This window comes from Neomonachus schauinslandi, chromosome 9, assembly GCF_002201575.2.
Source record: "Neomonachus schauinslandi chromosome 9, ASM220157v2, whole genome shotgun sequence".
Taxonomy (NCBI): Eukaryota; Metazoa; Chordata; class Mammalia; order Carnivora; family Phocidae; genus Neomonachus; species Neomonachus schauinslandi.
In genome coordinates, this window is record NC_058411.1 from 23,831,239 (window position 1) to 24,059,224 (window position 227,986).

At 46.4% G+C, this 227,986-nt stretch overlaps 2 protein-coding genes across 2 annotated transcripts in view; both read right to left on the reverse strand.

The window, feature by feature from the left end:
* Positions 1–367, reverse strand: part of LOC110571736 (phosphatidylinositol-glycan biosynthesis class F protein-like) — a 4,608-nt gene extending 4,241 nt beyond the window's left edge. The window contains 1 exon segment of the mRNA XM_044918065.1: positions 317–367. Coding sequence (XP_044774000.1) covers positions 317–367 — 51 coding nt within the window.
* Positions 368–80,783: 80,416 nt separating this feature from the next.
* On the reverse strand, positions 80,784–196,661 carry ADCK1 (aarF domain containing kinase 1). Its single transcript, XM_021679913.2, has 11 exons — positions 196,642–196,661; positions 186,663–186,808; positions 184,079–184,162; positions 150,024–150,227; positions 122,545–122,703; positions 111,655–111,813; positions 102,768–102,884; positions 89,478–89,627; positions 87,882–88,079; positions 82,566–82,759; positions 80,784–81,217 (listed from the first exon to the last, which is right to left on the reverse strand). The coding sequence occupies exons 2-11, from the start codon at positions 186,795–186,797 to the stop codon at positions 81,046–81,048; spliced, it is 1,572 nt and encodes a 523-aa protein (XP_021535588.2). The 5' UTR covers positions 186,798–186,808; positions 196,642–196,661; the 3' UTR covers positions 80,784–81,045.
* Positions 196,662–227,986: the final 31,325 nt, after the last annotated feature.

The window sequence follows — 227,986 nt, forward strand, 5'->3', positions numbered from 1 at the left end:
CTGTTTCAAATTTTTACTATGTGTAAGTATTCCTTTTTAGAAACTTTTAAAGGGGGAGGTCTCTGGAGTCAGACTTGTCAGGGTGAGGATATCACTCCACCTCCTATGAGCTATATAAACCCTGGCAAGTCACCCAACCACTCCAAACCTATGCTTTCTCATCTGTGGGATGGATTTCTTTGATCATTATGAAGTGTTTATACAAAAACCAGCAGCACCTGGCACTTGTGTGAAAATATTGGTTTTACTCCCCAATGACCTGTTTCTGGCAAAAGCACCCCATTTTTCTTTTGGGGAACACACCTGCCCCACTCACCCATGTGACCACGACACCATCCCCCTGCTCTGAGAAGGGCCATGTGACCATGGCTTTAGGAGGTGAGGCCCTTTGAGGTGATTAGGTCATGAGGGGGAGCCCTCATGAATGGAAGCAGTGATCTTATAAAAGGGACCCCAGAGAGCTCCCTTGCCCAGTTGGCCATGTGTGGGAACAGTGGGAAGGCACCATCTATGAACCTAGAAGCAAGTCCCACCAGACATTGGATCTGTTGGTACCTTGAGCTTAGGCTTCTCAGCCTCCAGAACTAGAACTGTAAGAAATACATTTCAGTTACTTCTGACCTATCACCACATTTCATGTCCCTGGGACAGCAAGTAATTATTTTAATGAGAGTGGTGTGGAGACTTTTGCTGAAAATCTGGGGAAAGAGATGCTAATTTTTCACTGGGTTGCTCAGTGAGTAGACTGAAGCTGCCAGTGGTCATTTTCAGGGAACTATCTTGGGAGTGGAGCCCAGATAGGGGATAGCAAAGCCTAGAGATGGAGACAGATGTGGTCCTGAGGATGTACTGGGATCCAGCCATGCCTAAAGCCAGTTTCTGTCACTAGAACCAGAAGAGGCCTGACAAATTCAGGAGGGACTATCATTATTCAATTCATTCAACAAGCACCAAGCCCAAATGAAGTTCCAGAAACTGTGCCCAGAGCTAGGCATTCCAACATGAGACCCTGACCCCAGAAAGTTTATAGTCTAATGGAGGAGACACTTATGCAAAGCAACAACTGCTGGGCTAGATATATTCCTAGAGTGCTCTAGGTGAGGCACATCTAGAGCAGACGTGGGAGGGACAGGCTAGACAGTCAAAAAACCTTTGTGAAGATGTGATGCTCAAACTGAGGCTCAGTGAATGCTGAAGAAGTGGCCAGGGGCACCTGGGTGGCTCAGTCGTTAAGCGTCTGCCTTCGGCTCAGGTCATGATCCCAGGGTCCTGGGATCAAGCCCCGCATCGGGCTCCCCGCTCGGCGAGAAGCCTGCTTCTCCCTCTCCCACTCCCTCTGCTTGTGTTCCCTCTCTCGCTGTGTCTCTCTCTGTCAAATAAATAAATAAAATTCTTAAAAAAAAAAAAAAAGAAGTGGCCAGGAAAAAAAGAGGAGACAAAGAGGTGAGAGAAAGCAGATATGCTTGGGGAAGGAGGACAGACAGGAAGGGCAGTGGAGAGAGATGTGGTTAAAGAAGAAAGGGAAAAATCACAAAACACTTTGTATGTCATGCCCTAGAGTGGGGCCTTTGTATCCTAATCATTATAGGGTGCCATTCAAAGACTTATGTCAAGAGAGAAATAGGATTAGATTTTTGTGTGGAGCATAGATGAAAGGCAAGACAGGTAGGGGAGACCAATCAGGAGGATGTGGGAGAATTCTGTGCTTGGAATTATGAGGGACTGAATGAAGAGATTATTAGTGAAAGAATGAATTTGAGAAGTTCTGAGGAGAAAGAACTGACTGGACCTAATACTGATCATGTATTTCAGTTTCAAACATTAAAATAGGAATAGTAGTTAACATTTTATAGTCCTCCCCACCGAGTCCTGTTCTGAGTGCTTTCCACAAATTAACCCCTTCAATCCCACCCCTTGAGGTAGATATCATTGTGATTCCTCATTTCAACGCTGAGGGACTGAGCCACTGAAAGGTGAAGGAACTTGCCTGAGGCTACACTCTAGCAGATGGTATAACTACAACCCTAATGGTGGCGACCTAAGACGCAAGCCTGCGCTGTTGACCACTGCACTCTGCCACCTTGCATGTGCACACTGTTTAAACGGTAGATGAACAAGAAGCGGAGCTGGCCAACGAAAACAAAAATGATTAGGGAAGCAGAGACCAGCATCACAGAAATAAGGACAGTGAATGCTTCTTTCTTATCTCAGTGGTAATTAAATACCCAATTATGTAATAGGAGGAAGATAGGTCAGGCTTAGCCGGGAAGAGAGTGGGAGGTACTTCTGTACATAGGATCTCCTTTATTTTTCATGGTTCTCTGTAGAACAGGTGTGTTCATAGCCCCAGCTTTTAGATGCGGAAGTTAAGAGACATCAAGGGGCTCTCCCCAAGGTCACAGGCTGGGAAGCAACCCGGCTAGTTCTCAGGCCTGGAGATGACCTGTGTTCTGTGCTTGGCTCACCGGAGTGTTGTCTGGGTGCCCGGGGTTGTAGCAGAGTGGGAGGGGCACACAAAGATGGCCACGTCCCTACTCCCAGTAGGTCTGTGGTCTTGTTGCCCCAGTGAGGCTACAACAAATGGAAGACAAAGATCATGATAAGGCAGCATGAAGGTGTGTGCCAGGGAAGTGTACGGACTCTAGGCACCTAGAGCAGATGAGGCTTCTCGAAACTGGTGGACATGGGTTGGGTATTGAAGGATGGGTTGAGTATAAAAATGAGGGGATATGGGACATTTCCAGGGTGGGGCCCTCACCTGGGTGCTCTGTCAGTGGCAGACACCTGCTGTTTCTACCTGTGCAGCATCTCTGCTATGTCCTTCTATTTTCTTTTGAGGAACGACTCCTCCTCACTGGGAACCACGGAGTTTGGACAGAGCTGGCCTCACATCTACCTCAGATCCCATCAGGGAGCACTTGAGGCCAGCCTGGACAATCACTGGGTTTCATTTCCCCCAACCCAGCGATTGGCTCTGGACCCAATCTAACCCAATGAGACTCAATCTCAGGTGTGTGTTGGAACATCAGGAAGGAAAAACTCCCTGGGATGGCTGACTCTAGGAATGTTATTAGCCTGGAGAAGCTGGGGACCATGCTGTAGAGGGGCCTGTCTGGGAGTGAAACCCACACTGAGAAAAGGGGACAGGAGGGAGAGAGATCTGATGTTTGAGTTCCTGGATCCAGCCATGCCTGCAACATCCCCAGACTTTTCAGTCACTCCAACTAATAAATTTCCTTTGTTGTTTATGCCAGTTTGAGTTGGGGTTTCTGTCACTGGCAAGGGAAAGGGGTCTAACACAGACCCCCAAAGATGGTTGTTAAACTTCAGGAATCCTAAGCCAGGGTCCATCTGCTTTCCTCAAAGGAAAGGAGTTCAAGAGGGGGTATGGTGAGGTAAGGTCCATAAGAGAGAGAAAGGCTGTGGGCTTCTGTGAAGGGCGAGATGAATATAGACCTTGGAGAAGCAGCTTTAGTTTCAGTCATATCTCAAAAGGTGGATTAACTTTTTACCAACTGGCATTTGAGAAAGCGCAGCACAGCAGGAAAGGGACCGCCTCACTTGTGAAGGCACAGAAATAGAAGAATGCAAGGCACGTTCAGGGTGCAGCACAGGGTCTAACCTGGCTGGGGAAGGAACTGATGAGGGGCAGTTGTGAAAGGGGAGGTTGCAAAGGTGCCCTGGAAGGCCTCAAGAGCCAAGAGGTGAATACTTGGGGATGGTTAAAGACACAGAAATGACAGTTTCATGGGATCAGAGATATGTTCCCCTCCAAGGCGTCTAGAAATGTTTGGATCCCAGGGACACCAGAGCAGGCTCTCAGGATGTCATCAAGCAGGTAAAGAGCTAAGTGTCCCGCTAAGAGATGAAAGAGGGCACTTTGTTCTCTGGCCCCACTCTGCTGGGCAAGAGACTATTTTATGTCCTTTGAGCCTGGATCCCCTCCTCCCTGCTCCTGCTGAGCACAGAACAGGGGATGAGATGGCTCCGGACCCCTGCGCTCAATGAGGAGCTTCCTAGCCAGGGCCCCCACAAGGATGCCTCAGACCCAGGGTGGGGGGGAGTCGTCTGAGTTTCCTGGCAGCCCCTGGTTCCCCTCAGCCTCCCCTGCCGTGCCTCACAGCAACCACTGACTAGGGGATGTGTCCCTGCTGCTTGAGTTAATTACAGTAATTATACCTGCTCCCTCTTCGGCTCTGGTTCCCTTTGTTCCCAGTTTCCTGCCCGCTCATTTGCAAATCTAATCACTCTGTGGATTGATTTTTTTTTTCCTTTAAAGAGAGAACAGGATGGTGAGACAAAGATAGGGAGCAGAGAATGTGGGAGAGAAAAAGTGGGGGTGGGAGTGGGCTGGGAAGGGGGTGGGGAGGGGACAGATGGAGGGACAATGGTGGAAAAGTGGACAGGAGCTGCAGAGAAAGGACTGTGACAGCCAACCTAGGGCACCTCTCTTCTGCAGGGTCACCCTGAGTCACCAGCTGAGGCCCCAAAGGTGGAACTGTGGGACCACAATTGGCATAGCCCTCAGGCCTTTCCATAGGGTCCCCAGTTTCTCCCCAGACCAGGCTGGTCTGGCACAAATTATAGGAAGCTGTAAGGGGCCCAAATTCAAACAATACCAATAGATACCACTGCTCTTTAACTATTGCTCTTCCCAGGGATTTGTGGGACCTTGACTCACCCAGAACACCTCCCAGACACTTACTTCAGTGCCAGATGGCTGAGAGGGGGCAGTGGGGACTCAAGCAGGGAGCAGGAAGGAAACAAACTACTCTGATGGAAATCTGAGAGATGAGTGGTTGGTCTTTCCTCTCTCACCTAATCCCATCCTAGAGACCCTCAGGAAACATCCTGGTTCAAGGATTTTCCAAACATACTCTGAGGAGCACTGAGTTTCCATGGAGAATCCTCAGGGAGTGGGAAGGAACAAGTGGGCATATATATATCCCCCAAACCCCTTTCTATAACATTTATTCAGCTCATAGATTGGGTTCCACTTAAACTTTTATTTGGAAATACAAATTTCTTTTTTTTTTTTTTTTTTTTTTTGTAGGCTCCATGCCCAACGTGGGGCTCAATCTCACAACCCAGAAATCAAGAGTCGCATGCAATACCAACTAAGCCAGCCAGGCACCCTGGAAACAATACAAATTTAAGAAGAGAAGAATCCTCCCCCCATAAGGGATTAGAAAACAACTGATCTAATCCAAACTTCTCATCTGTCAGATAGGGGAAACTTGAATGGATTAAGTGGCCTATCCCGTATCACACAACAGTCAGATCACAGGTCTCTTGACTCCCAGTTGAAAGAGATTTCCACAACCCCATGCTGCTTGTCAGGGTGCCAGGGGGATGTGGAGACTTTGCCAAAGCTCCTGGGTCTTCTTGGGCCTGTCTGGAATGAGGCTGATGGCATCATCCTGCCAGAAGTCCTTGGTGAATCAGAATCCTTGCTCCTCAGTCCTCTGAATGAGCCCAATAGACGGAGTGTTTTCCAAAAAACAGCTGCAAGTATATTTACAATCCCACGTGCCCTTCCCAGAATCTTGCCACCACTACCACCCCATCAAGAGGTAGAGTCTATTTCTTCTCCTCTTGATCTTAGAAGGGCCTTTCTGATTGCCACAAAGAACCAAATATGGCAGACATGATGCTGCATAACTTCCCAAGTTAAGTTAGAACTAAGGCAATACAGCTTCTACCTGGCTCTACCTTTTGGGAAGTTCACCATTGGAGCCCAGTCACCATGAAGTGAGAAAGCCCAACCTACAAGGAGGGACCATGTGTAGATGTTCCAGGAACACCCACTGTCAGACATGACAGCAAGCAAATCATCCTCAGATACTTCCAGTCCCCAGGTGTTGAATCACTGTTAGCCTCTGAGTCTCCCAGCTGAGGCCCCGACATTGTAGAACAGAAACAAACCATCCCCACTGTGCCTTGTCCAAATTCCTGACCAGCAGAGTCTGTGAGCACAACAGTTATCTCCTGCCACAAAGGTCTGGGGTAGTTTGAGATGTGGTAATGGACAGCCAGAAGGAGTGGCATCCAGAAGCTCGAGCAAATATTCCCCATATGAAGTTAGATTTTGTAAGCAAGCAGTCAACAGCCAGGGCTCCCAAGAATAGACTTGATGCCATGAATCCAAATCTCCAGCTAGTATTTGGGTTCTCCCCCAGCACTTCTAATTAATTCACAAGAGAAGTTCAGAGTTCAGGTCATTCTGGAGAGAGAAGTGGGAATGGGAGTGGGTGTTAACTCCCCACACTGGATTCAGCCAATGTTTACTAAGTACCTTCCATGAGTCAGACCCAGAACAGAGTCCCCGCCCCCAAGGAGCACAGTATAATTGGGGAGGCAGACACATCCACACTCAAAAGTAATTATAATGCAATAAGTTAAGTTGCTATTAAAAATAAAAGTACTTTGGTAGTACTTTGGAAACAGTCAAGAGTATCAGCCTCAAATGTTTCCTATCCTGGTATGGTTCCAGCCCACTCAGAGGTATAAAAGCTATTCACCTCGTGGTTCTCAGCTCTTGGAACCCAAATGCCCTAATCCAGTCTTTGGCATGAAAGGCCTGTGGTGCACCCTTCTCAGAAAAAGTCAAGGGCTTAATAAATGTCTTTTCATATTTCATATAACCCTGTAGAAGAGAATGTTAGTTGTTCCCCAAAATCTGTTCTCCCATTCTCTGGAATAACAAGACCCTTGATTTTTTTTGCTGGGTTTCCTGGCCACCTGGAATAAGGATTGTCACTCAGCCTCCCCCTCCCCGAAGCTGTATGTGGCCACAGGACTGATGGGATGTACGAAACTTCTCTTGTGATGTATGAAACTTCTCTGTTGCATCTCAGAGAGAATGTGCCTGCTCGACCCCATTTCCACCTCTCTCCTAGCTGTAATGAGGACATGGTATAAGCCATTTTATATGACAAGATAAGAGAAACACCTTAGACAAGCCAGAACTTGGATCCCTTTCACCTTGGAACCCCAATCTAGCTGTCACAGACTATGTCACATGAGAAAAAAAAAAAAACACACCCCAGTCTTGTCTAAGGCACTATTATTTAAGGGGTACTTGTTACTAAATCAAATCCTACCACAGAAGTCCATTAACTCAAACTATTAGCTCTTTATTTATTCCTATGTGCTTACACACCCACACGTGCACTGTGGTGGAGCCTTTAGCAGACACTCAAGAACTAGTTGAGGAATTTGCTGTTGGAGGAGATCAATAGCACGTTGCTGGCATCATTGCTCCCTGCTGCTCGGGGCACCAGCTCACAAGTGTGCAAGATCAAGCTTTCCCACAGGGGTTCTGAAGCCCCTGAGGATACTTAGTGGTATGCTGAGTGATATGCAAAGTAATACTTTCCTAGAGACCATTTTGCTGAAAGAGTTGGTGAAAATGCTTTTGAATTGTTTATCTCTTAAAATGCTTTGTCATATACACAAGACAGAAGCAGCAAAATTCCACTTTCCTGTGTCAGCCAATCTTGCACTTTTCATGAATACCAGGAAAGCAGAAGATGTTTATGTGCAGCGAGTGATTGAAAAAGTTGTTCTTTTTGTGTTATCAGGGAAACCTCATTGGTCCCCAAGTGAACCGGGCTATTACTTTAGGGAGAGGAGATTAAGCCAGACTTTCCCGAAGCATGCTCTGTTGATAGATGTCACATGAGGAAAAGAATGGAAAGGTTTCATGGTCAAATGAGTTTGGGAAAAGCCAGATTAAATAAAAAAAGAAAATAAGTTTCTTTGCTGTGGGATTTCTCATGGTTTTCAATATGGTGATGTGTATTATGAGTCTCCAACAGGGAGACATAGCGAGCGGAGTTGCCCACAGTACACCTTCACATGGACAGTTTTATGGTGAGTGTTTCCAAGGAACTCACTATGCTGAGTTATGTAAATGTGAGTGTTCTCTTTGTTGGTCATGTCCGCCAGAGTGGAGGAGCGGGAACATGTTTTTAACCTATTAAATTCTGGCATTAAATATGCCAAACCAACCCTTCTAAGATCTTTTCCTTCCACTGCCCCTGCCCTGTCCGGTCTGTGATGATGAGTTTGATGTGTCAACATGACGAGGCTATAGTACCCAGTTATCCAGTCAAACACTAATCTAGGTGTTGTGTTGAAGGTGTTGTGTAGATGTAGTTAACATCTACACTCAGATGACTTCAGGTAAACATTTCCTCAGTAATGTGGATGAGCTTCATCTAATCAGTTGAAAGGCTTTGGGAGCAAAACTGAAGTTTCCCAGAGGACAAGGAAAATCCCCAGAGTTTCTGCACCAAAAGAAGAGAAATGTTAGCTAAGATCAATATAATGAAATGCAAACTCAAACAAGCAAATCTAAACATTGCTTGAAGCCCTTTATGAGGTCAGTTTCAGAACTATCTGGGAAGGTAAAGCTCATGTAAGGAGAGAAAAGGTGGTACAGCTTTGCTTCTATAGATCTGTCCCAGTCTGTTTTCAAATTAGCAGCCAAGCTAAAAAGGGTGATTTTATTAACCTTATTCTTCCAGGCACAATATTAATGTTCTCAAAAGCATACTTGAACAGTTGGTCAGGAAACCAGAGATAATGGAGATCTCTTTGCTTTATTTTAATAGTCATAGCATTTTTTCTAATTAAAAAAATAAGTCAGATTTCTGGGCAGAAGCAACTAAGTAGAGAAAGTACACAGAATCTCTCCAACTACTCAACGAAATAAAGCAAAAAAAAAAAAAAGTGAAATAAACCAAGAAAAAGTCACAAGCAGCAACCAAAGAAGGAATGGGGTAGAACTCTATACCACAGAAGCCTAAAATAGTAGCTAAGAAATAGAATATTCTGGTATGATCAGAATGGCTCCTTACATCATTCTGAACAAGGGTAGAACATAGGAAGACAATTGCGTCCAAAGATTCCTGAGAATTTTCACAAATACCCTACAACTTGGAGAGGCATAGCCTGAGAGAGTAAGTAGGCAGATCTAGGAAAAGCTACTGGGAAAACCCCAGTGAATAGAAGCCCCTCCATCCTGGCAGGGATCTTAGTAGAGGTGGGTAGGGCCAGCAGAGCTTACCATCTTTCCAGAGAGACAGAGAACAGGAAAAAGAAAGATTATAAATCCAATCGAATCTAAGTTGGGGTGTAACCCAAGGAACAGAACTAGGTTCCCATGAGAGTTTTATTCTATAGAAGAACTTAAAAATATAAAATCAGTAAACAGAACATGAAAGAATAAAATGAAATTACAAGAAATGTCACAGAACTAAAGAAACAAATGGCTAACTAAAATAAACTTATTACAAATTGAATAAGTTAGAAGCAGCTGAATGAAATGACATCGACCCAGATGAAAAATAGAATTGACAGGACTGGTGGAAAGCATGATGTAATCACAGCAAAAGAGGAGAAAATAAAACAGAGATTAAAACAACTAGTTAGAGAGTGATAGGTGTAGAGGATAAAGATTGTCAAACATAAGCATAATTGGTGCCCCTGAGGGTTTTAAAAAAAAATAGAAATCAAGAAATCTGTTGAAATATAATACAGGAAAATTTCACTGATGAAGCAAGAATCAGCAAATCAAAATGGTACATCATATATCCCAAGAACAATTATTCCAGAGTAATAGACATCGAGATAGAGCTTAGTTATTGAACAAAGAAAAAGAATAATCAGAATAAACAAGTTATGATGGACGTCAAGAAAACACATCCTAGTTAAAGCATTAGACCTCAGAGAAAAAGAAAAACAGAATAAGCAAAAGGGAAAAACATCAGGCTGGTTCCAGACTTCTCACAGCAACATTCAATGCCTGAAGACAGGAAGAAGAGGTCTAGGAAGGTCTAAGGGAAAGCAAGTCTGACATAACTGCAAATTACAGCAGATTGTTGCTCGAATAATGGGCAGATGTCTCAAACATGGTAGAACATAGGGAATAGAGCAATCCAGCACCTTCTTTTTATTTTATTTATTTATTTATTTTTAAAGATTTTATTTATTTGACAGAGAGAGACACAGCGAGAGAGGGAACACAAGCAGGGGGAGTGGGAGAGGGAGAAGCAGGCTTCCCACGGAACTGGGAGCCCGATGTGGGGCTCAATCCCAGGACCCCGGGATCATGACCTGAGCCGAAGGCAGGCGCTTAACGACTGAGCCACCCAGGCGCCCCCAGCACCTTCTTTTTAAAAACTACTCCATAAAACAAGAAGACCAGGGCAGGGAGTATGTTAGAAGAATCCCTCAGGAAGATCCCCTAAATGGGGTCTTAGATCTCCCAAGAGTCCATGTGGAGATTTCCCCTTCTCTGGGGGAAAAATGCGACCAGTAGACTGTGAGCCTTGTTTTCAGTCAATGAGTATCAAACACATCTGCATGGAAGCAAAATGAGGATAACTACAAAGTCTTTCCTTGATGCCTCTTTGGAATCTTGCTCACCGGGTCACTTTCATACCACTTTCTAATAGAAAGCAAGGCAAAATGAAGTTGTCATTGGATTTCACTCTCCCACAATTTCGGCACCAAAGAAAGTAACTAAAACCGTGGAGTACCTTCATTTCATGGGAACAACCGTACTGGAAACCCTGCTGTCTGCTCCCAGCTGCTGCTAAACAAGTCCAGGTCTGGAGTCCAGGACCTTTCAGACAATGGGCATGCAGGATAGCACAAAAGTTAGATGAGGACCTTGACATTGGATGGTCTGGGTTTTAATCTCCTCTGCTACTTCCTGTGTGACTTTAAGCAATTTCCTTTTATCTGTCTGTTGCTTCAGTTTCAACGTCTGTAAAAATGAGACTAACAGTAGTCCCTACCTCCTCAGGCAGTTATAAAGATTAAATGTTAATCCATGCAGTGCTTTGAAAAGCACCTGGCACATAGTAAACTCAATAAGATATTAGCTATGAGTGTTAAGTGTGGAAAAGAGTAATCTAGAAGTGCTATACACACACACAGAGACACACACTCAATGCCACCCTAGGCAAGGAGACTTCTCTGCCCAGGAGCTGGAAGCACATAAACTTCCCCTGTTATAAAATCCTCTGGGAAAATAGGATTAGGGTGCAGGGGACTGGGGTTTTCTCCCAGAGATCCTGGTAGCATTTGTGCCCCACCGTTAGAATTCAGCATAAGCCAGGACCACATCTTCTCTCTTAAGTTCTGGTTGACATCAGGTAATATCCACTTTAACTTCCATGCATTCTATTTGGTCCTCATCACAGCGGTATAGAGAAAGCGTAATTATTCCCATTTTCAGATAGAAAGACGGGGGTTCAAAGCAGTCAGGTGATTTTTCCCACTGTCCCAGAGCTTGAGGTAGTCCTGCTAGGATGCAGATCTCTTCTGCCTTCAAATCAGTGCCCCCACCCTTGCATATGTGCCAACTGTCTCTTGCTGTATCTCTGTCTTTCTCTGTGTATCTCTCTTTTTGTTTTTCTTTCTGTTGTCTGTTGGGCTGTCTCTTTACTCCTGTTTTTCTCGATTTTCATCCCTCCTATTCCTCTCTTCTTTCTTCCCAGTTCAGACCTTAGATTCCCCACAATCTACCTAAAACAAAAGCGGCTTAGAGCAAATAGCAGCTCAGGTCACAAGCCTGCCTGGGGATGGAGTTCTTGTGTGCAGAAATACAGGACGACTTGGTTACTCCAGAACAAGAGCAGAAGGGGGGCTCCTAACAGGGAGAGAGAGAAGCCAGCACTTCAAACAGCAGTCCCTAAGCCATCCTGTCTTCTTTCCAGTTTCTCTTGCACCCTGATTACTATCCTCCATTCTGATCATTCTCCCAGACCCCACTGCTCATTCTAAGGGGAGAGAATCTCTAAAAGGACGGGGCAGAGAAGTGGCTCTGGTGGCTGAAGAAGTGAAGCCCCATGCCATTTCCTTCGAGTGACTTATGTGCCTGTTCAGAAGAGGCAAACCCGGGTCCTGGGTCTCAGAGCCTTTTGAAATGGCAGTCCAAGCTACAGAAGCTCATCTTTTTCCCTCCCCACAGTATGGACCACCCTCTACCAACTGGGCAGAGAAAGAGCGCCACCTCCTGGCTAGACACAAGTTTAGGACCAATACCGGCCGTTCATGACCCATGTCCCACCTTCGGAAGTGCAATCAGCATGATCTTCAGGGCCTGACACACCAGTCACCCTTCTAGGCTTTGGAATTAGCAGACTCCATTGAGCCATGGCAAAATGACCTTGCCTTCACTCAACAATTCGAGTCAGCAAGATCACTAACCTTGCCAGACAGCCGTGTTCATCTGGGCAATGGTCTAAATACTGTGTTGAATCTGCTACTTTTTAAAAAAGTAACCAGGAAAGGGAAGGGGGTAGTGCTGATATTAGTAAGAAGGTAAAAAGTCTCATAAACTTAGGACAGTGGAGGCCAAGGTGAACCATTAGCTTTGACTGGCCGCCCAGCTCTCTCCAGCCAGCCAAGTCTGCATTCAACCGTGAAGGAAAAGTGAAATTAAAGACAACTGAGGTGCTAGAAATAGAGCAACAAAGGTTATGTCTAAAAGGCAAGATGTAATTACAGATTATATAATTTGATCAGAATATTGTTGATAACATGTAAGTCCATTGCTCAGCTTTCAGAATTCTGCTTCTCTATGTTTTCAAAAGTCTTTTATAACAAAAACAAAAAGGGCAGCGTCCTGCTGGCCTACGGTACAGACCACATAGTGAACTCCATTTCCACCATCGATACAGCATGATCAGAGACGAGCTAGAGGCAGCAGGGCGGGAGGAGACAACATGGGGACGAAAGGCCTGAATTCTAATCCTGCCTCTGCTACTTGGAAGTTCTATGGCTTTAGGAAAGTCAGGATAAATCTCTCTGGCCTTGGATTTTCATCTGTAAAGTGGGATGATGACAATACCTGGCAAACTTATCTCCCGGAGCTGGTGTAAGGCTCAAGTAAAGGAAATGGGAAGGAAACTAAGGTTTATTGAATATACGTGTGCTGGCAATGGGCTAAACACTTTACATAACTCGTCTCATTTAGTACCACGAGGAACAAATTATTATTATTACCTGTGGTCAACAAATAAGGATGTTTGTAGGGATTGACTAAATTTTCCAAAGGTTCTACAGGTGGAATTCAATTTTAGGAGCACCTGACTTTTCAAGGCAATACTTTATAAACTGTGAAGTGTATACAAATGTAAGGGCAGTTTTTATCTGGAAATTGATGCATAAAGACTTATAAGAAGAAATTAGTGCTTTTCAGTATGTGCAATTTCTTGACCCATCTTCCAATTTCCCTTGCTCTTTGCCCCAGACTTCAGATTCTCTCTCCATCCAACCCCCAAAACCTGGCTTCTGGAAAATTCCAGTATAAGTCATCTATATGTCTCTGTAACAAGCATTCATGGGAATGCTTGCCTTCATAGCTTCTCTCTAGTGACCAAGTGAGTAGCTTTCTTGTCTGAGGGAATGTCCAGCATCAGAGAGCTGGTGGGGAAGCCTGTGGTTCTGGGGGCGGACATGTACTCATGGTTCCTGTAGCCATATCACTGGAGGCTCCGTTTAGGATGGGTCTTACTATTGATATTATGGACCACCTTGACCACTCTTCCTTCAACACCTCATCTCTCCCCATCAGACATAGGATCCCAGATTGGACAGACTGGTAGTTAGTCCCAGTGTAGAGGTCTAGAAGTTCTATTACATTCCTGCCAATCTCTCAGAGGCCCCTGAATTCCATAGCAGAGCTACAACTGCGCTTCTCCATCTCTACCCGCTAGTCCAGGGTATCTCAGACCAAACCCATCTAAACAACCTAACTGTCCCCAGTCCTCCCTATCTCAAAATCTTGTGTCAGTCAATAATATAACCTTCCACACAGATTGCCGAAACTTAGCTCACAGTGTCTGGCACATAGTAGGAACTCAATAAACATTTGTAGAGTTCATGCATTGAACAAACACTGATTAAATGTCATCAGTGTGTCAGGTACTCTTCTTGGAGCTGAGGATGCTGGTCAACAAGAGAGATGAACGAGATAGACAAGGGATGAGTATGTAATGTAACCCTAGGTAGTAATGAGTACTAATAAGAAATCTAAGCAGAACAGTGAGGTAGCAAGTCATGAGTGATGAAGCAGAGGGAGGGGTCTGTTTTAGATAGAATGGCCAGAACAGGCCTCTGAGGAATTGACAGTTGAACCCAGATCAGATTGAAGCAAGAGCATGAGACAGGCAGATATCTGGAAGGAAAGTATTCCAGGCAGAGGGAATAGCAAATACACAGGCCCTGAGGCAGTACCAAACTTGGGAATTTGAGTCCCAGCAAGAAGGCCAAGGTCACCAGAGCAAAATGAGCTAGGAGAAAAGTGGTAAAAGAGGAGATTAGAAAGATAGACCAAGTTGGGTCCTCTGGAGCCTGAAGGCCATGGGAAGAGCAGAGATGGGACGTCTTTGAAGTATTTCTGATCAGGGAGTGAAAGAACTGACACTTATACTTTAAAATACAATGTATATTCTTACATAACATATGTCATTTTTTTAAAGATAGCAGCTAAAGAGCTGTGGTGTAAGCTGAATAAAGAATAGAGTCTGGTGGCGCCTGGGTGGCTCAGTTGGTTAAGCGACTGCCTTTGGCTCAGGTCATGATCCTGGAGTCCCAGTATCGAGTCCCACATTGGGCTCCCTGCTCAGCGGGGAGTCTGCTTCTCCCTCTGATGCCCCCACCTCTCGTGCTCTCTCTCTCTCTCTCATTCTCTCTCTCAAATAAATAAATAAATAATCTTTAAAAAAAAACCTACCAGAGTATTTAAAAAAAAAAAATAGAGTCTGGATATGGAATAATAGTCTAAAAACAGGTATACTACCTTAAACCAAAAAGGCCAATAATTTATTTCATTGTCCCTGAATTTCTTTTTTTTTTTTTTGCTATATTGTTGATTTGATCAAAAGAAGATATTAAAATATATTTTAAATGCCTGAGGAAAGTTTTTTTCATGCCATTTTTTTTAATTTAATTTTTTTAATTTTTATTTATTTTTACTTATTTGCAAGAGAGAGAATGAGAGACAGAGAGCATGAGAGGGAGGAGGGTCAGAGGGAGAAGCAGACTCCCCGCTGAGCAGGGAGCCCGATGCGGGACTCCATCCCAGGATTCCAGGATCATGACCTGAGCCGAAGGCAGTCGCTTAACCAACTGAGCCACCCAGGCGCCCTCATGTCATTTTTTTTAAAAATTGGGGTTGAGGGGCACCTGGGTGGCTCAGTCGTTAAGCGTCTGCCTTCAGCTCAGGTCATGATCCTGGGGTCCTGGGATCAAGCCCCGCATCGGGCTCCCTGCTCAGAGGGAAACCTGCTTCTCTCCCTCCCACTCCCCCTGCTTGTGTTCCCTTTCTCACTGTATCTCTCTCTGTCAAATAAATAAATAAAATCTTTAAAATAAATAAATAAATAAAAATAAAAGTTGGGGTTGAGAGGGTGCCTGGTGGTTCAGTCAGTTAAGTGTCTGCCTTCAGCTCAGGTCATGATCCCAGAGTCCTGAGATCAAGCCCTGCATTGGGCTCCCTGCTTGGTGGGGAGCCTGCTTCTCCCTCTCCTCCGCTTGTGCTCTCTCTTGTTCTCTCTCTCTCTCAAATAAATAAAATCTTTTAAAAAAATTTTTTTAATTAAAAAAAATAAAATTGGGGTTGAATACACAGAACATAAATTATATCATTTTAGCCACTTTTACATGTGCAGTTTAGTGGCCTTAAATATATTGTTGTACAACCATCAAAACCATCCATCTCCAGAATTTTTTTCACCCTCTAAAACCAACACTGTGTACCCATTAAACAGTAACTTCCCATTCTCCACTCCCCCAGACCCTGGCAACCACATTCTGCTTTCTATCTCTGTGAATTTAACTACTCTACGTACCTCACATAAGTGGGATCATACAGTATTTTCTGATCTTCTTTCATTTAGCATAATGTCTTCAAGGCTCATCCATGTTGTAGCATGTGTCAGAATTTTCTTTCTTTTTAAGGATAATACTACCTTGTATGTATCCACAACATTTTGTTTATCCATGCACCTATCCATGAATACTGGGTTGCTTACACCTTTTGGCTATTGTGAAAGTGTTGCTATGCACGTGGGTCTGCAAATACCTGTTCAAGTCCCTGCTTTCAATTATTTTGGGTATGTATCCAGAAATAGGATTGCTAGATCATGATAATTCCATTTTCAATTTTTCAAGAAACCACGATACTCTTTTCCATAGCAGCTGTACCATTTTACACAGGACCAACAATGCACAAGAGTTCTCATTTCTCTATATCCTTACCAACACTTGTTATTTTCTGGTTTTTCAATAGTAGCCATCCTAATGCATGTGAGATGGTACTGATTTGTATTGTGGTTTTGATTTCCCTAATGATTAGTGATGCTGAGCATCTTTTCACATGTTCATTGGCTATTTGTAGATCTTCTTTGATAAATGTTTATGCAAATCCTTTGCCCATTTTTTAATCAGACTGTTTGGGTTTTTTATTGCTGAGTTTTAGGAGTTCTTTATATATTCTAGATATTAACCCTGTATCAGATATATAATTTGTTTATATTTTCTCCTGTAGGTTGCCTTTTCACTCTGTTGTCAGTGTCCTTTGAAGCAGAGAAGTTTTAAATTTCAGTATCGTTCAATTTATCTATTTGTTCTTTTATTTTCTGTGCTTTTGTTGTCACATCTGAGGGATTTTTTTTTTCAAATTATCCTGGATGGCATTTTGAGACGTGACTATAAGTCAAGGATGGAAACAGAGACCAGGTAGGTGACTATGATACAGAAGGAAGTATATGGACTAAAGCTTGGTAGTAGAGACAAGGAATAATGGATGGGTTTAGATATACTTTGAATGTAAGATAGAAACAACCTGACAATTTGGATGAGAGATACAAAGAAAATTAAGTAATAAAAAAATGATTCAAGGGGCACCTGAGTGGCTCAGTTGTTAAGCGTCTGCCTTCGGCTCAGGTCATGATCTCAGGGTCCTGCGATCGAGCCCCGCATCGGGCTCCCTGCTCGGAGGGAAACCTGCTTCTCCCTCTCCCACTCCCCCTGCTTGTGTTCCCTCTTTTGCTGTGTCTCTCTCTGTCAAATAAATAAATAAAATCTTTAAAAAAAAAAGATTAAAAAAAAAAACACTATTCCTACTTTTTGACCTGAGCTACTAGGTGAATGATGGATGCTGTCATGGGATGGGAACATTTAGGGGAAGAACCTTTTGTCAAAGGCTTTGGTCATGTGTTGTTGGAACGGTCTTCTATATATCCAATAGAGGTGTCTGATAGTTTCATATACAAATCCGAAGTTAAGAGAAAAGATCCACGTGGTGGATATATATTTGAAATCCCCTAGCTACCTATTGCTACAGTGCTGCCTAACAAAAAGTAACAACCGTGAAACCCTCATTTTTCATGCATCTGGGTGGCTGTTTAGGTGGCTCTTCTGATCCTGGCTTAATTCAGTCATACATTGGAGGGTCAACTGGCTGTTAGTTTACCCAGGCCAGCCTTAGCTCTCTGATTCACATTACCTCCCATCCTCTGACAGCCTAGTCCAAGGATATTCTCATAGTAATGGTAGAGGTGCAAGAGAGGAAGACCAACCAAGCCCAATTGTCCAAGCATTTTTCAATCCTCTTCTTGCATCATACTTTGCTAACATTCCAGTGGTCAAAGCAAGTCACACGGCCAAGCCCAGAGTCAGTGAGAGAGCACTGCCAAGTTACATGGTAGAAGTCATAGATCCAGGTAAGGATAAAGAACTGGGGTCCTTGTGTGATCTACCACATGACCATTGTGGAGCAATTGTATTGGATGCTTTGGGACTAGAGGGAGAGTAAAGACGAGCAAAGAAGAGTGAGCATTGTTTATCTTTGCCAAGAACTAAAAAGGAGTAATAAAAGGCACCATCTTCAAGCCATAAATCTCCAAGTCCCCCTCTCCTACCCAGTCTCCTACAAGAGTGTAAAGAGTGAGATCTGAGGATTAGCTTAATGATGACTCAATTTTGGCCCAGACCAATGTTGCTGAGAACAGTTCAAATTCATATATGGTTGAAGGTAGAGCTGACAAAATTTGATGGGAGTGTGAGGGACAGGTAAGAAAAAAAGAGATTCTTAGGGTTTTTGTCTGAATAACTAGAAGTGCCATTACTAGGATGGGGAAGACTGGGGGAGAAGTCAGTTGGTGGAGACAAGAGTACAGTTTTGGACATGGAAGGATAAGACCCCAGTGGAGATATTCAGTAGACAAGTGGCTATGTGTGTGAAGTTCAAAATGAAAGTTTTAAGGCCAGAGATACAACTTTTTGAAATCATCAGCATGTAAGGGGATTTAAAACTATGAGAATGAATGAAATCACCTAAGGTATGATGTATTTAGAGAAAAAAAGACAAAGAGGCTAACTGATTAACTACATTCTCCTCCTTTATCCTGTCTCCAGTAGACATGCTCTTCCTACTTAATATCTCCCAAATGTGGGCCCTCTTATCCACCTCTGCAGCCCTTATCTTAGTAAGAAATCTTCATTTCTGGCCTCAACCACTGCAATTGCTTTCAACTGGTCTCACTGCCTCCAGGATCGCTTCATTAGCTGGTTCTCCATATAGTCAGCAGGTGGATCTTTATAAAGCAAACCTGTTTTTGCCACTCCTGCTCAAATACAAACTCTATAAAGAATGGATTAGTCTGACATCCCCTGAACGCAGTAACTAAAGTTAACCTCACTTATCACGGAACAACTACTAATTCAATAGGAAGCAGACACCACCACCTACGAAGTCTTCCTGCCAAAAGAAAGAGTCTGAATCTGAACAGCCACTAGCTCTATCAGCTCTTAGAAAATGTGGAGGTTAGAAAAGCTGGTTCAAGAGCACAAGGGTACACTCAGCCAAATCCAAACTCTGGGAGTTCTTCAGGAAAAACAACCCAGGTTCCTTAAAAAAATGTTTATTAAAATTAAGAAAAAAATTTTTAATTTGTTGTAAGTCAAAGGGTGGGTATGTAGAGAATATAGATTGAGAGACAAGAGATAAATCATCCAGACACTGTACATGGACTGTGGTTGGAGTGTGATTTAAACCACTGTAAAAATACATTTTTCAGACAGGGAAAATTAAGCATGGACTGAATTTTGCATGATATTAATGAATTTTTGTTTATTTTGTTCAGTATGAAATGATATTGTAGTTGTATTTTTTAAAAGAAATAATCTGGTACATATTTGTGGTTATATATTTTTTAAAGAAGTTATACTGAAGTATCTACAGGTACTGGATTTGCTTCAAGATACCCCAACAATTAAAAAAGAAAATCGAAGGGGGCCTCCTGGGTGGCTTAGTCAGCAGAGAGTCCAACTCTTTTTTTTTTTAAGATTTATTTATTTGGAGAGAGACCACAAGTGGGAGGGGCAGAGGGAGAGGGAGAGAGAATCTCAAGCCAACTCCACACTGAGCACAGAGCCCAATGTGGGACATGACACAAAGCCCAATCTCACAACCCTGAGATCACAACCTGAGCAGAAACCAAGAGTTGGATGCCTAACCAATTGCACCACCCAGGCGCCCCAAGTGTCTGACTCTTGATCTCAGCAGGGGTCTTGATTGCAGGGTCATGAGTTTGGGCCCCACTTGGGCTCTATGCTGGGCATGGAGCCTACTTTTAAAAATTGAAGGAATCAAAGAAACAAAAATGGAAGTTCATTGGTGGTCACCAAAGCTGGGCTGTGGGTATGTAAGGCTTCATTATACTAGTCTCTCTACTTTTATGTGTGTCTGAGATTTTCCCATTGTAAAAAGGGGGGAGGGGGAGGAAAAAAAAAAAACCACATAAGTAGCAAGTCAACATTAAGTTGGCTCTATGTATCTTCATTTCATTCTTCATCTCTCACTCTCATGACATGTCATGTTCCAGATACAACAAAACCCATGGTTATCTAATAAAATATATTCACAATTTATTAACACATATTTTATCTAGATGTTAACTTGATTTTGGTTTCCATAAAATCACAAATAGTCAAAAATGACTAAGAACAACACCAATGTATTGTGACAATGCTCTACAACAGAGTAGCCTTTGAGTTGCTAACACATACATTTTATTGAAACGCTACATACCCCCTTTCCTGGACACCTATCCAATTCTCCTTCATACCTCCAAACCCTTTCTTGTATCATTTCCTTTTTCTGGGTGTCCTTCCCCACTTCACCACCTGGAAAACTCCTGCAATATTCATGACAAATGCCAGCTCTATTATGAACCCTTCCCCTCCTTGACCCCTACCTCCCATTCTAAGCAGTCAGCTGCTCCCCACTCTGCCCCCCCTGACTCCTTGCATAGACCTCATCATCATGCTACATGGTCATTCTCACCTCTCCTGCTAAATGAGAACTTCTTGGTGTGTTTTCTCTACAGGTATATCACCCAACTCTAGCACATGGCAAGTGCTCAATAAATTCGTGAAGAAAAAAATGAGGAAGGGAGGGAAGGAGGGAAAGAAAGAAGGTAAAAGCAGAGCCTCCCTTCCTTCCTTTCCATTTCAGAGATTCCCAAGATAATATCTGTGTCCTTGGAGGGCCAGAAGCATTTTATCCCTCACTGCTCACCTCAAGCATCTCCAAGAACCCACTGCCCACCCAGCTCACACCCCACCAGGGTGGACAGTCTCTAAGGAGATGCAAAGTTTCATCATGGAGGTCCCATTTCTCTGCCTCCTCCATTCCCCAATTTAATAGTAATAACATATATAGAATTCAACCTCCAAGTTTCCAAAGAGCTTTGCCCTCTCAGCCCAGACCCTGCAGACCACAAAGGAGGGTGGACAAAGACCCTGTGGCTGTGTTTCTGGGCCTTTCCTGAAGTCTCCCACTTGGGATGAGCTCCAGCAGGATGCTATGTTGTCTTGCAGGATCCAAGGCCCTGATAGAAGCAGGAAATGCGATTATGGCCACTCTTTCCAGCTGATTACTGGCTCGGGCACTCTAACAGCTCTTAGCAAAAATTAGCTCTCCACCATGATGAAGACAGAAACAGCAAACCCCGCCCCAAAAAAAGACTAGAGAGGGAAAATGTCCAGGAAAAGAACCAAGAGATCAGGTTTATTTTAAATATGGCCAATTAATATATGAGATCATGACAGAATTCAACTCAGCAAATGCACATCAAACTGTGTAGTGCTCTTTCAATGCTATGAAAATAAGGAAGATGAGCTTCCTGTCCCCAAGGTGCTCACAGTTCAGGAAAGGAAAGGGGAGTGTGATACAATGTATTAAGTGCTACATCTGTCTTGTGAGCAGAGTACTGTATGTTAAATGTCTGGAAAGACAGAGAAGCTTCTCAGAGGGGACACAAGTGTGTGTACTGATCACACCTATGGAAAAATGCGTTTCTGTGCAGTGACAAGGATATGAATGAAATTTAGAGTAATAAAGTGAATACAGTTCTGTGTTTCTTGTATTCTTTGTCTTGAGGCTACAATTCAACAAGTCTTTCTTTAATTTAGGGGAACATAAAGGACTTAGATCAAGGAGTGAAGCGAGGCTATGTAAGGTAGTTTGGAGGGTCCCATGTAGCCTCTGCCCACTTTGGAAAAACAGATCCCAGCATGAGCTTTTATGAGAAAACAGCCTTGACAGTCACAGTTATGAGTGGAGGTTCTGGACATGGACAGCCTTGGTGCTCTCCATGTACACCAACCCTGCTATTTATCAGCTATGAGACCTTGGCCAAGTTATTTAACCCCTGTAAGCCCCAGTTTCCTCATTGTAAAATGGAGATAATTGTTGAAAAGATTAAATTGAATGATACTGTGGTGTTTCTTAAATGGGGATCCACAAACATGTTTTCTGAGTCTTAATAGTTTTCTTAACCTACATTTTTAATGTAAGAGTTTTCAATTGGCTAGCAGGCTTGAGATTCTAATATTAACATATTCCAGATCCTCCTCTGGCTGACTGCCTCAGAATGAAGTCCTGCTGAAAGATTTCAGTATCAGAGTTTTTGATGCCATTCACGCAAGTGTTGGCAGCAATGACTACTATTTTAATGATGTTGGGCTGGTAAAGAAAGAGAGACAGAGAGAGGAAGAGAGAGGCTGACTTATATGTAAATGCTACTTTGAGTTAAAGATAGGCCAAATGATGTCATATCACACTGTACAGATGGAAGCTTCAGGGCGGTAGAGTGGTTCAATAGAGAAATTTGTGGGAGAATTGAGTCATCACTCAGCACAAGGGAGCAGTGATATGACAAAAAAAAAACCTGTACCCCAGTCATGCACTACAATTCACAGTATGAACAGCTACTCAGTTTCAACAAACATCATCATCTGTCACATTAAATAAATGTTGATTTGAATTGTTTTGTGTTGTACTTTTGTTTGCACTTAATTTATAAATTTCATTTTGTCTTGTAGTTGATTAAACACTGCAAGCACAAGAAGCTGAGACCTAGTTGTATGTCAATACATATTTAAGAAACAAAATGATAAAAAAAAAAACACTTAAATCAACTCAAGTTCATGGAAGAATACTTTTCCTTCAAAAGGAGGCCATCTAGTAGTCAGCTTGTTAAAGCACAAGAGAAGTCATGCACAGTGTTTAGCATGGTGTGTAGAAATGGTCATGATTATTAAATACAAAAGAGAAAACTAGGGTTCCAGTGCCTGGTAAGATGGAATAAGTTCACTTTAACCTGCTTCCCCCAGTGAATGCAGGTGTAAAGCTTGGACAGAAGCTTTATGGACAGAATTGGACAGAATACATAGAGTGCCTAGTTGAATACTCTCAAAAGTAACTAGTGAGTTTACCACTTTTTCTAACTGGTATCCTCAAGCCTGAACTCCAAGAAGCTCCAAACCCAGAAGGGACACTGGGGCACAGAGAGTGAGTTCTAGGAGAAGCTTTTAGCTCTGGCTTAGGGATCAAGAAAGAGAACTCCTAATACTCAGAGGGAGAACAGAAATTCCCCAGATTTTCTCTTTTTTCCCCTCCATTCTCTTTTACTTCAGTCCCTATACAATCCTGTTGGCAACAACAGAACCCCACAGGAACCAAACTCAGAAAGAAACCTCCCTCCATGATTGGTAGAACCACGGTTCCAAGAGACTAGTGTGAACCTCCATTGTTTTCTTTCCTCTTTGTTTTTCCACTGCTTGGCCCCAGACATGGGCAAAGTTGTGAAAGTGGATGGCAAAATAGGATAAATAAAGCCCTTGGTTTCTGACTGAAGGACAGAGAAAGGAGCCCCAGTGACCCAGAAAGTAATAGGGAGGTCATAGAGAGGGAAGAGCTTAGGAAAGTGACCCCATAAAATTGATTATGAACTCCTGGGCTTGCATGCATGGATCAGATTCTAATCAGCACACCAAAGACTTTGAGCACCAAACTAACAGACAGACCACCACTCAGGTCCCAGACTAGCCCCTAGGTGGCACACACATGGGAGAGGTTCAAGTAACACAAAAAGATTTAAAAACCAAACCATCTTTGTTTTGTTGACTGTTTCCTTTGCTGTGCAGAAGCTCTTTATCTTGATGAAGTCCCAAAAGTTCATTTTTGCTTTTGTTTCACTAGCTTTTGGAGATGTATCTTGAAAGAAGTTGCTGTGGGCGATGTCAAAGAGGTTATGTTCTCCTCAAGAGGCAACCCACAGAATGGGAGAAGATATTTGCAAATGACACTACAGATAAAGGGCTGGTATCCAAGATCTATAAAAAACTTCTCAAACTCAACACCCAAAAAAAAAAAAAAGTCAAAAAATGGGCAGAAGATATGAAAAGACACTTCTCTGAAGAAGACATACAAATGACTAACAGACACATGAAAAAATGTTCATCATCATTAGCCATCAGGGAAATTCAAATTAAAACCACATTGAGATACCACCCTACACCAATTAGAATGGCAAAAATGGACAGGAAAAGAAACAACAAATGTTGGAGAGCTTGTGGAGAAAGGGGAACCCTCTTACACTGTTGGTGGGAATGCAAGTTGGTACAGCCACTTTGGAAAACAGGTTCCTCAAAAATTTAAAAATAGAGCTACCCTATGACGCAGCAATTGCACTCCTGGGTATTTACCCCAAGGACACAGATGTAGTGAAAAGAAGGGCCATATGCACCCCAATGTTCATAGCAGCAATGTCCACAATAGCCAAATTGTGGAAAGAGCCGAGATGCCCTTCAACAGATGAATGGATAAAGAAGATGTGGTCCATATCTACAATGGAATATTACTCAGCCATCAGAAAGGATGAATACCCAACTTTTACATCAACATGGATGGGACTGGAGGAGATTCTGCTAAGTGAAATAAGTCAATCAGAGAAACTCAATTATCATATGGTTTCACTTATTTGTGGAACATAAGGAATAGCATGGAGGACATTAGGAGAAGGAAGGGAAAAATGAAGGGACGGAAATCGGAGGGAGAGATGAACCATGAGAGACTATGGACTCTGAGAAACAAACAGGGTTTTAGAGGGGAGGGGGGAGGGAGGATTGATTAGCCCGGTGATGGGTATTAAGGAGGGCACACACTGCATGGAGCACTGGGTGTTATACGAAAACAATGGATCGTGGATCACCACATCAAAAACTAATGATGTACTGTATGGTGACTAACATAACATAATAAAATTTTTTAAAAATTTAAAAAAATAATAAAAACCAAACCATCATGGGAACAATAGCCTACAGAACGTAAGTTAGAACTCGCAGCGTGAACCTGACCAGATAGACTAATTACCTACTAAAACAAAAATATCAACATTCTCCATAAGACTTAAAAAAGACCCAGAGTCTCATAATGAAATGTTCAAAACATTCAGGATATAATCCAAAATTATTTGACATGTGAAGAACCAGAAAATTTTCAGTTCATTTGGGAAAAGACAGTCAATAGATATCAACACCTAGATGACGCAAAAAAAAATTGAACTTATCAGATAAAGACTTTAAAGCAGCTATTATAAAAATGTTCCAACACATAATACTAACACCCTGGAATAAATGTAAAAATAGAAAATTTGAACAAAGAAATGGAAGATGTTAAGAAGAACCAAATGCAAAGTTTATAAGTGAAAAATACAGTATGGACTCAATAGCAGAGTAGGCATGACAGAGGAAAGAGTCAACCAACTGGAAGACAGATAAATTCAGTTATCCGAAATGAACAACAGAGATAAATAAAATGGGAAAAATAATGAAGAGAGCCTTAAGAGCCTATGGGACACTAAGTGAAGTTCTAGTATTTGTGTTATTAGAGTCCCAGAGAGGAGAAATAGTATGCTGCTGAAAACTTTTTGAAGAAATAATGGTTGAAAACTTTTAAAATCTGAAAAAAATAAATAAACCTACAATTTCAAAAAGATCAGCAAACCCCAAACACCAAAAACCCAAAGAAACTCATGCCCAAACACATCATAGCCAATTTGTTGAAAAGTAAATACAAAATAAAAGCCTTGAAAGCAACCAGAGAAAAACAACACATTATCTATAGGAAAACAAGAATTCAAATGACTGTGGATTTATCATAAGAAATCATGGAGACCAGGAGGGGTGTAACACCCTTCTGAAAGTAAAGAACTGCCAACCAGGATTCTACACTCATCAACTAAGGTGAAATGATGACCTTTTCAGATGAAGGAAAACTAGGAGAATCTATTGCCAGCCAACCTGCTCTAGTAGAACTGCTAAAGGAATTTCTTCAGACAAAATGGAAATAATACCAGAAGAAAATCTGGAACATCCAAATGAAGGAAGAGCAACAGAAAGGGCAAATATCTGGTGAAGCATGAAAAAGCTATTCTTCATCTCCTAAATTCTTTAAAGTATGTTTGATAATCAAAAGTAGACTTATAACATCATCTGGTGAACTTTTCAATGTACCTAGATGTACCATGCAAAACAACCATAACATAAAACAGGGAGAATAGAGGGGTTGACAATTTCTAAGATTTCGACATTCTACTTAAAATGGTAAAGTACTGCCTCTAAGTAGTTTGTGAAAAGTTAAAATGTATATTGTAATCCCTAGAGTAGCCACTAAAAAAATGTACAGACATATACTCAAAAAATAATTAAAATGAAATACTAAAAACTGTTTAAGTAAATAAAAGTAAGAAAGGGGGATTTGAGGGAAAAAAAGAGGGTGCAAACAGAAAATAATAAAATGGTCGACCTAAGTCGAAAGTTATTAATAGTTACATTAAATGAAAGTGGTCTAAACATATCAACTAAAAGACAGATGCTGTCAGAATAGGTTTTTTAAAACTCATGACCCAATTATATGCTGTCTACAAGAAACTCACTTCAAATATAATGATAGGGCTTAGTTAAAAAATAAAAATAAGGGGAAGGGTATACTGGGCAAACACTAATCAAAAGAAAGTCAGAGTGGCAATATTAATATCAGACAAAAAAAATCAGAAATGAGAAAATTACCTGGTCAATTCACTGAGAAGAAATAGCAACCCTAAATTTGAACCTAACAACAGAGCTTCCAAACACATGAAGCAAAAATTGAAAAGAACTGAAAGAAGAAGTAGGCAAATCTATAATTATAGCTGGAGACTTGAATACTCTTAATGATAAATGGAATTAGTAAACAGAAAAACAGCAAGAGTATAGATGAACTACACAACACCATCAAAAACTGGATCTAATTGACATTTATAGAACCCTCCACCCAACCACAGAAAAATACACATCCTTCTCAATAGAACAGTTCACCCAAGAACGGCAGAATACACATTCTTGGACCATTCACAAAGATAAACCATGTTGTGGGGTCATAAATTTTAACAAGCTTAAAAGAATTGAAACAATACAGAGAATGTTGTCTGACCATAATGGAATTAAACTAGATCAATAATAGAAAAATAATAGGAAAATCTCCAAACACTTGGAAATTAAACAACACAAGAGCACACTTCCAAATAACACAGGGGTCTAAGACAAACCTCAAGCGAAACTAGGAAATATTTTTAACTAAATAAAAATGAAAATACAACATACCAAATTTGTGAGATATAACTAAGGCAGTACTTCTAGAGAAATTTATAGCATTAAATGATTATATTGGAATATAATCAAGGTTTCAAGTCAATAATCTAGGTTTTCATAGTAAGAAACTAGAAAAAGAGCAAAATAAACAGAATAGAAGGAAGGAAATAATAAAGATAGCTGAAATCAAAATTGAAAACAAAAAGAAATTAATAAAAACCAAAAGCTGATTATATGAAAAGATAGAAAAAAATTGAAAACTTCAAAAAAAAAAAACTGACCCAAAAGAGAGAAGAAACACAGATTACCAATATCAGGATTGAAAGAGGTGCTATCACTATAAACCCCACAGACATTAAAAGGATAGTAAGGAAATACAATGAACAATTCTACACATATAAACTCAAGAACTTACCTGAAATGGATCAAGTCTTCAAAAATCACGAACTATCCAAACTCACCTGAAATGAAATAGTTAACCCCAATAGTACTATCACTATTAAAGAAATTGAATTTATAATTTAAAACCTTCCCAAAAAATGTAATCCACAGGACTAGATCATTTCACTGACAAATTCTACCAAACATTTAAGAATAAATAATACCAATTCTGACAGTCTCTTCCAGAAAATAGAAAAGGAAGAAGCATTTTGTCTCAATTTATGAAGGTACCATTACACTGATACTAAAAGCCAAAGCCTGTATCCCCCCCCCAAAAAAAGAGTAAAAGAGAAAAAGAAAGAAAACTAGAGACTAATATCCCTCATAAACATAGATGTAAAATCTTCCAAAATATATTAGCATATTAAATCCAGGAAAATATAAAAAGACAATTGGAGTTTATTCTGGGAATGTAAGGATGATTCAATATTGGAAAATCAATCCATGCAATTCACCATATCAATAGCCCAAAGAAGAAAAACCTTATGATTATATCAATTGATGCAGTAAAGCATTTAACAAAATTCACCTTTAACCACGCTTTTAAAAATCCCAGCAAACTGGGAATGCAAGGGAAATTTCTCAACCTGATAAAGGGCATCTAAGGAAACCCTACAACTAACATATTAATGGTGAGAAATTGAATTCTTTTCCCCTAAGACTGGGAAGAAAACATATTTTCATCAACTCCATTCAACTGGAAATCTTAAGAGATTGAAAAGGAAGAAATAAAACTGACTTCATTCACAAACAACAATTTTCTAGTTAGAAAATCCTAAGGAATCAACAACAACAACAACAAAATTCCTGGGAACAGTAGTGAGTTTAGCAAGGTCACAGGCTACCAGATCAACACAGAAAAATCAATCATATTTTCTAATACTAGTAAAAATACATGCCATTTATAATATCAAAAAAATTACTTAGTAAAAATCTAACAAAATATGCATAGGACCTATATGCTGAAAACTACAAATTTGGCTTAAATAAATGAGACACACCATGCTCATGAACTAGAAAAGTCAATGTAATAAACATGTCTGTTTTTCCCAGATTGATCAATAGATTCAATACAACTTCAATCAAACTCCCAGCAGGATTTTTGTATAGATTTGGGCAAGCTAATTCTAAAAATTGTATGGAAAAGCAAAGGAACAAGAATGGTACTATGGACTGAATGAATGTGTCCCCTCCAAAATGTGTATGTTGAAACCTTAATTCTCAATGTGGTAGTATTTGAAGATGGAGCCTTTGGGAGATCATGAGGTCTTAGCAAAGAAAGAGACATACACACATAACAATGAAATAGAATAGAGTCCAGAAACAGAACCACACAAATAGGGCCAACTGGTTTTTGACAAAGGTGCCAAAGCTATTCAATGGAGAAAGGACAGTCTTTTCGTCAAATGTGTTGGAACAACTGGACATCCATATGCTAAATAAAACATAGCAACTTCAAATTAAATTCCACACCAAATTAAAAAGTTCACTCAAATAAATCATAGGCCCAAATAAAAGATATAAAACTTGTTGAAGAAAACTTAGGTGAAAATCTTTGAGATCTGAAGTTTGAAAAAGCGTTCTTAGATTTAACACCAAAAATATAATCCATAAAAGAAAAAATTGAGGGGCACCTGGGTGACTCAGTACGTTAAGCATGGGACTCTTTATTTCAGCATAGGTCATGATCTCAGGGTCATGAGATTGAGCCCCACAGTGCGCTCCACACTAGACGTGGATCCCGCTTAAGAATATCTCGCTCCCTCTCCCTCAGTCCCTACCCCCCCCCCCCCCGCCATGGGCAAGCGCGTGCATGCACACGCATGCATGCTCTCTCTCAAAAAAAAAAAAAAGGAAAGAAAAGAAAAATTGAAAATCAGACTTCTTCAAAATGGAAGAATTTTGATCTGCAAAGAATACTGGTAAGAGAATGAAAAGACAAACTACAGTTTGGGAGAAAATAGTTTCAAATCACATATACAACAAGGACTTGTATAAAGAATTCTCAAAATTCAACAATATAAAACCAAATAACACAATTTTTAAATGGAAAAGAACTAAAATAAACACTTCACCAAAGAGGATATATGGATGTTTATTAACCATTAGGACAATGCAAATTAAAAATCACAGTGACTTGCCCACCACACACCTATTAAATGGCTAAAAAGTTTTAAAGTACCCAAAATACCAAGTGCTAATGAAAATGTGGAGTAACTGGAACTCTCTGACCTTGCTGGTATGAATGCAAAATTGTGTGGTCACTCCAGAAAATAGTCCAGCGGTTTCTTATGAAACATACACTTACTAGCAATCCCACTTCTAGTTATTTATCCTAAAGAAATGAGAACTTATGTTCACACAAAAACCTAAACATAAATGTTTACAGTGGCTTTGTTCATCATTGCCAAAAACTGGAAACAACCTAAATGTCCTTCAACAGGTGAACATTGAAACACACTGTAGTATAGCCATGTAAATGCCACTGTATTACCCCTCAACAGTAAAAATTAACTGATTATACACATGAAACTTGAATGAATCTCAAAGGTATTATGCTCAGTAAAGAAAAAAAAAAAAAAGCCATCTAAAAGATTACATATTCAGGGTGCCTGCATGGCTCAGTCAGTTAAGCATCTGCCTTCGGCTCAGGTCATGATCCTGGGGTCCTGGGATCGAGCCCCATGTCAGACTCCCTGCTCAGTGGGGAGTCTGCTTGTCCCTCTCCCTCTGCCCCTCCTCCTGCTTGTGCTCCCTCTCTCTCTCAAATAAATAAAATATTTTTTTAAGCTTACATACTCTATTTTTCCATTTATAGGACACTCAAAAACACAAAACCATAGTGATGGAAATTAGACAGGTAAGTGGAACAATGTGATAGAAGGTATAAACATGGAGGGGCACTGTTCTGACCAGTAGGGTGGTTACATAAATCCACATATGGGCCAAAATTAATAGAACTATACATACATACAAAAAACAAATTTCATTATATAATTATTTTTAAAATTAAAAAATCTGTAAAGGAATATTAACCTCTAAGACAGACATGCTATATCAACTCAAAGCCAAGAATACATCGCCTCCCAGTCCCTGCCCTCATTCTTTTTTTTTTTTTTAAAGATTTTATTTATTTATTTGAGAGAGAGAATGAGATAGAGAGCATGAGAGGGGGGAGGGTCAGAGAGAGAGACAGACTCCCCGCCGAGCAGGGAGCCCGATGCGGGACTCGATCCCGGGACTCCAGGATCATGACCTGAGCCGAAGGCAGTCGCTCAACCAACTGAGCCACCCAGGCGCCCTGCCCTCATTCTTGCAAATAGCCTGCAAGTTTCTCTAGGGCTGTGGGTTGCCAAGACACACCAAGCTTCAGGGTTCAGAAGCCATTCAGGGGCAGATATCTGCCCTATCAGAGAACTCGCCTATTAGGTTGTCAAGAACTTTAGCAAATACATTAATTGGAAGATGATTCCTAGCATTAGAAACTGATACTTCACTTACCAAATGGTTTATTTGCAAAGGGAACTATCTAGTCCCCTTGAGTTTATATACAGATTGTACATTAAATGCCAAAGAAATTTAAAACTAAAACAATGGGGCCACTGCTTACTGACCCCAAACTAAAGTGATGCCCTACACAGCTCTGAAAGTAGTAGGTAAAGCAGTGAGAAAATTGAATGAAATCTACCAATATTTGAGGTACACACAAATTTGAGAATCCATTGCCTGTAAGATGTATTCAGTAGGTGCTTGACCCAGCAGAAAACACAAGCCCAGTGGATGGAGAATCACCCCACTAAGACCTGAATTGCTTTCTTCTCAAAACAAAAAGAGAAAAGTGGAGAGACCCACCCCCCCTCCTCCTTTCCTTTCCCAGCCTCTTGCTTTCATCATTATTCCCGGGCAGCAAATCTCACGAACCTACTGTCAAAACTTTGCACAGAGACCAGAGAAACTTTCAGGTCTCTGTCCAGAAGATTCTTTGCCTAGCTCATCTCATTTTCTCATCAAACCATGAAGTAGGTCCTTGTATCATTTCGGAATGATTTTGGCTTCAAGGAACAAAATAACTAACTCCCAGTAACATTAACAAACAAGGGTTTATTTTTCTGACACGAAACATGGGCAGTCAATAGCTTTGTCTTAGCTACCCCTATGCTGTAAGGACGCTGGTTAGGTGTCTCCACATCCTCATGGTCTCTTGGTAATAAAATGACTGCCAAAGCCATAGCATTAATCAAATTTCCACCATAAGAAGCAGAGGGCAGCATGATCAGGGAGGTTCTTCCCACTCACCTACTTTACATCAAGAAGGAAACAGGTGTCAGAGCAAAATGATGCTCCTTGCCACCTTCTCTTATCAAGGAAAGAAACTCTTCCCCAGAATCACCCCAGAAATATTCCCTTTCATCTCATTGGCCAGAGCTGATCATAGGTTCATTCCTGGATCAGGAACTGGGTCCACCTCCCTAGAGATCATAGGAAGTGATACTTGAACAAAATTGATATTCTGTTGGCAGAGGGGAAAAGGAGGGAATACAACGTGTCTGCCACTGCACTGTTACTGTTCCCTCTTTTTTACGGATGAGACAACTGTGGCTTAGAAAGGATAAGAGACTTGCCCAAGGTCACCCAGCTGGTAAATGCTGAAGCCAGGTTTCAAACCCATTTCTGTCTGACTGCCAAACCTGTGCTCTGACTCTCTGTGTCACTGCCTCTGTGGGATGCATTTGATGCAGTGACCAATTCCTTTCTCCCTGGAGCGGCAAGCTGAAGGGCTAGTCGTCATTGTACTGCTAACGACATCTTGGATGTCGTTAGCAGTCTTGGATGGAGGACGGAGCAAGGGTCCCACTGTGGATCAACATCTGGGCCATCCTGCATGTGCCTCCCTGACCGTAAGGGGGCAGGTCTGTGAAAGTGCCCTCTTCCTGCAGTTCTGCCTTCCTTAGCCTCTCCCTACTGACCTGTTTTCCTCCTTGAATGTGCCTTTAGAGATTATCAAGCAGAACCGAATGTGCCTCTAGAGATTATCAAGCAGAACCGAGCTGGGCTAGAAATTCTGCCGCTCTGCCTCACTCCTTTCCTTGCCTCTCTAGGCTGTTTCCTTGGCCCTTTCTGTCTGCTCATCTTCTCTTTGTTGGTTTTCCCAGGGACCCTGACACCTAAAGTAACTCAAAAGTCACTATATATGATTCTACTGCAAACATATCCTCCCCTGAAGTGAGGGCTGCAGACTGTATTTCAATGAGAAAATAATTTAGCAGGTAATAAATTTTCCCTTCTTTCTCTATGTTCCTAGTGGGCCTTGAAATTAGCAAGAACCAAATGTCACATTAATTTTACTGTCAGGGGCCAGCGCTAAGGGTGACATCATAGCATCTCCCGGGATTGGGATCCATTAGCCTGAGGACCACTGGAGAAAGGGAAGCTGACACTCATCGCGAGCAGGTCTCATGTGAAGCCCTGTTATGTTTTTTCCTGGGCAGCTTCCCAAGCGGATAGAGCTGGGCTCTAAAACGTTAAAGGTGTTATGGTTTGGGGTGTGGACATGAATAGATTTTCCAACACTTTGGTCATGTTCTCAACACACTGCTTGTATCTCCATCCCTCTTTCAGGAGGGCTTGTGGGGAAAGAGGATCTTGTTGTGTCTAAGTGACAGTCTCTGTTCCAAAAGAATTCCTGCAACATTATTGAGTGGGACTAGGAAGGATTAGCAAGTCCTCGGATTGCTTGAGCAATAAAGATATACTCCCATGGGCCTTTTCATTTGGAACTCAGTCTTAGTCAATATCAACATCTTCTGGCTAGTCGATAAATATCAGTTTCAACCGCAGTGGAAGAAGCGTCAATGCCTGCTGCCGGCAACTTAGTTTATGGTGAATCAAGACCTCGAACGAGGCTTTAAATTTGCTGATGCTTTTTTCTGTGGGGTTTGTCGTGGCTCACCCAGCCAGATCGATTCGATGCGTCGTGCTGGGGAAGAGGAAAAGGTTTATGGCTCTCAGAGTATTAGCAAGTTCATTTCACGCTGATGTTGCGACAGAGGCCGGGGAAGGTTTACAGAAGCGGCATTCATCAAGCCAGCTGGTCGCCCACGACAGCCCTCAGGCTTGGAACAGAGAGACCCAGAAGGGAGGGGCTAGCGGCTGGCAATTCATAGGGAGAATTATGGCTTCTCTGGCAGAGGCCAGGTAGCCAAGAGGGGAGAGGGTCTGGAGGCTCTGATGGCTCACAGCCTGCAGAGAGGAACCAGAAGCGGGCAGTAGCCTAGTTCGCTTTAGCTATCAGGAGCTATTTGGAACAAGGACATTTTTCCCTCCCCAGAGTTTATGGCAGATTGAATGCAAAAATGGCCCTAATTCTCCAACCTTCCCACACCACTTGCAATGTGACTCGGTAGTTCCTCCCATCAAGGGGTTGAGTCTACTTCCCTGTTCTTTGAATCTAGGTTGCCTTGTAACTTACTTGGACCAACAGACTGCAGCACCACGAGTGGGCAGCAATGTCTCAGTTCCAAGCCTAGGCCTCGAGAGACCTCGCCCACTCCCCCACACCCCCTCTCTGTCTCCATCATGAGAACAAGAGCAGCTAGCCTTCTGGAAGCTGAGGGAGCACGTGGAGAAGAGCTGCGTCTCCCCAGCTGAGGTCATCCTAGACCAATCAGCCTCCAGCCAACCTGCCAACGGACCACAGATGCGTAAGCAAGCCCAGCTGAGCCCAGCCCAGATCCGCAGAGCTGGCCAACCAATCCATAAACCCGTGAGCAATGATAAATGGTGATTATTTTAAGTCACTGAGATTCGGGGAGTGGTTTTTTATGTAGCATTATGATGTCAATAGATAACTGATACCAGGTTCATCCAATTATTTTAGTAACCACAACAATGCCCAGGGTAAAAACACCCCAGGCCCTGAACATTAGGGTCCCTGATTCTCTAAGGACCAGCGTTCTACCAGCTGGTGCTAAAAACCTGCAGTTTATATACATATGCAACAAAAATCCTGCAAGGTCAGACCACCCCTTCCTCAATGGACTGCCAGCACAAAGTCATTCACATTTGCCCAATTTAACTTATTCTTAAGGGCAAAGGTCACAACTTCCAAGACAACCAGTCCAGCTTTAGCTCCAGGACAACACAGCTCTTTTTTCTGTAATGGATGGGCAAATGCCCATCTGGCCTCCACCTCCCCAATCTGCCTCTCTGAGTCACTGGACCATTTGGTGCAAGGGGCAAGGTCAGCATTCCAGGCTGAAAAGAAAAGGGGACCGAAGGGTATCTGTACTAGTCACCTATGGCCACTGTAACAACAGACCACAAACTTAGTCTTAAACAACACCCATTTATTAACCAACTGTTTTAGAGGTTCAAAGCCTGACATGGATCGCACCGAGCTAAAACCAAGATGTTGCCAGGGCCACCTACCTTTCTGGAAGTTCTAGAGGAGAATCTTGCTCCTTAGCTTTCCAGCTTCTAGAGGTTGCCCTCACTGTGGTGGCTCATGACCCCCTGCTTCCATCTTCAAAGCCAGCAACTGTGGATCAAATCCTTCTCATCTAGCAGCTCTCTGACTTCTCCTGCCTCCCTATTCTCCTTTTAAGGACTCAAGTGATTAAATTGGACCCAATCAGATAATCCAAGGTCATCTCCCCATCTCAAAGTCCTTAACCTTAATCACAGCTTCAAACTCACATTGGCATTTTAAAATAACATCATCACAGGTTCCGGGGATTAGAACATGAGCATCTTGGGGGTCCATTATTCTGCCTACCACAATTACACTGCGATTTCGTATAACAAGGACTAAGAGACAGGAAAGTTTTCTTTTTCTTGGCTATCTCCATGGAACTGATGGGCCAACACCTGGAATTCTATAAAATGGGCTCATGCTAAAGGAGGGAGAGATGGAAGTGGGTTAATAGCATCCCACAACTCATCCACAGAGCTGCAGAACATCCCTTCCTCCCTGAAATGCTGGTCTCATTATTAAGGCTGTAGGATCTGGTTCCCAGTTCAAGGGCAGGACTAGATGGCCTTAGCCCAGCAGCCATGCAGCTCACCATGCTGTCCTGATCCGCACAGAACTTCCAGAAGCTGGTGATGCCCTTGTGGCAATTCATGGAGGCCATTCAGGAGCCATAGAAGACTGCCACCAACAAGGTCCTTTCCCCACTTACCGATCCCTTGTGCTAAGAGTTGAGGGGCTCCCGAGGTGGATCTGAAGAGATTCTGCCCTCAAAGCTCTTACAGACTAGAGGATTACACAAAACATGCATTTCAGTAAGGGACTATTTAAAATTTTAGAGAAAAGCACCGCAAGCAACAAACAGATAAAATGTGATAGAAATTCAAAGCAGGAAAAGCTGGGGAGCATGCACAGTGGATAGGGAGAGGAGGAACGAAGAAGAATCTGGAGAGGCTTTTTGGAAAACATTAAGGAAGCACATTCTACATTTTATAGTTTAAGCTGGGGTAGGCAAACTTCTGCAAAGGGGCAGATAGTAAATATTTTAGGTTTTGCAGGTCATATGGTCTCTACTACTCAACTCTGCTGTTACAGTACAAAAGGAACCACAGATAAGTGACTGTAGGGCATGGCCGTGTGCCAATGAAACTTTATTTATAAAAATGGGCAGTGGGCCATATTTGGCCCACGAATGGTGGTTGGCTGATCCCTGTTTTAAGCCATGCTGTAGGTATCCAGTGAGCATTTGCATAACCATGAAAAGATTTATAGAAGATCTAATGCTTGGGTTAAGCTTTGGTGAATGGAGAGAACTTGACTATGAAGGAAAATTGGGAAGAAGGTAAAATTAACAATTTTTATGAGATACTGAAGAGACCAGGCCCTCAAGAGTTGCAAATAGAGGATTTGGGATAGGGGAAAACTTGAAATACAGCTAGTTTGAGTAGCGCTGTTTTATGAAGAACTTCAATAGACAAGTCATTTAGATGTAAGACAATGGGAACTAGGGAGCCCTTGATAGTTTTTGAGCTGGAAAGTTATGGCATGCAAATACTTTTCAGATCACTGAATAAGTTTAAGGATTGGCCTCTGGGGCTATGCAAGCATGCAAAGCAGAAGTCCTGAGCTCTTGTCCCCATGGGATAAAAACTTGCCCCTGTCTCTAGCCAGCAAGTGGTCGTGACACCACCTGCTCCCACACACAGTTGGAACCTCATACATAACTGGGCCCAGATCTGCAGAAGATTCTAGCTGCCCATTAAGGTGTGGGTCTGGCTTCTCCAAAGCATTGGACATTTTTGCCTTGCTATCCTCTGTGAGGGGACCCCTGTCTCCATCCCTTCCCTTGTTCCCTCCCCCATTTCTCCACCTCAGAGGCTTCCTGCTGCTGTGAATCACATGTCGTAACAAATGAGTTACCAAAGGCTCCAACAAGCTGCTCATCATTGTCCCCAGCAGGAGAAAAGCAGCCACGACCTGGAGCTGGGACCTTGTTAAGAGTTTGTAATGAGCTGACAGGGAAGCTATTTCTGCCTGATTAGAATTCTAATGCGCTGCTGACTAGGTGAGCTCTCTCCCCAGCAGCCCCACCCCTCTCCCTGCTCCAAGCAGAGCTCCAGGCAGGAAACTGTTCTCTGCCAGCAGTTAAGACCATAAAGAACAAACACAAAGCAGCCCCAGAAACTCCTGTCCATCCTTCTTTTCCCTCTTCTGAAGGGGATACCTCCATCTTACTCATTTTTCCAAGCACACCGACCACTGCCACCTGCTAACATCCTAATGACGCCACCTGGACCTATCCATAACTGGTCACCGGGTGCCCCACAGGTCCTGGCAAGGTCCCCACTCAGAGAGAGATGGAAAGGCAGGAGAAACACAGCCTCCGACTAGTCACTGGAAAGATGAGGCCAAAGGCCAAATTCCCACAGCAACCAGTCGGAGTGAAGTCTCCAGCGCAAAGAATTTTCCTCAGGTTCAATTCAGAGAATATTTTGATATCCCCATTTTCTTCCAGTTGACTGGCTTTAGAAAGCATCTGGATTAGTTCCAGTGTGAACTGATTCACCACAATAATGATTTTTAGAAGGAAAATGAAAACTCAAAACATATTTTGGTGGTAGTTCACAGTTGAATAAAAAAACAATCTTTGGGTTCAGTTTGGGATTCAGGTTGTACTTATGTTCAAGTCCTTGTATCAGAGGAACCTGAATTTTTTTTTTATTATGTTATGTTAATCACCATACATCATTAGTTTTTGATGTAGTGTTCCATGATTCATTATTTGCATATAACACCCAGGGCTCCATGCAGAACGTGCCCTCTTTAATACCCATCACCAGGCTAACCCATCCTCCCACCCCCCTCCCCTCTAGAACCCTCAGAGGAACCTGAATTTTTGACAGCTTAAGAGATTTTTCACGTAGGCCTAGGTTATGAATGCAGGGAAAAGGACATTTTGGGGTGACAGAAAAAGAAAGTCTCTCCAGATTTGGTAAATCCCCTTGGGGTGCCTGGGTAGAGCCCAGTCTGGCCCCTCTGCTTAACAAGGGAAGCTCCTATGTCATTCCAAAAGGAATCATGACCGAGGAGTCCCTTTGCTGTTCCCACCACAAAAGTAGGCTTCTGTTCCAGGCTAAATCAGAAAGCATGAGACATTTTTTGCTCCCACCAAGCAAATCACACCAGAGCAGGTTTTCTCAACCTTGGCTGTACATTGTTATTACCTAGGGAGCTTCCCAAAATGTCAATTCCAGGGTTTGCCCCCCAGAGATTCTTTTTTTTTTTTTTTAAAGATTTTATTTATTTATTTGACACGGAGAGAGAGATAGAGAGAGCGCAAGCAGGGGGAGCGGCAGGCAGGCAGAGGGAGAGGGAGAAGCAGGCTCTCTGCTGAGCAAGGAGCCCGATGCGGGGCTCGATCCCAGGACCCTGGGATCATGACCTGAGCCGAAGGCAGCTGCTTAACCGACTGAGCCACCCAGGCGCCCCAGCCCCCCAGAGATTCTGATTTAATTGGTCTGGGGTATGGCTTGGGTATTGAGACTTCCTAGTGTGTAGCTAGAGCAGAGAACCACGGGTCTAGAGTAATGCTTCTCAAATATCCACGTGTACATGAATATCCTGGGATCTTGTTAAAATCAGATTCTGATTCACTAGATCTGAGATGGGCCTGAGATTCTGCACTTCTTCTAACAGGCTCCTGGGGATGCCCATGCTGCTGGTCCTTGGACCATATTGAGTAGAAAGGATCTAAAACATACCATCTGGAAGTGCTACTACATTTATCAGACCCTGTATTTTCCAGGACTCTGTCAATGATCATCAACTGAAATCCAACTCAACTTGGAATAAGAAAAAGGAGGAATTTATTGATACAAATAAATAGGAAATCCAAGGGTAGGACTGGCTTTAGGCACGGCTGCATCCGGGAGCTCAGATTTTGTCACTAGGACCTTCTGCTTCTATTTTGCTTGCCCCTGAGTTTGTTCCATTTTCAGGCAGGCTCTCTCCATGTGGCAACAAAGATGGTCCAAGTAGCTCCAGGCTTACCTCATTCACACAGCCAGCGATGAGAGGGAAAGGAGCCTGCCCCCCTCTCCCTCAACATCCTTACTGATCCTTGAAAACGATTCATTTTCCCCAGCTTGGGTCATGTCCCCACTGCAGGTCGGGGACTGGCAGAGTTCTATGGTTAACAGGCTCACCTGAAACACAGGTATTGGGGGATGACAGTTTCCCAAAGGAAAGGATGCAGAGCAAACCACAAAGGAGCTGATGGCTTACATGAGCACAACAGTTACGTGCCAGAAGCTCCTTAGACTTCCACTACAATCTCCCCTTCTCTGGCCATGAGCTCTCACCCACCACGACTCTTCTCTGCTCCTCACAAATGGGCTGAGGCCCTCCCTATTACTCAGCAGATTTGCTCTGGTCACATGCTGGCATCCTGGGTGAGCAGAAGCCAAAAAAGGAGTCCTTACAACTCCAGATAACTCCAGCTTCCTCCATCCCTTCTCACCTCCACAACCAGGAGAGGAAAAAAACCAAGGAACGGACAGTGTTCTAGGGATGGAAAAAAATGTTCAGAGATCAAGCTAAATCGCTCCATTTCACAGATGAGAACACTGAGGCTCAGGGTAGCTGAGTAACTTGTCCAAGAGCACTCAGGCAAAGTCAGGTTTTGACCCCAGTCCAGACTTTATGATATTTATATTGTCTCCTCTGAAATCAGCACCAGTCTAGTCCAGGCCTTGGGCCTCCTTTGGGTTTAAAAACTATTTTTGGCTAAAAGGGAGAGGTAGGATGGAGGTCACAGTCACAGACAGGGTTCCAGCCCACTGCTAAGTCCTCAGGAGTCAAAGTGTGTGAGGTGTGCATGCCCACAGGGGTCTGTGTGGGCTGGGGTGTGGGGAGAGAGAAATTCTGAGCATCCAGCAAGGAGGAAACACCAGCAGAATCCACTCAAAAGAACCTCTCAGACTCCTGAAAGGGAAACTGACAGCTTATTATTTATATTATTTATAATATTATTTTTTATTTATAAGAATAGCTAACATATGTAACGTTTAATATATGGCAGGCCCAACCTAATTTAATTTACACTAACTCATTTAATCCTCACAAAGACCCTATGAGATCACAACCGTTATTATTCCCATTCTACAGATGGCAAAACTGAAAGCACAGAGAGGCTGGAGGAGTTGGTACCAAAAAATGTGACGAATTAACTTTGAAAGCGTTTTCCTTTCCGTGGGCACGTATCTGCCCCTCAGCCGCCCGGGACACAGGAAAAGGGTTACCACCATGATTCTAGAGGCAGAGAGATTCAGGGCCAGAAAAGCTGCAAGGTTTCCTGTGCTAGGTTCACAACCAGGTCAGCCTGCTGCCCCCTAGAGGTTGCTGCCGCTACCTGCCACAAGGGGGCGCCCATGCCCGGGCCCGCATCTCCTGGGTCAGAGACCGCCCCACCTTAACTGGACGAATTTATTTTTTATTTTTTAAAGATTTTATTTATTTATTTGAGAGAGAGAGAGAGAGCACGAGAGGGAAGAGGGCAGAGGGAGAAGCAGACCCCTCGCTGAGCAGGGAGCCCGATGCGGGACTCGATCCCAGGACTCCAGGATCATGACCTGAGCCGAAGGCAGTCGCTTAACCAACTGAGCCACCCAGGCGCCCTGGACGAATTTAAAATAGGGAGAAGCCAGGGCGGTAAAAGCAATAAGGAGGGCATCATGGAAGAGGCGGAACTGGCTTGGGCCTGAGCAAGAAGGAGGATTTTAGTAAGTGAAGAGCATAAGGAAAACGATTCATTCAACATTTGCTAAGCACCTACTGTATACCTGAGCATGAGGTCAAAACCTGGTGACAAATGAGAGGGTTCACATTGGGAAGTAATCACAGTAACAACAGCTAGGCTTAGTGCAAGCACATCACTCCCATCATTTCTTCACCTCTTCACTTCTCACGTGGACAGGTAAGCATTCCGATCTCAATGTGCCAGGCAAGGAGCCTGCAAATATGGATTGGCTGTCTCAGGCCACATAGCAGCAGGAGTGCAATGGAGTCAATTGCGTGCCTCTCTCCCTAACAGAACATTCCATGACAACACCCTGGTAGCTTCAGATCGGCAGTGGTGACGGTATTTACACCATGGAAATGGGCAAACACCTTGGGGAGCCCACTGTTAGACATTTCCCAGCACACCACAGCACAGCTGCTAAGAGAATGAAGAGTGGGGCCTGGAACCCCCACTGTCTCTCTCACTCCTAATGCTCTTAGCCATTGCGCTGACCTCCGCATAGCTCAGTGTAACTAGTGCTAGCAAGCTCAGAAAGGAGCACTCCTCGAAGATAACAACCTGACTGCCTTCAGACCAAATATGGCATCCGTTCTTGGCTTCACTGTGCCTCCATTTCTTCACTGGTAAGATGGGGATCATGAAAACATCTGCCTGGTAGGCTGGTCGGTGAATTGATACACATGAAGCTCTTAGAATAATATCCGGGTGCATGGTAAGCACTATGTAACTATTAGGTTTCATCTGTGAGTTAGGGCTACACAGTGTTTAAAGAACAGAGGCGCCTGGGTGGCTCAGTGGGTTAAGCATCTGACTCTTGATTTCTGCTCAGGTCATGATCTCAGGGTCAGCTGTGTCTGTCAGGCTCCATGCTCAGCAGGGAGTCTGTTTGAGGTTCTCTCTCTCTCTCTCTCTCCTGCCCCTCCCCCAGTCTCTCTCTCTCCCAAAAAGTAAATAAATAAAATCTTCTTAAAAATGTTTAAAGAACAATATTAATTAGTTGCCAATATTTTTAAATCATATTTCTGTGTAAAAATTCAGATATCTAGATTGCTTGGAAAAATTGTAAGATCTGACCTCACTTTACCATATGATAATAACCAACTGGAGCGAGATCACAGTTGCCCCCCACCCCCCCTCCACGGATTATGCCCTTTGGGGAACTGTTCTTATTTCATTTACCAACCCCCCCAACCCACACAGCACCCATAGGCATCTGAGTTTGAGACTCCTGCTCTCTGCTCCTTTAAATGCACAGATTGAATGTGTTAGGATGAATTATCTGCCAGCCACAGGTTCATCCGGCAGGCTATACGCCTGCTATTATACCTACTTAAAGCTGAGGAAGTTGGTCTCAGAGAGGCTAACTGTGCCTAACTCAGCATTGGAAAGGCAGGGACTCAGAGCCCAGGTCTTCTGGTTCCTCATTCAACACCCACCACCCACTTCTGAGCCAGAGCCTGACTCAGAAGCAGCTTATGTGGGGAGTAGGGCCAGGTAGGGTACAAAGCTCTGCCCATCCTTCCTGGTTTCCTGGACATGATGGGACACAGCAGATGTAGCTCTCAAGGAGGGTTGCCAGATGAAATCCAGGATGCCAACTAAATTTGAATTTCCAGTAACTTTCAGATAAATGATCAAGTTTTAGCATAAGTATGTTCCATGTATTATTTGGGACATACTTATACTTCATAAATTTGTCAAATTTCAGATAATGAATTATTTTAGTATAAGCACCTTACAAATAAAGCATGAGACATACACATACCAAAAAAAGTTCCTTTACCTGAAATTCAAATTTAACTGGTACTTTTATTTGGTAAGGTGCCACAACCCTAAAAATTCCTAGAGGCCTCTGCCAGCCCAGCCCCAAGGATGTTCTAGAAGGGAAAAGAGGAGGAGGAAGGCCTCTCCCCAGAGCTGTTTAGGATCTCTGGCCTGGGACAGCAGCAACACTGCCCACCACCGCCACGAACACCCGCACCGAAAGTTAAAACTTCCTTTGTCTTCCCTACATTTATTTTCCGAGTCAGTCCTGTTATTTCCTAATGTGGGCAAGCGCTGGGTCTCCTAAAAGTCTTCACCCAGCCATGCCGCTGCTTCGTTTCTGCAGTCACCAGGAAGCCGCCCCCACGTGTCATCAACGGGGGCTGACCGCCAACTGGGGGTGTGGGGCGTGGGCAGCGGCGGTGGCTTCCGATGGGAAACGCGCCGCAGGTGGGAGCCCTGTCCATTGCTCCTCTCCTAGCCCTCGGCGCCCTCGGGCCCCCCGCACCCCTGGACCCGACCCGGCAGCGCGCCCCCCTGGACGGCACCCTCCCCTGCCGTGAGCGGCCACACGGCCGTGGGGCCGCTGCGCGCGAGGACTGGCGCCCCACACCCCCACCACACACACACACACACCACCCCCACCACCCCCTCCCCCCTCCTCGTCCCTAGGCCTCCAGTCTGCCAGTCGCCGCGCCCTTGCTGGAGGCTGCGCTCGCCAGCGTGGCCCTAATGATCCATGACCGCGCAGACACCGGCTGCCGGACTCCTACCGCACCCGCTCCACCCCGCGGCTGGCTGCATCGCTGGACCTTCCTCTGCTAACCCAAGGGCCTGGTGGGGGGAGGGCGGCAGGTGGAGCCAGGCTGGCTGGGGGTGCCTCCCCCATCCCTGGTCCCCAGTAGGGGGCAGGCAATCGGCCCCCTGCAGGCACCTGCCCAGGTGAGGTGGGCCAAAGACACGCCTGAGGACACACACACACACACACACACACACACACACTGTGGGCCCTGGCTGAGGCGCAGGGGTGCGTTCTACCAATCTACCCCCCTCCCTGGGTTAATAATGATCAGGCCCGAGGACACACACACACACACACACACACACCTGCACACACACACACACACAACACCCCACCCCACCCCACCCCCCAGCTGGGGCCCAGGAGCGCATTTGGCCAATCTACCCCCCTCCCTGGGTTAATAATGATCAGGCCTGAGGCTGTGTCAGCTGTTCTGGGTGGAAGGCAGCAGCATGGGTGAGAAGATGCCAACCCCATCCCCCGGCTCCTAAAACCCCAGGCTGCCCACCGACAGGAAAGCAGAGGGTCCCAGGGCAAATCTCCCACGAGGGAGGGGGTGGTGCCCCTCCCCTGTGCAAGGAGGCAGGACCTGTGGCAGAGAGATGGGCGGCTGGGAGCTCCAGGGCGAGGCTGCCCTGTCCCTACAGTGTCATGGTCAGGTAGCTTTCCTCTCCCAAGTGTGCATCAGCTCCATCCCTGCCTTCCTCCTCCAGGCCCAGCCATCCCTCCGCTAACCCCGTTTGTTTCCTGCTTTGCACTTCGGAAGGCTTGCTGTTATCTACTTGCTGGTTACCGCCTCTCCCCTGATGCGGCCTTTCCCATTCGCTGCTCTGCTCCCAACACTTACCGCAGTACCTGACCCGGGAGACTCTTAGTCACTGTGCCGGCCACTAGGATAGCCCCCAGTCACACAGGCTCTCCCCAGGTGGGCCCACATCCCTGGGCTGAGGGAGGTGCAGTTCTGGGCCCCACCCAGGACAGCAGCAGAGGGCAGGTGCAGCTCCGGAGCGGCCGTGGGGTCGGCCGAGGCGGTGGATGGTCCTCCCTTTGCCCCATTCCTGCCTCTCTCCCCTCCTTCCCATAAGGTGTTGGCCCAAGGACGCTCCTTAAATGGCCTGCTCCACAAACTTAGCCTCCGAGTCATTTGGCAGGAAGCCAGACCGCAACAATCGGCATTTGTGGAATGAAAGAGGAGAGAGGGGGGAAGAGCCTTGACTCTCTGCTGTTAATCACCTTCCAAGTCCCAAGAGCGCCTCAGATTTGCCTGCTTCTCCCCATGGGCAGTGCCACCACCGTCATCAAAGCGGGCAGCCTCTGGCCTTTGGAGCCGGGCATCTCTGCAGCACACGGGGGTGGGGCCCACCCCAGACCCCATGGGCCCCATCTGGGCTCACCTGCCGCTGCAGTGGGGCGTCGCGGCTCCCGGCCTGAGGGCTTCCGTCCATTAGCCCAGGAGCTCGCTCAGCCCTGGAGCAGGACAGCCGCTGTGCTAGGGATTTAACGCCCAGCGAACACTCCTCAACCCGTGAGAGCCAGACTCCCCGGTAAATAACCACCGCCACACCCTGGGAGGCCGGGGTCCACAAGACTCCTCAGAGGTCCCCAGGAAATTCAGCCCCTCCTCCCAGGCCCCGTCATCTATCCCCCTTTATTTATTGGCTTTTCTCTCATTTCTTCTCAGTTCTCCCATTCCCTCAGATGTGCTTCCCAAATAAAGGCTACTTTCACCCAAATCACTGTCTCGGCGTCTGCTTCTGGGGGAATAGGTGAGCCTCCTACCCGGCCCCAGACCTCCACTCTTACTTCTTTGTGTTTCTGAGAGGCAGGACTTCAGGGACACTCGCCTCTTTCACCACAGAGACTTCACCTGTGTGGCTCAATGTATTCTTTCATTCAACAGCTATTCATTGAGTGCCTACCACTTAAGGGTCAGGAATCCTTGCCCTCACGGAACTGACCTCCCTCCTCCTGTCCCCCCTTTTCCCTCCTTCCCCAACACATGCCTGCTTCTTTCTCCTCGCTCACTCCTACTTACCATTCAAGTCTCAGCTCAAATGTCCCACCCTCAAAGAGATCTTACTGCCCTCCTTCCCATCAACTCCTCCCTTCCCCACGCCCCCGCACAGAGCCTGACCTTTCTCATTACACCTGTCACCAGATTTGTCTCTCCCGACATCATGCTCCCTCCATAAGCATAAGAAAATGCCCATTGCTCTCTCAATGTATCCTCTGCCCTTAGCACTGTGCCTGGTACCTAGTGAATGAACCAGTAAATGAATGAGTGAGTGAGTGAATGAACGATCTAATGGCACCATTGTCATGAATGAAAGGTAAGCAGAGGAATGAGAAACTCATCCTTGTGGTTGGGCAGGAAGAGGCAGATGAAGAGAAAATTTTCACAGTAGCCAGTACTGAGATGACCATAAATTGTGGAGGTCTAGGCCATCAGGTAGCAGCCGGAATGTCCACGGGGGCCCAGAGAGAGCAGCAAGGGGGATGCACCGTGAGATGCAGAAAAGGCAACCCTCCAAAACCAAACCTTTTATTCCTCCTTCACCATCCCCCAGCCACAGAGAATGGAAGGTATCTCAGGGAACATCTATCCTCTCATTTCACAGGTGAGAAAACCAACACCCAGAGAGGTGCCTTGGCCAAGTGAAGGTCCTATGATTAGTGGTAAGCCTCCAAATGCTGAACTCACTGTTAAAATTGCTTGTTAAAATCTGAGCCTCAGGCTGGCCCATTCCAGGCTGTAGGTACAGCTTCCCACAGCATGCCCTAAACCACAAGCAGCTCATTGTCCAGGAGAGACCACTTCCGGGCTATGTATCAGTAATCAGTGACGTGTGGGATGGTCATACCCCTCTCCTGGTAGCCCGGCTCTCCCACATTGCCTTTCTCCCACCAAAGGACTGCTCTGAGGAGACCACCCAGACTCCACCTTTCTAGAACCTGTGCTTTGGATTCCAACAGCCTTTCCCAGGATGGAACTCTTGCTTAATTCTTGCGTGTTCAGGCCTCCTCAAAGAAGCTCAGTGCCCCCAGGTGCTCTGTGCATCCAGATGTGACTCAGACAGTAAAGGCAAGCCTCCCCTGATGGACTACTTACTAGGCTCTGCCCACCCATTTTAGGTTTAGTCCTAGCAATAAACCTCATCCCAAGCTGAATAGCAAATTATCAGTAGCAACTGGGCAACGTCCCAATGGAAATCTTTTTATACTTGGTCTTCAATATATCAGAAGAATAAGCAAACATACAGAAAAAATAATAACTCACATTATTAAAAGCTTTTGATGTGCCAAAACCTATGTTAAGCATTATATTGGATTTAATATAACAATTGTATGAGGTAGAAAGTTTTATCATCAACCCCATTTACTTATAAAGAAACTGAGACTCAGTGAAGTCAAGTGACTTGCCTAAGACCACACAACTAGTAAGTGATAGAACTGGAACTCAAGCCCAGTTCCATCCAACCCCAAGCTCTCAGCTTCCTCCCACCACCAAACCACTCACCCTTTCCCGGAGACCAACGAGGCCCCAGACACCAAAAGGGAGCCCAAGCGTGTGCCAAGCACCAACATCTCTGGGAAGATAGCATCCCAGAGCCAAGTGATTATCAAAGGATGATAAGGCCGGCTGATACTCAGGGAAGGAGAAAAGGGAACTACTATCACATGTGACCCAGAATCACCATGACCCTATGCCGCCTCTGAGCTTTGTCCTGGGGCCCAAAGCAAAATGTGAGGCTTGGGAACCTTCAGCCCCCTTCTCTGCCCCATCCATCCCCTTTCCAGTAGCCCTACCCCATGTCCCCTCACCTCCCCCTAGCCACACACACCCGACACCACTCCAGAGAGAAGTGGCTAGGGAGTTAGGGATGTGTCATCCTTCAAGAGCATGCACAGTTTTAAAGTGGGTGCAGAAGGAGGCAATCCTAAAACAAAGGAATAGTTGCTCCCCTACCTTAGGATGTCTCAATCAGCTGTAAGGTAATCTGTCACTACTAGCAGTGAAAATACTAAAATTTGGGATAAGTATGTTGGAAAACTGAAGTAAACTTGGGATCTTCCCTAAAACCACATCATAGTCACTTGAATTTGATGTGTATTCTTGCATGGAAGAGAGAGGATGGCCTGACAATTCATTCACTGGTACCTGCATAACTCACAACCCACTCTGAATATGGCACAATCCAAGTGAATAATTAGGACCGCTATATTATAAGTAATGTGGCATTTGGGAATTATTACAGCACTTTACTTTCTCCCAGGTTTTTTTTAGATTATATCAAAACTGGAGTATCCCCAGGGGAGTATACGCCCTGACACGGGAATACCATCCATCATGAACACAACAGCTAGGAAAGAGGCTCTGAAGAAACTGCAGGCTCAGAAGGGCACTTTGTGGAGACAACAGGAAGCTGTAACAACTTGTAAGATGCTCCCTGTCTTCATTCAAGAAGGTCTCCAAACCCTGCCTCCTCCATGAACTCTTCCTCCAGCAGGGGGAGAGAACTGTCTGGTCCAGGGCCAGAATTCTCCCAGGGCCAAGGGGCCCACCTCCTCCAGTCAGCTCAGCTGCCATACAAAATGCCATAGACAGAGAGGCTTAAACAACAGACTTTTGTTTTTCAGAGTTCTAGAGGCTTGGGAAGTTCAAGATCAAGGTACCAGGAGGTTGGGTGCCTGGTGAGGACTCTCTTTCTGGCTTGCAGACAACCACCTTCTTGCCATGTCCTCACATGGCCTTTCCTCGGTGTGTACAAGTGGAGAGAAAGAGAGACATCTCTCTCTCTCTCTCTCTCTCTCTCTCTCTCTCTCTATCAGGCCACCAATCCCATCATGAGTGCCTCACCCTCATGACCTCATCTAACTCTAACTACCCCCCCAAAGATGCCAGCTCCAAATATCACCTTGGGGGCTAGGGCTTCAACATATGAATTTGGGAGGGTCATAGACATTCATTTCATAGCACCAGTGATGGTAATGATCAGTATAAAGATCGGTCCTCAGGTGACTGGTGCAAAAATGGAATCATTCATTCGTACTTACTATCTACTAGGCATATACTGACATGAATTAGCACTCATCATATATCAGTGCTCTGCGCTGAGGTTCCAGTGTTGATTCAAGTAAATCTAGTTCCTGCCTTCATGAAGATAATAGTCTTCAAGATAGGACAACCAGAATCTGTGGAGAAGAGAGCACCAGATGTCAGTGTGGGTCTCTGCAGAGCTCATTCATTCATTCAGCATTCAGCGAGTATGATTGTGCGCTGGACATGGGGAGAAGTCAGACACGGTCTCTGCCCTCAAAGAGCTCACAGCCTAGAACATAGAGGCAGATTGCAAACACAGTGCGGTTAAGTTCTACAGAGCTGAGTCACGACATGTACATGTAATATTTGTGCATACAATTATACAGCAAAGAGAGAGAGAAAATATCAGATGAGTAACACAGCGGTTCACTCACCATTCCTCCAGGGAGCAGTGCCCCAGCACGGGCCTGAGGTGGGGTGTGAAACGAGTGCACCTTCGGGGTATTCCACTTCCCAGTATCTCTCTTGGTGTGATCGTTGCCTGTTTGATACTCGTTCATGATTGAAAACCCACATTTTCTTCACTCAAGGCCCCTCACCTCAAGCCAACCACTTCATCTGGTCAACAGCCAAAGAAGCGGCATCACTTTCAACACAGGCTGGGCTGGACTTCTCTTTTCTTTTTTTAATACACTTATTTTTTGCAGTACAGTTGACATAAATACACTATTAGTTTCAGGTGTACAACATAGTGCTTTGGCAATTCTGTACATTACTCAGTGCTCACCGCGATCAGTATAGTGGGCTGGACTGGCTATGGGCGGTGATATACTTTGTAAGTTGCCCAGAGAGTTTATCACTTGAGCCAGGACACCCCTGGGAGTGAAGTCAAGTGATGTTGAGAATTACACAGAACAAGAAGCATAAACTGAGACTGTCCTGAGCAATTCAGGAATATGGCATCTCTGTTTACGGGTGACTTAAGGGGGTTTTATTTATTTTTTAATCTGAAAAGAGGTTTGTTTTTTTTTTTAAACAATAGGTTTTGTTACACAGGTATTAAATATAAGAATGTTTTCTAGTTTTAATTTTATTTCTTTTGAAATAGATTAAAGTTAAAAAAATAAAGGAAAATAGACTAAAGTTCACAATCATTATTCAGAAAGAACACAGTGAAAAATCTCCCTCTGACTCCCGTCCTCAGCCACTCAGTTGCCTGCACAGGAACCAGCAGCCTATATATAAATACATATATATACACACATGCATATACATTTATGTGCATATATGTATACATATATATACATATCTATATTTTACACAAATAATAGCACAGTATTCACACTGTTCTGCACTTACTTTTTTCTCTTAACAGTACAGCTTAGAGATCATTTCATATCGATATGACAAGCTTCCTGATAATATATGATGCTTACAATTTCACTGTATGGATGCAAATAATTTATTTAACCAGTCTCCATTGATGGACATACAGATTGTTTCCCATCTTCTGCTGCAATGAATGACCGTGACCATGTATCATCTTGTATATGTGCCAGTCCATCTGTAGGATAAATTCCTGGAAGTAGACTGCTGAGTCAAAGGGCTTATCAGTTTAGATTCTGTTTGGTGGCTCATAACAGAAAAGCCAAAACATTGGTCATTTAAACAAGATAGAAATTTATTTCTCCCTCAAATAAAAGGAGTCTGGCAGTGGACCATCTAGAGCTGCCATGGACTTCAAGTGTCAAGAGCAACCAGGATTCTACCTTTCTGCTCTGCCATCCTCTGTTGATTGTGGAGGCCTTCTTTCGGTAAAAGAATACAAAATTACAAATACCTATAGAGTGAGAAAAAAAATCATAATATAATACATGTAAGTTCTTAAGAGCTGAAATAACACAAACATCACATCTGGGAAAAGTAATATTATAACTACTCAACTGCCCACTCTATCTTTATAATAGGTTTTTTTCCCTACTTTTTCTGGCTACATGATCTTCGATCACTTTACCACAGAACAATATTTTGTAATACCGTCTGGCAAATAAATAAAAAGATAATTGAATTTTCCCTTCAGCATGGCTCATTAAAATTTATTATTATTGTAGATAGTTAAAACGCATAAAACATGTGAGACATACTATTTGTAGTACTACTACAGATTTTGCCCTACCAATATAGGGATTCTGATAAAATCTATGGTTCCCAATGCCCATAAGAAAAATACCCAGTGTGTTTATTAATGTATAAGTTAAGTTACTGAGCACGCGCCCAGTAGGAGAAAGCTCCTATCTTACCTGGCATCCATGAGTACCAAATTCTCACCTACAATTTTATACATCTTATAAGCGGGAGCATGTTACACTAACTAGTTTCTGGCTCCATACATTTTAACCTCTTTTTCTCTTCCGCTACCAAATACTTCTGATGCTGGGCATAGGACACGTTCACATTGTGATGTGACCCCTGGCCCTGCATTTTGGTATCGCAAAGCCAGGCACAGTAAGCAGTAGGGGTATTCATGGAAGCCATTCCTACAGCAGGACGACTAGCAAATGACGGCAAACCCCAGAAGCATATCCACTTAAACACCGACTAAATGCACCCCCAATTCAACTTCCCCCTAGCTGGATCCCCCAAATTCCCGTGGCCATTCCAATACCAGCCAACCCAAGGGAAAGTGTGACACAAGAGAAATCAGAGTAGAAACAGACAGCAGTCTAAACCATGTGCAGTTGAAACATCTTACTTCTGCAAAGAAGTTACAAGAGCCCCTGACCACATGAACACGCCAGGGCTCTCCTGGGGCAATGCTCGTGCAAGTGAAGGGCTCCGAAAGTTCAGCTCCCTTACCTGCATTGTACAATGGCCCAGGCCAGCAAGGTTCTGGATTCAGACCTGCCAATCACATAGCCGTGATCTGGAAGGCAGAAGGGAGGCAGAAGCCCTTCTTCTTTTGCCAGTGGCAGATGCGGAGGTGCCAGTTTCAGCACATATGGGTTTTTGCACTGGCTATTAGGCTCCATATTCTGCAGTCCATCCATCATCCACTTTGGGTCTACCAACTGTAGAGGGCAGCTGTGTGGGTCAGTGGCAGCTTTCATCGACTGTTTGTTTGTTTCAATGTAATTTCCATTCTAATTTCACACACGCAGGAAAGCAAAGAACACAATGAACACCTAGGTACTATCCGCCCAGTTGCAGCCATCATTAAAATTTTGCCATTTTTTGCTTCATAATTGAATCATTTCATGGTAAATATAAAAGATTGTAACAATTCACCCCTAAGTACATATCTCCAAAGAGTAGGGATGCTTTTTCACTTAACAACAAGACCAATAATATCCCTAACAAAAGTAGCAATAATTCCCTAATATCACCTAAAAGTCACTTCATATACAAATTTCTACAGTTGTCCTAAAGATATATTTTATAGCTATTTCTTTGACACCAGGATCCAATAGGTTTCATGCAATGTATTTGTTATGCCTCTTAAGTCTTGGCTTATTTAGGACAACCCCTCTCACGACATTGACTCTTTGTAGAGATCAGGCCAGCTGTCATGTTGAATGTCCCACATTCTAAATACGTCTATTTCCTTACTCTGTCATTTCGCTATTCCTAGTATTTCCTGCAAAATGAGGTAGATCTAAAGGCTTGGGGGGTTTTCAGCCAGACTCATTGAGGTATAATTTATATACAGTAAACATCATCCTTTTTACTTTACTGTTCTATGCATTTTGACAGATACAGTCATGTAATCTAAAAGCTTGGTTTGATTCAGATTTAACACCACTGGTCAAAATACTTTAAAGTGATGCTGTGAACTTCCTATTGAACTTATCACATCCTCAGGTAATGTCTAGTTGTTCCACTATTAATGATACTAATTTTGAACACTGGGTTCCTGTAGTTTTCTGATATCTGAATGTGTATTAGTTTTCTATTGCTGTGTGACAAATTACTACAAACTTGGAGACTTAAAGCAACACCTACCCATTAGCTCATAGTTCTGTAGGTGGGAAGTCAGGCATGGCATCGCCAGGTTCTCTGCTCAGGGGATCACAAGGCTCAAATCAAGGTTTCAGCAGGCTACACTGTCATCTGGAGTCCGGGCTCCTCTTCTAACCTCATTAAAGTTGTTGGTGGGATTCGGTTCTGACTGATCTTGACTGTCGAGGGAAAATAAGACTGATACTACTCAGCAGGGACCTGAAAGGCATATGTCTGGAACCTGGAATCACAGGATTCTTTGGGGTGCCTACTTGTACCTCTATGTCCATTAGGAAACATTAATGGAAAACTACAGCAATCACATACAGGAAGAACCACCAGGAGATTACATTCTTCAGGAAGGAAGGCTTGGGTTATTCCACCAGATAGAGTACCCCAAATAGCTGGATGCTGGCTGAGGGCAAAAGGAACAAGGGATAGATGGCAGAGGAAGGAAGTTATAATAACCAAAATATAGTATATATACAAATACGCATATATATTCTTCCTTGCTTTCTTAGGTATTTTCTTCCTCTTTCTTCCCCCTATTATTTTATATAAGGAGTGTTAGTGGCGGCTGATCTTATACTTTAGTCTTTAGAATATCAAACAGATTGTGACTGAACAAGAAGGGAAAAGAATGTCAGCCGGAGATGGACACCAAAACTAATGAGTCTCTGGCTCTTTCCTCTTTGGGGAGAGAGTGGCTACCTTGTTTGCATTGTTTTTTTAAAGATTTTGTTTATTTATTTGAGATAGAGAGCAGAGTGAGAGAGAGCCTGATGCAGGGCTCGATCCCAGAACTCTGGGATCTTGACCTGAGCCGAAGGCAGACGCTTAACCAGCTGAGCTACCCAGGCGCCCCTGCATTATTATTATTATTTTTAAGCTATGCTTTCTTTTAGATGGAAGCATGTTGTTATATTGGTGCTGTTGGAAATTTAACTATGGACAAAAGGGCACATATGGATGCTGGGAAGCCGAAGGGCTGGATCGTATGAGATACTATCTACTATCGCGCAGCACCCCTTTCAAGTCCCTCCTCTACTCTCCCATAGGGAGATAAGATATAGATCACAGGGCTTAGAAGTGCAGGGACTATATTTCCCAGATGTCCCTCCCAACTGGGATACAAATAGGGTTGGTTTTTGCCAGTGAGATGTGCTCACAGTGAGACATTAAAGACTGAAGGGGGTAGAAGCCACCCCTAATCTGGTTCTGATGGCAGCTGACATGGAGGCTCTGGCCACTGTGAGCTCTGCAGTAGTCAGCCCAGCAGTGGCTTCAGGGCTACAAGGCAGCTGTGACTCTCTAGTCTCTGGGTGGCGGCGATGGTTTTCCAGACCTCTCAATCACAGCTTGGGGCAGTGTGACCTAGAATCCTAACTTTTGCTCTTCCCATCCATCTACTGGTTTTTACCATCGTCTGAGTCCCTATATTACATCCCTTTCTGCTCAAAATACCTAAGATGGTTCTGAAGCTCTGAACTGAATGCTGATAGACTCTTCCATGCAGTTTGTACCAATCTGCATTTCCATCCACAACGTTGGAGAGTGCCTCTTTCCCTCACAGCCTAAGCAACACAGTGTATTACTGACCTTCTTTTTTGACTCATCTCTTAGGTGAGAAAGGTATCATAGTGTAGTTTTAGTTTGCATTTCATTCATTCAGTGACAGTGAACTTCTTTTCATATGTTTAGAAGCCATGAGGATTGCTTCTTCTGTGTATTGTGCCACCAGCTCACTGTCACATGTCTGCAACCACAAGGCTTGGACCCCCCGCCCCTAATCATACCAGGTCGCCAAAGACCTCCACATCACCAAATCTAATCATCAACCTTTGAGTCTTTTATTTATACTACTAGCAACATTTAGCAAAAATGGCCATGCCTCTTCTTTGAGACACTGGCTGCCCTTGGCTTCCAGAGCTCATACTACGTTCATTTTCCTCCTAACTCACGGTTCCTTTTGTATGTTCCATCTCATCTCCCCAACTCTATACCATTGGGCTGCCTTGGGGCCCAGGTCTTGGACCCTCTTTTGATCCCCATTCACCTGTGATCTTGTCCAGGCTCATGGCTCTCAATCATTTTTCTATACTGAGGGTCCCAAATTTCTATCTCTAGCTCCAACCTCTCCCCTACTCAAAATCCCCACTTGGATAAGTTTAAAAGTCATCTCAAACTAACCATATCCAAATCAAACTCACCTCCTCCCTTCTAAAAAAACAGAACTTTCTCCTCCCAGTGTTCTCTGTCAGAGTTAATAATAGCACAGCACCATCTCACCAGCCACCCAGGCCACAAACCAGGCAGTCCTCCCTGATTCCTCCCCCTCCAATCACCTCTCATCCAATCCTCACAAACCTACCAGATCTACTTTATTTCTTTTTTTTAAGATTTTATTTATTTATTCGAGAGACAGAGACAGAGAGAGCATGAGTGGGGGCAGGGGCAGAGGGAGAGGGAGAGAGACAAGTAGACTCTCGACTGAGCAGGGAGCCTGATGTGGGGCTCAATCCCTGGACCCTCAGATCATGACCTGAGCCAAAGGCAGACGCTTAACCAACTGAACCACCCAGGCGCCCCTATATCTACTTTAAAGGTCCATCCAGAATATGATGTTTGCAGCCCCATCGTGCATCCTGGCTTATTGTAGTGGCCTCCAAATGATCTCCCTGCCTTCACTCTTGTTCCCTACCAGCTCCTCACAGCATACCTGCCAAAAAGATTCCATTAGAACATAAGTCACATCAAGTCACTCCAATCAAAACACCTCACTGGATTCCCATATTACTCTCAGTAACCTCCAGCTCTTACAATAGCCTCCCAAGCCCTTCTTGATCTGCCCTCCTGGCCAACAGGTCTCCAATCTTATCTCTACAGCTTTCCCTTTCATACCCTCTACTCCAGCTGTACAAGCCTCCTTGTACCTCAGACGCACCAAGCACATGCCAGCTTCAGGACTTTTGCACTTGCTCCCTCTGCCCAGAATGATCTAGACAGCCAAGCCACTGACTCTCTCATCTCCTCAGTGCTCAAAGGCACTTCTCATGGAAGAGGGCTTGCTTATTCAAAATAGTCACTTCTGCCCTCTCTCCAGAAAGTCCTATCCCCACTTCCTGCTTTCTCATCATAGCACTTAGGATGATCTGAGCCTCTGCCACCACCACAACCTCCCCGCTACCCAGCTAGGAGTGTAAACTCCATGAGAATGAGGATTTCAGGCTGTTCTATTCAGTGTGAAATCCCTAGCACCTAGAACAGTGCTTGGCATATAACAGACCCTCCGTAAGTATCTATATTAATAAATGAATGAACAAAAGCTAATGTATAGCCTGTAGGACATTCATGTCAACAAGAGGAGGAAATGTAGATTTGGGAAGCCATGGGAGTGGGTGAAATTACCTTGGAGGGAGGAGGTAAAGCTGTAGATGGGAAATACTAACTCACAAGCCATGGTAAGTGTCTAACCTGGAGATGAAGAGTTCAGTGAGAACCGGACAAAAATGCTGTAGGGCCCGTGAGGGTTAAGAGTAATAGCCGATAGGGGGCATCTGGGTGGCTCAGTCGCTTAAGCGTCTGACTCTTGGTTTCAGCTCAGGTTGTGGTCTCAAGGTCATGAGATCGAGCCCACGTCGGGCTCTATGCTCAGTGTGGAGTCTGCTTGAGTTTCTCTCGCCCTCTCCCTCTGTCTCTGTCTCTCCCCCTTGCTCGTGCTCTCCCTCTCTCTCAAATAATCTTCAAAAAAAAAAAAAAAAAGGAATAGCCAAAGTGTAAAATATGTCAGGTACCCTAAATGTATTAACTTACAACAACCCTATGTGTTCAATACCATTACTATTCCTAATTTCCAGACAACTAAGTGAGTACAAAAGGTTTAAGAATTTGCCCGGGGCCATTTGGCAAAACTGGGGTCAGAAGCTGGGCTTTAGTCTTTATGTTTCTACTATAACTGCCCTATACCTGCTTTGATGGGAGCTGATTAGGACTGTACCAAAGTTGTGGAGGATCCTATCTCCAGTCCCCATCTCCATGCTCACCAAGGAAGACAGGAAGAGCATCCTCGGAGTGAGACAATGTGGCCTTCCCAGGGGGCTAAGATGCGTTACCGGAACGAGCCCTGGGGGGAGGACCAACACAGGCTCTTGTCCTGGCTTTGCCACTTAACAGGAAATTCAGCCTAGTTACTGCATATTCTGACTGTCCCCCTCCTCATTGTGCAAAGCGGGAGCCAGCTCACATAATCTCACAAGTTTCTTCTGGCTTAGAAATCCCATAGTCTACAACCAAGGCACCAACTCTGTTAACAAGAGAGAGAAGCACATCCTACAAGATGCAACTTTCCTGTAACACCAGCTACAAGGCCGTAGGGAAAAATCAACAAGTAAAGAGGGCCTGTTACACAGACTTTTCTGATGGAATTGGAAGCTCTAGGAAGGTTACTAAGAACTAGGGACTTGGAAAAGGGAGCTATGGTGAGAACTGGACATCCTTCAGGGGGGCACTGCACATCTTGGATGCATGTTCATTATCAGGGTTCCTCTTCTTTTTGGTATTATAATTATTATACTGGTGAGCAAAACGGGAGACTCCACATGTCAGGGGAGAGGCCAAGAATAAAATTTAATTCCTGAAAACCTAGATTGTAGAAGACATCATGCTAAAAATGAGGAATTTTTAGACATACACATACGTCTATAAATAACTAGAAGCTTGTGTTGATGTTCTGCACACACCTGTCCATAAACTGTGCTTGTGTGCACATGCCTGGACACATGCTCACACGGCGCGTCTCAGCGTGCGTGCATGCGTATCTATATATACCCACAGGACTGGCCAGATATAGATTTATATATTGGAGCCTGGCTCTTTCAAATGGGGGATAATGACACTGAAAATTATTCCAAGCTTTTCAAAGACATAAATGACCAAACTGCCTCCTGACTCCTGAATTATATTACCCAGAAAGAACTTAATAACATGTTATTATCGCTTCTCCTCACTGACAGGATTTCGGGGCTGAAAAGACAAACAAGAAGTACGTTCGTAATCACCAGCACAGTCACCTCTGCCGAGCTGCGACCGCCGCTAATTCCAGGTAAGTGCTGTGGGGTGGGAGAAAGCCCCCGGCTGAGAATTCGACTTGGTGCTTGGTAATTGTCACCAGCTCAGCTGGGCTGTCACCAGCTGAGAGGGGGCTATAGGAAGCTCATGGAGCCAACAGAGAAGCCCATGGGGTGAAGGGTAGAGAAGAGAGATTGCATTATGGGAACCAAAATATAATTTCTCAGTTCAAAGATATAATATACATAAAAATCCTTGTAAACTGTAAAGTGCTCTACCAATGTGACTGAACAGGAAGGGGTATCATTAAGGGGTCTTGTTTGGGTTAGGGCTGCCGCATACAGCTGTAGAGGCTGTGCACTGCTCAATTTCTGAAAATGTCATTAGTCTATATGAATGGTGCCCCCCCGGAGTTGTGCCTTGTGGCAGCCCTGTTGAAGTAGGGCTAAGTTGGATGATGAAGACCAAGATGGGGGCTGCTGTTCCCTCCTGGATAATGCTTGAGCCCCAGTGATGAACCATCCAGAGAGGTGGTCAACAATTCCAACAACAACTTGCCAATGCTTTGGGAAATTTGCTTCAGGGTAATTAAAAGGCAATTACAGTTAAGATCCTTGAGGGCAGGAGCCATGATCCTCAGTCTTGTAATATGATTGGTATATGATAAACATTTAGAAAAAGTGTGTTAAAAATAATGGATGGAGAATGAATGAATGAATGAATGAATGATGGAAACTCATGAGGGTCAACTCCTGGGGAGAATTGGTTATAGTGATTGCAAAGAGCCTGTCCAGCTCAGAAGGTGCAACTGTATACTCTGTGTCTCTTCTTGCATGACTCAGATTATAACCAGTCTTTCTTTTTTTTTTTTTTTTTTTAAAATTTTTTTTTTTTTTTTTTTTATTTGAGAGAGAGAGAATGAGAGACAGAGAGCATGAGAGGGAGGAGGGTCAGAGGGAGAAGCAGACTCCCTGCCGAGCAGGGAGCCCGATGCGGGACTCGATCCCGGGACTCCAGGATCATGACCTGAGCCGAAGGCAGTCGCTTAACCAACTGAGCCACCCAGGCGCCCCTATAACCAGTCTTTCTTGAAGAGCCATGGACAGACTGATTCTAAGATGGCCCCCAGATTCCCACACCCCCAACACAACACTACATACACATCTTGTATAATCCCCTTCCTTGAGATGAGGGCCAGCCTGAGAATATGATGATATGTCATTCGTAATTCGCTTATGTTATAGGCCAAAGTGGAAGACTTTTGCAGCATCACTGATTTAGAACTAAGGGAAATAGAGGTCCGGGAGCAAGATGGCGGAGGAGTAGGAGACCTAAATTTCGTCTGGTCCCAGGAATTCAGCTAGATAGGGATCAAACCATTCTGGACACCTACGAACTCAACAGGAGATAGAAGAAAAGAATAGCAACAACTCTCTGAACAGAAAAGCGACCACTTTCTGGAAGGTAGGACGTGCGGAGAAGGGAATCTGAGGCGATATTCGGGAGGATAGACGGCGGGGGAGGGGGCCTCCGTCGGCCACTTCTGGCAAGTGAGAGAGCCGCGGAGCACAAAATCGGAACTTTTAAAAGTCTGCTCCGCCGAGGGAGGTCACTCTGGTGGCTAAGTGGGGGGGGGGGGAACCCTCCGGGACAGTGTGGTCTCAGGACCCTCGGGGTCACAGAAAGACCGGGGGTGCCTGAGTGTGGCAGAGCTCCCAGGTATCGGAGCAGGGAAGCCGGCTGCAGAGGCGGAGCCCAGGCGCGGGCTCTCAGCTCGGGGTTGCCATAAACTGTGATCCGGGGCACAGTCGGGCCACTGCTCCTCCAGCAGGGACCCAACAAGCGGCAGATCCGGAGAGACTCACCTTCCTTCCCTGAGAGGAGAGGTGCGGGAGCGCACCACAGGGATCTGCTGGGTTTGGAGACTCCACACGGGGTCAGGTGCCAGAGATAGAAACGTGTGGTCACAGGCCGGGTGAGCATGGAGTGTGGCCTGGAGACCAGGGAGACGGGAGTGACTGACAGCTTTTCTCTGGAGGCTCACTGAGGAGTGGGGCCCCGAGTTCTCCACTCCTCCGGGGTGGAGATAGGGAGGCCGCCATTTTCACTCTCGTCCTCCAAAGCTGTACGGAAAGCTTGCAGGGAACAAAAGCTCCCGAGAGCAAACCCAAGCAGATTACTTAACCCTACCAGGCCAGGGCGGGGCAGTTCCGCCTCCGGCAAAGACATTTGGGAACCACGGCAACAGGCCCCTCCCCCAGAAGATCAGCGAGAACAGCCAGCCAAGACCAAGTTTACCGATCAATGAGAATGGCAGAACTCCAGCACTACTGCACATAGAATTCATGGCTTTTTTACCATGATTCTTTAGTCTTTCAAAGCTAATTTTTTTAATTTCCTTTTTCTATTTTTTTTGGAATTTTTCTTTTTCCCTTTTTCAACCAACATCTTATCAATCCCTTTTTAAAAAATCTTTTTTATTTTTAATTTTTAGAGTTATATTCTATCCCTTCATTGTAGTTAACCTTATTTTTGATATATATATATAAGTTGTTCTCTCTTTAAAATTTTGGAATACAGTTTCTTCTAACAGACCAAAATATACCCTAAATCTCTAGTGTATGGTTTTGTTCTAGTCTCCTGCCTGATCACATTCTCTCCCTTTTTTTAAAATTTCTCTTCTTTCTTTTTTCAACCAACTTCTTATCAATTCCTTCTATAAAATCTTTTATAATTTTCATCTTTACAATCATATTGCATCCCTTCATATTTACCCTTATTTTTGTACATATATCAGTTTTTCTTTCTTTAAAATTTTGGGAGGCAGTTTCTTAGCCCAAAATACACCCCAAATCTAGTGTGTGGCACTGATCTATGCACCAGCCTGACCATATTTGATGATATTCTTTTACTTTTTTTTTTCTTTTTTTTTTTTTCTTTTTTTCTTTCTTTCCCTTGCTTTCCCCCCAGTATCGGGTCTCTTCTGATTTGTTTAGTGTATATTTTTCTGGGGTCGTTGTTACCCTGTTAACATTTTGTTTTCTCATTCATCCATTCTCCTCTGGACAAAATGAGAAGATGGAAAAGCTCACCTCAAAAAAAAGAACAAGAGGCAGTACCAACTGCCAGGGACCTAATCAATATGAACATTAGTAAGATGTCGGGGAGTTCAGAATGATGATTATAAAGATACTAGCTGGGCATTAAAAAAGCATGGAAGATACTAGAGAAACCCTTTCTGAAGAAATAAAAGAACTAAAATCTAACCAAGTAGAAATCAAAAAGGCTGTTAATGAGGTGCAATCAAAAATGGAGGCTCTAACTGCTAGGATAAATTAGGCAGAAGAGAGAATTAGTGATATAGAAGTCCAAATGATGGAGAATAAAGAAGCTGAGAAAAAGAGATAAACAACTACTGGATCACGAGGGCAGAATTTGAGAGATGAGTGATACTGTAAGATGAAACAATATTAGAATAATTGGGATCCCAGAAGAAGAAGAAAGAGAGAGAGGGGCAGAAGGTATACTGGAGAAAATTATAGCATAGAACTTCCCTAATTTGGGGAAGGAAACAGGCCTTGAAATCCAGGAGGCACAGAGAACCCCCCTCAAAATCAATAAAAATAGGTCAACACCCCAACATCTAATAGTAAAACTTACGAGTCTCAGAGACAAAGAGAAAATCCTGAAAGCAGCTTGGGACAAGAGATCTGTAACCTACAATGATAGAAACATTAGATTGGCAACAGACCTATCCACAGAGACCTGGCAGGCCAGAAAGGACTGGCATAATATATTTAGAGCACTAAATGAGAAAAATATGCAGCCAAGAATACTATATCCAGCTAGGCTGTCATTGAAAATAGAAGGAGAGATAAAAAGCTTCCAGGACAAACAAAAACTAAAGGAATTTGCAAACACGAAACCAGCCCTACAAGAAATATCAAAAGGGGTCCTCTAAGCAAAGAGAGAGCCTAAAAGTAACATAGACCAGAAAGGAACAGAGACAATACACAGTAACAGTCACCTTACAGGCAATACAGTGGCACTAAATTCATATCTTTCAGTAGTTACCCTGAATGTAAATGAGCTAAATGCCCCAATCAAAAGACACAGGGTATCAGACTGGATAAAAAAAAACAAGACCCATCGATACGCTGTCCACAAGAGACTCATTTTAGACCCAAAGACACCTCCAGATTGAAAGTGAGGCGGTGGAAAACCATTTACCATGCTAATGGACACCAAAAGAAAGCTGGGGTGGCAATCCTTATATCAGACAAATTAGATTTTAAACCCAAGACTATAATAAGAGATGAGGAAGGACACTATATCCTACTTAAAGGTACTATCCAACAAGAAGATCTAACCATTGTAAATATCTATGCCCCTAACATGGGAGCAGTCAATTATATAAGCCAATTAATAACAAAATCAATGAAACACATCGACAACAATACAATAATAGTAGGGGACTTTAACACCCCCCTCACCGAAATGGACAGATCATCTAAGCAAAAGGTCAACAAGGAAATAAAGACTTTAAATGACACACTGGACCAAATGGACTTCACAGATATATTCAGAACATTCCATCCCAAAGCAACAGAATACACATTCTTCTCTAGTGCCCATGGAACATTCTCCAGAACAGATCACATCCTAGGTCACAAATAAGGTCTCAACCGGTACCAAAAGATTGGGATCATTCCCTGCCTGTTTTCAGACCACAACGCTTTGAAACTAGAACTCAATCACAAGAGGAAAGTTGGAAAGAACTCAAATACATGGAGGCTAAAGAGCATCCCACTAAAGAAAGAATGGGTCAACCAGGAAATTAAAGAAGAATTTAAAAATTCTTGGAAACAAATGAAAATGAAAACACAACTGTTCAAAATCTTTGGGATGCAGCAAAGGCAGTCCTAAGAGGAAAGTATATAGCAATACAAGCCTTTCTCAAGAAACAAGAAAGGTCTCAAATACACAACCTAACCCTACACCTAAAGGAGCTGGAGAAAGAACAGCAAATAAAGCCTAAACCCAGCAGGAGAAGAGAAATAATAAAGATCAGAGCAGAAATCAATGAAATAGAAACCAAAAGCACAGTAGAACAGATCAACGAAACTAGGAGCTGGTTCTTTAAAAGAATTAATAAGATTGATAAACCCCTGGCCAGACTTAGCAAAAAGAAAAGAGAAATGACCCAAATAAATAAAATCATGAGTGAAAGAGGAGAGATCACTACCAACACCAAAGAAATACAAACAATTATATGAACATATTATGAGCAACTATATGCCAGCAAATTAGATAATCTGGAAGAAATGGATGCATTCCTAGAGATCTATAAACTACCAAAACTGAACCAGGAAGAAATAGAAAACCTGAACAGACCCATAACCACTAAGGAAATTGAAGCAGTAATCAAAAATCTCCCAACAAACAAGAGCCCAGGGCCAGATGGCCTCCCAGGGGAATTCTACCAAACATTACAGAAGAATTAATACCTATTCTTCTGAAACTGTTCAAAAAAATAGAAAGGGAAGGAAAACTTCCAAACTCGTTTTATGATGCCTTGATCCCAAAACCAAAGACCCCATCAAAAAGGAGAATTACAGACCAATATCCCTGATGAACATGGATGCAAAAATTCTCACCAAAATACTAGCTAATAGGATCCAACAGTACATTAAAAGGATTATTCACCACGACCAAGTGGGATTTATCCCTGGGCTGCAAGGTTGGTTCAACATCCGCAAATCGATACAATACATTAATCAAAGAAAGAACAAGAACCATATGATCCTTTCAATAGATGCAGAAAAAGCATTTGACAAAGTACAGCATCTTTTCTTGATCAAAACTCTTCAGAGTGTAGGGATAGAGGGTACATACCTCAATATCATAAAAGCCATCTATGAAAAACCCACAGCAAATATCATTCTCAATGGGGAAAAACTGAGAGCTTTCCCCCTAAGGTCAGGAACGCGGCAGGGATGTCCACTATCACCACTGCTATTCAACATAGTACTAGAAGTCCTAGCCACAGCAATCAGACAACAAAAAGAAATAAAAGGCATCCGAATCAGCAAAGAAGAAGTCAAACTCTCACTCTTTGCAGATGATATGATACTTTATGTGGGAAACCCAAAAGACTCCACCCCAAAACTGCCAGAACTCATACAGGAATTCAGTAAAGTGGCAGGATATAAAACCAGTGCACACAAATCAGTTGCATTTCTATACACCAACAACGAGACAGAAGAAAGAGAAATTAAGGAGTCGATCCCATTTATAATTCACCCAAAACCACAAGATACCTAGGAATAAATCTAACCAAAGAGGCAAAGAATCTGTACTCAGAAAGCTATAAAATACTCATGAAAGAAACTGAGGAAGACACAAAGAAATGGAAAAACGTTCCATGCTCGTAGATTGGAAGAACAAATATTGTGAATATGTCAATGCTATGTAGAGCAATCTACACATTTAATGCAATCCCTATCAAAATACCATCAACCTTTTTCAAAGAAATGGAACAAATAATCCTAAAATTTGTATGGAACCAGAAAAGACCCCAAATAACCAGAGGAATGTTGAGAAAGAAAAGCAAAGCTGGTGGCATCACAATTCCGGACTTCAAGCTCTATTACAAAGCTATCATCATCAAGACAGTATGGTACTGGCACAAAAACTGACACATAGATCAATGGAACAGAACAGAGAGCCCAGAAATGGACCCTCAACTCTATGGTCAACTAATCTTCAACAAGGCAGGAAAGAATATCCAATGGAAAAAAGACAGTCTCTTCAACAAATGGTGTTGGGGAAAATTGGACAGCCACATGCAGAAGAATGAAACTGGACCATTTCCTTACACCACACACAAAAATAGGCTCCAAATGGTTGAAAGACCTCAATGTGAGACAGGAGTCCATCAAAATCCTAGAGGAGAACACAGGAAGCAACCTCTTCGACCTCAGCCACAGCAACTTCTTTCTAGAAACATCACCAAAGGCAAGGGAAGCAAGGGCAAAAATGAACTATTGGGACTTCATCAAGATAAAAAGCTTTTGCACAGCAAAGGAAACAGTCAGTAAAACCAAAAGACAACCGACAGAATGGGAGAAGATATTTGCAAGTGACATATCAGATAAAGGGCTAGTATCCAAAATCTATAAAGAACTTATCAAACTCAACACCCAAAGAACAAATAATCCAATCAAGAAAAGGGCAGAAGACATGAACAGACATTTTTCCAAAGAAGACATCCAAATGGCCAACAGACACATGAAAAAGTGCTCAACATCGCTTGGCATCAGGGAAATCAAATCAAAACCTCAATGAGATACCACCTCACACCAGTCAGAATGGCTGAAATTAGTAAGTCAGGGTACAACAAGATGTTGGTGAGGATGCAGAGAAAGGGGAACCCTCCTACACTGTTGGTGGGAATGCAAGCTGGTGCAGCCACTCTGGAAAACAGTATGGAGGTTCCTCAAAAAGTTGAAAATAGAGCTACCGTATGACCCAGCAATTGCACTACTGGGTATTTACCCTAAAGATACAAATGTAGTGATCCAAAGGGGTAAGGGGTACATGTAGTCCAATGTTTATAGCAGCAATGTCCACAATAGCCAAACTATGGAAAGAGCCAAGATGTCCATCAACAGTTGAATGGATAAAGAAGTGTGGTATATATATACAATGGAATATTATGCAGCCATCAAAAACAAAACAAAAAAAAACCGAAATCTTGCCATTTGCAACGACATGGATGGAACTAGAGGGTATTGTGCTAAGCGAAATAAGTCAATCAGAGAAAGACAATTATCATATGATCTCACTGATACGAGGAATTCTTAATCTCAGGAAACAAACTGAGGGTTGCTGGAGTGGTGGGGGTGGGAGGGATGGGGTGGCTGGGGGATAGACATTGGGGAGCGTATGTGCTATGGTGAGCGCTGTGAATTGTGTAAGACTGTTGAATCACAGACGTGTACCTCTGAAACAAATAATACATTATATGTTAAAAAAAAGAAGAAGGTAGTCGGAAGGGAAAGATGAAGGGGGGGAAATTGGAGGGGGAGACGAACCATGAGAGACTATGGACTCTGAGAAACAAATTGAGGGTTCTAGAGGGGAGCGGGGTGGGGGGATGGGTTAGCCTGGTGATGGGTATTAAAGAGGGCATGTGTTGAATGGAGCACTGGGTGTTATATGCAAACAATGAATCATGGAACACTACATCAAAAACTAATGACGTAATGTATGGTGATTAACATGACATAATAAAATAAAATTTAAAAAAAAGAACTAAGGGAAATAGACATTATCCTAGGTGGGCCTGCCTTAATCAGATGAGCCCTTTAAGAGGGACTGAGTCCTTCCTGAGGTTAGACAGACACTCTCCTGCTGGCCCTGAAGAAGCAAACAGCCATGCTGTGAACTGCCTGTGGAAAGGGGCAGCCTTGGAGCTGGAGACCTCAATCCTATAATCAAAAGTAATTGAATTCTGCCAACAACCTGAATGAACTTGGAAGAGGATCCCAAGCCTCAAAAGAGAGCACAGCCAGGCTGACACTGTCCACCTTTGAATGCGACCTGTGAGACCCTGAGCGGAGCACCCGGCTAAGCTGTGGGACCCCTGACCCACAGAAAGTGTGAGGACAATGTGTGCCACTTTAAGTCACTATGTTTGTAGTGATTTGTTACACAGCAATAGAAAATTAATATAAATTCTCTATCTGCTTAAAGCCTTGTTGAATGCGGTTTAAAAATGGTGTGTGCCTGAGTGCATATGCTAAAGAGAGAGAATTTAAATTCTAAAAAATGGCCCCACTATTTTTGGATCATAATCGAAAATATGGACCATCATTCATTCAACAAGTATTGACTGAGCACCTACTTACTATAGGCAAGGCAGTAGACAAGGAATTTAATCAGGATTAGAAACCAAAACTGGAAATTTGTTACTGCTACTACCTAAGGGAATTAAAGGGAAAATGTTTAATGTTGAAATATAAGGCCTCCTTGAAACCAAGAAACAGACTTTTAACTACAGAGAACAAACTGTGGGTTACCAGGTGGAGGGGGGGGGGATGGGTGAAACAGGTGATGGGAATTAAGGAGTGCACTTGTTGTGATGAGCACCAGGTGATATATACAAGTGTTGGACCACTATTCTGTGTACCTGAAACTAATATTACACTGTATGTTAGCTGGAATTTAAATAAAAACTTAAAAAAATATATCAGGCCTCCTTAAGCCATCCTTATCAGAATGTATGCCTGTCAAGGATGAGTTTCTTTGAGATAGTGAATGAATAATAGTAACAGTAATGATCATAATAATAATAACAGAAGGCCAACCCAGAGTTTTAATCCAGCTCTGTCTGGAAAATTCCATGCAAACAAACTCCATTGAACGCCTTCCATCTTGCAGGATAGTAAATGGTCCCTTTGCCTCTTAGTCCCTTCACGCCCCCTCCCACCTGCCAGGGAATGTCTGCCCATGTCTGTGTCCCCCCAGATTTCCTCTAGAAACAATAGAGAACAAGAAATTAAAGCTACACAAAAACACATGCCCAGCATAATTGGAAGACAGAGAATACCTAAACTCCAAAATCACGGTAAGCAAAGCAAACAAAACTTCCAGGTGAGAGATCTTGCACATCTCTGCCTCACCACCTACCACCTACAAGGCTCTGCTGTGAGGTAGGGAGAGTCTGCAGGCATATCTTTTGGGGGAGAAGAAGGGGCAAAGGAAGAGAGAGGCATCCTTTGGCAGTTGGATGGTCTAGCACACCAAAAGAGTAAAAAAAAAAATCAGAAGTATCTCATTATAGATTCTTTTTTTTTTTTTTAACTTTTTAAAAATTTATTTGACAGAGAGAGAGCACAAGCAGGGGGAGCTGCAAGCAGAGGGAGAGAGACAAGCAGACTCCCCGCTGAGCAAGGAGCCTGACAAGGGGCTCGATCCTAGGACCCTGAGATCATGACCTGAGCCGAAGGCAGATGCTTAACCGACTGAGCCACTCAGTCGTCCCTCATTATAGATTCTTTAGCAAACGGAAGACACTTCATATTTGTGGCAGATTAAGATTTTTGCACTCTTCAGTGAGAAGATCTTCCCCGTCTCCATTTCCTGTCCACCTCCCTCCTCCCCTGGGCCACCGTCAAGAGACTTCCAGAAGGGGAGGTGAGGGGAGGGGGGGAGTCTTTTACTGACATTTGATTTCAAAAAGCTAGCTATTTGGATCTTCCCTCAGGGAATGCAATAGACTCAAAACTTAAGCAAAGGATCTGGGAGAAACTATTAGAAGTAAGAGCAAGACTCCCCCTCCCCTCTGTGCTCTCCGCCTCTTCCTCCAACCCAACCCCAACTAAATAAAAAAAACTTTTCCAGGCCAGGGGACAATTAGGAAAGCTGAGACATCACTGGGTCCCAGATTGGAGCCCTAGACCCTCTTCCTTGCTCCTATTTGACATCTCAGGAGTCCAGAGGGGTGTGAGGTCCAGTGTCCTGTGACCATTTCCTAGGTAGAGCTGTCTCTGAACTGGACGCAAGTCCCTAGAAAAGAGAAGGTCTTAGAGCTTCCCCGCACCCCAGCATGGCTTAAGAACAGCATTCTTGGTATTGTTGCGCACATAAGTCCTGAGAGAACTGTCCTCCCTGATGGGGTGAAGCAGAGAGAAAGCTAGGTAAATATCTCCAGGAAAGGTGAGCAGTGGCCCGGATTGCTGGAGGACTGGCCCAAGCCTGTAGATGCTCACATGGCCAGATGGCACCAAAGGCAGGATGGCCCCTCTGGAGGTGTGGGCCCCCAAGGAAACCCTTGGAACTCAGGAGGGGAAGGAGAATTACTAAGATGAATCTTCTCCCTCCTGGTAGAACGGACTCGAGTCTGAAGTGAGGAGGTCCAGGTCCCTTCCTGAAGCCAGCCTCCATGGGCGGAGAGTCAGCACAGGGTTTGGAAGTACAGCTGAGGGAGCCCAGGCACAAAGGGGCAGGCGGAGGCTGAGCTGCACCTGCCAGAAAGTGCTGTGTATGCTGTAGAGAATGAGCAGGAAGGGAGAGGTCGGGAGGAGAAGGGGGCCCCACAGCGCCAGGATCCGCAGCCTGGATGCAGAGATGACAGTCCACGACGTGACTACAGCTCTTCCTCCTTCCTCTTTGAGAAACAGCTGGGTTGCTGGCACCCCTTCCCTGCAGCGAGACTCCTTGTTTTAAATGGTAGATGAGGAGGGGCAGAGGACAAGAGAAAAGCAGAGCCTGGTTCCCGGAGGGCCCTCCTACTCAAGCTCCTAAGTTGACCAGCCGCCCGCATCCCTGAGAAAGAGACATACAGTCACCCGGATGCAAGGGCACCCTGGGCCTTAGCGTCCCCAGGGAAGGGAGAAATGGGACAGGTTGCTCCACATTCCATGCCTGCCTTTCCCATCCCAGGGGATAGCTTTTTTTTTTTTTTTTTTTTTTTTTACCTTTGTCTCTCCTTTTTTTGTAGGACCCAGCTCCTCCTAAGTGGGCAGGAAGTATGATGAGAATAAGTCACTTAACAAATGCCTAACCAACCTCTGGGACACAGCACTTTCATGACCACATCTGAACTCATGTGGTGAGCTCCTTGATGCAACTTACTAGCAAGAGGAGACACTACGCCCTGCCCCACAAAAAGAACACAGAAAGACAGGGAGGAAGTAGCAATTTGACAGTAACTGTTCCGTGCTAGGAGAAACACAATGGTACAATCTCCGGAAGCCAAGTGTTTGGTAACTTTGCTTTGGCTTCTCCCTCAAGGAGTAACAGCCCCCGAAAGAGGGTGATGCAGTGCCCTAGCACTGTGCTACTCCCAGTGTGCTCTGCGGCCCAGCAGCATCACCAGGGGCCTGCAGGAAATGCAGAATCTCAGACCCCACCGAGACCTCCTGAATCAGACTCTGTATTTTTTTTTTAAGATTTATTTATTTTAGAGAGGAAGAGCGCATGCATGCAGCGGGGACGTGCAGAGGGAGAGGGAGAGAGAAAATCTCAAGCAGACTCCCTGCCAAGCGTGGAGCCCGAAGCAGGGCTCGAGCTCACGACCCTGAGATCATGACCTGAGCCGAAACCAAGAGTCGGACGCTTAACCGACTGAGCCACCCAGGCGCCCCCGGACTCTGCATTTAACGAGAATGCATACTGAGGTTTCAGTAGCAAGGCCTTCTATCACAGAAAGGAAAAGAGCCCAGAGAGAGACCAGGAGGAACGGAAAGACCGGTGAGATGATTATGAGTACCTTAGGGGGCAGGTGTTCGTAATATCCCTTAATTTCTTAACTAATTATTTATTCAACAGCCAAAAGAAAAAACCAGAGAGACCTAGAGTACAACATGTGTCATCTGGTGCCAAGCCAGCTTGTCTGATCCCAGAGTGTGGCCCACATGAGATTTTTCGCCTATAAACATTCATGAGTGAACTACTAGGCCAGTGGGCCTTACCCACCTGTCACTTCCCCCTACCCCATGTCCCTAGGCGGCCTTTCAGGACAACCCCCACCCCCCACCCCCATCCTCCCACCGCAGGAGAAATGGACCATTTCCTACTTTATTCCCAGCGAGAAGTAGGCACTCAGTAATTGTGTGCCAAATAATGGAAGTGTTGTGCTTGCAGGCTTTGATCAATTAGTGATTGTAATTGGAGCTGAATGTAATTAATTATATAATTTTGGGCCGTTCAGGTTTAATTCTACTAAAATTACATCACGAAAACAGGGCTGGAAGAAGGATTTCCGATAAAAAGAAAGGAGCTGTGAGCGAAGCTTCCACGGACGGTAGGTGCACATCGAGGTGGTTCCCGTGCCAATAATAAAAGAATCACGCAGCTGCATAACTAAGGGTTCTGATCCTGAATCCCACTTGGACACAGAGTCCAAAAATCGAGGACCAGGCTTCTGGGAGCCGTGGACACTCTCTGCTATGGAATCTGCTTAATTTGGGGGCATCAATTTGCCTTGATCCATTTCTACTGCTGCATGTTTTCCATTTTTCATGCCATGTGATCTCTTTTCGACTCTCAGAGCCCCAGAGGGTGTTAGAGCTAAAGAAGGATCTTTGAGGAATCTTTAGAGCAGTGGTTTTTAGCCCAATCAAACCTAACACACCCTTCTTACAACAAATATTTTGTATTGCCCCTTCCCATCTGAAATGAAATCCACAGAAACTATAATTTACCTACATAATTATATATATAATTTTTCAAAGCCAGATGGATACGGGTGGGTGGTATTGGCCATTCACAGGCAGGTTCTACGCTGCCATTTCTAAAATGGTGAAGAATAACTCCTGAAGAAACAAAACCATCCCTCAATCCTCATGGCAATGACATCTCTGGAAAATTTAATGGGTTTGAACACCAAGCAAAAAATGCTTTGCCTTTTACATGTGAAACTGAGTTAGGTTGTAGATTCAGTTCATTATAAATAGGATTTTCACCACACAAATATCCCGTGGAACATTTGGAAACCACACAGGTCAAAGACAAATTCTTTGTTGAGCGAAGCTGTGCCTCCCACAGGAAGATATCTGGCAGCCTTGAGCCCACCCACTCAATGCCAGGAGCAATCCCCTAGTCATTGTGATAACCCCCAAAACTGTGCCTAAGCACTTCCACGAAATACCTGGGGGCAGGAGCACCCCCACTGAGAACCACTGACTTAACCCAATCTCTTTGCAAGTGAGAAATGAGAGATGGGGGAGGAGGAGATTTGCCCTAAGTGACTAGCTGGCCAACAGCACCCCAGGTCTCTGGACTCCCATTCCAGGATCCCTCCTAGCTCCACACTGCAGCTCCCCATACTGAACATGGTCAGAGAGGATCCAACTCTTGTTCAGAAATCCTTTGGGTTCCAATGCAGGAACCCAGAAGATCAAACTCCCTGCAAAAGAAAACATGGCCACACGGTGTTGATAAAGTCCTCTAAGCTAGGGAATGACATCACGATGCCTTTAAATCAGTCTGTCCCAATGAGCCCAAGATGTCTCTTCCCCATCACCAGTAAGCTAGGAATGTTCTGTCAGTGTGGAGAAGTTAACTTGTTGTCCCCTGCTGTTCATGAATGAGAGCCCTGAAACTATCCCAAGTGAAGAAAGGATCGGACGTTGAGAACAAAAATAGCAATTGGGCGTTTGCCAACACTGCTCGATCAGTGGCAGCTGACTGGTATGCTGTGTCCAGAAGGATTCAAGAGTCACATCCCGGCTCAAAGCAAAAGGATGCTGTGATCAGTTTGTAGAGTTTGCATTGGCCACGGTAGGGGCTGGCAGCACCACGCCACGGATTTCCCATATCTGTTTTAGAACCCCAGACAAATCCAGTTTACTTTCCCAGGTCAGAAGCTCATTCATTTTACCGATGACAGTCTATTTCATTCCACTGAATTCTTTAAAATTTCAGGCCAACATCTCCTTCTTGATGGTTGACACAGTTCAATTGTGAGATAAATTGCTACGAATGGTCATGCTAGGATCTTGTCTCAGAGTCGCCCTCCCTCACGCAGTACACACACGTTGAGTACATGTTATATACCAGTCATTGGCAAACCTGTTGTATTGCACATAAAAATCATCCTTTCTCAAGGTCCCTAATTCACAAAGTAAGATGCATCACACAGAACTCAGCATGAATACCCACCATTTTCCATCTGAAATGGATGTACCCTTAGTTAAGGGATCAAGATGACACAGTGCATAATGACTGATGGTAATTAGTGCCTTGAATATTTCTTGCTAGGACAGCTATATTTTGAGTACAAGTGTCTTTAGACAAAATGACTAAATATTGGTTCTCTTTAAAGTTAAAGTAGGTAACCTAGAAAAAGACATCTAGAAGAATACAAAATAATCATTCAAAAAGACTTCCTGTATAATACTTATTAGAAATACAAAATTAGGTCAAATGCTCTTGAATGAACTGGTTTTAAAAATCTTAATAATGAAAAAAAAGGCAAGAAATAATAGGAAGTTCAAGTGGATCTGAAAATATTCAAGAATACTTAATTTGAGATACACTTGTCTCTGGGAGAACTGATCCTTAGGCAAACGGGTTTTTGGCCATGTGACTACAGGCAAATTGGCCTTAGGTGAATTGGACAAGAGCCAGTTTGGTGGGACAAGATGGGAGACACAGAGCACAGGGAAGGGACCAGATCCAGACCAGGACAGCGGTGGCAGACAGGTAGAGGAGAGTCGGTGATACAAGACATCCAAGGAGGTGGAGTCTGGGGCTGGGGAGGTTGTTATGAAGGTCAAGAAGGGGTACAGGCTAAGTCCTGGCTCCCAGACCTGGGTGACTACAAGGTGGGACCATCCACTGAGACAGTGAATGTGGGCCCTTTGGTCCAAATGAAATCTGGAGAAAGAATGGCCCCAAAGAGAAACAGAGATAGTCCCATCAAATCTCGCTTCCAGGTGGGCTGCTGACTGGCATCACTGGTCCCCAGGAGTTGTTCACATCCCTTGCTCTCCTCCCAGGCCACAGATTCCCAGGTCACCACTGCCTCCACCAGCAATAGCCTCCCTCCTTACCCAAGGCCAGAAAGACCACAGGCAGGCAACATGTCTGATTCATTCTGTCTCTCCCCTCCACTCCCCCATAAATAGGCGTTGAAGGAATACACGCTAGACGCATGAATTGAGGGATGTGTAAGCAGCCCCACGATGACTAGTGAGGGGCCTCCCACAGCCTCCACTGTCACACAAGAGACAAAGAAGTGCTCTTTGCCCTCCAAGACCTGCAGAGGGCCGGCAGACAATGCGTGCAGATGGTGGGAGTAGAGAGAAGAGTCAGGAGAAGTGGGAGGAGGAGAAGGAGGCCACAAGGCACAGTGGTCTCGGGGGGGCTCCCAAGGCAAAGCAGAGCTTGAGTGCTCTCAGCAGCGGACACATAAGGGAGAGAAGAGGAGGCAGAGTGGACAACAAAGGGCAAGGCCCTTCCTGTTTAGGAAGCCCACAGCCCAGACGGAGGGACAGGGGACAAGCCTCCCGTGAGCCCTCACCTCACTCAGCCAGACACGTGACGTTAGGGAGCGCAGGGGGGAACAGAGGACTCCACACACAGTCCAGTTCCTAAATTCGACCCTGGCTAAACTCGAGTTCTGGGAACTGGCCTGCCCAGCTCTCGGGCCCACAGGGAACACCTGTCTTTATCTTAAATGCTCCCAGGGACATCTCAATCAAACCAACACTGTGATTAAAAAAGAGCTCCTGCCAGCTCTCTGGGGGTGACCCGTGGACAGCTACTAGTAGAATCAATAAGAGAAATTAAGCCTATTTCAGCCAAATAGCCAGCTCCTAAGAACCCCATGGGTCATTAGCAAACAGGCATGACTATTCTAAAAAGCACATCCATACACATGGCATCCAGCCAGAACGGCATGTGTGTCTGTGGTGATTTTGACCAGAAAATGGCATTTAAAGGAGCCTGTTAGGAGCCCTTACTCTCATTGTCTAAACAACAGCAATAAAAATTTACTGCAACTTAACCCTGTTTGTTCTTGTTCAGTTGTGTGGAAAGTGCCCAGTCTATAATCGTCTCATTTTCTATTTCTGTGTATGTGTCTATTATTCCCCTCTAGACTTCCTCTAAGCTCTCCACAGCCTCCAAACAGAAGTCCAGGGCCCATAATTGCTACAATGATACGGACCCTTTTGTTAAACATAAAATACCAAATTTAAAGTAACTTACACAAAAAAGGCAAGGGAGATTTGTTGGCTCAAGTAATGGAAAAATCAAGGATGGATTTGGCCTACAGGAACGGCTTGATCTAGGGGTTCAAAGAATGAGGCAGACAAGATAGCCACCGGAGCTTAGAAACCAGGGGAAAGGTCATCATTCTCCATAGCTCTAGCTGAAGTCACAGGAAGGTCTTTGGGGTCATGAATCCCTACCAGAACCAATCTCAGTGTCCAGAGAGGTGGCCATCTGTCTACTTCCATGGTTTCTGGGAGATCCTGGATCAGCACACTTGCAAGAATAGGTGTTTCTGCAGGAAAGGGGAGTTCTGTTAAAGCTGCAAGGCTTGCTGGGTAGATAAACTGTCTATTTGCATGCTGTGCATTTACCTATTAGTTGCTTAGAGCTGCTTTTCCCTGTCACTTTCACTGGTGCTACCTATTCACATTCACCACAGCCCTCTGAGAAGGGCAACCTATGGGAAGCAGGGGAAACAGAAGCGCCGAGACCAAAGAAACCTGTCCAGTGATAGCAAACTAGGGCACCGGGCTGACCTCCAGCGGCCTGGCTCGGTGTGGACAACACTGGCCACTGCCCAGAGAACCTGGTCCAGGCCAAAGGTAGGAAAAAGATCTGAGTCTGCTCTGGACACACCTTGCCATCAGATTATTACAGGCATTAACTGTTTTAAGTCAGAATTCACTTCTAATCAGCTCATTAAAATGCCCCACATTGATGGTTTCTCCCCTCCCCCTGTTTTGTCACCTCTCCCTGCATACTTGGGAGAGAGAGAAGAGGTGAAAATGGCAGAAGCCCTCTACATTCCCACTTTCCATGGGGCACAATGGAATCCTGCCACTCTTAGCTCCCTGTATAAGGCTTTCCCTAGAAGGGGTCATACCCCAGCATCCACAGCGGCCTGAGGGGCTTGGTGTTCTAGGCGCTGTTGGCCGGGTGAGGTCTGGACCACACAGGCCCACCCTCTGCAGAGAGATGACTGTTCATGTGGTGTCCCGGCCCAACTAAACCCACTGAAAGAGCTCCCCCCTCCCCGTGCCCCCGGCTCCAGACTGAGGAGGTTGTGGGAAGGCAGGGAGAGTTCAGCTTCCAGCAGGCTTGGTGGAAGCAGTCCTTTACCAAGGAAAATGGGAAGTCAGAGGTTGAGAGCCCCAGCTCTGGCTTCGGACCACCCTGGCTCAGAGCCTGCCTCCACCATTCACTGCCTGTGTGCCTCCAGCAAGCAACCCAAGCCCTTTGTGCCTCAGGTTATTCACCTACACTAAGGGGATAATAGTGGCCCCTAGACTTCATTATGTTATCATGTGAATTAAGTGCCATCAAGTCCATGCAAAAAGGCTAGGGTGTGGTTGGTGCTCAGAATTAGCTATTATTATTGCTAATATTTTGTCATTACTGATTACTAACTCTTCTACCTGGAACAAAGCCTACTGTAGCTTTCCCAAGCCTGCCCACAGGATTCAATGGTGTGGTAGAGAGCATAGCATTCCCCCCCCACCCCAAAGATGTGCACTTTCTATTCCCTGGAACCTGCAAATGTTACCTTACATGGTAGTCAAAGGCATTTGCAGGGGTGATTATGTTAAGGCTCTTGAGAGGCAGAGATCTTCCCAGATTATTCAGCGGGGCTCGAAGTAATCACAAGGTGCTTATAAGAGGCAGGCAGGAGGGTCAGAATCAGAGAAAGAGCTATAACGAAGAAGAGGTAGAACAGAACCAGCCATGAGCCAAGGAATGCAGGCAGCCTCTAGAAACCAGAAAAGGATCCTCCTCTAGAGCTTTCAGAAAGGATGCAGCCTGTTTGATACCTTGATTTTTGGACTTCTGACCTCCAGAAGGATAAAATAACCAATCTGTGTTGTTTCAAGCCACTCAATGGTCAGATCACCATGACCTAGCATGGGGCTCCTGACCACCACCTTTAAGCCATGGGTGTAGGGAGCATTTGATTAAACAACACTCAGAAGAAAGCCTCCCCATCCTCTAAAAGCACCCCCTTCACATTCATTTCTCCAACAAATATTTATCGCATGTCTATTCTTGCAAATAGTACATGGCCACACTCACCACCTAGCAGGGGGCTCATCCAAGATCCAGGCTCCTTCCACCTTTCTGGTGGGCTATCCTCAGCCTGTTGGACTTTCATGGGTGTGAGAGTCTGACTGCATTTTTGAGATTGACCCTGACAGCTTTTAAGCTCTACCTTTCCCCTTCCCTTTGGCCCCAAGTGTGGGCAAACCGATAAGAAACCCCAAGTGTTCCCTCCATTGACACTGGTGGAAAAGTTCAAATCATGGAAACCATGGCCCCCACAGAGGAGCCCTCATCCTGGTCTCGCCCCAAGAAAAACCAGAGCTACCCTGACCCTACCATGCCTCACTCACATTTCACTCCAGACCAAACCCGAGCCTTCTCCCAGGGTAATCCTTTTGCTAGTTACTATACAAGCAATAAGCTTTACCTCACATCCATCAATGCTTGTATGTCATTTGTTCCAAGATCCATAAACACCTGGGAAGGCTGTCTGGCATTCAGCAGGAAATGACAGGTGCCCAAATAAAAAGTCACGTACTTACTGCCTCAAAGTCACAAAATGGCTGCTATAGTTTCAGATATCCAAAACCACATATCAACTTCCCCCACAAGAAGGAGCAGAGAAGGGCAACACTAAAAAATGACACCCTAATTGGGGCACCTGGGTGGCTCAGTCGTTAAGCGTCTGCCTTCAGCTCAGGTCATGATCTCGGGGTCCTGGGATCAAGCCCCGCATCGGACTCCCTGCTCCGCGGGAAGCCTGCTTCTCCCTCTCCCACTCCCCCTGCTTGTGTTCCCTCTCTTGCTGTGTCTCTCTCTGTCAAATAAATAAAATCTTAAAAAAATAAAAAACGACACCCTTATCAATTTCTAAAGAAAAACTTCCCAGAAGCCTTCAATGAGATTCCCCTTCATTTCTCATGTCATGTGTCACCTCTAGCTGCAAGAGAGGCTAGGAAAACAAGATCTCAACTCTTCAGCCTCTCAATCAGAGGGCAGGTAAAAGCTAACAGGGTTGGGAATGGCATCTGCCATGGGGGCTAATAATAACAATTATTCATAAAATAATCATAGGTGAGACTGACTGACCCCCTCTGGACACTGGGAGACAACTGCAAGGTCAGGCTGGGTTACCTGTCAGCAGCGGGGCACCTGGCGTTCGAGGACTCTCGCTGAATACAGGTCCTCCTGGTCCAGCCCAACCAACACCACCACTCCAAAAGGTCAGGCTGTGAAGAACACGCCACTCTCTGTGGCTTTGTTCGTCCTGCCTGTTAGGGTCTCGTCCCATCCCCAGTTCCCAATTTTTAAGCCCTAGTGCTTCACGGCTACACCTGGAAACCATGTAAGCCCCAAGTGCCCCTTCCAGGGCTCCAGCTAACTCTTCTCCTAATTGCTCACATGGAGGGTAATGCTCAACCTCCCAATGAGTCCTGCCCCTAGGGATTTGCTTGGGTGCCTCTAGGAGCCCCTTTGGCTTTCTGAGAGGTCATTCATGGGCTGCTTACATTCTTGGAGGGCTGAGAGTGGGCTCGGAGCTCCGCCAAAATTAACATTGTAACCAAACAGGCAATATTCTTAACAGAGGAGGAGTGGCACATGTAGTTTACTCTTAATATACAGATTTCAACAGCCCTGAAGATAAAAGTATTCTGAGATTTGAAATACTTGCATGTTTATTTAGCACTTAGGACAAGCCAGGATTCTCAACTTACTATGAACTGAGCACACACCTGAGAAACTCTAGACACCTGGCCACAGAGTTGACATTTCTCTCTACTCCACCTGAAAAGAGGAAGGGGAAAAATATCCATGTTGCCCAAATCAAAGAAGCCCACACCTAAACTGAGTAAGTATTTAAGTGTTAAAAGGGAAAACACTCTTCAAGGTAAGCTGGTGGTGACTTCCCAACGTGACACGTTGTCACTGCTGGGAGAGGGAAGTCACAGGATTTTATTGGGAAACATCAAACCCAAATCAATTCAGGGCAAGTTCCAGAGGCCAGAGAAGGGATCAGAGCAAGGTCCTGCACAGAAGCTCAGCCATGCTGTCGCTGACCCACAGAACAGAGACAGGGAGGGAATCTGGGCTCCAGATATGGCTCCACCCAGGCCAACCAGAAGGCACAGGCCCACGGAGTCAGTCCATAGACATACCTCGGGCCAAGGGCACAGGACAAGAAGACACCAGAGTGGTTATTGTACAATAAAGAATCTGTCTGGTCTTTGTCCCCAGCTCCTGGGATGTAACTGTAGCTCCTCAGAATTTCTCAGCAACAGGAGGGTTCCTGTTTTTCAGGGTGTACCCCTCGGATCACACCTGAGTTTTTACTCGAGGACCCAGGATGGGGGTCATATCAGCCCACCTTCTGCAAGGAGGAGAGAGAAGGGCAGGCTGGAGACTGAGTTCAATCATGTGATCAGTGATTCCATCAATCATGTCTATGCAAGGAAATCCCAATAAAAACCCTGAACACTAAAGCTCAGTGAACACACTGATACACCGAGCGGGTAATGTGTCCTGATGCCACGGGAGAGGACATGGAAGCTTTGCATTCAGGATCCTCCTAGACCTTGCCTCATGTGCCTCTTCATTTGGCTGGTCCTGATCAAACTGTAATCCTAAGTACATTGCTTTCCTGAGTTCTGAGTCCATTTTAGCAAATTACTGAGTCTGGGGGTGTGGGAACACCCACATTTAAAGCCAGTTGGTCAGAAGTGCATGTGTCCTGGTGACCCCCCCAAACCTGCAGCCTGTGTCTGAAGTGAGAACCGTCTTATGGGAACTACACCCTGAAGCCTGTGGACTTGGCACTAACTCTGGAATGGTCAGTGTCAGAACTGCATGCAGGCCACAGCGGGCCAGCTCCGCCCTGCCCTGGGCCCCAGCCAGTATGCTGGACTCCCCTGCCTCCACGGAAAACCCAATCCCTTCTGAAATCAGGGTTTTTGAGACTCAATTCAGGCACGTTTGACAGGCCAAAGAGCGAGTGTGATGTAGATCTACAGCACTGGGGAATAAAAAATAAAGCATGGGCCCCCACTTAACAGCTGTGTGACTTCAGGAAAATTACTAACCCTCCCTGAGCCTTGATTCCTATCTCTATGGAGATGACCCTTCCCTCTCATGACCTTCCCCCTCACAGAGCTGATGGAACAATTCAATGATGTAACTTTTTTACAAAGAGCCCAGCATGGTTTCTCCCCGAGAAAGGCACTCAAAAATCATCAGCTAACTTCCCTCCTTCTTTTAAGTTGCCCTATACCCCCAAACTCTCCCAGATTCTTTACTCTCCCTGGTTAACTGTCCCGGGTGCTGGGCCCACTGGCAACATGCTGATGTTTTAGATCCCAGGACAGCAGGAAGCCGACCATTAAACTAAAAGTGAAAAGCGAGTAACCATTACCTTGAACATTTATATTTACTTCTGTGGCTATAAAAGACACCATAAAATATAATATGCAGCATGCATCCTCATGATTAATAACAGATCTTGCAAATTATTCTCTCAGGTCCCTGGGTGCATCCAACTGGTCACTAAGAACAATTAATTCTTTCAGGAAATAAAGGGATTGCAAATAATCTCTGGTCAGTGGAAAATCTGCTTGTTGTATTATGAATAAAGAGAAGAGGAGACTCAAATTTAGCAGTTTCCTGCCCCCGTGAATGGGGTGAAGTAAGATCAGAGAGACTCAAATACAATGACCGTCCCCAAGCACAGGAATAGTAGGACCTGCCAATGGACCTGGAGTTACAGCAGGAGTTCGGGGAGGTCCCAGAAACAGGAGCGGATGACTGAGTGGGGGCAGGGCCACTCTGGCAGGTGGGCAAGAGGTGGAAACATGGAGTCCAGATAGGTGACAGGGAGGTTTCAGAGTGGAACCCTAGCCACAGTGGCTGAGGCTTACACTACAGTCTCCAGGACGGGCATCAAATGACGAACCAAAGGGCTAAGTCAGGAAGCAATGAGTAGAACAAAGCAGGTGCCCACTCACAGGGAACGTGGTGAGAACGCAGGGAAACCCAAGTCAGAGGCTTCAGCAGAGCCTCTGAGTTCCTGGCCTTGGGCTTCTTAACTCCTCCAACCACAGTCTCAGTCCTGGAAAGGAAGAAACACCTACAAGGGGCAGGAAGTGGTCACACAGGGAAAGGCTGGAAGGATGACAGGGGCAAGATGACAAGTAGAACACAGTGGCCCACGGCATCCAGGTCCACTCTTACCTAACAGCCAGTGTGGATTCGCTCCCAATCTAGAATAAAAATCCCACAAACAAAGCCCTTCCCTGCGACCCTAAAGGGGTTTTTATTGAAATGCAGTACATAAAACACCAAAGGGGTCACCAGGACAGCCGTGAACTCATGCCTCGGATGCCAAGTCACCTTGCTCAGATGCAACACCTCTGGGAATGACAGGGCAAGGAGAGGGAATCTGCTCCGAGCAACTCAGAAACTGTGCTCTCTTCCAACAAAATCCAACTTCCCACAAGTTAAATGTAGAAATTCATGTAGGAAGTCAGTGGGATTCGTGGTCCATCCTGACAGTAGGAATGATTACCGGAAGTATGGGGACCTGCAGCTCAATGGCGCCCACCAGGGGATATCCAGCCCAGTGGCGCCCACCAGGAGTGGGAAACAGACTGTTTATGCCGTCTCCCTGGATAAGGAGAGCAACCTCTTGCATAGGACAGCTTGCATAGCCTATGAGACAAGGCCTACAGTGTAGGAGAGGGATTCTGGAGGCGGAGTGTAATGGTGCCATGGACAATGACTGTGGGGCTCCAGGTTACCATGTGACAGAAACAGGGTACCTGGCTGGGGACATGACAAAAGAGTGAGGAGTGGAAAGTCCACTTGCCCACCACAGAGTCACCCTGGAAAGGGAAAGGGGACAGCAAGTCCGCTCAGTATGAAGTGGGCAACAGCCGGCGAAGCAGGGCCAAGACCCAGGTGGCCAACCTCAACTCCTTCACACACAGAATGAGTTCATGAAGGTTGATTTGCCATAAGCTGAAGGCCTCTCTGAAAGAGATCTGGGTCCTTCTGAAGAACGAGCAGGTGTTCTTCTTCTTGTGCCTGCAGGAAGGACAAGAAGGAAGGAGAGAACCAGAGAGAAATGGGCAAGAAGGCTCATTATCACTTAGAACAATGGAAGGTCGTGGCTTAGCCTACTCACCATACCCCCGCCCCGGTGGATGACTCCTGGTTACATGATCATGACACTGCCCACCCAGGGACTAGAAGAACTCAACTACTCTACAGGAGCTTTCCAGATAAGTGGGGTAAACAAAAGCAGTTGTTTCATCGGGCATCAAAGGCCTAGTGGACCCACTGGGTAGAACATTCCCATGTTTCCCTTTTTCCATATGTTTAGTAAATACATGCCAATCCTGAACCTCCCAAACTCAAATATAAAAGCTTTCCCAAACTTTCTGAGGCTAAATCACCTGGAAACTAGGTCAGGTGGTCCTGAGAGGCTGAGCCCAGTATGGAGTCAGCCCACAGCTCAATCCCTTCTTCACTAACAAAAGGACAGGATGCAAATCAAGACTTCGTTTCCAGAACGTTCAAAGGAAGAATAAATCATGTTCAGCCCTCTCTGTGTGCAGTCTATTTTGCTATAATCTAATTCAATATCTGATCATGGGTGCATGATGTATTTGCCCAATGCTCCCTTCACCAGACACCTTGCCAGAATGACCCACTCCCTGCATAGGATGGATGGGAGTTGACCCCAGTCTTGGGTTCCCCTCTCAGGTGAGAAAATTCAGCCAGAGCATGGCTCTTCCCATGTATCTGCACACTCATGAAGAAGGGCCTAGAACCCTCACTTCTCTAGCAATATCTCCCTGAGGAAGCACCTTCCCTCCCTTCACCAACACTCCAAGGGTACTGAGGCATCTATAAAGATCTGAGATCCCCAGTGAGCCTGCTGGTGACACTCCCGAGTCATGGACACACCTGCAGGGAAAGAACACTGGCCTTGCTGCCTAGCCAATGCTGGGAAGACAGGTCCTGGGACCAGTTAGAGATGGGATGCACATCAGGGTGTCCTGATTTCAAGTCCAGGGGACACTTGGATGGGACTGAGACTCTCAGAAAACATTTCAAAATTTACTGAGGGTAAGAATCACCTGGAAAGCTTAACTAGGAGGGTGATGTCCTAGAACCCACCAGTTTGACAAAGTACAGGTGGCTCTCTGGACCACTCAAACAAACCGCCCAGAACCGGGGAATTCGCTGGAGTCATTTCCTGCCCCAAACTCTTCCTCCAGGGAGAGCTGGAGACTGGGGAGCTCAGGCAGGGCCCTGGGGACTGGTGGGAGAAAGTGGAGGCGAACAGTACACGCCCCCCCCCGCCCCCCCCCGCCGTGGGGCAGGCCAGAGAGCTGGGAGGGGAGGAGAGGCTGGAGCCCGCACTCACGCAGCCAGCGCTCTGATGCAGCAACGTGACATGCTGAGGAAGGAGCTGGCCCTGGCACGGGTGCCCAGGGCGACCTCAATGCCACGGAGCAGGTCGTTGGTCTTGAAGATGAGCAGCATCTGGCGAGGCACATGGTTGAGGAGCTGGCTGATCTGGGGGAGGTAGCTGGCTGCATTGTTGCGGATCTCTGCGTCCTGAAGCAGCAACAGGGAGACAGACATGCGGAGCTGGGGTGGAGAGTGGGGCCCAGGGTGGGAGGTGTCAGGGCAGCTGGTGGCTGAGGGGCTGCAAGGAAGCTCCAGGAGGGAGCTCCTAGCATGGCTGCCTCAGCACCACTAGGAACCTCCCCAGGGGGAAGCTCAACACAAGGGGCTTCGTAGTCCGACAGACGTGGAAGAGACATCACACCCCAACTTCTGGCCAAGCATTGGACGCAGTACAAGAACACATCAGCAGGGGCCTCTGCCATCCCTGGCTTCCCACAGGTCACCAATACCCATCCTCCAAGCCTATAAGCCCGTACTGACTGGGGCAGGTAGTCTCCTTCCTCACCAATCCCTAGATGAGGCTGGACTTCGCCAGCCTCTCAGCCCAGGGGTTCACCTGTGTGTTACTCCCCAAGGCTTTTTCCCACTTGCCACCAATTTCAGGCCAGGCTTGGAAGGAGCCCTGGAAGCCGGTACCTTCTGAGTCATGTCCCCCATCCCTTCAGCCAAGCTCAGGCTGGTGCACTTCATAGATCTGAGCTTCTGACCCCAACCCAACTCCAAAGTCCTGCTCTATATCCTGCCTGCCGCTGCAGCCCACCAGACCTACCCAGAGCCCCTGCTGCCCATACAGCCACTGCCCATCACAGTCCTCCATGCTGAGCCAGTCTCAGCCGGCCCAGCGCTGGAGGTCCCAAAGCCCCAAGAGCAGGAGCCAGGGCTAGCCCTTACCCTACCCTGGTGTCTGAGTGTGAAGTCTGGCCTCCCGCCCTTCCCTGTCCCTAAACTCTGCATCGCTCTGGGCAAACAACGGCCCCCAGCCAGAGCCCTGAGCACAACAGTACACTTCTGACCTCTTCTCAGTCCCCAGAGAAAATGCTTGTAGGCATTAACTCATTTGATCCTCACGACAACCCTATCAGGCAAGTGTATCACCCCCATTTGAGAGGAGGAAACCGAGGCACTGAGAAGTTAGGCACCCCGCACAGGGGCCACAGCTAGTAAGTGGTGAGTCAGGATTTGAAGCCCTAAATCCAGCTCCCGAGCCCATGCCCTCACCACCAGGCCCTACTGCCTCTCACCTCCCAGCAGGACTGTGACCCTGGGTAAGTCCTTTCATCTCTTCTAACCCAGTGCCCTCATCTCAAAACTGGAAATGCTCATACCCTCCGTGCCCACATCCCAGCTGGACCAAAAGGGTCAGCAGAGATAAGGAATGGGGAGACGCTTGGTGCTAATCGAAGTCACAAGGAGGGGCCTGGCTGTGCTGCCAAAGGCTTCCCCACATGGCCGCCTTCTGTGCACAAGCAGGACTCTCAGCCCCTTCCGGAACATGTGTGTGCTGCTGATAACTGAGTGGCTGTGAAACTCGAAATGTCCCTCAGGCAGGAGCTATCAGACTGGAACATCTCAAAACGAAGCCAGGCACTGAGGCTGGCTGTCTCCCCACTGCCTCCCCCCACAGCTGTGGGTCATCCTGCCTGAGGGCTAAGGCCAGATCAAGGTCTTGCTCACCACAGGGATTCCCCCTCAGCAAAGTTGGGACTGGCCTGGAGACAGTCCCTCTCAGCTCCTCTCGAGCAAATAAAGGCACCTGCACCCACCCAGACTCCCTCTAGGGGCTATCTCTTCAAGCTTGGACTAGCCTGATGGTGGCTATCTACAGTAGACCCCGTTAGATGCCTACCCAACAGCCATTCCCCACTCTCCTTTGTCAAAAGAGCAGCATTTTGTTCACTTGACCCCTTGGGGCTGTGCTCTTCAGGGAGGCAGAGCCCCTCCCTAGCCCCAGGGGGGATCTTGATTGATCTCAGCCATTGTCAGCTCTGAGCACAAGGCCTCTGCCAAGTGATTGGCTCAGGCATGGACATGAGACACAATTCTGGTCAATGAGACCAAGGGGGATCTGTTGGGAGACTTCTGGGAAAGGTGTTCCTGTTTTTAAGAAACAATACATGAGAAGAAAAGGCCCCTAATTCCCACCTCTGGACATCAGGGCTTTTTGTCCAAAGTGAGCAACTAGAGTCCATGTCTCCAGAACCTACTTGAATATCCCTCTATTAGATGTGGTCCAAGGACCTTATAAAAAGATGTACAAGACAGGATCCTTGCCTTCCAGGTACTCACCAGCTAGTTGGAGAATTCATACAAGTACGCAAAAGGCTACTCTTCGAGAGAGTTGACGGTGCATGCACATGAGTGATACAAGTGTTAAGGGGCCACTTTTGGCAAAGGTGATGAGGAGAGGCTTCCTGGCTGGCCTATGGACCAAACTGTGTCCCTCCCAAATCACTATGTTGCAGGCCTAACCCCAGTGTGCCTCTAAAGGGGTAATCAAAGTTAAGTGACTTCATAAAGGTGGGGCCCTAACCCAACAGGACTGATGTCCTTAGGAGGAGAGGAAGAGACATCGGGAGTGTGTCCACACAGAAGAAAGGCCATGTGAGGACACAGCAAGAAGGCAGCCATCTGCAAGTCAGGGAGAGAGGCTGCACCAGAAATCAACCTGCCGGTAACTTGATCTTGGATTCCAGCCTCCAGAACTGTGAGAAAATAGATTTCTGTTGTACAAGCCACCTCGTCATTGGTATTCTATTACAGCAACCCTGGCAGACTAAGACAGCAGCATTTATGCTGGGTCTTTATAAGTGAATAAGAATGCAAAATAAAATTCTAACTCGGTTAATGAAAACACATATCATATACGAAGTACCTACCTACTGTGCACCATACGATCTTGTCCATCCCTGAGGCTTTAAATACCATGTACACACTGAAATCTCCCAAATTTATATCTTTGAGCTCCAAGCTTGACTGCCCACGACGCCTCTATGTGAATGCTCTAACTTCTGCCTCCCGACCCCAAACTAGGTCCTTCCCAAAGTCTTCCCTATATCAGGAAGTAGCTCCCCCTACCCTATAACTTACCCCCAAAAACTGTGTTGCAACTTTGACTCCTCCCTCTGCCTCCTCTCCACACCCAAGTCGACAGAAAGGCCTCTCAGTCTTACATCCAAAGTTCACCTTGGCTCTTCTGCTTCCCTCCACCTCCACTGCCTTTAGCGTGGTCTGCGCCCCCATCACCTCCCAGCCTCCTGACCAACTGCCCCATTGCTCATCTTGTTCCCTCCAGATACTTAAAATAACAACTCCAGGGGCGCCTGGGTGGCTCAGTCGTTAAGCGTCTGCCTTCAGCTCAGGTCATGATCCCAGGGTCCTGGGATCGAGCCCCGCATCGGGCTCCCCGCTCCGCGGGAGGCCTGTTTCTCCCTCTCCCACTCCCCCTGCTTGTGTTCCTGCTCTCGCTATCTCTCTCTGTCAAATAAATAAATAAAAATCTTTAAAAAAATAAATAAATAAAATAACAACTCTGAGCACATTCTTCTCCTGCTTGAAACCTGTCAAAGGCTTTGCTTTATACTGAGAACTAATCCAAACTTCTTCCCATGGCTTATGAGGCCCCATGTGAATCTCCCTCTGCCCAGCACCCCAAATTCTTCTCATTCCAGCACCCACCTCGCCACACTCCAGACCGTGCCAACACTTTCTCTCCCTGCCCTGGCGCATCGCGTTCCCTCTGCCTGGAATGCTCTCTCCAAGCTCTGCCTGTGCTGCCTTCCTTGTCCTCCAGAATGCTCAGCAAGATCTCTGAGCACCCAATCTACAGCACCCCCATTACTCACCCTGCCTGTTGCCTCCAGTATCTGCAACCTGCAAGTATTCCATTTACCTGTTTGCTCACTTGTCTACTGTCTGTCTCCCTCAACCACAAAGCAGATCACACGGAAGGCCTGTCTGCTCATCATTGGATCCCCAGCACCTAGTCTCAGTTCCAGCAAAAACGAATGTTTGTTCGATGAACAAGTTTCAGGAACCATGGGGAGGCACTTTCCACACATTATCAATAAAACAGAAATTATCATCCCTATTTTACGAAGGAGGGAGGTGGTCTCTCTTTAAAGCCATGCAAGCCTGGGGCTGCTGGCGGTCATCATTGCCACCAAGCTTACTGGAGAATGAGGTCAATTTGCAGGAAAGCAGAGCCAAGAGATGGCAAGAGGTAGCCTCTTTGGTGACATCGTTTAAGATTCCATCCAGCCATTCCTAAAGGCCCTCATCATAAGGCAGCTTCCAGGGGAGGACCATGAGGCTCTGAGAGGGGACGAGAACCACCCAAGGTCTGTCTGGCTGCACAAGTGGGACCTGTCCCTTGTGGTGAGCAGGGACCTTGGTGGAGTCCCTTGTGGTGAGCAGGGACCTCGGCGGAGTCCAAGCTGGTCCTCGGCAGAGTCCAAGCTGGCTATTGGCAAGTCTGCACGGGTCTGGCCAACTGATGGACTGGGAAGACAGAAGCCAATTCCATGAGAGAATGAGGAGTCTGGGAAGGAGGTGGCTAGGAGTACAAGGAGGAGGGGCTGCTAGGACCAGTCTCAGCCCAGGCTCCATGGGATTCTCGTCTAGATCCAATGGAGAAATGAACAACAAAGAGAGACCCAAAAAAGCAGTTTTAACAGCCACACACTCAGGGAGGACAATGGGACCTGTGTGTGCTCAGACCTGCCTCAGTGCTGCATGAGGAATTGAGGTGCCCCCACCCCCCCCGTAGGGAGGCATATAGGAAGCTTGCAAGGGGCACAAGTGGAACCAGACTTACTGATGAAACAGTCCCTGGGGATTCCCGAAAGTCCTGGAGGAGAACTTGGTGGAAGCCTGAAATCTTGCGTGAGTGGGTTGGAGCAAAAGGCACAGCAGTGTGGATTACACGGTTACCGTGAGCAGGTTGATGAGGCCAGGAGAGACACAGTGAGACACTGTTCTCTCTCCTTCCTTGCCTCCAGGGATGCTTCTCCCCCAGGACATCGCCAATGCTGCCCATGGAGATCATGGAGAGGTTTCCCCAATGGTCTCCTGCTCCTCCTCTCAGATTCCTGATCTCACCTCCCAAAATCTTGGCCTCCTTTGAAAGGCTCAGTGACATTGGGTACATTAGTTTAAGGACACAGCCCACTAGCCCAGAACCCCAGACCCTGGGCTGGAAGGGGTCCAAAGGCCACCCGTGGCCCCACCCCCCACATTCAGGAGAAGGCAAGGCCAGGAGGGGACCACCTACCTCTGTGGCAGTGACCGAAGCTTGGCCAATGCCCTTGTTGACTGAGTCCCAAGACCGGGCGGTCAGCATGCAGGCAAACAAGGGGTAGAGCTCCCCGGCTCCCAGGCGCTGGCTGTACTTCTTCACCTTCTCCATGTCAGTCCAGATCAGCGACTGCCAGAGGTGGCAGTAATCCAGGCGGAACTCGTCTGTGAGCACCTGCGGTGGGGGACCATGTGGCAGGACCTGAGCCTCCTTTCCCCACGGAAGACCTAGCCCCTGGCTGGTGGACACTGCGAAGGGGGACTGATGAAGACTGGAGCTCCTGTGCATCATCCGCCTCTCCCCCAAAGTTCAGCCATCCCCAAGGGTCCAATGTGAAAGCTACCATCTGGCCAGCCTTGGTCCTGAGTGGCGGAGGTCACTAATTGCCCACCAAAATCACATTCCCTGCCTCCCTCCTAGTTAGATGCAGCCCTCTGCCTGAGCTCTGACTGATGCAATGTGGCAGAAGCTCCACGTCCAGCTCCTGAAAACCTTCCCATGCATGCTCCTCCAAGCCCTCACCCCCACTGCTGGAGGATGAGGAGACCACCCCCAGGGAAGCCTGGGGGGCAGAGCCTCGGTCAGGCCCTGCCTTCAGACGCCTCCACCTACCCGGGACAGGTACGTGAACGAGCAATTAGACATCTGTTGTGTCTGGGCCATCATGCATGTGGGGTTGTGTGACAGCAGCTAGCCTACCTTAAACTAATGTACCCAAAGTCACTGAGCCTTTCTTTTTTTTTTTTTTTAAAGATCTATTTATTCATTTGAGAGAGCGAGAATGAGAGAGAGTACATGAGAGGGGGGAGGGTCAGAGGGAGAAGCAGGCTCCTCGCTGAGCAGGGAGCCCGATGCGAGACTCGATCCCGGGACTCCAGGATCATGACCTGAGCCGAAGGCAGTTGCTTAACCAACTGAGCCACCCAGGCGCCCTCACTGAGCCTTTCAAAGGAGGCCAAGGTTTTGGGAGGTGAGATCAGGACCCTGAGAGGAGGAGCAGGAGACCATTGAGGAAACCTCTCCAGAACCCTCTGCCGTGGACTCAGGATAGACCCTGGATTCTGGCATTGGCAGTGAACTTTGCAACTTCCAAGCAGAAGCTCCTGGCTCATCTGAACCAGATGAGTCTCAAGTTCCAGAGGACAGAGGCTGGGCCCATCCAGCCTCGGGTCCCCTTTCTCACTGCATATTACCTCCTCCCTGGGGCTGAGTGGCCCCCTTCCCCTGAAGTCCCCGCTCAGCAAGGGGCAGCTTACTTCCCAGTGGGCTGACGTGGGCTTCCCGGGGAAGTACAGTGTTCACAGCTGACAAAGCACCTGCACAGACCCAGGCACATCCCCATCTACTCCCCACAGCAGCCCGTGAAGGAGGTGTTACCAACCTCATTTGACTGGAGAGAGCTCGTATGATGGGACTTGCACAAAATGACGACTCCAGGGGCAGGGCAGGGCCTCTCCATCCATCCTGGCTATCTGCTTCCCATGTGTGAGGCCGATCGGGGAGTGGAGTGAGCTCTGATCCCAGGCAGGCCCAGAGCCCCTGGGCTGGCTGGGTGGGAACAGCCTCTCCTACCTGGTAGAGCCCGTGGTCCAGCAGGACGATCTCCGCCTTCCCTGTGTCTGGGCGCTTCCGTACCAGCACGTTGCCGGGGTGCGGGTCACAGTGCACGAAGCCATTGACAAAGATCATCTCGCTGTACATCTTGCCCAGGTGGCATGAGATCTGAAAGAGAAGGGATGTGGGTGGGAGTTATGCCACCTTAACACCTGTCTTGGAGACTTCGACTCTGGCCCCTGAATCCAGTCACTTTCAAGAGGCAGGCCAGAGGCACTGGGTGGGCTTGGGCAGTCATAGTAGGAGTGATGGCCTGGGATCATATAGTTCTTGAGTTTAAGACAGAAGTTCAGTTCTAACCCTGTTCTCCTCAACTTCAGCGGCATGTAGAATCACCTAGAACTCAGAAGTGTTAGAGGTGGGCCCCAGACATCAGCATTTGTTGTCAAGTTCCCAAGGTGATCGTAGTACACAGCAAGGTAGAACCACTGCTTCTAGCATTTCCGAAGGCTGTAACTACCACCCCAACCCCTGACCTCCACTCTTTCCCAATCCTTCTCTTCCCTATTCTCTCAATCTCTTCATTTTCTCCCCAAAGCCGAAGATGGGCTGGAAAGCTGGGGTGGGAGTGGGGTCATCCCAACTTCCCCTTCTCCCAAGAGCAAAGCTGGATGGCTGTGGGTGAGGGATACGTGACCCTGGCACCCCCTAGGGCTGTCCCACCAGCTCCAAGACAGTCCCAGGAGGACCCAGAGTCACAAGCCCTGCTCCCCTCTCTCTCAGGCCCCTTTCCCTTCGCACCTCCCCACCAGAGCCCAGTGTTAATCTGATTTATGAGGTCTGCACAGAAGAAATGACACTGGAGAGGCCATTTAAATCATCCTGTCACTGCTGCCCTCCCTGCCAAGGCGGTCTTCTTATCTCTACTCCCTTTTAATTAAAGCTAAAAGCCTCTTCCCAACTAGGGAACAGCTGCTGAATAGTGCCAGACCTGGGCCCACAGATGGTCTGCCAATGGGTTTCCAGAGGACAAAGAGATGCTCAATTCACAAAGCTGATCCCCAGGACCCACTCTGCCCTTGACACGGCTCTCAGTCCCTGATGGACCCCATGGTCACTAGCAAACATATCCCAGCCAGAGGAGAGGAGCTGGGTCCCATGGATGGTGGGAGAACACAGAAGTAGGGTCTTTGCTTGGCCTACAAAGCCCTGCACAACCAGGCCCAGCCTCCCTCCCTCATCTCATCTCATGCCACAGTGATACTAAAGCCACCTCTGCTTTCTTTCTTCAATGGCCCTGTGCTTTCCTACCTCAGGGCCTTTGCACATGATTGTCCCTCTGCCAAGAGCCTTCCTCCCATCTCCCCTTCACCTAGTTCACCCCTCTCTTCCTTCCCATCCCAGCTCAGCATCACCTCTCTGGAGAAGCCTTCCTTGACCTCCTGGCCTAGGTGAGGTTCTCCTGCCACAAACTCTGTACTTTTCTTTCATGGTACTAGCACATTATTTGTATCATTATTTGATTAATGACCATGTAGCCCACTATTTTAAGCTCCCAAGATGGCAGAGACTGGTTCTATTTTGTTAAATGGCTTTATTGAGGTGTAATTTACATACCATCAACTGGCTCTATGATGCATCCACTTACCTATAACAGGCCAAACATGTGAATATAGGACTCTACCTTCAATATGAATGAGACCCTTGTCTGTGCTTTTTTGAGATGCTGTGGTTCCTGTCTTGATGCTTATCCGAACCCCATGAATCTCTTCTGAATCCCAATCAGTTATAATTGGTCCCAAAATAAATCTTCAAGAATAACCCTACTATAGCAATAGCTGATATCCTCATGTCGGCTTTAAAAGTAGGTACAATTATGATCCCCATTTTGCAGATAAGGAGCTGTGATTCCTCGAGGTTCAACTTACACAGAGCCACAGGGCTACCGACAGGCAGAGCCAAGATTCAAGCTAGGTATGACCCCATGGCCTCCTAGCAGCCACGCTACCTACAGGCTCACGCCAACCTCTCCACTTCCCAAGTGAACAGTGTGACCTTAACAAGTTGCTTCTCTCAGCTTTAGGAAAGAGGTTGTCTGAGTCCTGACACCTATCCGATGTTGCACTAGGTGAAATGAATGCCCAGTACTCTGCGGGCACTTGGAGGACCTCACCCCAGGTCGAGTTCTCAGCCTCAGGCTGAGATGTCAGCTGCCCTAGGGCCACCATTTTCTGTTTCCTCGGAGAGGGGCCCAGCTAGAGTTCGTCCTGGCTGAGCCAGCAAGTCCCCTTTTGAGAAGCCCTTTTGTTAGGCTCTTTGGAGCTCCATGGAGCCATGCTCTGAAAGGCTGCATTTGCCAAACCAATTGCATTTATTAAGTAATAATTCATTTTTATTTGTCAAGGACGCATATAAGGTCCAATCAGGGCTCCTGATCAGCCCAAGATAAGCAGTACAGCCAGACTGAGCTGACAGAATGCCAGCCAACAGCAGAGAAATGACATTTCATTTAGTCTGGGCAGACCTGTCATGGGGAGATATATGATATCCTCTGAGCTTTCTGAAATATTGCTAATCGCTCTGGGCCCCCATTACTATATTGAAAGATGACCCCTAAGGGTCTGGGGACTCAGGATGGGGGAGCCCTTGCCCACAAGGAGTGAGCTGCTGCTAGAGGAGGAAGAGGGGCTGCCAATTATAGCTCATATATACACAAGCAAAGCCATCAAGTGGCCCTCCCCATTTCAACACCCCATCCAGCTGCTCCTACTTGGGTGTCTTACAATTTGGGAGCTGTTCACTTTAACCAGATTTCACCAACATAGATAGATATGGAAGGCAAAGACAAGACAGAAAACCAGCCTAGGCCACCAGCTTCACTCTGGTGCCATCTGGGTATGGCCACCTAGGACATGCCTGATCTGGGGGACAAGTCACCTCCCTTCTCAGTCTGGGTCTAAGTTCCCTTAGCTGTTAAGTGGGATTAATTCCATCTGCTCTACTTCCTCACAAGGTAACCTCCACATTCAAGGTCAAAACGTGACCACACCTGAGAAAGCACTTTATATACTATATACTATATAGGCTATATATTATATACTATACTATACACTATATACTATATAGGCTATATATTACATACTATACTATACACTAAATACTATATAGGCTATATATTATATACTATACTATACACTGCATACTATATAGGCTATATATTATATACTATACTATATACTATATAGGCTATATATTATATACTATACTATATACTATAAATTACTTATATTACTATATAAGACACACAAATGTGTGTGTTGTAATGTGGTAGCTTATTATTTAAAATGTGGGGGAAAAAATGTACCCATTATCACTTTCATCAAAGTGTAATTTTCAAAAAGTTAAAAACATAACTCATAAAAATACAGAATGAACACATGTCAAAGATTGTTTAATTTACCAATAAAGGAGCAAATAAGGGAGAGCTGGTTCAGAGAATTTTGAGGGACTGTGTATTTATGGGAATTTAAACAGGAATAAGAGACGAAGATTCCTGGATTAGATATAAAACTGGTTATTGTCCTACAGAGCAATAAGGAAATCATAACCTTTGAGGTTATCTTTTCTACTGGGCAGAAATTATTTGCATCTCTACCAGATAAGGTCTACAGGTTGACGTATGACTTCAGTCTGAGCCCTTAATTAATTGTCAATAGCAGAGTCAAACACAAGTACATTCCCCTAGATATTAAAAAGCCCTCAGTGTGCTGCCTGAACAATGCCCAAGAATGACTTCGAAAGGATACACCGCACACTCTTGGCCTTAATTTCTAAATTTTGGGTAATTTTTCTTCACATCTGTCAGAGTTGCAGTAAATAGTTTCTGGGAACCAATCTGCCCAGAGAAGGCAGCCAGCCCCCTCCTACTCACGGAGATCCCGAGAATCCCAGATGAAACCCAAGGCCATCACTGGGCACACAACCCTCTTTCCCACCCCCTTGCCATAATAGTTTAGCTATGTCTCGTGATTAAGAGCAAACAATTGTAAACACTGTAATGAACATGGGGATGCATGTATCTCTACCAGATACTGATTTCATTACCTTCAGATATATACCCAGAATGAACTGCTGACTCATACGGTAGTACCGTTTCTAATTTTTGGAGGAACCTTCACACTACTTTCCACAGTGGCTGCATCAGTTTGCCTTCCCACCAAGAATGCATGAGCATTCTCTTTTTTCCACATCCTCGCCAACACTTTTCTCTCTTAGCTTCCCTGAGGACCATTCTAACAGGGGTGAGGTGATATCTCCTTGGGGTTTAGATTTGTATTTCACTGACAATATGTGATGCTGAGCAGCTCTTCATGTACCTCTTGGCTCCTTGCATGTCTTCTTTGGGAAAATGTCTGTTCCATTCCTCTAAAGCTGTCCCTTGCCCTGTGACAGTAGCAGTAGCATCTGCATCAAGACAGGGGGATGCCACCATTTTAGAATGGTATTAGCCAACACTCTGGGGCAGGCACCATTCTGGGCACTTGCCATGGACTCACAGCCATCCTCTGCAGTAGACAGCTGAAGGAAGAAATAGAAAAAGGCAAAGAAGCTTGGTCACCCAGCTAGCAGTGAGTGAAACCGGGCTCCAAACCCAGGTGGCCTGGGTTCAGTGAACAAGCTGTCAATCACCTGCTCTCTCCTTCCTCTGCATGGACAGGGAAGCTCCCGCCTGAAGGCAAGGGCTGAAGTGAAACCCTCTGAAGGTCCAAAGGGCATCCAAGAAGGCATTCCATTTGGAGAAAAGAGTCTCAGAGGGAAATCCAGGACTGCTTCTCTAACCAAAAAACTCATTGTTAACTAAAGCCACAGTATAGCTCTTTTTAGGAAAAAAGTCAGTGACAAGTCTTTTCCTTGTTCTGTGTAAAAAGAATGTGCCATTCATGTAAGTGACTTTAGTAAATACGCAATGCCTTTATTCCCTGACAGGGAGGAGGTACAAAAAAAAAAAAAAAAAAAAGGGAATTTATAAAAAGGTTGAGTAAAAAATTAATTTAGTAAATAATATTTAAACCAAGGAGTTATTTTTGGATTTTTCTCAAAACTTGAATTGGCTGAAAGTGCTTTAATTATTCTATAATTGCATGGATTAATTTATTCCCACCCCCAAGGGAAAGTCTATTTATGTTCTTGGGGGGTGTCGTGCAAACAAGGCCAAGATCTCTCAAAGAAATAAGAGGTTGGTGTTGCAGGATATTAATAATCATGTAAGTAGCCTGATGTTAAGTATAAAGATGTTAATAATTCAAATTCTCCTTGTTCTTCCATCAGTTTATGGCCAGGCTTCTTGAAGCACCAGAGTCTGAAGGACCAGGATTTTACTCTCGGCCCTCACCTCACCCCCGGGAACTTCCCTGGGAATACATGAACCTCAGATTACTTGCTGCTGCCCAGCAAGGCCAAATCATGGAGAGGGTCAATCTTGAACTAGCCAGCCCGGAGATGAAATTCCTGAATGTGAAGGTGTGGGGAACCTCTTCAACTGCACACAGTGCTGGGAGAGGTGGTGAGTGGGTTAATTATAGGAAGCTGGGGGGTTACTCTAATTTTGGAGCTTGGCGAAAGCTTCTCTGGGTTAGACTTACAGTGGGACATCACCCGAGAGCCAGGACGTAGACTATCCCCAAGGCCAAAAAGGCCTCCTCAGGTCTCCTGGCCACTGCACCAAACGCTTCATGTTTCAATCATCAAACAATCCTATAGGGTTTTCTCCTGCCCCCCAATTTTTAACAGGCAGCTGGGGCTTCCAAAGAGTGACTGGTTCATAAGTTGCAGAGCCAGTACCAGGGTCTCAGTGACCAAAGGGATTGGGTCCTAGGAGCCATGAGTACTGGAGACACAGTGAAGGAAGAGCTGTCGACACTTGATATCCCCTGCCTCGGGCAACAACGCACTCCAGAGAAATACTTCCACATCCTCCCACCTGATCTGGGTCAATATAAGAAATGTGGAAAGGGTTTCTTCCCTACACATTTCCTCTTTCTGGCAAGGGGGCCTGAGGGCTGGAATTCCAATGTAATAACAACTTGTGTTGAGCATGTCTTGGGGCCACTGCACCAAACACTTCATGTTTCAATCATCAAACAATCCTATAGGGTTTTCTCCTGCCCCCCAATTTTTAACAGGCAGCTGGGGCTTCCAAAGAGTGTCTGGTTCATAAGTTGCAGAGCCAGTACCAGAGTCCAGGAAGGCTGACTCCACTCCTAACACCCCTGCTGTTGGGGAAAGAAATCTCCAAGAACCCATCTCGTGCACCGAGATCTCTCGAACATCCCCACACTTGTCAAGATTTGGTCTGACACGTTAATGGAGTTCTATATGAGGACAATGGAAGGAGAGGTTTTGTTTCTAGTGATTTCAGTAAGCAGGATCCTTCATGCCTCTTCAGCTTCGCTCCCCTGGTCCTCTGGGCACTTTCTACCACAGAGCCAGAGGCCCATGAAGTGGGAGACAATGCTGAGGAAAAGTAAGTGTGGCATTCAACACAGGGAGACTGGGGCCTAACTGCAGCATGGCCTTTCAGATGGGGGGGTCACCATTTGCTCAATCGATGACCGCTGCTTATTTTCCAAGTTTATGTACCCACGACAACAGACGTAGGTGGAAAGGAGGGGGGCAAAAAGTCTCAGGAAGACATGCCTCTGTGAATAACAACATCATGAATTATACATGATCTCACACAGGGCCTCCTGGGTGGCTCAGTCGGTTAAGCGTCTGCCTTCAGCTCAGGTCATGATCCCAGGGTCCTGGGATCGAATCCCGCATCAGGCTCCCTGCTCAGCGGGGAGTCTGCTTCTCCCTCTCCCTCTGCCCCTCCCCCCTGTTTGGGCTCTCTCTCTCAAATAAATAAATAATCTAAAAAAAAAATAAAATTAATGAATTAATTAAATACATGATCTTACACAACTTCACAGCCTACAGTCTACACAACGACCCTGTGAAGTCAGTATTATTGGGACTCCAACTACACAGATGTGGACAATCACTCAGAGTTTAAGTAACTTACCCAAGGGAGCCTGGCCAACAAATGGTAGAGCCAGGCATAACCCCAGGGCACCCCAACTTTGAAACCCTCCCACCACAGCACCCAGCCTCCCCTTCTGCCACACTCTGTGCATCCCTCTGGTACAGCACTTACATGCAGTGCCTGCACACAGTAGGTGCGCAACAAACATCTGTGAAAGATACATTTGAGACCCTTCCGTGGCTCCCAGAATGACCTGGAATGGATGAAGTGAAGAAGCATGGCAAGGGCTTCTGGCTAACCGTGGCAGACTGAACCTAGACACTGACCCCACTCCCTTCCCGACCCCACTCCCTTCCCGACCCCACGAAGAGGGCTAAAAGAAACGAATACAAAGAGCCCCCAACAACAGAGAGAGCAGACAGAAAGAGGTGAGCAAAACTGCCTTTGCCGGGGGGGGGGGGGGTGCGGGGAACGCGGGACAGACAGCTACTGAGACCTGGCTTAGCCAGCAAGACAACGAGGGACCCTAAGCTGGCAAGGGGGGAGCTTGAAGTTTGCCCCAAGCCCACAGAGGCTCAGCAAATGACACCACTGAAAACCAGAGTTGGGGGTCTTGAAAAAGGAGGATTCGTGGGAAGGCTTTCAAAGTATGATCTGAACCCTTGATCCCCACCCCACCACCACCCCCACTCTGACTCAAGGCGAGATCTACTTTCTGGAGAGGTAAAAAGATAGGCTCTGGAGGCCACACCACATACCAAGAGGGCCATCCCAAAGACAGAGGACTGAATCAAAGTCCAGCCAATGACCCCTGGGAGCTCCCTGCCCTCTTCCCCTAGCTGGCCCCCAGGCATCTCTTGCAAGCTCCCCATCTCTGCACCTACCCCCACTCTTCACAGACAGCAGGTGTCTGCCTACCAGACCCCAGTCCCCATCCCCACCTCCCCCAAACTCCCAACTTGGTCACCTTTCTCTCTAGCTAATTTCACACAAATTCAATTGGGCCTCAGCCCAGGCAGGGTCTTAAACACACACTCACTGAAATCCAATTAACCTTCGATAAAAGGTCTGCAATCAATAGTCGTCCTACAGCTTGAGGAGGCTCCGTCCAGCCTAGGAAAGCGTGCTTCTGCTCGACCTTTACTTTTAATAAAATCATTGACAGTCACTGTCACCAGCTCTTAATGTGACTGGCAAATATGATCACCAGGGCACGCCCTTGGTAATATGCAGCTTCTGGGTGCAGAGACTCAAACAAAAGAGGGCCCCCCAAGGCTGCTGCCCCCCCCCCCAGGCCTCAGGCTCCCTGGATGAGTGAGCACACTTGGGCTAGCGCTGCCCCGTTCCTGAAGGCTGGCCTTGTGGCAGTGGTTCCTGGACTCCAGTCAGTGTCTGAGCCACCTGAAGAGTCTGTTAAAACACAGATTCTTGCAACCCTTTCCACTCCAGATTCTGATGAGTCAGTCTGGGGTGCAGCAGAAATCTGCATTATTAAATAAGCTCCCCTTGGAGATTCTGAAATAGATGGTTGAAGTCTTAGCTCCCAGCAAGCCAAGAATCACTGTTGTGTAAAATATCCAAGCAGGACGTACCCTGAGAGTCCAGCTAATCCAATGCCTTCAATAAGAAAACTGAGGCCCAGAGAGGCGGGGTGATTTGTGCAAGGTCACACAGCGAGCCACTGGCAGAACAGGGGCTAAAATGCAGGCATTTCTCTCCCTGACTCTTTGGGTACTGGCTACTTAGACTGGTCTTCAGGTCCTCACATGCCTAGGGATCTGGAACCCTCCTCACCCACCTAGAAAGCGACTCCTTTTACAGCCACTTCCTGAGCCCCGACTTCAAGCTGAGTCACCCGCCTGTGGCAGCCAAGATGCCACTAAACACCCTATCACCCAGGATTTGGGATGCGATATTTGCCCCTTGTCACTTCTGGCTGTCCCATACTTCCCTCCCCAAGGACACTCACAGTCAGCCTGTCCTAAGGAGGGCTTCTTCACTCCAGGGACTGACTTGCTGAGTCCCACAGTCCTCAGGAGACTTTAGAACCTCAGAAGTCTGTTAGAAACTGTCAGTCACATGGAGTCTCCTGAACCTCCCCCTTCCCCACTCCCAACCCCCGACCACCCACACCCACCCACCCCCACCCCCACACGCTCATGCCCCACTAGTGTTCCGTGAGGCCTGCAACTCTGATGCTGCTTGGTAAGAGACATACGGATTAGTTTCTGTAAAGTCGGGCCTGTCCCCTGTCTTCTCCCAACCGATGGTCAGCGACAGCACAGTAGGGCACACGGGCCACACCCGCCCACTGCCCAGCCTGAGGTCTCTGCAGCAGTATTTAATGACAACATCCCAGAGTACCAAAGAGCCTCCCAGGTCATACAAACCCCAGAAGCCAGGGCCGGGGGGGACTGAGGACTTACGTAATCAAGACAGTGTGGTACTATTAGAAGGATGGACCAATAGACCAATGGAAGAGAACAGAGCTTCCAGAAAAAGACCCGCAGGTGACTGATGACAGATGCCAGACCCAAAAGACTACACCGTGGGATTCTGCTTATATGAAGTTCAGTAGTGAGCGGAAGTGATCTCTGGCGACAGTCAGAAAGGCAACTCTGGGGGTGGGTGAGGAAGCCTGCCAGAGGGCTAGAAATGATTCGCATCTTTATCTGGCTAGAGATTACATAGCAGATCCGTATGAAAATGGTGGACGTGTACCATCAGGATCTGGGAGCTCCCCTCTCTAGGTCTCCAATTCCTCACCTGCAAATAGAGGCACTAAGCCCTCCCTCCTAAGCTTACAGTATAGAAAGCATCTGGCACACAGTTGGGCAGTTGGTAAACGCTAACCATATAAGGAGGTAAAGGAGGAAAGGACAGGGTCCAGTGATGGTAATAATCATGAAAACAACAATAATCAACTAACCACCAATCTGGAGCGCCACCCATACCCCAGGCACTGTGCTCCGTATGGCTCACACACCGCTTGTCTACTCATCTCTCTAAAAGGGGAACAGTGTTTGCATGAAATGGAAAAAAAAAAAACATGCCTGACATGAGTTCAAGGAAGAAAGCCTGCATTCAGTGAGGGCCCATGTGGGGGGCAGAGGTTCTTAGTCAGCACTGCACTCCCTTCTTCAAGGAGTTACTGATGTGGCCGTCACTCTGGGGGGGAGGTGGGGGGTGCTGGTTCCAATGCAGCCGGAGTCTGATCCCTGGGAGGGGATGGAGAAGGTGGAGGAGTAAGAGCATCCGACAGACCTGTGTTCAAATGCTTGGCTCTGCCCCCGCTAGCTGTGTGAGGTTGGGCAAGTTGTTCTCTGAGCTTTAGCTTTCTCATCCAATCATGGGGTTATGGTCTCTCATCTAGCCCTTGGCAGGCCAGCTGTAAGGAGTGAAGATTACATGTGCCATGGGTCTGGCACAGATTAGTTGCTTATAATTATTATTATTTCTGTTACTGTTTTCCCCAAATCACTCTGATATCGGCCTGCCCCACCCTGCATGTCCACAGAAAACAAAAAACCAACACTCTGCCCCAGCCCTGCCTCCCAGAAGCTAACCCAGGGCGTGAGGCTGGCTGATTTATTCTCCATTAATTCACAGGGTGTCCACCAAGGGTCTGCTCTGCCCGGAACGCTGGCCTTATCTGCAAGGACGTTTAAAGAGGGTGGGAGGCAGGAGCAGATGAACCCGGGCTCTTGGAGGGCAGCCCCCGGCCCAGCCCCCGCAGGCCCCCTCCCTCCAGCCCCACTGCCCCTCCTCCCAGGCACCTCGCTCAGCCTTGAGAGCCGGCAACTACAGCAGAGCACATCTTTGTTTGCACTTGTCTTTGAAAAATCAAAGCTGCCTCTGATAAAACACCACTGCAGCCCTGGACTCACTGTATCCAAAGAGATTAATGGATTTGGGGGCGCTGCTGAAATGAAAATCCCACGGCAGCGGCAATAAGTAAATGCTGGTAACCTGGTGGGGGAGGGGGAGGTATGAGGCCTGTGGCATCTTTCCTGATCCACGTTAGGCTGTTCAGGAAGAGCTGGAGATGATCTCCCTTCCTCTCTCTCCCCCTGCTCACTGGAGCCAAAGATTTTGCACCCAAGGGTCCCGGTGGGCAGAGGATCCCTGGCTAGATGTCTAGGGACACACCCCACCCCAACCACCAGTGGAGGAGATGGGCAAGCAGATCTCTCCCTCCCTCCTGCGCAGGAGATCGACCCCAACACCTTCCCAGGCCTACCCTAGAAGGCAACAGTGACTGGAGCAGAGTCCGAAGCCCCAAGTTGTGCTACTGGCCCAGTGACCTCGGGAAAGACATCCACTGCTCTCCCTCAGAGTGCCCTGCCATCCGGAAAGTGGAGGGCTGAATTAAAACAGTCCTTCTCTTATCCTTTCCCAACCCCCAAAGGGAGACCTCTTCCAGAAAAGCCCACCAGGCAACCCCAGTGATGGCAGAGCAGGGGGCGGGGGGGCCTGGTGCCTGCCCAGCCTCCCCACCTTGCACACACATACCCTGAGGCCCCAACGGTTCCGGGAGCATCATTCCCTGAGTTCCCAGGAGGCCAAGGCCCGCTGTGGCTGAGCCCTTCCCAGCCATGTTCCCAGCAGCAGTGCCCTACGCTCTGACGCAACCTCTCCTTTTACAAACTAAAAAACAGTGGAGTCAGAGGGGCTTGGGTTTCAATCCCAGCTCTACGAGCTGTGTGACCTTGGACAAGTTACCTTCCCTCTCTGAATCTCTGATTCCTCATCAGAAGAATGAAGACATTAAGACCTGCCTCCCAGGTTTATTATGGAAAAAAGCACTTGGTACACCAGGTTGGGCATTCAATAAACACAAGGAGATAAAGGAGGAAGAAGGAAAGGACAGAGCCCAAAGATAATGAAAACAACAACAATCTTGCTACCATACTGGAGCACGAAGTACCTGCCAGGCACGGTGCTCAGCACTCGTGTGGCCCTCACAACCTTCTTAGAAGGAGGTCTTTGTCCCCATCAGCAGAGGCCACACAGGCACTTGGAGGCCTGAGCTCCCAAGGTGCACCCTCTCCTACCATTCCACTGGCTCATCTGCTGAGCCAAGGGGTAGTTTCCTCCTCCGGGCCATCCCACCACTGGGACCACAGGCTCATCTTCATATGTTGCCTGGGGTGGGAGGAAGGAAAGAGCATTCACCTGTCTCCACTGCTTCCTCTCACCCACCAGAGCGGTGGATCACATCACTGCACTCCTCAACACCCTTCATGACTCCCCAGTACTTTTGAGGTCCTGCCCAACATCTTCACTACCTGCCCCCACCCTATTTTTCCACACTCCCCTGGAAATCCTGCCAAACTTCACCATTCCCTTCCCCTTCCTTGCCATCACTGCCCCCCAACTCCTCCACCCTGACACACACACACACCCAGCAAATCCCTGCTCATCCTGCCAGGAAAGCTGACCTGCAGCAGAAGCAAGCACCTCCTCTGTGTAGCTCCCTGGGGTCTCGCTCACACCCCTCCCGCTGCCCAGAGGGTCTTGTAAGGATTTAGCTGTGGATCTAACAGCAACACTAGGTGGTGAGCTCCTTAAAGAAGGGAATAATGCCTGGCCCCCTCTGAAGTCCCCTACCTAGCTCAGAGGAGGGACTATAAAGATGATGGGTGTCGTTGAAAAAGTACAACTCCATCATTACCTGTGGGACCCTACAGCAACCGAGAAGAAGAAAATGGGATACAGGCCTCAACCCCACTGGCCAGCTTTCTTTCCCTGAGACCAACGGGGTGGGAGGCAGGAGACAGAAGCCTTCCTTTTCTTGTAGCTCTGTGAAGTAGAAATAGTTGGCTCCTGCTGTCCCCTGCTGGCCTGACCCCCTTGAGGTCTGGGGAGCAGCAGGGAGAGGGGAGGGCGGGAGGAGGGAGGAGGCTGTGCCCAGGCCCCACAGGACCAGAAGCAGTTAAGTCCCACGGATTTCACGGCACTGTTCTCTGGGGCCGCTCGGCTCTGTGGGGCTCGGATGGTATAAGAGGACAGACGGTAGTCACTTGTTGGAGCATGAGCTGCAAGAAGGGGCTCAGCATGGGCCTGCACCCCACTGTGTGCAGCCAGGCCCAGCTTTAGGAGACAGGGCAGAGGGCTGTACCAGATGCCCTGGGAGGATGCTTTGTGCTCAGAGATACTGTAATTCCTCAGACAACAGGCTCCGTTTCAAGGCAGTGAGACCTCACAGGGACACACCTGCCCTCGGTCAGGAGCCCCGACCAAGCCCGTGTCCCGCCACAGCAGCCGTGAGCGCTCAAGCTCACCTCGTTGACGTCAATCTTGTTCCTCTCCATGTAGTCTCTGTCATTGACCTGGCCGCCGTCCACAAACTCCATCAGAAGGACCCGTTTGGTGGACAGCTCCCAGTAGATGCGGGGGACCTAGAAGAGGCAAGGGCAGGTCAGAAGGGCTGGCCAGCCCGCAGCTAGAGGCCAGGACCACAGAGAGGCACAGTGAGCCAGGCAAGGGCAGATTCTCCTCCCAGGAACACGAGACAAAGCCCGAGGGGGACCGAGCAGTGACAGGCAGGGGCAGGGGTGGGGCAGGCCACATTGCCTCCTCCACCAGGCAGGCCCCCGGGCCCTCCTTTAAAGCCACCCTCCTGCTTAAGGACCAGAGAACGGCTTCCCCACCCTCCTCAATGCCTCCAGACACCATCAAGAACCAAAAATTGGGACTTAGAGAAACAGGTGAGGAACCCCTCATACCTGAGCCAGACTTGGCACTGAAATCTATTTCCCTCTCTCACCAGGCCCATTGCAGGCTCCTCACGTGAATCTCAACCTTCTGCCTCAGTTTCTACACTTGTGCAATGGATGTATTACATGTCTAGGTCTACGAATGAACGAACGAACAAATGACCGAATTTTTACTGGGTGAGAAATTTTTCAGTCAGGAAGTCCTGAGTTTTCTCATGCCCGTCTCCTACAAGTCTTCTGTGGCAGATAATGCTGGATCCTAACCCAGCAGCTATTCCCAGTCCTCCTCTTCCCCAGAGACAGGAGAAACTACACACGTTCCCTGCCCACCTTGCAATAGCTATGGCCTCGTGACACAGTGCTGGCTTAGGAAACATACATGGAGGCCTGCTTGGGGCTCTGGGAAGGTTTTTCTTTTCTTCATAAAAAGGCATGTGCCTAGGTGGCTCAGTTGGTTGAGCATCTGACTTGAGCTCAGGTTGTGATCTCTAGGTCCTGGGATCGAGCCCCACATGAGGCTCCCTGCTCAGCAGGGGGGCCTACTTCTCCCTCTCCTCTCTGCCCCTCCCCACTGCTGGTGTGAGCTCTCTCCTCCCCCTCTCAAATAAATAAGTGGGATCTTTAAAAAAGGGGAGGGTGGAATGTTCGTAAATGGTGTAACTCTTCTTACCCTTCTTTCCTACCTTGAAAATGAATGTGATACCTGGAGCTGTAGCAGCTATCTTGCAACCATGAGAAAAAGTCCAAGAAAATCAGAGATGCTGGCCCTGATACCATCACACCACTAACACAATATCAGCAGGCAACTGCTGTACACCTTCTTGCCATGTGAGGAAAGTAAGTCTTTTTTTGTTTAAGACACTCTAAATTGTGCTGTTGGTTACTTGCAGACAAATGCATTCCTAATTAATTCCTAATTCCTGACTCTAAGAACACCCAGTGGCCAAAAAGAGAACAGATTTCCCCGGCATGAGACAAGAGTTGGGACTGCAACAAGGGCTGCTGGGCTGCCCGATGAGTGAGTGACACCCAAGAGCACCCCCACTGCCAGGAGGGAGGAATGACTGGGATATCGGCATGCCACGTTTCCCGAACAACTCATGATGGGCTTGTTTTCACTTACAAATAAAACAAGATAGAAAAAGAAAGAAAGAAACAAGGGCAGTTAATTCAAGGGTTTGGGGGAATAAGGACTCCCCTCATCTTGACCCCCAAAACTCATCTAGCAATAAGACCACAGCCCTCAAGTCAAGAAACCTATTTTCCTTCCTCATTCTGCAAATACTACCATGTCTTAATCCAGCCACTTAACCTCCAGTGCCTCAGTTTTCCTTATCACAAAGGACTGTTCCTGCCCCATCTCAAGAAGGAGCTCTGAGAATGCCTGGGGCTGCACACATGTGCAAAACACTCCGGGCTCCCTGGAACAAAGGTTCCAACTGAAGTCAAGGTGCCACTGTGGTTTGCTACTTTCCTACCGTTCTTGCCATTTGAAAATCTGGGCTAGTAGAGAAATCTGTGACTCTCTCTGACTGTGAGCTTAAAATTCAGTCTTGCGTGGCATTTTTCACAAGCTATCTTTAAAAATAGGAGTGCAAGTTTGCTGTTGTTGGCTGTGGCTTCCAAATGGAAGGGACATATTTTTGAGGTTAAGTTCTTTTCTCGGTTTGTTTGAAAACCTAAGCTTGGCAGTGGGCGCCTGGGGCTCTGGGGACACAAGGTCAGACCCCCATCTGGGCCTGCCTGGGGCAACTTGGAAAACCACTTGAAAGAGCCACAGATGGAAAGAGAAAACCCAAAGTCTGGAGACTCTCTGGGCTTGTTAATCAGGGCAGTGGGAGCACTGCGCTCCCCCCTCCTCCACCTTTCTCCCCAGCCTCCCTCCCAATGCAAGTGTCCTGTCAGACAACACAATGGCCCCTGCCACAGCAGCCTAGATCTGAAACGACAGAATACCAAAGCCGGGAGGTAGAGAGGTTTGTCATGGGAGCTCAGAGAGGACCGCAAATTGCCCCTTGACAACTACATCACAGAAATGACTACAAAATGCAAATTTGCTCCCTGCTCACTTAGGAGAAACTTGGCTTGACTGTGGGACCTAAGGTCGATGACTTGCCCCTAAATCACTCTGTGAGCAGGAGGGTTTGGGAGCATAAGGTGAAATTCACCCCAACACCCATGTTTCATCCCCGTGCCTTCTGCTCCTTTCATCAAAGTGGAGAAAGATGAAAGAGAATCATTCTAAAGAGGCAATGAGAAGAACCCTCCCATACCCCCCCCCCAAACAAAATTCAACCCAGGGAGGCTCGTGGCCAGGGGGACCCACTTACCCCACAGGCAGGTTCACACCCTGGCCATCAGGACTTTGAGTCCAAAGTCTATCTCCTTGCCACAAATCAGAGGCCCCACTCCCATGGCTCCACCTGCCCCCCACCCATGCTGGGGCCAATCCTGATCCCAAGAAGGAAGGCACAGATTATGGAAAATTCCAGCCCGAGAACCTGGGCCTCAGCCTCACAGTCTGGCCCTGACCCCACGGTTCCATTCTGTTCCTGTGCTTTGGTCAATGCACCTGTGATGCAGGCCCTGGTTCGCCTGGGCCCGTGCCCATCTCCTGGGGAGCCCAGGGAAGCAGAGCACAGACCCCGAGGCTGATTGCCAGGCTGGAGCCCTGGCTTTGCTCCCTCCAAGCTGCGTGACCTTGGGCAGGTTTTATAACCGGAGTGCCAGCTTCCCACCTGTAAAATGGCGATGACATTTACAGCGAAGCAACATTCCCAACTTCTTACGAGCATGTGTGGAATCCTGGTGCTCAAAACGACAGCACACACTTAGCCCCTGCTGGACAGACCCCAGCTGCCCTATGAGAGCCATGTAGACCTTCACGGATGGTTCTGACACACGACCAGGGCTGAGGGTTGATGCTACAGACAGTTCAGCAGAATTCAGATCTGCCCCATAAACTCTTACGAAGGCAGAAGAGCACCGCAGTGTAACCCGCAGGCTCTGGAGCCAGGCTGCCGCCACCCAGAACCCGCCTCTGCCCCTTCCTGGAAGCTGTGTAACCTTGGGCAAATGGTTTCATCTCTCTGGGCCTCAATTTCCCTGCCGTTGACAAGGGGCTAATCGTGGCCTTTCCCTCGTGGGACTGTATAAGGATTAAGAAGTAAATACAAGCAAAGCACTTTTTTTTTTTAATTTTATTTATTTATTTGACAGAGAGAGATACAGCGAGAGAGGGAACACAAGCAGGGGGCGTGGGAGAGGGAGAAGCAGGCTTCCCGCGGAGCAGGGAGCCCGACGCGGGGCTCGATCCCAGGACCCCGGGATCATGACCTGAGCCGAAGGCAGACGCTTAACGACTGAGCCACCCAGGCACCCTCAAATTTTTTTTTAAAAGATTTTATTTATTTATTTGACAGAGAGAGACATAGCGAGAGAGGGAACACAAGCAGGGGGAGTGGGAGAGGGAGAAGCAGGCTTTCTGCTGAGCAGAGAGCCTGACGCGGGGCTCAATCCCAAGACCCCGGGATCATGACCTGAGCCAAAGGCAGACGCTTAACGACTGAGCCACCCAGGCGCCCCTTGGGACTCTGCATTTTATCTTTTTATTTTATTTTTTTAAAGATTTATTTATTTATTTATTTGACAGAGACACAGCGAGCAAGGGAACACAAGCAGGAGGAATGGGAAAGGGAGAAGCAGGCTCCCCGCAGAGCAGGGAGCCCGATGCGGGGCTCGATCCCAGGACCCTGGTATCGTGACCTGAGCCGAAGGCAGACGCTTAACGACTGAGCCACCCAGGCACCCTCAAATTTTTTTTTAAAAGATTTTATTTATTTATTTGACAGAGAGAGACATAGCGAGAGAGGGAACACAAGCAGGGGGAGTGGGAGAGGGAGAAGCAGGCTTTCTGCTGAGCAGAGAGCACGACGCGGGGCTCAATCCCAAGACCCCGGGATCATGACCTGAGCCAAAGGCAGACGCTTAACGACTGAGCCACCCAGGCACCCCTTGGGACTCTGCATTTTATCTTATTTTATTTTTTTAAAGATTTATTTATTTATTTATTTGACAGAGACACAGCGAGCAAGGGAACACAAGCAGGGGGAATGGGAAAGGGAGAAGCAGGCTCCCCGCAGAGCAGGGAGCCCGACGCGGGGCTCGATCCCAGGACCCCGGGATCATGACCTGAGCCGAAGGCAGACGCTCAACGACTGAGCCACCCAGGCGCCCCCAAGCAAAGCACTTTAAAAAGTGTCTCACAACACAGGCACGTAAAAAGTATTAAGTCCTACTAATTATTCTACACCGGCGGTTCTTCATCTTTGAGATTCATAGGAAGCTGTGGTGCTTCTCCAAAAGCATGCACATCCGTCGAGGTCTGCCCACAGTTTCTGGAGAGTCCCAGGATCCTGGCCTTGCCCTGAGAAGTGGCCCCCTGAAGCGGGCCCGCTCAGGAGCGGACTGCTCGACCTCTCCCTGCCTCCACATGTCCAGGCGCGCTCTCATCTCTTCTGGTCTCAAACCCTGTGCTTCTAAGTCTTCTCCCTCCTCCCTTGTCTCAGCTTTCCCCCAGGCTGGTCACAAACCTCACCACCTGCCCTGGCCCCTCCCACAACACACAACAGATCCACAAATGCCCTGGTCTTGACCGTTCAGCCTGGCTGCCCTCTCACCCTCTCCCGGCCTCCCTGACCCTACACTTCCATTCGGTGCTTGTCCAAGGCTCAGAGATTTAGAGCTTAGGGCTGAGGTTATTAAACCCCGTTGCAAGATGCCTCAAACACTGAGAGGCAAACTCTTCGCTCAGGCTTAATTACGCACAGATGTTGTGATGGGGGGCCCGTGTGCAAAGGCAATCTATCTCCAGTTTTAAGAGCTGAACTGGGTTCACAGCGCAAAATTTGCTTCTCACTTGTTATGTGTTTAGGCAAAATTAATTACTCAGGAGCCTTAGTCACACCATTGTCTTAGGAACAGTGTGTGGGTTTTAGAAGCCGCAGGTCAAATTGTTACATTAATTATTTACCCATTTGGCATCCTCATTTCAGAAATTTGTGTTATTATTATTATTACATGTCCTGGTCTGGCAGATGCTAGTTGGCCCCAGCCAGAGGATGATTTGCTGTTTCCATGGGAACAGTGAAGGAGATGGTTCTGTTTGGTTCATAGTTCTGGTGCTGAGGAGCACCCTGCCAGCTAAGAGGCAACAGAATGTCCTCAAGCGAGCACCAGAGATGAAATCAGAAAATCTGGGTTGCAGCCCTAGCTCCTCTACTCGAAGACTGTCACCTGTAAGATGGGGTGATGGCTGTTGGAAGGATCCAATGTCATGGTACCTGGATAGCATCCAGGGAAGCAGAAGAAACATTTAGTCAGTACTGCCTACCCATTTGTACACTCAACAGTTCCTGGAAGCTCCCTCTAAGCTCCTTATCCTGAGCAGAATGAAGTGCTTGCTCTTGGGCATCCACAGAAACATAGCCAAGTCTCTGTCACAGGCTGTACATCTGGGCATGGCGCAGGCCTGGACTGTGGCAACACAGTGTGTCTGTGCCCCACTAGATGGGACCTTTTCTCAGGTAGGAGCCAACCATCTCTTTCTCAGCTAGGCCCCCCCAACTCCTAACACAACAAGCTCAGGAAATGCTTGGAAATGTGGGATAAAGCAGAGGAAGACATGGGAGATGCAAGCAGAAGCAAACATAGTTTAGAACCCACGGCACCATGCTAATAAGTTAGTATGAGTCCTTGTCTGAGAGGGCCACATTTTTATTGAACTGGTGGCTTGAATTTCAAGGCTGGGGCAGTGTTACCAGATCTAGTCTGCACATGGGGATTTACAGGCACAAGAGGGTCTGTATGTCCAGATCTATGATGGTCAGCTGAGGAAAAGGCAGTCGAACACAGTACTGGAGGCATCCAGGCAGACCTGACTTTCAACTCACTCAAAGGGTCAAACTTGGCCAACGGCCACATCTTTCACCAACATCAGTGTGAAGACACTACACTGATCCACAGTTGTGGCTTTTCCTCCATGATCTGAGCTTTAGGATTCCCAGGTGGCTACGGTAGGTACACTCTCAGTCTCCCCATCTCTGTTAATAAATCTGGATAGCAGAAGTATAAACACTACCTCCATTTCTTATGATGTCTTCAGAAGCCACATGAACACTTTAGTCAAGAGCAAGAGACCTTTCCATTCAATGTACTGAGACCCCCTCCCCAAGAAGAGCACTACCTATTTGCTCTGGAACTAGCACCTGGAGATCCTAATGGCTCTGTGACTTCCCTTCCCACATGCTCCAGGCTTCCTGTGAAGAGAGAAGGGCTGATCTCTTCAAAGAGTTGAAAGCCAAGCTCTCTGGTACAGAGTACCAGAGGGGCCCAACCCCGTGTACCATGAAGAGGAATCCCCAGGGTAAAAGGGTCTGAGACCCGCCAAGGACCAATATGTTGTAAGAACAGTGGTGTTGGCATGCATCTATCTAGGGAGAAGCATATGGAGCCCATGGGGAACATCAGGCCAATCCTCAAAGACCCATTCCAGTGCTGGCTCCTCAGCAGAGCCTGCCCTGCGCTGATCAACCACAGGACTCCCTTCCTCTGAATGGAAAGCACTTAGCAGCAGGACCTCTTACAAAGCTGCTACTTTGTATCATTTGATGTTGTTTCCCACAGTAAGTGTCCTCTATCCTCAGACAGGCATTTCTTCTATAATACTTGAAAACACAAATTTTTTCTAATGCAACTGATATATTAGGGGGGCAGTTTGATCATAATGCAAATCTTGCATTGGCTTATGTGAGCTATCCTCCCCCAGAAGCACCACGTGAATGCAGGAAACTGCTTCCCGCCAGACTGCACGACACGGGCATACACAAAACACACACACCCCAACATCACCACGGGTGTCATGAGTCCCGCCCATGCACATCCGGCGTTACAACTTTCTGTCCAATTCCAGACGACCGGCCTTCCACCACCTCACAATAATTCACAAGCGGCAACTGTCGATGCCCACCTTACAAGCAGATGTCATGATAGAGTGCCACGTGCTCTGTGGTCTTACGTACTTCTTAGCCATTTAACATGCATAAAACTGTGCTATTTCTAGTAGATTCCCACCTTCTTTTATTTTCTGTGTCACTGGTGACATTGTTTTAAATTTGCATTCTCTCTTTTGTGAATTGTCTCTTTTTGTTATTTTATTTTCTACTGAAGTATAATGAACAGTGTGACATTACTTACAAGTGGATGATTCAACAATCCTATACATTACTCAGCTGCTCATCACAGTAAGTGGACTCTTAATCCCATTTATCTATTTCACCCACTCCTCCATCCACCTCCCCTCTGGCAACCACCAGTTTATTCTCTGTATTTAAGTCCACTTTTTTGTCTTTTTTGTTTGTTCATCTGTTTTGTTTCTTAAATTCCATATACGAGGGAGATTATATAGTATTTGCCTTTCTCTGTCCGATTTATTTTACTTAGCACTACACGCTCTCCATCCATGTGGTCGCAAATGGCAAGAGCTAATTCTTTTTCATAGCTGAGTAATATTCCATCGTGTATATATCACATCTTCTTTGCCCATTCATCTGAGGATGGACACTTGGGTTGCTTCCACATCTTGGCTATTGTAAATAATGCAGTAATAAACACAAGGCTGCATCTATATGGATCATATGTTAGTTCTGTTTTCAGTTTTTTGAGGAACCTGCTTGCTATTTCTGACAATGGCTACACCAATGTACATTCCCACTGAACGGGCACAAGGGTTCCTTTTTCTCCGCATCCTGGCCAACCCTTGTTACTTCTTGTCTTTTTGATTCTAGCCATCTGACAAATGTGAGGTGATAACTCACTGTGGTTTTGGTTTGCATTCCCCTGAAAATAAGTGATGCTGAGCATCTTGTCATGTGTCTGTTGGCACTGTTGTAAGCCTAGCCCTATTTTCCCCATAAGCCCTGTGGTTTCTGTTGTGTGAGTCTGCATACTATGGAGGTTTCTAGGAACACATACATTGCATTATAAGAGAACTGACTGTATATTAAACAAGGCAATATATGTATAGTGTTAGGAACAGTACCAGAGCATGGTAACATTAACTACCATCATCATCAAAGTCCTCATCCCATGCTTCACAGAGGCAGAGACCACAGCTTAGAGGCCCTTGGGTAGCACTCGGTGTCTTAGAATTACAGATCATTCAATAAACATCTGTTTGGCTCAATCAATCACATTTGGTATATCTTTGTAATGGTGCCCTCAAGAGCTTTAACGTGAAACACTAGGGACAAATCATTCAGGTTCGGAAAGAAGACTCGGGAAGGAGGCATCCCCACTCATGCCCTGCAAGGGAGGGATGTTCAGGGCAGGGACCAGTCTTCCCCTGCACTCTCTCACCACACCACCATCCCCCCCATTGCCCTGCCCCTCCTACCTTTAAGAAGTCAAAGTGTTTGAGCATTTGGGCCACTTTCTCAGCATTCCTCCCTTCATTGAGGAAATCCAGCTCCAAAGGCAGGTTCTTCTTGGCTTCATCCACCAGCCACATGAACTCAAACTCTGGAAACAGCTGCTTCACAGCCAGGACAAGCACCTGAAATCCACCGAGCACCCCATCAGTCAGCCCATAGCACGCACCATGGGAGCTCCGTTCCCTGCCCTCCTGCCTAGGTCTGGGCATTGACAAGTCCCCAGGCCTCGCCTGAAGCAAGGCCTCCCTGCTCCCGGGGGCCTATCCCCATAGTTCAAATCCAAGATGAGAAAAGCCCAAGAGCTGCCAGCAGTAAGAACCCCCACATGCCAAGCACTCCCCGCGTGCCCAGTGCTGGGCCAAGCCCTTACATTATTACTCCACTCAGTCTTCACAACTCTGGGAGGTCCGCAGTAGACACTTATCCCCCATTTTACAGATGAGGAAGTCAAGGCTCTGAGAGGTTATATGATCGTCCCAAATTTGCCCAGCAAGGAAGCACAGAGACGGAATTCCACTTGAGTCCACCCAGCCCCCAAACCCTTGCTCTTGCTCACTTGCCGACTGCTGCCTTGGCTGCACCCAGACTTGCTCCTCATGGGCCTGTTCACAAAAGGCAGGGAGGGTGCTGCAACTGTAGGGCGTTCTGTTCATTTCTTAAGCTGAGGGGTTGGTACCTGAGCATTTATAATGTTGTTTTCTATACTTTTCGCATGTCTAAAATATTGCTTGATAAGAAGTACATTGGAATAAGAAAACAAGGTTGGATAAGACAGGAGGAGTAAGAGATAAGGGATGTGACCACTGGGATAAAAAGCTCAGGTTTCTGGCAATTTGGCCACATTATGGATTCTTGAGTGAGGACATGATGGAAAGCAGGATTTTCGTAGACTTATAGGGCATTTACCAGTTTAATGATGTGAAATTAAACGTTCCTGGCAGAGAACAGGAGCCCAGTGGCATCTGCAGAGCATGCCATGACCCCTACCATGGGCTGGGACTCAGTTCTGAGGCTGCCCCACACTGGGGCCCTGGATTCGAGAGAATCTGGAAAGTTTGTGGATGATGGCTCTGCAGTAGGTGACGAGGGTGAGGCCAGGAACATGGGAGATGCATTTCCTGAGAGAAACACAGAAAGGAACTCTCCTGTTCCACTATAAGCCCTCCTTTCAGTGTTTAAAGTGACCAATCCTACCAGAAATTCTTGATATGGATTATAGTCCCAGTTCTCCAAGAATGCCCATCTCCATTCCCTGGTTATGCCAGACAGCAATGATAAGAATTAAAAAACCCTGGAGTGCCTGGGTGGCTCAGTCAGTTAAGCGTCTGTCTTCAGCTCAGGTCATGATCCCAGGGTCCTGGAATCGAGCTCCGCATCGGGCTCCCTGCTCAGCGGGGAGTCTGCTTCTCCCCCTCCTTCCCACTCGAGCTCTCTCTCACTATCTCTCTCTCTCAAATAAATATTTTTTTAAAAAAAGATTTATTTAAAAAAAAGAATTAAAAAACCATGGGCCCGTTGGTACCAAAAACCTACGCCATCTGTTGTGGACTGAATGTTTGTATCCCCCCAAATTCAATGCTGAAGCCCTAATCCCCAGGGTGATGGTGTTTAGAGACGGGGCCTAGGGGAGGTAACTAGGTTTCAATGAGGTCATGAGGGTGGAGCCTCTATGATGCTTTTCATGTCCTGATAAGAAGAGGAAGAGACAGAGCTCTCTCTTCCACGTAGGGGCACACAGGGATGGTAGCTCTTTTCAAGCCAGAAAGTCCTCACCAGGAACTGAATTGGCCAGCACCTTGATCTTGGACTTCCGGCCTCCAGAACTACAAAAAATAAACATCTGTTTTTGGTTTTGTTTTTAAGAGAGAGTGTGAGAGCAGGTGTGAGTGGAGGGGGAGGGGCAGAGAGAGAGGAAAAATCTTAAGCATGCTCCATGCCCAGCAAGGAGCCCAACTTGGGGCTTGATCTCACAACTCTGAGATCATGACCTGAGCCGAAATCAAGAGTCGAACGCTTAACCAACTGAGCCACCCAAGTGCCCCTAAATGTCTTTTATTTAAGCCACCCGGTCTATGGCATTTTGTTATAGCAGCCTGACCAGACTAAGATGCCGTCCCATATACCCAGAAGGACTCACTGAGCTCCAGCTATGAACCTAGTCTTAAGCTTCCTTTTGCCCTGGTCTGTATGATGCCCAGCACTGTGACAGGCACATGCAATACAAAAGAAAGAGATCTAAAGCAGGGCCATTAACTACAAGGCATTTACAGCTTTGTCTTTAAACCCTATGTCCTAGACGATGTACCAGATGCCATTCTAAAGGAATCATCACACAAGGTTATTATACTCAATTCCTATCAAAACCCTTTTTAATTACATTCGGCTGCAGTCTAATTTCTTTTAAGTCCTGTCTAGTCTTTCATGGGCTAGACCTGTGACCTTATGATAATTGATTTAGTTTATGTTTTGTTTCTGTTCGAGTCACACAAAGCTAGGCGGGAGGGGTGGCAACAGCAAGGCCTGGACGGCATGTGTCAGGCCCAGGCAGTGGGGACCAGCGGCCCCCAAGGCATCGCGTCTCATCACCATGCCCTCAGACAGCCCTCAGCCGCCACCAAAGGGGAGGCAGAGCTGGTGCACGGGGAAACAGACGCACTCACGGGGGCCAGGGCCAAGTGCACAGCTGACATCTGAAAACACCTGAATTCCACTCTCTGGGCTCCGAGTTCAGGGAGAAACCTCTTGGATGTTTTGCTCCAGCCTCAGTTCCAGAGGTTCTCACGCAGGAAGGACAAGGGAAGGAACCACAGTGAGCCTCCGTCATTCATTCGATCAAGAATTCCTGACTCCCTTGGGGCGTCTGGGTGGCTCAATCATTAAGCGTCTGCCTTTGGCTCAGGTCATGATCCCGTGTCCTGGGATCGAGCCCCGCATCGGGCTCCCTGCTCAGCGGGAAGCCTGCTTCTCCCTCTCCCACTCCCGCTGCTTGTGTTTCCTCTCTCGCTGTCTCTCTGTCAAATAAAATCTAAAAAAAAAAAAAAAAAAGAATTCCTGACTCCCTCCTAGGTAACTACCCAGGACCAGATGTGGGCGTACACAGGGAGCTACATGTACCCGAGTGGGGTCTCTACCTGGGGATGAGGCTTCTGGCCAAATGATAAATCCTCATGGTTTAATATATGGTCACTGTTATTTGTGAAATATCATTGCTATCCAAACAGCATTTGAAAGGCACTTTACAGATTTTTCTGTTACTAATCAATTATATAATTAGTCATTACTAGTACTATTGGTTATTACTAATACCTAATGTCATTAATCATAAAAGCAAAGATTTGATTGATTAATTGCTAGTAACTAATTTGTAAACTAATTCATAACCCAAAAAACTTTACAGTACTCATAAAGCTGGTTTCTAAAGCACTGTGTAGGTAATGGCTGAGTCACTCCCTTGGTTAATATAAAATGAGAGGGTCTGTTGGAATGGATGTCAGTGGTTCACCGCTTTATAAAAGGATACCCTCCTCTTTTATAGGAAGTCTACCAATTTGAAAATTTGATGCCAGCTATGAAGCCCAGAAAATGTACATACTCACATAATCTTGTACATAATTCAGGGGGGTTACCAACCCCTTGAACTTCAAGGGGTGGGGAGGGAAATGGGTCAGGTTAGGAGTCATCTGGTCCAAATCTAAAATGGTTTGGGTTGCTGCCATTAGGGACTCTTCTTGGCTGAGAAGAATAAAACAAAACCGTTTCACCTTCTGTTTTCATCCAATTCCCCTTCTAAGAGCCTGCCCTAAGTGGATTCATTTAAGTTTTTCCTTTTTGACAACAGCTGCAGTCAACTAAAATAAAACAGGTATTGTTATCAATTTGGCTTTTTGATTTTTCTCCCAAAATGTATCTTCTCCATAAAATTCTTCCAACAGCCAATGTTTCCACCAGTGCCTAGCACGTACTCTATATTCAGCAGATGTTTACTGAATATTCATGTGAATAACTGAGTGAATAAATGAGTGAATAAATGAACATTTCAAAGGGTTAGTCTTCTCCCTGGAGATGATTATATGTTCACATGTGTCTTACTCAAATAAATTAAGTTATTCTATTTCTGAGGTTTCAGTGGGGAAAGGGATTACCTCTGAATTTTCGGTGACCCCAGTTTTGGAATGCTTGAGAATTTTCTACGTGATTTGAAACCTTATGAGTCAATCAAGGTATGTTCAACAAAATTAACATTTCCTTCAAGGTAGAATAATGAAATTATTTTCCTATAGGGTCATTGGCTCGCAGGAGGAAAAATCAATTGTGAGCCACACAGAAATATAATGGAAAAAAGTCACACAAAAGTTTGGAAACTAGTGATTGCTATTTATAATAACAAAAAAAAAAAGGAAATTACCATTATTTAGTACCTACCCCATACCAGGCACTGTGCTATGAGGCACTTTATAAACATGCTCTCATTTAATCCTCTTCTTGCCCATTTTACAGAGAAAGAAACGTTCCTGGAGGTTAAAGCATTTCTCAAGGTCACAGCTTGTCATTTCAAATGCGGGACTTGGACCCAGGGTTTTTTCGCTCCTTTCTTTACACAGCCCTGACTCATGCAATGCAACACAGCATAATACAATAGGAAGTGTGAGATAAGGTGTAAAAAAAACCGTGGTGGACTGTTAAAACTGCAACCGAAGTAAGACTGACTGTTACTAAGTTATTATATCTTATAAAAGAAATAACGCTCTCTGGGAAAACAGCACGCTAAATAGAACGCCTGCACGGATCCGAACTGGTAAAAATGGATGTTCGACAAGGATCGAAAATCAATTCAGAGTGATGTAAATAGCTTGCCATTCATGGGGTTTATCTTTGCTCCGATAAGTTATTAAAGTGCACACTTTTTACAAAACAGAATTATAGGGTGGAGAGAAGCTTCCATGGGATAGTCTACATCTCTGGGGTTTTTTAATGTCTTTTAGAAAATAAAATCAGCTGTTGGAGTCTGTGCCAAAAAACATTACCTAGCCACCCACTGTTCAATCAACACATTCAGAAAAGAAACAAGATGACAGACAAGCGTGCACTAAAAATGTTGTTCAAAAAAACTCAACGACATGACCATCACAGGTCTTTATTTTTAGAGACCCTTGGCATGGGCCAGATGGTATCAAACAGTGGATTCGATTCTGGTGCTCAGACCAGAGTCCCACCCCCATGTGGGAGAGCACCTTGGGGACAGGTGGTACATGGAGAGCAGGAGTTAGATGCTTTAGGGAGTGACAGAGCAAGGGAATATTCATCATCAATTCCAGAAGCTTACGAGATAACAGGCAGCGATACGGGGTGGTGCTACTGGGACCTGGGGATTATGGCTTTCCCACCAGCTCGAAGGCCCTCTGAGTCCTGCCATGCTCTCTGACAGTGAGAACAACAGTGAGATCCAGCCGGCTGAGCTCCCTGCTACCGTGGGCAAGAGCTGGGGCAAAGCCAGCCCGCCAGCAGACGAACAGACTCTGCCTTGTCAGTTCACCCCTTCCTGCTGAATCATTGTTCCAATCTCTGGGCCCAATTAGTCTGGCTCTGGACAGCCACTCAAATCAATAAGAGTCACTGGCCGTGCATCTAGAAGTAGAGTTGCCCCAACTATTAAAGGGACAATATCAGGTGATAATGACAAAGCTGAAAAACACCCCTGGCTGTGCCCTTCTCTTTTGTGCAAAGTCACTAACACCGTCAGGTGCATCAAACACCATTTACCGAGACTTGGCTCCCACCCTCCTGCCATCATTCAACAGTCTATCCAAGAGACTGTCCCCTGCCCCAAGAGGAGTGCCAGGTGCGCAGGAGACACAAAACACGAAGGTGGCATGTGCTAGTAGGTGCCAACCCAAAAGCCATTTCTCTAACCTTCCTGGCTAACAGAACCCCAATTCTGTGCATCTTTCGTGTCCTTCGAGGAAGGCAGGCCTTAGCCTGAGAAGGTGAATCATGATCGGTCTTATGTCTCTTGCCGAGACTGATTTAGACTTGGGCATGTGGCCTACTTTTCGCCAATGAGAAATGAAGGAAATGCTATTGAGGGGCTCCTTTTTGATAAGGAATATGAGGGAAGAAACAGGCCCTCTTTGGCACTGGATGTCATCTACTTGTCACAGCAGGAACTGCTGCAGCTGTTTTGGGACCATGAGGAGCACTACCCAGAAGGGCAAGCCAGAGTAGAAGACAAAAGGAACCTGGGTCCTTAGAAACCACAGTGAAGTGCTGAATCAGTCAACCTTGGAACAGTCAACACTACTTCTAGGGGTCTTAAAATGTGACATAATATAGGTTACTATTATTTATACCACTTTTAGTTGGATTTTTCTGGTACCTGCAGCCTAAAGCATCTTAACTGATACAACCAGTAGCAGTCCCCCACCTCCTCACTCTCAAAAGCCTCACCCCCAGACCTGTCTATAGCAGATATGTATTTGGTTTTAGCAGCTCACCTCTTCAACTGCAAATATTCAAAGGTTACTCCTATTAGTCACTCTCTCCTTAGTATGAATTACTCTAGTCAGATTATCTTCCTCTCAAGACGATGCTGGGGGGCATCACAGAGTTGGAGAAGAAAGAGGGACAACAGCGGGCAGTGGGAGAGAGGCATGAGGATGCAAAGTACCTGGAGATGTCATAAAAGGAAGCACCAGAAAGCTACGCTTTTCCTCACCCTGTCTCCAAGCTGCTGGCGGCGAAGGTGGCCCTAATGCCCCCTTGAAATCACTCTTCTCCCGCTAACACACACGAGAACCTCCCTGGGGTTTTCATTCCTAAACCCAAGGTACTATTCTAGGTCAGGACTCAGGAAAAAAATTATAAGACTCATTTCAAATATCAAACGAAATGAGCTTTCCAGTTAGGCTCTGTCTTGGTTTACAGAGAAGGCTGAGCCAGGGAGGATGTTTTCCACTGGAGACCAAGCCCAGCGACAAGGCAGCACCATCGGTGATGCTGTTAAGGCTGACGGTGCACGGAGGTGGTGACCTCGGCCTCAGCCGCTGTTCACAAGCCACTCTGTACTCCGCACTCAGCTGCCAGGCCGTACTTCCCAAGGAAAGCATCTGATGCTTATCTCCAGGAGGAAGATGCCAAATCTTTATTAGCGCTATTATTGCTATTGACCTGCCGGCAGCCATCACTTAGGGAGTCAGCAAGGCTCTGCGTAGAGAAATGGTGTCAGCTGTCCTTCCAGCCCAAGTGGGTCCTGATGGCACCGCTGGGGGGAGGCAGGTTCCTGCCTGACACAGGAGTGGCTGCTGGGTCTCAGGACACCCAGGGATGCTCCGAGACTCCTAGTTCACTCCCAACCATGGCTGTTGCGTAGCCACTGACAGGTGCTCCAGAAAACTCGGGTTTCCAGATGGAAGCCCGGTGTCACTCAGGAACCCTGCTCCGGAGCCCTGGTCAGCTCCCCTTCTGTCACACAGAGCAGCTATTCCAAACCTTCACCCCCATCCCCGGCCTCCAACGCCACCTCCTACCCCCTCATTCTCAGCAGATGGTCTTGCCTCCTACTGCAGTGAAAAAAATAGGGCTATCAGGCTGGTACAACTCAGCTGCCCACTTTCCCTCCGCCATCCCCCTCTACCCCCTCATCTGCATGCAGCCTCACCACCTTCCTCCGGGCTCCAAACAAAGGCTGACCGAGGCTAACGCTTCCACCCGGGTCCTTACAGCCCGATCCCTGGAGTCTCCCCCAGGACCACACCTGTCAGTTACTTCTCTCTCCTGGATCTCCAGCCCCCCCACTCCATGGACACCCTCCCCATTAGCGACAGCCTGCTCCAGTCCCCGCCTCTAATCCTGTGCTTTGTTCTAAGTACCATAGGACCCTCCCCACTGTCACCTGAGTGACAACCATCTCCACTCCCTGGGGCCTCAGTTTACCCCCAGCCCCTCACCCCAATCTCCTTGCTCACCCCAAGGACTCTCAATCACCAAATCCAGAGGCCTTTTCCAGAGCTTTCCTAATTTTATCTCCCATTTGACAACACTGAGTAGTTCTGGCAGACTGTCTTTTCCCAAATGGCTGCAAAAATACCTCCCATTCTGATGCTCTTCTAGAACCTGGTCATGCCCCCATCAAGAAGTAGAGTATACCCCACCCTTTAAACTAAGGGAGCTTCGTGACTCTTGTTCTTACCAGCAGAGTAAGGAAGAAGTAGTGCTATGTGCCTGCCAAGGCTAGGTCATACAACGGTCATGTGCGTTCCGCCTGATTCTCGTGGGACACTCACTCTTGGAACCCAGCCACCATGCTGTGAGGAAGGCCCAACAGCTGTGGAGAGGCCTACCTGGAAGGACCCAAGGCCCTGCCCCCAGCCCTAGCTGGGCTGCCAGCCATGTGAGTGAGCCACCTGGAAGTGGATCTTCTGGTTCTGTGAGACCACCCAGCTGGCACCGCACGGAACGCGTGAGTCTCTCCACCAAGCCCTGCCCAGGTTGCAGATTCATAAGCAAAACACACGCCCGCTGTTTTAAGCTGCTCTCTTCTCTAGCTCTCTTCTCGAAGTTATTTCCACGGAATACAGCAGCACCGCTCAGTTCTGCTTCTCCTCCAATCTCTCTGGCCATGCCTTCTGCTTTCCTCCAGGAGCTTAACTTCCTGGGCGTGCTCCCTCGATGACGGTATTCTTCCCAGATCTCCCCTGTCCTCTCCTTTTCTCTTTGCTCCACCCTTCCAAGTGACCTTAACTACTCCCCCAGATTCACCTACCTACCGTGAGGCCCCTTGCTGCTAAATCCCGCATCTGTAGTTGCAGCCCGAATGCGGACCAGCAGAGCAATCCCAATCCAATCTCCTGACAGCAGGATCTGAGTTCTCCTGGTGGTTCCACCACCCATTGCACCCAGCTCGGAGATCATCCTGACCCCACTGCTCTCATAAGGAACTGCATTTTCCATCTAGGCTTGGCCCATGGGCAACACTGGTGGAACACTGGGGGAGAGAAGGAGGTGGAATCAAACGGATGCTCACACAGCATCCGTGGCTCCACCTCCCAGGTGACTGGCGCTGAAGCTGTGTGATCCACCTCCCAAAGAGCCAGAGCTCTACCAGTGACCCCAGCTCCCAGGCTCCGGAGAACCACCCCCTCTCCTCGTCCCTCCACCTTGAGGGTGGCAGCGGCTTCCGGCCCTTGGTAACTGTCTCGCCGTCCCATTTGGCCTCTCTGCAATTTCATCCCCTGGGAGCCCCATTTTCTCTTTTAAATTCCCTCTGTTGGAAATACCTAGCGCAATTTTGTTTCTTCCCAACTGGACCCTGACTGATACACTGGTTAAAGGCACCCAAACTTAATCATTTAACCTGGAAACCTACATTTTGTTTTATTCTCCTCCCATTCATTCCTACCAGTATTTGCCTCCACCCCATGGAAAGCTGCTCACAAAGTCCTGATGACTCTGCCCCTCGAGCCCATCCCTCCTCTTCAACTCCCACTACACTGCCCTGGGTCACATCATTATTTTTGGCTCAGACCAGTGCAGCAGCCCCTCCATTAGTCTCCCTGGCTACAGTCTTTCTGCCTTCCAATACATCCTCCAGACTGCCGATAGACTTTTGTTTCTAATGTACATCTGACCTCGACATTCCCCTGATTTAAAATTTTTAAATGGTTCCCCACCGACTACAGGAGAGAATCAGATCTGCTCAGTTCCATAGAAGATCTATATTTGCTCTGTATACTGTTCTGTGCCTTAGCCTGGAAGATCAGGCCGTCCATGTTGTCCTGCCTACCTTCCCAGCCCCATCTGCAACCACTCCCAGCCGTACCACCTGAACCAGCTCAAGTTCTTCTCCAAGCCCATCCTGTTGCTCTAAGACTGGGTCTTCGCACAGGCTCAGCTATCCTTCCCCTACCCCACTGTCTCCCCGGCCCCTCCGTGAAGCCCCGCCCCCAACAGACCAGACGCAGGGCTGAGGGCACCATGCAAACCCCCTTTGGCAGAGCTCACATCCCCACACTGTGGCTGTTCGTGTCCAGACCTGCCCTTCCACTAAACAGGGAAACCCCCCCGGGGAGGAAGATGGAGCTCCCTCACTCCTGTGTCCCCAGCACCCACCTAGTGCCTGGTGCAAAAGAGACCCTCCATGCGTGTGCGAAGCTTACTCAGGGTGAGCTGAGGAAACAGACCAAGAGTCCAGAATGGGGAAAGAGAACAGGGGAAGACAGCCTGCAGAGAAGGGGCAGGACACGCTGGCACGTTAAAAGCCTGCCCTCCTGGGCCGGGCGCTGGCCACCGTCCAGCCAGCGCCCAGCTCACCCTCCCTCGCTCCGGCGAAGGGCTAAAGAAGTCAAGAGACACCGTCTCCACCTGGGCTTTTCCTAGAACATTTTTAGGTAGACAAGCTTGTTCACTCAGAACAGGACATAAGCAAACATGGAATCTGCGTAAATATTTCTATGTGATCCTGTCATGTTTACATCCCGTGGTTGACCACATGCTCCCTTTTGTCATCGTTTAACAAAGTAAGATGTAACTTTTCTGCCCCCAAGGAAATCACTTTTGGTTCATCTCATTTCTTCAACATCCACCTGAGGTCTCATTGGCCCCAGCAGCTGTTCATCATGTTCTGAGACCATCCCCAGATAGTTCCTAGGAACAAATAAAGACGAACTGACCAACCCAGCCACGGGTCCCCCAGTCACAGCACTGTCATGATGCCTCCTTTGTCACGGTCTCAAGCTTTCCTCTCCTGGCCTGCTGTTCAAAGGGTCCCACTCCACCCAGCTCCCTTGAACCAGTGTCACCAAAGCCACCTAGTTTCCAGAGAAATATAAAATGAGGACCAAGGAAGGGCAGGCTCTCACCTCCATCAGAAGAATGTCCTTCGAACTCTGAGCCTGAACCTTTGGATGCTGGACCTTCACGGCCACCGTCCGCCCATCACGCAGCACCGCCTTGTGGACCTGGGCCAGGGAGGCGGCCCCCAGAGGGGTGTCATCAAAGCTCACAAACAAATCCTGAATCTGTCAAGAGTGGAGAGAGAACGGAGCAATTAAGATGACTCAGTTCAGTGAGAGGGAATGGGCCAGGCCAGGGCTGCCTGATGTCCCCCGATAGATTTTTTGCTCTATCAGTTGTATGCCAACCCAATGCCTTGCCTGGGCTCTTTACTGCCATGGAGATTCACAGCAGGCATGTGGAGAGAGAGAGAGAGAAAACACACGTGGAGGGTGTGCCCTCATAGGCATGCATGGGTGCCCTGAGCACCTCCTATTCAAGGCCAAAGAAGTGCTGTCTAGAATGTTCAGAACTGAGGACCATCTGCTCATTTAATTATGCACCATTGCATCCCTGGGGCTGTTACATATGCACATGAAATCAAGAGTTAACAGAACCTGGGCCCCAGGCAGCCCAATACAGGGATCAGATATTCTAACCCACCAACGTGGGAGAGCTCAAGACCCCAGTTTGGAGGTTCTAAACCCAATAGCCATCTCTTGTTCCTGCCTGAACAGCAGGCTCAACACGGGTCCCCCAGCCCACCCTTGGCCTGGCCACCTGGCAGAGACCCCAGGGCTGCACACCCCAGCCTCACTTTGGTCCCCGCCTGCAATGCCACCCAAAGGTGGCCTTGGGCAGATCCCTTGACCTTTCTCTACAAAATGGAATATGTGCTCCTTACTCTTCTGTCTTCTCTTCCCTTCTTCCTTCCCTCCTTCCCTCTTAGAAATGCCATACCAAATTTTCCTGAAGGAAAAAAAGTCTTTCTGACTTGAGTGATCACACCCACATGGTCCAGACATGAATATTCTACCAGATGGAAGGAGACTCCCAAAAGCCTTTTGCAAAAATGTCCAAGGCTGAAATTCTCACTCCCTCCATTTCTTGAAGTCCCTGTATAGCTTCCCAATCCTAGAAGATCCAGACATTCACACACACGAATATGTGTACACGCAGGATTAGTCCCATGGCCCTCCTTCTCACGTCCCCCAGGCTCTCACGCTGAGGCCCATTCAGTCCATGCCCCAGCTTCCCCTGGCCCCCGCTTTCTGCAGCAGGCACTCTCTCCTGTCCCTCAGCCCCCTCCTCCCCTTGGACTTCAGCAGTCAGATGACCCTCGGCCACCATCCCATCCCTCTGTTTGCTAGGCTGCACCAGCACCTTGCTAATCTCCCTCATAAATCACTCCCTCCAGTCCTGTCATCATTTTGTAGCTTTCACTAAATTCCATCCCATTTATCAGCATCCTTCAGAGGCCAAAGGTCCAGGCAACATGGGAGGGGCCCACACTTCTCTGTCACGGGAGATGGGTACAGATTGGCCTCCCTGTCCCCCTTCTTCACTGAGTTTTTATTTTTGCCCCTCCCAGTGCCTACCTCCCCCATCCTCCTTCCCCAACCACATACTTGTCTTTTTCCCTCCCTCCTAGGTTCAAGGTTGCCTGAGGACCAGATTCTCCCTACGTCAATCACCCTGGGTCTCTCCCTTTATCCTGGATTTGGGCTTGGCTTGGGAGAATGAAAGAACCACCATCCTTGTAGACCCCATTAGAACATCAGCTTCAAATGGGCAGAGATTTTTGTCTGTCTTGTTAGCTGCTGAATTCCCTGTGCTTAGAGTAGCACCAGAGGGGCACCTGGGTGGCTCAGTTAGTTAAGCATCTGCCTTAGTCTCAGGTCATGATCTTGGGGTCCTAGGATCCAGCCCCGCATCAGGCTCCCTGCTCAGTGGGGAGTCTGCTTCTCCCTCTCCCTCTGCTGCTCTCCCTGCTCATTCTCTCTCTCTCTCTCTCCCTCAAATAAATAAAATCTTAAAAAAAAAAAAAAAAAAGAATAGCACCATAACTAGTTGGTAGCAAATACATATTTGTTGAAAGACTGAATCCACTATTTTCTCCCTTGGAGAGGAACCGAATCAACTCTTTCTTCCTTTTCAAATGGCTGGACCTTCCTGCTCCCACACCCCTTCTAGTCTAAAGGCCTCCAATGTAAAAGCACATGTCTTGTGTGGGATTTACCCAGGTGGACTCCACCTGTTACAGCAGCGTGGGTGTGAGACCCCAGCCTGGCCAATCAGAACCCTGAATACCCTGGGTCACGCTGACGGGTTCAGAGATGGACACGTGACCCAACTGATCCAATCAGACTCAACTATTTCACTTTTGTTTGAACTGTGGGAGAAAAGATTCTTTCTCTCTGCTGAACTTGAAGGTAAAAATTGAAGTTGAAGCCTGGAGCTACCAGGAGTCCCAGAGTAGCAACAAGAGGAAAGCAGAGCCAAGAGACAGAGAGAGTGAATCTTGGTCACCATGGTTGGGCCCCTTGATCTACCCATGCCTGAATACCCACCCCATATTTCCCTTTTTTGCTTAAATCAGTTTGAGTTGTTTTCTGTCACACAGGACTGAAGGGGCTCTGACTGTAGTTCTTGGGTCCCATCTGGGTTAGGCAAAAGAAACATGGGCATGGGTGCCTGGCACCCTCAAGAGGCTCAATAAGTGTCAGTTCCTTTCCCTCCCCTCCCCGCTCTTGCTGGGACAGGGATCCAGGAATAGAAGGGAGGTAGACTTCAGCAACATTCCCAGCCATTACATAATGAAATGAACAAGAACTGCCTTTAGAAACCCTCTGGCTGTTCCTGAAGGAGCACCAAGGAGAATGCTTTCTGGAGCAGATCTGCAAACTCAGACCTCCCCTCCCAAGCAGCTGGAATGACCCCATCTGCCCACTGCAAAAGGACTTGGGGGTCATTTGACCCCATTCCCCACCCCAAGCCTCCACATGGCTCCCTGGTAACACTGGCTCATTCCCTAAGAAGGACAGCCAGGCTTCAAACCAGTGTCATTGCAGGGATGTTGCAGAGTCATTGCAACTGAAGAGTGACAGGGCATCACCAGGGCTGTGTGGCGAGAACAGCTGCCAGGAGCACTCCGGGGAGAGGGGAAGGAAGGAAAGGGCCGAGGCAAGCATCTCCCAATCTCCCAGGTAAGAGGAAGCCTGGTCCACCATACCCCCAGGGACTGAGAAGGGGGCCTCCCACCATTCCCTGTCCCCACCAGAGGAGGCAGGGTGTCTGGAGCTCAGGATACCACCCAAGCCCATGTGCCAACTCAGCACCCTGAACGAGGCCCAGCTGTGAGGACTTGCCCTAATTCCCCAGCTTGACCAGTGGAAGCAAAGAGAGGCATGGGAAATGCACCACTCACTCCGCACAGGGAACCTGTTGGGCAGATCCCCACCCCACCCCTGGCCACCGACCACCTCCCCAGGGCCCCTGCAGCCATGCTTTCCCCTCTATCGGGAAGCAAGTCACAACGCCCACACCCTCCTGTGCTTACACACACACACATACACACACACACACAATAATTGATTGCTAGTGAATGTTCCTAGCTGGCTTATAAAAAAGGTAATTAAAGATTGGTGCTGCAGCCTGTAATTAAATATGAATAAAGTATCTCTAAATGGAACCTTGATTCAAAGTGCTCAGTGAAGTACTTTACGCTGATAGATAGTAAGGAAAAATAGACCCTGTCCCGAAAGCAGAATTACACCCCCCCGTGCAGCTGACACCAAGGCCACCCCTCCCATCAGGCCCTTGGCCCCCAGCCCTCTGAGCAGAAAGCCATCAGCAGAAACCAACTGCAGCATGGGCAGCAATTAGATTCAAGCAGGGCCCTTAGCTGCCTCCAGTCACTTGCAGAAACCTGTCTCCCCTTCTTTTTTTTTTTTTTTTAAAGATTTTATTTATTTATTTGAGAGAGAGAATGAGATAGAGCATGAGAGGGGGAGGGTCAGAGGGAGAAGCAGGCTCCCTGCTGATCAGGGAGCCCGATGCGGGACTCGATCCCGGGACTCCAGGATCATGACCTGAGCCGAAGGCAGTCGCTTAACCAACTGAGCCACCCAGGCGCCCCCTGTCTCCCCTTCTAAGCCTGTCTTTCCCCTGTTCCTCTTTTTTTCCTCTGGGTCTGGCGGCAAAATCAATTAAGTAAAACAACTGCATTTTTAAATGACTAGTTATGTGCTTTTTAATTACTGTTGGCCCATGATTCAAATACATTGATGTCCCTGTCTAGAAAAGGAAAAATAATCGGGAAAAAAGCTTCTCCAGCTTTGTATGATCTGGTTTTTTAGGGGTGGGTGGGTGGGTGGGTGGGTGTGTGTGTGTGTGTGTTTAAAAGCAAGAGGTGGTGTTTTTTTATGAGCAGAAAACATCAGAAGGGCAAGAAGAAATGCGTCACCCCCCCATGGCTCAGGTTAAGACCTCAGCAGGCTGGCATCAGCTGGGGTCCAGGGAACCAAGACCACGTGACTCTATACCCAGGTACAGGGCAGAGAGAGAGAAGCTCCAGAAAGTTAGGTCTACAGCTTCCCATGAAACCAGTTCTCTGGGCAATGTTTCCAAAAGGCCACAGTGGGCAGCCAAGCACTGGCCAGGGTCCTCATTTCACCCAAAACAAGGCAACAGGAAGTCAGGATCTTCTGTAATAGCCATAATATGACTCCTGAGAGGAATTTCACTAAGTTTCTCCATCTGCCAGCCAGCCTCAGGCCCCTCACCAGCCCCAGGAAGGGCGATGTCCTGGATTTTCCAAGATGGCCCGATTTCAAATATTCCATCCTGCTGTGCCCAAAGTCATGCACATCAGACCCCTTCTGGATTTACTACATCAAATATCACTGATGCAAGATAACGCCAACCAATCTAACAAACCCAGAACCGGCTGGCTGCAGATGAAGAGGCAAGAGCTGGCCCCAAAGCAGGCAAGTCCAGGCCTAGCTGCCAAGGCCAGGCAGTTCCCACTTAGGAGCTGGGAAAATGGCCCATGGCACCTGGGGCAGGTTACCATGGCATCAGCTGCAAACATCTGGCTCTCGAGGTCTAGAGATGCCCCTCTCCCCATGCCTGGCTGGGTACCAGCAGCCATCCACGACAGTCTGATGGGGAGAGGGACAAGTCCCAGTACTAATGGAGTAGCTGGAGTGAACCCACCCCACTCCCCACCCCCAGCTTGAAGCTGACAAGACAGCTCCAGCTCCCTAGGACTCTGCAAAGCCCAGACTGCCTGCCTTGAGCAGAAAACCCACCATCACTTCCCACATGCCTCTGCTGGAAACCTACTCCTTCCTCTCGGCACCGTTTCCCAGGACCTGCCCCAGGCACCCCTCCGTCTCACTGTCACCCCGCCGGCTACCTCACTTTGCTCCTGCTTAAATGTGCCTGGTTTGTATCCTGCCTGTTCAGGGTCATTCCCGCCCCCTCTAAGTAACACCTGACACTGACAGCAAATAGGTGGCACGTGCCCTCTCATCCCCCCTGCAGTGGCTTTAAACTGTGTCCACAGGTACTTAAATACTCCTCCCTTTGAGAGGAGCAGCCTACTGCCCACCTCTGAGCGTGAGAGAGATTAAGGACCCTTCCGGTCCTCTCCTGGAGAGCGTGCTCCCGGAGCAGCAAGTGCCATATCATGAGGACACTCAAGCAGCCCGTGGAGAGGTCCAGGGGTAAGGAACCAAGGCCTCCTGCCCACAGTAAACCATCCTGGAAACAGATTCTCCTTCCCCACTCAGGCCTTCAGATGCCTGCAGCGCCCTGCCAACACCCTGACTATACCCTCACAGAGACTGAGCCAGAACCACCCTGCAAGGCAGGCCCAAGTTCCAGGCCCAAAGAAACTGTACCACATCAAATGTTTGCTATTTGGGGGTAATTTGCTGTGCAGCAAAAGCTAACAAGTACACCCCATGCACACCCATGGCAGACATCACTAATCGATCCCAGCGTTCATTTCTGCTGTGCGCCCAGACGATGCCTCAGAATCTCTCTCCACGCGGTGCTCCAGGCTGCCACTACCAACTGACCGGAGTTAATACAGGAAATGAAACCAATCTGCCATTCCTCAGTTCGAGTCACTCAATCAGCAAATACTGACCTGCAGGCCTGCCACATGACAGAAACCACACTAGGTACACGGGCCAACAAAACAGACACCATCTCTGGCCGTGAGGAGACCTCAGTCCACATAATAAGGCAACAGCCTCTGGAAAACATACTTGCATTTCAGCAGGGCCTGCTGGAGACAGTGCCCCCCGCCCAGTGCCAATTCACCCAACCCTGACAGGACTTTCTGGAGAGGTCAGAAGAGGGGACCTCCGATATCACGATGTAGCCGCTGGGGGGCCGGGGGAGAGGACAAGGAATCCAAGTGTCTTTTTGTCCCCACTCAATAGCTGCCCTGCCTCAAGGTGGGAATACCCCCACCTCCAGCTTCCCACACAGAGCAATTTATTATAATACAAATAATAATGAGAATAACACCTCGAGGACACAGAGTCCCTGTCTTCCGTGGAATCTGCATTCATTCTGGAGTTCTGGAAGATCAAACCATCCGTTCTGCAGAGCCATTAGCTATTGCTACTGCCTAGCTGGGAAGAAAGAACAAAGGGGGACAGCGGCAGAACCTGAGGTCTTTCTGGACAAGGGTCAACCACAGAAATTACAAAACAGTGTTGCTGTCTAAATTTGCCCAAGGAGGCTGGCACAAGGCTCAACTCCTACCAATTTGCTAAGAGCCTCCAGGTATAGGATAATCATCCACCTGGCTCTGCCAAGGGCAACAAGTTCAGCCCGAGCTTCCTTCCTCCCACAGGACGGTGACCAGCAGCTGACAAAGAAGCAAGAAGCCAGGAGCAGTCACACCCTAAGGCCGTGGGCGTGTTCCCTGGGAATGCCCACCAGCTGGCCAGGACAGGGGGACCTGAGAGGCAATAGGGCCTAGTAAGTCCAATGCAAGGTCTGGGTCAAACTGCCCAGGCTCAAATCCTGGCTCCCTGCTGCATCGGCTCAGTCAGTTACATGACCCATCTGTGCCTCAGCTTCCTCATCTGTAAAATGGGAATTTTAATACCTACGTCATAGAGTCGTCATATGAAACAAGAATAGGAGCCTGGGGGACGTGAGAAGGAGGGCCATGGGACTAATCCTGCGTGTACACATATTCGTGTGTGTGAATGTCTGGATCTTCTAGGATTGGGAAGCTATACAGGGACTTCAAGAAATGGAGGGAGTGAGAATTTCAGCCTTGGACATTTTTGCAAAAGGCTTTTGGGAGTCTCCTTCCATCTGGTAGAATATTCTTCTAGAATAGAGCCTATGAAAGAGCCCCAATAAATATGGCAGGAATACTGGGTGCCCCATCTAATGCCCCCATGAAGAGGACAGAGTGGTAGAATGAAGACAGCACTGGACAAAGAGTCAGCCTTCTAGGCTCTCAGTTCTGTTCTGTTCTGTCAGTGAGTAAAAGCCACCATATTCCTTTCTCCTCCAATCCACCCTCCACATGCAGTTAAAGTGAGTCTTCCCAACATAAGCTGATCATGTCATTTCTCTCTGTTTAAACCACTTCACCAGCTTCCCAGAGACAAAATCCTTAACACAAGCCGCAGAGTCTGATCCTGCCCCATCTCCTCCTTCAGATCACAGTGCAGCTGTCACATCCTCAGAGAAGCCTCCCTGTGTACGTCCTCAGAATTCAGGGTGCCCTTCTGGAGAACAATGAACACAGGTGCACCCTGCCTTGACTTATATTTGCTGAACCTTCCTCTTCCCTTCTAAATGATAGACTTCTTCCATTTTTGCTCAAAATGTATCCAAGGCACCTAATACATAATTGGTATTCAATAAATGTTTCTTAATGAATGAATGAGGTTCAATTTTCCCCATCCTCTTCCTGGTGAGGGGACGCTGGGCCTTCCAGATGATCCAGGGTAGCTAACACACCTGCCAGAGGTGGTTACTATTCCTTCAAGGTAGCTGAGGGAGGCTCGCGGGTGCTGGGCACTTCAAGAGCTGCGGGTGGAGGGACTCTATGGAAATGTTGTGATAATAATGATTAATAAAAAGCAGATAAACACCCAGTGTGGTTGGCCAGCCTAGGAAGCCATCCATTAGATCTGTCACTCATTAGAGGTGGGGGTGGGGGCAGTCCAATCAGATCTCCTCAGCTTAAGCAAACCTTCTGTAAATTGTAGGCTGCAGGCACTGACATTTGATAAATTATTCTTCATAATCCACCGTTGGCTGTCATAAATCTAATCTTTCAACGTTCCCCATCTTAATAACTTGTACAGCCTCACAGGGTGACGTCTCTGTCTCTGCCTGTGACAGAGATCTCTGGGATAGAAGAAATTGTGCAGAATGAGGTGCAGTATGAAGCCAGGACCCCCCACAAGCCAGGGCCCGGGCCACATAGGTGTCTCTGAGGTAATCACAGTATAGAAGCAGTGAGCCGCCCTCGGAGCCATGGGGTGTCCGCGAGCCAAGTACTTACACCCCATCACATGAGTGAGAGACAGTGGGGCCAGTCCCAAGAGTCAGGCAGACTCTTGGGAGCTCAGTCCCAAGAGTCAGGCAGACAGCTCCATGCCCTCACCGGCAACCTACCCACGTGAGGACTTAGTGCCTCTTCTTTAAACTTGAGCTTCGTTTGGTATAAGGGACGTCAGGACATCTTTGCTCAACAGGGACCAAATGCTCAACCAAGGGTACTTTCTTATAGCTGCATAATGTTTGTTGCCCTCAAAGTGCTCTTATGTGCTCTCAACCTTCTCTTGAAGTTAGACAGAGGAGACATAATTGCCCCCACTTTATAGAGAACACATTCGCTAAAGGTCATTCATTTATTCATCCATCAAATGCTTAAGTGACTAATATAAGCAGGGCACTGTGCTAGTCACTGGGGACTTAATGGGGACTGGGTCCAAATCAGGTACAGCCACCACCCTCTGGAGTCACCACTGGAACTTGAAGTCCAGTGGCAAGACAGGAATTAATCAAGTAATCAAAGGTAAAAGTAAATGGCCAATTCTGATACATGATATGAAGGGAGAGGTAGCTGACACCATAAGAGCCTGTGTTCAGAGAGGCTGCTCAGGGAGTGCTTCTTCAAGGAGGTGACAAAGAACTGAGACCTGAAGAATGAGGAGCCAGTTAACTAGATGAAGGAAGGGAGGAGGAGCCATCTAGGCAGAGGGAAAGGCTTGTGTGAACCATACACAAGGGGACTAAGACAGCGACATGAGAGCCAGAAAGAAGATGGCCAACAATTCCCACCCCAGAATCCAGGCTGACTTGGGCCCCCCAGGTCTCCCCCTGGGGGAGGAGTCCTCATCCGCAGCTCACACCTATGGTGGGAGAGAAGCCCGGCCACGGTGGCGCACACACATTTCTGGCAAGGCCTGGGACTGCTAAACCCTGATGCGCTCACCCTCATAAAGCTATAAAACTCCAAAGGCCTCTTTCCAACAACCTTCAGAGGTTCCTACACCCAAAAATAAAGGAAGAGAGGAAATAAGGCAGGGGGGCCTTGCTTACGGTGGCACCATTTCCTGTCAGGATAGACTTCCCCAGCCTCTGGGAGGTGGCAAAATGCCCACACGGCAAATGAGCCTAAGCTTTGTTCCTATGCCTCAGAGCCCCGAATAAGAGAGCTCAGGTACCGAGCGCCTGGGTGGCTCAGTCGTTAAGCGTCTGCCTTCGGCTCAGGTCATGATCCCAGGGTCCTGGGATCGAGTCCCACATCGGGCTCCCTGCTCTGCGGGAAGCCTGCCTCTCCCTCTCCCATTCCCCCTGCTTGTGTTCCTGCTCTCGCTATTTCTCTCTGTCAAATAAATAAATAAAATCTTTAAAAAAAAAGAGAGAGCTCAGGTACCAAAGCCCTGGCAATCTTTCTAAAACACCTGAGTAAGAAGTTTTCCAGATTCGCTTTGCATGTGACAGCAGCAGTGCCCAGGGATTTTTAAAGGAGGCAAACCCAGACCTTCAGGATCTACTGCGAAGAGAAAGCCCACATTTGGGGGACATTACATGCATGCCTGGCTGACCCCAGCGAAGCGAAGGGAGGGTAAAGAACATGAGCTCTGGTGTCAGCAGCCCTACCTGCCAACATCCAGCCATGTGGCCTTGGGCAAAGTGCTTAGGGCCATTAACATTCTACAAAATGGGAGTGATGATAACAATACTCATTTTGCCAGGGTGTTCTAAGTGTTAAAGGATATTACGCATCTAGAGCAGGGGCAACAGCCCGTGCCTGTTTTTGTACAGCCCACCAGCTAAGAATTTTTTTTTTACATTTTTAAATGTTTGAAAAAACCCAAAGGGGACGCCTGGGTGGCTCAGTTGGTTAAGCATCTGCCTTCAGCTCAGGTCATGATCTCGGGGTCCTGGGATCAAGTCCCACATAGGGCTCCCTGCTCGGCGGGGAGTCTGCTCCTCCCTCTCCCTCTGCCCCTCCCCACCCCTCGCTCTCTCTTTCTCTCTCTGTCTCAAATAAATAAAATCTTTTAAAAAAAAATAGCATTTTGTGATATTTGAAAACTATATGAAATTCGATTTCGGTGTCCCTGAATGAGCTTTCACTGGGACACAGCATGCCCATTCATTACACGTTGTCCGTGGCAGCTCCCACGTTGCCACGGCAGAGCTAAGCAGTTGTGACAGAGACCCTCTGGCCCACAACACCTCAAATATTTACTAGCTGGCCTGATGGTGGGCAGAGAAATAGGCCCTCAAAGATGTCCATGTCCCAATCCCCAAAGGTGTGATTAGGTTAAGGCTCCCCAAATGGGGAGAGCAGCCTGGAGTACTAGGGGGCCCAAGGGAATCACAGGGTCCTTATAAAAGGGAGGCAGGAGGGCCGGAGTCAGAGCAGCAGATATGACAGAGGGAGGTGAGGTAAAGAACGAGAGAGAGAGACTGAAAGATACCATATGGTTGGCTGTGATGATAGAGGACAGCGCCACACACTGAGGAACGCAGGCGGGCTCTAGAAGCGGGACAAGGCAAGACATTCTCCCCGAAAGCCTCTAGAAGGAACGCAGCCCAGCCAACCCTTGAATTTTAGGTTTTCTGATCCACAGAATGGGAAGATAATAAATGTGTCTTGTCTGAAACCACTAAATTTGGGCTCATTTGTCACAGCAGCGCTAGGACCCTAACCCAGGCCTCTACCAGGAAGAAGCTTGCTGACCCCTGATGCGGAGCATTAGAGTACCACTCTCAGCACACGTCTGTTTTATTCTTTTGTTGCATTTCCCAGGGCGATGTTGAGACTAGAGGGCTGGGGACCGGGACAGCAGTTGCACTAGGCGTGCGACCACGGGTCACGCGTGAACCCCAAGCCGTGGCACCAGGAGGGCACATCACGGCTCTGGTTCTGTGCCAGGTGATGACACCTCGAACCAGTCCTGCTCCCCCCTCCCTGTGCAAGGGGTCCTCCACGCCCCTGGCTGCCTCTAACATGGTATTCCTTCCCAGGCCCCAGGTCAAATCCTAAAACCAGCCTCTTCCCAAGAAGCTGTTTCCTTTTCGACCTCACACAAAACCACCAGTCATCAGCTCACACCGCAAAGATGGAAGAGCAGTGGAGCCCTGGGGAGATGTACTCCTGTGATGGTGATTTACAGGAGCTGGAGTTTATAGGGGAGGAACAGCCTCTCCTATAAACCTGGCTACAGGGACGCTCATACACTCTCTCTCTCTCTCTCTCAGAGCTCTCATTAGATCAGGGTGCTGATGACTTTTTTTCTAATGTCTGGAAACCAGGAACCCAATGCTGGACCCAGCCTCTAATGCTAAACCCCAAATTGCTCAGTCCCACATAGACTCTCCACCAACTCCCTGACCACCGACTCTTAGGAGAAAGGGGGCCACTGTGCAAAGCCCAGCCCCGCAGAAAAATCATTCCCCAAACTGCCAGTGGGGTGAGCAGCTCATACGGCCCCACAGTCTGTTCTCAGGTGGCCCCCACTATTCATGCCAGAGCCCTGGGAGCCGAGTGTGCCCTTCCCTCCCCCTCAGCCCCTCCCCATTTAATTCTTCCTTGAGTCCTATTGGTTTCACCTCCAAAATACATCCATCTACTCCTCTTCCAAGCCACCACCACTCTTGTCCAGATGACCACAAGTGCCTTGTGTAACTGTCTCCCAGTTCCAGCCCTGGTCCCCTTGCAGGCCACTGTGGATGGTGCCACTCTCTACAGAGAGCCCGTCACTGACTGCCGACCTCGGGTCCCCATGCACACCCGACACATGTCTCCAGCTGCATCTTTCAGTGTCTCTTTGTCCTGCTACCACCACCCCCTTCTGTTCCCAGACAGATCCATGCTCTTTCCCACCCGAGGCCTCTGCATTCTCTGTTCTTTCTGCCTCCTTCTCCTAATCATCCCTGGTCTCAGCTTAGTCGCCACTCAGTCCTCAGAAAGACCCCCCAGCCTCCCAAACTCAGAGCGCCCTGTACTTTTCCCTCGTGGCATTTATCATGGGTGTCGTTGAACTTTTATTCTTTTTATTCTTCTGGTCACTCGTGTAACATCTGCCATTCCCCTACAACATGATCAGAAGACCATGGTGGGCGCTTGTTTGACTACATAAACCCTGGAACCCACACAACAGAAGTCCAACAAACATCAGCTGAGCCAGTAAACGAACAGACAAATGACTCGTGATGTCCAACAGGAGAAAGGCTATGGAGGGTCCAAACACACACCTGTGGGACAACCAAGCCACCCAAGCCAAGCACCTGCCCCTGCCCGGCCCAGGGCCCCGTGTTCCCAGCTCCAGCCCTGGGCCCAGGCAGCACAGCCCCCTCTCGTCTCGCTCCAGGGTCAGGCACCCCCCCCCGCCCCACCCCCAAGGTGACGCCCACCAGAGACGACATCCTCAGCTTAGGCCACTCCACCTGCCCAAGATGCCCTCTCCCGGCCTTTCAGCTTGTTCTCCTTTTGACAGCACTCAAGTCCTGCTCAGGTTTTGCCTTCTCCAGAAGACCCCAATTCGCCCCTCTCGGTGGCCCTACTGCAGATTCCAAGAGCACCTGAGAGATGTAGCCCAAACCTCAGATGACTCATCTCCTCCTGACCTCTTGTTGAGCTGTCTCTAGCTCCTCCTGTCCCTAAAACAGAAGCCCCCTCAGGAGTCAGAGTTGCAGGGTGAGTCAGTGACTCAACTAGAGCGCCGACACAGCGCCTTCCTGTGACTCTCCCACCCCGGAGTTCTGCCCTCTGAGTGAAGGAACTAGGGTTCCCGTCCCACCTCTGCCACTACCCAGCCCTGTGACCTTAAGGAAGTTGCTTCAGTGTCTCTGGGTCTAAATTCCTCACTTGATAAAGGGGGGTGTTGGAGTCCTTGGTCCCTGATGGCCTTCCTAATTCTGTGATCCTGTAACTCTTACTTTCCGTCCTGCACTCCTATGATGGTGCCCCAGCCCACACCAGCCTCCCTCTACGCATGCACACACACACACACACACACACACACTCAAATCTGGTTCTCCACCCCGAGTCAGCTTACCCTTCCTGGTGACACAGGCACACACACAAGGAGTCACCTCCAAAATGGCACAGACCAGACCACGGCGAAGGGCCCCCCACGGCAGAAACCACTAAGGGAGCCCAGCCTGGGACATGGGCTTGCTCCTCAAGCCCCATGAATAAAGAAGCAGGCACAGCTGGCCTATTAATAATCAGCATAAAAAACTGATTAGCCCTTTCCAGATTAAACATTATTGTTTCAACGATGAACATAAATCAGCCAGACATGGAGGGCTTGCTTCTCTCTGCTGCCAAGGAGCTGCAGCAGGTAGGCCGCGCGTGGGGACCTGGGCACAGTGCAAAGGGAGGAGGACTCCTCCCCAGAGAAGGGCCCGGCTCTCAGAAGGTACACAGGAGGGCAGACTGCTCCTCACCCCCATTGCCAGCCCCCTCCGTGTGAGCACAGAGGAGCAGCACCTTTTCCAGAGGTGAGAAGGAGAAGAACCAAACCACCCTACCGCATGCTTCTTAGAGCACCTCCTCAGCCATGTGATTGGCTCATGAGGCAACATAGGTCGAGGGCCAGCCTGGGGCCGAAGGCAAGATGGCAGGCCGGTGCACTGTTAGGGGGAAGAGTGTGGCCCTCAGGCGCAGACTGGGTCTCACAGGCCCTTCGGTGTGGCGGCCTTGAACCCGGCCCCACACCTCCTGCAGCAGCCTGTGGGGTTGAAGCATGTATGTCTCTACAGTCAGATAACACTCCGGTTCAGTTCCCAGCTGTGCTGCTGTCCCGCTATGTGATCCTGAGTAAGTCACTTAGTGTTACAATTTAGTAAGCTTCATCTGGGGAAAATGGGGAAAGGGACACCTAACTCCCCTCGCTTTTGTGAGGACTAAAATGAGGCTGTGTATTGGAAAACATCTAACACGTGCCAGGGAAGGAGAAAACAATAAATATGCAGTTCCTTGACCTCTCTGTCCCACCTCCCACTCGGGAATGCTGGGAGAAGCCATAATCTGCTAGGACGGGAAACTTGGGGAAAGGCCCAGGGCTCCTTCCAGTGAGCAAGAGCACTCAAGGGTTAGGACCTTGGGATCTTCAGTCAGCCCTGGTTTTGCTCCCAACTCAGCCTCCTGTCTCTGTGCAACCTCAGACACACGTCTCAACCTCTCTGGCCTTGGCTCAGATGAGAGTACTCCCCCCGCAGGGCAGCCCTGGGGATTACAGGGGGACAGAGCTGCACGGCACCCACCAGCCGCCCATCCCTCCAGATCTTTCCCCTGCTCCCTCCTGCAACTTCAGCATTTGCATCTGAGCCTGGGGGCTCTTTCTCTGTGGCTGTGAAGTTAGGAAGCTGGTGTATAAACACCCAATCTTCTCCCTTGGCCCTTGGGTGGGATGATTTTAAGGCGAGTGTTTGGCACCATGTCCCAATGTCCCCACGGCGGCAGCCGGTTTAAGGGCCTTCTCTTCCCTGAACCACGTTCCCGCTTCCCTCCTAGCTGCACCAGACCTTCCCACAAAACCACTCTCACCAGAACCCTCTCCTTGGAGTGGTCCTTCTGGGAGTGCCCGGCCAGGATGAGCACCTCCCACGTGGCGAGCATCCAGCTGAGGTGGGTGACTGTGTTCCCTCTAAGACCGTAGGGGACCCAGGCCTCCAAGTCATCGCTCTGTCCCGGCCGTGGCTCCCTCGGACACGGGGAGAAGGTATCAGAGCCGCAACAATCCCATCACCCTGCCCACGCAGCCAACCTGAGCCCCGAGCAGCCTGCGAGGAGAGACCCACCCCCTCCCCCTGCGGAGGGGAAGGCAGGCCGTGAGTTCATGCAATGAGAAGATGAGGACCCTGCGGTCCGCCTGGCAGTCCCGAGGGCACAAGGGCCACTGGCAGGGCAGCTCCTTCAAGAGCAGTGGCTGCGGCACTCATTCTCCGACTTGTGGCCAGCCGGGGACACTGGCTCTGAGCTCCTGAGAGAGGCCGAGGGGAGAAAAGCTGGCCAGGCCCCAGCTTCGGGAAACAGCTAAGACAGGCTCAAAAGGGAGAGTTCACCTGTACCAGATGCGGAGGAAGGAAAGAGCCTCCTTGTGTGGCTCCTGCCTCGCACCCCTCCAGCCGTCCTGCACTGTTGGCTGACTCTGCCCAAAATCAGCCGTGGAGGCCTGCACACACACGCACGCGCACATGCACGCACACACACACAGACACTATTAGCAGATGTGACTGAACACGGGTTCTAAGACCTGGGGCCCGTGGTGACCCCCTAAAGCCTGCACACCAAGATCCAGTGCCTACACCCCTACAGCCACTCTACTGCCCTCCAGAACGCGGGCCCTCTTCGGGGGGCAGCTGCCTAGCGAGAGGGGTGGGGGCCCAGGCAACTGAGTTCAAAGCCTGGCTCTGCGTCTTCTAGCTAGGAGACTGAGGCTGTTACTTAACCTCCCAGGGCCCCCGCTTCCTCATCTGGAAACCTGGAATGGTAAAATCTACCAGCCTTGCAGAATCATTGTAACTGTTAGAAATAATATCTATAAAACATCCAGCCAAGGGCGCCTGGGTGGCTCAGTTGGTTAAGCGACTGCCTTCGGCTCAGGTCATGATCCTGGAGTCCCGGGATCGAGTCCCGCATTGGGCTCCCTGCTCGGCGGGGAGTCTGCTTCTCCCTCTGACCTTCCCCCCTCTCATGTGCTCTCTCTCAAAGAAAAAAGAAAAAAAAACTTTAAAAAAAAAAAAAAAAAAAACATCCAACCAATGTGTACTACCTGGCAAGTACCACACAGAAACTCTCACGATATTATCATCCGCTGACATGAACGTCTTTTATGCCACATTCTGCCTTGCTGCTTCCCACCCCACCCCACCTGTCACCTTAGGGTTTAAACAAGAGGGATGACATGTTCTGACGGACCCCACCTCCTCCGACCTCCGCAATTGGTCAGGGACTGGACGTTGGTATTTGTTTCCCTGGGCGACCATAACAAATCACTGCTAACGGGTGCTTAAAACAACAGAAATGTATTGCCTCCCAGTTCTGGGGGCCAGCAGTCTGAAATCAAGGTGTTGGCAGGCCTGCGTGCCCTCTGAGGGCCCCCGGGAGGAGCCTTCCTGGCTCTTCCTAATTTCCAGTGGCTGCCAGCGATCTTGGCAGTTCCTTAGTTTGCAGCTGCATCCCTTGAATCTCTACTGCCACCTCCTTGCAAGGCCACCAGTCCCTGGATGTAGGGCCCACCCCAATCCACTATAAACTCCTTAAATTACCGAATTACAGCTGCAAACGCCTCATTTCACGTTCTCAGGTTCTAGGTAGAGAGGAATGGGGTGGAGGAGCGTGGGGGACACCATTCAACCCAGTACAACACCTGACTTAGGCTCAGTTGGGCAGAGTCCTGATCTGGAATTTCATAAAAAGAAAGTGGAGTTGGGGTGGGGGTGGGGGATGCCCCGCTGGGGGCAGACCTGGGAAGAGGTGAGGCTGAGGGATGCCACAGGCAGTGGCTCATGCAGGAAAGCAGCCATGAATGAAGCCGACCTGCAGAAAGAACAGGAGAGACAGAGAGGAGTCCTGGAAGAGCACCCCAAAAGCCCTACTCAACCCCATCCCTTCCCAAAGCATGGTCACAGGACACAGGAAGTCTGCCCTCTTGCCTCAGCTTGTTCCAGCTGGGGTTCCAATCCTCACGACTACAAAAGCGCTCATGCTCTCACCTGCTCGAGCTTGAATTGTGGCCCCCAAATATTCATATGTTGGGGTCACAGCCTCCAGCACTTAACCTTCAGAATATGACCTCACTTGGAAAGTGTCATTGCAGATGCAATTAGTTAAGATGAGGTCACCCTGGCATGGGGGTGAGGGGGCACTAAGCCAATATGACGATGTCCTTATGAAAGGGGGCAATTTGGACGCAGAGACAGACATGCACACAGGAAGCACGCCAGGCGAGCGTGAAGGCAGAGATCAGGGTAGCACTTCTACAGGCCAAGGAAGGACGAAGATGGCCAGCAAACCACGAGAAGCTAGAGGGGAGGCCGGGAGCAGACTCCCCCTCACAGCCTCGGCTGCACCAGCCCCGCCGGCACCTGGGTCTCGGACTCCTGCCCACCAGAGCTGAGACAACAGATTTCTGGTGTTTGAGCCGGCGGTCCGTGGAGCTTTGTTAGAGCAGTCCTCGCAATCTAACACAGTCCAGCCGCGGGGCCCTTGCCGCCCAGCCCTGTAGCTCTGCTCCCGGGCACCGTGGAGCCGCCCCACCGGCCCACCACCAGCCTCCAAGGGCCTCGCGCTTTCGCTCCTCCAGTCTGCCTCATCCTCCGAGGGCCACCTCCTCCAAGAGCCCTCTTCTGAACTTCCCCCTGAACTTCCCCTGCATCAGCCCCACAGCTGAGTGCTTAATTGTTCTCTATAATTACTTCCTCTGTGAATTGTTCTGTCTGCCCGGCTTGGGGAGGGAGGGACGTGGCTTTGACATATTCTATATCCCCCACAGCGTTGGCACAGAGGTAAGTACCTATCGGCTGCTCAACAAATCTGTATCTTCTGAGTGAGCGAAGCAGTGGGTGGTGGGCCCTGACCTTCCAGAGTCTGTGAATGGGGCCACCATCAGCTGAGGCACTCTCTCCAGCAAGCAGGCCCAACGCAGCAGCTAAGCAGAGGGTCTGGGTTTGGGCACCACCCTACAAGTTAGACCCCCAAAGAGCAGGGGATATACCATGAGCCTGGTCTGCAGATTGAAAGTGAACGGTGAGCACATGGGTATAATCATCCCAAACCACTGGCAAGTGGGAGGGCTGGCCAAAGGATACAAAGAACACCCAGAATCCTTGCACCGTGAGGGATGAACTTATGAAAAGAGGGCTTCCTCAAGTCCATAGGAGGCCACAAAGTCCCATGTAGGGCGAAAGCCACGGAGCCCCTCCAGGATTCTTTGGCAGCAAGACCAGCTGTGTCTCTGAATGTTGGCCTTCTCACTCCAGGCAGCAAGCTCCCAGCCCTCAAGAGGAGGATGAGCACTGGATTGGGAGTCAAGAGACCTGGGTTCGAGTTCTGCTCCCACCATCACCCAGTTGTGCCACTCTGGGCCAGTGACCTCCCTCACTGAGCCTCAGTTTCCTCACCTGTGAAACACGGGCCTTGAATGAGGTGATTTCTAAACCATCACAGCCCAAGAGTTAGTGATTCTCTTGGGTAACTTTTGCCTAAGGCACCTGCCACTGAATGACAAAGGCCAAACAAGAAAAGCCAGTGTTTGTCAACCCCCAGGAAGATCCAGGCACCGGTGGGGGTGCTGAATACAATTGAGGGTCCCAGTGTGCCTGCTTCATTTTGTCCTCACAGGAGCTCTGCACTTGACGACCAGAGCTAACAGCTGCCAGGACTCACTGTGCAGCCCAGATGGGCCCTAGCTCTCCATCCTCGTCATGGCCCTATTAGTGCAGAGGTTCTGTCAGCATCCCTGTTTACAGACGAGGGGACTAAGGCTCAGAAAGAACTAATGACACAGTGAAAATTTGGTAGCATTTGGGATTCGTGCAAGGCTCTCTGACTCCAAAGCCTATTTGATTAATCAGTATGCCATACCACCTCAGAAATGACCCTTCTGTTCTTTCCAGAAGCCAGATCCTGCCCTTGCCCTCAGCCCATAGTTGAGACAGCCCCAGACACACCCTCACCCAGCCCTCCACAGGCTCCTACAGGAACACCCCAGGGGACTATGGAAGCGAGACCGAGGCAGGAGCAGAGCTGGCCACCCCAAGGACTCCAGGACCCATCACACCATGCCATGACGTCCTGTGTCAGTGTCTCCGTGCAGGTAACAACTCATCAGTGAGCACCTCTGGTGTACCAGGCACTGGGCAGTGCTCTGAGAGAACCCCAAGAAGAGCGGGAGGAGACCACCCACCCCAGGAACTTAAACCCAGCACTGAAATGACCAGATGCAAGAGGTCAAACCAAGTGCTCTGGACCCACGGTCCAACCTGGGTGAGGTCAGTGAAGGCTTCAAGGGGACAGGGGCACTCAAAGTCATTCTGTAATTCAGCGCAACCATACTTACTAACACCTACTATGTGCAGAGCCCACACTAGGCCCCGTACGAGGTTCAAGATGGAAAAGCAACCAACCTTAATGCAACAAACAACTGCATAAGAGCTGTGACAGGGACAGAAAGTACCCAGGGGAAACACAAAAGAGTCACGAATCCTGACTGGGGGTGTGTGAGGAGTCAAGGGTACGATTTCACTGGAAACCATAAAATAATGGTTTATTTGTAAAATAACCCATCTGTAAAATAATAGTAGGACTGATCTCGGGGCGCCTGGGTGGCTCAGTCGTTAAGCGTCTGCCTTCGGCTCAGGTCATGATCCCAGGGTCCTGGGATCAAGCCCCGCACCGGGCTCCCTGCTCCGCGGGAAGCCTGCTTCTCCCTCTCCCATTCCCCCTGCTTGTGTTCCCTCTCTCGCTGTGTCTCTCTCTGTCAAATAAATAAATAAAATCTTTAAAAAAAAAAAAATAGTAGGACTGATCTCAGAGGGTCTTAGGTGAGAAGTTGATCCGTGCAGAACTGAGACAGTGCCTGACACCCAGCAAGCATTCAGACTGTGTGTACATCGTGTGCTGGTATTGTCAGACCCGGAGCTCAAAGGATGAGAAAGGGCCTGCTGAGTTAAGAAGGGGAAGTGAGAGGACAGGCCTGGGGTGCATGGAGTGAAACCCCATGTGGCCAGGGGTCACCGTGTGAAGACTGGGGCGGGGGGTGAGGCTGGAAAGAAAGTGAGGAGCAGCCCCTGACCTGCCCTCTGCAGGGGTGGGGAGCAGCCCCTGACCTGCTCTCTGGGGGGCTCTTCCACAGGCACGAGAGGAACGTGGCCCAGGCTAGGTAAGGGCCACACAGAAGCTATGGAACAACGGACCGAAGGTGCCCTGGAGATGGAGCAGAGCCCCAAGGAGGAGGCTTTGCAGGGCTGGGCAGGGCAGCTGCTCAGGGTGGAGGCAGGGGCCAGGAGGCCGCCTCAGTCTCTCCCCCAGTGACTAATGGCACACCATCCGTCCTAGCTGACATTAATGCTTCCCGCCATCCATCTCCTACTCATTAAATTACCATTTTATGGCCAAAATCTCTCTCCCATAATTGATAAAAATCTCCTTTTGATGTTCAGTATGACTGGGGGGAAAATGTTTTTTTATTCTTCATTATGTTTTTAATATAAATGTATTTTTTATTGAGAGCTGCTGGGAAGCCCGGAGGAGGTGACTCTCTCTCTCTTGCCCCCAAGTCCTCCCCACACACAGCTTTGCGGCCACCAGCTCGTTCTGTTCCACTCCCAGATGCTCACACGGCAGCCGTCTCGGGGAATCAGAGGCCAGAACAAAGGTTGTGCTGAGGACCGAGGGAAGCAGATCTAAAGACAGCTGAAGCCCGCCAGGTGGTCCTCAGCTCCAGGCCAGCGGAGCAGCCCGGGTGGTGAAGGGTGAGCTGGCCTCAGCCAGGCCCCTGCCAGGGTGCGAGGACAGGGGCAAGAGCTCCGGGGCATAGGGACGCCCAGGGGCTGGCACAGCAATGGGCACAGGGGTCCACACAATAAATGTGTGTAACTAAGAGAAGGGCAGGGAGAAGCTGGAGCAACACTGGAAAGAAGGCTGCAAGGAATACGAGATGGAAGCATGTGTCACCAGGGAGGGGAAGTCTTCTGCCAGCCATGGGCCATCCCCCCCCGCACCCCGGTAGAATCGGCTCCTCTGGCCCGTCTGCCCTAACCGTGTCCCTCACCCCCGTCCAACCCAACGTATGTCTGTCCCCACCTACACCCACACCCAGCTCCTGCAGGACGAGGGAAGCCGAGTCCTGCTGCCACCCTGCAAGGAGGAGGGCTGGGTCCTGAACACAGCACAGCCACCAGCTGGTGACCCTGGGCCTCCGTGGCTGCCCCCGACCCCTCATCCGGGGAATCAGCTCTAGGCACCGAGAGCACAAAGCAGCTGCTGCTGATGGCCTCAGGACACTGCTCTGGTTGACGCGGCCTGGCTGAGCTGCCAGTACCCCCACCCCAAGGTGGGGGTCACAGGGCGGTACTTAAGAAGCCCAGGGGACAGGCCCCCAAGGCAGCAAGGGAAGGGGCTGACATTTCCTTGGGTACTGATCAGGGAAGAGAAAGGAGGATTCTACTAGCAAAGCAGTATCTGGGACGGAGAGCCATACCAGCTACCAGAAAACCTGGTTAAAGATCCAACTCTGCCATTTACAAGGCTCTCAGAATCTGGGTTCCTCGCACGCATAAAGCATCCAGCGTAACACCAGAATCATACTGACATGTGCTGGCCATTTGCCCTTTGCCTACAGGCTCCACACACTCCACGGCCGTTAATTCCTTTAATCCCACAGTCAGCCTGTGCGGCATGTACTGTCACTATCCCATTTTACAGATGAGGAAAATGAGAGACAGAGAAGATAAGTAGCACGCCCAAGGTCACACAGCCAATACAACAGTAAGCAGTTTAGCTCCTGCCCACCTCCGAGTCTGAATAGGAAGCTCGACTGTCAGGCCAAGGGCACAGATGTGTAGTCCTGACTGAGGGCCAGGTGGGAACCATGAGGGATAATTTTATGTGTCAACTTGGCTGAGCCATGGTGCCCAGACACTTGGTCAGACTTTACTCTAATGTCTCTGTAAGAATGTTTCTGAATGAGATTTACATTTAAATCTGTAGACTTTTGGAGGGCCTGGGTGGCTCAGTCGGTTAAGCATCCGATTCTTGGTTTCGGCTCAGGTCATGATCTCATGGGACATGACCTCATGGGTCTTGAGACCAAGCCCCGCATCGGGCTCTGCGCTCAGCAGGGATACTGCCTGAGGATTCTCTCTCTCTGCCTCTCCCCCCACTCACGTGCACACACACTCTCTCTCCCTCTAAAATAAATAAATAAATCTTTTAAAAAAATCAGTAGACTTTGGGGGCGCCTGGGTGGCTCAGTCGTTAAGCGTCTGCCTTTGGCTCAGGTCATGATCCCAGGGTCTTGGGATCAAGCCCCGCACCGGGCTCCCTGCTCAGCGGGAAGCCTGCTTCTCCCTCCCCCACTCCCCCTGCTTGTGTTCCCTCTCTCACTGTATCTCTCTCTGTCAAATAAATAAATAAAATCTTTGAAAAAAAAATTAAAAAAAAAATCAGTAGACTTTGAGTAAAGCAGATGGCCCGCTATAACGTGGGTGGGCCTCATCCAATCAGTTGAAGGCCTGACTAGAACAAGACTGACCTCCTGGAGCAACAGGGAATTCTGCCAGCAGACAGCCTTTAGACTCAAACTGCAATATCGGCTCTTCCTGGATCTCCAACCAGATGCCTCCCCACTCACACCAAAGATGCAAGATTTACCAGCCTCCACAACTGCATAAGCCAATTCCTTAAAACCAATCAATCTTTTTACTTATTTTACACACACACACACACACACACACACACACACACCCTATTGACTGTTTCTCTGGAGAACCCTGACTAATAGAAGAAGGAAATCCAGCCCTGGCAGAGCTGCCACCTGCAGGAAGGGGTGCCCAGAGTGGGTGCCTTTTCCTGCTTTTCACACAGTTCTCCAGGTACCAGCAGAGGTTCTACATGCAGGCATGCAGAAATGACAAGGATCAGCCCAGAGTTTGCCATCCCCCATCCATGCCCAGCGCCCCCTCACCCAGCCCTGAGGCCTCCATGGAAGCCCCTGCTCCAATCTCTGTCCAGGGTCTGCACTGCCCCCACCTGGTGCCCCCACCACCAGGAAGCCCTCATATGGGCCAGGCGTTCTCCTACCTCACCTCCCTGCCTTCTACTTCTGCTCCTGCTGGTCCTCAAGCCAAGAGTGCCTTCTCTCTGCCACCCCCCACCCAACCTTAATAAATGACAGAGGTTCCTGGGGGAAAAGTTTCTTTATCTCTTTCCTGAACTTTTGCTTATAACTTGAGCCTTTAAAGCAAGACAACAATGTTACCCTCCACCTGTACCTGTAGGTCCATAAGAAACCACAAGGTGTGCATTCTCCCACCTGATGCACAGTGGTTCTCTTCCATGTTCCAATGGCCACTCTGGTCAGATGGTCCATCAAGAACATGGATCTCCTGTGACACACAGCATGTGTCCCCGGGTACTATAGGAAGTTACAGAACAAGTTCAAGTCTAGATCAGACTTGATTTGACTTGAAGACTGATATGATAAATCATGTTTCAGAGGGGCATCTGGGTGGCACAGTCGGTTGAGCATCTAACTCTTGGTTTCAGCTCAGATTGTGATCTCGGGGTCTTGAGATCGAGCCCCGCATTGGGCTCCACACTCAGTGTGGAGTCTGCTTGAGATTCTCTCTCAATCTGCCCCTCCCCCCTGCACATGTGCACACACTCTCTCTCTCTAAAATAAATAATTTAGAAAGTCAGAAATTAATAAAATACTGCAGTTAAAAAAAAAAAACCCAACATATTTCAGAGTACACAAGCCAAACCCCAATCCCCCAACACCAGTACAAGCGGTGCCCCTAACAAAGGTATTTCTGTGCATCACTCTGGCACCTGACCTCACTTCCTTCAGTTTTTCATACAATTTTAGAGCTAGAAAGAACCTTAATCTGATTCAAGTATATTCCAAAACCAAAAGCAAAACTGGATCATTTACTGAAATATATTGTAATGAGATCAGACTGTGTGTGTGTGTATGTGTGTGTGTGTTAAGGAGGGGGTGGGACAAGGGATGTGAGTAGGTCCATGACCACCAATAACTGTACCAGTGCAGCTGACAATTCTATCATCTCTTCCTAAGTCCCACTATAACTCCCCTCCCCAAGCTTTCTACCCACCTCAAACCTCCCACCTTCCCTTTCCCCACCTGGGAAAGATGTCCTCATCTCCCACCTCGCCAAGAAAATCTGGCCCCACTCCATCCTTCTTTGCTTGGGTCCCTCTCTAAGTTCTCCTCTCTCCCTCAGGCTCATGTTATGAAAAAAACACTCGAGGCCCTTCATAGTGTGACCTCAGCACCAACTTTGCAACCTCAGCTCCACTATTCACCAACCTGAACCCCACATGCTAGTTAAGAAGACTATCACCATGCAATCTCTGTACCTTATGCTTTCCCGTGCCTGTACCTTTGCTTAGCCCATCTCACCAATCAGAAGTCCCCTCCTGCAACCTCTGCTTCCTCCAATCCCAGCCATCCTTGAGAGCCTGGGTCAGATGCCATCTGCTTCAGACAGCCTCCACCCACCCAAAAGTAACCTCTCTCCCCGTCTCTCTCCCTCTCTCTTTCCTGTAAACCCTGTGGGCATGTACATGGCCAGCTACCACAGTGATGTGTACCTCCCAATGACCCCACACTACAAGGGCTGGAATGAGGTCTTACCCATCCTTGGCTAAACCCAAAGCTTCTAGCACTGTGCCTTCCTCACTAAATACCAGCTGCTTGGACAACAACGAGAGAGAAGGAAAGGAAAATGAAGGAACAGGTATCAAAACACAGAACTACAGGCTGCTCATGCCTGCAGGGGGCCTCTGAGGACTCCTAGTCCAGAAGAGGAATGTGTAAGGATGGGCTGGCGGTCAGAACCCTGCCAGGTCCTCCAGCAGGGAGCCAAGAACTCCTGGGGACCAAGGTGGTCAATAACCTCATGGCTTAGGCCTATGTTTGCCCCATTCAGGGTGCAAAGGTGTCAGCCTGGGTTCCTTCCACGGCATGAACCATGACCAGAAGAAAGAACTCAAGCCTCAGCCAGTCAGGGCTGCCCTCTCCTGGAAAGGGCCAAGTCTTCGGCATCCTTCCCTGACACTCAAGCTCCGGCGCCATCTGCTGGCTATGGTCGGCACTGCACCTGGACCTACAGTCCCAAGGGCAGTTAGGGGACCAAGGTGGAGACCATTTCCAACCCTCTCCAGACCCAGGTCACTTTGGAGTCACCAGAAATGACACCCACCTCCTAGAGTTCGGGCTGCTAACTGCTTCCCAGATCCTGTCCTTCAGGACTTAAGCCTAGCATTTAAAATAAAAGGAAAAAAAAGCAAGCTTCTTTCTGGTAATACTAGCTGAGAAACTTCCAAGACACAGACATACAGACACAGAAAATAGATTTCCAAACGATTTCTGCCAAACAGGAGCTCTGTTACATAGGAGACAAAGCACTAGGCTGGCAGTCAGAAGATCCGAGGCCTCGTCCTGTCGCTCACACCCTTCTCCCTTAGCTTTGCGGCCCCACCCCCACCCCAGCCACACACACCCCTATGCCACGACAGTGCCCCTCTACTCGCTCTCCCTCCATGCTTATTGCACTGGCTGTTGTACAGGGATTCGCACGGATTCAGAGCCACATGTAAATCATGGGGCTCAGGAGAGATGCAAGCTCACTCTCATCTCCCACACCCTGCTGGGGACACCCCTCAGGGCCAGCCCCATCTGCCTGGGACAGGGACTGGTGTGAGGACACCAGTGACCCTGTAAGGCCTCTGCTGATGGGAAGGGTCCTCAAGAGGCACAGATGCAATCAACCAGTGCAGCCCCAACACACCAGCTCGAGCTCCCTCTAGCCACCCTCCCTGCTCTTTCAGTCTGAGATTTAGGGGCAGCTACGCAGTCTTTGAGCTCCAGGGGTCTTCAGAGCCCATCCGAGGACTTGAACCCATCCAGCAGATGGTGATACATGACAGTCTCGGCCCCCTTTAACCACATTCCTGAAACCAGGGATGAAACAGAGCTTTCCACGGAGGGTCCCAGGGCCGGTGTGGAGCCCACAATCAGTGGGATCTGCTCAGACCTCTTCCTGGCGGGGAGAGCTGCTCCCCATCAGTGTCATGGGAGAGGCGGGAGGAGGAGGGAAGTGCAGAGTGAGTGACTTTCCCCGCCTTCACACCCCCACACCCACCTACCCTGCTTCCCACGCAGCCCCTTTCCCCTCCCTCCACCCACAGACTGAGAAAGTGTGTCACCAGAGAACAAATGCCATCTTCCCGGGAGGGAGGAGGAAGCAGGAGGGAGAGCAAAGAGTTCAAGTGTGTGCCTGTGGGGGCCGGGCTAAGAAACCTGAGGTTGCTGAGCTTCCCAGCTGTGAAGGACGCCCCCTCAGAACCGTGACCTTGACATTAGCCTCCCTTCTCTGAGGGCTCGAGACAAGCTCAGGACTACATGGCCAGGGGGACGAGAGAAGAGGCCCTGAAGATGCAGATGAAATCTTTTGACCCCAAACATCCTTTGGCCAGCTGGGTGGGCCCCACCATGAAGCTGACACCCCAAACTTCTCATCTCACTCCACCCTGACTTAGAGGGGGCCACTGACCAGCTCTTGCCTCCCCCTAAGGCTCTCCACAGACAAGCTGGCCTCCAAGGGTTAATCTGCTGCCTTCCTTCCCTTGCATCCGCCCCCACTGAGCTGCCACATGCCAGCAATGATGCACTTCGCACTGTTATTACAGTGATTTATTTAGTTTTAATTTGGGGGTGAATCTTGTGCTATAGGAAGCAGGAGGCCCATAGTCTTGGCAAGAAGCAAAGCCACGCACGGGCCTGTGCTGTGCCAATCCTGTCCCCTCCGCCTGGGGTCCCTCCATCCTAACCCTGCTCCTCCTGGCCTCCAGCCCTAAATTGGGTTTACCCTTCGCTGAATCTCCTCCACCTAAGCCTTTATCCCTCATCTGCAAAATGGGGTAAATAACAGTCCCTACCTCCCACGTTTACCCTGAGGGGGAGGTGAGATAATGCAGGGGGCACAGTACAGCTGTTCTTACACAGTAAAGCCTCAATAATTGACAGATGTTATTAGGTTGGACCCTATGGATCCCATCACATTGCAGAACAATAGCAATCGCATATCAACTATTTCAGATGGTTCAAGTCATCTTTTTTATGCAGGGCCACTGAGGCGCCTTGTAACCCCTTTGACTTCACTACTGAGAGTTGCCGGGAAGTACATTTCCGCTCCAGCGGCGGAGCCCCAGCCCCCCAGCAGCGAGAGCTCTGCCAGGCCCTTCGAGAACACGGCAGCCCAGGACCCAGCCGTCCTGGCCCTGGCAGCTACCCACCTCCTGGCCCAGGTCCTCACGGATGACCTGGCGGACCTCTTGTATGCTGCTCTGCGGGGCCTGGCTGTGGAGCACCTTCAGCGTGCTGGTGTACTCCTCCGGCAGCAGGTAGTCCAGGGCCCCCAGGTGCTGGCCCACCTTGATGAAAGTGCCCCGGTTGGCACAGCACAGCTCACAGAGACGCCTGGCAGAACGGAGGTGCACCTGCAGGGAGACAGGCCAGCGCCAGAGAGGTGTGAGCGCCCGCTGTCCACTGGACATCGTTCCCTCTTCCTGCCCCCTCTGCCGGAAAACCCTGATTTGCTCCCCAGAGTACGTGTACACACACACACACGCACGCACGCACGCACGCACGCACGCACCTTCACTCGCCTTCTGCTTCAGTGCTCTCCTCCAGTCTTGGGACCTAGAGCAGTCGATCCCAGCCTCAGCCGGAGGCTGGCCTCCTCAGACGCCCGATGCTCCCATGCTTCTGGTCTTCTTCCCATCAAAAGTCACCCGGCCCAGGAACCAGAGCACTCGTTCAAGGCTTTTAACCAAATCTAATCTACTAATGATTCAGTTGAGGGTGCACAGAGTAAAAGTACGTGCCACCCAAGCCTCAGATACACTAATAACACTATCTGCTTAGAGGTCTACAGTTTCTAAATCATGGTCATGTGCATCATTTCTTTGAATCCTTACAGCAGCTCAGGGAGTCAGGTACTGGTATCTTTAAAAATAAGAAACTCAGGGGCACCTGGGTGGCTCAGTTGCTTAAGTGTCTGCCTTCGGCTCAGGTCATGATCCCGGGGTCCTGGGATCAAGCCCCACATCGGGCTCCCTGCTCTGTGGGGGGCCTGCTTCTCCCTCTCCTCCCACTCCCCCTGCTTGTGTTCTCTCTCTCACTGTGTCTCTCTCTGTCAAATAAATAAATAAAATCTTAAAAAAAATAAAAATAAAAAATAAAAAAATAAAAAAAAATAAAAATAAAAATAAGAAACTCAGATGTTGTGCTTATGAAGAAATAGCTCATAAAGATCAAAGGAGGTCTAGAAAAGGAGGTCTAGAAAATGCTCCAAACCTGCGGCTCTTTTAACTCAGCACACTTTCACAGGGATCTCCTCTTAACTGGAAGAAAAGTTTACTGGGAAATGTCAGGTGCATGGAACAGGCAGCTGGGTGGGTCGCCTAGGACAGGGCAGCCTTAACTTGCAGCCTGATGCCCTCTGTCCTTGAAGAGCTGGGAGATGGCCCCCCTTAGGCCCCAGGCTGTGTAGCCCCCAGGTATCACTCCAGCTCAGCCGAGGGTCCTGGAACTGTGAGGGTCCTGCCCTCCTGGAGCTACAGCTTCTGAGGCAGGATGGGGCCATGAGCACAGAGAGAAGGAAAGGGAGCCCAGTGCCCTGTGGGACCCCTTCCACCCACAAAATCAACCAAGAGGGGGTAAACATCTACAACAGACTTACAGTCTCTTAAGTGTTATGGAAGATACTGACATAATTAAGCACATATTGGAGGCAATAAACCACCTGAGGAATTAAATAACTTTTGGCAACAACGATGGAAGAAACAGTTAAAGATCCTATACAATTAGTTGCCAAGTGAACCACACAGAAAACTGTTCCTTTAGAAATTAAGAAGATAACACCACAGTCCTCAACACCCTTGTCCCAGCAGCCAGGGAGCCCATCTCCCCTGCCCCACCACAGCAGAGGAGATGCCCTGAACTCCGGCTGGCCCTGCTAGATGCCTCTGCCTCCCACCCCAATGCACTCTTGGGGAACCCTATACACATATGCTCCATCCCCCTGGGCAGAGTCCTCCAGCCTGGATGCAAATACCTGGTCCAAGCTGGGCCACGGAGAGTCTTTTTTTCCCTGACAGGAGGACCAGGAAGAAGGACATTAATCCTAAGAAATTAAGAGAGAGAGCATGCTCTTAGATGTGTCAAAGGATTGTGGGAAAGGGGTAGATTCTCTTTAAGACTCTGGAGCTGGGGACTCAGCAGACCAGTGGCAGATGGCAGGAAATTAGTGGTGTGGCTGGCCAAGGCCATGCTCAAGCCCTGGTTTCAAGGAAGTGAGAAAGAAGGCACACATGGTCAAACACGGAACTGGGCATTTCCTCCCAGAGCAAAGGTCCAGGCTGGTGTGAACAAATGACTTCTTGGAGCTCAAATAATCATTCCCCAAATTCCAACCCAGAGGAGGAGAGGTCATAATCACTGGCAGAATGAGAGGCAACAGACAGGCATCCACAACCCATCAGTCCTGAGATACAGCAAGACTGCAGCCCACGTCCGGCTGGCACCCAGCGGCCCTCTCCCCCAGGGAGGCACGCTCAGCCCCCACGTCAAAGCTGCTCTGGAGTCAAGACCACATGGAAGCAGAGGACCGGAAGGTGAGGTGAGGACACACCCCACTTTCCCCTCCCTGCCCAGTAAAGACCTCAGCCACTGTGTATTCACTGGGACTTACAGCAGGCCAGGTGCCCCACCCCCCCACCCCCAGCACATGGGAAGACGTGACCGAGCCGCTCGCACGCAGAGAATGACTCGCAACACCAGGATCACACTGAGAACCGCAGAAGCTCAGATGCAAGAAACAAGGGGGCTGGAATTAGAGGCGAGGCTTGGCTCACAGGAGGGCAGGTGGCTGTGTGGTGCTCAGATCTATGGCCTCCGGGCTCCAAGTCACCTTTCTCCGCCCTGCGCTGTGACCCTGGGGCTGCACACTGACATTTCTCCTCTGTCAGATGGCTTCTTATTTGGCTTTGTCAACAGCTGGCTCTGGAGGAACACTGAGGCCACAGAGGGCAAGGGGGCTCTCTTCCTGGTGCCGACGTGCCATTTTAGCTCAGCAGCCAGCAGGCCGGTGGTTTGGGGTGTGCCCTTCGTGGCCCTCCCAGACCAGCCCCCTCTCACTAAATTTCCCCACTACCAGGCAGGTCCCTCTCATGGACCAACTCGGGCCCACACCCTCAGGCAAGTGTTCTGACCAGCCAGCAGGCTGCTCCCATCCAACAGCTCCGGGCCACACCCTCCTGCAAATTCCACCGCCACCCAGCAGGCCACTCCCATGGACCGTGCCTTCCACCGTGTGTCTGCTCCCCATGGGGCAGACCTCCACCTCAGCCTCCCAGGCGGGAGGCCCTCAGCTGAGGTCTGTCCTGGCTCACTACCCCTCAGCCCCAGACGGGGCGTCTGCTTTATGTGCTTACTACTTCTCCACCCTAGGATCTTCTTTTACTCCTTTTAGGAGTTAACGACCCTTTACTTTTACCAGTTAATAATCTGTTCTCTTAAGTTTTCCCCCCTTGAACCCTCCTGCACTGTTGGTGGGAATGCAAACTGGTGCAGCCACTCTGGGAAACAGTATGGAGGTTCCTCAGAAAGTTAAAACTAGAGCTACCCTATGATCCAGCAATCACACTAGTAGGTATTTACCCAAAGCATACAAAAATACTAACTCAAAGGGATACACCCATCCTGGTGTTTACGGCAGCAGTGTCTACACCAGCCAAATTATGGAAACAGCCCATAATGAATGACTAAAGAAGATGTGATATATATATATATATATATATATATATATATATATATATATACACATATATATGAATATTACTCAGCCATAAAAGAGAATGAAATCCTGCCATTTGCAACAACATGGATGGAGATAGAGAGTATTATGCTAAGGAAAATAAGTAAGTCACTCAGAGAAAGACAAATACCATATCATCTCACTCATATGTGGAATTTGAGAAACAAAATAAATAAGCAAAGGGGGAAAAAAAAGAGAGAGAGAGGCAAACCAAGAAACACTCAGCTATAGAGAACTGATGGTTCCCAGAGGAGAGGTGGGGGGGGGGAGGGATGAGAGAAACAGGTGACGGGGATTAAGGAGTGCACTTGCTGTGATGAGCCCCGGGTGAGGTATGGAAGTGTTGAATCACTATATTGTACACCTAACTCTAATATTACACTGTATGTTAACTAAATGGAATTTAAATAAAAACTTTAATAAATAGTCAATAAATAAATAAATAAAAGACTGGATTCCATGCTGAACTTTTTAATACAGTGTGTGTTCTGCAGTTTACTTACATGATAATCAGCATGAAATAAAGATCTCAGAAATTAAAAAAATAAAATGTTTTCCCCAGTCAGATTATTGGTGTGACTGGTTCGCGATAGATACACAGGATTGGTCCCTGAAATCAAATTTGAATAAACTAGGATAAAAAGAAGGGCATTTCAGATCAAGAGGACAATACAGCAACACATATCTGCGTGCTAAAGACCTACTCCACCGTTTTCTTTAGACTGGCTTCATATCTGCATTTGTCTCTGCCACTGGCAGCCCTCAGAAAGCACCAGCCTAGAGGATGTTAGTTGAAAGATGAAAAAAAAAAAAAAATAAGAAAGAATGAAAGCATCAGCCCACTGCCCCTCACCTGCGGCTGGAGCCAGTCCTACATAGGGTACCTCTAAGCACAAAGTTATGGTCACCTACAAGACATTGTGTGGACACTACAGGGAGCCCTCTCTGATCACACAAGCCCAGGAAAGCTGGTTGACTCCCAACTCACCAGCCACTTGGCACATGAGCCGTAGGGGCAGAGACCATGTGTGTCCCCTGTATGCTGTGGGCAAGCTGTGCATGCGCCATAAATGTAGATTGATGATGACTATGGGTTATATGCTCACAAAACCGCCACCCATGAAGCTGAGTCAGCATCTACTGCAAATGGCACCCACATTTCAACTAAAGAAGCCCCACAGTCACCTTCAACCAACTTCTAAATAAACTCTCTCTCTCTCTCTCTCTCTCTCTCTCACACACACACACACACACACACACACACACACAGAGGTGAGGGATATTGCCACTCACCAAAAACTTCTAAATGTTCTTTTAAGGCCTTAAGACACAAATGCTGCACAGAGTAGGGCCGCTGATCTCCAGGGTCCCTTTTCAGCTCCAGCTCCGAGGGCTTCACTGTCCTTGGGAATCAGAAGGCAGGTCCCGTTCAGAATTTCAAGAAACTGCTAGCTTAGTAAAAACTCCCCCTTTCAGCATTCACTTCCCTAATCTGATACCTTAAGGGGCTGCACCTGCTGGTGGCAGGGACTATCCACAGGGATCCCACAGTTCTCTCCCCCCAGGAACCTCCCCCCCGACAAGGAGTATGCTCAATGAAAAGGCAAAGCTTCCAGAACCTCCGGACCTTGGCATTCCCCTGAATCTAGTCCTGCATGCTATACATCTTTGGGCATTGCACCTATATAGGCCTAGACCCCAGGGAGGACACGCAGGCCAATGAAAGTCAGTTGATACCAGTTCCGTCCAACAGAGCCTGCTGCAGTGATGGAAATATTCTGCATCTGCACTGTCCAATAACTCAGCAGCCACCAGCTACCAGTGGCCACTGGACACTTGAAATGTGGCTAGTGTGACGGAGGAACTGAGTTCTTCATCTTATTTAATTTTAAATAATTTAGATTTAAATCATCACATGCGGCTAGTGGCTACTATACTAGACAGCTCAGGCTTATAAATCAGTAACAACTGTAATAAATAATCATTTATTTAATGCCCTGTTCTAAGTGCTATTCCTGGGCTACAATAAAAGCTAAAATATAGGTAGTTGTTACTGTTTTTAAACCTGCCTAATATCTCTGTAAAATGGATCTTAATATGTGTCTTTAAGGATGACAAAATAAACTCAGAGAGGTTCAGTGACATTCCCAAGGTCCCAGAGTCAGCAAAGGGTAAGATGTTGTTGTGTTCAACCATGTGCCAGGGGGCAGGCATGAACTGAATTTCTCTATGTACACGCACTGTGGGGGATGCAAGCATTGTGGGGATGGTCTCCATGGGCAAGGAGCTTACAATCCAGGCTGAGGTGTGGATGTGCACCCATGAGCTGGAATCACCAAGGGCAGGCAATAAAGGTAGCTGCCCAGTACCTCCCAGGTATGATATGCGCTGGAGAGAACATCAGCCTGGTGCCGGGGTGGCCATGGAAGCTGAATCAAGTATATACAATTTAAAAGGCACAATGAAAGCCGTAGTCAGTCTTGAATACAACAGGAGTCATAAAACATGATGATTAACAGCATTGACTTTGGAATCAAAAAGCCCTGGGTTCAAATCCTACTTTGCTACTTACTTGTCATATAACCTTGCACAAGTTCATTAACTTTGGGGCTTTGTTTTCTTCATCAGTAAAGGGAGGAGAACAGTGGCAACTGTCCCTGGGATGGTCACATGAAGCAAGCATAAAAAAGAGTTCAGCACAGGGCTCAGCACACAGTCAGTGCTCAATATGTGAATCAAAAAAGATGGGGGTTGGGGGGAAATCCAGTGTTCCCAGAAAAATGAAATTAAAAAAAAAAAAAAAAAGAACACTCCAGGCCCATCCACTCCCTATACTTTGTTCAGACTAACAAGTCTGGACCACAATCTAATAGGAACAATAGCTAATTCCATGCTCTGTCATCTAAATGGCAAGCGTCCATGCATAAGAAATGCAAATAGCAAGAGAGCATTATTCTACTAAATACACTGACTTTATGTTCTCTGCCCCAAAGGCCTGCCTACTTCTTCTACTACTCTAACACCGACCACCCATCTGCTCACTGACCCAAGTGCTGTCTTTACCAAGCACCTGGTTTCACTGGCTGACTGGGTGTGTGGCTGCATGTCCTCACTGCAGAGGCCTGACATTCCCCCTTCTGTCCCTGCCAAAATAGGGTAGGAACAGCTGGTGTGGTCTCCCTGCCCCTCTTCCAACTTCATTTTCACTCCCAGCTCAATAACTTACCTTATGATTATCTCATTACCAATAACCTTGCTGTAATGAGTTTTAATCTGCCTCATATTAATTAAAAGCATTGTTATTAGCCAGCTTGGTTTGGGGTTTGAGAAGGGGGCAGTGAATAACTAATAAGATCAACTCAGTGCTGATTAATTATTGATTGGGAGGGATGGAGCAAAGGCCCAAAGATGGCAATTCCTGACTCATGTCTAAATACCCAGGAGCATGGGCTTTGGCCTCCAAACTCAGCAGAAAGGTACCAAAGTCAGGCTGAATCAACAAGGCTCCCCATCAGAACTGTGCAGTAATCTCCAATGGGGTTTAGGGGTGTTTGTGACACAAAGAGGAAAGAGACAGAAACACATATAGACCCCACATGACACAGGAAAAAAGGGAGAGACAATGAAAGAGGAAGTAAGAGACAGACCCCAAAACAAAGATTTTTGATTAATTCTTCTAGTCAAAAAATCAAGACCCAAAGGAAACATTATGAAATATAAACAGTGGTACCTCTAGGCTGTGAGACCACAAGAGTATTTTTTCTTCTTCATACCTTTTTCTGTATTTTCCAAATTTCTTAAAACTCATATGTATTATGTCAATAATGGGGAAGAAATTTTTTTTAATCATCCCTCCTTCAACATCTACAACATACAAGTTCAGCTGATTTTTTTTCAGATTTATAAAACAATGGTTGTTAAGGCACTGGACACCAGGCAGCAAAGGACAGTGATTCCTGAGCAATGGGAAACAAACAAGGTGAACCCTATGATTGTCCCAGTTCACTGCATTAAGAGTTTCCAGGCCCAGCGTCAGGAAAGGGAACCCAGGAAGTGCCCAGAGAACTCCCTGAGTTGAGGAGATGGAACTGGGAGTCCCAGAAGGCCAAAACAACTAGGGTTCACAGGACAGAGTAATGGAGAGGAGAGAGCTATACAAAAAAAGTGCAATGAAGATGTGTTGAGGATCCATCTCACATATTCAGTACATGCACATGAGAAAACAACTTGAGTCCAGAGAGAACAACCCAAAAAGACTAGGGTTAACAGTACCTAGTGCTCACATAGGACCTATTTCCACCAGCCAGATTGGAAAATCTTGAAATTCTTGAGGCACTTGTTATAATACCCAGAAGGGGCTTGCCTCAGTAATGAGGAATATTCCAAACTAAATATTGCTCCATTTCCATCCAACAAATATTAAAAGAAAGGTATGGAAAAGAAACAAACTGTTTCCAAGTACTGTGTGTCCCAAAACAAAGCTTAAGAGTATTTATAATGGGGCGCCTGGGTGGCTCAGTTGGTTAAGCAACTGCCTTCGGCTCAGGTCATGATCCTGGAGTCCCAGGATTGAGTCCCGCATCAGGCTCCCTGCTCAGCAGGGAGTCTGCTTCTCCCTCTGACCCTCCTCCCTCTCATGCTCTCTGTCTCTCATTCTCTCTCTCAACTAAATAAATAAAATCTTTAAAAAAAAAATACAAAAAGAGTATTTATAATAATACAAAAATATCTAGCACACAAAAAGATAAAAGTGCACTGTCTGGCTGGCACCTAATAAGAAATTGGGGTATGCAAGGAAGCAGAATAATATGACACAAAATGAGAGGAAAACTAATCAATCAAAACCAACTCAGAACTAAAAATAATAATAATAAAATATAATTTTAAAAAACCCAGAAGTGAAACCCGTATTAGAATTAGTAGAGAAGAACATTAAAACCATTATTGTAACTGTACTTCATATGTTCAAAAGTTAAGCAGAAACAAGAACAATATTTTTTTAAAAAGAGAGTGAGATCCAAATGAAAATTCTAGAGATGAAACTGTAATGTGTGATGTAAAAAATACACTGGATGGGATTAATGGAAGATTAGACAATGTAGAAGAAAAGATTAGTGAACTTGAAGACCTAGCAATAGAAACTATTCCAAATGAAATACACAAAGAAAAAAAGAATTTTTAAAAAAATGGAAAGAGATCAGTGGTCTGTGGGACAAATTCAAGCAACCTAGTAAACATGTAGTTGGAGTCTCCAAAGGAAAGGAGATAGAAGAGGGTAGAGAAAAAATATATAAAGAAATAATGGCTGAAATTTTTTCAAATTTGATTTTCTAAAAAAAAAAAAAAAACTATAAACCAACAAACTAATCCAAGAATCTCAAGAAGCCAGAATGTGACAAGTTAAAAATGTATGCTGTAAACTCACACAATCACTAAAATAACAAAAAAGCAACAAAGGAAATAAAATAGAACCATAAAACATATTCAACCCAAAAGAAAGTATGAGAGGAAACAAGAAATAAAGAGCTAATAGGACAAACAGAAAACAAATAACAAGATGACAGACATAAATCTAACCATAACAATAATCCCATTAAATATAAATGGTCTAAACACCCCCAGTTAAAAGCCAAAGATTGCCAATTTGGATAAGAAAGAAAGACTCCTGGGGCGCCTGGGTGGCTCAGTCAGTTAAGTGTCCTACTCTGGATTTTGGCTCAGGGCATCATCTCAGGGTTGTGAGATCGAGGCCCATATTGGGCTCTGTGTTGGGCATGGAGTCTGCTTAAGATTCTTTCTCTCCCTCTCCCTCTGCCCCTTCCCCTGCTCATGCTTGCTCACTCTCCCTCGCTCTCGCTCTCAAATAAATGCCAAAACTAATTAAAATAAAGCTGGAATGGCAATGTTTATATCAGACAAGAAAACTTCTATCCAGTTCTACCCAATTCTAATTCAATTGTGTCACAGCTGAATTCTACCAAACATTTAAGCAGAAAATACCAATTCCACTCAAACTCTTCCAGAAAACTGAAGACAGAATACTTCCCAACTCTTTCTATGAGACCAGCATTACCCCACTATCAAAACCAAACATTAAATACAAGGGGGGATAAAAGCTACAGACCAATATTCACTGTGAACATAGATATAAAATTTTTTTTAAAAATTTTAGCTAATCAAATCCAACAATTTAATAAAAGGCTCTATTCTCATTACATCCTATCAGGTGGTGCACAATTTTGATTTGTCTCCCTACAGGCAATGTTAATTTTGATCACTTCATCAAGATAGTTATCCACCTGACTTCCTCAAAGTTACCTGTTTTCTCTTTATAATTAAGTATTGTGCAAGGAAGAACTCCCAAATCTTATCAAACTCTCAATTTATTCATCTGTTTATTTTGGTCCTTTTGGATTCATGGATTTCTACTTTTTTCAATAGATCACAGTCCATTACTATCATTGTTACCTCAGCCTCACTGAGGTATTTTGACCCATGATAAACTATACAGGTACCATCTGATACATTAAGATTTTATTTATTTATTTGACAGAGAGCACAAGCAGGAGGAGCGGCAGAGGGAGAGTGGGAGAAGCAGGTTCCCCACTGAACAGGAAGCCCAACACAGGGCCCAATCCCAGAACCCCGGAATCATGACCTGAGCCAAAGGCAGACACTTAACTGACTGAGCCACCCAGGCGTCCCTGATAGTTTTTGATATATGTATACATACATGAAACTGTCACTATAATCAAGCAAGTAAGCATATCCACCACTCCCCAAAAGCTCCCAAAGCCCCTTTGTCAAGGGACATCCCTCCACATACCTTCCATCCCCAAACAACCACTGATCTGCTGTCAGTATAATCTAGAATTTTCTAGAATTTTATATAAATGACATCATACAGCTCATAACTATTCTTGGGGTGGGCTAGCCTTTTTCACTCAACATAACTTTTTGAGATCCATTTTGTTGCTGCATGTATCAACAGTTTATTGCTTTCCCTTACTGAATAGTATTCTACTGTATGAATGTACCACAACTTGTTTATTCATTCGTCTGTTGATGTATATTTGGGTTGTTTCCAGTTTTGGAGCACCAATAAAACTGCTGTACACATTTATGTACAAATCTCTGCGTGGACATATGGCTAAATACTCAGAAATGTAATGGTCAAATTGTGTGACAGGTAAATGTTTAACTTTTTAAGAAATTAAACTGTTTTCTAAAGTGGTTGTGCATTTTACATTCCCACCACAGTATATGAGAGCTCCTCCACATCCCCCCAATGCTTGGTGTAAGAAGTCTCTCTCATTTTGGTCATTCTCATACATGCGTAATGATACTTCATTATGGTTTAAATTTGTATTTCCCAAAGACTAATGATGTTGAGCATCTTTTCCTATGCTTACTTGCCATCTCTACTTCTCTGGTCAAATGTCTGTCCAAATCTTTTGTCCATTTTTTAATGGGTTGTTTTCTTATAATTGAGTTACAGGAATTCTTCATATATTCCATACACAAGTATTTTATCAGATAAATGATTTGCAAATATTTTTTCCCAGTCTTAGCTTGTCTTTCCTTTCTCTTAACAACATCTTCCAAAAAGAAGTTGTTTTTAATTTTGATGAAGTAAAATTAACCACTTTTTCTTTTATGGATCATACTTCTGGTGTTGTACCTAAGAAATCTTTGCCTACCCCAAACTATAGCCATTTTCTCCTATGTTTTCTGCTACAAGTTTTATAGTTTTAGGTTTTTACATTTGGGTATGTGATCTATGTGGAATCAGTTGTCACAAGTAGTAGGAGGTATGGATCAAAGTTTAATTTAATTCTGCATATGAATATCTAATAATTCCAGTACTGTTTGTTGGACAGACTGATCTTTCTACACTGAATTGCCTCTGTCCCATTGTGAAAAATTAATTGTTCATCTATGTGTGAGTCTATTTCTGGACTCTCTTTCCGGTTCCATAGATCAGTCTGTCTGTCTTTATATCAAGCCCACACTGTCTTGACTACTATAGGTTTATAGTAAGTCTTGAAATCAAATAGTATTTGTCCTCTAACTTTGTTCTTCTTTTTCAGTGTTACTTTCTAGCACTGCCTCCAAAACCTTCTGCATTCCCATATGAACTTTAGGATCAACTTGTCAATTTCTACAAAAGAGCCTGCTGGGATTTTGATTGGGACTGCCATGAATCTATGGATTTATTTGGGGAGAATGGACATCTTAGCAATATTGAGTCTTTCTACCCATGAACATAATATATCTCTCCATTTACTAGGCCTTTTTAAAAATTTCTCTCAGCAATGTTCTGATTCATATATATCATATATAGAAATAGAAATAGAAATTTCTCCTAAGAAAATAATCTAAGACATGGAAAATAGTCTATGTACAAAGATGTTCAGCACAGTGTTAATTATAATAGAAAAAATATATGCAGGTGCATCCTAAAAGTGGGAAAAGGGAATAGCTAAGTAAATCATGTAACAGTCACACAAAGAAGCATTAAATAGCTATTTTAGGGGAGCCTGGGTGGCACGGTCATTAAGCGTCTGCCTTCAGCTCAGGTCATGATCCCAGGGTCCTGGGATCGAGCCTCGCATTGGATTTCCTGCTCAGCAAGGAGTCTGTTTCTCCTTCTCCCTCTGCCCCTGCTGCTCCCCCTACTTATGCTCGCTCTCTCTCTGTCAAATAAATAAATAAAATCTTTAAAAAAAAATAGCTATTTTAAATAGACTACATGACAACATGGAAAATGCTAAGGATAACATGTTAAGTGAAAAAAACAGTTCATTATATTGATAGAACACTGTGGATGTTACAGAACAGTGTTAACATATATCAAGGGGCGCCTGAGGGGCTCAGTCAGTTGAGTGTCCCACTCTTGGTTTCACCTCAGGTCGTGACCTCATGGGTTGTGGGATCGAGCCCCATGTCCAGCTCCTCACTAAGCAAGAGAGTCTACTTGAAAGATTCTCTCCCTACTTTGCCCCTCCCCCCACTCACCCACTAACACTCTCTCTCAAAATGAATTAACAAATCTTTGAAAAAAAGAAAGGAAGGTATATCAAAATCATAATGAGTTTGATTTGGTGAAATTATGGGGACTTTTTCTTGAATCTCTAAATTTTTTAATAACATAATTATTGCTTTAATAAATGCTTTTCTATTTTTATAGCATGGAGGACATTAGGAGAAGGAAGGGAAAAATGAAGTCGGCGGGGGGGAATCGGAGGGAAAGATGAACCATGAAAGACTATGGACTCTGAGAAACAAACAGGGTTTTAGAGGGGAGTGGGGAGGGGGGATTGGTTAGCCCGGTGATGGGTATTAAGGAGGCCACATACTGCATGGAGCACTCGGGTGTTATACGAAAACAATGGATCGTGGGTTACCACATCAAAAACTAATGATGTATGGTGACTAACATAACATAATAAAATTTTAAAAATTAAAAAAAAAAAAGAAAGAAAGAATTCCCAGGGGCACCTGGGTGGCTCAGTCGTTAAGCGTCTGCCTTCGGCTCAGGTCATGATCCCAGGGTCCTGGAATCGAGCCCCCCATCGGGCTCCCTGCTCTGAGGGAGGCCTGCTTTTCCCTCTCCCACTCCCCCTGCTTGTGTTCCCTCTCTCGCTGTCTCTCTCTGTCAAATAAGTAAATAAAATCTTTAAAAAAAAAAAAAAGAAAGAATTCCCAAACCAAAAAATTCACCATCTTAAAGTACACAATTCAGTGGTTTGTACTATATCCACCAAGTTGTACAACTATAACTACTACCTAATTCCAGAACATTGTTTTATTTTAAAAATCAATTACATTTTTTAGTCACACTTCATGTATATATGAAGTCTTGAGTCTTTGAAATAAAAAAAGTCATCTTTATTCAATTTATCAGTGCTCATTAAAAGATGATAAATGTTGTGAACATCAAAGTATGTATGAGTTTCTTATCATCTTATGTTTTACCGACATCTAATAATTTCATATTAAAATGAGGATCAAACTTAAGTTGCCAAATGACCTGTCAGCATAATGCAAGCACAAATAGGTCCTTGATTTATAATTTTCACATACTCTTCTCCATAATCATTACTGTTGAGGTGTTGATTCACCATACCAGCATAGAATATAAGCTGCCAAGAAACAAAATCTTGTCCATCACACACTGTACTAAAGATCCTCACCAGTAAATGCACAGTCCTTTACAACTCGTGAAACCTTTCACACACATATCAAGGGTAAGAGCCCTTGTGGGGGGCAGGGGGCACAATCATTTTCCCCATTACACAGATGTGGGAACTGAGGCCCAAAACTGTTAGGGGGCTTGCCAGGGTTATTTAGCCAATACATAGTGGGTAGATCTAGGGTTCGAGTCACTGTCTTCAATTCCAAAACCAATCTCTTTCTACTAAACTCTGCTGCCCACTACACACACTGCTAAACACTCCTCATGGGGGAGAAGAAAACTCCAGGCAGCCAGTGCCTGCTATGGGCCCTGAGTGTGGCCCTCCCCCCCACCCCCCATGCTCACAACACCCCACTCCCACCCCTGGCTGAGCCTCAGCTATTTCTCACAGCCAGGCCACACGGCCACCATGGTGCCTGGTCATGTCTGGGCTCCCGGGAGCTGCTCCAGTAAGCCGGCTAGGACACTGAGATTAGAAACAAATTCATGCACACACAGGGGCCTGGAAAGCCCCAGGCATGCAGAGATTGGGGAGCCATTGAGAGAAGGAAGCAAGTGAGGCTTGGGAGGCATAAGATCTCAGTGCAGCAACTGGATAAGGCCACAGGCCTGTGCAGGTCCGGGGAGGAGCAGGACACTGGCCACAGCGGAAGAGGAGGACAACCTTCACTGGTAACCTTCCAAAAGTCGCCAGGGCCTTCAGTATGAAATTCAAGATCCTACCCGGGCCAGCAGGCCTGGCATGATGCACCCCAGGTGCCTGCTGGCTTCATCTCTTGCCCTCCCCACGTCAACATCTGTCCCCCAACCTAGTGACCGGTCATGTCCTGTGCCATCCTCTGCCCCCGAGCCTTTGCACAGGCCATTCCACAATCTCACCACCCCTCATGCCTTTTCATCTGTCAAAATCCTCTTCAGCCTGCACCCAGGCCTCCCTCTCCTCCCCTCCCCTCTTCTGAGTCCCAGCCTGGCCCGCTCTCCCCTCTCCCCACCTCCCCTCTTACAGATGCAGCAGCTGCCTCCCCCATCCCAGACCCAGCAGCAGAGCCCGGAGTTCCATCCCCAGTGTGGCTCTCGGGCCTTCTTTCATCTGTGCCTCCCCATCACCAAACTGGGCCCTGCCCAAGCTGCAGCTCTGCAGCCCTGATGGTAGGCTCTGCCCTGGGCCCACAAGACAAAAAGCAGGGAGGCAAGCGCACACATGACCAGGTTGCTACCAAACCAGGCTGCCGCCCAAGGTGAGAGACCCAGAGCAACCGAGCTTCCAAATGTGAGGGACGATGGTGGGACTGTCTTCCAAGGGGGACGGCCTCCTTCCCATAGCCTTTGTCCCTTTCTGAGCAGGGAGCAGACGGACAGACCCCCAGAAGGCCTCCTCGAGGGTCTGCAGCAGAGGCTTTTCCCCTGGAGACAGTCAGGACTGAATTCAGTGATGACTCACTCAACAGAAGCCACACACCCATCACCACACAGCCCCCAGGGAGTGCTCCCCACCGCTGCCTACACTCTCCAAGGGGCCGAGGGACACTGCTTCCGTCGGGAAATGCCACTCTACCAGGAGGCGAGGTCAAATAATGCAAGGGGCAGACCATTTATCCTGCAGGAGTCACCCCTGGCCAGACTCCCAGGACTATCTGGGACAGCCCCGGCTCTCCAGGCCTCCCCATTAAGGCCGCCCAAAGGGAACCACTACTGATAGCCTGCATAGCTGGACAAGGGCACGGAAGTGACCACAGTACAGCTTTCAGGTCTGGGCTCTGACTGGGCCCTACCGTCAAAGCCCACAGGACAGGCAGGTGTGAGGGGACAGGCTGCTGCCCTGAGGCCCAGGCTGCAGACTAGGGACACAGTGGCATGGGGAAGCAGAGACTGTCTGGAGGAGATGCTATAACAATGTTCTAACCAGAGGAGAGACCAAGCTAAATGGTCACCGAGGCCCCATTTGGCAGCCGGTCCTTGGAGAACCACACCAGGCCTCCAGGGCTTTGTCACATGTCCAAAGCCAAAACAGACTTCCGTGAAGTGGGAAGTAGGACACCCAGAACCACAGGCCTTTACAGACCCAGCACCATCTCAACTTGATTATTAGAACTATGGGAGTTTCTTTTTTTTTTTTTTTTTAAGATTTTATTTATTTATTTGAAAGAGAGAGACACAGCGAGAGAGGGAATACAAGCAGGGGGAGTGGGAGAGGAAGAAGCAGGCCTCCTGCGGAGCAGGGAGCCCGATGTGGGGCTCAATCCCAGGACCCTGAGATCATGACCTGAGCTGAAGGCAGACGCTTAATGACTGAGCCACCCAGGCTCCCCTATAACTATGGGAGTTTCATCACCAAATTACAAATCCCAAGAGAACTTCAAACCCAGAAGATCCCAGAGCATTCAACAGGGAAGGATGAAAAGCAGGTGTCTGAGGGGTAACTCCGAGCGATTCTGCAGAGGGGGTGACTATGAGAAGGTTTTGTGTCCATATCCAGCAAGAATCTAAACGGACACCTGGGTGGCTTCGTCTGTTAAGTGTCTGATTCTTGGCTTTGGTCCAGGTCATGATCTTGGGGTCATGAGATTGAGCCCCGCGTCGGCTCCATGCTCAGTGTGCAGTCTGCTTGAGATTCCCTCCCTCTCCCTCTGCCCCTCCCCCACATCACTCGCACATGCGCTTTCTCTAAAATAAATATTCTCTAAAATAAATAAAATCTTTTAAAATAAAAATAAAAAGACAATGAAATAAAATTTAACATTTAAATTAAGTTACTAATATTTATTAACTATTTACTATGTGTTAGGCCCTAATCTAAACACTTCATATGTGTACTACCTTATTTCATTCCATAACCACTCTATAAGGTAGACACAATTATTATCACCTATTTTACAGATGAAGAAGCCATGGCTCAAAAGGATTAAATCACCCAGCCAAGGGCACATAGCTAACTTGTGGCAAAGCTCAGACCTGAACCCAGGCAGTGTGACTGACTTCAAGACCGCAATGCTCTTGGGATGCCTGGATGGCTCAGTCGGTGAAGCGTCTGTGTTCGGCTCAGGTCATGATCCCAGGATCCTGGGATCGAGTCCCGAATGGGGCTCCTTGCTTGGAGGGAAGCCTGCTTCTCCCTCTGCCTGCCGCTCCCCCTGCTTGTGCTCTCGCTCTCTCTCTGACAAATAATTACTAAATAAATAAATAAATAAATAAATAAATAAAATCTTTAAGAAAAAAAAGACTGCAATGCTCTTTAGCCACAGTGAAATGCTTCTTTTTTTTTTTTTTTTTAAAGATTTTATTTATTTGACAGAGAGAGATACAGCGAGAGAGAGAACACAAGCAGGGGGAGTGGGAGAGGGAGAAGCAGGCTTCCCGCTGAGCGGGGAGCCCGATGCGGGGCTCGATCCCAGGACCCTGGGATCATGACCTGAGCCGAAGGCAGACGCTTAACGACTGAGCCACCCAGGCACCCCAAGTGAAATGCTTCTTAAAATACCTGGCTCCTTCAGAAGAAAAGGTTCCAAACGAGAACTCAGGAAACCTGGATTCTGCACCAGTCCTGTCCCTACTTACTGGTCCTACTGTACAAGTCCTGAACAATCCTCCCAGCTTTCTGGACCTCGGCTGGCCTAGCTGGAAAACGAGACATGAGGCAGAAGCAGCAATACCATGTGTCTCCCCTCTATTACCACACCCAGGGCACACACCAGACGTTCCTGATCAACCACAACACACACTCACTGAGCCCAGGTGAAGACACGCGTATGCTCTACCCTGCATCAGACAACACCTACCTACCGACTGGAGTCAGCGGATGAAATGTATTTGCTTTCCCAGAGCTAGACTGTTTCAAAGGTGTCTTCTGACTCTCAAAATCTACAACTCTGTTACTGGGGTTCTAAAGTCAAAACCTTAATTCTAGCCCCACTGCAACTAGACCACTGTCCTTACACCTCAATCTTCCTTCTGCAAAATGGACATTATGTTACACGTGGCCAGCTCCACTTCTTTCTCCCGTCTTGGGATGAACAATGCTCCAAGCCAATGCCTGATCTGTGTGACACAGACTGGATCTGCTCTCAATGTGTCCTGCCAGGCCCCTTTCCTCTGCTATTCTTTTTTTCTTTTTTCTTTTTTTTTAAGATTTTATTTATTTGACAGAGAGAGACACAGCGAGAGAGGGAACACAAGCAGGGGGAGCAGGAGAGGGAGAAGCAGGCCTCCCTCAGAGCAGGGAGTCAGATGCGGGGCTCCATCCCATGACCCTGGGATCATGACCTGAGCCAAAGGCAGATGCTTAATGACTGAGCCACCCAGGCTCCCCTTCCCCTGCTTTTCTAAGGGAGCCTGATAAAGGGGAGATCCAAGGCCATGATAGGATGATATGATAGGATGAAGGGGTACAGGTTCCTTTGAATTAAGCAGTGTGTTTCCAGAAATTTCCAGTTAAAATGCAAATACGCCCTAGAGGTGATAATACAAGAAATTATCTGTCATTGTCACCTTGGCAGGAGTTTCTTTACCTGTTTTTCCAGCCTCAGAAACCGAGAGCATAATTCTATGGAAAGGGATAGTTTCCAAATATAGGTTCTGTTTCAGAGAAGGCCATCCTAAAAAGAAAGTTGTAGGAGGGGGCATTTGGGGAGGGCAGCTGCTAGTGGCTGAGAAGGCTTAATGAATAAAACATGCATCACAGCTGCCAAGGATACTTGCATTTTAATAGGGAACAGAGTTTTAGGCCAAAGGAATTAATCTCTAATGGTGGAATTACAAGCATCAGCAATGATTTAGGGAGGTATTAAGCAAAGAAAGTCATTCCAGCATCCCTGAAATCCCAACAAATGAGCTGATGTGAGTGTACAAGCCCTCAGCAAACAGTGAATATGCTGCAAATTTAAGGGATTAATAATATTATTACCGGCAACTTGTGAGTCTGCCTGCCAGTGAGCAAGCCTGCCACTACACAGAGAAATCCAGATGCCCACAGGAGCCTAGGACATGCACTCTTTGGTCTGGAAAGCATCCATGTGGGAACCTAGTTGCCAAAAAAACTGAAGAGAACCCTTCCCTCCATCTGCCCCTTAATCACACACACTGAGAAGATGCATAATTAATTTGTTCTCAACAGTTGCTCTGTGGCTAGAAGAGCGAGGGCATTTCTGGAATGGCAATTACAGGCAAGAAAAACAAATGTTAGGCCACAAGCAGAATAACATATCCAGCCAGCCTGCTTCCCCTCCCTTCCCCGTATCCCTGTTCAGGTCATGGCCTTGGGTGGGGACAGGAGTCTTTTTCATTTCCTCACAGCCTGGAGACCTTGGGGGCCGGTAGCAAGGAAGAGAAAACAAAATCCTCAAAGATACAGGGAAGGAGGCCTCACTCTAACCGCAGAAAGAGGGAACAGGCACAGAGTTCAGGTGCAACGTGAAGGTCAATAGGAGGGGCATTTGGGGGGACAGCATAACATGCATAGGAATTAGATGAAATTAAAGAATTCTTAGGGGCGCCTGGGTGGCTCAGTCAGTTAAGTGTTCAACTCTTGGTTTCTGCTCAGGTCGTGATCTCGGGGTCATGAGATCCAGCTCTGTGTTGGGCTCCACACTGGGTGTGGAGGCTGCTCAAGATTCTCTCTCTCCCTCTCCCTCTGCCCCTCCCTCCACCCCTCCCTCTCTAAAAAAAAAAAATAATAATAATAATAAATCAAAAAATAAGAAAGAATTCTTGCTAATTTCATTCATTGTGATAACGATGGGAACACTGAGAAAACATCAGCTGTTAGAGATACACACGGAAATTACAGGTGAGATGGCATGATTTCTGCAATTTAAAACTCTTCAGCAGAAAAAAATAAATAAATGAAAGAATGATAGCAACATATTTTTTTTAAGATTTTTTTTAAGTAGGCTCCACGTCCAGAGTGGGGGGCCAGCATGGGACCCAGCGCGAGGCTTGAACTCACGACCCTGAGATCAAGACCTGAGCTGAGATCAAGAGTAGGATGCTGGGGCGCCTGGGTGGCTCAGTCGTTAAGCGTCTGCCTTCAGCTCAGGTCATGATGCCAGGGTCCTGGGATCGAGGCCCACATTGGGCTCCCTGCTCGGGGAAGCCTGCTTTTCCCTCTCCCACTCCCCCTGCTTGTGTTCCCTCTCTCGCTGTGTCTCTCTCCGTCAAATGAATAAATAAAATCTTTAAAAAAAAAAAAAAAAGAGTAGGATGCTTAACCGATGGAGCCACACAGGTGCCCCTATAGCAACATATTTTAGATCTAGGTGCCAGGGTTCATCATATTTTCTACTTTTTAGTTCATTTGAATTTTCATATAGAGATTTTGTTCTTAAGATTCAAAGACACATCCTAGCCTGCTGTTCTTGACCCTTCGCTGTGGCCTCGGAGCCCTGTGTTCTAGGCCCAAGCCAGCCTTTCCCACCTGTCAATCACTCTACTCCATCCCACTTGCCCTCAGGGCCTTGAAAAAGACAAGCTCATTCCCATCTCAGGGCTTTTAGGCTTGCAATTTCCTCTTCCCAGGGCACACGGCCCCCCCCTTGGAAGGGCCCCACGCTTGCAGTTTAATGTGAAAAACAGAACAATGTCTGCACCCCAACAAAGCTGTCCACGCCCGAATCCCTGAAACATGGGACTATGTCACCCTACCTGGCAAAGGGGAACTCAGGTTGCAGATGAAATTAAGGTTGCTGATCTTGAGATCTTGTGATCGAGAGATGATCTCAGATTATTAGGTGGGCCCAGTGTAATTACAATGGTTCTCTTAAGTGCAAGAGGGAAGAAGAAGAAGAGAACCAGAGAGCTGACAGCGTGAGGACTTGACCAGACTTTGCCAGCTTTGAAGGTGGAGAATGGGTGCCATGAACCAAGGAACGCAGGTGGAAAAAACAAGGATGTGAATTCTCCCCTAGAGCCTCCCGAAGGAACACAGCCCTGCTGACACACTCATTTTAGTCCAGGGAGAAGCATTTCAGACTTCTGACCTCCAGAACTGTAAGAGAATACATATTTTAAGCCACGAAGTTTGTGGTAGTTTGTTATAGCAGCAATAGGAAACTAATATAGTAGCTGTCTTGAAATTCTTAATTTTATCTTTGAATTTATGTTTTGCAAATGAAGCCAGATGAAACAAAGGAGCATGCACCGGGGGATTCAGCTCATGCACGATCCTACCTCCCCAGTGAGTTCTCTGCTGCCCACTGCCCACCCCACCCCCAGTGCCCCGGCTCCACCCAGTCTCCCCACCTTCACCCCAACAGCCAGGCTGCTCTCCACCCAGGGTGGCAATCAGATCACACTAGTGGGGGAGATCTGCATTCTGCCACTGCCCTCATCCCCGCTGGGGGCCTGAGTGCCAGCCTAGGCAGGGTAGAGTCATACACACGTCAGGCAGTATCCCTCCCCATTCTAGACTAGCATCACCTCGGCAAGTTCAACAGGAGACTCAGCCGGGACCCCTCCCCTGCCCCCAATCCAGATCCTGAGCACATCCCAGCACCCTGACTGCAATCTCTTGGGAGCTGCCCATCCACTGTAGGGTTAGGGCTGTAGGGCCATGGGAAGAGGAGACTCACATCCCCACCCCCAGCCAGAACCCCACAGTTTCATTTTGCACTGAGCCCTGTAAATTACGTAGCCCTGCCTCTTCTGCTAACAACATTCTTGCAGCTCCTCACCTGCTGTTCTTTCATCACTTCTCAGCTTCAGCTGGAAAACCCCACATCAGAGAGCCCTTCCCCAGCCCTGCTTCAGTTGCTCTTTATCCTGACCATGGTTTCTCTCTCTTAGGGCACTCAGCAAGAGCTGACATTATCTTGTTTCCCTACCTCACTGATTCACTAAAAAGAGCCCACTGTGTGCCAAGCCCTGTTCTAAGTGCTGAGGATGCAGCAAGCAGAACAGACAGACACCTGCCCTCCTGGAAAGGATGTTCTCGTGAGTTCCACTGATTGTTAGTTATCTCTTATCCCCTCAAGAATAGACTGCCATATACCCAGCACCTGGCACAGCGCCTGGCCCATAGCAGGTGCTCAATGAAAATTTGCTACACAATTGGAGCACATGGATGGCTTAGTCCGTTGAATACCTTTTTTTTTTTTTTTTTTAAGATTTATTTTAGATAGAGAAAGAGAGAGAGAGCAGGGGGAGGGGCAGAGGGAGAAGTAGAGGGAGAGAATCTCAAGCGGACTGAGTGAGGAGCCCAAGGCAGCTCCATCCCACGACCCTGAGATCATGACCTGAGCCAAAGCCAAGAGTCAGAGGCTTAACCGACTGAGCCACTCAAGCACCCCAGAGAATCTGACTCTTGATATTGGCTCAGGTCATGATCTCGGGGTCATGGGATTGAGCCCCAGTCAGGCTCTGTGCTGGGCATGGAGCCTGCTTAAGATTCTCTCTCTCCAGGTGACCCTCCCCCCACGCACACGCACACACACAAGCTCTCTCTCTTTCTCTCTCTAAAAAATAAAAATTAAAAAATTGCCATACAATGGACTGTATGAATAGTGACTGCCTTTAGGTACTCTGCACTGTGACCAGGCAGAGCACAGAGACATCTGTCTTCATCCTACAGAGTGTGGGGCATGAGGATCTGGGGCAGGGGAGGGGCAGTGCCCCAGTTCCTGAACCACGTTGCCTCAAATTAGCCTCACAGATGTCCCGCCATTATCAGTCAACAGTTTATTTGTATTTTTAAGTGAAGTTATTCTGCTAATTGGACATATGTCTCATGGTTCTACAAGGAAAAGTCTATTAAAAAGTCTTGCTGTAACAGGAAAGATCTTTGAGGGTAGTTTTATTCAGGGACAGGAAGGGAGCTGAGTGGATTTTAATTTGGTAGAAAATAGCTGCTTGGGGCCAAGACGGTGAGAAGCGGGAAATCAAGAACAGGCTATTAGATTATTAGTGTGGTTAACAAGCATTTCCATCAACCTCATAGCTGCAGATTGCCTTCCACCAACTTTATTAGTTATATCATGGCCTTTCACCTACCCCTGCTATTCCAGCGATTCCCATTTTGGGGACGTGGACACTGAGGCAGGAGAAGTGCATCCCACCCAAGCCGGTATGAGTTGGGCCTCACAGCCCCTCTGGCCTCACCTCCTGAGCACATGAAGGTGTGAAAATTTTGGAGTCAGGGATAAACCCCGAAGGGTTTCAGGAGAGATGGTAGAGGGCTTAGGGCTGAGGGGCGGGAGAGACGGCGAGGAAAACTGGTTTGTCAAGGCTTGACGAACGGCTCAAACTCCCTTGTACATCAAGGAAATCCATGCCTCAGCTGCTGGCCTAGAGGAACCCTAGAAGCTCATGTGGTCCAGATGAGAGAGCCAAGAGTCACACCGCTCGGGAACCACCTGATCTGTGATTAAATCGAAGACCCTGTAGTGGGTTGAATGGTGGCACCCGAAACGATATGCCCTTGTCCTAACCCCCCGGACCTGTGATTGTGAACTTATTTGGAAAAAAGGATCCCTGTACATGTAACGAAGGTAAGAATCTTGAGATGAGATCACTCTGGATTGCCCAGATGGGCCCTAAACCCCATGACAAGAATCCTTCCGACAAGGGAAGACAGAGGCAGAGACTGGAGTGACACAGCCACAAGGCATATCTGAAGCCACCAAAAGGAGCATGGCCCCACTGGCACCTTGATTTTGGACTTCTGGTCTTCAGAACTGTGAGAGAATACATTTCTGTTGTCATTGGCCACCCAATTTGTGAGGATTTGTTACAGTGATTACAGGAAGCTAATATACTTGCTTACTAGCCGTAGACCCTTGGACAAATCACTTAATCTGTGCCTCCATTTCTGCATCTGTAAAATGGGGGTAGATACCTCAGATTGTCGTGAAGTTAAAGGAGATAATATAGAGAGAACCCTTAGTGCCATGCCTGTCCCGCGGTGCTCGGCCAATGTAAACACTTGTTCTTATCCTCAGAAGCCCGCCTGGGGAACTCATTAAAAATAGAGTTTTCCAGGCCTCACCCCAGAATCACTGAAAACAAATCTTTAGAGTACAGCATCTAGGGATCTGCACTTTATAAGGCTCCTCAGGTGTCTCTGATCATCTGACAGCACGCTGTCCCATCCCACCTCAGTGACAGACAGCCAGAATCTCTTCTGTTTCTGGAAAGTTGCCCTTCCAGATACAGATTTCCCTTCCATCCGGGGTAACCCACTGCCATAGAAAATCACCTTAGCGGTAAGGAAGTCCTAGCTTACGCTGTCCCTCATCATGGAGCATCATCCCACTTCCCGGTACTACGTTCAGCAGAGGGAGAAAAGCTGGGGCGTAGGGGAAGCACGCAGTCCAAGGCAGGAAAGGAAACTGTGCAGGGTTTTCAGTGGGAAAAGCAATAAAGCAATGAGAGGCCCAGCCATGGTTAGTCTGGGATGGAGTCTGAGATGGGCAAGGACACTGTCTCCAGCTGGCGTTTCTCCAGCTCCTGCCCCCTTTGGTGTAGGCTAACCCTCAACACAGCATCATCTCTGGGGAGCAGTGTGCTCTGGCCTCCTCCACCCACCCTACAAGAACCAGGTAGCGGGAGCAGTTGGTGAGCGGCTCTGTGGCAGCAAGAAGCCAGCCTTGTGTGTGCGGGCAGCCTGGGTAGGCAAGAAAGCTACAGATACACGCAAACGCGGAACTGGCTAATGCCGTTAACTGCACTGACCAGTATGGAGAGATGCCTAGCACATGGCAATGGCCTCCCATCACCAGAAACACAAGGCTTTTTTTGTTTCGTTTCAGCTGTGGCCTCTGGAAAGAGATCATTGCTTCTGAGCCGCAACAAATACCATCTCATCATGCAACTTCACGTCCAAAGCAGCCCCAGGAGATACACAGGGTGAGCCAGGAGAAGAGAAGAGCTAGAAAGAGAGTGGCCAAACGCAGCAGGGAAAGATCACAGCATTGGTGGGTGCAAGCCAGAGTTCAGCCCAGCATCTGCTACAGATGGTAGAGCCTGTCTCTCCCGGGGCGACCCGGTACCAGTGACGGTGTGCAAAAAGATGGTAGAAGAGGCGATTTCAGGTGGTACCCAGGACGCTTATTTGCGTATGCAGAGCCCCAAAAAAGACACAGCTAGTCTATCAAGCCTGCAATCTTGCTTAGAACAAAACCAAGTAACGGAAAATGTCAATAGGATGAAAAATAGTATACAAATACATGAATAGTTGGTTTCCAAGAAGTACATGGGAATGACAACCAATAAATTCAAGATAGTGCTTACTTCTGGTTTTGAAGGAGGAAGGCTGGAATCAGGGGAGTACCCTGGGGGCTACAATTGTATGGGTAAGGTATTATTTCTGAAATCGTGCAGTGAGAAGGATGATCACTAAATTATTTCTTATACCTCTCCTTAGATCTTATATATTTCACATTTTTTAATTTCATATGTTTTTTTTTTTAAATACAGGGGTATGCAGGTCCATAGGTCACTGATACATCTAGGATAATCAAGAAGACAATGTGACATGCACATAGCCTGCCTGGGAACTACAGACAAGCCACCGCACACTGAGCACAATCTCCAGGGAGAAGCCCGAGTGATGCCATTTTCCTCTAGGGTCCCCACGGATGGAAGCAGCCCCGCCAAGTCTCTCCCCAGACCACACAAAGGCCCAAGTTGCCAGTCCTCCAGAACTCTCCCCAAATCGGGGCCACTGCGCAAAGGTTCTGCAGGTTTGCAATGCAGTGCTCAGGAAGGTTTCGGTACAAAGCTAAAAAGGAGGCCCTGGGTGCCACTGCAGACTATCTGCCTATTCCACAGGCCTGGTCCTTAGATGACCCAAGCAGAGCACATTAAATGCAGCTCATGCTCTGCAAAAATTATCACAAACTCCGAGAAAGCCAGTCACCAAGACAGCAAGGATTCCATTTCTCTCCTCCTCTTCTCCCTGACAAATGTTCCAGGATGAGAAAGAAAAGCAGCAAAAGGGAGCCTAAGGGACAGGGTGCATGAAAACTCACCTAAAAGCTTCCACGCCAAGTTGACAGACAGTGCGCACACGCAAAGGAAGAGCGGCACCATTAGATCCAGCTACACAGGAGGCCTTCCCGGGTACACACCCCTCCCTCCCTCACCATGCTGGGTTAGGAGCTCCTCCTGCCCCCCACTTCTTGGCTGGGGGTCAGCTGCTGTCAGGAACCAGAGCTGGAATGAAGACAAATCGATCCTTCTGCAACAGGTGATTCCACGCCTGCTTCCCCCCACTGGACTGTGAGCAGCTAGAGGGCAGAGGTCAAGTCTTATTTCCCTTCATATCCTCTGATGCTGGGCCTCACCCAAGACCTGGCACAGAGCAGGCTCAATTAAAGTTTGTTAAAATAATAGATGGAGAAGGGCGCCTGGGTGGCTCAGTTGGTTAAGCAACTGCCTTCGGCTCAGGTCATGATCCTGGAGTCCCGGGATCGAGTCCCGCATCGGGCTCCCTGCTCGGCGGGGAGTCTGCTTCTCCCTCTGACCCTCCCCCCTCTCATGCTCACTCTATCTCATTCTCTCTCTCAAATAAATAAATAAAATCTTTAAAAATAATAATAATAATAGATGGATGGAAGAACAGTGAAGACATGTCCTGGTGTGGCCAGGACAGTCTCCAGGTTTCAGAGAATATTCCTGAAGAGCCAGATACCGCTACAGTTCCTCTTGATGGGCAACAAGATCTTTAAAGCACTTCTTGACTTGCCACTAAGTCACTTCACTTAGCTGGTAGCACGGTTATCCTCAAAACTGCCAGTTGTTTAGTAGCTTAAGAGTTGAAACTCTTTCCCAAAGCAAAGAGCTAGCATCCACTGGTTCCTTTGGAGGGTCCACACTTCCCTCCACTCGGAAATGCAAATTCCAAATCTTTGTTGGATTAACTCTTTTGTTGGTTGATTAAATACAAAAAGGAGGGGCGCCTGGGTGGCTCAGTCGTTAAGCGTCTGCCTTCGGCTCAGGTCATGATCCCAGGGTCCTGGGATCAAGCCCCGCATCGGGCTCCCTGCTCCGCGGGAAGCCTGTTTCTCCCTCTCCCCCTGCTTGTGATCCTGCTCTCGCTGTGTCTCTCTCTGTCAAATAAATAAATAAAATCTTTTTAAAAATAAATAAATAAATAAATAAATAAATAAATAAATAAATAAATAAATAAATACAAAAAGGAATTCTCTGGAGGCACCTGGGTGGCTCAGTGGGCTAAGCATCTGCCTTCAGCTCAGGTCATGATCCCAGGATCCTGGGATCGAGGCCCATGTCGGTGGGGAGCCTGCCTCTCCCTCTTCCTCTGCGTGCTGCTCCCCCTGCTTGTGCTCTCTCTCTCTCTCTCTCTCTGTGTCAAATAAATAAATAAATAAAATCTTAAAAAAAAAAAAAGGAATTCCCCAGGAGGAGATTCTATTGCCCTTCTTCCTTCTCCCCTGTGTTTCCCAAACCCAGCCCAGCAGGACCACAGCCTTAGGGCTCACACCAGGGTGGATGGTCCCAGGGGAGAAGCAACCCAGCAGGGAAGATCTGGATGTCCAAGTCCAAGCCCAAGATGTGCCACAAAACTGCAGGGGGCTTGGGGTATCTGGGTGGCTCAGTTGGTTAAGTGCCCGACTCTCAGTCTCAGCTCAGGTCTTAATCTCAGGGTCATGAGTTCAAGCCCTGTGTTGGGCTCCACGCCAAGCATGGAGTCTACTTAAAAAAAAAAAAAAAATCCCATCACCCCTCTAGACCTCCAGTTCCATCTGTACATTAGAGGCCTGAGCTAGCGGGTGCTGCAGATATCTTTCTCAAGGTCAATGGCATAATTATAAAAAGAGTCATCACCCCACCTAAGCCCCTTACTCTACTCCTCTAACCAATACCCTTTTCCCCCCAAAACACTCTACCATATGCCATGGTTCTAAAGGTTGACAACAGATGACCTTCTCTCTAAATGGAGATCTCAGTAATGTTGAAATTGTTATCCCATACTCAAGCCCTAAGTAGCCCATGTCCCTAAACAAGGTCAGGTATAAACGTTAGCAGAATTTAATGGGCATGAGGGCGCCTGGGTGGCTCAGATGGTTAGGCGTCTGCCTTCGGCTCGGGTCATGATCCCTGGGTCCTGGGATTGAGTCCCGCATCGGGCTCCCTGCTAGGCGGGGAGCCTGCTTCTCCCTCTGCCTCTGCCTCTCTCTCTCTCTCTGACTTTCATGAATAAATAAATAAAACATTTAATAAAAAAAAAAGAATTTAATGGGCATGAAAGTTCTTACAGCAAAATTATAGCTGCTTCCCATCTGCAGGTGAACCTCCCATCTCTGTTTTATGGGAGCCCCATTAGAGGTGTAATTCTCCTTACCTCTCTCTTCCCTCTCACTCCCTGCGGGAGGAGGAGTCACCAATCAGACTGGTGAGTCCGAGAGAAGAAACAGATCGTGCTCAGCAACCCCCTTCCTCTCCCTTTTTGGGATCCGCACACCCCCATAAGACACTGGTGCTCCACTCCTTCTGGCCCTAAGAGGCAGGTCCCCTGTGAGAGGTTTGTCCTGTCCTGTCTGTGCCTGCATAGGTAAGTCTATCAAATTCAGGAGTGAAGTACAAGCCCACTGGCTCACAGACCCAAGACACATGCGTTTACCAGTAATAAAGCTGCTCTTCCTGGCAGACACCTGCATCTCCTTGGTTCTGCTTCTCAGACAAGGAGGAAAAAGTATTAATCATTACCTCTTCAAGCCCAAGTAGTAAGTACTAGTGTAACTAATATGATGCACACCCATATTGCTGACCTGACGCATCCAACACCACAGGAGTCCAGCGACCTACTCGGAAACAAGAAATTGGATTCGACTCAAAAGTTTCCCAGTCACAGCAGCAGCTGAGGTCCCCTCCTATATTTGGACTCTGATTAAGAAAGGAAAAGGCACCTGTGATCTGTCTCTCTCCCTCCCTAGACACACACATACTTTCTCTCTCTCTCTCTCATTCTCTATCTCTCACTTCTACTCATCATCTGATAGCGTAGAAGCTCAAAAACATATTCAGTGACTGATGACTTTAAGCATTCTCATTCACTGAAGGCTTAACAAAATTTTACCCAAGAACTTGCCATAACTCCCTACTACCTCTGGTATAAACCTTGGCCTCTCGTCCCTCTGTGACCTAGCTCTAATTCTCTTTGCCAGTATGCCCCTTTGCACACCCATATCCTAGTTTCCAGTAACACTGAACTAATCTGTCTCTTATAGACAATCCCCAAAATTTTACCCATCAACCTCAACAAAAATCACCTGTTCCCAGTGTTACATGTTTCAATCCTACCCACCTTTCCAAACCCAGCTCAAATACCTCCTTAACTCATTCAATCTCACCCAGATTGGGCCTCTTTCTCTGCTCCTATATGCCTCAAGGGTCTTGACCATTTTAGGGTATACTAGTTGAACAAGCAAGTAAATATATTGTAGATAATGAGAGGCAGGTTTCTCACTGTCAGAGAAATAAGTTATGCATAAGGAATGGGAGAGAGCTAAAATTCTGTGATGTTAGACTGGAATAGGAGATATCAGTATGAACTCATGGTTTTTTAATAGATAGGTGTGTGTATGCATGAGTATACACACATATATTTCCTAGCTCTGTCTTCTGGGAGGGCCTAGAAACAATGGCACTCCAGTAGCAATATGTACATCTAGCACCAACATCTTGGTTTCTAAATACCATCCTCCAATAAAAGGAACCAAGGCTTCTTGGAGAAGTGATTGATTCCAGGGGTAGGGCAAGGAAAATACAAGATGAGCCTGGGGATTAGAAAGTTAAGATAGTGGGGGTGCCTGGGTGGTGCAGTTGGTTGAGTGTCCAACTCTTAGTTTCAGTTCAGGTTGTGATCTCAGGGTTGTGAGATCCAGCCCCACATTGGGCTCCACGCTCAGCATGGAGTCTGCTTAGGATTCTCTCTCCCTCTCCCTCTGCCCCTCCTCCTGTGTGTGCACTCGCTCATTCACTCACACACGTTCTCTCTCTCTCTCTCCCCCTCTAAAGTGAATAAATAAATCTTTTTTAAAAAAAAGTTAAGATAGTGCTCAAAAAAGAATGAAGACATACAAAAGGACACAGGAATCAACCTGAAGGAGCTCCCAATGGCCAAAATTAGAATAATTTGAACAATAAAAATAATGATGGTTTTGGATTGTAACCCATAGAATAATATAAACATCCATGAGTTCATACCGATAAAAATAATTAAATAAACAACTGAAGGAGAAGGGACAATTCTTTCTCGCAGAAGAATTCCAATTAACAAATGCAGAAATAAGGAAAATAGAAAATCATTGACTTGTTCATTAAAAAGCTGCTCTTCCTGGCAGCTTTTTAAGGAGCCATTGAGGCAAACTTTGTGCCTCTGGATCTCCTCTCTGGCTGCATTAAATAATCCCCAGTGTTTAATTAAATAAAGCTGCTCATCTCTGTTCCTCCAAATTCAGCTGGGGCAAAGGCCACTTCCACCCCTTCACAGATAGGGGGGTACAGATGCTTGGTGGTAGACCAGGAGCCCGAAGGGCCAAAATGGCTACAATACTACTCAGCACCATGCAAACCTCTCCTCACCCTGTTTAGGCCTTGGGATTTCTCGATTTCCTTTCTTTCCTTGAATTACCAGACCTTCTATGAGGTATCAAAACCTTAACTACACCTCAAGATCCAGCATGCTTCTCTAAGAGTCCCCAGTGTATCAGGATTCATTTGATTGCAAGTAACAGAAAACTGATCTCAAATCATCTGGAGCAAAAGGAGAATTTCCTGGCACATATAACTGGAAAGTCCAGTGGTAACCTGGCTTCAGGCTCAGCAAGATCTAGGGACTCAAATGACACTTCTCTCTACAAAACTGACTCTGTTCACAGACAGGCTTCCCCTCACGGTGGCAAGAGGGCTGCCAACAGCTCTAAGTCAAAACCCTATACTCGCAGCTAATGCAGCAGAAAAGGCAGTGCTCTATGGGGGACACCCCCCAAAAGTCCTGGACCTGATGCTCACTGCCCAACACCGGCTCGGGTGCCCATCCCTGAATCAATCTCTAGGGCCACAGGAATGGACTCCACAGATAGCCTAAGTCATGTGCCCACTCTTGGAGCTGAGGGTGGGGTGAGCCTCACTCAAACCTCACGGTGAGTACATGAGATATGGGTGCCTCCCCAAAGGAAGTTTTAGATGTTACTCCCCAAAATGTGAATGGCTCTTGAGCTGAAAAATTAACATATGTCCACAATACCAGAACCCCTCAGTCAGAATCAACTCAGCCCTGCCTCCTGGACGTCTGTACCAGCCATGACTTCTTTCTGCCTTGTGCACAGGCTGGTCCACACCTGTCGCCTCCAGTTATAAGCATCCTGGACACGAGGAGCCTGGTTCTTCAAAGCACTGGGGCCTCACCCCACCCCCTCAGCTGCCCAGCAAAGTGCCACTGAGCCCCTAGAAAACACTCCTTCGCTTTGGTTCCCGCCTCCTCCGGATGGGGATGGAGCTGAGTCACTGAGATACCAGCTGGCCGAGCACCAACCTTGAAAGTACTTCTCTAAGTCACTGTCTCTTGCTCTAGCATACTCCGGGACCTGGGGACGCTGGCTTGACAGGTGAGATAATTATGTTTTACCCTTCACTCATTCCTTTATCAGTCACGAAGACAAGAACAGATAAGTGTTCCAACGGAAGAACATACTCCTGCCGTATTTACTCCTGCTCTTCAGTGCCAGCCAGCTCCCCTTCCCAGGCACAACTCCCAGGGACCAGCCTCCACGCCTGTTACCTGTGCCAGCTACTGCGTGCTACCCTCCTGTCAAATATCAGGCTGCACTTCCCTTCCTGCATCCCCCAAAGCCGTCAGCTTCGCCGGGGGCTGTGGCCCCACTGCCTTTCAGATGACTTACCCGTGAGGGCCACTGTGGGCACGTCACCCATCCCCTGTGTGCTCTGCAGGGAGCTTGCCCCCCATGGCCCGGCCTGCACCTCCGTGCAGAATGTCGCTCTGGTCGGCTCTAAGGCCCACAGCCCTGGTTAGATGGAGAAAGAGGGGCGGGGAACAGCAGGGGGTGGGCACCAAGTCTCAGAGCCCGGGGCTTTGAGATCTTCTGACACAAACTAACATTTCATTCATTCATTTGCTCAACAAACCTTTCTTCAGGACCGACTGTGTCCTGGGTACTCCCCTAGGTGCTGCACACACGGAGACAAGGGTCTGTCCTCAGGGAGCACCCTTCCTGGTAGACATCTGACTGGTTTTGTTTTTAAAGATTTTATTTATTTATTTGACAAAGAGAGAGTACAAGCAGGGGGAGTAGCAGGCAAGGGAGAGGGAGAATCAGGCCTCCCACTAAGTGCGGAGCCTGACATGGGGCTCCATCCCAAGACCCTGGGATCATGACCTGAGCTGAAGGCAGACACTTAACCAACTGAGCCACCCAGGCACCCCAACATCTGACTGACTTTTGATACCTGTTTCACATTTACACTTCACAACACACTGTCTCAGATCCTCAATATGTGGCAAAGCCAACTGTGGTCTACAGACAGGAAAATGGTAGCTCCAAAGGCTAAATGACCATCCCAAAGACAGAGCACAAATTCAGGTCTTCCACATACAAACCCTGCGCCCTTTCCAGGTCCCCTCCCAAGGAAGGAGCTAGCAGGGTGTAGCCTGAAACAGACATTAAGTCAATTCAGTCCTAGGCATCATCACTAGAGGTAGAAAATACAAAAAAGATGACCCAATCCCTGATCTAAAAGAATCTATAGGCTAAAGTGAGAGAAAGACATGTAACCAGTTATCATCTGTAAGGAATAAAGAAGACAGAGTGAATAAATTCAAATAGGAAGATATCTCTGGAAGGATACATAGAACATGATGATCACTTCCAGGCAGAAAAACTGGGTACCTGAGGAACAGGGAGAGGAGGATCATTTTGGATGTTCAAATGTTACATATTCTGAATTGCATGCCATGTGAATCTATTTCCCATTAAATGATGCTTTAAGGATGCAATCGGCCTAGTTCTACAGGGTAAATGATCTGCTTTCTTCAACAAGCAAATAGCTCAAAAAAAAGGATGGAAGGGAAATATTATAGATTTGAGAAGATTTTGGTTGATGTTTCCTAATGCAATATATGCACCTCGTTTGAACCCAGACTGTAATGCACCAACTTTAAAAAAACATTTTTGGGACCAGGGATATTTGAGTATAAACTAGCCATTAGAAGTTATTAAGGAAATACTGTTAATTTTGTTAGTTATGATTACGGTATTGAAGTTTTTTTAAGGTACTTATCTATTAGAGATACAGACTGAAGTATTTACAGATGAAATGATACAATGCCTGAGATTTGCTTTTAAATATTTGAGCAAAAATAAATGAATTAAAAGTGAATGAATGAATGAATGAATAAAGGGGTAAGTAGATGATACAAGACTGACAAAATGTTGATAATGTCTGTCGAACTGTCATCCAGTTCCATAAGGGTTCATTATACCATTCTCTCTTATAATGGTTGAAATTTCTATAATGAGAAGTTTAAATAAAAATTTTAAAATTAATTACCCCATCCACCAAGAATGAGTGAGAAGGAAAGCATCATGGAGGAGAGGTATTTGAGCTGAGGCCAGAAGGATGACTAGAAATTTTCTAAGGGGCCAAGGGCATTCCAGGCTGAGCAAAGACATACAGATCTATCACAAACCTCTCTCTGGAGGAAACAAAAGTATCTACACTTGACCCCAAACTCAACTTACAACCAAAAAAAAAAAAAAACCACCCTCTTGCTTGATGCCCCAACTCATCTAGTTGTAGCATCAAAATCAACTGACCTATCGCAAGTAAGGAAAGAGGGTGTGAGGTTGAAGCTCCACTCAGCAGCCTAGCAAGAAGCCCCAGTATAGCCTTGAGAGGACAGGAAAGCAATTAACCTCTTTCCATTGGGTTTTGCCTGACAAAGCACTTCGGAAGCCAACTGAGTTATCTCAGGAACAGAGCCTTCATCCCTCCTGAGTCATCCCAGACATCTTGTGCTCCCCCAGAAACACACACCAGCCTCCCCGACAGTGCCTTGTAGGTTAATAACCTCAGTACCATGGGATCCAGCTTGACGTTGGCCCGGCAGCCTAGCCCATCAGCACAAAAACACCTCCAATGAGGAGAAGGCCCTCCCCTCCTTGCTCCCAAGCCCCCAGCCTCAATCCCCACACAGCCCCCTGCCCACCTCCAGCTGCATGCAGGAAGCTTGCTGGCTTTGCAGCTACTTCAGGACTTACCTAGTCCTGGCCTGGCTCAGATGGGCCCCCTGGGCTCCTTACCTTGGATCGAAGCTGCAAGTACTCCTCTGAACCATAGGGGACACTCCTCAGGGACGTGAGATAGTCATAACTGATGACAGCTGTCTGTGAACCAAGAAAAAGAAAGGCCCAGCACCTGGGCATCAAATATTGCTCCTCGGCCCCCGCCCTGCAGCTGCAGGCCCCTGACACAGGCCGTATGTCTAGAGAAGTAGACAACACCTCCCCTAAGATGCTCTGTCCCCCAGATCTTAGCCTGGCTAACTTCTTCCTGTCAATCAGGGCTCTGCACAAAGGCCACCTTTGCAGAGAGCCCCAATCTAAGGTTGCCCCACCCACCAGCAACTCTCAATTATTTATCATAACAACATTATCATACCCAAAATTCCCTTGCTCACTTGTTTCCTTGTATGTGGACTATCTTCTCTTTGCTAGAATTTCAGCTCTGTATACACAGAGGCCTGTCCTTCCTGTTCATCACTGTACGCCCAGCACCTTTTTACTATGCCAGGCACATAGGTAAATGCTCAGTAAAGACTAGTTGAATGAATGCTGTTGGATAAACTTATTATCATAAATAAACATCATTTTATATTTATGTTGCTCGGATAGCCTGAGTTTTGATTCTGGGTCCCTTGCCCAAAAGTCCAGGAGAAGTCCCCATATCCTTGGTGAATCAGAAAATTACAGACTTCCAGATATCTCAGACATGGAGGAAGCTGGAGGATTACCCAGGCCAAACCTTCCTTTTTAGAACTGAGCCACTGAAGCCGCTAGAAGCTAAGGGGCTTCCAAGGCTGATTCCCAGAGAAGTCCATTCCTTTGCCTACACCCCCAAAGCTTTACTCCATTCGACATAAATGTGTTAAACACCAACCACAAACAAGAGCTGGTCACTGAATAATGCACAAGGCCGATTAAGACCAGAGCCCTGACCTTTAAAGAAGGCACAGCCTAGTGACTGGTTTATAAAGCACTGGTAAATACCTTCCTCCCTCACCTCCAGCTACAGATGGCCCTTGAACAACATGGATTTGAACTGTGCAGGTCCACTTACACATGGGTTTGGTTTTCTTTTTGTTTTTTGTACAGTACTGTAAATGTATTTTCTCTTCCTTATCATTTTCTTTTTTTATTTTTTTTTTAATTTATTTGACAGAGAGAAAGAGCACAAGCAGGCAGAGTACCAGGGAGAAGGAGAGGGAGAAACAGGCTCCCCGATGTGGGGCTCAATCCCAGGACCCTGGGATCATGACCTGAGCTGAAGGCAGATGCTTAACAAACTGAGCCACCCAGGCGCCCCCCTTATGATTTTCTTAATAACATTTTCTTTTCTCTGGCTTACTTTATTGTAAGAATACAGTATATGAGACATATGACATACAAACAATGTATTAATCAACTGTTCACGTTATCTGTAAGGCTTCTGGTCAACAGTAGGCTATTAGTCGTGAAGGTTTTGGGGAGTCCAAAGTTGACTGCATGGATGTTGGCACCCTAACCCCCTTGTAGTTCAAGAGTCAACTGTATTCAAATCCCTAAGGTTCCATCAAAGCCTGCTTCCCCAAGGCCACTCATCCTGACTCCTAGCCTACAGGTCTCACTCCTGTATCTGAGGTCCCCTAGCAGTGGTCACCTGAGTCACACATCTTGACCCAATCTGTGGCTTTAGATTGATTGTTTTTTGACCCATTCATGTGAGCACTCCTCAATCATAAGCTCCTTCAAAGCTGGGTCGAGGTGGGACAGCTCATTTCTACCTCTCAAAGCATGTAAGACACTGCTGGGCCCCTAAAAGGTCCTGGGTAAACGCTCGGCAATCATTTTATATCCCATGGCCTATTTATCTATTTGTCCATCTAGGTTCTATGACTAGCTCGGGAGAAGACTTCACAACACTGAGTATTAAGGAAACAATCAGACAACAACCCAAACAGACCGTGCATCAGAGTCTATCCACACCAAGGGAAAGAAAGGACAGGCTCATCCTGCAGCAGCCAAAGGAGGAAAGAGAGCATTGAGGCACGTGGCAATCTACCCACCAATCAGGCAGTTATATGTGCGTGTCCGGGAGCGTTGCTCTCAGCAGCATGAAGAGGACACGATCACACAGGAAGGATGCTCCCAGGCCACAGGAGAAAACCTCTAATGGTGAAATATTTAACTCAGATCCTCTGTTAGTTTGGTGGTTGCAGGGGATCCTCAAAAATCCCCCCAGGCCCTGCTGCTCTGAGTACGAGCCCTGCCTCAGGAACCATGCACACTAGCTCACAGGAGAGAAACCAGGTTTCCTGAGAGAATTTCATCAAAGCTGCAGAGTCCTTCCATAGGCATTGGCTGAGGAGTACCGGCCCAGGTCTGTCGCTAAAATACGATACAGAATCTAAAATGTAAAGGCTTCACAACAGAGACCGTGTGCAAGCCCGTCCTGCTGGAGTTCAGTAGGACCGAGGTGGGCCATACGGAAATAGAGACACAGGAGGGCGCCCGGCAAAGCTTTGCACACGTAAGGGTGTTACACGTGTATCTCCACATCTGCGACACGTATAAACGCCTGCAGGTAATACTGCAGTCCATCTGCCACCTGGCGATGAGGAAAACCTACCGTGGCAACGGCTCTGCCCACCCTGACAGCGCCGAAGTCACTGGGATCCAAGTACTTGTTACTGTAGAGGTAGAAGCCTGAGGCAGCCAGAGCCGCGCTGGTCCATGAAGCAAGCATTAGAGCCCTTCTGGCCATGTTCCCAGACCCTGCAGAAGAAAAGGAGACAATAAGGAATAGTTGAGTTCCGTAGTTAGTCGGACCAGGACCCAAATTCAGGCTCTGCCACTTAAATAGATTATATGACCTTGGGTCATTTTCCTACTGCAAAAGTTGTTGGAATAAAATGAGATCGTGGATATAAAATGCTTAGCGGAGTACCTGGCACAAGTCAACTCTCAGAGTCATTATTCCTTGCACAGTGCCAGGTACCATTCAAGCCACTGGGGGGAGAGGGGACAAAGCAAAGTCCTTGCCCACGCGGTGCATACGCTCTAGATGGGATGACAGATCCGCATCACACAGACATATTAGAATAGCAGCTGGTGGGGTACCTGGGTGGCTCAGTCATTAAGCGTCTGCCTTCGGCTCAGGTCATGATCCCAGGGTCCTGGGATCGGGCCCCGCATCGGGCTCCCTGCTCAGCGGGGAAGCCTGCTTCTCCGTCTCCCACTCCCCCTGCTTGTGTTCCCTCTCTTGCTGTGTCTCTCTCTGTCAAATAAATAAATAAAATCTTTAAAAAAAAAAAAAGAATAGCAGCTGGTATTAAGTGCAGAGAAGAAAATCAAAGAGGGTAAGAGGAAGGATGATACACATGCAACAAAGATGCTCTTTTAGATAGGAAAAGTGGCAGAGCATGCTAATCCTCGTTACTTGTAACTATTACTTTACCACCATGCACACATAGGTGTCATTAGCCCTCCGGGCCCAGGTCAGAAGTGCTCAGGCCAAAAACGGCAGCTGGTCAGAATCATCCAGATAAGCTTTCCACGTCTGGCTGATTTCCAGAATATTTATTTCAGTTAGAGTAAACTGCCCCTTGTCTAGATCATTGGCTCCCTGAGGGCCCACACCATGACTGTTATTACGCTGTCCACCCACAGTCCGGCAGGGTACTTTGCGATTAGGGATTCAATGGCCCCCTGCTAATCTGTTTAGCCAGATCCACTCCCAGTCAGTGGGATCAAGTGGGCTCAAGGCTCCCTGATGCCCTTCCCCACCCTACTTCTAGTAGCTCAATCCACCAGGTGGACTGTTGGAGCTTTTGGGGGCCACTGTACCCAATAGGCTGTTTCCCCTTCAGTTTCTGGGAACTCCATATCAGACCAAAATCCTTGACCACAGCTGCAGGAAGCAGAGGAAAAGTCCCATCCAGGAGAAGTGAATCACCAAGCCACCCACACGTGCAAACCCTGTAGAGACGCAGCAGGAAGATTCAGGTCATCCCTGTTTGCTTCTGCTCTGGACTCAGTCTGTGACCATCCCTTCCCTGCTCTGTGCCTCTGTTTCCCCTATGTAGGAAACTATTGCTACACAGCCTTGTCTTCTTTTTCTTTAAAATCTATCTGGACTCGTGCCTCACAGTATAGCCACAGATTTTTTTTAAGTATTCACAGGTACATCTTTTTTCCATTCTTCTACTTTGAGCTTAAATTTTATACTATTTCTCTAAACAACATATACTTGATTTTTTTTTAAAGATTTTGTTTATTTATTTGACAGATATATATCGAGAGAGGGAACACAAGCAGAGGGAGTGGGAGAGGGAGAAGCAGGCTCCCCGCTGAGCAGGGAGCCCGATGCAGGGCTCGATCACAGGACCCTGGGATCATGACCTGAGCCGAAGGCAGACGCTTAATGACTGAGCCACCCAGGCGCCCCATATACTTGATTTTTTTTGTTTGCATTTAATATAACTTATGCATTTAGATTTAATTTTATTATCTTCTTCCATTTCAAAAATGCAGATTTCTTATACCACATTAACAAAATGAAGGATAAAAATCACATAATCATCTCAAAAAATGTAGAAAAGGCATTTGACAAAATTCCATACCCATTTATGATTGAAAACTCTCAACAAAGTAGGTATAGGGGAACATACCTCAACATAATAAAGACCATATATGACAAGCCCACAGCTAACAGCATACTCACTGGTGAAAGGTTTCCTCTAACATCAGGAATAGGACAAGGATGTCTACTCTCACCTCTTTTATTGAACATAGTACTGGAAGCCCTAGCCAGAGCAATAGGCAAGAAAAAGAAATAAAAGCCACCCAAATTGGGAAGGAAAAAGTAAAACTATCACTATTTGCAGATGACATTTATATACAGAAAGCCCTGAACAATCCACCAAAAAAACTGTTAGAATAAACAAATTCAGTAAAGTTGCAGGATACAAAATCAGCATACAAAAATCTGTTATGTTTCTATACATTAATAATGAATAATCAGAAGGAGAAATTAAGAAAACAATCCCATTTATAATTGCATCGAAAATAAAATACCTAAGAATAAATTTAACCAAGGAGGTGAAAGACCTGTACACTGAAAATTATGAGACATTAATGAAAAAATTAAAGACACTAATAAACAGAAAGATATTCTGTGTTCACAGATTGGAAGAATATTGTTAAAATTTCCATATTACCCAAAGCAGTCTACAGATTCAATGGAATCCCTATCAAAATTCCAATGGCATTTTTCACAGAAATAGAACAAACTACCCCAAAATTTGTATGTAACCACAAAAGACCCAGAATAGTCAAAGCAATCTTGAGGAAGAAGAACAAAGCTGCAAGTATCATGGTCTCTGATTATATTACTATATTACAAAACTGTAGTAATCAAAACAGTAAGGCAGTGGCATAAAAACAGACACATACATCAATGAAACCCAACAGAGTCCAGAAATAAACCCATGCACATATGGGCAATTAATTTACAACAAAGAGGCCAAGAATATACAATGGGGAAAGAACAGTCTTTTCAATAAATGGTGTTGGCAAAACCAGATGACTACATGCAAGAGAATGAAACTAGACCCTTATATCATACACAAAAACTAACTCAAAATGGGTTAAAGACTTGAACATAAGATTTGAAAACATAAAACTCCTAGAAGAAAACATAGGCAGTAATCTCCTTGACATAGGTCTCGGCAATGACTTTTTGAATATGACACCAACAGTGAAAGCAACAAAAGCAAAAATAAACAAATGGGACTACGTTAAACTAAAAAGTTCCCACAGAGCAAAGGAAACCATCAATAAAATGAAAAGGCAAACTACTAGATGGGAAAAAATATTTCTAAATCATACATCTGATAAGGGGTTAGTATCCAAGATATATAAAGAACTCATACAACACAATAGTTTTAAAAATATATATTAAAATATGGGCAGAAGATCTGAATAAACATTTTCCAGGAAAGGCATATAAATGGGCAACAGGAACACCAAAAGATGCTCAACATCAGTAATCATCAGGGAAATGCAAATTTCAACTATAATGACATATCACTTCACACCTGCTAGAATGGCTCGTATCAAAAAGACAAGAAATAACCAGTGTTGGCAAGGATATGAAAAAAAGGGAAGCCTTGTGAACTGTTGACAGGAATGTAAATTGGTGCAGCCACTCAGGAAAACAGTATGGAGGGTCCTCAAAAACTTAAAAATAGGACTACCATATGATCCAACAATTCCACTTCTGGGTATTTATCCAAAGAAAACAAAAACACTAACTCAAAAAGATATATGCATTCACATGTTCACTGCAACATTATTTACAATAACCAAGATATGGAAACAACCTAAATGTCCATCAATGGATGAATGGATAAAGAAAATGTGATACATAGGTGAATATAATGGAATACAATTCAGCCATAAAAAAGAGTGAAATCTTGCCATTTGTGACACCATGGATTGGACCTGGAGGGTATTATGCTGAATGAAGTAAGTCAGAGAGAGAAAGACAAATACCATATGATCGCACTTGTATGTGGAACCTAAAAAACAAACAAAAACAAAAAACAAACTCACAGATACAAAGAACAGATTGGTGGGGGTGGGCAAAATGGGTGAAGGGGACCAACAGGTACAAACTTCTAGTTATAAAATAAATAAGTCATGGAGAAGTAATGTATGGCATGGATTATAATTAATAATATTTTATTAAATATTTGAAATTAACTAAAAGTAAATCCTAAAAGTTCTCATCACAAGAAAAAAAATTTGTAACTATGTGTGGTGAGGGAGATTAGACTTACTGTAGTTACATTTAACAATGTATACAGAAATTGAGCCACTACATTGTATTCCTGAAACTAATATATGTCAATATACCTCCATTTAATTTTTTTTAAAAAAACACACAAAAATTGTAGATTCTGAGGTCTACCTGTTGGCCCACTGAATTACCAACTTGGGGGGTGGGACCCAGGAACCTGCATTCTAATAACATAATGGGTGATTTTTATGCAAGCTAACGTTTGAGAACCATTCTTCTAAATATTTACTTTTTACTAAAGAGGCTGCATGTGTTCAAATCCATCAGTGAAACCATGCCCAAAAAACAAGCCTTCCAGTTTTATCATACCTACTCCCAACCCCAGGTATCTGTGATTACCCCTCAAGAGTGACTGCAAACAATTATTTTTAAAGAAATAATGTAAGAAACTCATTTGTTCCCCTAAACACAAATGCTCTGGCCCAGCTCCTGGGTTTAGTTCCTAACTCTGCAAGAAAGGGGTTTGTAAATAAAAAGAAATTAAAATCCTGCTTTGTAGAATGGACTTTATATTCTTTTTTTTAGTATTCTCTTTATTTATGAAAACCTCCCTATCCCCACATCATTCTGCCAGCTTTTTTTTTTTTCTGCCAACATTTTAATAAGCCAAGAGTTCCTTCCAGACAAAAGACATGGTGGTTGAGAACATACACTCCAGCAGGCCTGGGTTTGAGCCCCTCTACTCACTTACCAACTGGGTAAGCAGGCAAATTACTAACTCTCTCTGACTCTTATGACCTTGTCTATAAAATGGGGATGATGACAGCAGTGTCTACTAGATGGGGTGGTGAGGGATGAGGAAATCATGCAAAATGTATGGCTAGGTGCCACCTACACAGTAAGAACACAGTAGCAACTGCTATTACCACCACCACTCATCTCTTATTATTATAATTATTATTATGACTGCTATTAATTATTTCCTCTCCCAATGCCATGCTTTGGTAAAGGACCTTATTTCCTCCCTTGCCTGTCAACTTCTGAAGGACTTCTGCAGGCCTCACTTCTAACATCCTGGCAGGCCCCCACCTAACCCTATCTTTTCACTTTGCTCTCTATACCCTCAGCCATAGTGTTTTCTATCAAAAAGGGCAGCATGCTCGGTTCACCTTCCACCTTGTCCCACCAAGACAGAGGGTTCCCAACTGGACCTGGAAGCAGGCCTTACGTTGGGCTGGGTGCCCTCAGCTCCTTATACATCTTCCTTCTTCAAGATCATCAGTGCAGGGGCGCCTGGGTGGCTCAGTCGTTAAGCGTCTGCCTTCGGCTCAGGTCATGATCCCAGGGTCCTGGGATCGAGCCCCACATCGGGCTCCCTCCTCGGCAGGAAGCCTGCTTCTCCTTCTCCCACTCCCCCTGCTTGTGTTCCCTCTCTCGCTGTATCTCTCTCTGTCAAATAAATAAATAAAATCTTAAAAAAAAAAAAAATCATCGGTGCAAGAAAGTCCATGAGAGGTGATCCAGGGACCTTCCCTGTGGGGCCTTCAGAGAAGCCCACATTAATAAGGTTATATGGAGCCACTGGTGGCCAGGAACTCAGCCTCTGGAGCCAGGAAGAATCCTGCTCTAATGCTCACCAGCTGTGTGACCTTGAGCAAGTCACAACCTCTTGGAGCCTCCCATGTAATTACCTACAAAAGGGAGTTCTTGACAGTACCTCAGTCCTAGGGTCACTGTATTAAATGAGATGCTGCTTTAACATAATGCCTAACATATTCAGCAAATAAGACCTCTTTTCCTTACTGTTATTTTAAACTTCATTTCTTCTTCCCAGAAACACTGACGAGCTGATATAGAAGAACTCTTAGCACCTGGGAGACCAGGATTTGGCAAAACCTTGTACAATTAATAAAGCAGGGGAGGAAGGCCATCCTGTCTTGCCTGAACTGCCCAGCCGTTCCCCATTCCAAACCCATTTCCCCACATCCCATCCGACTTTGACTCTCCACCCAGGTCATTATCACCCCAACCTTCACGTGCACACATATTATCCCACATCCCCTCCACTGACGAAAATGTCCAAATTCTCTAGCAAGGCATTCAAGACCCACCCTACTCATCCCAACCCAAACTTGCCAGCTTCATCTCCCAAATACCTCTCCACACTCAACCCCCCCACCCCATCCCTCTCTGAAGCCTTCTGTGAGCCAACCACTTAGAATGAGTTGCTCCTTCCTATCTGGTCTTATTATACACTGCTTTTTTCTCTAAGGATCTGGTCCTGTATCTGCCTCTTCTACTACATGCAAAGGGCAGAATTTGTTAACATATTACATAACTAATTAATAAGTCTGCTAACAAATACATGATTGAATGAGTAAAAGAGTGAATTTTCCCCCCATCTATTCTCAACATGGAAACTTCAGCCCAATTATGTATTTCCCTGCTCTCAACTCTCTAATGGCTCCCACCTCACTCAGATGAAGACCCAAGGCATTGGCCTATATAGGGCAGGCCTAGACAATATATAAAGTGATGGGTGTGGCCAGAAGTGGCCCAGTGGCTATGGTTTGCCAAACCCGCCTTAGCATAGTAGGAGCCCCAAAAGCGTTTACTGAATGAATCAAGGGAGAAACGGTACCCCATGAGGCCTGCGCTGAATCAGTAACAACACAGGTCCCCAGGTAAGAATCACCCCAGGACTGTCAATTGGATGCCATCCTCCCCCAGGCACCCCCAGCACCACCTCCCAGCTCTTGCCTCTTTTAAATCCCATCTTCCTCATGCACCGTCCTCCAGGCCTGTCCCTGTGGGCAAGGAGGCCACCCCTAGTCTTGAGATCACTTCCCCTGGGAGGGGAAGCCTCAGCCAAGCGGACACAATTCCCAAGACCCGGTTTTCATGCAAATGTCCTCAGTAATAAAAAAGGTGGAAATTGAAAAACATAAAATAGATGATATAGGAGCCAAAGTATGTCTAAATAGATTGGAGCTGGGGTTTTCCATAAGGTGTCAGTGAGTCTTTAACATGCAAATGAGTCGCTTCCCTCGGGGTATTTTAAAAGACCCTGTCAGCCGTGAAATATGTCTGTCGATGAAAAACACCTTTCATTATTAAACCCTTTGCTAATGAATCACCTGCCCTGTTCTGTTTACTTGTCTGACTTTCACCTGAGTTACCTCTCACAGAAGCACACACACTTTTGGGGAGGGGAAGGGAGCTTGAGGACACCAAGACCCTAAAACCTAAACGTCAGATAACAATATTAGCAACAACTAACCTTTACAAAGCCTTTGCACTCATTATCTCCTTAGAATCTCCACACAACCCAGGAAGATGAGACAGATATTATTATCATCCGCAGGCATATATAAGAAAAGGAAGGAGCAGAGGGGGTGAGAGATTCTTCCCAGGTGACTCAGCTAGTAAATGGCAGCATTAGAGCTTGAGCCTGTCTATGGCACATGACCTCCTTCACGGACTCGCAGAGCGGACTTGTTCACCAGTGTTCTTACCACTGGTCACGGGTAACCGTGTCAGTCACTGTGCACAGCGACTTTGATTTCTGACCCTCTATCAGGCCCAAACAATGGCGGCATGTAGAAGACACTGCCTAGAGCCCTGGAAATCAACATGGCAGAGTATCAACCAAAGCACCTCACCAGAAACAACCCATTCTAGTCTAGGAAACATTTAGGAGGGCTGTGTTATTGTCAGATCCATGAGAAGAATGGAATCCATCTTGCTGGACCATAAGGGAACACCCCAGCGGGTGATGAAATGAGGCGAAATGCAAGTGTGGAAAGTCCTACAAATGGGTAGTTGATGGTCAAATGAAACGTCCATCCCCTGGACACAACTAAATGGGGAACCAAGCACTTACTGTTTGTGGTGGGCCAATAAGTGGCTATGCCTATCAGTTACCACCCATCCGCAGACCCCTCCCCATGCCACATCCCAGGACAAGATGCATGGAATCACCTTTCCCTGCTTGGTGCACAGGTGAGAATGGCCAGAGGAAAGGCAATTTGGGCTCTAATTCCATCAATCCCATAAGTGTCCACAGCCTCCTCCCATTTCCTAAATAGGCTATTAGAGAAATTGAGCATTATTTCTTCTGGTCTGCTCCGCTCCTAAGACTGGAAAAGACCCAATAAGAGTGATCAGGTTTTCAGGGAAACCTGAAAATGTTTTGTGATGTGGTTAAAAAGCAAACAAGGTAGTTGATACCATCGTGTCTCAAGTCTGGAAAGATGCAGAGTCAATGCCCAGGGACCATATAGTTGGCCTGATCAGGTTTCTAACCTGCACTACCACCAATGATGCTGTCCAAATGTAATCAAACTCCCTTTCCTAGGGTTCGACGCCCAGGAGGCGGCTGAATCAATATTGATTAAATAAAGGAATCCCTGGCTGATGCCAAGGTCCCAGAGCAGACAGAGAAAATAAATCTCACCCAGGCAAGGAATAGAAATTCTCCATTCACTTCATCCTGGGAAAGTGGGGACTCAGGGCAAACAGTGGAAAACCAAACACAAAGAGCACGTGGCAGGTAAGAGATGGGTCACTGGAATCCCTGACACAAAAATCTAAACCCAGGAAATTTAGTGAGTGAGTTGGGGGCCAGGGGATTGAGCAGGGAGTGGGGGAATGGATGCCAGAACCAAGCACTATTTTTATCTTATAGGTCCCCTGTCTGACAAGAAAATGTATATATCAGGAAGGAATAAAATGCAAGCTCTCCCAGCAGAGGTCAAATCTTACATCTGTGAGGGCTGTTGAGAAAGAGACAAGTGTACACAGTAATATGCACATGTTTACCATCACTACAAAAAGTTAAACTGGCAAACAAGAACACAAAGGCCCATAACCCGGTGTGAAAAAAGAGCTGGTGCTGTAAGTTCACAGGACTTTTTTCCTATAAAGCAATAGTACTCAAAATATGTTCCGGACAGCATTTCTCTCTCTCCCAGGAGCATGTTAGAAATGCAAATTCTTGCTCCCCACCCCAGAGCTGGTGAATCATAAACTTTGAGGATGGGGTCCAGCATTCCGTATGCTAACAAGCCCTCCAGGTGATTCTAATGCAGTTTGAGAAGCTGTGCAATAAGAAAACGCTTAAAGAAAAAGGCACAGATAAGTCTAATTCACTTTCAACTCGGCAAATATCTCTTGAGCACACACTAAGTGCCAATTATCATGGACGGGATCAATAAATACTTGAATTGCTTGACTTCCTACCTAGTGGGAAGTAAACGCCACTTAACCTGGGGACAGAGCTGTGCTGTCTCCCATAGGTTGCTCTCCATACACAGCTGTCATCTGCACGTTTTTAGGGAGAACTGGAAGTGCAGGGCCCGGCAAGGTGGGGGAGATCCGGAGCGCTCTTGCGGCACGCCGCGAGTCCAGGCGGAGCGTAGGGGTTTCGTCTGCGCCCCCTGCTCTCGTCCAGACCACGCCCAGCCCCCCGCGGCGCGCGCCTCGGGGCCCGTAGACCGCCTAAGGAGAAGTCGCCTGGGTGAGCCACCTGATGCCCCCTGGTCCAGCTCCAGCCCTTCCTACGCGCGAGACCGCGCCACCCGAGCAGCCAGTCCGCGCTTCCGCCCACTGCTGAGCCGGGCTGGAGAGTCTCCGCAGAGGGGGCGGGGCCCTGCGGGTCACGTGGCCACGCACCGGCCCCGGTGACAAGGTCACAGGCCGGGGGTTCCCTCCCCACGGCCTGAGCGGAGGCAGGCGCCCGGCGCGTCTACACCGCCTCCCCCGCGCTCCACGCGCGGTGCGGCCCCGGCGCGCCTGCCCTACTCACCCCAAGGGACGCAGGGACGTGGCGCCAGGTTCCACACCGCACGCGGATGACGGGGTTCACAGGGACTTTGCTTTCCGCCACCCACTGATTGCGCCTAATGAAGCGGAGGCGCCGCGCGGCCTGGCGGGACTTGTAGTCCGTGGTTCCCTAAGCCGCGGGCACCAGAGCCGCGGAACCCGCGCTCCCCCTGGACCTCTCCATCCGAGTCAGAGAGGTCAAGACACCTTACCTGTCAGATAGCCTTGTTTCTTTGCCCGGCTGCGGACAGAGTCCTCCTGAAATTTGTTTTCAATAGTCTTTCCGAAGGAGGCATGGATTCGTGTTCAGTGGAGGATGAAGTTGTCGGTTTGTGTATTTTAAATAAGGTATTAGAACAAGTAAGCGAGAAATACATTTACTGACAGTTGCCGAATGGTGAGAATGTGCTGATTAATCTTAGTTATCTCTGGCCCCCATTCGTTCATTCATTGATCTGTTTCACATGTTTATAAGATGTACTTTAGAGACATTCATCAGACGTTCACTCATTTCACAAATATCTCTTGAGGTACTTCTTGAGGGAACAGAGTTGGGAGAAATTCATCTATCAATTCAATACAATTGCAATCAAATTTCCAACAGGATTTTTTCTGGACTGTCACAAGCTAATCTAAAATTTATATGCAAAGGGCGCCTGGGTGGCTCAGTCGTTAAGCGTCTGCCTTTGGCTCAGGTCATGATCCCAGGTTCCTGGGATCAAGTCTCACATCGGGCTCCCTGCTCGGTAGGAAGCCTGCTTCTCCCTCTCCCACTCTCCCTGCTTGTGTTCCCTCTCTCACTGTCTCTCTCTCTGTTAAATAATAAATAAAATCTTTAAAAGATAAAATAAAATAAAATAAAATTTATATGCAAAAACAAAATGTAAAGCATTGCCAAAACACTCCTGAAGGGAGTAACTAACGTGTTTCGAAGACTTGGCCTTTCGTACATCAATATTTATTATAATGCTGTAAGACTTAAGGCCATTTGGTATTAGTATAAGGATAGGCAGAAGGGGGGAAAGAAATCAGCTTAGAGAACCCAGAAACAGATCCAGGCATATGTGGGATCTTGATATATGACTGAGCTGGCATTATAGATCAATGGGGAAAGACACATCATTCAGTATATGAGCTGCAGCAACTAGTTATCTGTTGGATCCCTCATTCACCCCCCAGACAAAAACTAATTCCAGGTAGATTAAAGACTTTCAAGGGAAAAAACAAAATCAGAAATTTTAAAAGAAAATAAAGGAAAACATCCTGTGATCTCAGGGTAAGGTTTATTAAATGACACAAGTACAAACTATATGCAAAACTTTGATACATTTGGACTGCATTAAATTCAACAACTTCTCTTCATTGAAGGGCATAAAAAGACACGCCACAGACTAAGACAATTGATGCACAGAGACAACAGTGGTGTAGAATTGCCTAATACAGCCCCCCTCCCCTGCCACTGTCTCAAGTTTATGGTGTATACGTGCTAAGATAGGAACATAAATAATTTTCAAGCAGTGTGAGAAGTGTGAGCTGGAGGTATGAACAAAGAGGTATAGGAACACAAAGAAGGGAACAGTAATTTTGCCCAGGAGATTCTGAAATGCTCCATAAACTAAGAACTGACTTGGAGGCTGGGCATTAAAGGCTGAATAGGGGCTCCCCTGGAGAAGGTTGTTCGCAACAAAAAAAAATCATATAAAAAAACATAAAGATGCAGTAAAAGACATAAAGGATATTTAAATTAAAATGGGAAGTTTAAAACCAGAGAGAAGACAGAACAAATATATTAAAAACTTAATATGGTTACTCTAATTGCACCCTAAGTTTAACTATGAAAATGTTACTAGCAAGCTAGCAGTTACCCTGCGGAATGGAAATAGGGGAAGGGGTGGTTAGAGAACTTTCGGTTTACACCCTGTGCCCTTTTATAATATTTGAATTTTTTTTACAATGAATGTGTGTATAACTTTTATAATTAAAATTTAATCATTTAAACACTTATTAAATTTTAATTTTTAACCCTTCAAGTTCAACATGGTATGTCGAGTACACTCATTTAAATCCACTCCTTCCTAAAATCCCATGAAAAGGACAGGAAAGGAATAAAAAAAAAGTCATAAAACCCAAAGGGAACAAATGAAGAGACAACAGCAGATAGAAAAAAATCAAAAAATAAATGTGGGAGGCTCCAACGCAGATAGGCAAATAAGGCGCTTATAAACAAGCCCCAGAAATTCTGACTTTAGAGTCTAGTCTGGGATCTGGACCTCCATAGTCCTTAGAAAGCTCCCTCAGTGATTTTAATGGGCAGCTTAGTGGAAAAGCTCTCTCAAGGAGGCAGTTCATGTAGTGAAAAGCTGGTGGATTGAAAGCAGTGGTTGTCAGGCAGGTGAGAATCACCTGGAGAGTTTTAACAGCCCTCCTGGGGAGTACCTGGCGGGCTCAGTGGGTTAAGTATCTGCCTTCAGTTCAGGTCATGATTTCAGGGTCCTGGGATGGAGCCCTGTGTCTGGCTCCCCGCTCAGAGAGGGAGTCTGCTTGTTCCTCTGCCCCTCTCCCCGCATGTGCACAAACACACAGGTGGGCTCTCTCTTTCAAATAAATGAATAAAATCCTTATTTTTTTTTAAAGATTTTTATTTATGTGACAGAGAGACACAGCGAGAGAGGGAACACAAGCAGGGGGAGTGGGAGAGGGAGAAACAGGCTTCCCGCTGAGCAAGGAGCCCAATGCGGGGCTCGATCCCAGGACCTTGGGACCATGACCTGAGCCGAAGAAGGCAGTCGCTTAAAGACTGAGCCACCCAGGCGCCCCTAAATAAAATCTTTAAAACAATAACAACAATCCTCTTGGGCCGCACCCTGGTGGGCAGGACCCAGGTGTGACTATTTTGTAGAGCTCCGCAGAGGGTTTCAATGCCTATGCAAGGTTAGACACCACTGATTTAGAGTCAAAGAGTCTTGTTTCAACTGTGTGACTTAAAGTTTTATGCAACTGATGAATCACTAAATTCTACCTCTGAGGGGCGCCTGGGTGGCTCAGTCGTTAAGCGTCTACCTTTGGCTCAGGTCATGGTCTCGGGTCCTGGGTCGAGCCCCACATCGGGCTCCCTGCTCCGCAGGAAGCCTGCTTCTCCCTCTCCCACTCCCCCTGCTTGTGTTCCCTCTCTCGCTGTGTCTCTCTCTGTCAAATAAATAAATAAAATCTTTTTTAAAAATAAACAAACATATTCTACCTCTGAAACCAATAATACAGTATATGTTAATAAAAAATAATTATTTATTTATTTATTTTTAAAAGCAAGTTTTCTAATTTGGCAAAGCTTGATCTTCCTTCTTGATTTACCAGTGATAAAATGGTAGTTTCCGTCTTGATAAAAGGTATTAACTATTATCTGTCCTACCTACCTCAGAGGTTCTTACGAGGATCAGGTGAGATGGGGTGTGTTTACCTGCCAAACTGGCTGCTACTAAGAGGCCCTCACACTTGCTGTTCCCCTATAATTTCAAAGGTCTGCTTCAACCCAGCAATCTGTTCTCTGTTCCAATGTCACCCCTCCAGAGAGGCCATCCCTGACTACTCTTATCTAACCACCACCACCCCACCACATTCCCTGAGACACACTCTATCCCCTTACACTGCTTTATTGTTGTAGCACTCATCAGTACTTGAAATTATATTATTCGTTTGTTTAGATGGCTTTTATCTGTCTCCTCCACTAGAACGTAAGGTTCATGAGAGCAGGGATTTATATCCTCAGTGCCTAGAAAGGAGACAGACAAGAGAGAAGCAAAGAAACAACAGGATAGTTGCATAATGTAATAAACCCTGTAAAGGAAAGAAGCAGGGGTGTGTGATAAAGACTAACTAAACAGAGGCCCAAGACAGTGTTTAGATAGAGAAGTCAGGCAAGGCGTCTTTGAGGAAACTGCAACCTGATGGATGAACAAGCCAGCCATGGGGAAGTTGAGGAAGTATGCCCCAAGCAGAGGGAACAGCAAGTGCAAAGACCCATGGGGTAGGAAAGAGTCTGGCATGTTTGAGGAACAGAGAGGAGCCCCGTGTAACTGAGGCAGAGAGAATGGTGTGGGAGGAGGTAGGAGAGGCATGTAGGGGCCTGGTCACACAGGGCCTCAGAGCGCTCACTTGGAGTGTTTGGATTTTAGTCCAAGTGCACTTGGAAGCTATTGAAGGGTTTTGTTGAGATGGGATGTGACCAAAGAAGCTACATAGCAAAAGCACTGAGCAACCAAAGCCACAGAGGGAAGCAGCTAACTTATCTCAGAACCTGCCAAAGTCCCAGTTGAGTTTCTGAGGCAACAGGGCCGGGAGTTGGTAAGCTGAGTATTCAGAATGCTGTCCAAGAGAAGTGTTCATGCAGGATGCTGTGTGTCTTGTCCTCGAAGTGGACCATCTGGGAGGAAGCATCAGACAGCACCCAACCAGAGGAAAAGCAAGAGAATCCAAAGTGCAAGGTTCTTGCTTAAGGTAATGAGAAAAGATTACTGCGGAGGGAGTAATAAGGGAACTGTGTTCTTTGCAGAAGGGAAAAGCCTTAAGGCCTGTAGTAGAGGAAGCAGAAAATCTGTATTTGGTTCGCAGTATTCCAAAGGTGAGCAACGCCCTGCAGGAGTCACAGCCATAGAAGGAAGCGTGAGCTGGAGGGCCGGAGCTTGTGTTATTAACACCTGCCCAGGACAGAGTGTCGACCCAGACCCAGGACCAGAAGGTCGGTGTCCAGCTATCCCCAGAGGGCAGCTGAGCATTTCCCAGAGAATCTGCAGACCAATCCATATGCCATATGCATTTGTGTGCTAGGGTCTAAGAGCAGAAACTAAGATTGAAGACAGAGCAAGGCCTGCTGGCTCTGAACACTTCTAGGTATCAATGACCATGAGATGGAAACCTGCTCAGCCTGCCCCATGGGATAGTCAGACTGGCCTGGACTTGATGGACGTCTAAAGGGATTTTTTTTAACACCTGGGAGGAAGTAAATCAATATGAGTAATCCGGAATTCATTTCCAACCCAGGAGCTGGAGTGACATGGAGAGCAGGTATTTCTTATCTGCCTCTGACTAGCTGAGGGATCCCACAAAAAACACATCACACAGGCCCTTCGGTTTTCTTCTTTTTTTTCCAGCTTTATTGAGTTATAATTGTCATACTCTTCAGTTTTCTTATTTGTCATAAGGAAGAGGAAAAATGCCTTGCAAGAAACAGCTGATATATCTCAGGGTAAAAACCAAATGAATTCTTAACCAGAATTCTAAATCAGTTTACTGGAGAGATATGTGTGTGTGAGTGTGTGTGTGTGTATACATCTATCACACATAAATTTATATATGCTAATAAATAGTAGATATACTATCATTTATCAAGCACTTATTATTGCCAGATGCTAGTCTAAGTGCTTTAAGTATATTTTCTCATATAACTTTCACAATATATGAGACAGATACCATTATTATCCCCATTTTATAGCTGAGCAAACTAAGGCACAGAAGTCAAGCAGCTTGTCCAAGATCACTCAGTAAGGGCATAGCTGGAATTCTGTCCCATGAGTCTGACTCCAGAGCCCACGCTCTGGAATGAGCAGCCCACACTGATCATAGGTGTATTTAAAGAGAATCGTCTGAGGCAAATGTCTGGAGCCAAAGTAAACTATGGCCCTGAGGTTTCTGAGCAGTTTTAACAGGAAATAGGCAAGCTGGCTCAGCTTTATTATCAACCATTAATCGACCACAGCTCCCAGTTAAGAGGCAGGCTGGATTGGGAGTTTGGTTAGCTGGTTCCAGTCCTGCCTATGCTACTAGTTGGCTGCTGACCTTGGACCTTGGACCAGTCATTTTTCCTCCCTGGGATTCAGGATCCTCTTTTATAAAGTAAAGGAGTTTTATGGGCAGAACTCTAAGACTCTTCCAGCATTTCCATTCCATGATTCTTTGCGTCTGTAAGCAATGTCCAACCTCCCTAGACTGACATCGAGGGCACAGTTGAGCAAGCCGCTGGGCTGAATATCCTCTGTACCCTGCTGCAGGTCCTCTTTCCACCCTTCTCTGTCCTGCCCTCTGCCCAGGAGACTGACCAGCACAGGCTGCATCCCTGGGGCTCCTCTGTCCTCTAGCTTACAGTTGGGTTTGGCCACTGGTAAGCACGGGCAGGAGACAGGGAGGCCCAGGGAGATAGAGGCTCAGATATCTGTTCTCTCTCTCTCTCTCTCTCTCTCTCACACACACACACACATGCACACATATGCACACACACATACACCGCTTCCTGTGCATGCTCCTGCCCTTTGGGTCTGCATTCCAGCAGAGGCTGCCTTCCTGCTGCCCAGCGCCAGCTCTCACTGGGCTGCAGGAACACCCACACCGCAACCCCTCAGACCCGGGAGCAGTGACAGCTTTTGGCTGTGCTAGCGCCCAGCTGCTTCCTCACCACTTGGTAGGTCCCTTAACTGCCTGTGCCTCCTCTAAGCAGTTCATTCATGCAACACTGCGTTGAACATGCATCTATTCCCTGTAGGACCCTGACGGCTGCAGCCCCCGTTGGTGGGGAGGAGGTGGTTTCCCTCCTTGTCATTGCTGCTGTGATATCAGAAATTTCTCCATGCCCCAGGAGTCCCAGACCTCAACACAGGAACCCCACAACACAGGAATCCCCCCTCCTATCGGAGTCCTGCAGGCTTCCCCACCAAGCCCTTCCACTAGCTGGGGACCTAGAGATCGGCACTTTCAGGGTAAGGAAGCAGGATTCCCCAATTCTCCCACAGTGCTAGGTGCATCAACAGCAATATTCTATTAGCCAGTCTATAAAAAATCCTTTTCGTCTCTGAAAGAGAGGCAACATGGAGTCTGACAGCCCTGGGTTTGAATCTTGGCTCAGCTCCTGACTGGCTGTGGCCTTCCTGCGCCTTAGATCCTTTTTCTGTAAATTGGGGATAATAATACCTCCTCTCAGGCTAGCTATAAGGATTGAATAAAACAGCCTATGCAAGGGCTTCGTACAATGCCGGGCAAATACTAAGTAGATGCTCAACAAATGTTAATTCCCTTTCTCTGTTAAGCGACTGGGAGGGGTGGGGAAGCCACGGAAACAATTTGCTGAGGTAAAGTGGCTTCTCCAGAAAGACCATACCACCTCCTTCCGTTATGTAGAGGAATAGCCAGGGACTGGTACGGCAGTGGACCAAAGCAGGAAAAAAAGAAAAAAAAAAAAAAAAAAAAAAAAAAAAAAAAACCAGACAACAAGGTTTTTTTCAAAAAAAAAAAAAAAAGAAAAAAAAAAAAAAAATACAATGCTCGAACCTAACTGCAGCAAGCAATTACAGAACAATAGTTAAATACTTTCTATAATTAGAGAGAGAAACTGTCACAAGTGATCAGAGTGCCTTTGTCTGCACTGACCCTCTACACCCAAAGAAGTTCTTGGCTCATGTGAGATAGAGCCTGAGGATCTTTGTGTCTCTTTTAGTTTTCTTGAGAAATTAAATCTCACACCACCGATCTGTTGCCAAGGAAGGAGGGCAGCGGAGCCAGTGAGGACCCCTTATCAGAAAAGAAAGACAATTGGAAACGTGACTCATGTCGAGGGTGAATTTGATCCTGAAAGAGGAAAGGGTCTTGCAGCTTCCCCCAAGCCCCTGCTGATGGGGCAGGTGGCTGGGTTGGCGTTTCTGTGAGAAGAAGAGGCGCGTGGGCTTTGTCCTCCACCTCTCATGCCCCTTTTGCTGAAATCTGAGCAGCAAGTCCTTATCTTTAACAAGGGATACCCTGGACAAAAGCAAAGGAGAAGCTAGTCCCACCAACATTCGTGTTAGGGAATTGCTCTCTTGGTCTTGACGGAAGGACCAAGCTAGCATCCTCGCCCTGAATCTCTCTGCCTGCCCTGGTACTGCTTTTCTCCCGGGTCCCCAGGTTCCTCTTCCCCTCCTTCTCCTCAATCCCACCTAACTCAGGCTATTGACACTTCCTTCTACATACCCTTCCTTTCTTACCCTTCCTTACCATTCCTGTCACCACAAGCATTGTCAAGCTTCCCATGCATCCCCATGTCTAGGCTTTTCCACAGACTTCCATCTGGTCCCCCTTCCTCCAGACTCCTCCCCCTCACAGACATTCCATAAACCACCACCTAAAATACTGCATTCACTATCCCATTCTCTACACTGGGACCTTCCCAGCTATGATACAGGTGCCCTTTAATTTTATGTGGTGTGGTACACATGCTCTGAGTTCTGCCCAGGTCCCCTTTACCAGGCCAGTATCCCCATCACTCAGCTCCTGTGAGTGTTGGCCGCTGACAGCTCCCCATCCTCCAGAAAATTAACAGGGCGGAAGGGCGCTGCTTCATTAGGAAATGTCTGGAAGGTTACACCCTCACCCATTCCCACATCGTGCTTTCAGGAAAGTATCCTGTTTCTCAAATTCTGGGATGCTACAAACTGTTTCTTTGGGAGAAAACCAGGTCAGTCTGGGAAAATCTAGGACACCTGAAGTGCAGTTCCACTAGAAGCCATGGAGACCTAATTGTGCCTGGAAGAAACAGTTTTGGGGTGTCTACCCTGTCCCAGGTACTGAGCCACTATTAAGCACCAGGTCTTGTTTTGAGGATACTGATATAAATAATATGATTTTCCTGCCCTGCTGAGAAGCCCACAGTCGGATGGTAGACACAGATTATTGTTTTTTAATTTTGCAGTCAATTTTTAAAATGCAATATAGACACGTGTAAAGTAATGCTGGGCGGGAGGTGAGCAGGGGGGAGCCGAGGGCAGGCAGCAAGCTCCTCTGTTTCTGTTCAATTGGAACATAATGAAGTTCAGGATTCAGCAGCTGGGTTCCAGTGTGGACTCTCCCACTTACTAGCTGAGAGCCCCCAGGCAAGTCAGTGATGGTGTCTGCTAGCAAAAAAGAGCAATTGAAATGCCCTTAAGAAGGCTGGAAGGCTATACATCAACTTAATGGACATTATGTCTGGGGAATAGGATTGCAGGTGGTTATTTTCTTCTGTTTGTTTTTCTATATTTCAAATTTTCACAGAGAACAGAATCCTTTTGAAATCAGAAAAAGAGAATCACTAGATTTTTTTTTAATGTGATTTGGTTCCCAAAAGTATGCTCCAATGTGTACTCTTAATTTTTTATTTATTTTTTTTTTAAGATTTTGTTTATTTATTTGACACAGAGAGACACAGCAAGAGAGGGAACACAAGCAGGGGGAGTGGGAGAGGGAGAAGCAGGCTTACTGCGGAGCAGGGAGCCAGATGCAGGGGTCGATCCCAGGACCCTGGGATCATGACCTGAGCCGAAGGCAGACACTTAACGACTGAGCCACCCAGGCACCACACCAATGTGTACTCTTTAAAGGCATCTCTCCTCCTCCCCTTACTTTATCTGTCTGTCTGTCTGTCTGTCTATCTATCTGGCGGAGTTCACCACAGGGTAGCTTTTAGGACCACCTGCTTCCAGATCACTTGGAAGTCTTCTTAATATACAAATTCCAAGCCCTCCTCCCTGGATTCAGATGGTCTGGAGTAGGGCCCAGAAATCGGTATCTTGACAAGCTCCCTAAATGATTCTAGTCTCGGCATAAGCCTGAGAACCACTGTTGAGGTGAATTAAACAATCTATCTACATTAATTTTCCAGATAACTAGGGCTTATCCACACATACAATCTTTTTAAAGTTTTACACTTCCTTGTAAAATAAGTTTGCTGAACAGAGTTTAAGTTTTCTGGGTGACTGGGAGTCATGTCTGTGATATGGTGTGGATATTCATGTTGAGTTGTGTGGCACCATGTCTCTTTCTCTAAAGGGGTTCTGGGCTGTGACACTGTTATGATTTTATTCATTTTGTGCTGTTATGCACCATCCAGTGTCTGCTATTCCTTTTATTAAAAATCATTTATTGGGGCACCTGGGTGGCTCAGTCGTTAGGCGTCTGCCTTCAGCTCAGGTCAAGATCCCAGGGTTCTGGGATTGAGCCCCACATCAGGCTCCCTGCTCAGCAGGAAGCCTGCTTCTCCCTCTCCCACTCCTCCTGCTTGTGTTCCCTCTCTCGCTGTGTCTCTCTCTGTCAAAGAAATAAATAAAATCTTTAAAAATAATCATTTATTCACCACCTCCTAGGACACAGATTGTCCCACTAAAAGAAATCGAGGCTTCTTAGAGACTCATTCCCAGACCTGGGGATGGAAATGTATAAGAGGATCCTGAAATATCTTGTCATACCAAAAAGCATGGAAGTTATCAAAGACTACTAGGGTTAGGTCAGAAGAACTCAGAAGTTGACACGAAGAGCCTCCCACTTGCAAAAATGTAAGACAATCTGATTATCAATGGATTGAAGCACGTCAAGGATCTTTACCTCTGGGAATTTATAATGGTACTCCAAAACAAAACAAAAATTTAAGTCATTTCCAAAGAATGCTAGAAAACCACCTAATTATTTTTAAAACGGGTCATTAAAAGAAAGAATCAGGCATTCATTCTCTTTTTCCTTTGTGAAATTCTCTTTTACAGAAGTATCCCAGCTAATAAGTGAAAAAGGAATGAGAGAACATCACCAATCTGCAATTCCTAATGATTCATGGGTGTAGCAATGGTAATGTCTGCTAATATCACAAGAAAGTCCACCAGACTTTGAATTTTCCTGATAGAAGTAAACACCACCATCTGTGAAGTTGCTCTGTACCTCCCCTAACCCCACAACAAAAACAAAGTCAAACAAAACCTTATATCTGATCAAGCTTCTAGACATAATGAAGAATTTACAAGAAACAAAGGAAGAAGACCATCACAAAGATGCAAAATCAAGGCTATCGGAAACCCTAGGAGGCAAATGATCTGATTTCTTCAACAAAATATTGCATGAAAAAAAAAATAAGAGTTGGAGCAGGAAAGAGGGAACCTACAGGTAAAAGAGATATGAGACACATCAACCAGTCACAACAGATAAACTTTACTTGGACCTTTATTCAAGTATGCAATATATATATATATTAAAAAAGCAAAACCAAGAACACACAAGAAAGATACAAAACAAAAATGTTTAAGACAATCAGAGAAATGCCAAAATAGACGAGATGGATATTTGAAGATATTGAAGAATTTGTTATTTTTTAAATGTAGGTGTGATAATGGTACTGTGGTTGTGGTTTTTAGAAAGGACCATATCTTTTGGAGAAGAGCACTGAAATTTTTGCAAATAAAATATGATGTTTGAGATTTGCTTCAAAATAACCTGGGGGAGGGAGTAGGAAGGAGTACCATGGGCAAGATTGGCCCTGTGTTGAAAATGTTAAAGCTGGTGGTGAATTCATCAGGTTCATTTTTCCATTCTCTCTACTTTTGAATATGTTTGAGATTTTTATAAATAAAGTGTTCTGCATATTCATGGTTGAAACTTGAAAATTTCAGAAAAGTAAAAGAAGGAAATTTAAATTATCCATAATCTCATCCCGCAGAGATAATCACCACTATCAATTTACGGTATACCCTTCTTGCCTTTTAAATAATACATTAGGAATCCTGCTGTGAATATTGTTTTATAATCTACTTCTTTCACTTAAGATAGTATATTTTTCCTTGTCATTAAAAATTCTACATTATTAGTCTTAATAGTTGCAATAGTATTTTAGTTCCTAACATTTAGTCAAAACTAAATGTTGCTAACTAAAAATTTTGCTGCTCTGAACATCCTTGAAGATCTTTATTTGGGGGTCCCACTCATTTTTTAAAAGTAGAACTAGTAGTTAAAGAAATATAAATATTTTCAGGTATTTAATACACACTGCCAAACTGTTCTCTAGAAAGGTTATATCCATTTATGTTTCTGCCAGGAGTGAGGTAGAATTCCCCTTTCTCCAAAACCTTATTCTTCTGGAAGCTTTTATTTTTCCCTATTTCTTAAGGAATTCTAGTTCAAAAGAATCATTGATGAGTGTGTTGGAGCCCAGTGGGCCTATCTTTGAATCCTATTAGCTCTGTGACATTGTGAGAGTTACTTTACTTCTCTGGATCTGGAAAAAGAGTAACATTGGGAGGTCATGGCCATTGAGTAAGATCATAAATGTAATGATATATTACCTGTACATTTCTTAGCACAGTGCCTGGCTTAGTAAATCTTAGCTATAACTATCATCGTTAGCATTAGCATTACATACTACCTTCCTATGGAAAAAAAAATTCATAGCTTTTGTGACAGCTGTGTATCTTTTCATGAAAAGGCTTTTTTTACTTGCTTCTATAAGTGCTATAAGTTAGGATGTTTTTGGTTGCATCCCAAAGAAATCCCAAGTCAAACTGATAAAGCTGCAACACCAGTAGAAAACACCACCTGACTCTATCCTTAGCAACTCCCTCGGCTCTGCCCTTCTCTGTCTGTTGTTTTCAAGCCCATACTGATGTCCCTGGGATAAGATAGCTAGCCAATAAAAGAGAGGCAACTAAATCTACATGCTTCTTCCTTCACTTCCAGGTGGAAAAAGACAGTTCCTGCCCACGACCCTCCAGTTAGACCTTGAGATGTACACAGATTGGGAACAGTTTTATTTACTTTTTATTTTTTAATTTTTGGGGGGTAGAACTTGATAAGCTGATTCTCAAGGTAAAAAGCCAAGAGAAATATTTCTGAGGCTATTGAATAAGCAGAGCAAGGTGAGAGGACCAGTTGTAAGAGGAACAGAATAAAGAGCCCCCAAACAGATCTACGCATACGGACATTTGTTACATGGCAGAGGTGGCCAGCAGATCCATGAGGAAAGAGCGGACTTTTTAACAAATGGTACTGGTACAATTGAGCATCCATGTAGAAAAAATTGAAATTACACTCCTATTTCACCTCATGCACAGTAGTCAGTTCCAGGTGGAATTGGCCCAAGTGTAAAAGGAAAAACTAAAAAGCTTTTACAAGAGAATACAGGAAAGCATGTTCAAGACCTTGGGACAGAGAAGAATTTCTTAGACAACACACAAAGAGCACTAATCAGAATAGAAAAGATTCATAAATTTGCTTAATAATCAAAATTGTTCATCAAAAGATATCATGTTGGAGCAAAAAGACAAGCAGAGAACCAGAAGTACATGTAATGGACAAAGGACTAGTTTCCAAACCACATGAAGAATTCCCACAAATTGACAAGAAAAAGACACATGGGGTGCCTGGGTGGTTCCGTCGGTTAAGCGTCTGTCTGTGGCTCAGGTCATGATCTCAGGGTCCTGGGATCAAGCCCCGCATCGGGCTCCCCACTCGGCAGGGAGTCTGCTTGTCCCTCTTCCTCTGTCCTCCACTCCCCCTGCTCTCTCTCTCTCAAATAAATAAATAAAATCTTAAAAAAAAAAAAAAAGACACACAACCTGGTCAGAAAGGGACAAGAGACTTGCACAGGAACTTCACAAAAGAGGAAATCCAAGGCACTCCCCTCATCACTAATCAGGGAAATGCAAGTTAAAATCGATGCCATCATTACAAACCAGATATAAAATTTTATAAGATGAGACTTCCAAGTGTTGGAGGTGAGGCTATAAACTGAATCAACCACTTTGACCCTGGTTTGGCATCATCCAGAAACAGGAAGATCTGCATACCCCATGACTCAGCCACCCATTCCTAAGTATATATACCCTAGAGAAAGTAATACACCAATATTCAAGGCCATATTGTTCATTACTAACTCCAAATTGTAAGCAGCTCAAATGTTCATCGGTGGCAGAACACATAAAGTCTCAGACAAGTTAGCCCTTGCCTGGTCTACTAAAAATACAGTAATGTTAATAGGTAATCCTTATAGGGCACTTACCATGTGCTAAATACTGGTCTAGGGTTTTAATATATAAATAATGATTACACATACATACGGAGGTTAACTATGTGACAGGTACTTTTCTAAATAGGCTTCATGTATTAATCACATATTTCACACTTAACCTATGAAGAAGGTACAATTAATACCTCTTTTGTCAAATGGGGAGACTGAAGTCAAGAGGTTAACTAACTTGTTCAATATCACACTAGTGGTAAAGCCAGGAGTCCGCCTTCAGGGCTCATGCATACCCATTAGAAAAGGGTCTTGCTGGGGGCGCCTGGATGGCTCAGTCGTTAAGCGGCTGCCTTGGGCTCAGGTCATGCTCCCTGCTCAGGGGGAAGCCTGCTTCTCCCTCTCCCACTCCCCTTGCTTGTGTTCCCTCTCTCGCTGTCTCTCTCTCTGTCAAAAAATAAATAAAAATCTTAAAAAAGAAAAGAAAAATGTCTTAAGGCAATCAGCAGATACAGAGTTAATAAATAAAGAGAGGCTCAAGAATTTAAAAAAAAAAAAAAAGGCTGCAAGTCCATTGTGGCTTCCAGTTATCTCAGAGGGGGGTCTCAGGAAACTCAGAGATCTCTTTTTTAATAACAGCTTTACTGAGATATAATTCACGTACCATAAAATTCACCCTTTCAAAGGGTACATTTCAGTGCTTTTTATTACATTCACAGAGTTGTACAACCATCATCACTATCTAATTTTAGGACCTTTTCAACATTGTAAAAAGAAACTCAATCTGACATTGTAAAAAGAAACCCACTGGTCTTTCCTGGTCCCCACTCCTGGTCCCCCCCACCCTGGCCCTAGCTCCAGGCAACCACTACCCCACGCTGTTATGGTCATGCCTGTTCTGAACATTTCATATAAATGGAATTAAAATGTCTAGTCTTTTGTGATGGGCTTCTCACTTGGTATAATGTTTTCAGGGTTCGTGTATGTTGTATCATGTGCTGCTATTTCATTTCTTGCTGCTGAATGGTATTCTACTGTATGGGAATACATTTTGCTTATCCATTCATCAGTTGATGGACATTTGGGTTGTTTCCACATGTTGACTCTTATGAATAATGCTGCTATGAACATTGTGTACGGGTTTCTGTGTGAACATGTTTTCATTTCTCTTGGGTATATACCTAAGAGTGGAGTTTCTGGGTCATAAGGTAATTCTATGTTTAACATTTTGAGGAACTGCCAAACTGTTTTCCAAAGTAGCTGCACCCTTTATTCCCACCAGCAATGTATGAGGGTTCTAATTTCTCTACATCCTCATTAATACTTGTCATTGTCTGCCTGTTTTATTATAGCCACCCTACTGAGTGTCGACTGGTATCTTATCATGATTTGGAGCAGAGTTCTTGACTGGATGTTGAACTTGACCTTGAACTCAGCAAGGGAAGTCTCTTCTATCCTCAAGCCTTCACCCAGCCTCTACCAAGTCTCTCAGACCCCTGGTAGGAATGGACTCCTGCCTGTGAGCAAGGATAGACTCAAATCCTTCACTTTTTTTTTTTTTAAGATTTTATTTTTTTATTTCACAGAGAGAGCACAAGCAGGGAGAGTGGCAGGCAGATGAAAGGGAGAAGCAGGCTCCCCACAGGGCAAGGGAAGCCCTATGTGGGACTCGATCCCATGACCCCGGGGTCATGACCTGAGCCAAAGGCAGTCGCTTAACCAACTGAGCCACCCAGGTGTCCAAGTCCTTCACTTTCAGTTGACATTCCCACCAGTCACACCTAGACCTGCTAGTTCCTTTGCTGGATGGATGCCCTCCAAAAAAAAAAAAATTCACAGGATTTACCCACTATGAACAAAATTACTTTTCCTATGGGCGGAGCCTGGCCCTGCCCATTGAGACAGACTTCCATTCTCAAATTGAGAGGTGCTAGATTCCTTCTCTCTCCACTTTTCTGGACTCTTCCCAGAGAAACACTCTCACCTCTAGAGTCTTCTCTTTATTGCTCTGGGAAAAATGTAATTTGCCTTTGTCAGGAACAGGTATTTAGGGGTAATTTATTTTGCAGAGGGGGTCAAATTCCACCAGCCACACAGACTCTGACTCTGATTTAAACAATAAACCCTCAGCCCCTCATCTGAAGGAATAGCTCTATATTATTGTTGATGTGTAACTGGGTGATGGGTGTAAAAACTCCTTCTGTTAAGAGCTTGTGTTGATGGGATTTTGAGGGGTGGTGCCCAGGGTCCATGGGTGTCTGGTGAGTCAGGGAGACCTGGGGATGTGAGTACAGCTGGTGTATGGAGCCAGGACTGGGTCCAGTCATTGACTGGGTACAGTCATCTTTTGTCTGTCAGTGATGCGAGAGCTAGAGACACCAGTCCCTCTGGGAAGGGGTCAGGGTAGAAGGCCAAAGGCAGGTCAACAGGCATAGACGAGCCCTTTCTCAAGCTGTTCCATCTGCTTAAACAGCTCCCCAACCCCACCCACCACCCAAACCTCTGTCACTGTCCTTCTGGGCCTCACCCACTAATATCACATGACCCTGGTCAGGTGACATTACAGGAAGCATCCTCTGAACTCCCAGGCCTGGTTAAGTGCTTCTTCTTGGTACTTCCAAAGCATCTTGGGCTCACCTCCAGCATGGCACTTATCACATTGTGAGGTTACCTTTTCACGCCAGGGGCTGCCAACGCATACGCCTACAGAGGCCAAGAAGATAACCAAAATGAGTGACGCATGTCGGACATGAGAATAATCCTGGCTCTTAAGCCAAAATGTCATTCATTTTTCTTAAATCATGCAGCTCCCTTGACCTATCTTATGATTTCTTTTGAAAGCATCCTAGGTACATGATAAGTTTTACTTCTATCATAAGAAAAACAGTGCAACTGCAGCAGTGAATGACCAGTGACATCCTCATGTTTGGACATAACAGGGGGTGGTGGGGTCTGTGGCCCACATTCCCACGTGACAAACTGCATGCTAGATGATGGCCGCCATGGGAGAATGTAGGCCCAGTGTTGTCAGCTCTACTGGTTTTCAAAAGCAGTGGGAAGTCCAGATTTTTATTATTATCTCTCCATTTTGAATTGTCTGCACCTAATTCAGAAGTTTTAAAGTATGTGTATGGGGGACAAACAGAATACTTCTGAAGGCCAGATTCAGTCCAGAAGCCCCAGATGGACCAACCCCCTGGTTGTTAGGACTTGCGCTGTGCAGTATTTCACTGAGTCCCCCAAATTAGCACAGGGTCTGGTACAGAAAAAGCTAATTTTCTGACAAATTTGTGATACATTTTTTTTTAAAGATTTCATTTATGTGTTTGTCAGGGAGAAAGAGCACAAGCAGGGGAAGCAGCACGCAGAGGGAAAAGCAGGCTCCCCGCCGAGCAAGGAGCCCAATACAGGACTCGATCCCAAGACCCTGGGATCATGACCTAAGCCAAAAGCAGACACTTAACTGACTGAGCCACCCAGGCATCCCTTTGTGATACATTTTTGAAGAATAACAGCCGATATTTATTTAGTACTCGCGGTGACCCAACCACTGAAGCCCTTTCCATTCATTATCTCACCTCAACTTCATGACCTTTTCAGGTAGGTAGACTTGCTGACAGTTAAAGAGCTAGGAAGCAAAGGGGGCAAGACTCAAACTCATGTCTGACTCCAGATTTCTTAGAAAAGTAGACTCTTCCCCTCGGAGGCAGGTATAGAATAGTGGTTAAGATCATATTCCTTGGGATGAAGGTCCAGATTGGTCACTTTCTATTTGTCACCTTGGGCAATTTACATAACACCTCTGAGCCTCCATTTCTTGGTCCGTAAAATGGAGACAAGAGTGAACTACTCACAGGGCTGTTGTAAGGGGGTAAATGAGACAAACAGGCACAGAAGAGCTCATTGGCAAATAATAACTATTCTTATTGTGCCAGTATTTTCCACCGTAGGGTTATGCACACACACGGCAGCTTCTTAATCCACAAACAGGCATATTCTGGTGGAATATCTTGTTACTAGTGAAAAGACAAGGAAGTAATGCAAGGAGTCACTTCGGATATCAGATGGCTGCCTCTGAGCCAGCAGCACACTTGATAGGGAATGAAAATGATCAGAATAAATGATGGCACTCAGGGCAGGGGGTAAATTGTTCTCCTGCCAGGCTGTTCAACAGAAAAAGGAATAGTTATCTTGGGTCTGACGCTTCATCCCCACTGGAGCCTTATGTTTCAAATCCTCTTCAGGTTGGAGCCAACGTTCAAAAAGAATAATTAAATCCGAAAAGAAATGGGGTCAGCAGGTCTTGCAAGTGCTTTTGAACAGGAAGTCTCTTAGCTTAAGGAGGGAAGTCGCTGAGAGCAAAGCCGCTTTCCTGTATATCAAACCAAAGAACTGCGCAGTCCCAGGAAGGAGATGTAGGAACACATTTCACTGTATACAAGTAAACCCTCATGTTAAGTCACCTATAGTCAAAAAATTGATTCTACTCATAAATTGCTACGTTTCAGAACATTTTTGATTAATTAAAAATTACTGCTATATTTAGGAATAATATAAAAACAGAGATTGTATTTATGATAAAGAAATGAAATACCTAGGAATCAATATCCTGAGAGATGGATACAATCCATGTAAAGAAAACTTCAAAATGTTATTGAGAGATATGAAAGAAGATTTTAATAAGTCAACACCTAAACAGTGTTCCTGAGACACAAAACTGTAAAGATATCAGCTCTCTCTAAGTAAATTCATGGTCAACTCAATAAAAACATTCCTACAAGCTTTTTAAAAAGTACTCAACAAAATAATTCTAAACTTAATTTGGAAAAAAAATTAATGAAGGGATACTATATCATACTTTTTATTCACTTATTTATTCATTTTATTAATTTTGCATTTTACTCAACTTCGCTTTTACAGCTTTATTGAAATATATTTCACATTCCATAAAATTCACCTTTTAAAGTATACAGATCAGTGGATTTTAGTATATTCACAGATTGTGCCACCATCAGCACCATATAATTTTTCAACACTTCAAAAAGAAACCCTGTACCCATTAGCAGTCACTCACCTTTCCTATCTTCCACTCCCACCCAACCCAGCCCCAGGTAACTTTTTTTTTTTTTAAGTAAGCTCTGTGCCCAACGTGGGGCTTGAACTCACAACCCTGAGATCAAAAGTCCCATGCTGGGTGCCTGGGTGGCTCAGTTGGTTAAGCGACTGCCTTCGGCTCAGGTCATGATCCTGGAGTTCCAAGATCGAGTCCCACATGGGGCTCCCTGCTCGGCGGGGAGTCTGCTTCTCCCTCTGACCCTCTCCCCTCTCATGCTCTCTCTCTCTCTCATTCTCTCTCTCAAATAAAAAAAAAAAAATTTTTAAAAAAAAAAAAAAAAAAAAAAAGTCCCATGCTTTATGGACTGAGCCAGCCAGGCACCCTCCCCACCCTCCCATCCCCCAGGAACTATTTTTTTATATATATATTTATTTTATTTATTTATTTATTTTTTAAATTTTTTATTTTATTTATTTATTTGAGAGAGAGAGAGACTGAGAGAGAGCATGAGAGGGGCGAGGGTCGGGAGGGTCAGAGGGAGAAGCAGACTCCCTGCCGAGCAGGGAGCCTGATGCGGGACTCGATCCAGGGACTCCAGGATCATGACCTGAGCCGAAGGCAGCCGCTTAACCAACTGAGCCACCCAGGCGCCCCCCTCCCCCCCCAGGAACTATTAATCTACTTTTTGTCTCTATGCATTTTTCTATTCTGGAAATTTTATATGAATGGAATTATATCTGGCCTTTTGTGATAGGCTTCTTTCACTTAACATAATGTTTCCAAGGTTTCTGTAGTCAAGAATTTAACCTTGCACAGAGATCTGGCCTTTGTCCTCAGCTTCTTGGGAGTAATCTCTAAGCTCTTGCAATGTCATGCTTAATAAGAATATCTTTATTTGCTTGGGAGTCTTGGGTCACCAGATAGTCCGTGGAGGCCAGCCACATCAAACAGTCTTAGGGTGGGGGCTGGCCAGAAAGACCAGCAATGTGATTTAGTGTGGGCTTTAGGTCACCCCCAATATCAATAGATACCTGGAGGGGCTAGAGACTGAGATCAGCCACATAAGTAATCAGATATGCCTACATGATGGAAGCCCAGTAAAAACTTTGGCCAGCAGGGCTCGAGTGAGCTTCCCTGGTTGGCAATACTGCTTGCATATTGTCTATATCAATGCCAGGAGAACAACACTGTCCTGGCTACTCAGGGAGAGGTCAACCAGATGCTTCACATTTGGAATCCTCCTGGACTCTGTCCTATATGCTTTTTTCCTTGGCTGATTTTAATCTAGAGCCTTTTCCTCCAATAAACCATGAGGATATCCCCTTTCAGTGAGTTCTGTGTGTCCCTCTAATTTATTATCAAAATTAAGAGGGCTTTAGGAACCCCCAAATTTATAATTAGTGTTACAAGTGAAGGTAATCTCTTATAGACTGCACCCTCCAACTTCGCATGCGGGCTAATCTTGCTCAAGATTCATTCATATTTTAGCACGTATCAATACTACATTCCTTTTTATTGCCAAATAATATTCCATTTGAGGAACAGATCACATTTTGTTTATCCATTCATCAGTTGATGGACATTTGGGTTGTTTCTACTTTGGGGTTATTATGAATAATGCTGCTATACACAATTTGTGCTCTAGTTTTTGTGTGGACATATATTTTCAATTTTCTTAGCTATATACCTGAAAGTGGAATTGCTGGGTCATAGGTAACTCTACATTTAACTTTCTGAGGAACCGCCAAATTGTTTTCCAAATGGCTACACCATTTTACACTACCACCAGCAATGTATGAGGGTTCCAATTTCTCCACAGCCTCATCAATACTTGTTTTTGTCTGTCATTTTTATTTTAATCATCCTAGTAAATATAGCTGTGACTTGCTTTTCCCTGATTGCTAATGACGTTGAGAAATTTTTTGTGTGGTTATTGGCCATTCATGTATCTTCTTTGAAGAAACATCTATTCAAATCCTTTGTCCTGTCTCTAATTGGATTATTTGTCTTTTTGTGGTTGAATTGTAAGAGTTTTTTATATATTCTGGCTATAAGTTCCTTAGCAGATATGCGATTTGCAAATATTTTCTCCCATTCTGTAGATTGTCTTTTCACTTTCTTGATGGTATCCTTCAAGATACCATCTTGTGGGGGGGGGGGGGGGCACATTTTTTTTTTTTTAGTTTTTATTTAAATTCCAGTTAGTTAATAAACAGTGTAATATTAGTTTCAGGTGTATGATATAGTGATTCAACACTTCCATAATTACCTGGTGCCCATCACAAGTGCACTCCTTAATCCCCATCACCTGTTTAACCCATTCCCTCCACCCACCTCCTTTCTGGTAAACCATCACTTTGTTCTCTATAGTTCTCTTTCTTGGTTTGCCTCTCTATTTTTTTTTCCTTTGCTCATTTGTTTTGTTTCTTAAATTCTACATATAAGTGAAATCATGGTATTTGTCTTTCTCTGACTGACTTATTTTGCTTAGCATTATACTCTCTAGCTCCAACCATGTCATTGCAAATGGTAAGATTTCATTCTTTTATATGGCTGAATTTTATATACATATATATATATATATATACACACATACACATACATAGCAATAGATATATATACACACACACATACACATACATACATACACACCACATCTTCTTTATCCATTGATCAATCAGTGGACATTTGGGTTGCTTCCATAATTTGGCTCTTGTAGATAATGCTGCTATAAACATCAGGGTGCATGTTTGAATCCTGTTTGATCCTGTTCTAATCAGGATCCTTGTATTCTTTGGGTAAATATCTAGTAATGCAATTGCTGGATCAAAAGGTAGTTTTATTTTTAACTTTTTGAGGAACCTCCATACTGTTTTCCAGAGTAGCTGCACAAGTTTGCATTCCCACCAACAGTGCAAGGGGATTCCCCTTTCTCCTCATCCTCACCAACACCTGTTGTTTCTTGTGTTGTTGATTTCAGCCATTCTGACAGGTATGAGGAGATATCTCATTGGAGTTTTAATTTGCATTTCCCTGATGATGAGTGATGTTGAGTATCTTTTCATGTGTCTGTTAGCCTCTTTGGAAAAATGTCTATTCATGTCTTCTGCCCATTTTTTAATTGGACTATTCCTGTTTTAGGGATAATTTGAGTTTGATAAGTTCTTAGTAGATTTTGGGTACTAACGCTTTATTGGATATGTCATTTGCAAAAATCATCTCCCATTCTGTAGGCTGACTTTTAGTTTTATTGATGGTTTCCTTTGCTGTGCAGAAGCTTTTTATTTTGATGAAGTTGCAATAGTTTATTTTTGCTTTTGTTTCCCTTGCCTCTGGAGACATACCTAGAAAGAAGTTGCTATGGCCAGTGTCAAAGTGGTTATTGCCTGTGTTCTCTTCCAGGATTTTTATGGTTTCAAGTCTCATGTTTAGATCTTTAGTCCATTTTGAATTTATTTTTATGTACAGTGTAAGAAAGTGGTCCAGTTTCATTCTTTTGTATGTTGCTGTCCAGTTTTACCAATACATTTGTTAGAGACTTTTTCCCATTGGATATTCTTTCCTGTTTTGTCGAAGATTAATTAACCATATGGTTGTGGGTTCATTTCTAGGTTTTCTATTCCATTCCATTGATCTATGTGTCTATTTTTGTGCCAGCACCACACACTGTTTTGATTACTACAGCTTTGTAATATAACTTGAAGTTTGGAATTGTGATGCCTCCAGCTTGCTTTTCTTCTTCAAGATTGCTTTGGCTATTTGGGGTCTTTTGTGGCTCCATACAAATTTTAGGATTGTTTGTTCTAGCTCTGTTAAAAATGATGTTGGCAAATCTAAAGTCAGCAGAAGGAAGGAAATAAAAATGATTAGAGCAGAAATAAATGATATAGAAACCAAAAGCAAAAGCAAAACAAAACAACAATAGAACAGATCAGTGAAACCAGGAGCTAGTTCTTTGAAAAAATTAATAAAATTGATAAACCTCTAGCCAGACTTATCAAAAAGAAAACAGAAAGGACCCAAATAGGGGTTCCAGGGTGGCTCAGTTGGTTAAGCAGCTGCCTTCGGCTCAGGTCATGATCCCAGGGTCCTGAGATTGAGCCCCGCATCCAGCTCCTGGCTCAGCGGAGAGTTTGCTTCTCCCTCTCCCTCTGCCTGCTGCTCTGCCTACTTGTGCTCTTTCTCTATTTCTCTGTCAAATAAATAAATAAAATCTTAAAAAAAAAAGGACCCAAATAAATAAAACCACAATGAGGAGGAGAAATAACAATACCACAGAAATACAAACAGTTGTAAGAGAATATTATGAAAAACAACAAATTGGACAACCTAGAAGAAATGGATAAATTCCTAGAAACATATAAACTACCAAAACTGAAACAGGAAGAAAGAGAAAACTTGAACAGACTGATAACCAGCAAAGAAATTGGATCAGTAATCAAAAAACTCCCAAGAAACAAAAGTCCAAGACCAGACAGCTTCACAGGCGAATTCTACCAAACACTTAAAAAAAGAGTTAATACTTATTCTTCTCAAACAATTCCAAAAAGTAGAAAAGGAAAGAAAACTTCCAAATTCAATCTATGAGGCCAGCATTACCCTGATACCAAAACCACCAAAAAAAAGAGAACTAGAGGCCAACATCCCTGACGAACATAGAAGCAAAAATTCTCAATAAAATACCAGCAAACCAAATCCAATAATACATTTTAAAAAATCATTCACTTCGATCAAGTGGGATTTATTCCTGGGCTGCAAGGGTAGTTCAATATTTGCAAATCAATCAACATGATACACCACATTAATAAGAGAAAGGATAAGAACCATATGATCATTTCAATAGATGCAGAAAAAGCATTTGACAAAGTACAACATCCATTCATGATAAAAAAAAAAAAAAACCTCAACAAAGTAGGTTTAGAGGGGACATACATCAACATAATAAAACCCATATACAAAAAATCCATTTCCAGTACTATGTCGAATAAAAATGGTGAGACTGAACATCCTTGTCTTACTCCTGAGCATAGAGGAAAAGCTCTCAGTTTTTCCTCATTTAGGATGATATTAGCTATAGGAGAATGTCCTTATTCTTAGGAGATGCATGCCAAAGGGTTTGGGGATGAAATGTGTGCAACTTGCTTTCTAACAGTTCAGCTCAACAACAACAACAAAGTGTGTGTGTGTGTGTGTCTGTATGTGTATCTGTGTGTGTGTTTCTGTGTGTTTATAGTAAGGGGGACAGACAGGGAGGGACAGAGAAAGCAAATATAACAAAATGTTAACAAAAGTTGACATTTTTAGCAAAAATTCCATAATGTAGTCTACTACCAGTCCATATTCAAATTTCTTCAAATGTCCCAAGAATATCTTTACAGTTTTCCCCAACTGAACCAGAATCCAATCAAGCTTTTTTACTCATTACTCATTGCATTTGGTATGTCTCATCCAGCTCTTTCTATTACTTTTTTTCTTTATAACTTTGACATTTTGAAGAGTCTAGGCCAGTTGTCCTGTAGAATGTTTCGCATTCTGGATTTTTCTGTTTCCTTATGCTATTTAACTTTTCCTCTATCTCCTGAATTTCTTATGAGCTGGAAGCTAGGTCTGACTTGATCAGGTAATTGGGGAAGCACCTAATGTCAGACTGTCCTTCTAAAAATGATCCTAGTGATGATGGCAAGATCTCTCCATTATAAAGTTACACCTTTTCTCTTGCAGTTACTAAGTAATCTGTAAGTCTGGCCGCTTTCACTATACTTTAATACAAACTAATACTTTGATTCTACAAAATTTTTAAAGATTGGGAAGTCATATGAAAGGGAGGTCAGGCAATGCTATTTTTCACCAGAGAATGAATATAAATAAAGCAGCAATAACTAAAGCAGAATGGCATCAGAGCATAAAATACTGGCACTGCATTAAATAAAAATATCCATCATAGGGCACTTGGGTGGCTCAGTCGGTTAAGCGTCTGCCTTCGGCTCAGGTCATGATCCCGGGGTCCTGGGATCGAGTCCCGCATCAGGCTCCTTGCTATGCAGGGAGCCTGCTTCTGCCTCTCCTCCCCACTTGTGCTCTCTCTCACTATCTCTGTCTCTCTCCCTCAAATAAATAAGTGAAATCTAAAAAAAAAAAAAAAAATTAAAAAAATAAAGAAAATATCCATCATATAGAAGAATAGACTGTTAAGCAGAAGGTAACTTAGAAATAAAATTAAGTTCAATTGCCTCACTTTACAAATGCAAAATCTGAAGCTCAAGACGCTTAATTTATGTTGTTCAGGCCAATAAGATCAACCCTGGACGTTGTTCTAAGCACTTTACATGAGTTACATCATTTCATTGTTCCAACAACTTTACGAGAATAGGTTATACTTACTTTCCCAATTTTTTTGGCCAGTAAAAAAAACCTGAGAAACAAGTTAAGTGGTATGCCCAGGATGTGCAGCCAACAACTAAGGGAGCTGGGAGAGGAGCCCAGGAAAGCTGACTTCAGAATCTGTGCTTAACCCCTCCACCCTACCACCTCATAAGTTATATTACTTGTGGCTCTGGAGTCACAGCTAGTTAGTTATCAAGTTAGGCCCTCGCGTCTCTGAGAAAGAATTCCCCCCTCTATCTGGAATACCAGGAGTGGAGTGAGCTGATAGTTCCTGGCAACCAGGGGACTGCACAGGGCTCTCTATTTCGAGCAGGCAGCTGCTAATTACCTGTGATAATGAGGGATGAATGCTTCGAGGAAAATCCAGCACGTGGAACTCAAGCCCCCTCCCCCACAAAACTGAATAAAGTGCTTGGCCTTGGGGTATAATATCATATTGCTTTTGCAGTAGATTTGCTTTCTTCATTATGTTTTGTCAAGATTGCTATTAAAGTCAGTTGTTATTCTCTATATACCCCAAGGACAGTGAGGGACCATCACTGGTAGAAATGCTTCACATGAATGTGCCTCTAGGAGAAATGAGAGTGGATCCTAGAAGCACTTCTCCGCCCCTTTCTTTCAATCCTGCATCCTAGGTCTTAGTCTGTATTTTACCGACTTCCCATGTTAATTACTTTAACCTTGTCCTCAGAGGCCTCCTTTGTCTCTCATCACCATAGAAACCCACTCTGACTTAAGAACTGTCTTTCTTGCCAGTTGCTGTGACCCAGCCCTCTTTTTAAGTCCTCCCTCAGCTCCAAATCACCTGCTGAATTAAATCTAAGCTCCTTTATCTTGGCTTCCGGGACCTTCTCTGATTTGCAGAAATAATACATTCTTGGAGCAGAGGTTAAAGCAGATCAATGTCAACCAAAATATTAACAGTAATAACTATATATATTTACATAGTGCTTTAGAGTTGAGTAAAACATATGCACCTACATTACCTCAATTAAAACCCCAAAATCACTCCATGATATGCATACAGCAGCCAACATGATCAGCATTTTAAGTTCGATAAAATTGGGGCCCAGAGAAGTGTCTTGACTGATGAGGAGAACAAAGGCTAAAGAAATGTAGATAAAATTAAATTTCCTTACAACTTGCAGCCCACTGATAAATTCTGGAGACAGGCCAAGTGTGACATTCCTCCAGGAACTCACAACTGCCTCACTGTTAATGCTAGAGGCAAAAGGCAACTTTAGCGTGATAACAGCCAGACGTCCAGGATCCCATCAATCTTCTTTAACACATGAAAATCTCTTTAGAACTTTCCTTTATCTCTACCCCCCCCCAACTTAAAAGTATATAATCAATCGCTCCTCACAATCACAGTGCAGCTTTTTCTGCCCACAGGTCCTGTTCCCCTGCTTTAATAAAACCTTTTTGCACTGAACACATCTCAAGAATTCTTCCTTGGCCGTTCACTCCTGGTCCATATCACATCACTGACCACAATAACACAGTCTATTAGTGAAGCCATAGCTTGAATTTATATCTTCAGACTCCTGGATCATGCTTGTTACACTACACGATGTGATCCATAATCCTGCATTTACCAAAATAGGGTTTTTTGTTTTCCTTTTGGCTTATATCCTGTGACAGATAGGATTCTAAGATCTATCCCAAGATCTCCCTCCCTGCTCGCCCTTTACATACATGCCTTGCATTAATCCCTGGGGTGTTAATATGTCATTATAGGGCAACGTTGACTTTAAGATAAGGAGATTATCTGGATGGGCCTGACCTAATCAATGAGCCCTTTAAAAGCAGAGAGTCTTCTCGGTCTGGTGGCAAGAAGAGAAGGAGATGTGCCCAGCTGGTCTGGAAGAAAGCAAATATCCACAACGGGAAGGGCTTGAGAGGGGCCAGCAGGAGGTGAGGGTGGTCCCGACTGAGAGCACACAAAACAGGGACCTCAATCCTACAACTGCAAGCAACCAAATTCTGCCAACAACAAGAACGCACTTGGGGATGGACTTTTCTGCAGAGCCTCAGCCTGATGAGAATCCAGCCTGGCCAACATCATGATTTCGGCCTGTGATCCCCTGGGCAGAGAACCCAGTCATGCTGTGCCAGGTTCTGACCTACAGAAATGTGAGCTAATAAATGGGTATTGTCTTAAGCCATTAAGTTTGTGACAATTTGTTACATGACAATAGAAAATGAATTCATTGGGCGCCTGGGTGGCTCAGTTGGTTAAGCAACTGCCTTCAGCTCAGGTCATGATCCTGGAGTCCCTGGATCGAGTCCCGCATCGGGCTCCCTGCTCCGCAGGGAGTCTGCTTCTCCCTCTGACCCTCCCCCCTCTCATGTGCTCTCTCTCATTCTCTCTCTCAAATAAATAAATAAAATTTAAAAAAAAAAAAAAAAAGAAAATGAATTCATTTTCCATTTCCTTTCTAACAGTAGAGCAGCAAGAACAAGACCAGGTTTCTTTAATTGTCATACAGTAAAACTGACTTTTTTGGTATACAGTTCTATGAACTTTAACACATGTATAAAAGGCGTATAACCACCATCACAATCAGGATACAGAACAATTCCATCACCCCAAAACACTTCTTGTGGCGGTCACATCTGACCCTCACTGTTAATCTCTGGCAAACACTGATCTGTTCTCTGTCACTAAAATTATGTCATTTCAAGAATGTCATAAATGCAGTTGACCCTTGAACAACATGGGTTTGAACCATGAGGTACACTTATAGGTGGAATTTAACTAAAATAGGTGTACTGATTCAATACGGTACAGTACTGTAAATGTATTTTCTCTTATGAGTTTTTTTAAGATTGATTGATTGATTTGTCAGAGAGAGAGCACAAGCAGGGGGAGCTGCAGGCAGAGGGAGAAGCAGGCTCCCTGCTGAACAGGGAGCCCGATACGGGGCTCAGGGCTCCATCCCAGGACCCTAGGATCATGACCTGAGCCAAAGGCAGACACTTAACTGACAGAGCCACTCAGGTGTCCCTCTTATGATTTTCTTAATAACATTTTCTTTTCTCTAGCTTACCATATTATAAGTTTTAAGTTATTTTATTTCACATTAAGTTATAGTAGTTACATTTTGGGGGAGTCAAAGTTATACAAGGATTTGTGACTGCATGGAGGGTCAATGTCCCTAATGCCTGCATTGCTCAAGGACCAATGTAATATATAATCTTTTGAGACTGGCTTCTTTCACTCAGCATGATGCCTCTCAGATTCATCTAAGTTGTGTGTATTCATAGTTCCTGGAACGGCAAATTTTTAAAACTCTTTATCTAGAGATTTAAAAACTAGAAAAAAATGGGTTACCTGGCTGGTTCAGTCGGTAGAGCATGCAACTCTTGATCCCAGGGTTGTGAGTTCAAGCCCCACACTGGGTGTACTTTAAAAAAAAAAAAAAAAATAGAAAAAAGTACCAAGAATAAAAGGATATTGACACTAGAAGGGATCTTTGATATTATCTGGTCCCACCCTATGCTTTTACAGATAAGGAGTCTATATCCAGTGAGGGTTGAGGACTTGCCCAAGATTGTTCAGGCACAGGAGAGGAGAGAGATTCAATCTTCTTTGCAGTCAAGTAAACCATCAAAATCTATAAAGTGTGATAAATGTTAAGACTTGGGGAGAAACAAGTATTAATGGAGCGTGGAAAATAAATATTGTATAAACTCCTTTCCATTGCTAATGATAGAGAATCAATTCAAACTAACTTAAAGCCAACAAAATAATTCATTGGCTCACTTAATTTAAAAAATTCAGGATGACTAAATAAATAAATAAATAAATAAATAAATAAAAATTCAGGATGGTGCAGTCTTCAGGCACTGCTGAATCCAGGAATTCCCAAAATGTTGTTAGAGGTCTCAACATCTCTCAATCTCTTATTCTCCTCTTTACCCTTTTGGTCTCCTTCTTTCTTGCATGGTGGCCTCATTCTTTCCTGTCACAGGCTCTTGCTATCTGCCAGGATAGATAAATACTGGTAACTCAAGCCTACAATCTTATAGTTTCTGATCCAAAAGGAAGATGGATGCTTTATCTCCAATAATTCCATTGATCAAACCTCTGGCCATTCCTTTTCAGTTTCCTTCACTGGTTTTTCATCTCGCCAATCTGCCCTTGAACTGCTTCTCTTCTGTAGCTATACTCATTCCCTAGGTGATCTCATCCAGTATCATCAATTTACATACCATCTACCCCCAAAGGTCTCCAGCCCAGACCTTTCCCCCCACACTTCAAACTTGTATATACAACTGCTTACATGACATCTTTACTTGGCTGTCTTTGTCTCACAACCATTTCAAATATAACATGTTCAAAGCCAAACTCCTGATCTTCTCCCACAAACATGACCCTCTTGCAATTTTCCCATCTTAGTAAATGGCAATTCCATCCCTCTAATTTCTCAGACAAAAACCCTCGGAACCATCCTTGATTATTCTCTTTCATACTTCACATCAATTCTATCATTAAAATTTGTTAGTTCTACCTTCAAAATGGATCCAGATTCCAATCTCTTCTTACCATCTCTACTACTACCTCCCTCCCTAAACCATCAGCATCTATCCCCTGAATTATCACAAAAGCCACACAACTGGTCTCCTTCTTTCCTTCCTTGCTTCTTGGAGTTCATTTTCAACACAGCAATCATAGGGATCTTCATAAAGCACAAATCAGATCATGTGTCTTCTCTACTCAAAATCTCCAATGTGATTTCTATATACTGCAAAACAGTGATCTCCAAGATATAATAATAAGTGAAAAAAAGAAAAGTGTGTATGGTATCTACCATTTGTCTAAGAAAGAAAGAGAAGCATACAAATATATATGTGTTTGTGTATATTTTTAAGTGAAGGGATAAACCATAAAATTTTTTTAAAAAGATTATCTATAGGGAGAGGAAGGGAAAATGACAGAAGGGTCAGGGAAAGAATCTAGACTTCTCTAAATGTACTACCTGTTTGGTAAATTTTGGCTTTGAAACCATGTAACTGTTTCACAAAACAATTTTTTTAAGGCAACACCTAAGAATCCAAAGCAAAAAGAAATAAACCTGACTATCAAGTTGGTGGCATAATCTCACAGAGAGGAACTATTCCAAGTGACTGTGTTTATTTATTTTTAAGAAATCTCTACACCTAACATGGGGCTCAGACTTAAAAACCTGAGATCAAGACTTGCATACTCTACCAACTGAGCCTATCAGGTGCACCTCTCCCCAAGTCACTTTGAAGCAATGCAATTTGACTATACACACCTAGAGAGATATACTCTAAGGGCAAAAAGAATTGCAAAAAAAAAAAAGGCAGAAACTTATCAGTAAGCATATGTTTATTTTTTTTTATTTTTTTTTTTTTAAAGATTTTATTTATTTATTTGAGAGAGAGAGAATGAGAGACAGAGAGCATGAGAGGGAGGAGGGTCAGAGGGAGAAGCAGACTCCCTGCCGAGCAGGGAGCCCGATGCGGGACTCGATCCCGGGACTCCAGGATCATGACCTGAGCCGAAGGCAGTCGCTTAACCAACTGAGCCACCCAGGCGCCCAGTAAGCATATGTTTAGTAATCATTTTAGTAATGTTATTCTGAAACTATTTTATATATACAGTAGGATAAAGCAATTATGTTAATTATGTTAATTGTTATTGACATATGTAATTATGTTAATGTCATTAGGCACCAAGATTTTCAGAAGAGATATGCATATAAAATCAAAGTTAAGTAAAATCTGTGTAATCCTAAGTTTGCATTGAAAATATTAATATAAATGCATGATGCATTTTCTCAAAAAATATGTGTGTATATCTAAATTTTTTAGATCTGTAGGCTAAAAAGGCTTACAAACAATAATCAGCCCAATAACAATGAACATTTGTAGCATCCAAATCATTTTCTCTAAATATCACTTTCCCACTTAAAGGAGGGCTCCTTGGAGAAATGACTGATTCCAAGTCTGGAGTAGAAAAAATACTAGATGAACCTACAACATCTTGTCACCAAAAATTGAGTCATCTTGGGTAGGGGATGCTGCTTCTGATGCTCAAAGTAGTGTGGTTGGTTTGGGAAAATTCAAAGAGCTGTACACTTACACTGTATGCAC

Bases quoted from the DNA above. Each gene is read 5' to 3' on its own strand.
- ADCK1 (XM_021679913.2), bottom strand. From the start codon at position 186,797: ATGGCCAGAAGGGCTCTAATGCTTGCTTCATGGACCAGCGCGGCTCTG. The intron at 89,628-102,767 runs GTGAGCTTGAGC...CTTCTCTTTCAG, and splicing joins ACAAGATTGACGTCAACGAG to ATCTCATGCCACCTGGGCAA. The intron at 82,760-87,881 runs GTAGGTGGTCCC...TTGCTGCTTCAG, and splicing joins CTTCGGTCACTGCCACAGAG to GACGCAGAGATCCGCAACAA.